Here is a 288,358-nt window from a genome sequence, read left to right as displayed (position 1 = left end):
CTCAAGATGTTTTCCGGCTTCTGGTCATTTACCAGTCTTCGCCGTAACCCTGGCAAGGGACCAGTTTTTTTTCACGGTGGTATTTTATTTCCCTACTACCCTCTGACTATGCTGGCGGCAGAGCCAGCGAGCTTCCCCAATTCCAATGGGACGCGCCCGATGGAGGTAACCGGTAAATCCCCACACGGGATTATATTATTATTATTATTATTATGATTATGATTATTATTATTATTATTATTATTATTATTATTATTATTATTATTATTATTATTATTATTACATATGTATATATATATAAATACATTATATACCGTTATGACTTTCAGCGTTCAGTCTGAAAGCATCTGTGAATTTACTAAACGTCGCCACAATCATCTATTTGCAACTAGTGTTGTGGCCCCATTTAGTTCTATACCTCTTACATTTAAATCGTTAGAAACTGAGTCCAGCCATCGTCGTCTTGGTCTCCCTCTACTTCTCTAACCTCCATAACAGATTCTAAAATTCTCTTAGGTAACCTAACCTCCTCCATTCGCCTCACATAACCCCACCACCGAAGTCGGTTTATGCGTACAGCTTCATCTATCGAGTTCATTTCTAAATTAGTCGTCATCTCATCATTCCGAGTACCCTCCTGCCATTGTTCTCACCTGTTTGTACCAGCAATCATTTTCGCTATTTTCATGTCTGTTATTTCTAACTTCTGAATAAGATATCCTGAGTCCACCCAGTTTTCGCTCCCGTAAAGCGAAGTTATTCTCAAAACAGACCGATGTAAAGATAGTTTCGTCCGGGAGCTGAATTCCTTCATACAAAAAGCTGTAGGTCGCAACTGCGAGCTCACTGCATTACCTTTAGTGCACCTTGATTCAATTTCATGTTCTATATTACCATCCTTGGAGAACACACATCCTACGTACTTGAAATTATCTACCTCCTCCAGCTTTGTATCACCAACCTGACATGCAATTATGTTGAATTTCTTACCTACTGACATCAGTATTCGAAAGGCTAATTTTCATACCATACTCATTGCACCTATTTTCAAGTTCTACGATATTAGACTGCAGGCTTTGGGCACATTCTGCCATTAAGACCAAGTCTTCAGCATAGGCTAGACTGCTTACTACATTTCCACCAAACTGAATCCCTCCCTGCCACTTTATACCTTTTAGCATGTAGTAATAATAATTTCGTGTGCCTATTTCTAGCCGGGTGTAGCTCTTGTAAGGCAGACCCTCCGATGAGGGTGGGCGGCATCAGGCATTTGTAGGTAACTGCGTGTTATTGTGGTGGAGGATAGTGTTATATGTGGTGTGTGAGTTGCAGGAATATTGGGGATAGCAACACCTCACACCCCGAGCCAATGGAATTAAAAAATTAATGTTAAAATCACCAACCCGGCCGGGAATCCAACCTGGGACCCTCTGAACCGAAGGTCAGTACTCTGATCATTCAGCCAACGAGTCAGACTTTCAACAGGGGATCCATGTAAACTGCGAACAACAAAGGTGAGAGATTACAGCCTTTTCTAAACCCTGTAAGTACCCTTCACCATGAACTCATTCTAACATCAATTCTCACTGCAGCCCAATTGTGAACATAAATACCTTTGAATGACTTTAATAATCCCATAGTCCCCCAGTATGGTGAACATCTTTTCCCTCGGTACACTGTCATATGCTTTCCTTAGATCTACGAAACATAAATACAACTGTCTATTCCTCTGGTGCATTTTTCAATGGAGTGTATCCCCTCAGAATGGAAGCGTGCCAATGTACGTCCTGTGCCCAAAAATAAAATCCCAACAGTCTGTAGTGATTTTAGGCCTATCAACATCCTCTGTGCATTTAGTAAGGCACTAGAAATAACTGTCCATGGACAGATATGTGAATATCTGTCTAAATATCACCTTCTAAATCCCTACCAATCTGGCTTTAAGAAGTACATAGTACTACTACGGCTCTGCTGAGAGTTACGGATGATATATGCGTGGCCATCGGTAAGAGACAGCTTAATATCTTACGTCTCTTCGATTTCTCTAAGGCATTTGACTCTGTTAATCATGAGTTGTTTCTTGCAAAGTTGAAGTCAATTGGTTTCACGCAGAGTGCTCTGTCGTGATTTGAATCATATATATCAAGTAGACCACAAAGAGTCACATTTGTTGACGGACAATCCTCTATCTGGGAATCAGTAAACTGTGGCGTACCACAAGGATCAGTCCCCGGTCCTTTGTATTTTTCTATTTATATTAATTACATTTCTGTAGTCTTTAAAAGTAGTACCTTTCACATGTATGCTGATGACTTACAAGCTTACTTCCACTTCAGTCCCACTAACACACCTTCTTGTACAATGCATTTTAACCATGATATCGCTCGATTCATCGAATGGAGCGCATCATAACCTCCAATTACATGTGGCTAAGACCCAGCTTATTTGCATAGGTTACACAGAACTCCTGAAAACTGTTGACCTCAAATCCCTCCCAGCAATAACAATTCTAGATACAGATATCCATTATAGTGACATCGTTAACAATCTAGGACTCATTTTCGATAGAACCCTATCCTGGTCTGATCATATGTCAAATGTCATCAGAAAAGTTGTGTCATCCATGCATATTTTGAAGCGTAAAGTGTCATGTACACCACCTTTCATGAGAAAACTACTTGTTCAAAGTCTTATACTCCCCATAATTGACTATGGATCAGTCGTATACAACGACTTATCTGAAACTCTGAACATACAACTACAGAGGGTACAAAACGCATGTGTTCGTTACGTGACAAATGCCAGGCGTGATGGACACATAACACCCTATTACATGCAGCTGAAATGGTTGAAACACCATGAACGACGGAAATTCTCAGTAGCCGTTGCTACGCACAAAATTCTCAAACTGAAGACCCCACACTACGTTTATAATACATTTAAATCCAGGGAGCCAGAACATAACAGAGATAATAGGTTTACAAAACTACCCTTCAAATTCCCCTTCATCGTACCACTAAATTTAACAAATCTTTTATTTGCACTGCATCCCGTATCTTTAATGTCTTTGATCTTCACCGTTTCTCAGATGACAGGAACTTTACCCAAATAAAGCAGTCCTTAACATCTATCTTCCTGGAGGAGTACGCAAGGGGCTGAGATCAAGTATTATTGTGTCTAACAATCAGAAATATGTTCATTTCCAAGAAAATTTTTCTGTTTTTTTATATTCTTTAGATTCCTGTAGTCTAAAATATGAAATACTAGCTGATGTACCCGTGCTTCGCTACGGGATTCTCAGAAAGACTGACTTTGTGGTTTTCCTAACTGAAATCAACATAGGTCATTACAAAAACGTAAGTATGAATGTAGCGATTGAAAGCAATGCTATCATATAAAATACTCGATCAAATGGAAAGCCGCACGTTTTATAACTTTTAACGAACAGTGCTGCGGTTAGATTGCGGTGCCAATCTAATAGTCCAAAGTTCCAGCGCTGGGATGACCAGGCCCCAGATTGCCATGAACGCTCATCTGCCATTATTCCGCTAAGTATGCACACTGTTCATTCAAATCAGTGCCTCAGAGTAGGGATTGAATAGCCCGAATTCTATGATGATCCAGTGTGTTACATACCAGTAGTATCAGAAAATTTATAAACCAGGGGAATGGCATGCTAAAGAAGAAAGTTATCTAACTCCCCAGCTACTTCCCATCAATATTCAGGCAAGCTGTTACACTCTGTACGACTCGGCGAGTTGACCGTGTGGTTAGCGGTGCGCAGCTGTGAGCTTGCATCCGAGAGATAGTGGATTCGAACCCCATTGTCGGCAGCGCTGAAGATGGTATTCCGTGGTTTCCCACTTTCACACCAGTCAAATGCTGGGCCTGTACCTTAATTAAGGCCTAAGGCACTCCTAGCCCTTTCCTATCCCATCGTCGCCATAAAACCTATCTATGTCGGTGTGACGTAAATCAAATAAAAAAATACTCTGTACGCAGCAGTAATCCTATCTACCGGAGATGAGGGGCAACAGAAGACACAAAGCACATCACGACAAACAATGGTCAATGTAATGTTATTGTAGATCAATGTTATGAGTTTTCTATATTGTAGGCCTACATATTTAGTTTTCTTTCGACTCTGTGATTTGTAAAATATTTTATACTGTAAACTGTAGTTTCTTATTCTCCGATTTTACATACAGATTTTCATTAAATACTGTTTACCCATTTTCTCGTTACTCGGCGCTGATATGGACTTGGTAACAAAAATCCAAATTCATGAATATCTTTGTGATCATAGCCAGTACGGTAACAATGTATAAGACATGAATAATAGGAAATTTAATACTATATAACCTTAGTTATGTAGCATTCATCGATTACACCTCTAATAAGAAATATTTGAGAATTACATTTTAGGCCTTCCCCAAAACTACCATTTCACTCAGCGTGAATAAAATAATTTACAGCTTACACTATAGCGACTTATTTCCTGACTTTGCATACCGATTTTCATCAAGATAGGACTACTAATAACAATATTTGAGAATTAAATTTTAGGCTTTCCCCTAAACTACCATTTTTCTCAGCGTGAATACAATTATTGACAGCCTAGATTGTAGCAATTTATTCCCCAACTGTGCATACCTATTTTCTTTAAAATACGACCACTAATAACATAAATAGTTGAGAATTCAATTTTAGGCCTTCCCCTAAACTACCATTTCACTCAGCGCAACTAAAATTATTTATAGCCTAGATTGTAGAGGCTCATCCCCTGACTTCACATACCGATTTTCATTAAATTCTCTTCAACCGTTTTCTCGTGATTCGTGTACAGACAGACAGACAGACAGACAGACAGACAGACAGACAGACAGACAGACAGACAGACAGACAGACAGACAGACAGACAGACAGACAGACAGACAGACAGACAGACAGACAGACAGACAGACAGACAGACAGACAGACAGAAATTACGGAAAAGTAAAAAGTGCATTTTCTTGTTACTATGGACATGACCGATACAGAAATACCATTATTTTCAAATTCTGAGCAATGTACAGACAAAACTCTTATTTTATATATATAGATGTTGAATCATATACTTTATTACTTCTAATATAATTTATGTTTTTAATTTTATTACAATTGGTATCTGTATTTTAATTTTTAAGTTTAATGCTTAATTTAATATTTTAATATTATAAAATGTAGTTAGTATAATCGTAAGCCTGTATTGTGACAGAAGAAGACGCTACATAAAGGGACTTTTCAGCCTCAATGGCATGTAAATCATCATCATCATCAATAAATTCAATTCAGTCAATTCAATCATTTCAACCACTGATCGCACCCTCCCTTCCAAGATGCCAGTGAATACTTTGCCCGGTATACAAATCAATGAGATACCTCGATAGTTGTTGCAATCCTTCCTATACCATTGCTTATAGATAGGTGCAATGTCTGCGTTTCTACAATCTGAATGTACCTTACCAACACTCCGTGCTAATCTTGTTATTCTATGAAGCCGTCTCATCCCTGCTTTCCCATAATACTTCCCCATTTCAGGTCTAATTTCCCCCTATTCCTGCTGCTTTTTGACCATAGATCTTATTTACTACCCTTTCCATTTCCTCAAGCGTAATTTCACCAAAATAATTTTCCTCCTCCCCATGAGATCGGTTGTTCGTGATACTACCAGGAAGATTTCCACTTACGTTGAGGAGATTTTCAAAATATTCCGTCCACCTCTCCAGTGTTTCACTGGGATCTATTATGAGTTCACCTGAATTACTCAAAACACTGTTAATTTCCTTTTTCCCTCCCTTCCTAAGATTCTTTATTATTGTCTAGAAAGGTTTCCCTGCTGCTTGACATAGCCTTTCCAGGTTATTACCAAAATCTTCCCACGAATACTTTTTGGATTCAACAACTATTTGTTTCGTTCTGTTTTTTTTTTTCATCTACGTACAATTCTCTGCCTTCATCAGGCCTTGTTTGGTACCATTACTAATAAGCCCTCTTATTGCAATTACAAGCTGCTCTCGCTCAATCGTTCCACCAAGATATTTGCTTTTTTCCCATCTTTACACACAGTTGTTCCTAGGCATTCCCTTGCTGTTTCCACCACAGCATCCCTGTATGCTACCCATTCTCTTTCTATATCCTTAACCTGCTTACTGTCTACTCTTCGGAACTTCTCACTAATCATATCCATGTACTTCTGTCTAATTTACTCGTCCTGGATACTGTATACTCTTATTCGTTTGCAGACATAAATTACATTCTTTATCCTAGGCCTACAGATACTTAGTTCAATACAGATCAGATAGTGGTCTGTATATTCGTAAAATCCTCAGAAAGTCCGTACTTTCCTTACAGATTTCCTGCATTCGAAGTCGGTTAAGATAGAGTCTATAATTGTCATTATTATTACTGGAGCTATAGGACATCCCAGAGATATTTTCTCTCAGTGATCAAAGATGAATTTGATGCCAGAAGCTGTAATGGTTATTAGTGAATATGATAAAATATATTTCGTAACGTCAATCCTTCACTACACCCTATATTTAATTTGATGTTTGAAGTCTTTTTCCGCTGAAGTCCTATCTGTACTATATCCGTTCACGTCATGCTCATTATAATATTACACATGGACGAACCTTTGTATGCAGTCCTTCAGAGAGATTAGGTAAAATACCTTATATACCTCACTAAGTTTAACATTCACTTAAATGTTCAAGTTGATCCTTTACTCCTATATCCGAACCTCCCTAGAATGAGCAACGAAAATTGCAACATTTCTTTTATTTTCGTTTTTGCAAACTGTGCTGTAAACGGAAGCGATTGAGCTGGTTAGCTCTTTTAGCATTACAGAGTTCATGTTATGATGACTTTTGAGAACGACAGTAATGACATTGGATCACTTTCAGCAGCCAGCTACTAGGGAGGAAATATAGGTAGATTTCACCTTGGCTGACTCACTTTATACGCGGCTAATGTAGAAGTGCTGAGTTACTCCTACGATCACAGAAACAATCCCGCGAAACAGTCGCGAAAGATGTATGCTTCTATCAAACAGCAATATGAATGAAAATTTGAAAACAGAACCACAACAAATATGCTGTATGAGTAAACCTTCAAACTAATGAAGCTTTTTCTTTATTTTCATCACAGTTTCACAAATGAAATGGCATATAGCAGACCTTTTGATTTGACGCATGTAGGTGACCTGTGCGTCGTGATGAGGATGAGATGCTGAAAACGACACATACACCCAGCCCCGGTGCTAGCGGAATTAATCAATGATGGTTAAAATTCCCGACCCTGTCGGGAATCGAACCTGGGGCCCCTGTGACCAAAAGCCAGCACGCACACTATTTAGCCATGGAGCCGGCCATGGTTTTACAGTATTAATATTTATGACAGGAAGATAAAAATAACATTAGATTTGAGCAAAATCAACGTAAAACGTAACAGTCATGATTACACGCTACTAAACCAAGCTACCGGGCAAATTTGCCATGCGGTTAGGGGCCCGCAGCTGCGAGCTTTCATCCGGGATATACTGGGTTCAATCCCCACTGTCGGCAGCCAAGAAGATGGTTTTCCGTGTTTTCCCATTTTCACACCAGGCAAATGGTGGGGGCTTAATTAAAGCCACGGCCGCTTCCTTCCCACTCCTAGACCTTTCCTATTAGTGTCGTGCATTGTTCGAACTTGAGACGGGTAACCAAGACAGAACATCATGTGCCTAGCTGCGTATGCAACCAGTATCACGCATGAGTGGAGCGTCTAAGCTGAAATTCCCGAGTTTGCTCCAGTTCGTTCGACAGGTCATGTTCGGAGCGAAGATTGCTGAATAGGGAGGATGGCCTTGGTTGCTTTACTGACGTTGCAAGCAATGCGGTTTTTTCAGATATAGGGAATCCCTTGTTTACATACAGCAAAGCCCGGGAATTCGGAGCTATAAAAGGGCGAAGGAATGGTTGAGTTACCCTTTTGTTTTGAGCTGAAGTTCACCATGGCACGTGAATCGACGGACAGCGTTATGACTAAAATTCAAAGCAATTAATATAAAATAATCAAGAGAGATGGGCTCAGTTCTGATGTTTGGAAGAAGTTCCTGCTTGTGGTCACTGAAGATAGTCAGCACATGTGGTATGTTTCCTATTAAATGTGCAATGCACTGTTAACATATAAACCCGGTACAAGTCATTTAAAAAGAAACACGTTTGCAAATGTAATGCTGGATTTTCTTGTCAAGTATTGCCCGCCATTACAAAGTAAACCATAACTAGTGTGTATGATTTCATGTGTGCCAAAGATCTCCGACCGTATAGCACTGTTTCCAGAGAAGGCTTTAAAGAATTAGGACAAGAACTGATTAATATCGGTGCTAATTTTGCAAATGTAGATAATGTTGATGTGTTACCGCATCCTTCAACCACCAGTAGAAAAGTCCAAGCAAAGGAAGATGTAATACGAAGCGAAATAATGCCGCGGATTATTTCTGCTATGCACGACAAAATTTGCTCGGCTACTGTTGATATGTGGACTGACCAATACAACCAAACCCATTATCTGACGCTGACTACGCAATATATAGACAGAGAGTGGAAGCTGATCAGTAATGTAGTTTTTACTACAAAATTTCCAAATGCAAAGAAAACAAGTGCAAGTATAATTGATGGAGTTCACAAAAGAATGTCCGAGTTAAACATTCCTCAGTGTGATTATCAAGACATGATTTTTGTAACAGATCAGGGTTCAAACACAAAGACAGCTTTCGAAGAACATAGACGTGTGCCTTGTTCTGCTCACTGCATAAATACAGCATTTGCGCACGTATTCGATGAAACGAGATTTCTTGTGAAAGATGCTCCAGTATCTGCAAACACAATAAACGCCCCAAAGGCAGTAGTGAGGTGCTTGAAAAAAGTGGTCTTGCTGCCCAGCTTCAAACAACGGTACAGCAAGAAGTAATGACGACGTGGAATAGTCTGTATACGATGTTACAGTCTGTTTTTAAGCAGCGGGAATACACATGGCAGCACATGAAATTCATTAACCATTTCTCCGACAGGAGCCATATTTACTACATTATTGTCCAGTATTGCTTACCTATATATACGAGGCCGTCCAAGTTCAGTATATTGTAGAATCACAGTCTAAAAGTACGAGTTTAACTATTGACAGTTACATGCTCAGTCATAAGTCCACCATTGAGGCAAAAGCGCAGGTTTCGATAGATAAAGGTGCGCGAGACAAACAGCAGAGTACGGCTAAACAAGGACGAGGGGAAGCGAGCACTAATACCTGTGCCTGAGACAGCGCGTGAAGGAGCGAGTATGAAGGGGCAAGTTCGAACGAACATAGTTCGCCAAATATGAACCGAGCATAGAGCGTGTTATTCGCGACACTATTTCCTATCCCATCGTCGCCATCAGACCAATCTGTGTCGGTGCGACGTAAAACAAATTCTAAAAAAAACTAAACCAGACTTATACAAAAAATATATAGGCCTGACAGAAAAGAAAGAACGGCAGTTGCTTAACTGAGATTTCACAGGATGTTATTCTATAAAACGACGAAATAATAATAATAATAATAATAATAATAATAATAATAATAATAATAATAATAATAATAATAATGTACTCTTATCTACTATGTTGCAGACATGTTTTATTTGGCCCCTTTCAGGCGGCCTGTTACTCAATTTTGATGTTCTGTTTATTTACTTTAACAGATGGCAGAGAAAACATAGCTCTGTTGGGCGATTTATGGCTTCAGTTCCTTCAATTAATTCTGGAAAGTGAACGAAATATGTCACAAGAAATCTTTTACATGCCGGCATCGTACGTCATGGAGTATTCAGTGGGTTCTTTTGCGTCCGTAGTCGGGTTACGTCTGCTGGGCCTGAACGCTGGTCCAGAGACCGGCACTCCACCACTTATTCTGAGAGGGGACTGTTGCTCAAGTGTTTATCAAAGTTGATGGATTAACAATTTCAGAATCCGGTTTCTTATTTATCACGAACAATACTTTCCTGCTGATAACGTCACTAGGTTGCGTTTCCCCGAAAACTAAAGTCCATGACCTCACTGCAATTTGTGAAATTAGTTTCTATGATCCGAAGTTTGACTTGGCTGATCTACTGTACTTACTCTCGTAACTCATGTACAGGGTGTCCCAAAAAACAGCGACTACGGCCTTTTTCTAGATGGAATCCATATCCAAAAACGCACGGCTTGGAAGCTGTAGCACATCGAAGTGTGAGATGGGTGTGCATTCCGCACGTCGTCAATAAACCCAACATGAGTAGCACATCGAGCTCATTACAAACGGGTTCGAACTGTGTACCTCCTACGTCATTACAGAGCCTACATCGGAGGTGGTGAACCTCAGGCACATGACCCAATACGTGCGGTTGTATCTTAAAAATTTCTATCGCTCCGCGGAATCGAACAGTAAGGTCCTCCGCTGACGTTACAAGAGTGTCATCCACCATACTCTTCATACTACGTACGTGGAACTGCCCGGCTTCTCTTAGTCGTCCCCCGATGACCGCGAACGTGGTATGATGCGGGGTACGTCTGTTTGGAAAACGTTCCGCATACAATCTTGCAACAGCTGTACCATCGGAATCAGCTTTGCCGTATGCAAGCACAATGTCGGTCATTTCCCCAGCTGTGTACTAGTAGATGTCGCATTGCTGTTAACAGCGTTACTGCACTGGCAGGCTAAGGTACACAATTAACGCAGTGGAATGCGCACCAAGGACTGTGTGGAAGAATGTTGCGCATGCGCAGGAATGTTATTAGGCTGAAATCGTCCCTCCGCAGTACATAAATGGCTAAATGCTAGTGGCTTTACGTCGCACCGACACAGATAGGTCTTATGGCGACGATGGGATGGGAAAATCCTAGGAGTTGGAAGGAAGTGACCATGGCCTTAATTAACGTACAGCCCCAGCATTTTCCTGGAGTGAAAATGCGAAACCACGGAAAACCATTTTAGGGCTGCCGGCAGTGGGATTTGAACCCACTACCTCCCGGATGCAAGCTTAGAGCCGCGCGCCCCTAACCGCACGGCCAACTCGCCCGGTAATGGCTAAATGATTGCATACCTTCCGTATTAAGACACCAAATCGGAACAAATTGTCACAACAGTTCTCAGACTTCGACGCTCTCCAGCGTCCAAACTGTGCATTTCTGGACAGAGGCTCCTTCTTGAAAACCGATTAGTCCGCAATCCCGCACAACATACTAAACCTTGTCGGTGTTATTTGGGGACGCTCTGTATAGGGACGGTAGCCTCAGAAGTTGAACAATATGGTGATCAGTATTTCAAAAGCCCACCTGAAAGCCATGATTTTAAGGCGTCAAATCTATATGGGTCCGCCTCTGTGGTGTAGTGGTTAGCGTGATTAGCTGCCACCCCCGGAGGTCCGGGTTCGATTCCCGGCTCTGCCACGAAATTTGAAAAGTGGTATGAGGGCTGGAACGGGGTCCACTCAGCCTCGGGAGGTCAACTGAGTAGAGGTGGGTTCGATTCCCACCTCAGCCATCCTGGAAGTGGTTTTCCGTGGTTTCCCACTTCTCCTCCAGGCGAATGCCGGGATGGTACCTAACTTAAGGCCACGGCCGCTTCCTTCCCTCTTCCTTGCCTATCCCTTCCAATCTTCCCATCCCTCCACAAGGCCCCTGTTCAGCATAGCAGGTGAGGCCGCCTGGGCGAGGTACTGGTCATACTCCCCAGTTGTATCCCCCGACCAAGAGTCTGAAGCTCCAGGACACTGCCCTTGAGGCGGTAGAGGTGGGATCCCTCGCTAAGTCCGAGGGAAAAACCGAACCTGGAGGGTAAACAGATGATGATGATGAAATCTATATGGTCTGACACCATGATTAGCCGGTTCGAGTCCCATTGGTCGAAAATATTTTTACCATCAGAATTTTGGCCGGCAGGGTAGGAGAGGTGGTAGTATACAATTTCTAATCACTACACTCCGTGCCAAAACCTTTCCGCAGTGTTCACATGGAGTGAGGGTATATATGATTATTCGTCTGTCGGATGGAGACGTAAAGCTTTGTGCAGACCCCTTCGGCAGGAGTAGGCTATATAGAATGTAATCCTCTACGACAGCCGCCACTATGATGCAGGTTAGCAGGTATTTTCATTCATATGGACACGAACGGGCTGCTATATTTCTAGATAACAGAACTCAAAGAATTAGAGTATGTGAAGCATTATCTGATTCTGTGACCATTAAGAGGAGAATTCCTGAAGATAGTATTATTGACCCTTTACGTTTTCTTCACTGCCTGCTCGATATGTACCCGATGGCTGCTTATACTGCCTGCTCATTCCTTCACACGTATAACACGTCTTGCGAAAAATCCGGCGCTAGACGGCAGCACCAATCAGCCCTAGTTATCGCAGGAATACAGGTAGATAAGCACATAAGCGAAGATGAAACTCTGAAATTAAAGTAGAAAAGAGTTTTACTTATAAAATAGTGCTCTAGGGAATTATAGCTTCAGGACTTCTCAAGAAGGAGGTATTGACGAACAAGAAAACCTGGAAACTTCATCTGTAATTAACATCCCTACATTACTAAGCGAAGGTTCCATAATTTGGGCCACCACAGTTTGTGACGCAAGATCCTGGTGATTATTCTTACTAACACACTTCAAATGACTCGGAGTTCTTGCAGCACGGTAGAGCAACCTTAACAAATTCATATAGCCCCAAAATCAGGCCAAGATATTGCGGCTGGGGATACCGCAGTCCTCCTCTATCCGAGTGACTGATCCAATTCATCAATGGGATGCATTAAATGAGATGTAAACATTATTCAAGCGCGTACTGCATTCAGTTTCTTCTCGGATTACACGCGCCCCAAATAACCACACACACTAGTGCCTAAAATGCTGTTACCACAATGGCACAAACTGATTCAGGGGGCTTACCAACATCTTACTGTAAATCAAATAGCGCTGAACGTATTTAGTCAAGTCTGGAAGGAGATATTGAGGCAGAAAATTGTAAATTTTGCTTGTGGATAACACTAGCACCATCAGTGGACATTGAAATACAGGATTTCAGAATTCCCTTTACGGAATTCTGAGCAGCCCGTGAGTCAGTCATGTCACTGGACCCTCTTCCATTCTTATAGTCCAAAGCTTGGCTTCAAATTGATCTCCTGAAAGGCCTTTGTCAGCACATAAAAACTTCATTCTGCAGAAGATGAACGATGAAACATTAAGTATATAATATTCTTCCACAGCTTTTTTCACACCCATGGGGTCGCGGGTGCGAACTGTGTCACTCATATGTCGATTTTATCCCGTTTTACGGCCGGATGTCCTTCGTGACGCCAACTATATGAGGAGGGATGCCATTACTATTGCGTGTTTCTGTGTCGGTTGCTGGTGTGGCCGAGAACCGAACTCGGAGCCCTCTGAACCAAAAGCCTTAACGTCGACCATTCATCCAAGGTGTCGGACAGTGATAATATACTTGATGTGTTCCTTTCGCAAGTCATTTTACTTTTGAGTGGGGAGGGGAGATGTTTGGACGCTTGCAGATATGTTTGTCTGTCACAAGACGAATAAAAATCCTGCTGAACCAAGAGTAAAAATCATATCCTTGTAATGCGTTCTCCGTGAAGTAGGCATGCGGAATCACAAATTGCTTCTTTAATCCATAAATTACAAAGCACAGCAATTTGTTAGCGAGTTGAGTGCTTATTCCGATTTCTTCTTTATAGACTCCGTCTGCTTCGGCAAGCCCAAAGGGTCTGTCCTCTTCTTGATTATATAACATCCGCTCTTTAACTGCCATTTCGTCACAAATAAGGAAGCAAACTTTCTCCAGATCATTCAAATTAGTAGCTTCTACTTGCAATTGCGCCCTGCAAATTCCAATACCCGTCTCAAGCAAATGTTGAGAATGTATCGGAACTTTCGTAGAAATACCTTTCTTCGTGGGTCGCTAATATAGTGGCACATATTAACATAATTCCTGTCCTCTTCTGCACCGGGCTGCACAGTCGGAGAGATCCGTGGACTATTCATGTGACTTATAAAATGAAGTTAAATGGGACAGGAATATTACTACACTAGTGTGAGCTAAAGAAGGATCTCCTATCAAATAACGATTTATTATAAATATAAGGTTTGATGATAAACCCCTGAACAAAATAATAGTTATACAATTTATACAGCCATGAAGTGTCAAAAATCTGTCTTCATTCTGTGTCCGCCGGAGAAGTGTCATTAGTGCTGGAGACGGTTATAAGTTTGGACAGGCTCGACTCTAATTCATAATGGGTAAGCACTTAAACAGAAAATATACATGAAATCAGTGAGGGAATTACTTCGCACAACGTACACTAACAGTTCCCACGTATTGGAACGTATTTACACTGCGCTACAGGACTGGAATTCCCCCAGAAGACTTATAAAATACACACGCAGAAGTTAAAGAACACGCACAGCTGAAATACAAGCACGAGACACCATCTCACATCCGTACGACATATCTAAACGTAACATCAACTCAGACAAAATGAAACAACACAAGGACAACACACACAAAATGCACACAGCTTCAATAAAACCTATAAAATATGTACAAAATAAAACGTGTAAATCTTGCAGCATAAGGAAATAGCGGACACAGTCTTATCTCGACCAGCCCTTGGACTGGGATAAGCGGCCGACCTCGCTGTGGGATGACAGGAAAGCCACTCTCTCTCGCCAAACCAAAACAAACGCTACGTCATTCACAGCTCCCCTCTTCTCCCAAATTCTTACACATGGCCTCACGTCATCAACGCAGCCATTATAACAGCTGTGCAGGCTGCCTTAAAATACAGACCCATTTACGAGCTCGTCTACTTGGCCCGGCGCAAATCGTATACCTGCCTTTCATTGCGTACAAGCGAAAACTATTGGTTTCTCTGCCTGGCCATCTATACGCCCTTAAATATCACGAAGTATACATTATCACAATTATCTCCTGCGTACTCACGCATACAATGGGCTTGCCAGCCGACCCATCTACAGGCCAATCAAATATCACAACGTATACATTATCTCATTTATCTCTTGCGTATACCATATCTGGTCTCTATACCATATCTCTGGACTCTGTGTTAAGCGGTTCGTGCCATGCTCATGTCTAAGATAAACTCAAGGGAACTACAGTGATGACCCTCCGGACTACAACGTTGAGGACATCTTATATTATATAACTGCACCTGTAATTCATGTACCCGAATAACATGCAAAATTTATATCTAGGTAGCCCACTTAATCCACGAGGTCTAACTAACGATGTTACAGGACCGTACTGGTCCCCACCTTTTAATGATCCTTTACTGCAAGACATAACACCTAAGGTAATCCATAAATCTACACAAAATCACACTACATCTAACCTAAATCTCTAATGAACTAATAATCCCTGATATAAAGCTATACACTTCCTACGCATGCAAGTCATGAGTGAGAAAATGTAAATCATACTTGCCTGAAGGGCTTAAACTAATTATTTATAAAAATATGGGAAGCTATTTACCCATGCAGTAAAATAGAGACTGTCCAAATTGTTCTGTTTACATGAACTTCGGCGATCTTTCATCTCGGACCATGTGCGCCTAGTCCTCCATTGTACTGCAGTCGTCACAGGCACACAGTTCTTCGTTCAACGCTTGTGGTAGCACCATGGTCTTGCTTCTACCTGCCCGCGATGACCGGTTGATCTTCTGCTGCTGATTTCTGTTTGACCGTGTTGATCCTCTGCTGCTGGCTTATGCTTGATCCGTTGACCTTCTGCAACCGTCGGCACCTGCTGTCTTCTTTTACACCCTTTCGTACTACTTGGATATGCGATCGGACATCAGCACTTCCTGACGGTTACTCACAAGCGGATCTAATATTGACTGTAAGGGGACACAGAATTAACGTTCAGGTTTGTCTATATTTATCTACCCTTACTGTAGCATAGCATTGTTGGTCCTATCATTCCCATCACGGAAAATTCTCTGACAAAGTCTAGTGCTCAACCGCACACGCTCTCCTGTTCTAGTAAGCTATAAAATAAAGCTTAACGCTAGTCCTTTCCCCCTACAGCTATGCTTATGGACGCTGTTACTATTCGTAAACACAGTCCCAGCTTCATTTAGTTCATAGCCTCAATCATCGGCATCTGTCCACACTGAATATCCCAATTACTGAGATTTCTAACTTGTATGATTCAGTATGAGTTAGAACAATTCTTTAGAGCAAAAGTCAGCAATCTAGCTTCTCCGGAATTAAGCCTACATTGCGGGTGATTCTAGCCAGATAAAGAATGTATTTATCTCAAAACATGAGTTCCTAATTGCTGTTCGCTTTGCTATTCTTCCTAGAAGTAGCTGACCGGTGTTCTAACCGTCCAAACAATAGAATAGTTCCCAACTATCGAACACTGTACAATAAGTTAACTTCATTTCACAAATTAAGCTTCACCGTCACACATCACGCACTTCCGACGATCGGAATGGAATGGGCTCTCTGCTCTCAGAGCTCACAATTTATTAGGTCGACAAGCCACAACACGCAATGTAGTTCCCGGAGAAACACACTTAAAGTCCACTTGACTCCCTTGTGAAGAGTGGATTTGGTTCTCACGGTTTTACCGCAAACAGATTATATTTGCAGGGGATGATAATTAGCGTAACAAAGCATTTCATCATACTCAAGATATTATTCCTGATTTTTCCATTGTGTTATATCTATTCTCTTTATTCAGGCTGTGGGCGAAGATACATCTCAAGCTTCTTGTTTCGTCAACCCTGCATTCTCCCACTTTTCTTGCCGATTGACTGATAAGTAAATCCCCAGGCATCATGTGAGTAGCTTCACCTCTGTCCTTCTCACACACAGTGCCACGCCCAAACTGACGCTCTTATTCTTCCACGCGCGCTTTGACTACCGTTGGCGCCTTTTTGCTGTTGCCTCATATAATCATTACCGATGCGTTACATATTGCCTTTCTTGGACCATGCACCGTATGGTTCACAATCTTCCGTTATTAGCGTTGAAATATCTGCTCAAAACTCCATCATTCATGGATTTCCATCTAATGTACAACATGAAGGTGACTATATTAATTATGATCGCCGCCCATACTCGTGACTTTCCGGATAAGAAATCCGCCAACAAATACAAAGCCAATTAATACACTATTTACACTGAAGAGAAATACAGTACTAGCCTATTTTCTGCTATTTCATTCCGAATTGCTGGGACAGTTGGTGCTGCCACCTGCCGTGAGTATTTGTAAACGCACTGTTTAGTGATGAGCAGGCAGTACACGCAGCCATTGGGTGCACAACGAGCAGGCGGTGGTTTTCTTATATAATTACACCGCGTGATTCAGTCGGCTCTTCCAATGTAGCCGGGCTGAGTGGCTCAGGAGGTCGAGGCGCTGGGCTTCTGAACCCAACTTGGCAGGTTCGATCCTGCCTCTGACCGGTGGTATTTGAAGGTGCTCAAATACGTCAGTCTCATGTCGGTAGATTTATTGGCACGTAAAACAACACCTGCGGGACAAAATTCCCGCACCTCGGCGTCTCTAAAAACCGTAAAAATAGTTAGTGCTAAGTTAAGCAAATAATATTATTATTATTACCTTCCAATGTAATGTTATGCAACCCACAATATTCAATTAGTCCTAAAAATACCTGCCCTGCCGGTATGCTCAGCCAACACAACCGGATATCTTGGTATTTACCGCCTCACCATGATAGGACGCCGTAATGTTATACTCGTATTAAACACTGGAAGGCATGAGTGTGCCTTCTAGATCATATGAACCTGACACGCGGGCGAAACACTAAATTGATATTGTGACCGCAGTAAACCTAATACTTGCTATAAGCTGCCTTGTCTGCCGGACGGAACCGTAGTGTAGTTGGTAAAGACGTGGTGGAGCGTGCTTGCATGTCAGGTGTGAGGTTTGAGTCCGGGGTGAAGGCTATACATTTTTCAAATATTTGTTTAATAAGTTCCGCACGCAATGCAAGTTCAATACCCGCTTTCACGCAAATTGTATGTCAATTAATGTGTTTGTGGCCCTAAAAAGGGCCGATTAGTTAGCATGCCGGACATACACAGACTGGAAATAATAGAAACACAACTGCCCTGACAATGTTTTATCGCAGCAAATGCTCGATGTGATGACCGTTTTGGTCACGAGGAACGATACATTAAGACAGTTACATGGTAAAAGGACGTTGCTACATGACTTTAAGGCATCGTGTTTTACTTTCTTTCTTAATCTGCTTACCCTCAGGGTTGGCTTTTCCCTCGGACTCAGTGAGGTATCCCACCTTTACCGCATCAAGGGCAGTGTCCTGGAGCTTCAGACTCTGGGTCGGGGGATACAACTGAGGAGGATGACCAGTACCTCGCCCAGGCGGCCTCACCTGCTATGCTGAACAGGGGCTTTGCGGCGGGATGGGAGATTGGAAGGGATAGAAAAGAAAGGGGGAAGGAAGCGATCGTGGCCTTAAGTTAGGTGCCATCCCGGCATTTGCCTGGAGAAGAAGTGGGAAAACACGGAAAATCACTTCCAGGATGGCTGAGGTGGGAATGGAACCCACCTCTTCTCAGTTGACCTCCCGATGCTGAGTGGACCCGTTCCAGCCCTCGTACCACATTTCAAATTTCGTGGCAGAGCCGGGAATCGAACCCGGACCTCCGAGAGTGGCAGCTAATCACACTAGCCACTACACCACAGAGGCGGACATCATGTTTTGCGAACGGATGATATAACAATTCGCTATGGTTCAGAATCGTGTGCAAAATTTACTCACTGACATTAGTAACGCACAGTACGCCTGCGTGGGGATAGCTGGGTTGCAGCAAACGATATTGGAAGAGGCTGCTGAATCCCACTGCATAAATAAGTAAAGAACCGGAATCAGAGGTAAGGCTTTTTGTGGATGCCGTTTTACCGCGAAAGTAATAAATAAGTTACAAGATTGTGAGCAACTGCAAAAAGACCTTAACAATGTTGTTAAATGGACAGCTTGTCAGATTGTGAGTTTCACTAATAGGAAAAGTCCTCTCAGGTTTAATTGCTGTGTCGATGGGGTGAAGGTTTCTTATGGGGAACACTGTAAGTACCTGGGTGTTAATATAAGAAAAAGATCTTCAATGGCATAATCACCAAGACGGTGATGTAATTAGAGGGCACAGATCACTGCACATGAGTATGGGGGTATTTAGGGGTTTTAGTAGTAATATAAGGGAGAGGGCGTATAAGTCTGTGGTAAGACCTGAACTAGAGTATGGTTCCAGTGTATGGGACCCCCTACCCAGATTACTTGATTCCAGTAATGAAAAATCCTAAGAAAACAGCTCGATTTTTCTGGGTGATTTCCGACAAAACAGTAGCGTTACGAAAATGTTACAAAGTTTGGGATGGGGAGATTTGGGGGGAAGGAGACCAGCTGCTCGACTAAGTGGTATGTTCCGAACTGTCAATGGATAGATGGCGTGGAATGACATTAGTAGACGAATAAGCTTGAGCGATATTTTTAAAGGTAGGAAAAATCACAATATGAAGTTAAATTTGGAATTCAAGAGGGCAAATTGGAGCAAATATTCCTTAATAGGAAGAGGAGTTAGTGATTATAATAATTTACCAAAGGAGATGTTCAATAATTTTCCAAATCCTTCGCAATTATTCAAGAAACTTAGGTGTAAAACAGATAGGAAATCTGACCCCTGGGCGACTGCCGTAAATGCAGGTCTGTGGTGATTGATTGAAAAGTTCTAGTGATCCGTCTGTATGATTCAAGAATATTTACTTATTTTCAACGTTATTTTTTTCTTGAAATGAATGAATGAATGAATGAATGAATGAATCCTTTTATTAATAAAGTGTACATACACATATAGAGGCTGCCTGGCCGAGGCGGTAAAGGCGTGCTCGTTTCGCCCGGAAGGACGTGGGTTCGAATCCTCGTCAGGAAGTCGTAAAATTTTAGAAATGAGATTTCCACTTCCGGAGGTGCATTTGACCCTGAGGTTCACTCAGCCTACACCAAAAATGAGTACCAGGTTAATTCCTGGGGACAAAGGCGGCCGGGCGTAGTGCTAACTACTCAACCCCATCACGAGCCGAGGTTACGTGCCTTTACCTTCCACTCCTCCTAGGGTCTTCATGGCCTGTGCGGAGATGACTTTGCTTTCTACATACACATCTGTGTATTATGCCCAGAATTTTTTATGATAATATGCTCGTTCGTTACGGTTGAGTCAGTACTCTGGACTCAGATTTATTTAACCGATGACTTTCGCCAGGAAGTGTACGATTATGATGATGATGATTATGGCGATTGCTGTTTATAAAAGACCAAACATTGAGATAACTAGCTCCTGGAGGAAGTATGTTGTCTGATTGCAAAGTAAATAATGCAGAACTTCTCGTCGATTTTGCTTACCGTTAGGTCTATTGCTTACTAGAGTGTTTCAAACACAGGGTTTGTGACTCGACATATTTAGTTTTTAAAAGACGTTATACCGAAAAAAATTACCTCTACCCCGAACACCATCAGCACCACCACCATCATCATCAACATCAACAACAACAAAAGCAAAATTACTATAAATACTGTCTGTTTCAGTATGATACCCATTCAGCCATGAAGTGCATTAAGTTGATTAGATGAAAGAGAAGACCTCCTGGCCTTAATGTTACCAGGATGAAAATCAATCAATCAATCAACCAATCAATCAATCAATCAATCAATCAATCAATCAATCAATCAATCAATCAATCAATCTATCTATCTATCTATCTATCTATCTATCTATCTATCTATCTATCTATCTATCTATCTATCTATCAAGTACGGCGAAAAGTTTGAAATGTATTTGTGTAGCTATAGAGCTGACTGAACAATTGTATTGCAGCATATCGGCCATGAAAACCAATGATCAAATTGCAATGGTTACTGTTGAAAGTATTAACAAAAAGAAGCCGGTATTAATTCAGAATAGAACGGCGTGATTAGCGCAAAAGATTAGCTGCAAGCCTTGTATTCAGGCGACTGAGGCTTGATTTGCGCTAGATCCCAAACTAACATTTTCACTCGGAAGGTCATGTGGCGTCATTGAGAGTACACAAATTTGTTGGCCTGTGTGGTTCAGAGAAGAGAGCGCTGACTTACTGAGCTCAAGTATACAAGATCGAGCTGCAATTTTTGAAGGTGAATAAATACACCATCCTCGATTCGACAAATTTATCGCAAGGAGCCCAAGTCCTGAGAAGTAAAATTCCGGCATACCCATGTCTCCGTAAACTGCGAAAATAGCAATCGAGATTTAAAACCAATTTTATGAAACTCAAATAAGCTGAGATGATTTTACCGGGCGAGTTGGCCGTGCGGTTAGATTCGCGCAGCCGTGAGCTTCGATCCGGGAGATAGTGGGTTCGAGCCCCAGTGTCGGAAGTCCTGAAGATGGTTTTCCGAGGTTTCCCCTTTCACACGGCCCATAAGAGACAATCAGGTATATATTTGTCATATTAAATAAATATATCGAGATGGATTTCAGTCAGCCATTGGAAAAGTAGCAGATTGCAGAACAGTTGAGACCGGAAGTCAATTGAGACATAAAGTCGCTGAATGTAGCGCGATGCTTGCTTGGGATCGTGGGAAATGTTCAGCGTTACCAGAAGTTTGCACATCTCGGCACGTGTAGAGTTCGTTGGCCAAGAGGAGTGTTAAGCCAATTAGGAAGTGTGGGTGTGGCCAATATGAATTCTGGACCGCGCAGGATTAAAATACCAGGTTGACCGATATGGATATTTGCGTGAAGAGTACGCCGATATATAGGAGTCAGTTTTGTTATTTGATGGATTTCCACAGAACTGAAATTGAGAAATAATAAGGAATACGTTATAGCAATTGTCTGAGTCGTTACTAAGTCATCAGGAGTGTGTTTAATGTTAATTTTAATTAATATAAAACTCATTGGGTCGCTGATTGGTTGATTCTTTGAATATACGGGAATCCCCTAGCTACAACGGCGTTGGCTAAGTTTATTAAGCGTCCCAATCATCGGAAGTGTCATTCTTATTGTGTGAGATGCCGTGAAGTGAACATCGTTATATACTGCTCTTATATCTGTGCGCGAATATTGCCACGTGGGCAGACATCTAACAGTGTAAGGTCTTTTCGACCAAAAACAGTGCATTTACCTGTGAAGAGTGCTAAGTAAACTGGTGCAGTGATAAATTACCAATTGCATTATGTCGCAAAATTTTATTCTAAAGTAATAGACGGTGATGTCAGCCGCAGACTGGTGATTGAAGAAGAGACGCTCACCAGCATTGTACTTTCGGGTCGGTCGTGTATCGCGCAGGACTTTCGGATAGAACTGTGAGCCGCTTTAAATATCTGTATTTAAACACTAACATTTTGCATAACGAATCTCACGTGTGTCGTTCTGTTAGATTAATGTTGGCTTAATTCATAGATGACAAGGTTTTATTCGGCATGTGCACATAGAGCGGTGAACTGGTATTTACTTGAAGTCATGTGTGTTGCAGTGTACAGGAACTTTCAACAAGAATATGGCACCGCCCTTAGAAGAAAGAAGATTGTTTCCATGCGTGAAATACGTGTTGAAGATCGAGTAAAACAATACCGAAGCGGGGATGTGAACCGCTGCCGTTGTCCAGGGAGATGCCAAAGATCAGACGCATGTTTTTAAGTTAAATGGCGTATTATATGAATTATGATTAATACTAGTGAGGCTTAGTGTAGGGATTTTCTTTAATGTAATTTTTGCCGGACGGCAGGTGTTTATTTTACATTTGTGGTGTTGTATACATGGATAGGAATGGATCGCATGATTTCTCTACTTTTCTTTTACATTACCATTAGTTATATGGGATATTGAGGGAGATGTTGGGATTTATTTTGTTTTAATAGTGATTTATTCATGTTACGTAGCTTAGGGTTATTCCGATAATTTGTATTGTTAGAGATAGGAGGATAAGATTGTCAGGATCATCCACTTTCTGAGTTAAACACTTGGGGCGTTGAGAGTAAATTCTATTTTTAATTTAGAAAGATTAGTAACACATAGGTTTCATGACGCATGTTATTTCAGGAGCTGTGACACGTGTGGAGCTGTATATGCAACGTTGAATAAGAAAAGGATTTTTCCAATGCGAGTTGGAAACTGTTTCGTACAATGATTTGAGAGGGAATCGAACCCTGATTATTGATGAGAAAGGCTGATGAGATTGTAAGATATACAAGAGAATTTAATGCATGCTGATGTATGAAGTTGATTATGCAGGCCGATTGCATGCCTGATGATGTGATAAGAATTGTGTGCAGCAAGAATAGGCCTGTGATTGTATTCTGAGAGATTCTTGAGAATCAGAATTGACGGGATATTAATGTCAGGCCAGTGAATATGATGTGTGTGTTGAATTATAATAGCCTGCTAGCAAGAAGTACGATTGTGTATGTGAATTTCCGAGCTATTGTGGATGTACAAGCTCGCCTTACAAGTTTACTTATCAGCCGTGTTTATATAGACAGTGCGAAATGAGATGTCGTTTCCGTAATACAATCTTGTCGGAACAGTGACCAAGTCCTCGGAGCAGTATTGAGTTTTAACATTTCTTTTCAGCCCACTGCAAAGTAGGAAATATGTGACAGATGAAGGCACTTTCCGGTTCGCAAATTCAGCAGAGGAACGCAATGTTGCCCATTGATTTCCACGTGTTTATTAAAGTATACCATATGTTTTCCCTTACAGGATGGTGTTTTGTGTAATTTCATGTTGTTGTGATATGTTGCCTTGTTGTTTAATGGGGAACAGCCCGAGTGCTGAGTGAATGTTTGTGGTCAATCTAGTTCTTACTAGATGCTTTGGTGAACCGCGTTTCATTTCGAGTCGTTGTAGGATATAAGTTTTCCCCTTCCTAATCCAATGTAAATATTTGAGATATTTTAATTGTGTTGTGATTATTGTAAATATAGCGTAGAGAAATGCCACTAGTATTTTTCGCAGTTCATATCATGTCCCATTGCGTCAAAATTTTAGTTTAATGGTAACTTTTGGGGCAACTTCCCTGAATTTCAATCCTTTTTATTGTGATACTTAAAATCGTTCTACTCCATACGCATACGAATACGAATACGAACAACAACATTGGGCAATGATATGAAGTCGTTTTGAAGTTCACAAATACTTAATGTTTGAACTTTCATTTTTGCATTTAATTGTTTGCGTAATCAACGTTTTTGTTGTCCATTTTCTTTTCAATTTTATCTCTGTGATAATTTCACACTCATTTTATTATTTGAATTTCATTTGTAATAGTATGATTCGGGGTTATTTTATGGAATAAACTCATCTTACCCCATATTAATGTTTCTCATTCGAGATAAAATCTCCATTATTCCTGTCATATACTTATAGTTAAGTGATAAACTTCGACATTTGGACTTACCCTCGACAATCAAACCACATCTCATGGAGGCATCGTCCTAAATGGTAATGACCCATGGGTGCTGTACAGTACCTTAATTAATGCCATGGCCGCTTCCTTCCCACTCTTTGGCCTTTCCTATCCCATCGTCGCCATAAGGCATATCTTTGTCGGTGCGACGTAAAGCAAATAGTAGAGATGAATTCAGTAACCACGGACAGAATTAGGTTAACCTGTAGAATGCGTCTACACGATCAGGGATTGATAACTTCGAATGCTTTGAATTTCGCTATATCTATTTACCAAAGAGTACAAAATATCATAATCGGATTGTGTTTTGTATTTATACGCTGATGAACATTACCATGTCCTGTGTTTGTTCATTTGCTATTTCCGTTTCATGTGTGTGCATTTGTTACTTACACCATAATTGAGTAGTTGAATTGCATTTAAATATATTTCACGAGCTAAATAATGCCTTCAGAACGTTTGAATCAATTTTCGTTTATGGTGGTAACATAATATGATAAATTAAGATACACAAATGAAAGTGAATTTTTCTGTGCGTAAAATCACCTTATTTATCGGTATATAAACCTTTATTGAGAATAAAATGGTATAAAAGAGTCGTTTTCAATTAAATAGTGCGTATGAAGGATAGTGATTTTGTTTACAGAGAACTTAGTTGATTGTCGGTGCTCTCATTAAGTAGAAAGTGTTTTACCTGTCGGAACTTGTCATTGATGAAAATAATGATGGTTTGTTTACGTCCCGTACATGAATAAAACATTTGTTAGGATCCATTTAATGGTTTTGAATGTCACATGCTATACTCATTCTTACATTACAGATCGATAAATTGTCATTGGTTTGAAAGCGACGAACACAAACAGAGAGAGAGAGAGAGAGAGAGAGAGACCAGTAAATTGGAGGCTATCACTTAAAGCGAACGTTTCACATCAAAATGCCAACTGTTTGATTGACGAGAACACGTGTCAGTACAAGGACACATGGGATTGGTGGAGTGGAGCCTGTAGATGCGGTGATAGAAGCATTCTGTAAGGGGGTGGTTACTGTTTTAATAGGAAGATCAACAACGGCAACTGCCCTCTCTTAAAATTAATCTAGTGAGAAATTGGAGAAAGGGTGACGATGGACGTGAAAATAAAATGTTCCCTAGGCCTAACGAACCCAATACCTTCGAGGTCCAAAAAAGAGGATTTGAGCAAGTGAGGTTATGTAGCAAAGATCGTAGTGGGTATATGACACAAGTAATTAGAAACGATGTAAAGCTCAGCTAGACGTCCCGTGATTACCAATAGTAGCAGAGAAAATTTTTAGTTTAGCATGACTCCTAATATAACGATCATAATGACTGGACCTCTAGTATTTCGTGGAATCCGAACCACTGAGACATGGATCTTTTTTACTAAATTCCAACATTTATTTTCTGGGGATCCTACCCCGGCCACGTTCGAGAGCAACCAGTGAGTATGCCACTCGTCGAACACGTCTCTCCCATGCTGACTGTTCCTTGCCATAGGCAGATGGTAACTTGGATGTATTCTACCACCCTCACTCACAGAGGGAAGTGCCGTTTGGGTTGGTTTGGTCACGCCGCATAAACCGGACCGATGAGTAGTCTTTGACCAAGGTGCCCTGAACCTTCATCTGGAGAGAAGCAGTCCTTGTCGAAGAGCCAAGAAATGTCGGTTAAACCGTCTGAGGGAAGATATTATGATATTCATGAACGTGATCCCTAAGGACACTTTCGAATCGGCATTCAGAAAACCACACTGTGAAGTGGTGAACCCTAAGAAAATGACGGTGACGGAGAGGGAAGTGAATTTCAGCCCTTAGTATGAACTTCATTGTGTATTAGAGTAACCATCACGTCAATCACAAGAGTAAAACCTATAATTAAACAACCCAAACTCTAGAAAAAATATTAGACGTAATAATAATAATTGTTACGGGGATACAGTGGTTTACAGAGGTGAAAGAAGGTGCGAGCATAAATGGGTGGATAGAGAAAAAAAAAATTATTTTAAAACTCTAAAATTTGGAATTTTATTTCTTTCCTGGAGTTTTTGTTTCTTTTCAGATTTTATCTTTACAGAATAAAAAGTAACTATTTGATATATATAAGGGGAGCTCTACAGTTCCAGAAATAATATATATCTGACGTTTACGAGTGAAAGAGAAGAATTTGGGTAGCTTGAAAGTTACAGTTACAAAGAGCACTACAACTCCGGTCAATTACAAGTTCCAAAATTTACAACATTAGAAGGAGCATCTTTGCTCATCACAATTACTCTCTAGAAGACTGTTCTCCAGAATTTACAAGATCCAGGCCTGTCTTATTCGCTCAACAGTCCGAGATACATTTAAATCGGAAATGAATAATATTAGGGAACTTTAACAGGGGTAATAAGTACCCATTGTACATGGTCTTAGTGAGAAGAAAATGTTAAAGTAATTGGCCGAAAAACAAAATGTCAGGAGGCGAACTCTTGCTCTACTTTGAAATTCAGTAGGACATCATTAAAACCCTATGTGGCTTATGGCCCAAAGTTACAGAGGCTAACCCTACACTAACGAGGTGACTATATGGAAAGAAAGTTTTTAATTACAAAATTAATAGATAGATCTTAAAGATTACAAAACCATAGTCACCTCAATACGAAATTGAAGGAGAATAAATGAGGGTACACGCTCGTTATTCCCTTATATTAAGGTCTTTAGACTTGTTGAAACGTTACATGTAAAGATTACATTAAAATAGGATGTTGAAACCTTCCCCTCGAGTTAGCTTTCTGACACTATTACGTGATTAAAAGATATCTGCAATTACCTTGAGCTGGTGGACCTTCTGCAGATGGACGAGGCAAGCTTTCCCCTGCCTCCTCTACGAACACACTCTACTGTTAGACTGGAGTGACCAAAAGACAACATAACCCAAAAGGTCCCAGCTTTTATAGTGGAGAGGAAGGATCCAGAAATATCTTGGCCGAAGCACAGGACACACCTACAATTTTGATTGGTTGATTAACTAAATTTCAAAATTTCCTTATTGGCAAACATATTAAGTCGGCGGGAAGAGATAGAAGTGTTGATAACCTTAGAACACCAAAAATAATCTACAAACAATTCAGTTTTACCAACTAATGACTAAAAAATTTCTCTTGAAAATTAATTGTCCATCCTCTCACCAATGCCTTACAGTGCACTATGTCTTCTGGTATGGGCTAGAATAAATTTGTTACTTTCATTAATCTGTATCAGTCTCGTCCTTGGCTTTGACAATATGAAAGTGACTGAGGTATGAGCGATGCTAGTAATATCAGTCCTTGTGAACCGAGTCGCTGTTATGAATGATGTGAAAATATCGCTCATAGGTCAGTTGGTGCATGCATTTCAGTGGGCTTGGTATACTGGTATGTAATAACAACTTCTATCTCAGTGAGAAAAGCAACGGTAAACTACCTCACTCCTCACTTCCCTAGTATGCCTCTTCAGTAACAACCAGTCTTCGGGCTGAATACCCAACATACAATATCCTTTCACCAGAGGGAGCACCTAGGTTGACAGTAGAGACATCTGTCGATGAGAGTTCAAACTTCTTCCGAAATAAGTTTCACTTGTCATATTATAGATGGCTTTCTAAAAGGTGCTTAGTTTGAATGTACGGAGTTGGTGTACGTCCGGTACAGTAATAATAATAAGAAGAATAATGTTATTTTGATCCATCACGCCAGGTTCACAAATTGAAAGTGAGTAGTTGGAGTAATCACTTTAGATCATTACATGATTGCAACACGATTGTTTATATCGAGAGGTGCCTCTTTATGGACTGCGACATAACCATACGGACTGGTGGGAACAAAGTGAAAGTGAAATACTTGGCTTTCGCAGAGGACCTAGCTCTCATCACTAAGAACGAGGAGAAAACTAGGTACGCTATTGAGACATTACACAGAATAGCATGGATAATAAGACAATAGGTTGGATGATAATAGACGCGCCAAAAGGTTATTCAATGTAATAAATTCACGATAAAATTGCTGGAGGAAACAAGAGGAGACATGAAAGTATTGAATATAAGGGAAAAAATGAAAAACCACCAAATCTTCAGGACTTCAGTAAATAAACACACATTCGTGGTCAAAACTAGCAGCAGGACTGGTACAAAGTAGTCAGAAGAACGGAAGAGGCAACAAAGTGAGTTCATAAGGAGATTTTGGAACCATAGGAAGGTGTAAGTAGCTCATAGAACTGTTGGGTAGTTAATTTAATTTAATAGGATTAGTTCCATGCGTCATAAAATTCTCTGTATTTCATTGTTGTTGCCGTGGAGCTCTCATTAGCAACAACTAAACTTTCCTTCCCTTGCAGATTTAGTAGTAATATTTCTTCATCGAGGGTTAACTGGCTAAATTATTATTTTCTCTGCTAACAGTGGCAACTAGCCTCTTTATATTCATGTTTGCTAGTGTATGCCTGACCCATTTGTTCTAATTTATTTTATAATAATATGGTTAACTCAGCACAAATGAATGCCTCCCGCTGTATAATGCACGGATGGTGATAAGCCTATAAGCGATAGGTTGCTCGCGCGGGCTGGGGAAATGAATGCAGGAATACAATCCATGTTAATGTTTAGAGGAAAACATGTAGAAAGTTTGTTCATTCATCATCATTCACTCATGGGAACCACAAGAATGTAATTGATTTATGGCAAGAAGTGTATAAAACCACAGCATAATTACCATTGAGTGAATCACAAAGGAAGATAAAAAGAGGATACACAGTTTCAGAACGAGCGGAAATATTAAAAGTAAGATTATAGGAATAAATGATATATGCATGGTCATATGAGTAGAATGACCAAAACTGGATAGCATTTTCAGCCTCAGTCCTCAGAGATCTTGTTCGATTCCAAGCCCCAGTAAACAGAAAAGCGAAAACAACTCCATGGCGTAACAGCCCCGAAGGGCCATGGCTTATAAGCGACCGCAACTCAGCCCAAAAGCCTGTAGGTTACGTACGAAATGTCGTACGTTCGGCACAACGAACACACTCGGTCGTTATTGTTGGCGTTCTAGATCGGGGCCGCTATCTCTCCGATAGATGGCTCCTCACTGTAACTACATCGGTTAAGTAGACCTCTAACCAGCCCTCAGATCCATGTAAAATCCTTGACCTGGCCGGAGAACGTATCCGAGGCATCCGGATAATAATAATAATAATAATAATAATAATAATAATAATAATAATAATAATAATAATAATAATAATAATAATACACTGACTGACAGTGACAATGCAACACCAAGGAGGAGTGGTTCGAAAGGGATGAAAGTTGGGAAAAAAACAGAGACGGCACGGAAGAATAATTGATGTTTATTTCAAACCGATATGCAGGTTACACAATGCGCACGGCATCGACTCAGTAGGATGTAGGACCACCGCGAGCGGCGATGCACGCAGAAACACGTCGAGGTACAGAGTCAATAAGAGTGCGGATGGTGTCCTGAGGGATGGTTCTCCATTCTCTGTCAACCATTTGCCACAGTTGGTCGTCCGTACGAGGCTGGGGCAGAGTTTGCAAACGGCGTCCAATGAGATCCCACACGTGTTCGATTGGTGAGAGATCCGAAGAGTACGCTGGCCACGGAAGCATCTGTGCACCTCGTAGAGCCTGTTGGGAGATGCGAGCAGTGTGTGGGCGGGCATTATCCTGCTGAAACAGAGCATTGGGCAGCCCCTGAAGGTACGGGAGTGCCACCGGCCGCAGCACATGCTGCACGTAGCGGTGGGCATTTAACGTGCCTTGAATACGCACTAGAGGTGACGTGGAATCATACGCAATAGCGCCCCAAACCATGATGCCGCGTTGTCTAGCGGTAGGGCGCTCCACAAGTACTTCCGGATTTGACCTTTCTCCACGCCGACGCCACACTCCTCTGCGGTGACTATCACTGACAGAACAGAAGCGTGACTCATCGGAGAACACGACGTTCCGCCATTCCCTCATCCAAGTCGCTCTAGCCCGGCACCATGCCAGGCGTGCACGTCTATGCTGTGGAGCCAATGGTAGTCTTCTGAGCGGACGCCGGGAGTGCAGGCCTCCTACAACCAATCGACGGGAAATTTTTCTGGTCGATATTGGAACAGCACATGCTGAAGAATGGCGGTTGACGTGGCGTGCGGGGCTGCCACCGCTTGGCGGCGGATGCGCCGATCCTCGCGTGCTGACGTCACTCGGGCTGCGCCTGGACCCCTCGCACGTGCCACATGTCCCTGCACCAAACATCTTCGCCACAGGCGCTGCACCGTGGACACATCCCTATGGGTATCGGCTGCGATTTGACGAAGCGACCAACCTGCCCTTCTCAGCCCGATCACCATACCCCTCGTAAAGTCGTCTGTCTGCTGGAAATGCCTCCGTTGACGGCGGCCTGGCATTCTTAGCTATACACGTGTCCTGTGGCACACGACAACACGTTCTACAATGACTGTCGGCTGAGAAATCACGGTACGAAGTGGGCCATTCGCCAACGCCGTGTCCCATTTATCGTTCGCTACGTGCGCAGCACAGCGGCGCATTTCACATCATGAGCATACCTCAGTGACGTCAGTCTACCCTGCAAGTGGCATAAAGTTCTGACCACTCCTTCTTGGTGTTGCATTTGCTCTGTCAGTCAGTGTAATAATAATCTTTATATATAAAAATTTAGCCTGCGTATATTTGTGATCGCAAAACTCTAGTCGGTCCATTGAATTGAAATTTTGACACGACGTTGAATTCGAACACGTGCGAATTTAGGAAGCGGTTTAAACGGAATCGGACTGGTAGGTTTTTTATGCCAAACTGTCGGCAGCCCTGAATATGGTTTTCCGTGGTTTCCCATTTTCACACGAGGCAAATGCTGGGGATGTACCTTAATTAAGGCCACGGCCGATTCCTTTCCACTCCTAGGCCTTCCCTATCCCATCGTCGCCATGAGACCTGTCTGAGTCGGTGCGACATAAAGCAAGTTGTAAAATTTTTTTAATGAGTAAGTATATGGAATAAATTTAATTACAAAGCCACAGCAAGATTGGATCGAACGAGATGGACAGATTGTCGCTAGGCGACAACAACTTACGCTATATTATAGCCCAGTAAATCTTGCTGTATATAGTGAGCCCATGACCTTCGTGTCCCAAGAATTTTGAGTCTTAAATTTCCAACATGAGGCCCCATGTCAATCGTAATGAGAAGCTCGAATATATATTTATATCGCAGAGGTGAAACGAGGCAAGAAGGTGGCTACCTTCTTTCTCACGCTATGAGAAGTGACGTTATCCGTACGTGTCGAAGGTGGATGGATACAGAAAAAGTTTTGGTTAAATACGTATGTTTAAATAAAGGAATTAGCAATGAACATAGTATAATGAGTGTCCTGTAATTATCTGTAAGACAATTGTTCTTTAGTAAGACAGATTTGAGAATGCTAAGCCATTTCCGTGGATTTTTCATGAAGGATGCGCGTGTCTATTTTACCCACGCTGAGTCGTCAGAATATAGTGCCTATCAAATGAGGTCAGTTAACAATTTGGTATTAGATGATTTCAAATGATCATGAACCATGTCACTAGCAGGTTAGCAAGTACATGGTAACAGAAAAAAAAAACTATTTTAAATACATTTCCACAAAGCTCGAAAAGTATGCTAATTTTCTTGGCGGCAAGAAAAAATGCCTGTGAGGGGCGACAGAATCTATAAATATAAGGAGAAGCCACCTTGAAATCACCCTGCACTCTGCATTGTATCATTGAAGCTCGCGAGAGATGGTTATACTGTTAAGTCAACCGATCGTCGAGAAATAGACTAAGTCCAGCAAAGAAGGATTTTGGCCGCGGTGGCCGCGGTCTTGACTCCAAGTGGAGATAGTTGCTCATCACAGAATTAATCTGATGTAAAGACGGTCAAGATACCGAAGTAGTACTGTGAAATTATAATATATTGTGTGGTAAAGAAAAGTATTTCGTGTGCGGGCAACAAATCAAATCATTCGAGTTCGATTTGCGAAGACACCGAGTGAAGGGTATTTCTTCTTTTTATGCTTTATTTTTTAGGAAAGAAACATGAATAGAACCAAATGTGAAGCCAGAAGTGTAAAAATGGATAAATAAAATACCAGAGGGTTGCTGGTGAGCCAAAAATGGAGACTGACGTGCAGTTAAGGTAGGTGTAATGCCATCTCGCCGCCTATTATATCTTGTTTTATGAAATAAAAATTATATGTATTTGTACTGGGTATTTATGACGCAGTTTGGTCACCCATTTGTTTCGTGAATGTCAGAAATATGACGAAAGGTCATTAGTTTTCCTTTTCTGCTTGGATAAATTTTATAAATTATTACGAGTGCCGTGTAATGTGTTGTAAATAATCAATAATGAGGTTTACGAAGTGATTTCACGTCCAAAGTAGATCGTCATTTCCATGAAGTTAATGCCTGTATTTTGTGGTGTCAGTTAAGATGTGTTTTCAGCTGACGTAAATTTTTGTTTGAATCATGATGAAGGTAGTGCAAGATATCCGTGGTTACCAATTTTCAATGAAGTGTAAGCGCTGTCGTGTTGTGTAATGCAGATCGGTGAATATCTGTCACGAAGGGTAATGCTATGCGATGTTCGTTTAAACTGTGTCTGATTGACTATAAATAACAATAAAGTTTTTCAGTCATTTTTGTGAAAAGCCAGTTTTTGGAAAATACGAGGTCATGTTATGAGAAGTTGTTCATTATTAAAGTATTGCCCATAATTATGCGTCGTGGATTCTAAGGATGATTATTCCATTCTTTTGTCAGTTTGAGACACGAGGTTAGATTTGTCTATGAATTGAGGTAGGATTTGTGAATCAGGTGATTGGAAGCCTGTAATGACGCCGGGCTTTTGCGTGAGCCCGAGGAAGATATTTGCGTAATGTTTGAGATGGAAAAAGTGTGAGAGAACCCTCGTAAATGTTAACTGGCGAAGTGTATAATTACTGAATGACATCTTAAAAGTAAATCTATGTGCATATCTGTTTGGGTCAGGAATATCGTATTTTTAATTCCATTTGCGAAATCGAAGATTTCATTCTTGTGAGATCAGTTAAGAGTGAACATAGGAAAGGTGTTTTATTTCAAAGCTATTGACAAGGAGGGTCGCTTGTGTCAAATACCGCCAGCTGATCGGGGGTTTGCTGCTCGAAGATAGCGGTATTTGTGCTGCCTGTTACGTGTTGAAAACGAGATTGTATTCTTTAGAATGGGGATCGTAAATATGCGAGAACTAGTTGAAATTTTCATCCGGGAGTAGGTTGTTAGATAAAATTATTTTGTTTAACCGAGATCTGAATGTATATTTGAAACCACGAAGTTAGCCAATTTCAGTGTGTCCAAAATAGAGTATTGGTAGTAGCGATTGATTTATTCTTGAGGGGTGCACAAAAAATGTATTGATGGGATATGACATAGTAATTGGCTTATATTTTACGGCGAGTTAATTATGCAGATTTTTGTTTTGTAGTTAATAATTAGGGTTATCCAAGTATTAATAATTGTTAGTATTAGATTAAACTTAAAGTGTGATGTCGTGAAATAAGATATAATACTGGAAATAAATGATATAAATTTTCTTCCAGCTGCACGATAAGAAACAACGATAAATCTTAGAAAGGAATTAAACATTAATTACGTCAGAATTTGAGTAGAGACTTTGTGAAATAAACTATTCGTCTGCGGAGATAGAATTTGTTGTTAATTAATATTCGTAAAATCATTTAAATTTATTAAATTATTAAACTCAGCGGAAACCGTACTTGTGAAATAACTTAAACCAAGTGAATAACTTGAAGGTGCATCTGGATATCGCAGTTTATATTTCTGGGAAAGTTCAAATATTAACGTAACGCTTAAGGGGACATGCCCGAATTAAATGGATTTTACTGCCAGAAACTATTGTGACCGTTGTTGTTGTTTTTGTATTATTTGATTGTGATTGATTGAGTATTAAATGGGCTGGGATTTGTAAAATGGAAACTTTGGTCATCAACCGATGTAACTTAATTGTGTTTAGCCTTCAGCTTAGAAACTTGGATGGTCATTGGGTCATCAACCTCAGTGACTTAGATTAAGGCCGTATGCCACTATAGCATCATTTTCCTTGCTGTCATCTTCCAAAATGTCTTTAAAGTAAATTTGGAAGTTTAGATGTCGGTCCATGACATAGTCGCAGGTCACATCGATTCAATTAAGGGCTCATGCCGTACAACCACTGTATGGCACACACCGATTGGACTGCCTTAATTATATCTAGAGTCCAGAGTTCGTGGTAAGAGGACTGGGCCATCACGAATCATTATGATGGTACATGCAGTCTCACATGGAAGCCGAATTTAAGGATTTCCAGACTTTCTTTTCTTCAATATTAACTCGTGAACATGGTTTCTTGTAAGGATGCCCATTGGGCAGTTAAGTCAAAGACTCAAACCAATATTCTGCTCCTCTGTGTTGTAATTATTGTGGTGTTGATGGGACAAGATGAGTCCATATTATATATTTATTTCTAAAAATTTCTTCGTTATTTATTTAATAAAAACAAATAATTTTTGAGACCTTTCATTCGAGTAGCTAGATTCAATAATATGAAACCCCGCCTTACCTCAGCAAGTGACGAAGAGCCCGTAACGACCCAAGAAACAGATCTCATACTAATTGCTGATAGGTAAGGAAGGTAGGGAGCCTTTATGGATCACTAAGGGATCAATAGGAGGATTGAAACACGCCGCTTTGTTTTATGGAGGACCTTTCTTGCTACAAGGTTCATGTAATTAGGTAACTCATTGCGTGTTATCTAGAAATAAGAATCCAACATGCCGTGATCGAGATGTACTTTGATGTAACTAAGCAACTCATTGCTTGTTATTGTAAATGTGAATAAATGGGAATCAAAATGAATACATATGTATTGCGTTCGCAAAGCTCTAAAAGTAGTCGATCGTGGTCTGCGTTTTCGGCAGACTTAGTACGAATTTTATGAATTGAACCGAAAAGAAGAGCAGCATAAACGTCTCAACAACGCCAAAAACAATTTAAATCAACGGCTAAGACGTATACTGTTGCAATGAACTAGCTTCATATCCTTAAGGAATAATTAAAGATTCTTAGTCACAGTAGAGCAGCTTTTAGCCGTAAGTCACAGTACCACATTCATTAATCATCTGTTATGTCTTATCCATGTTAGAACATAGGCCTACGTTCTCAACACGCAATCACAGAACGTGAATGGATATCAAATCACACTGACCAAGAACGTTTAGATGACAATAAACGTGTTAAGCGTCAGAACTTCTCAAAGGCTGGCAGAAGAATCGACAGATCAGCGGGAAGAAAGACTTCAAATCCTACGAGTTGAATCGAGAAGAAGTGCAGCACATAAGTCTCAACAACGCCAAGAACAATTAAATCAACAGCGAACACGTATGCAGTTGCAATATCGGAATGATCGAGCTTCATATAGCCGAATTGCTTTTTTCATACGAACCGGATATTCATTACAATACCTCATATAAATTCATTCGAACTCAAAAGATGGACAAAGCGTGTCCGCATTATACAGCAATGAAATTTAAAGGAGAAACCCTGGGAATGTGCTACGTGAGCGGAAAAGTGGAGCTACCTGAACTTCAGCAGCCAGTGGAACCACTGAAAAGTTTGTTGAAAGGAATATTACTGATGATTCAAACATTTCCTCAAAAATATAAATTACAATTCCAGTTTTCAGATGACATCACTCGGCGCTAATGTTATAGCAGAGCATTTTATGCCGACATTTAAAATTCAGGGACAAATTTACCACCGATCATTAGTCTTTGATTCCTTTTCCAGCAATAATCATAAATTTCTCCAAATCTATTTCATCGAAGATGAAAATGACGAACTGAGTGTGATTGATCTCATTGATCGCATTTATTTAGTTACCCATTCATTTCATATCAGACTGAGCCAAAGCGAAGCGTAGCCGAGTTTAGCTAATAATAATAATAATAATAATAATAATAATAATAATAATAATAATAATAATAATAATAATAATAATAATGCCGATAAGCCCCGTGATCTGCTGTAGGAGTAGTGTATCTGAGTCTTATCTAGAGGACCCGCATCGACCGTTCGCTACGCCAAGGATTTGAATTCGGGCAGAGGCCTAGAATGGAGCTCACTCAGCCTCATGAGACGAACTTAGGAGCTATCTGATATGACAGGCAATGGACGTGCTCACAATAGCTAAGCAATATGCCTGAGGATTTCGTAGCGCTGACTGTGCGAAACTTCAATATTTGTAGGCAGTAAACGTTGTGGCTGAACAAAGCCCCCAATGGGTTCTATGTGCAGCAGGTTTTTGGTTTTGTTTTTGTTTTGAGGAGGCTGGCTGCCAATATACATTTTGTTCACTTCGATTTAGGTTCGTCTGAATACCGTGAGAGGAAGAAAGCTTTTTAATTTATTACCAAACAATATTACACAGACAGTAAAACTATTGCCCTATCTAAACCTGGACCTACGGACATAAATATTGTTCCCAGATAGGTGAAAAATGAATCAGGGATCCTGAGTTGGAGTTTACTTGTGCCAGGATGAGCAGTACGTGTCTGAACTTCCATACAGGCAGCGTAAGGAGATTAATGTAAATATTCTCGCTTTAGGCGGCTTACATGAGGTGAATTACCAATTTGTAAAATCTGCATGACACCGTATGTATGAAGCAACTCCAAGAAAGGGGGGGAGGGTGGGTGATGCGTAATGGGTGATAAATATCGTCGTTGATTTCTCATCATGACGGCAATGGTTCGATTCCCGGCCAGTGCATGTGGGGATTTAAAAATGAAAAGTCATGCCTCTGTCGTTCGTACATATTTTGGATAAAGCTATAAGTCTCGTAGCAAAACAGCACACATCAACATTCACGTAAGAGTGCCAACTTCCTTGTAACTCAAATAACGGCATTGAGCAAGACAAGATCATATACGAACTCCATTACAAACTTTCCTAATCTAATACTCATTACAGGAAAGGGTAAATTTAGAGGCAAATAAATACCCCTGTAACATAAGATAATTCATAATTAATGTTCATAAGTTCACGGACATAAGACTCACTGAGTATGAAACGGACGCTCTGACACCTTCACTTCTGTTATAAAAACTAATAACGTTCCGGTCTGATTCACCGACGTCACATGGTACACTACCAGTTTTGGGACCTGGGCTATCTTTAACCAGCTGCATGGCATGTCACATACTCGATTTGAAATGGGGGAACTCACACTCCTTACACCGCGGACCTGCAGCGCTACGGAAGTTATTCATTTGGATTAAAAAGTCGGCTAAAAGCATGACGACGTCGGCATGCCATCAAAGATCTCTGGCGGCACATTTGGTATTTTTCCGACTCAATTAATTGAAACTCAGCAATAGGCCACCCAATAGATTCGAAACGTCAAAATGTCACGCAGGGAGCCTGAGTAGCGTCAAGTGAAACTGATGCCGTAAAATTATTGCTATTGAGGTAGTCGGACTTTTGAAAGGTCTAGAGATGTCGTACGCTATGGGCTGATCCAAGAAACCTTTTCTTACCTTTAATAAATATTTGCATGTTGTCTATTGATTAATTACTCTTACAGCCTATAACACTATATGTTATGTATTACTAATGATGTAAGACATTAATATGGTGGTCCCAACAGATGGCAGTAACATCGCTCTTGTGCTCTACGTCGTCCCTTTTATGTTTATCTTTGACCTCTTGTATGGCTGACCTATTCTATTCCATGATATTTTTGTAACCTGATTGTCGACGCTTGTTATTCCGATTGAGGATCATTTACTGACGGTAAGCATGATGTTTCCACTTTATTATGATTAAAGCTCTAAATACTTCTGCATTGGAACGGTATGCAATCAATTGTTATAGGTGGAAAGTTGAACTCCATCCAATGTATAGGGACATCAATGGTCACGATATATCAATAGTCAGGAAATTTCCATACTCGCCTTATGGTATGGCCACCAAAACAACCACAACTAGCACCACGACAACAACCATCATAACTGAATTCAGCCAATCAGCCACAGTTTCATACCACTCGGCTGTAATGACTAGCCATGCAGCACCTAATTACCAAGCCAGATTCATTCCAACGACACTCGTCTACAATGGGCTAACTCGAGACTTAAATTCCAATTCACGAGGTTGGCCCCATTATCTACTCCAGAAGAGGAACAAAATCAACAGCGCCAGGTAGCTCACTCTGAACCAGCACCTTGGACGTCCCCATGCAGAACGACCCTCCAGCTGTTACCACCAACAACACCACTCCTTTCCAGTTCGAATTTTCTGCTATATCCGACACTCAACGCCCTATCAACCAATTCTACTCCACCCCTTCCCTGACTTCCAGTCCCCGCACGCCAGAATCTCCACTCAACTCAGATTCAGCATGCGCCGGTAGGGCATTGCAGGTATCCGAAGCTGCTAGAGTAATCATGATCTAGGTCAAGTGGAACGCTGTTGCCAATCTGCTCACAACTGTAATAGCATCTCACCACTTAGGAACGAGCACCCCCCCCTTAACCCCTTCTATCGCCATCTAATAAATTTCCACTTCCACCTCCACTCTATAGACTTGTCAAATGTGTAATACGAGGTGTCGACCCCTCTAGTACTGAAAACACCGTCATGGCAGAGCTCAACGCAGAAGGCATCTCCGCTAAAAAGTTATCCGGATCAAGAACTCAACAGGCCCAACCTACATGATGCGGCTTATTATACCATCACCCGAAGACGTCGACTGCGTATTTGCCGGTGGAGTATCCATCAATCGATATCACCAAAAAAGTGACGCCGTCCCGTGCACCGCCACCAGATTCCATCCGGTGTGAGCAATGACTCTTCTATAACAATAACCCCACCACTCACTGCACAGCTAAAATTCCCATATGCGGCCACTGCAGTCAACAACATTCTACACCCTGATATTCCAAACACCCACCCCCGGTGTAACACCTCTGGGGATAAACATCCTGTATTATTAGTGGCGTTCCGGACGCAGATCTACACCTCCTCCTTACCAATCTGAGGTCATAGCCCCTATTAGAACCATCGACAAGCCCACATCACCCTGGTCACCTACAATAAAAGGTCTCATCCATTTCTTCACCATTTCTTTGCTCAGTATTCATCCCTATAACAGATCTTAAGTCCTTAATCACTTACAAGCTGCGGCAAATCCAACCTTCAATCTTCACTTTGAAACCACTTATTCTGGATTAAATTCTCATTTCAGCTTCACAACTCTGGAAATCCTTGTCTAAATCCACCCACAGGTCTCCCAGCTTAACAAATAAGCTCCATCTTTCTCAAAGTGTACACTAAAACCAATGCTGTCATTTATGTTCGGTTCATCGTAGGTTGTAAGTGCACTAAGACAACAAATGAATCACATACTACCATATTTATAAATTCAACTGTCTGCTTTTGTATTGGTACTTCTAGGCGTAGGACTCAACGGGAAACTAACAAATTGTTCAAATTGTAGAGTTTATTTATGAATTTTTGTACCTGTAGATGTCGCCAAAAATCTATAAAAGAAACCATGACCAAATTATAAGTAACAAAATGGGAGAAAATGGCTGTTCAAGTCATTAGTATTCCGTAAGCTACACGTGTCGCCTGGGTGGTGCTAAAGAACAGTCACTGCAGGCACAAACGAAGTGCACTCTGCTGCATTGGTTATCCGCACTTGTTTCCTGACTTTCCGAATGAAACGATACGCGTACAAATTCAAATGAACTTCTTAGAGCCGCACAGAGATTCGATTCACTGGAGGAACTATCCGAAAATGTCATCTCAACATTGAAGGCGTCAGCAGATAAGAGTGCGAAATATTACACGACATCCATAGAGAGCATGAAGTAGATGTTGTGGAATTACAGAAAACGCATGTGGGCAACTTAGACCAGCTTCAGACACGTGGTTCATTCCCTGGATATCACGTGACAGATGCCACTTATCATGACCAGTGTGGCACAGCTACCTATGCCCGAAAGTCAATACCTAACGCTCAACTCATTGCAACACGCTCTTACAATGACTTATCACCAATAACAATCGAAACTGGCAACTTCAGCATTACAAATATTTACAAGTCACCAAATGCCTCATGGCCAATCGCCTCACATCCAGCTATTATCATCGCAGATTTCAACAGTCATCACGCTAACTGGGGATACAGGTGGGATAATTCACGTGGTACTGAAGTGATCAACTGGGCCGAAGCACACATCTGCATCTGTAACAATGAATCCTTAGCAATAACAATCAAAGCGGGCAACTTCAGCATTACAAATATTTACAAGTCACCAAATGCCTCATGGCCTCGTGGTTTCGTGCCAATAGCCTCACATCCAGCTATCATCATATGAGATTTCAATAGTCATCATCCCAACTGGGAATACAGGCAGGATGATTCACGATGTATTGAAGTGATCAGCTGGGCAGAAGCACACAATCTGCACCTCGTGTATGATCTTAAAGATAAACGCTCATTCCGTTCAGTCAAATGGAAATGTGAAACAAATCCAGACCTGAGCATTGTCACGACTGACGATGTACGATTACCTCTACCGACCACCAGATACATTGTTGATAACTTTCCACACAGTCATCATCGGCCCATCATCCTAGAAGTAGGAAGACAGATACCAATCATTGAAAATTCACCACACCCCCGATGGAAAGTTTCCAAAGTCAACTGGGATCAATTTTATCAAGACCTAGACAGCAATATCCGATGGACCACTCCCAGCCCTGGTAACTACCAGAAGTTCGTCAGGATGGTAAACTCAATGGCCAAAAAGCAAATACCGAGAGGCATTCGAAAACAATACATGCCTTGGTGGAGCGACACCAGCGACATTCTGTATCAAGAATTTCTACAGAGTGGTCAGACAGAGGTTGCAGATGATTTCGTTAGCAGTCTGTATAAGAACACAAGGGAAAGATGGACGAAAACGGTTGAGGAAATGGACTTTAAGCATTCAAGTAAAAGAAGCCTGGAGCCTTCTAAAGAAACTAGGGGCCATTCACACAAAACACAAGCACATCAAGAAGTAAAACCAGACAGAAGAGCTGACCGAATAATTGAGATGCCCAGGGCTAAATAAGATAAAGCACTCTCCAAGGCGTTCACAAGAGACCTGCTAAAACTAACAAAACCATGCTCTTCTATACCGGAACTAGGATCACCATTCAACGTAGATGAAGTCAAAATAGCCAAGATTCCCTCTTCAGAAAAGAAGGGTGTACATTCTTGTTCGCGATATCTGTACCAATAGTACGTTGTCCCTTGTGCCAACATGTTCCTTTCACGAAGTCTAGACCCGAGTAACTCGGCAGATTCCTTTGTACGGCCAAGATCTCGAACGAAGGCATTTAATGCACTTTGCTCGAACAGTCTCGGTTCTTTTTGAACACATTCAGGGGAGAAAGCACAGTCGGAGTTAGTGCCCGCCACTTCTGAGTCAGATTCAGTAGAGGGACAATTCTGTAAATGTTCTGGACGCTGTGGTACTGGTGTATCGGGGCCATGAAGAACGGGTGAAACTGCAGATTTAATATTGCTTGGATACGCAATGTTACCTTTGTTGCTGCTGTTAAATCCCTTCACATTCACAGAACAGAAGTAGAAGTGAGTACTGTGGTCTGGGGATTCTTGCCACACCATTGGAATAAGGAATGGCAACGCAGTTCGCTTACCGTTCACTCATTGCCTTAACTGCTCTATAAGCCTTATGTGGTGCCCACGGCTTGTCTTGGTCTCGAAGTTTCAAGCCAAAGTGGGCATAGTTGACCTTTGTCACGAACTCGGTTATATTGCGCCGCATACGTAGCAGAATGTATCTGGATTGTTCTTGCAGCCACGTCGTGGCATGTTGATAGATGTAAGTTCAATAAAAATATTAACGCGGTGCGTCACTCACATAATATAGAACGCTTATGAAGACAAAAATCTCCTTTCACTAGCAAGCGAAACACAACTCAGACTGTCGCTGACGAAGCACACCGAGAGAATGACGCCACTCAGCCAAAACCGCGCGTTGCAGGCTATGTTGTACATAGTTGCCGGCTCCACACTCTGAGCATGATAATACAGGACTACGGGATAGCTGGAGGACGTCGAATTAATAACATAATAAAATAAATTAATAAAAGAATATTGAAATCTAAATTAAATCAACACTCTTCCTAACAACGTAAGAAGTGCATTAGTGCATGTGATGAAATAAACGTAATATAGGACTTTTAAGAAAATGTGATGTGATGGGGAAAAATTAACATCGGATCCTGATTCAGGATGCAGAAGTCACCCTAGAAAGCAATACAGGATGGTGGCAATGAAACCATCCCAGGACAGTGTATCACCACAGTGGAAGTGGTTTTATATGTATGCTTTAAAATATCGAGAAGTGGTAGAGAAAAAGTGGCATCAAAATACAAGGAATCCCTGCAAAGTAGTACAGGTCTGGGAACATTCGTTTTTCCGTTTTAAATTCACAGAACCGAGGGATCCCTGATTTTAAGACGAATGACATCGCTCCAATGAATGAGTGAATTTATACTCGTTTTTGTTAAATGCCTAGTTTAGTTTTAAGAACCTTTTAAATGCTCATTTTGTGTTTTCGTAGTACATTTTAGGCATCCAATTTTTTATCTTCTAGTGCCTATCAGTCCTAACTGTAAGTTATTTACCACATATTCTTCACACACACCAGAGAGGTGATCAAATTATTATATTGAAGGTATCTTTATTGCATTCATTTCAATTTCCTGCTTAATCTAAAGTACTTTCCAAGAATCTTTGGTTTGAATTAATGTTTGTATTGTTTGACTTTGAAAGTATGTTTATGCTGTTGTGGCATTTTGCTTGAGTTGAAAATATCAGCCTATAAAATGTCGAGCTGTGCATTGTCATTCGCCTTGAATGTGATTCACAGACCGCTGTTTATACTTCCTGTTGCTGATTTTGGACTTTCATAATTAGTGTACTTGTATGTTTAAATGTGAACCCTGTGTCTGGGAAATGGGTCAGTTACTGCAGATCAAAAATATATTCTCAAACTGGAATAAACTGAAAGCATTAAGAAAAGTATTATCAGGTGATGTATCATGGACACTCTACATTAGTAAGAAATCTGTGAGTAATATTAAGGATACATGTGGGATAGGAAATGTTTAATAGCTATAAAGCGTATACTCATTTCAGGTTTTAAAAGTTATAATGATTCACTGTACCTTGATTGCTTGGTAAATGTAAGAAAATAATTACATTCAATAGGATAGTTTGAACATCTCCCTAAGTGCATGTGGCTTCGATGTCACACCCCTTAAATACAGTGCTATCAGAAATTTCTACCACAAACACCGTCCATTACTGGGTAGATTCATGAGAACTGGAATTTATTAATATTTGTTTAAAGTCTCTTTGAATGCTAAGAAGGGAGTGTGTCGAAGTGCACCTCGCAGGAACTTTTCAAAGTGCGAAAGCCAGTGACACACAGCTATCGCATTTAAAAAATCCTAAATTCCGCTGACATTAGACTAGCCTAGAACGAGATAGCGATTAACCGACTGGCAGCACTGAGGTTAGCAAATGAAAATTTCGCAACATAATTGAATGTGTCCATGGAAGTGAATGCTTTCGTTCACGACTTCACGCCAGACTTTCAGTCTTTCTAGACCTCTCTATGAGATCCGGTCTTAAAACATACGGCAAGTAACGCAATTCTGTTCTCTCGACAGGAAGGTAAGTACATACAAAAACTCCTTAGTGGCATATCATTAGTATTGTTATAGTGTTTAGGTTATAACCATGATGCAAAAGGCGATAATTATATTCTCTCCACCTACATGAGCAATTCAATGCTGCTCTGTGGAGCCTGTAATGAACCATCTTATCTTATGACTCCAGTGTGATGCTCTTACTTTTCTAGGAACAGCGTTCACGAATCCTTTAAACCAGTAGTATAAAATATGACATTTTATCAAGTATCAGACTCTGTAAAGATATGACAAGGAAATAGTGAACCCCCATCCCCGCACATGCCGCAAGAGACCCGAAGGGCCTTGGTCTACCAAGCGACCGCTGCTCAGCCTGAAGGCCTTCAGATTACAAAGTGTCGTGTGGTCAGTACGACGAATCCTCTCGGCCGTTATTCTTGGCTTCCTAGACCGAAGCCGCCACCTCACCGTCAGATAGCTCATCAATTGTAATCACGTTGTCTGAGTGGACCCCGGACCAGTCCTCAGAATCAGGTAAAAATCCCTGACCTGACCCGGAATCGAATCCGGGGCCTCCGGGTAAGAGGCAGCCACGTAGATAGTAACGTATTAAGCAATTAATTGGCTGCTCGGTTCGTGTCACGTCCCTGTGATCTTGCATAGGGGGATGGTGGGTTCGAGCGCCAAAAATTGTTTTCTGTGGTTTCCATCTTCACACCTGGCAAATCCCGGGCTCTTCCTTAATTAAGATCACGTTTATTTTCTTCCCAGTCCTCTCCTCAAACTGCCCCCATCGCCACAATACAACCTGCATGAGCCTTTGCTGTAGGATATTTTCTTTTTCAATTAAAGTTTCCCCAGCCTAGTTCCCGTAAAATGTAGAGAATTTATTCTGATGAAATTATGAAAGAAATTTTTTTCGTGAACACTGTTAAATATCAAACCATTTTGTACCTAACTAATATAAAACTCTCTGAAATTTGAATTAACGATTCCAATTATGAAAACAAATGGGTTTAAAAGAGTTGTAGAAGACATTTCCTTTGCGATCTCCTTGAGCATACTTTTTATCTTTTTTCCCTCCTTTCCCACTATCCTCATTCATATTCAATTTAATATTAATCCCCCTTAGGACTGACTTATCAATTCATAATTAATGATAAAAGAAATTGCGGAGTGATTAATGGACGGATTTACACTTGAATTAACATTGCAGTTATAAGTCATTCAATGTACCATAATAATCACTGTATTAGTATAATAATAAATCACAACGCATCATTAAATATGGCTTGATTGAGACCATTCAATTCAATACGCTAACAGATGTCTAGACTATAACTGATAAAGAGGACCCTTCAGGGCAATTATGCAGTTCATCAGTTATTTGCAATTGTGTGTGCTTAGGCCTACATAGTCTGAGTGCAATGCTACTCGCGTATGGTAAAACTCAGTTAAGAATATTATGGTCGACTGCACATGAGGTATAGACCTCACTTGAGTTTAGTAATGTATAATTTCATTTGAATGAGTATTTATGTGAAAAATAGGACTTCAGTGATTACTAATAGAAATGCAGTCCGCCTCCGTAGCGAAACGGTTAATATTGTTAGTTGCCGTCCTCGGGGGCCCGAGTACGATTCCCGGTACTGCCTGAAAATTAAGGTTGGCAGGAGGGCTGGTATGTGGTTGAAATGGTACATGCATCTGACCTCCATTGGGGGTGTGCCTGAAAAGAGCTGCACCACCTCGGGATGAGGACACGAGGTTACTTTCCTTTTAATAGGAATTCAGGTCTTGAGCATATTCAATTATTAGTCTGAATGCTGTACATTACAGCAATTGTACACACATTATATTTTAAATATGTATATCTCTTAGGCTAAGAAATTATTTCAGCATTCAAAATGTATTCTTAAAAAACTACATCTTTATATTAAATTAAATCTTGATTTAGGAAAGCAGTTGGTAGATTACGTAATATTGTTAATGTGTACACTGACTGAGCAAATGTCATTGGATAGCGGAGCACTGATGCGCAGGTGTGTTGTCTGCGCACCACACGCCCCCTGTGCCAGCGGTAGTTGTATAGGAGACCTTGTGAGAAGTGGCTGTGCATGTGATAGGTATAACAGGGAACGTCGTCGTGAGTTGACACCGTTCAAACAGGGGTATGGTGGTCGGTGCCCGACAGCCACCATCGATGACCGTGACCGGCGACATCTGAGATGGATTGTCAATAGTGACAGACCGTGCAACAAATCGCTGCTTAGTTCAACACAGGCCGTGCTATACACGTCTCCCAGTGGACAATCCGTAGGAAAATGGGTTCTGTGGGGTATGGGAGCCGGCACCGCACACGGGTGCCACTGTTAACCCAACGTCTTCGGGCATAACGACGCGCATTTGTCGCCAATCACCAGGGATGGACACTGGAACAATGGCGTAACGTGATATGGTCGGACGAATCACGATTTCAAATGCACCATGCCAATGGGAGGCACCGTGTACGGCGCAGACCACATGAAGCGATGGATTCCGCCTGCCTCGAAGGTGTGGTCCAGGGCGCTGGTGTCTCTGTTATGGTCTGGGGTGCATTTTTCTGGTATGGAATGGGCCCTCTAGTTGTTTTGGAAGAGACTTTGAATGGTACGCGGTATGATGAGCTGCTCGGAGACCATCTCCACCCATTTTCGGCCTTCCAGCGCCCAGACGGTTCTGCGGTGTTTTAAGATGATAACGCGCCGCCACATCGCTCTCACGTCGTCCGGGATTGGTTCCAGGAATATGCAGCGGAGGTCCAATGACTGCCATGGCCACCCAGGAGCGCCGATATGAACCCTATCGAGCATATCTGGGATATCCTGGAACGCAGGCTCCGTGCCATGGATCCTGCACCCACGAACAGACCAGCATTGGCGGCCGCTCCGCAAACGATTTGGTGTCAGCTGCGTCCAGAGGACTACCAGGGACTTGTCGACTCATTTCCGCGGCGTCTCATTGCAGTTCGCAGGCCAGAGGAGGCCCCACACGCTATTAGATGACTCTCCCATGACATTTGCTAAGTCAGCGTTTACTTCAAGCTTGTTAATCCCTAGAGGGCGCGTCCCCGGGTGGCAGATTGTTTGCCCACGGATATGTGGGCTGGTTCAGGCACTCCAAAAATGGACCCGCTGACGAACAGGCAGCCCAATTCCTGGGGTCTTAATAATAGTGGGACTCCCTCTCTCCAGGAGTCATAAAGATGGAGAGTCCTAGCTCAGCGTAATGAATGCAGATCTCAACGACAGCTGCGATTGAGAAGGCAGTCTTTCGTTACAGTGAAAATTGCGGAAAAGGCAGACCTGTATTCGGTTTCAACATGAGTAAAAGTTTCCTCATCATCAGCGAAGGCGGAGATGAACTTCAGTAAGGCAGAGCTGATTGAAAAGGCAGCCCACTGTCCAGAGCTAAGTCCACATTTCCTAATGGATGACCACAGCTCCCACAGTACCACGTAGTGTCGTGTGAGAATAGACTTCACTAACGGCACTAGAGTGGAAGTGGGAAGTGGAACTATAGTAGCCTCTACGGTTCCCATACTGCGGCAGAGAAAGGAAACGGAAGTCTAACTGCACTATTTTTATAACATTTTCTATATTGGTATGGTTAGAGTTACTAAAGTAACGGCCCTCAGTCTGGGCATCCCTTCAGTGGGAGAGGATGCTAGAAATCCTCCCGAAGACAAGTATTGATGTTTCAAATTTACAACAAAATAACAATTGTTGCCAAATATAATGTGAGAATTTCGTATATAGCTGGAAATCTTGCAAATGTTGAAGCAGAAATTCAGCGTCTGCAGATCAAGAATCACGCCCGCATTTAAGTTAGATAGCCTGGATCAGGGAGAAATAAGCCTAACACAGCGGAGGTGGGGAGTTGGTGATAATCCTGAACATAAATATGGAGTAGTTCTGCTCCTCTCTTCTGATCTGGTAAAGTCAGCCATCGTTTTCATTCCCCCTAGGATATCGAGTTATTCTTCTTAATTTATGAATGTTACTGGACAGAACTGAAATCGTTGTCGGTATTTTATCTTACAAATAGAAACCCCTCATTTCTTCAGATTTATTTCATAGGTAATGCAAGGCAACGTACATAGGTCCCAGCCGGTTTCACCAGCTTTTAAGTCTTAAGAAAAATGATGATAGCATGTCAAACATATCCAATTCTCACTTTATTTATAAAGCCGTACTTCCTCTTAAAACAACAATCACCGCTGCCGCCGACGCCGACACCTCCCCCTGCCCCACCACCAATACCCCACAAGCCTACCCACCCGACGACAACCACCACCACCTCCACCACCATAACAACAGCGACAACAACAACAACAACTCGGTGGCAGTACCGTCGCTATTGTTCATCACCAAAAGGAGCTGGAATTTAACCTCAACCAGCATTGGGACTGCAGACAGGAAATTCTGGTCAGTATCGAACGTGGGATATGCATCTTCATACAGATGAGCAAATCGCGCTGCAACTGCAGTCTACGATCGAACTTCTCTGTTTGATCCATGTCTACGTCTTTCCGACGTTACTGTATCGAATGCAAGGCTCTCCGCAAGAAACCAGTGGCATTCGAAATATTATGAAATATGAGGCGGGTGATTTTCATTTCTTGGCGAGGGGCGAATCCCTAATTCCGAGGTGTTAGATCGATTGGAAGAGAATACTGAAGTCATGTTAACCATCAACAATGGAAGCTGGATTTTCTCAGTAATATAATGCGGAACGATAACTACAGAATCAGAGAACAGAATGATACAGGAAACCCGGCAGACGACGAAATGTGTGGTTAAAAAATCTCGTGGACTTTCACGTGTTGAGCAAAATGTCAATTTTCTGTGCTTCCGTTTCTAAATTAAGGATATCCATGTTAATCACCAACTATTTTTAGAAGGTGGCATATTAAGAAATACGGTTCCCCATCGAACGTGGGACAAGCATCTTCATACAGACGAGAAAATCGCTCAGTAACTGCAGTCTACAACTGCTACTTCCTATCAAATAATTAATCATACCAAAACCACGTATTTCATAAAAGAATGATAACATGCAGTGTGTGTTTATGTCTGTTCTAAAATGGTAGTCAGTATTTTATATATTACTTGACTGAAAAAATAGTAAACATAGTCAGTGGGACGTAAAAGCACATAAATTCCGTGTTATGATTGATTCCCAAATTCTAAGCCAAAACACGTTTCACGAACTTTGTGCTCACCTAATGCAGTCTGATGCTTGTCTGAATCTCTTAAACCAGAAACTCCCCGCTCCTACTGTGACCCTATTGCTAAAATAGACAATACAGTGGAACCTCGATATCTCGTATCACATCGAGAGCTACATTTTACTTCGAGCTATCGAAATTTCCAGATATAGCGAATATATTTTTTGGGTATGAGTAGCAAGTACTTGAGTCACATTTATCTACGGACTTATGCTGAATACATTATTTTTACAGTGTTTAAAAATATACATGATGATGATGCTTGTTGTTTAAAGGGGCCTAACATCGAGGTCATCGGCCCTAAAAATATACAAACAAACTCTTATTTTACGCCATCACTTTAATGATAACAGTTGTTATAATAATGTATTAGAAGGCAGAATACAATACATACAATAGAGAAACAAGAAACATAGTACAGTTAACGCTTTTGGAAAAAATCCGTTAGTCTCTTCTGTTTTTTTTTACTGTTAATATTCTTTTCTTCCACATACTTTTCGACATTTATTGCTGTGAAAACACTTGGTCATTTTCATTCGACTAACGCTGTGTGTACAATCGAAGAACAGCCACTGAACTTAACGCCTGTTCTACTGACGGTACGGAAAAAGGCAGTTCCAACTCTTCTTCTTCTTCTTCTTCTACTTCTTGCTCGGAAGCAGCGTTGACGGTATCGATAGGAGGTTCGGCCACTGTAAAAATCAGATTCCACATTTATGTAAGCCTCAAAATCAGCTTCTCAGTTAACAAGCTGCTGATACTCCACGCATTCTTCAGGAAGGGGAGTGACTTCCCCCACTTCGTGTTCTCAATCTCCTAACTCACCTTTCAAAAATCCTGCTTTGTGGAAGCAGTTTAGTTGCCTCCTGCTTCACATCATCCCACAATTTACTCAGCATTATTTCGACTGTAGTAGATTAATGGCTGTTAATGACTCCTCGGATTAAATTCCTCTCAGAATTCTCTGAACAGCGCTCTACCTCTCGAAATGCTTGAACTTGGTCAATGGGCTGTAGTTCGGATGTTATGTTCGGTGGCAAGGCAAACCATGGGCAACTTCTGAACGAACATATTGGGAAGAGCAAGAGGAAAGGAATGTTGAAACTTCTCGTCAATAACACACAGCCAAGATTCTTATTTGCAGCTTGTCTTCCACGATTTCCGGGATTGCCTTCGTACATGACCGGTAATGAATTCACACCACAGAAACAGCGAGGCTTCACCGATTTTTGGATCACTAAAGGTTTTATGTTTTCGGTTCCTTTCATATTAGCTGCCATCATCACAGTAACCTTTCCCTTACTTATTAACTCTTCCTCACAAACCACAAATGTTGTATTGCACAGTTAATGTACAAAATTCGAGTTACAGAGTACTTTTTTGCTTCAACTTAAGAAACGTTTGCTTCGAGAAATCGAGAAATTCGTGTAACCGAATTTCGACTGCCGGTAATAGAGATATAAATACACGTGAAGAATAGGACATACCGAGCTCGATAGCTGCAGTCGCTTAAGTGTGGCCGGTATTCAGTATTCGGGAGATAGTGGGTTCGAACCCCTCCGTCGACAGCCCTGAAGATAGTTTTCCATGGTTTCCCATTTTCATACCAGGCAAATGATGGCTGGGGCTGTACCTTAATTAAGGCCATGGCCACTTCCTTCCCATTGCCAGCCCCACCCCTTCGTCACCATAAGACATATCTGTGTCGGTTCGACGTAAAACAACGTGTGAAAAAAGAATACGACAAACGACCGTGAAATTGAAGTTACTCAAAATTCGGGTGTTGAGGATTCCAGATATAAATAAGGTGATCTGGGTTTAAGGAGGTCATCCATTCAAGCAGTTTATCTCGTAATATATATGCTACCGAACAAGCTGGCCCTGCGGGTTAAGGGCGCGCCTTTGTGAGCCTGCATTCGGGATACATTGGGTTCGAATCCTACTGTCGGTAGCCCTGAAGATGGTTTTTCGTGGTTTCCCATTTTCACACCAGGCAAATACTGGGGCTGTACCTTAATGAAGGCCACGGCCGCTTCCTTCCGACTCCTAGCCCTTTCGTATCCCGTCGTCGCCGTAAGAAAAATCTGTGTCTGTGCGACGTAAAGCCAATTGTAAAATATATATGTGCTAAACAGTTCTGTTTGGAATATGTTCCAGAATTGTTAAGCATTATTATAATGGTGTGAAGTTTATTAAACTGTAAATTGAATCTGTCATTCAGTAGTTCATGAAAGATGATATGTCCGTAATATGTCTTTTGCTTCCCTTTTAAATTCCTTTATCTTTACCTTTTTCCCGCTAGGTGGGGAACAATTGTGTGTGATCATTTATAATAATAATAATAAAAATAATAATAATGATAATAATTAAGGCTCGGATATTTAGGAAAAGTCATATTTTTTTCTTTGTCTCTATTTTCTTGCCTGATTGGATTTTGGTGCAAATCAGCTGATTATAGTCACAATTAAGTGATTTTTAATTGTCATATACCGAGCTCGATAGCTGCAGGCGCTTAAGTGCGGCCGGTATCCAGTAATCGGGAGATTGCGGGTTCGAACCCCACTGTCGGCAGCTCTGAAGATGGTTTTCCGTAGCTTCCCATTTTCACACCAGGCAAATACTGGGGCTGTACTTTAATTAAGGCCACGGCCTCTTCCTTCCCATTTCTAGGCCTTTCCTATCCCATCGTCGCCATAAGACATATCTGTGTCGGTGCGACGTAAAGCAAATAGCAAAAAAAAAAAAAATTGTCATATAAATGCATTTTTTTGGCTATTTTCTGTCATAAGGTCATATTTTGAGATATTTTCGTAGAGACGTCATATTTCGGTCATAATTCGGCAGTTTGACGACAGCTGTAGCTGCGCAAAATCATCTTCAACTGATCGAATGGTAACTAGTATTCAAAAAACTGCTTCTCGTTTTCACATCTGCAGTTAATACAAGCGGAATACCCTGCCTCTTCTATCAACATTGCGCAGGAATTGTTTTTCAACAGTTTGTCAGAAATTTTGGCATATACAAAGTTGAACTTTGGAATTATATCGAGTGCAATTACTCGTTTAGAAGCTGCTAGCTTAGAAATTCATGCAAGTACAGTATTGAAATTGTGAGAAGTGTTGAACTTTCAGTACAACGATCACATGGACTTTTAAAATGTTGTGTGATCTGATAACTTAACGAACTTAGTACTTTATAGGTACCTAGCTATGTATTCACAAACGTTTGATAAGTGAATGGAGGACAATAGACTGTGAATAACTGCTAAACATGTATATTCAGAAAATCAATTTGAAAGTAAGAATAAATATTTTAGTTAAGAAATATGTATCGAAGGAATTGCCGTTTCGACTTATAACTTATTTTAAAATTGCCATATTTTTATTAATCATTTTTGGGTCATATTTTGTAATTTTTACGTCATACTTCGTCACTTTTGAGGTCATAATTTGCTTGATTATTTGGGTTATTTTTAAGTCTTAAACATCCAAGCCCTAATAATAATAATAATAATAATAATAATAATAATAATAATAATAATAATAATAATAATAATAATAATAATAATTGTACCGGGCGGTACACCTCTACGACGCAAGTTCAAATCTTGCGTCAATTGAAACTCCTCTACAGGAGAAACCCTGAACTGTAACAACTGAATCAACTCTCCTATTTATCAGAAGATGTCTGTCTCTAGGTGTTTTTGATTTGCTTTTGTTGATCAGGAAGTGTGGACATTCTCTAACAGATGTCTCTACTAAAAACTATCATTATGCACTCTGGTGCGAAGGAATGAACTTTCTTGGAGAAATTTTGTATTCATAAGTTTTGTCTTTACTAAATTTTGTTCTTTTATTTGAGGGTTGGCAATATTAAGCTTCCTTTCCGCCTGTTTTGAATTTAACCAATCCTAAATTTCTGTAATTAATTTCCCACCAATAAGGTGTTTCTTCATCCCTTTGTGTATAACGTTTTGCTGTTAGCCAATAAAACTTTGTAGGCGGGTCTTAATCATTCATGAAAGGTCTCAAATTTTCCGCGAGGGTATAAAAACTGCTAATTTTCTTGTCTCCGGGCCACTTCAACAACATCTTGCTTAGTGTATAGAAGCATAGCAGGGGGCGGGTAGCGCCTCTTTCTTAGGGCAGCAGCTCTTCAACAAGGTAATGGCCGATTAACATCTTTCTTTCCTCTTTGCTAGCTCAGCAGTTTAACTCGCGGGGAAGGTTCGAAACCTTTAATATGTAACCAACCTTTTTAAAATGGAAATCCAATTTTAGTCTATGTAAAAACTACTAATCTCTTTAACTGTAAAGCGGGGATAGAGAGTGCCTTACCCTCTCGAGCTCCCCTTCATTTTTGAAGTTGAGGTGACTACGTTTTCATAACCGTTTCTTCTCTTCCTTAATGTATTAAAGGTTTTTTTGCTTTGCTAGAGGGCTTTACGTCGCACCGACACAGATAGGTCTTATGGCGACGATGGGATAGGAAAGGCCTAGGAGTTGGAAGGAAGCGGCCGTGGCCTTAATTAAGGTACAGCCCCAGCATTTGCCTGGTATGAAAATGGGAAACCACGGAAAACCATTTTCAGGGCTGCCGATAGTGGGATTCGAACCTACTATCTCCCGGATGCAAGCTCACAGCCGCGCGCCTCTACGCGCACGGCCAACTCGCCCGGTATATTAAAGTTTTCTCATACGAGTCACCTCCCTAGCTGTGTAATCGGACGAGCACCACTTAGGTTTTAAAACATGTATTTAGGAGTGCAAATTCACGCCTCCATCCCTTTTGCGTTTTGGGCCATTTAAATTAACCTAGTATTTGCCCACTAAGGCCCAGTAGATTGGGTACGAGATACCCCTGTTTCTTTATAAGTTATGCCTTGATGGCAGTTTGTGTAATAGTCTGTTATTGCCTTATAGGCTCGTAAGATCGAAAGCGGGTCAGCTCTTTATGGTGTTGTGATAAAAGTGCCTTAGAGAGGCTTGAGATGTGAAGTTGGGAGCAAGTGCTCCATGTAATGAGGGGTTTTCTGCCCTTTGGTAATTTGTGGTTGTGAGCTGAGAGCTCAGACTTTGGGGCTCGTAGCCCAGAATTTGTAAAGTTGCATTGCACCTGATTGTTCTTTGTTATTTCACTTAGTGAAAATTGTTAAATGTTGTTATCTGTTGAAAATATAACCTTTATTTAAATTTTAAAATTCATCTAATTCATCTTTCGGACTTGTAGTTAGACCCATTACAGCCCGCACCTTCTTTCACCTCTGCCTTCCACGGATAACTCCGTAACAATAATAATAATAATAATAATAATAATAATAATAATAATAATAATAATAATAATAATAATAATAATAATACTGTCTCAGACATGACGTTAAACTGCGTCTATAAACCGAGAGACCACCGGTATAAGTGGACCTCCTCTATCAAGTACCAACGGCCTCTTCGGAGGGCGGATGAGTGGGTAGAGGTTCAGGGCACTCTCTTGCCCTTGGGGTGGGAGATGGCCAACTGCATTGGTCAATAATAAATCCAGTAGCGTCTGTTCACTTACGCGGTGCGGCAACTGGTCAGCGTCTGTACTCTGAGTCGGAACAGCTGCCTAGGAAAACCTTCAGGAACTCACCCACCTGATTGTACTCCGATCTCTCGGGATCAACCCAGTCGCTTGAGAACAAGTACGCCATGAATCATGCAAGTAAGAACAACATTACCCCAGATGGTAACCAATCCGCCCGCCAAGTAAAAACGAAGGTGGCAACCGGCCACTCGGATTCTCATCGGGCAAACCAAGAGGGAATACCTGGAAGACCAACTGAAGTCGGCCGAACAAACCTTTCGCAACTACAACACCAGAGATTTTTACAGCGTCTTCCGCAACAAGTTAAATGGATACACGCCCAAAAACCTCTGCTTCAGAAAACAAAACGGAATATTGGCACTCACAGATGAAGAAAAAGCCAAAGAACTCGCGAGATACTCAGAGTCACTACTGAACGGTCCACAACAACAGAAAGGTTTCCACATATACCCCAGCCGAACCCTAACCCCGACTCATCTCCACATTCAAAGGAGGAAATACACCCGCACATACAGTGACTGAAATACAACGAGGCATCCGGAGACGACGGCATCTTAGCAGAACTTCTTTAACACCTAGGAAAGAATTCATTCCAAGAACTCACAAAAATCATACCAAAATTTGGACAGCGGAAAAACTACCAGAAAGTTAGACAAACGCCCTCCTCGTTCCACTTCGTAAAAAAAGTTGACCGAATAGATGTGAACAATTACAGGGGAATTTCCCTGGTGCAAGTCACATACAAAATCTCCTCCGCAGGGCCCCCTCTAAAGAACGCATGAGCAACTAGAACCACTCACAGGCGAATACCAAGCGGGCTTCTGTCCCCACAGATCCTGTTCAGAACAGATACTCAGTCTAAAACCATCTGAAAACTACGACACACCAGAAAACAACCCAAAATATGCTCCTTCGTGGGACTTGAAGAAAGCATACGACTCCAATGGCCGGCAATCCCGCTTCCAAATATTGAGTGAATACGGACTGGACTACGAGACTCAAAAATTCATCAGACAAACTCTCACCAACACAACCTCCAAAGTAAAATTCATGGGTAATATATCTGAACATTTGAAGATAAAAGGTGATGTCGGACAACGAGATGGACTTTCCCCACTACTCTTTAACATAGCCCTGGACAAAATCACGAGAGAATGGGAACAACCTCTAAAAACTCATGGAAATTGGTAACCATTAAATATAACATGAAAATCTCGCTTTGCAGATGATCTCGCGATCCACGCAACAAACGAACAAAGGCAATCAGCCAAATGGGAACCCTCAACAAATGCTCAGAAAAATTCGGCCTACAAATCTCCTACTCAAAAACCAAGGTCATGTGCAACCACTGAAACCACCAGAATTTGAACACGAAATTCAGCACAATCGAAAAAGTAACTGAGTTCCGATATTTCGGAAAAAAATTAGTACAAACAGGAAAAGAACACAAAGCCCTCGATATCGGCATCCAGAAAATGAAGAGAGAAATCGGCCGAACGAAAAACATTTACAACAAAGAAATTCCTCTCAGTCTCCACAAAAATTCGACATTACAACGCCATGATCAAACCGGAAACACTATACGCCAGTGAAACACTGGATCTCCACAAAAAAAAACAAACAAAAAAACAATAATAATAATAATAGCCAATCATAAATTTAGGGAGAAACCAAAGAAGACAACTGGTAGGAAGTGGTCGACAGAACGCAAGATGCATTACAGTGCATTCATGAAGAGATTTTGGGAGGATAAGAAGGCACAAACCATCAAACCAACTAACAAGTTCAAACGCGCTCTATGAATGGGCATAACGAAGAAATAATAATAATAATAATAATAATAATAATAATAATAATAATAATAATAATAATAATAATAATAATAATAATAATAATAATACCACCCAGCACGCTTACAAGCAGTTTCCTATACACAGCAGACGCCGTCCACCATCGCGTACAACGACAGCACCGGGCTAGTAATAGCCACACGAAATTATTGTTCTTCTTCTTCCTCTTCTAATACAACAACGTCGCGAAATTTGCTTTCCAATTAAGACGGTTCGTAAAGTCGGGAATCAGAGGCAGTGCAACTGAGTCAATGATCATACTGATTTCATTCTTCTTATTACAACTACAGAATTAAATTTAATGGTAGTTTAAATAAAGGAACATGTGTTTCAATATTTGTATTGCGGAGATTTTTGTAAGCACGATAGGTTTTATAATTGTTTCTTTCTTTTTTCATGCACTTCGTGGATTTTGAAACTTTCTTTAGAAACGTTTGTGAAATATGCCGGAAACTAAACCATTCTTTGCAGACGGAAGTATGTATATACTCTTTTGCTGGAACAGAATTCTGCTTTTGTGACATATCAAAGAAACATATAAGGACACTCGACTTAGAAGTTCTTGAGATACACAGGAAGTTGAAACGTAGAAAGAGCTGCATTTCTAACGATTCTTTTTCTTAAGATTCGTATTTCAACTCTGGCAGGTCATGGAAACTCCAATAAAAAACATACCCTTCTCAACTGACGAAGTTATAACAAACATTTCTGCTGTGTCTGCGTAGACGGAATATTACATGGCATTTATTTAGTCTGAGGGTACCTTATTTGTGACCGGGTAAAAGCTACATCATCAAAATGTAATGAAATTATTCTTATGAGAGATCAATCTTAATTCAATCACTGATAGTTGTTTAGAAATTTGAACATCGACGAAGATATAGCAATACTTTTGTGTGGAGTGTAGGTTTGGGATATATATTCGAACAACTAAAAGCAGATTCCATGCAAATGTTGTGTTAATCTGGATATAGTTTACGAGAAATATCTAACTCATTAAGGATGAGGAATTTCGCTGTATCCGGTATAGAATCACATAATTTTGACTCACTGAATCACTTACGATGTTTTAGGTCTTACAGTTCTTATGTCAGGCTTGTCTAGAATATATTATTAGTTGTAAGAATATGAGAGTGAGGGGCGTAATAGCTCAGTGACATCATCATGGCTTCGCACCAAGTTGGCTGCGGTTCGACTCCCGACTAATAAAAGTACAAATTTTGAAATAATTGTCACGTCCCTGTGGTTCGAATTCGACGTTAAACTGGAGGCCCCGTGGCTACAATCACGATATCAACAGCCACGTAACACTACGAGATTGCTTGCTTTGAGACGGTGGTAACCGATAATCTATAATCTACGTTGATTTCCGTTGTAGGCCTATTGCTTAATTTATATGCTGCTAGTGCAGGAAGTATTTGCAGCAGTAGTTTGTATAGCATCAGTAGTTTTGAATGACACTTTAATTTAACTGTATACCGATAATCAACATTTATAATGAGCTTAATTTTCCCAGGGTGATTATTTCTGTTGGAGGAATGGAATTTATCTCACTAACAAAATATAAATAATAATTAAATATTTATTTATTTATTTATTTATTTATTTATTTATTTATTTATTTATTTATTTATTTATTTATTTATTTATTTATTAGATGTGTAATTGATGCAGTGGTTTAGTAGCTCCATTTCCACTCGGAGGGCTCTTCCCATCTTGGTAGATTCCGGGTTGCAATTTTCAAATGCATGTGGCGTCAGGAAGAGTGTCCGTTTTTATACCCCTGTCCAAAACGAAAATGAGCCATGTTGGCTCCAGCAGACTCATAAATAACTGACGAAGATAATCCATTATTATTTATTTATTTATTTATTTACTTATTTATTTATTTATTTATTTATTTATTTATTTATTTATTTATTTATTTATTTATTTATTTATTTATTTATTTATTTATTTATTTATTAATAACTCGAGACAATGTCATTTCGTGAGTCGCGATAATGCGAAATGATTCCAATTTACGCTTAACATGCATAACTACCTCCTTAATATCATACATACTGTATGTTGAATGCAAAAGAATTTAATTACGCAGTAAGTCGAAATTAATTTATATCGCGAAAAATTGAAAATACGCGTTGATTTTTAATTTGTGTTTAAAGGCAATCAATGAATTTTGTTCGTCCTTTTTTTTCGGTTACTTTTTTGTTAGTTAGAAAACATGTTCATCAAGTTGAGCTATCGTCTATTATCGCTAGATGCCAGTAGCGTCGAGAAATAGGTTATTTTCCTTCAGTAATCTATCATCACGCGTACCATCGATGCTGATATATCTTCGTGCTCCACTTGGTGAATGCCTTTCGCAGTCCTGTTATTTACGCATCGTGAGAGTTTATAAAGAGAATATTCCGCGAAGTGATTTTCGTATTCAGAGACATTGGCCTATAGTTACGGCGCAAATTGTATATCTTTACTTTCGGCATAAAGTTTCAACTTCGTTTCGTGAAATGGTTTGGAGGGACGATTAATGTGATTATCAGCCTTTGCCGCCAGTCAAAATCCCTAAGAGGTCTATTTTTGAAGACTACTTCTTATTTAAAATATAGGACATAGAGGAGCAAGTATCTTGTGAACTTTTAACCCCGTATGTCAAACGGTTTCACATAAATAAATCCTTTTGTCATCAGGTATCACCTCCCCTCCCCACCACCTCCAGTCAAACACCAGGGTTGTACTGTTTTAAAATCACTTATTTTTTGATATCTAAGACATTACTTAATTACTTATAGGAGTCACCATCATGTGAAATTTCAACCTAGTATGTCAAGGGGTTTCAGAGATATTAATATTTACCCTATTTCGATATGTTATTTCACATTTAGTATGTAAAGATCTCTTTTTCATCTTTATTAATTTATTAAAATGTACAAGCCATCTTAGCCTACCCGATTCTATTCTATTCTATTCTATTCTATTCTATTCTATTCTATTCTATCAACTTATATTTCTTTAACACATGATTTCCTTTTCCCTGTGTCTTCTAAAACACAATTCCCATAATTCTGATAAATGTTGACACACCGTTTGCACCCAGAATTCAACCATTCTCTTCTTTGGTCATTTTAGGAGCTCCATAAGTCACCATAGATTAACACATTTTTATTGTATTTATTCAGCCACCTTTTGGTACAGTATGCCTTCGTTACTCAAGAGTTACAGACGATGTGGCAGAAAACACCCGTTATCTACTTCAGTTGATTCTCGTATTTTACTTTGAATTCTCCTTTATTTCACTTTCTCATTACTGGAAGCTCTTTACATATTTATCTCTAAATTATGTTGCTCTTCTCTCTCTCTCTTCCTGCCATCTTATCTGCAGTGCTTTTCTTCACTCTATTTCTAATTTTCCTATCTTCCAATTTATTATTTACTCTATGAGGCCATTCTTGGGCTCTGTTAATATCCCTTCCTCAATCCACAATTTCATGAACAAACAGTATTTCGTCCATTCTTGTAAATAGTTCCTTGTAGTGGCCTTCATTATATCATCGATCAGAATTATAAATACCTAAGCTGAACATATTTTTAATGGGTTCAAAGTTATTCGATATTGGTAGACCATCGCATTAAGTGCTGGTATAGAGTACAAAATTAATTTCTTTACGTGAACACGGGAGATTCAAATACTTTTCAGTGTGGTAGATTTTGTCAAATTAGAAATGCATGTTACTGTACTTATTAAATTATTTTATTCTATTCTTACGTTCCATTGCCAACGGCCGTAGCCGTGTTGAAACACCGGATCCGGTGATATCTACGAAGTTAAGCATCATTGGGCGTGGTCAGAAGTTGGATGGGTTGCCACGCGCTGTTGGTGGGGGTAAGGGAATGGAGGAGCGGAATAGAACTGGCCACCCTACCGCACGTAAACTCCGGCTCAGGAACTCCTCTGCGGAGGTTCGGACCTGCATTCGGGCAGAATAACCCTTACCTTACATTACTTTCAATATAGGTATATCTTTTTCCAGAGAGTGCGTCTTTCTAAATATTGATTTTTCATGCATATTTTCTCCATTTAGTAAGATATTTTCGAGTGTTTTGAGGCATTTTTTAATATTATACAGTAATTATTTATTTTCAACATGTTTAGCGAGAATACTGATGAGTCTTAATGTGTTTTTTTTTTTTTTTTGTAAGGACGACTTGTTTTGCTTGCTACTGTCAGTACGAAAGCTAAAAGTTGTATTCCCCCTCCCCAAACAGGAGTCCTTCTCTGCCTACTACTGATAGACGATAGACTTTCACAAGTAACTTTACTTCCAGGAATTTCAGTAATTTTATATAATGATATACTTGGGTCGGCAGCAGATGTATGGTTAGCTCTTGTCAGCTCATTGTCTTTGTGGCAGTGTAGCAGGTGTTCTATATTGAATTTATGCCAAAATAAAATACAAGCCGTGGCAAAACGTAAAGTATGATGTTTATCTGCGCTCAGCACAAATGGGCATACGTTGTTCTACACGATGTGAAAAATGAGATCAGAGATTGAAACACGGTTTTCTATAAATCAGCGCTTGAATTGAGAGAAAAATGTAACAGAACATTCTTTACTCTCTATAAGGAATTTTATCTCGTCGTTAAGATCTTATGACGACGATGGGACAAGGAAGGGCTAGGAGTGCGAAGGAAGCGGCCGTTGCCTTGATTAAGGTACAGCCCCAGCATTTGCCTGGTATGAAAATGGGAAACCACGGAAAACCATTTCCAGGGCTGCCGACAGTGGGGTTCGAACCTACTATCTCCCGAATACTGGATACTGGCCGCACTTAAGTGACTGCAGCTATCGAGCTCGGTCGTTAAGAATTCAATACAACTTGTAATGCTTTTTAATTTTTTGTACTATATGACCCTAATGTTGCTTATTGCTGCGAACAAGCTGTTAGGATTCAGTGACTGTTCAGTTAATTACCAGTCAATTTACAGTTCACATTGTTCTAAGTGTTAGCAGGCCTACGTGTTGCCTTCTGCTTCTCATTTTGAAATATGTCACACTTCATGAGCAAGATCACCAGAAGTTTAAGATTTTCTGATCTGAGATAACACTATAGCATAGAACACACACACACACACACACACACACACACACACAAACACTCACTCGCGCACATACGTACAATGAGAGAGAGAGAGAGAGAGAGAGAAAGAGAGAGAGAGAGCAAAACTAAGGAGTAGTTACTATCTTATTTTTACAAATATTTGCTTTGTTTATTAACGTTTCGCTTGTAACATGCCCGGAAAATAGTTGCCTTCTCAAATCAATCAATCAGTCACTACTGATCTGCATTTAGGGTAGTCGTCCAGGTGCCAGATTACCTATCTGTTGATTTCCTAGCCTTTTCTTAAATGATTACAAAGAAATTGGAAATGTATTGAACATCTCCCTTGGTAAGTTATTCCTATCCCTAACTCCCCTTAATATAAGCGAATATTTGCCCCAATGTGTCCTCTTGAATTCCAACTTTATCTTCATATTGTGATATTTCCTACATTTAAAGACACCACTCAAACTTACTCGTCTACTGATGTCCTCCACGCCATCTCTCCACTGACAGCTCGGAACATACCACTTAGTCGAGAGGCTCGTCTCCTTTCTCGCAAGTCTTCCCAGACCAAACTTTGCAACATTTTTGTAACGCTACTCATTTGTCGGAAATCGCCCAGAACAAATCGAGCTGCTTTTCTTTGGATTTATTCCAGTTCTTGAATCAGGTAATTCTAGTGAGGGTCCCATACACTGGAACCATACTCTAGTTGGGGTCTTACCACAGACTTATATGCCCTCTCCTTTAAAACTTTACTACAACCTCTAAATACCCTCATAACCATGTTGAGAGATCTGTACCATTTATTTACAATCATATTTATGTGATTACCTCTTTGAAGATCGTTCCTTTTATTAATAGCTAGGTATTTACAATGATCCTCAAAGGGAACTTTTACCCCATCAATGCAGTAATTAAAACTGAGAGGACTTTTCCTATTTGTGCAACCCACAATCTGACTTTTAACTCCGCTTATCATCATGCCATTGCCTACTTTCCATCCCACAACATTATTGAGATCATTTTGCAGTTGCTCACAATCTTGTAACTTATTTATTACTCTGTACAGAATAACATCATCTGCAAACAGCCTTATCTCTGATCCAATTCTTTATAGGTATCACTGATATATATAAGAAGACACAAAGGTAACCATCAAAGGTTATACCATTATAGGAAAACAGCAAAATCAATCATAACTACGTGACTCAAACCGCGCAGCCATTGGCTCGGTAAATTACTTTGGAGAATACAATCAGGCTAATGTTCCGTGATCAGTTCGATTGTTTTATATTTGTGAGTAGGTATTCAATGATGTTTAATTTCAGGATCTTAGAACTTCTCAATAATCGGCCCTGTCTATAAGGTTGAGTGAAAAGGGATCACCTCTCAAAAAGCTGTATGCGCCACGGGACGTTTTGATTAATTATTCTTCATTACCCTCCATAAAATGAAGTAAGGGAGCTTATACTGATTGCCTAGTGCTATTTTTTGATGTATTCAAAATGTTTGCATTTGACCCTCGGCACACGCTAGAGCATGTAGCTTCCACTGAAGTCTCAGCCTTGTTTGTGGTCGTGACCGTACGTAAGCTGCTAAGTAAGAATGGTGCTGAGTAACGATATTTGCAATAAGAGTAGTGCGTCCAAATGTTATGAAAGGCGCTACCCATAGAATCAGTCGTGCAACAAGAACAGTTACTGGTCCAGTGCGGAAAGCAATGGCAAACTACCACACTCATTTTGAACAATGCGTTGATCGGTTTTTATGGATTCTCTACAACCGCATAACTTTTGGTTATGTGTATGAGTAATGCATTTTTCGGTAAAACATATTCCATTTAATAGAATAAAACCTCATTCTCCCTTCATCTAACAAGGGCTCAGTTAGATTGGAAGTAAAATGATATAGAAATTTAAGCTGGGCGTCGTAAAACTCGTTTCGTATGTCGCTGGGTGTATAGCATCTGACCTGAAGGATAACAGGACGGGATTCAAAGAAAGTTGCGAGTGACCGACCAGGTATGCTGTAAGCATTAATAATGAACCTCGTCATTATTCATAGTCACTTTATTATTTTTACATGTACCCACACAAGTCGTAAAATTTCTGCTTTTTGAGCATCAAACCAGTCTCTAAAATACTTACAGACAGTTTAGCCTATATTGGTCGTAAGAAATATCTGATTTCACTTCATTTTTTTTTTTGCTAGTTGCTTTACGTCGCACCGACACAGATGGGTCTTATGGCGACGATGGGACAGGAAAGGGCTAGGAGTGGGAAGGAAGCGGCCGTGGCCTTAATTAAGGTACAGCCCCAACATTTGCCTGGTGTGAAAATGGGAAACCACGGAAAACCATTTTCAGGGCTGCCGACAGTGGGGTTCGAACCTACTATCTCCCGAATACTGGATACTGGCCGCACTTAAGCGACTGCAGCTATCGAGCTCGGTCGATTTCAGTTCTAGTACAAAAACAATTTGTTTTACTTTGTACATATTAATACAAGCTACGAGTAGTATAACTGGAGAGTTCTGCCGCCACCACCGCCACCACCGCCACCGGCTTTTCGCAGAGGCCTCCGCCACCTACTCCACACGCCCTCGGGAGAGGCCTCCTCCTCACGCTGGCTAAGAGCGCGACCCTAACCTCACATCCGCCATCTTGGAGGGACTTAACCTAACTTTTTATGCGTTAGAGAGCTGACCTAACATCATGGAAGGGCCTAACCTCAGTTTTACAGCTGGATGCCCTTCCTGACGCAATGCGTGTGAACCTAACCTCACATTCGCTATCTTGGAGGGGATTAACCTAACTTTTTATGCGTAAGAGAGCTAAGCTAACCTCATGGTTTAACCTCAGTTTTACAGACGGATGCCCTTCCTGACGCCTAAGAGAGCGAGCCTAACCTCACATCCGCTATCTTGTAGGGGCTTAACCTAACTTTTAACGCACAATACAGCAAACCTAACCGCACGGAAGGGCCTAACCTCAGTTTTATGGCCGGATGCCCTTCCCGACGCCAATTGCAAAAGATGGCGGCTATACATGACTCCTTATGAGACGCCGTAAGGGTGCTTGCGCAAGAAATTTTGACGCCCAAGACAGCAAGCCTAACCTCATGGAAGGACCTAACCTCAGTTTTACGGCCGGATGCCCTTACCGACGCCAATTGCACAAGATGGCGGCTATACATGGCTCCTTATGGGACACCTGAAGGGTGCTTACGCAAGATGGTGGTCGCAAGATGGCTGCTATACATAGGCTCTTATGAGACTCCCTAGGGATGCTTGCTCAAAATGGTGGACACAAGATGGCGGCTATACACAGCTCCTTATGAGCGCCTCAAGGGCGCTTGCGCAAGATGGCTGCTGCTCTTTTGAGACGGCTTAAGGGTGCTTGCACAAGATGGCTGCTGTTCTTATGAGACTCCCTAGGGATGCTTGCGCAAGATGGCGGACACAAAATGGCGGCAATACACGGATCCTTATGAGATACCTTGTGGGTGCTTGCGCAAGATGGTTGCTGCTCTTATCAAGAAAGCTAGCTTAGAGTATAACGTGCCGTGCTAGAAACAACGATTTGATTCATTAAATTTGGTACTTAAATGCAAAATGTTAAATATCTCGAAAACGGTGCGTCGTAGAGCAAAACGGACAAAATTTTTCTACCTAATACCCACATTCGCAGTATCAGGAATATGATAGCATAAGGAAAAAATAGTCAAATGATGAGATCAACGGTTCGCTTCCTAATTTTGCCTTTTGGCATTTGGTCTCTTTTAGCTTGTTATGTCGTGTCTTGAAGCAAGTTTCCGTAACTTGATCAGGTTTTGGTATGGTAGAGAGTATAACGTACCGTGCTAGAAAAACGGTTCGATTCATTAAATTTGGGGCTTAAATGCAAAATGTTTAATATCTCGTAAACGGTGCGTCGTAGAGCAAAACAGACAAGATTTTTCCGACTACTACCCAGGTTCGCAGTATCAGGAACATGATAGAATAAGAAAAAATAATATAGTGATGAAATCAACGGTTCGGTTCCTACTTAGGCCCTTTGGCATTGACAGCTATCTAATTCTACAAGATGGCGGCTGTACATAGCTTCTTATGAGACTGCTTAAGGGTGCTTACACAAGATGGCTGCTGCTTTTATGAGACGCCCTATGGATGCTTGCAAAGATGGCGGCTACTAGATGGTGGCTATATATAACTTCTTATGAGACTGCTTAAGGGTGCTTTCACAAGATGACTGCTATCATGGGCTCTTATGAGACGCCCTAGGGATTGTTGCGCAAGATGGCAGCCACAAGATGGCGGATGTACACAGCTCTTTATGAGACGGCCTAGGGGTGGTCGCACAAGATGGCTGTTATACACAGGTTCTTATGAAGAAAGCTATCTTAGAGGCTACTGCGCAAGAAGGCGGCTGATGTTATGCATGCGGTGGGGGGCAATTTGAAATTCCACGTGCTCTTGTTTGTAAACAAAGCTACGTTTTTTTGACAGCGGCCATCTTTAATCAACGGAGGCTCGTGCTGCCATCTTTAGCTACTACCTTTGAAATGTGGTGGCGTCAATGTCCACGTGACAGCTGTCATCCGCCATTTTTAATTAACAGAGCACCGTGCTGTCATCTTTAGCTACTACCTTTGAAATGTGGTGGCGGCGATTTGAAAAATCTACGGTTTTGATAGCTGTCAGCCGCCATCTTTAACAACGCATCGTGCAGCTATCTTCACCTTTGTTCTAAGAAGATCATATTACCGCACATTGCTTGTAGTGCTAACGGGCTAATAGGCTAAAGGGCTAATAGGCTAAAGGCCTAATGGGCTAGGGTGCCTCTCCTCTCTTTATCCGGGCTTGAGACCTCAAGGCTGCCACCTTATGCATGTCGTAGCGCGGAATTTAAAATCCAACTACAGAACATCGCTAACCTCACTGCTGCCCATATTGACGGGGTTAAACCTCACTGTTGCTACCTTGGTTAGGCGCTTTTGTGTTAGTTTACTGTTAATCGCTAATCTGTTCGCATCATCGAAGTAGCGAGTAACAAGTGTCTAGCAGATTTAAAGAAGAATCTGTTGAATTGAATTGAATTGAATTTATTGATAATGATGATATACATGCCACTGAGGCTGAAAAGCCCCTTTATGTAGCGTCTACTTATAACACAATACAAGTTTATGAATATACTAAAGAATATACTATACTAAAGATAAAAGTCCGTCATAGAAGAACCTATTCCTAGGTATATTTGCAAAGAGTGTGGAAATGCGTTTACCAAAACCTATCAAAAGAGACGTCATGTGATATCATGTAGGACAATTTTTCAATGTACTGTAAACATTGGAGAAGAGAGTTCAAGAGCGCATACAACGCTCAACGTCACGAAGTCGCGTGTAATGTAGCTTCCTCGAAAAGAAAGTACAAAGAGCTCAACCGTAGTCAAGCGAACACTGATTTATTTTTAAAAAGTACACCTCTGCGAGAGATTTTTAATTCTCCCCTGTTGTCTAGGTCTGCTACAACTTCTGTTACTAAGCACACACTTCAAGATAAAGAGAGGCAAGATCACGATTATGATAGTAAGGATAACAATGTTGATCAAAACAGTAGTAAAGGAACAGTAGAAGAAGAATATCTCAATGTTTCATTGCCATTAGAACTTGATGATTTTACTTCATTTTCTAAGCCACTACACGTTCTGTCGCCGTGCAAACATCTCAAGAAGAAGTGCAAGATGGAGAAGAAGAAAATGTCAACGCTTCAATGCTATCGAAACAAGTTTGTAACTGGAAACGCTACTGCTGAAGCACGTATTACATCAAAACAAGTCCCTACACATCAACTGTCTGCATATAGGCTCAAAGTTCACAACAAGCCTCTGTTACCCTATGTAGACAGAAGAAACTGTAAAGACCCCTACGTACTCGTGAAACGTTTGCAACTGCTAAGAGCCTATCATGATACTGGTTACACAGAGTACAAAGCATATATTTTTGAAATAGAGCAAGAATTACGTCGTGTAGGTATCATTAAGTAATAGCTCTCTCTCGACAGTACGACAGCTTAAACACCTTCCTACAATCCCAGCGCTTACCCACAGCTAAGTCATCCTTCTGAAGTATATAGTCGATCGAGTAGCTATATTCGTATAGATTAATTTCCATCATTCTCCCTTCCTTAGGGTGTTAACTACGCCTCCAGATGTAGAGCCAGTCTCAAGCCCGGATAAAGAGAGGAGAGGTACCCTAGCCCATTAGGCCTTTAGCCCATTAGCCCTTTAGCCTATTAGTCTATTAGCCCTTTAGCCCTACAAGGAATGTGCGGTAATCTGGTCTTCTTAGAACAAAGATATCCCTAAAATGTTCTAAACACATGTTGTGTCGAGTACAGTGTTCGATTCTAGTCTTGTTATTACATATTTATTGATCTGAACACATCAAAAAATGTTCTGAACGCATGTTGAAGTTAACGACTTCGAGTACAGTGTTCGATTCTAGTTTGTTGTGTTTCATTCACATCTTTTGTAATATGCAAATCTAAACATGCACAACTATGATGACGACTTCGCTGCAGCACATGCACACTCTTGCTTTCATGATGCATACTTATTACATTCCTTTGCCTCCCTACTCTTGAGAAAACGATCAAGTCTAAACATGCACAATGACGTCATCACTGCAGCACGTGCTCACTCTAGCCTTCGCGATGCATGTTTAAACTTGTTCCTTAACAGAGGAGAAGGTCATAACAGCAGCCACCATCTTGTGTAGTAACCTCTAAGTGCTATCTTGTGTAATTAGCGCTGGGAAGGGCATCTTGTCGTAAACTAAGGATAGTCTCCTTCCAGATGGTAGATGAAAGGTGAGGTTCGGGAATGAACTAAAGTTTTACTGTTTAAAGATGATAGCTAACGGAATTTTTTTAAATTACCCACCACCACATTTCAAAGGTATGAGGTTTAGTGCTGTAAAGATAGCAGCACGATGGTCTGTTGATTAATGATGGCGGATGACAGCTGTCAAGAAAGCACGTGGATATTTTTAAATCACCCTCCACCACGTGTATAAGGATGAGGATTAGTGCCATAAAGATAGCTGCACGATGCGTTGTTGTTTAAAGTTGGCGGCTGACAGCTATCAAAACCACGTAGATTTTTTTCAAATTGCTGCCACCACATTTCAAAGGTAGTAGCTAAAGATGGCAGCACGGCGCTCTGTTAATTAAAGATGGCGGATGAGAGATGTCACGTGGACCTTGACGCCACCACATTTCAAAGGTAGTAGCTAAAGATGGCAGCACGATCCTCTGTTGATTAAAGATGGCCGCTGTCAAAAAACGTAGCTCTGTTTACAAACAAGAGCACGTGGAATTTCAAATCGCCCTCCACCGCATGCATAACAGCAGCCGCCATCTTGTACATTAGCCTCTAAGCTAGCTTTCTTCATAAGAGCTAGTGTATAACAGCCATTTTGTGTGAGCACCCCTAGGCCGTCTCATAAGGAGCTGTGTATAGCCGCCATCTTGTGGCTGCCATCTTGCGCAACCATCCCTAGGGCGTCTCTTAAGAGCCTATGTATAGCAGTCATCTTGTGCAAGCACCCTTAAGCAGTCTCATAAGAAGCTATATATAGCCACCATCATGTAGCCGCCATCTTGCGCAAGCATCCATATTGCGTCTCATAAAAGCAGCAGCCATCTTGTGTAAGCACCCTTAAGCAGTATCATAAGAATCTATGTATAGCCGCCATCTTGTAGAATTAGCTGTCAATGCCAAAGGGCCTAAGTAGGGACCGAACCGTTGATCTCATCATTAGACTACTTTTTTCTTATTCTATCATGTTCCTGATACTGCGAACCTGGGTAGTGGGCGGAAAATTTTGTCCGTTTTCCTCTACGACGCACCGTTTTCTAGATATTTAACATTTTGCATTTAAGCCCCAAATTTAATTAATCGAACCGTTGTTTCTAGCACAATACGTTATACTCTCTATCATACCAAAACCTGATCACGTTACGAAAACTTGCTTCAAGACACGACATAACAAGCTAAAACAGACCAAATGCCAAAAGGCATAAGTAGGATCCGAACCGTTGATTTCATCATCAGACTATTTTTTTCTTATGCTATCATGTTCCTGATACTGCGAACGTCGGTAATTGGCAGACACATTTTGTCCGTATTGCTCTACGACGCACCGTTTTCGAGGTATTTAACTTTTTGCATTTAAGCACCAAATCTAATGAATCGAACCGTTGTTTCTAGCACGGCACGTTATACTCTAAGCTAGCTTTCTTGATAAGAGCAGCAGACATCTTGCGCAAGCACCCTTAAGGTGTCTCATAAGGAGCCGTGTATAGCCGCCATCTTGTGTCCGCAATCTTGCGCAAGCATCCCTAGGGCGTCTCATAGGAGCAGCAGCTATCTTGTGCAAGCATCCTTAAGGCGTCTCTAAGGAGCCATGTACAGCCACCATCTTGTGTAATTGGCGTCGGAAAGGGTATCCGGCCGTAAAACTGAGGTTAGTTCCTTCCATGAAATTAGGGTTGCTGTCTTGTGCGTTAAAAGTTAGGTTAAGCTCCTCCAAGATAGGGGATGTGAGGTTTCCGGCTGCAAAACTGAGGTTAAGCCCTTCCATGAGGTTAGGCTAGCTCTCTTACTCATAAAAAGTTAGTTAAGCCCCTCCAAGATGGCGGATGTGAGGTTGGGTTCGCCCTCTTAGCCAGCGTGAGGAAGGTGGCCTCTCCCGAGAGCGTGTGGAGGAGGTGGCGGAGGCATCTGCGAAAAGCCGGTGGCTGTGGTGGCGGCAGAACTCTCCAGTTATACTACTGCTACGATTTAGAGTTTACTCGACACGCTGCCACTGACCTCAATGGGGCAGTCGTTTAATCATTGTTGTCCTATGCTCAGGATTACGGGTTCGATCTCTCCTTAGGTAAAAATACAGTTTAGAGTTTATAAATGTCATACCTCTACGACGTTGCCCTTTCTTTACTCATTCATGCATTCAGAGTGCTGTCACCCAGGTGCCAGATTTCCTATCGGTTGTTTACCTAGTCCTCCCTTAAGTGATTTTAAATAGTTTTTTTTTTTAAAATCTATCGACCATCTCCCTTGGTAAATTATTTCAATCCCTAATATCTCTTCCTTCCTACCGGGCGAGTTGGCCGTGCGCGTAGAGGCGCGCGGCTGTGAGCTTGCATCCGGGAGATAGTAGGTTCGAATCCCACTAACGGCAGCCCTGAAGATGGTTTTCCGTGGTTTCCCATTTTCACACCAGGCAAATGCTGGGGCTGTACCTTAATTAAGGCCACGGCCGCTTCCTTCCAACTCCTAGGTCTTTCCTATCCCATCGTCGCCATAAGACCTATCTGTGTCGGTGCGACGTAAAGCCCCTAGCAAAAAAAAAAATATCTCTTCCTATAAATAAATAAATATTTGAATGTCTACTTTATCTTCATATTATAATCTTACCTAATTTTTTACTCCACTCAAGGTTTTTTTATCTACTACTGTCATTCCACGCCATCTCTCCATTTAAAGCTCGGAACATACCCCTTAGTCGAACAACTCGAACAACTCCACTGTCACCCCTACCCGAAGTATGCGACATTTTCGTAAAAATACACCTTTGTCGCAAAACACCAAAAACAAATCGTGCTGCATTCCTTCGAATCTTTTCCAATTCTAGAATCAAGCAATTCCACACACTGAAACCATATTTTAATGGGAGTGTTACGAATGATTTCTACGCGCTCTACAACCTTATTTAGCCCCTAAAAATCCTGTAAAATTTATATACAACCTCGCTAATATGATTACCTTTCAGCGTACTAAAACTAGGCTCCATGTCTAAATGCTTAGCATGCTGAACTTCGGTCCATGGGATACAGGGTTCGATTCCCGGCCGGGCCGGGGATTTTAACATTGGTTAATTTCTTTAGATCGAGGGCTGGATGAATGTGCTCACTTTATCATTGAGGCCTCGCCTTATTATTATTATTATTATTATTATTATTATTATTATTATTATTATTATTATTATTATTATTATTATTATTATTATTATGTGCCACTTCTGTGCCGTATTAGATGCAATCATAGTTAGGGCTTTATCCACACACACACACACACACACACACACACACACACACACACACACACACACACACACACACACACACACACACACTCGCGCAGGTCAACTCGAAAAATGTCTTTGGAATCCACACTCCATTATTATTATTATTATTATTATTATTATTATTATTATTATTATTATTATTATTATTATTATTATTATTATGGCTTTCTTAAGAATTCCCGCGGGACAAATGTTCTACAGCCGGAGATCTTTTAGAATCCGTAGCAATTTGTAGTACGTTAAACTAATAACGTCTTTATGTTCAAAATAGTGAATGCAGTAACTTAGAGTTTATGTCGGAAATACTTGAATGCTGATTCCAGTAGGTCTTCGGCCATTATTACAACTGGGCGTCGTAAAACTTGTTTCTTATGTCGCTGGGTGTATACCACCTGACCTGAAGGATAGTAAGACCGGATTCAGAGAAAGTAGCGAGTGACCGACCAGATATGTTGTTAGCATTATGGATGAACCGCGAGGATTGCTTTCATCTGGTGTGTGAAGTTGTTGGGAATGACGTCTGTCCCACTTGAGATTCTCACAGTGTGATGCACAGCTGGCAACTGGGAAGTTACCAACTTAGAGTACAGGGTGTTTATTCACTCGTTGTACCGAGTCATCTCATTGCCTACTTTTTTTCTTCCGGTCCTGGCGGTGCTATGTTTGGGAGACCTGGGAACAAACAATGTAGTAGAATATGTTTTGGTGGTGACAGTTGAATTTCAAGGCGCATACATGTTTATATAAATTCCAGAATAAGAGTAATGATATTCAGGGTTGTCTAAATGTTCCAATGAATAATAAGAAACAGGACGTCTTCAGAAAATATTATGAACCTATAATTAAGGTATAGTAAATATGGAATAGACTTGAACTATATATAAGTTAGGAGACCTGATTTTTATCAATTTTATGTAATAACGAGCAAAAGTACCCGTGCTTCTCTACGGTATTGTATAATGTATTCGGATTTCTCTGTAAATTACTGTAATGGGAGTGAGTAAGTTTACATTACATTGCATGTCTCTTAGCGCTATCCAGCAAACAGAACAGGGAGGACACCATACGTTGTTTCTGTTGTGAGGTAGTCATTGAGGAAGTTTTACTGATAATAGCAGGCCACATTTCCTCCTGACAATCACAACCGGGTTCCTGATTTTCTACTAAAACGGCAAGCTCACTTGGCAAATGCCATTCACAGTAGAGATGGAGAGTTTTCGTTATAAAGATAGGCCAATTTTCCTAATGCCAGACAAAATCGAGTTGGAGAGATTTTACTATTATTGAGAAATGCACAGCTAAGTAAACTATCAACAATCGAGGCACGAACAAAGAACGGCGACTGTGCTATCCGTTTTGTAATACGACTTACCGTTCAGCCACATACCACCCCGAAACGAAGGTCTGCACCGTCATTAAAATGTATCTATATTTCTATATTTTCCGGGGCCAAAAGTTATACATTTGAGGAGCAAAGAATTTTTCTTCAAAGAAAGAGTGTCCAGATTTTGGGTTTACACTCGCATACATACGGAGTAATTAAGGAAGAAAGTAATACACTTAATGAAGTTGAAATTAATAGAAAATAGGATTATAACTGAGGACAAATATGTAAATACCAATTGGAAAGTAAAATGTCTCTCAATGAATTGTGATGGTACGAGATACGGATATAAGAAGGCGGTCACAGAGGAGAAATTTAGGCGCAGGAATTCTTAGGTAAACAGCTAAGAAAACGACTTATCGTGTTATTACTTAAGCCTACAGAGGCAAGCCACAGGCAAGAATTTTTTTTTTTTTTTTGCTAGGGGCACAGGACAAGGAAGGTTTAGAAAAGAACAATAATATGTATGTAAGTATGATGAATATAAAACATATAAGGATGGTTTGATCCTCAAGAGCTCAACCATTAACTGTCATAGGAGGTCCAGGCGTCACGGAAGGGTCATAGTAGAGAAATAAAGAGTTCGGTAGTTACCAGTGCTTTCCTCATGAAGGAAATGCATCCGGAAAAGTATCTGATTTTTAAACCCTGAAGTTTAGGAACCGTAGTAGGGTCGTTGAACGCTGCAAAATTCATCGAGGTTTTGATATATAAATAATTTCTAGACAACACGTGCGACGATTGTGTTCACTATCTAGTCTACCTAGCAATCACAGACTGACATCAGCATGAGGTAACCAGGCAATAGGCTGAAATCGGCATGGCGTCAAAGGGTGATTCAATACTACTGCCATTCTGAGGTACTAAACTTGCCGTGCAGCGCGGCTAACAATTAGTGTTGCTCTGGACTCCGGCCTGTGTAGTGCTTCTCGATTCATGTTCGTAAGTTCTGCCTTTGTATGGCGAAAAACTCAAATAACTAACAGTTGAGGACATTGTGGTAGGAAGAAGAAGAAGTTCTGAAAGTTGTCTTTTTCGGAAAATATCGCGACATATGTACAATGAATGGTTTCAAAATAATCGAAGGGGCTTTTATTCATAAAAATAGAGGAGCCTGTGCAGTGTAGTTACGTAAAGAACAAAGAAATATGAAGAGAAATCTACTTATGCTCCAAAGCTTTCGCATTGAAACTAGACCTTAATCGACGTGTTTATACTGAGATGTGCTGTACAAAGAGTAAAAGTTAGTAAGACAAGTATACCTACAAAGTCCGTGTTTCCAGAAAAATTCTATACAGAACATTAAGAATAAATAGCAATACAATGTATACTTTTCTTGGAAACCGAGTACAGTTATGTAACCATCCACTTTCGTTCTACTGCTAATGTATAATATGGTCTAAATAAGGGGGATGTTGTTGACCACTTATTCGAAGACCAACATGTAGGTCGAAGGACAAGAGATCCCTGCATTTCCATTAAAAGATATCACTCAGATTATATTGAGACCACTAAAACTCAATATCTTTGGTCTTAAAACGGAACGTGCATTAGTCGGTGTTACAATGTTTACAGGTAATCTAAATAACTGTCTTTCCATGGAGTTAAGTAACGTTTAATGCGGTGTAATAAGAAGATATGGTCGTCATTAAGAGTAAAACTGTCTTGCTGCATCCCTGCGAATACACAGCAGGGTTGAGTTTCACCTCATGCCAGAGTTTGCTTTGCTTCACTGAATTACATGTTACGAGATCACTCAGGTGCTAAGTCTGTGGTTTTGAACACAAGCTCATTTATCCTGTGTCGTGGTAAACTTACTTCATCTGGTGACTCCCGAGGACTTACTCATCATGCCTAATGAGTTCTCCTGGAAGATCAATTCGAGGCGTAGCGAGAAATTAATGCACCTCTAGAAGTACTCCATAAAGTGAGCATGACCCACTGCTGAAGATGACCTCATTAAGACTTGGCTGCAACCCATAGGAACGTCAGGGTAACTCAATGGTTACCTAATGATTCACTCCGTCCGTTAATGTTAAGTTATGATGATGAACTCTCTGGTCGTTGCATCTGCTGTAAACTCTGATTCGGAGTGCTAGGCCATCAAGGAATAAGGCTGTATTGTAGGACGTTTAGATGTCCAGCTCCTTGGCTGACTGCTCTGTGTAGTAGCTTACAATGCAAGGGCTACACGTTCGATATCTTGCCGGGCATGAGATTTTAACCACGTTTGTTCAATTCAACGCATTTTACAATAATTTTCAGAAATATTCTCGAAATAAGCAAACTTCTATTCTCAGATAAGTCCTTCCTTGCGGGCTCCTTGTTGCTGTCTTCGTTAATTGCTTTAACTTCTCGGTAGCTACTGCCTCTTCTTCCTTGTGAGTTATTTCTCCTGACTTCATGGTGTTAAATTCCATTGCTCCTGCTTTTTATCCACTACCAAACACTATTATCCTTAGTTATCCCCCTTAGAACAAGATAAGGTACATGCAAGTATACAGCATAATTTTGCAAAGTGCTGAAATATTATGCTTATTAAAATAACAGGCAAACGATGCATTATATACAACAAAACATATTGCTAAAGTGTTGAAAATTTAGTAATTAACTCACATACCATGTGAGCTTAATTTCTAACAGCGGAGAAGAAATATGTATTTTCATACTGTACCATATCCTGTCTCAATTTCGGCCTAGCTCGGGGTGAAAGTGCGTGGAATGTCCGGAGATGTGGGCAATAAAATATCTAATTATACTAAAATTATATGGACAGGAAATACGTATATATAAAACTAGTGAACGAGAACGCAGCTATTCGGGAAATATGTATTTATTCATCTAAAAACATGAATTGAAATCATACTAATCAGATAACAAAAATCAAATATACGAATAATCGACCGTAAAATTGGTCAGGGATAGTAACATGCACATTTGCATGAATTGACAGTTAACATTCAATTATAGATAAAAAACACGGGTAACAACCCGAAAATACGATTTTAGATTACACGGAATCGGAATGCGTTGCATTAATTCAATTGGTTGACTGCTTCGTTAAGTCCCTAAGTCCTTTTCCCGCAAGCTCGATCTAAAACCGTCCATAATATGCGAAAATAACACTCGATACACTAGAAATTGGTCTAATTTACGTATGTACATTCCGATTACCCGGACACAAATATATAAAAAACACTTGTTCAGGACTGCGTCTAAATAACCCATCCAAAATAACACAGACTCTAATCAAATCATGTAGGTCCGTACCCATGAACAAAGAGTAAGGACAGAACCTTGCTTCCGTAATATTAGCCGTCGAGCTAATGGTATCCCCACTACTCGACAAAGGACATCACAATACAAAAACAATAAATGCACTGGACAACAATAAAGTACACAAGGTATATATACACAAACCACACCTGCAAAATGAAACACACACAGATATGCCCAGAATTTGATAGAGGAACCTGGATGCGATCCCAATATACACAGACTCCGAAGATAGAACGTCTCATCAAGACACAGCACATCAGGCTGACTCAACCCGACGAGGACTTCAGCTGGTTAACAACAAACATTTAAATAACTGAGGCTAGTAGACGGCAATTCATAGAAATGACGGTACCTATAGTAAATATATACAAAGCTCGGCTCACAGGCTACAGCCAACCTGGGCTTTCACTACCTGGGAGCCAAATAACTGTTCGAGGCCTCACCGACTTCCTTGTTTCTGCACAATGGCACAAAATTCTCTCTGAAAAAATAACACACAGCCCACATATTCACACGAATAATCACAGGCTGGGTCATCAATACACATATAAATCAGGGCTCCCAGTAAAACACCATGGCTCCATAGCCTTTCACATATCATTTAAGCCCTTTCAGCATCACGAAAATTGTAGCCTCACACGTAAATTTTCCTTGGTTCAACAACTGTTACCTTCATGAACTTGCCTGCCACCAAAGTTGAAGACCCTGTACTGTATTCAACCGTGAATATAATCCTACCATACATGTTGCAGCTGGAAAATTCATGCTTCATGCATATAAAACATCCTGATCCTTATGCTGCCTGTAGCCAACTCTGTATAATCTCGCGACGCTGAAGGTGCGCAGCCCATTTTTGTACTATGAAGAGTCTGCCCAACATCTCTATCAAAACCAACTCATATAGGAATAAAATACTATAACCAAAAAGCAAACACCTCCCTCTAAATTATTTTATCCCTTGTTCTCATGAATTGAAATATACACACTTAGCTCGGGGCTTAATCTTGCAACGCACTGGCTTACATTTAATAATTACTTGAGAAAAAACTTATCCTAGCGTATGAATGTTACTACATACGCTCATAGGACATAAGAACTTATCTTAGCAGCCATCTCCCTACCAGCGACGAATCACATGACCACTATGTCATGCATTCTTTGCTCATGGTAATAGTAGTCAGCATGGGGTTGATGGTCATCGCCTCGAGTCCTGGGTACACCATGGTTGCCGTCTGTTTGATCTTAGAATCGTCTGGAATGGCGATTTATTTCAGGACATCTGCTTCACCACTTAGCTTGATCGTACACAGGATTTCAACCATAGTTTTAGACTGCCATTGACTATATCTCCCACACAAATTTTAATCCCGATCTGTACGTCAATAATTTTAGGAATTAGCCTGGTTAAAACCAGTCCTCCCTGGCGGCTAAACTTTACACGGCCCGCACACGTTACTGTAGTGGCCCGCGTACGCGTTATAAATGTTTATGTTACGTGATAATATTATTAGCTGTTGTGAGCTGACTCACGGCAATTGCATAATAGTCTTACTACGGTTTCTAATACGTTCGTGAATTACGCTACGCCACACTTGGCGTATTAAAGCAACGTATGAGTATCAATTGAGAACTGACTATCAATGGGTTTTTGTAACACGACTGAGCAAATAATACTGAGAGAATGAGACTGAAATAATGAGACCCAATAAGTGCTGCGAATCACTGAGAAACGAATGAAACTCATTGAGTAAAACACAATGAGCAATTAGACTAACAGAATGCGCATAACAGAATGAGGAAGCTTCCCCCCTTTGAAGCAAGCTTTTATTGCTTTAATAAGACGCCGAGCTGGAGGTAATTCCCCGCCTAACATAGCGCTTTCCTTTGTGATGGCCGACCAGATGTCAGCGGTCCCTCCTGTAAATTCGCACTTCTCTCAATTGAGCAGAAGTAAATAATATAATCGACTCCTGGCAATCGATAATACTGTTCTTAATCATGTGTGGAGTCAGATCTGTGGAATTTAGCTTAGTGGCGGATTTATTAATTTAAATGTCGATGATTCCAGACCTGCAAAAGATACGTTTGTGAACCTGTGATAAGTGTTCTGTAGATACCGTTGTTCAAATCTCATCTCATCCCCTCCAGGTTGCACCGGTTGGGCTTGGTGATATAGTCTGCATGATTGAATTCACGTCTTGCGGCTCAATTCCATCTCGAGGAATTTGTTCCTTCGGGACCAATAGCGTTTCTTTTGTCCTATGGAACGGACATTCAGGGTTCCTGCCTTCATTTTCTGCGACTCTATGACGCGTTAATAAAATTATGCAACAGTGTTCTAATAAATAAATTGAGGCATATTAAGAAATGGCTCAATACAATTCCTGTCCCTACTGCTAAGCCATCTCCACTACGGCTTTTGGTTTTGAGAGGATTGTGAACTGATGTCCAGATCCCTCCGTGGTTATACCGAGTGATACAGCTGCCCCTATTCTCAGTTTTATGCAACCCGAAGAGTAGAGCCTAACCTAAGAACACTGATCTTGGCTACTCACAGCGATGTCTGGTCTTACTACGCTTTCTATAATTCGTTTATTCGTGTCAACGAAATTAGCATTAACGATAAAATACCGAAGGATTGTAAAGAATCGAGAGAATTCTGTATCACAGAAACTTCATGTGGAGAGAATATGATGGATGAACGACTAGAAGTAGTGTTGATCTAATGCTGGCAAACGACAGCTTGTGGTATCCGAGCGTGCTTTAAGTAAGAGGAGGAAATCGATGCTCGTTAGTCGGAAGTTCGAGTCCGATATAGGAAGATTTTGTTATTCCGTTGTTAATTGTTCGTGTGAGTCGCGTTGTTGAAGACAAATCAAAATCATGATCAGTTCTCATGTTGCAGGTACTCTGTTATGTTCATTTATATGTAGCTCTGAAGAGATCTATTTGCATTAAAATAAGCTATTACCGACAGAGGTGCAATGGGCTTGTACGTGGCCATTCGATTAATGAAGAAAATGTTCAAAATGATCGCCTCCTTCGTCAGTGAATATCTGACTACCGTAGATGTGAGTCATTCTTGCTTGCTGCAGCGTATGTGTTGGAACCTGCCTGCATTTTGCAGTAAAGCTTACTACGTGCTGTTTCATGTGACCTGCCTATGAAACCAGTCGTTCTTCCAGTAGTACGAGCGCAGTTGCTTGGTTGAATGGGTGTTTCATAATGCTGACAATAAGTGCAGTGCGCTCCATTCGTTGTATCCGTTTGCCATATAAAGGTCGCATGTATTTACTTCTTTCTGATGTATGTTTTCCTTCTAAAAGTGAAAAGTGACTTTTCAGACTTAAGGAAGTTAAACTTTAGTAAGTTAATCCTTAACTACGAATGCCTTAACATAAAAATAAAAATGGAAAGCTCACAGCTAGAGTCAAACTGTGAATCCGTCGAAAAAATCATATGCTGCCTGTGATTAGTAGCATGTAGCCACTGCAGGCAACGAAGATTAGGTCTCGTATCTCTGTACTAATGGAATAATTTACGTTATCGCTTCGATAGTGATCTTGTGCGTTACAAGTTCTGAACTGGAATGTGCAGATTGCTTCAAACATCACAGCGTGCTAAAGAATCATGTCTCCCTTAAGCCCAGATAGTTGCAACTATTCCTTACGTGTAGAGTATGTACCTATTACTCTGTTAAATGAGTCCAGCATTATGTTTCAGGTGGTATTCACAACGAATTTGTCCGTAGTCGGTGCTTACGTAGCGATAATCATTATGTTTGTTCGTTGTAACTTCCATAGAAAAATATCTGAGATTTCAGAAAAGTCAAGTCTCGTAAAGGATGTCTAGAAGTGTAAGAAATAAAAATTTAAAAAACGCCTGACTCACTGCTCCCTGTAGCTTATACACGTAAATCTAACATGCTTAACTCTGCACTGCTGCTTCCTGCTTGAACGTCTAGCTCTTACAACTCTGTATTCACGAAGAGAGCGAAAGGTCTCTCTTCATAAAGCTACTGATGTATTAGAGCCTTATGGTCCAGTTTTGTGACTTTATTGAACGCTGTAACGGTAGTAATTATATGCTGTAAGCTATCACATCTGCTTTACAGCATTTGCGTGCCATAGATTATAAAATACTGTGAAAAACGCGTTTCTATCAATTTCGATGTGATGAGACTATACAAAATGGCGGTGAATTAACATGACTGTAATTGGTCCAAAACAATCACGTTTTCTACGATATTGTGACAACCCTTTCCTGTCAAAAGAAAATTGCCTCTTGAACCAGTCAGGTGCGGAATTCTCCACCGACAGCTAAAGGAGTGGCTATGGTTTGTTCAGTGCAGTAACATTTCGTAAAAATGACTGGAGTATTGGACTCCGCTCTCCATAAATTTGTACAGTGTTTTAGAGTTGTTCCTCACTTAGTGCCTCCTGTACCGTTTTTGCATTGTGCGGGGAAGTTTATATCGGACTAATCTATATATATAAAATAGCTTGTCCTGACTGACTGACTGACTGACTGACTGATTCATCATCGCCGAGCCAAAACTACTGGACATAATGAAATGAAATTTTGGGGATATATTCATATTAAGATGTAGGTGCTCGCTAAGAGAGGATTTTTGGATATTCCGTCGCTAAGGGGGTGAAAAGGGGGGTGAAATTTTAAAATGAGTGAATCTATATCTCAAAACTTTAAAAGTTTACAAATGTAAAAACTGATATTTAGAATATTCTTGAAAAATAAGGAAATACGTATTTTTTTGTTTTCAGAAAATCCCAATAGGAGGGGTGAAAAGGGTGAAAAAGTGGTTGAATGCCTTTAATCAGGATACCAGTACTTATATCTCAAAAAATGAAGGTATTACAGACATGAAAATTGGTACTTTTGATCTCTTTTAAAAATAAACAAACCCGTATTTTTTTGTTTTTGGAAAATCCAATTAATGGGGTGTGAAAAGGGGGGTGAATTTTTAAAATCAGTGTATCTATATCTCAAAACTTTGAAAGTTTACAGTTGTAAAAATTGATATTTAGAAACTTCATTAAAAATAAAGAAACACGTATTTTTTTGTTTTCGGAAAATCCCCTGTGGGAAAGGTGGAAAGGGGTGAAAAATGGGTTGAATGCATTTAATGAGGATACTTATATCTCAAAAACTGAATATATTACAGACCTGAAAATTTGTGTTTTGCATCTCCTTTAAAAATAAAGAAACACGTATTTTTTTGTTTTTGGAAAATCCAATTAATGGGGGGTGAGAGGGGGTGAATATTTAAAATGATTGTATCTATATCACAAAACTTTTAAAGTTTATAGATGTAAAAAAATAGTTTTTAGAATCTCCTTTAAAAATAAAGAAACACGTATATTTTTGTTTTCGGAAAATCCCAATAGGAAGGGTGGAAAAGGGTGAAAAACGGGTTGAATGCCTTTAATGTAGCTACTTATATTTCAGAACCTGAAGATATTACAGACCTGAAAACTGGTGTTTGGAATCTCCTTTAAAAATAAAGAAACACATATTTTTTTTTAGTTTCGGAAAATCCAATTAATGGGGGGGGGGGGGTGAAAAGAGGGCGAATTTTTAAAATGAGTGTATCTATATCTCAAAACGTTTAAAGTTTATAGATGTAAAAATTGGTATTTAGAATCTCCTTTAAAAATAAAGAAACATGTATTTTTTGTTTTCGGAAAATCCCAATAGGAAGGGTGGAAAAGGGTGAAAAAAAGGTTGAATGCCTTTAATGAGGCTAATTATATTTCAGAACCTGGAGATATTACAGACCTGAAAATTGGTATTTGGGATCTACTTTAAAACTAAAGAAGCAGGTATTTTTTCGTTTTTGGAAAATCCAAATATGGGGGGTGAAAAGGGGGGGGGGTGAATTTTTAAAATAAGTGTGTCTACATATTAAAACTTTAAAAGTTTACAGATGTAAAAATTTGTACTTAGAATCTCCCTTAAAAATGAAGGAAAACGTATTTTTTTCTTTTCTGTAAATCCCAATAGGATGGGTTTAAAAGGGTGAATAATAGGTTGAATGCCTTTAATGAGGATACATATATCTCAGAAACTGAAGATATTACAGAACTGAAAATTTGTACATGGGATCTCCTTTAAAAACAAAGACACACGTATTTTTTTGCTTTTGGTAAATCCAATTAAAGGCGGTTGAACAGGAGTGACAAATTGGGGTGAATTTTTTGAAAGACTATATCTACAGAATATCTGAGAAACGTAAATTGTTGCAGACGTAAGTGTGTATTTTGAATCTCCTGTAAATGTAAAGAAACATAGGTGATTTGTATTTGGAAACTCCACTTAAGGGGAACTAAAAGTGGTGAAATTTTAAAATGAGATTTTCTACAGTATATCTCAAAAAAGTTAACATGTTACAGAATAGAAAAATTGTATTTTTTATCTTATTAAAAATAAAGAAACATGTATTTTTAGTTTTCGGAAATACCACTTGGGTGGAGGGGGTGGGGGGTAATGTTGACTGAAGATAGTGTTGATTTATTTTAATTAGGCTACTGATATCTCAAAAATGAAGATGTTACAGACGTGAAATTTGATGTTTTGAATCTGCTTTAAAAAGTAAAGAAACGCGTAATTTCCGAAAATCCAATGAGGGGGTGGGGTGAAATTATTGAAAAATTAATAGACTTAATTGTATGAGAATACTTACATCTAATAAAAACTATATTTGTTACAGGCGTGAAAATTTGTATTTGGATCTCCTTTAAAATCAAAGAAAAACGCGTTTGGGGGGGAATAATCTTGGAGGGGGCGGGAGTGAAAAGGAGTTGAGTTCCTTTCATGAGGACACATAAATCAAAAACTGAAGAAGTTAGAGTCGTGATAATTGGTATTTAGAAGATACTTTACAATTAAAGAAACGAGTTTGTTGCAGGAAAATTCACTTAGGGGAGGGGGGAGTGTGAAAGATGTGAAAATAGTGAATTATTTTTATGGGGATACTTATATCTCAAAACTGAAGGTTATAGACGTGAACATTGGAGTTTGGAATCTCTTTTAAACATAAAGAAACACGCCTTCTTTTCTTTTTTGCGGGGGGGGGGGGAATGAAACTAACGACGGTGGGGTGTAAAAGGAGGTTAGACCAATTGATTTTACTGTATATTCATTCCATTTCTGACCCTGTCGAATGACTGGAAACAGGCTGTGGATTTTCGATGTACTTATTCTGAGCATAAACCGATCATTTTTAATCTTTCCTGGGTTCGTTTTCAAGAGCCATCTTTTCCTTCGGAGAACGTTCTTTGATTACAGTAGATTCTCCTGGCATATAAATAAAAATTAAAAACATTTGAAGTAAACGATAGGAATGAGATTGACTGTCCAATTGTTCACCTCTATAATAAGGTCAATAATGCACGGAAGTATGTCATTCGTATCGCCAGAAATTCCGCGTACTTGCCTACGCGCGATAATGGTGCTGGTCACAATGTCAAAAATGACAATGGCAGCAGATGGAATTTACCGCCAATTAGCGGTCTTGCATCTTGCTGTGGGGTCCAGAACATCTGTAATAATAATAATAATAATAATAATAATAATAATAATAATAATAATAATAATAATAATAATAATAATAATATTCTGGACCGTCGTCAAATGTGCGGACCGCGCTGGAAACGGGTCTGGACGGGTAATGACTACAAATGCAGTCCGGCCGCGGGTTCAGTACTGCCAAGGCACCCAAGAAGACACCACGCCGAATCACCTCAAGAATTTGATCCATATTAAAAATGCTTATAGGAAAAGATGGCAAACTTTTAGGGACCGAACTGACCGGGTGGAATACATGGTCCTAGCCCGGGAAGTACGAAATCGATTGCTGGAAAGAAAGATTGAAAAATGGGAGGGAACTTGCCGTAATCTCTCAGAAAACGAGTCAGATCTCGAATTTTGACGGATTATATATAAATCGATATCCATTCAATTATAAATTTCAGTATAATACCGTAGCGAAGCACGGGTATCTTGCTAGTTGCACATAAAATTGCTGTAAGATGTTGCGCAAGATAGGACAAAGAGACATTTATATTCTAGCTGGTTGCATATGCTTGGGAAAAATAGGGGCAACTGTACAACCGGTATAGCGTGTGCTTAGTTGACTGTTTCTCATGGTATGCGCTAGATCAAGTTTGTTACCTTCATTGACCTCTCTCAGCCTCATTCCTGGCTTTAACAGTACCTACGAAAGTGACTGAGATATGATCAAAATACCATTACTTACGCAGCCAATTCCTCTTACGAATATGTGCGGATCTGTTGCTTGTAGGGTCTGCTTTGTTAAGAATGTGGGTTTGGTAAACTGATATATAACAGCATCTTCTGAATCGATGAGGAAATCAACGGGAAACTACCTCACCCCACCTCTACATTCACTAGTACGCCTCTTCAGTGACCTGTTGATGATACAATCAGCCTTCGAACTGAGTACTGAACATACATACGCACACAGTAGTATCAAATTTTTCAAGTCGTCTTGGTAGATCATAATGAATCGGTAATTTCCATCTGCTTCTGACAGGATATCTGTGAAGTGTATTCTGCACCGGGAGTTTATGGAATGTGAAATGATTGTTCGTACAATTAGCCCCTTTTCTGTACCCTTTTCTTCAGCTAGCACTGTTATGCAAGTTGCTGAAAGAAGATATAAACCTATCTGTTGCCGATTAACGTTACACTACTTCTTCAGTTCAGATTCGATGACTGAAACAAAGGAAAAATAATAATATTTACGACGATATATAAAAAATGGCATTAATAGGATTTATTATCATTATTGTTATTGTTATTATTATTTGTTAGAAATGCAACGAAGTAAAGACTAAAACATACATGCTTTAAAAAATATGCATTTATAAGACTAGCAAAAGAAGTAAAAATTAATGTGTGCTTTTAACAAGATATTTCAATTTTTTGCTCTTCCTTAATATTGTTGAAAATCAGAAAAAAATAATGTTACATACTGTCCTTTCTTACCCTGTATTAATATGTGCTGTATGCAAAACATGAAGCAGCTCCCCAGTCTTGCAATAATACGGATACTCTAATCACCACTTTCGCCTAAACCTGCTCGTTGTTTGAGCTCCGTTAACCTCCTGTAAAATCTTATAATAATGTCCGTTATCGAGGAACAAGGATACAACCAACTGCTAGCTCGATCACTCACTAAGTGACGAAAGGGGATAAAAACTTTAGGTCATATCGGGTCATAGCAATAAAAGAAATTGACCGCCACACTTTGTAGTAATTTGACAATGCCGCAATGCGTTGTGGTCACTTTCTTTAACAACCACGACACGAAATTCATATCATAGCATTTTTGGACATAACACAACGCGTTGTGACCGTTTCACAGCAGCCAAGACCCCAAATTTCGTACTGTGGTTGTTTCTCAACAGGCACAACGCGTCCTGGTATTTATTTCGCTCATTAAGCATTTTCGATCTATGAACTTAAAATGCATATACAGTATTTGAACATATTCAAGAAATAAATAGTAGAAAGAAATACGAGATTTGGAGTGATAACATGAGAAAATATACTTAATGAATATAGCCACGTTCTCTTCACTTTAGTTCAGAATAAGATCTCAATATCACTCCAGGATATAAATATTTAATTCTTACTTTAGGAGGAAGTGGAAAAATGCATTTATTTTTAAATTTATTTATAGTGGTATTTTCTTGTAAATTTGACAAGCTTAATATAAATTATTTTTTATCACGTTAGAGTGCGACTCGTTGGCTGAATGGTCAGTACTGGCCTTCGGTTCATTGGGTCTCGCGTTCGATTCCCGGCCGGGTCGGGGATTGGTTATTTCCAATGGCCCGGGGGCTGGGTGTTTGTGCTGTCCCCAACATCCCTGCAACTCACACACCACACATTACACTATCCTCCACCACAATAACACGCAGTTACCTACATATGGCAGATGCCGCCCACCCTCATCGGATGGTCTGCCTACAAGGGCTGCACTCCGCTAGAAATAGCCACACGAAATTATTATTATCACGTTAGAAACAAAACTGGTAACGAATTTTGCATATTATTTTAAGTAATACAAAAATACTTATGTAACTTCATGTAAAATATGGGAGTCTGGAACTTAAAAGAAATAATTCAATATTTTAAAAATGTATTAATGCTAGCGCGTGATGAGATATCATTTTGCTGACTTAAAACAGTAGACTACTTTAGTAAGCCATAAGAATGGATGGCCATGAAGAACATAGTATTGAGCGGTCGGTCACAAGAAACTCCTGTGAGCGAAATCTGCTCATTTGTCAGCAATATGTTCTAACAGCATATTTCAAGACTAATCGTTGTAGAATGATAGGTCAATTTTTCGGTGTTAATAATAATATTAATAATAACAATAACAATAATAATAATATAGTCGGTATTGTTGTTATTATTAGCTTGGCACGGGCTTTGTAAGGCAGACCCCTTCTGCCGTACACAGGAATCTGCGTGTTAGTGAGGTGGCGGATAGTGTGCGCAGTGAGTGAGTTGCAAGAATATTGAAGACAGTAAAAACATCTACTCTTGAGACAAGGGAATTAATCGTCACGATTAAAGTCTCGCGATATCCCTGGAGATAGAAGCCGGTACTCCGAAACTTACGGGCTGTAATTCATAAATGTTACACTAGTCATAAATGGCTTAATACTACCATCGTATACATAGTTGTCTTTGGTACACCTATTAAAATTACACCAAATGTACAGTAAAATTACGAATCGGATTTTAGAGTCAGAACGTCGGTGGGATGTGGAAGACAGATAAAAAGTTGCCTCTGATACTATCTCTCTGTGCTCTTACGAGTAATCCTTTTTTAACAGTAACCCAGAAAATTTTCATGAACAATTGCTGCTCTACAAGGTATTCCAAAAACCACATAATCTCGCGTGGAAGTAGAGATTTATGATGAACGAGCAATTAATGAGCTATACGTGGGAGAGTCCTGCCGTAAGTTCTCTAAAGGTGAAATTAAGTTACGGATGCGCTTCGCAACAGTAGACCAACATATATTTTCTCTCAAAGCTAAAAAGAAATGTAATCGACTCTTTTCATGAAAACGTCCTTTGTGGAATATGCCCAAGTTACCTTTACAACAAAGAAACGACACAAGCACGTAATTATATTGTTGATGTTGTTGTAAAATTAGGAATGTCCGACATTACTCTCTAATTCATACAAGAAATTTCCCTTATTCCATGTATCAACTAAGCTTATCGATTCCTAGTTTCTACATAAATTTACAGACTACACATTTGTGAGATGTGGGTCATAAACATTAATTTTTCTCAATTTCTTCGGCTTGGTAATAGGTTAATTTTAACAGTAAATCCGCAATATTTTGTCAATTGAATAACGTATTGTTAAAGTCCTCGGGTTTTGAGGGTGACAAGTTGTTACTTGATGAGATGTTCTAAATCAGTTTGCACTCCCTAACCATGGGGTTTTAATAACATTCTAATGATACAATGCGTAACCGAGAGAGTTGGCCGTGCGGTTAGGGCCGGGCTGCTGTGAGCTTGCATTTGGGAGGTAGTGAGTTTGAATCCCACTGTCGGCAAATCGGAAGATGGTTTTTCATGGCATCCCATTTTCACACAAGGCAAATCCCGGGTCTGTATCTTTATTAAGGCCGCGGCCGCTTCCTTCCGACTCCTAGCCCTGTCCTATCCCGTCGTCGACATAAGACCTATCAGTGTCGGTGCGACGTAAAGCAACTTGTTAAGAAAACAGAAAGATACATTGCGTACCCTGCTTTACTCCATGAAAATTTTCGACACCGTTTGTAGCCCTAGCTAGGAACAGATGCACAATCATCAACATTTCACAACCAAGGAGCTACATCAACATTAACCAGTTGTAAAGAGAAATCCAAGCGCGCACAAACGTGTGGTACACGTTTGAACTGTCTGGTGGGAAAAAGCCAGAAAGGAATATTTTCCTGATATATACATTCTGTAGAAAAAAAGTCTTTAAATATTGTTGCTTCAGGAGTGGGGTAAAGTTGTGGAATGGAGAACCGTGACCTTCAGTTGCTGCCAAACCTATTTCTGTGCACTGTGCCCTTAAAGTAAGCACTATGTTCACCTTTGACCCACAGAGTTAAAAAATAAATGCTCGACGAATGGTGGTTTAATTTAATGCTAAGGCAGCCACCCTTATCCACCCTAGCCGCCCCTAACCTACCCTAGTTCAACGTCACAACAGATCAAGGTATTATTCATGAAGTACACAGAGCACGAACATTCCACGTATGCAAGAGACTGCCTCCATTTCTTGTTAAACAAACAATTCTCCTTGCTCTTATCCTGTTGCTTATTTTGTTCGTGAAGGTGGAAAGTCCTAGTTAGGTTGCTCTCGAAACTCACTATTTACCTTAGCCAGCAAGTGGCACTTGTAGTCCACTACGCCTTTCCAAAGAGGTCATCCATGTGGTGGCAATATTTCGCGATGGGAGGATGAGAGGTGCGGAGTTGTTGCTTGACAGGTTCTCGGGTCACGCCTGTAGTTGCGAAGAATTTTGCTCTATCGTAAGACTTTGTAATTCCAATCTAATTGCACAGGCACAACCCATAATGTGAAATCACTTCGTCTCAGTTCTCCTACAGATATAAAATATCAAACTGCTATTTTGTATAATCAACATTGGAAAATGAATTGTTATAACTTATGATAGCCTATGATTATTGTAATTGTCATTGAGAGTATAAATCTGGAGTTCTGGTAGTAAATACTCGTGGCACTGGATACTGCAAATATATTTTAGATCTCCACTGACTAGAAGACAAAGCAACATTTTATGAATTACTTCACATAGATGAATGTTTAAATTACAATTACATTAAAAAACTCCTGAAGGTCTTCTCGAACATGTATTATAATAGGATGTAATTTTCTGTGATATGCCACACGTTTTGAACTCCCTTTGGAGGAGTCCACAAAATAGGAGACTTGATGTGGCGACTACAGAGATCCAGCTGACTCGAGCATTGCATTGACCGGTTAGCGCCAGGCTCATTACTTTTACCCTTATCACCGAGCCCATTTTCTCCTCCATTTCCGGTGGTATTAGGCTAAATTGACCAAGGAAATCTTTTATTTTTCTGCATTCATTCACTTTCCTTACTCGACACCTTCATTTTCTTCAATAGCCGAAACCCTCCATCCTCCTCTTTTCATCAGTGTTAACAATATTATTAATATTCTTATCTTTATTCTTTTACCTTTCAGGCTTTTCACAATTGATTTTTTTTCTAAAATAGCACATGTCAGAAAAACAGAGTTTTGCGATAATATTATACAAAAATAACTATTTAAATCCAGTATAGTAAGGAGTATGAAACAAAGTCCCTAACCAATGTTTAGAGAATATTAATGTTAGCGCTATTTTATGAAAGCAAAATACTGGTTTTTGATATTTTGGCTAAGATTAAGGTTTTGGTACCGTATCATGTGTTATTTTTCCAAATAATGAGAAATTAATTTTAATTTTTCACGCAGTAATTTATTCTAGTCCACTATTACATTATATAACCTAAAATAATTTTACTCATCATTCTTTACTGTAGTAGTAGGCCGGGTTAGAATCTCAAAAGCAGTATGTTCTGCTGGAATGCATCGCATTATCTTCCTTATGTCTTTTAATTTATTTTGTTCAATTAGCACTCGTCCTTCTGGATATGCCAAGTGTGTAGGAATACATAGACTACTATATTTGAGTTAGTGGTTCCAGGTTTTAAAGTACTGTATATACCACAATGTCGAAGGAACAAACCACATTCAGTGGGTATATAGGCAGACATGTCAGAAATACAACAGACTCGGGGAAGGGTTAAAGCAATTGTTGAAGAATGTGAAAATAGGTTTATGCATTTAAAGGGGGTAAAGAGTGGTAAAGATCCACTATAATATAACAGAGAAGTAAAGAGACTAAGAAAGAGGTGGAGGTTGGAAAGAAATGGCTGTTGAAGTAAGGAGAAATTGAAGGAACTTACTAGTAAATTTAATCTAGCAAAGAAGTCACCTAAGGATAACGCGATGGCAAGCATTATTGGCGGTTATACAAATTTTAGTGAAAAATGGAAGAGTATGTATAGGTACTTTAAGGCAGAAACAGGTTCCAAGAAGGATATTCTAGGAATCATTAATGATCAAGGGGTGTGGGTATACGAGGATTTTAAAAAGGCAGATATATTCAGTCAGCAGTATGTGAAGTTTGTTGGTTGCAAGGGTAATGTCCAGATAGAGGATGTGGACTAATACTAAAGAAGTACTACAATTTACCTATGAAAAAATGTCATTTGCAGTAAGATACAAAAATTGAAAACTAGAAAAGCAGCTGGAATTGATAAGGTTTCGGGGGATATACTAAAGACTATGGGTTGGTATATAGTACCATATCTGAAGTACTTATTTCATTATTGTTTGCATGAAGGAACTATATCAAATGAATGGAGAGTTGGTATAGTAGCCCCTATGTATAAGGAAAATGTGATAGATATAAAGCTGAAAATTACATGTAAGCTTTGGGAATGCAATCTTTCTGATTATATTAGACATGTTTGCGAAATTAATAACTGGTTCGATAGAAGGCAGTTTGGGTTCAGGAAAGGTTATTCCACTGAAGCTCACCTCGTAGGATTCCAGCAAGACATAGCAGATATTCTGGATTCAGGAGGTCAAAAGGGCTGTGTCGCGATTGACCTATCTAAGGCATTTGATAGGGTAGATCATGGGAGACTACTCTCAAAAATGAGTGCAATTGAACTTGACAAAAGAATGACTGAATTGGTGGCTACGTTTCTAGGAAATAGAACTCAGAGAATTAGACCAAGCGGAGCTTTATCTGTCCCTGTAATAATTAAGAGGGGAATTCTTCAAGGCAGTATTATTGGACCTTGAAATGTTCTTATATATTTCAATGATATGTGCAAAGAAGTGGAATCAGAAATAAAGCCTTTTGCATTTGATGTTATTCTGTTCAGAGAATAAGTAAGTTACAGTATAGGGAACATGCATAATTTTCAAAAATATATTTTTTGAAAAGTACACCAATGAAATAGTACGTAAACGTATTACATTGTGGTAAGTTGCCTTGTTTTCTACCATTAAAAAATTATTTAATAGTGCCTTTCCACAAGGCGAGTGAAACGGCCTCTGACGTAAGCGGCACGCTGTGACGTCACGATCCAGTACCGCATGCAGCTCTACCAGCCGTTGTGCATCAGCCGTTGCTAAAAGCCGATTGTTTATTATTCGTGATCGCGAATAACTTCGAAATGACAGAAGAAAGGTTCAAAACAGCACAGTCAGACAATCTACCATGTGCAGGTGTCATCATTCTTTTGTGGCCGCAGAAATTCGCGAAAAAAAAAGCAAGTTTGTAAGTGGCGTCTTTTATATACGTGCAATGTACTGTAACCCATAGTATTAGGATAACAACTAACCTGGATAGATATCACATCACTTTCAACGTTTCCTTCTAGACTGATTCCCATATTAAAGAATAACATTACATTTTCGGGCTTTCATCATTAGTAAAGTAAGAAATCAGATTTCTTGCTGATGCTTGTTGTTTTAAGGGGCCTAACATCGAAGGTCATCGGCCCAAATCAGATTTCAGCACTAACATAAACATATAGGTAGCATTATAGTACTAGTCCGCCACTGTGGTGTAGTGGTTAATGTGATTAGCTGCCACTCCCGGAGGTCCGGTTTCGATTCCTGGCTCTGCCATGAAAGTTGAAAATAAATAGTACGAGGGCTGGAACGGGGTCTACTCAGCCTCGGGAGGTCAACTGAGTAGAGGGGTTTCGAATCCCACCTCAGCCATCCTCGAAGTGGTTTTTCGTATTTTTCCACTTCTCCTCCAGGCACCTAAGGCCACGGCCGTTTCCTTCCCTCTTCCTTGTCTATCCCTTCCGATCCTCCCATCCTCCAACAAGGCCCCTGTTGAGCATAGCAGGTGAGGCCGCCTGAGCGAGGTAATGGCCCTCCTCACCAGTTTCGTCACCATACCCAAAGTCTCACGTTCCAGGACACTGCACTTGAAGCGGTATAGGTGAAATCCCTCTCTGAGTCCGAGAGAAAACCAACCCTGAAGGATAAACTGATTAAGAAAGAAAGGAAGAAAGAAAGAAATAAAGAAAGAAAGATCATAGTACTATAGGGCTATAATTTATCATTCCCAAAAAATATATATTTATGGTTGGGACAGCTGGCCTACCCACTTCCGGGGCCCATGAAAGAGAAACATTAAATATCTTTGTGGAGGGAAAAAGTTAAACATGATAAAGATAAATATGACTTCATCTAGTTTTCACAAGTCTGGCTGAATGGTTCAGACGGTTGAGGTCCTGGCATTCTGACCCCAACTTGGCTGGTTCGATCCTGGTTCAGTCCGGTGGTAGTTGAAGGTGCTCAAATACGTCAGCTTTATGTCGTTAGATTTATTGGCAAGTAAAAGAACTTTTGTAGGACTAAATTCCTGCACATCGGCGTCTCCGAAAACCGTAGAAATAGTTAGCGGGGCGTAAAGCCAATAACATTAATTACATTTGGCTTTCAACAAGCTGAGCATATCATGCAGGAAAAGTGTCCTGGTGACATTTTAGTCGTTCAATACAGGAATGTCTTTGGGTGCTGTGACTTTTCCTGTTTTTTTTTTTTTTTTTGCTATTTGCTTTACGTCACACCGTCACATATAGGTCTTATGGCGACGATGGGGTAGGAAAGGCCTAGGAATGGGAACGAAGCGGCCGTGGCTTTAGGTACAGCCTCAACATTTCCCTGGTGTCAAAATGGGAAACCACGGAAAACCATCTTCAGGGCTGCTGGCAATGGGGTTCGAAACCCACTACCTCTCAGATGCGAGCTCACAGCTGCGCGCCTCTAACCGCACGACCAATTCGCCCGGTATTTTTACCCTTCGGTTTATTGACTTGGCTTGTATAACCTAAAACTTAGGCTAAGTTGGATAATATATTAAACACCAACATCACTATTTTCACCTCTGTGCAATTATATTATTTATTTCATTATCTTATAATTATTAAAATTGAGCATTGTTAACTTATAAGACCCCAACAGACAAGCATTGGTTTTGTGTAGAGTTATACATTTGTTAAATTCACATTGTTTCCTTTCATGATGTACAGGCCTATTTTTTGTTACATTATAGAGTATTTAGATATAGCCTAAATTTCTTTACATATTAAGCTCTTCAATAAATACATAAATAACTGTCGCATGCCAAGATAAATTGGTAGAATTAGAGCTGTCAAAATGGTTCATAACCCCTTTGATTTATTATCTTGACATGGATCACCCAAAACATAGGTTAGGTTTGGAGAATAATAATCAGCATTAATTAATGCACTGTTTATTACTTTCATATTCCAAGATGTAATTGAAGCATTTAAATAAAGCATCATACATTAAAATTTAAAGTTTTACCACTAGAACAGCTCACATGGAAAAGTGATTGAAAATTCAAACAAATTCATCTTACGTTAAAATCTTCAAAAAAATAAACTTTAGACTTTTCCGATATATCACCAGCATTTCTCCGGCTCACCAAAACCCATTCCTTCCTAGTTTTAGCGTCTTTGGAACATTTATAAACAATTTGTTTGGGATGGTATGCGATGTGCTATTGCACATCGGAACTCTACACCATTTATAAGTTTTCTATCTCACTGTCTGTGCAGGATTCATTTTAAGTCTAAAATATACCACTCAGATTATTATCCAAAGTATAGACCTCGAATTTAACTATACCAGACACTAACATAAAGTAGAAATACGCGAAGTGTATCCTGCTTCTCACAGCACACTATGTATTATTTCGTCTGCTAATTCAGTCAACCTGTACGATGACGTCAGACCAATGAGATCGCGTACTTGCGTCACGTGACAGTTTCGTACATTGATTTAGATTTTTATCATATTTGGAGTTATTATTTGTACATTCTGATCACATTTTTGAATTCTGCATGAAATTTTGAATCATATTAGCATATTGTTAATTAAAACCCCGGATCATGCATGTTCCCTATTGTGAGTAACTGCAAAATGACCTCGATAATGTTGTGAGATGGACAGTAGGCAATGGTATGATGATAAACGTGGTTACAAGTCAGGTTGTGAGTTTCACAAATAGGAATTACTGCGTTGATGGGGTGAAAGTTCCTTTCTGGGATCATTGTAAGTACCTAAATGTTAATATAAGGAAAGATCTTCACTGGGGTAATCACATATATATGATTGTAAATAAAGGGTACATATCTCTGCACATGGTTAAGAGAGTGTTTAGGAGTTGTAGTAAGAATGTAAAGGAGACGGCATATAAGTCTCTGATAAGACCCCATCTAGAGTACGGTTCCAGTGTATGGGACACTCACGAGGATTACTTCAAGAACTGGAAAAAGTCCAAAGAAGAGCAGCTCAATTTGTTCTGGGCGATTTCCGACAAAAGAGTAGCGTTACAAAAATGTTGCGAAGTTTGGGCTGGGAAGACTTCGGAGAAAGGAGCCGAGCTGCTCGACTAAGTGGTATGTTCCGAGCTGGCAGCGGAGAGATGGCGTGGAATGACATCAGTAGACTAATAAGTTTGAATGGTGACTTTAAAAGTAGGAAAGATCCGAATATGAAGATAAACTTGGAATTCAAGAGGACAAACTGGGGCAAATGTTCGTTTATAGGAAGAGGAGTTAGAGATTGGGAAAACTTACCAATGGATATGTTCAATAAATTTCCAATTTCTTTTCAATTATTTAAGAAAACGGTAGGAAAACAACAGATAAGAAATCTGCCACCGGGGCGACTGCGCTAATTGCAGATCAGTAGTGACTGATTGATTGATACATTGACACATTTTGTACTTTCGTCTGGAAATTACAGCTCCACACGTAATAAGTGGGTTCCTGTCTATATCGCCATTGCAAAACAAATTACATGGTCAGTTTCATAAAATATCTATTCAAGTACTCTAGATTAGCAATTCGTGCGAATTAATCCCAGTTTTACGGGCGGATGACTTTTCTGACGCTAACCCTGTGTGGAGAAATGTGTTTACTACTACGCCGGTTGCTACACGTCGCACCGACACAGATAGGTCTTATGATGACGATGGACAGCCAAGGGCTAGAAGTGGGAAGGAAGCAGCCGTGGCCTTAATGAAGGTACAGCACCAGCATTTGCTTGGTGGGAAAATGGGAAACCACGGAAAACTATCTTCAGGGCTGCCGACAGTGGGGTTCGCACCCAGTATCTCCCGAATACTGGATACTGGTGGCACTTAAGTGGCTGTAGCTATCGAGCTCGATTTACGACTACGTGTTTCCGTGGAGTTTGGTATTGTTTTTATACAAATAAATATGTGTATTAAGAGGAACACCAACACCCAATTCCCAGTTACTTCCCTAACGCTGCTAAAACCCCGTCCCTGACTTCGTATCGAACAAGGGGCCCTTTGAACCGAAGGTAAACTATGTTGATAATTCAGCCAAATATATGTAAAACAATATGAATAATAACCACCTCCAATCTTCGTACTATATTCATGCTTAAAATGAACGTAAATTGAATTGCACGCGCGAACAAACATCTACCGTATTCTCAATAATGATTTTACCGAAATGCAACGTGAACTCACATGATAAACTCAAAAAGGACAGTGTTTTTTTACACCCTATACGGTTGCGAATACCTTACTCTATCGTGAATGTAAACACTTCGTTAGCTTGTCCCACAGGCCTGGAACGTTCCTCGTGTTGTGATGGTACATTTCTCATGTGGACAACTATTATCCGAAGAGTCACCATTACGCTGCTATTACTTTATCAGCCGTATTGTACTGCCTAACAGTCCTACTTATAAGACCTTCCTCTCTATCACATTTATTTTTAACTACGACAAAAACAGCGCCATGATCACTAATACCATCTATTGGTGCTTGTTGGTAGAAATTGGGAGTAGTGATATTTATTTGAATTTTATAACAAGTAATTCATTTGGTGTTCAGTAGATTACGTTTTCTGGGTTAAGTAGGCTAACTAGGTGTACTCTGTTTCGAATTTAGGTTTAGGAAATACTTTAGGTAATAATATTAGCTTTTAAAACAATAATTTTAAATATCTGTAGGTTTGTTGGTATAATACTTACAAAGGCAGTTTATCACAAGTGGTTGTAACTCATTGTAATGTCCGCCGCATCTTTTCCGATATTTCGTACAGATATACCTTCAAACTATCACGAAGGTAATAATTTATTACATTAAATAACACGATACGCCTGTAAGAGAATACACGGTAATTTCACTGGATAATTACGGTACTTAACAGTTTTTTTGGATTGTTGACGATTGTTGCTACATGAACATGGTGTTTGTGTAAATAAATACAAAATCAGCTGATTCATTTTTCCGATAATTTGTAGTCTTAGTTCCCTGCATACTTTGTACTTTCATCGAGTAAAAGTTAATAAGCAAATTCCTATATCCCAATAATATTGCAGTCAAGCCTCCGGCGTGGTTTTCACAGAAATTATTGTAGACAACCTCTTACTTCTCAGCATTTAAGGACACTTTTATTCTCCGTCCCGCGTAATAGGGAAAATAATAGTAATCCACCAGCGGTAAAAGTTCATGTCACAACATTTCAGTTGAAAATTGTAGCGTAGATACAGTATATTTAGATAGTGCCGTATCTTGCCTGCAGTATTATTGGACCTTTATGTTTTCTTATATATATAAATTATATGAGTAAAGAAGTGGAATCAGAGGTAAGGCCATTGTGTGTAACCAATGAAGGTTAAAATCCCCGACCCGGCCGAGAATAAGTTACTAGATTGTGAGCAACTGCAACGTGACCTCGATATTGTTGTGAGATGGACAGGAGGCATTGGTATGTTGATAAACGGGGTTAAAAGTCAAGTTGTGAGTTTCACAAATAGGAAAAGTCCTCTGTTTTACTTACTGCGTCGATGGGGTGAAAGTTCCTTTTGGGATTCATTGTAAGTATCTAGGTGTTAATATACGGACAGATGTTCATTGGGGTAATCACATAAATGGGATTGTAAATAAAGGGTATAGATCTCTTCACATGGTTATGAGGGTGTTTAGGGGTTGTAATAAGGATGTAAAGGAGAGGGCACATAAGTCTCCGGTAAGACCCCAACTAGAGTATTGTTCCAGTGTATGGGACCCTCACCAGGATTACCTGATTCAAGAACTGGAAAAATTCCAAAGAAAAGCAGACCGATTTGTTCTGGGTAATTTCCGACAAAAGAGTAGCGTTACAAAAATGTTGCGAAGTTTAGGCTGGGAAGAATTGAGAGAAAGAAGAAGAACTGCTCGAATAAGTGGGATGTTCCGAGCTGGTAGCGGAGAGATGGCGTGGAATTACATTTGTAGGCGATTAAGTTTGAGCGGCGTTTATAAAAGTAGGAAAGATCACAATATGAAGATAAAGTTGGAATTCAAGAGGACAAACTGGGGCAAATATTCATTTATAGGAAGGGGAGTTAGGGATTGGGATAACTTACTAAGGGAGACGTTCAATAAATTTCCAATTTCTTTGAAATCATTTAGGAAAGGGCTAGGAAAACAACAGATATGGAGTCTGCCACCTGGTCGACTGCCCTAAATGCAGATCAGTATTGATTGATTGATTTATTGATTGATTGATTGATTGATTGATTGATTGATTGATTGATTGATTGATTGAAGTATATAATAATTTATAATTTGGTGTGGCTATTTCTAGGCAAGTTCAGCCCTTGTAAGGCAGACCATCCGATGAGGGTGGGCGGCATCTTCCATATGTAGGTAACTGCGTGTTATTGTGGTGGAGGATAGTGTTATGTGTGGTGTGTGAGTTGCAGGGATGTTGGGGACAACACAAACACCCAACCCCCGGGCCAATGGAAGTAACCAATGAAGGATAAAATCCCCGACCCGGCCGTGAATCGAACCCGGGACCCTCTGAACCGAAGGTCAGTACGTTGACCATTCAGCCAACGAGTCGGACATTGAAGTTATTTCTGTAGATGGTACTCTTTCCACGAGTTAAATTTTAATATTCCTGTTCAGTAGGTTTTATAGGTTGGTACGCAACCGTAAACAGTATTTATAAGTACACGCATACAGAAATGCATATATTAAACTGTAGAAAGACATATTTATTTTACAGCCAACTAATGTTCTAGGTGTATTCTATGTGTATTTAGAGATGCTGTTTCTCCTATCAGTACAATAACTTATTTTGATGATCAATTTAATGTAACTGAATTGATGACCGTAGCCCATCTTGTCAGACGTTATAGAATGGGAGAATGGGGTTGGCCTATGCTCCTATATACAGAAGTTATGGTGTTGCCATTAAGTCTGTTATAAATATTCTGATCGGAAAGCAAACGGTATGGGAAATCGAACCCGAGCGTCGTGTGAGTGGTCGGGAGGAGGGACGGTCTTTTTTTTTTCTGGTTCCAGAATGTCTTCAGTCTACCTGGCCTTCGCACAGATCTTGATGTCTCAACAGACTAGACTGCCTGATCACTACCAACTGTCCGCGGCACTTCGACTGGCAAACCAGCACGATCAAATCAGACATCGACATCCTCAGTCACTCCTAGTATCTCGAAGGCAACGAGATCGAAGTCGGCATCCCGACTGAACAACGCCATGGACACGCCGGAACAGGAACCTGAGTTGTCCTTAAATTAAATTCTCACGCCAATCCGCGACCTACGCACAGCACAAGATGATATCCAGGATGAAGTTAGCGACCTCCGTCGCCAAGCCAAGGATTAGAAACCTCCAGACGACCAATCGGAGGAGGATCTCCAGGAGAACCACAACATCCTTCAACCCCAGCATCTACCGTATGATTGTCGAGCACTGGTCCCACCGGCATAGAGCAAGGCGCTTCCAGTACCCCACCAGCCAGTGGTCGTCCGCCTCGACGAAGCTTTGAAGGCCCTGATACCACTTACTCTTTCCGGACGCAATCAGCATGAGGGCCAGGTCGTGTTGTTGGCTTTGTCCACTCGGCCACATCTGGACCACGCTCAACGAGGCTTCTTCTATACTCGAGCACCGCTTGTGTACATCGTGCTGACTAAAAGGATGGCAGTACGCTATTCAGCTTGACTCGGCGGTAGGGGACGAGGTCCTTACCTTCAGACGCCCACCCGGCCGCCTGCGGTCAGCCACGCCACTGCAAGACGTGGCAGGGGACGCGGCACTCGCGGAGCCCGACGGGCCCAGGCGACATCAGCCACATAGATCGGGAGGCACATCGCTCTCTGCCCTGAAGGACGTCTCTTCCGCTACCGGCCGGATATTGTTGTGTGGATAATCTATATGTTGTTTGTATTGTGCTCTTTCTTGTAGCATTTTCAGCTCTAGTGTTTATTGCGTGTAGACTATATAAATCATCGTCCCATTTCTCCTAATGTTGTGAACTGAATAGATTCTGCTTGTATTTGTATATTTGACAATAAAGCACACGAGAGGGTCCTCCGACTGCTTGGGGGTCTCGGATTGACGATTCTGGATAGTAGTTTCCCTCGGAGTCGTGGTTTCTTAGGGGCTCTGGATCCTCGGCGGGCACTGCTCACCGTTCCCTCTACTTGGCCGCCACGGCTCTCGCCAGTGCTTATTTGTACAAGCGCCTTTCAGTTTTCTATATAAACCGGAGGGTCCACGACCTGGCGAGCAGTCTGCGAGTGGTTGGCAGGAGGGAGGGAAAAGAAAGAAAAGTGATATTTGTATTATCATCAATATTCAAAATAATTTTCCCAATAACACCATCACTTCTGTATATAGACGTATACTGCCCTCTATAATGTCTAATTTGTATGACTGCGGTCATCATTTCAGTTCCAATAGCTTGATCATCAAAATAACTTAGTGTACTGATAGAAGATGCAGCATCTCTAAATACAAACATACCGTATAGACTTCATTCTGCTTCACCCTTGTCTCTTAAATTGTAGACAGACATATTCATTTTACAACCAAGTAATATACCGGATTTTTCAACTTGGTATAGGTATTGTCCCCTTCAAAATTGGTAAAAGAAGGAATATTTTAATATCTCAGTGTGTTAAAATATTATTTCATCAGCCAAGGTGTAAATTTTCCCAGTTCAGTATCACCGTGAGGCGAGCGGCTCGAAACCGGAATTTCCAAAGCGAGAGAGGAGAGCTGGAAATTTTTTCTGTGCCTGATAGCCAGCTGTATGCCACGTGACCTCCGAGGGAAGAATACAGAGCTAGCCGTTCGATAAAGTCAAGGCCGTTCTACATCTAACTGTACCTCCAATAAGATTATAACACCTGCTCGAGTGCAGGTTATTGACCAATCAGAAACGATTACGGCGACACACCCTCGTCTCAACACAATTATAATATGGTGTTTCCCGAAGGAACTGCTCATCCCTATGTTCATTCTCGTCTTAGTCTGCGTCTGATTCTGACTGCTTCTTCTGGACTTGCGTCTACTTGGAAAAATATGCCGACGCTCAATCAACAGACCTCCCCGGGTTCGATTATTTGGCAGTTCAGATTATTATAAAAATTTGGTCTACGAATTTAGAAGACTACTGGAGAAGATACGTATTAATTCATCGCGTTGTGTTCTGGACACATTTTAAGACTTGTTTGTTAGTTTCAGCTTATTCAATTCTGGAAAACAGAAGAGGAATACTCTGTGGAGCTCGAGATAATTTCAAGATGCCTGCACACCAGCCAAAGGAAATCCATTGTTATTCCATGTTCGTCCTCGCAGCTGCTATGATGTTCTAAAATGTGAGGCAACCTCGGACATGGAGGGGACGGAGTTCGATGGTGGGTGACCTGTCCCATGTCTAAGGTCATCAGTCAAAATCCAGCTTCAACATTCGCTTAAGTACCATATTTTAAAATTATATCTGTCAATCTGTGTATAAAAAATGTAGACATTACTCTTCCTTATTCATTTGCATAGATTTCTGTTAGTATTGCAGTAGTTAGATATTTCATTTCTTCTTTCCTTGGTGCAAGGTAGTTAGATATTGTGTGTGAATGTGTATTGGACTCTATTAGATAGTCAGTGCAGTGTGGATGTCTTCGAGATGTGTTCTGACTGTCCCAATTCAGCAGTACAGGAATGTATTAAAAATAATAGACCTCTCCGATGATTATGAGTCAATTTGAAATTAAATAATAATTTATTTAAAGTCATGTGGGACAGATTATTGGTAGGTTTCTTTACGTCAGATTTTCCTCGACGATATTGCGATATTTGGATGAATTTCAAACTTGTTAGAGTCATCAGATAAATTTTCAAGCTTTAGCATACGCGGATATGTGACCACGCTCGGATAATAATAATAATAATAATAATAATAATAATAATAATAATAATAATAATAATAATAATAATAATAATAATAATAACTTAACTTCACCTCGGGTTAAAAGTTAAAATAAGGTCATGAGTGTAAATATTGTTTGCTCTTGTGTGACATTAATGTGTGCTCTAATTAGGCAGATGTGAGCCTCGAATACGGCTGAATCCTGACGGATCATTTACTGCATTTACTGCATTTACTGCATTTATTGCATTTATTGTATTTGTTATAGTTGTTATACTTGTTATATTTATGGACTTGGGAATGGATCAATTACTAAGTGTTTGATTTATGGATCCATTAGTTGAGTCTAATGTGGAGAGAATATGTTGCTGAACATAATTTCTTCGATTGGAGCACGTGTTAATTGATAGTCATGATATTAGGAGGGTAATAATAGTTTCGCAACTCATGAACCATAGATGCGAATATTTATTTTAACCTGCGATAAGGGCGTTCCATATGATATTTTCGGATGATATCTGTCTCTAACGTTCTCTTGAACATCGTTGTGAACTTAGTTTCATTACTGAAGTGATAATCCTGACGTCATCACATTCCAATTCGTCGCAATGTTATTTCTTTAGCCGATACCGCCATCTGAAATCTTCCATGATTTAGATTAAAATTTAAAATAATAATAAAGGACTAGTATTCGTTATAAATATTATTTAATGTTACCGTGTATCCTAGTGTGATTGTGGTATGTGTGATTTACCATTATTTTGTGAATTGTGATATTTTTTCTTGACGACATTTTGACTTGATCTCTTGTCTACTGCGTGTGTTCTGATCGATTTTTCGTGATTTTGTGTCGATTATATTTTACGGAGATGTGAATCTTTAGTGAATTTTATTTCAAAATAAGATAGAATAGGGCCTGATGTACTAGAAAAAAATGAATAAGCAAGGGTCATGCCCGAGGATGGAACTCACGAAGTCATTTATTGTAACCCTTACATAGTTAAAAAAAATTCAATGAAGGTGATATTAATGAAAGACGCTGCGTCCAATTAATGTAATTTTTAGGACGAATCTTAATATTATAATTGTAGAAATATTCCAGTCAATGAATTTAGAACTTGAGGAAAATAATGTGAAGAGAATTTCGACAGGAGAATTTTATTTTGATATTTCTCATTAATAGGGAAAGAATTAATTCCGTCATTGACGATTATTGAGTCAAAGAAGTATTTATTTAATTTTAAAATAATCTGATTTTAGCAGAGAAGGTCTTCTCACAGGTTGAATTTATTATTATTTTATTTCAATCGTTGTAGGCTAATATTTGTCTATATAATTACAGATATTTATATCCGTTGATTTTGGGGAAGAAATTCCATATTTTCAAAATAGACCGACAGAGAAGTAGACTTAATAATACAAGATTTTGTTCAATTTTGAGTTTTTGTGAAGTGTGCTAGTTTAATAAATGTTAAAACCCTATTTTCGTGTTTAATTTTGTATTGTCGCTAGTCCTTAAGCTATTCCTGCCCTAAAAATTTTTTTGCATAGCCAGAAAGCGAACAGTCTGCGACTGAGACTCTCGTTCTCCGGCTGAGTAGCCAGGTAAGAAGGGGCCAGGTTATACATGAAAAAGAAATTCATTTGCATTAGCATCAATATTTATAACAGACTTCATGTCAACACCACGACTTCTGTACTGTATGTAGGCGCGTAGGCCAACCCATTCTCCCATTCTGCAACGTCTAACAGGAAGAGCTACGGTCATCAATTCAGTTCCAATCACCTGATCATAAAAATAAGTTAGGGTACTGATAGAAGATAGAGCATCTCTAAACACACTAACATATAGACATTCATTCATGCTTACCCTTGTCTCTTAAAATGAAGACAAACATTTATTTCCCAGCTATTTCGCTTCCCATATAATTTTACTAGCTTTTTATCTACTGTAGTTTGCAACAGGAAGATGTTGGCAGGGGTTAATGTGAGTTTCGAATTAACCTGGGATAAACCAGTGCAACCATTGCCAAAATGAGTAAAATAAGTCACTACTTTATGCAACTGAGTAAGAAAACTAAAGCTGTTGATATAGAAACTGTGACACTGTAATGCAAAAAATTCATGAGTACGAAATAAAGATCGATGATCCAACAGGTCTAAAGAAGAATCTGATAATGATAGGACCGAATGACGGCTACGTTTGCGAAAAAGTGACGTCTGGATATAAGTTAATAATGAAATGTTGGGCAATGAAGCATGTCGTGATCTATCAGGGTGTGGGAATGGAAATTTCAATGGAGCGAATAAATGGTCAAATCAGCCATTTTGGAGAATACCGGAAAGAACAATACTGACATAACGAGAACATATTTGAATCGCTTATTTTTAAAACCCTGTATGTCACGAAATGTAAACTTATGAGAGAACAGAAAAAAAAACTGACTGGTGAATAAACCTGAAACTATTTGTAATTTTTTTGTCTCTGATGAATAATACCTACAGAAAGACATCCTGAAAGTAGGATATGAAGTTTTATTCTTTATTAACTTTGCCTATAGCTCAGTTTAAAACTCTGTGACAAGGAATTGAAAACCAAATGAACAACACTGTATTATTGACTTAAAGAAAAAATAAAATTCATATTCATATGATTTACTGATGTGTATATCTGCTTTGTTCATGCATAAAAAGCTATAAACATTTACAGTGCCAATAAATTTCGCCACAATTGTACAAGAAAATATATAATAATATACATATTTTATTACATAATGATAAATGGAACATGCTTTTTAAAGGAAAATGAAATTTCCTCATTCACTCATTGTTAATGGTGCTCCAGTTATATACAGTATTCCAGAAAACTAATTAGAACTGTTGGAGAAGTTATTTTCAATGAAATTATGCATCATTGGTAAGCAAATTTTATGCTATATCAAACTACCTGCAAGGTTCGAGGCGTACTTTTTAAGTAAGGGCCGCTTTGTTGTAGACAGTAGTAGTTCGAGCTTAAGTCGCTACGAGTGTGTGCGTCGTGTGCCGTCATGCCTCTGGAGCAACGATGCTCAGTTTTAGCTCTGTTGATAACCTGTACAGTTCTGTTGTGTGCTTGCTGAAATGTTCAAGATTATCGATTCGCCCGCCCCGTGCGAGGTTCGGTCCGTGATAAGGTTATTGTCGGCAAGGAACCTGTCTGCTGCAGACATTCACCGACAGATTTGCGAAGTATACGGTGCTAATGCTATGAGTGAAGGCAAAGTGCGTAAGTGGGTACGAGACTTGAAAGATGGCTGTGACAACCTCCATGATGAGGCCCGCTCCGGTATACCATCTCTAATTACACACAATTTGGTGTCTTCATTTGAAGCGAAGATTCTGTTCCGCCACCTCAAATATAGCCTCAGTGGCAACCACTACAATGATGACGACGAAATGAAAACGGCCGTGAATTCTTGGTTATCAGAGCAGGCGGCAAGTTCCTATGAAGAGGGTATTCAAAACTTAGTTGTAAGGTTTGATAAGTGTAAACAAACTTGACGGCTATGTTGAAAAATTGAGTAAAATTTGTAGAATCTTCAAATGAATGTGGTGTGTGGAAATCGTATTTCCAAACGGCCCTTACTTAAAAACACGCCTCGTACATTAGTATTTCGTGGATACACTTCTTCGTCATTGTACCCTACATATGAAGTTTGTTTCGCCCTTGCTGTTTGTAATTCGTTACACTTACATAAATGCGTATTTCTATTTCCATTTTTCATTAGGACATAAACATAATAATGACACAAATATCATTATCGTCTGAAAAACACATGCTTCCACAACAATCGAAAACGCTTTTATAACACGCAAAACAATGTGCTTCTCGCGATTAGTAATATTCGTGTTACCAACAGCTTATGCTGACAGCACACACTGGCAGTAAAACACTGTTGCCTTGAGAAACCCCGCAAGTTTAAAAACAAAACCAAATATTGACGATCTCTTCACTGCCATTGTATACAGCAGACTTTATGGGGCTTCTACACAAAATGATGTATCTGCCATTCAACTTTCATTTTGTAACATAAAACGAAATTGTCAAACAATGTGACCTACGGGGTTTTAAAACTAACCGATTCGTTTACGATGATAAGGAGAACGCAGTTATAGAATCTGATATAAGAAGAGCCTAGCATGACGAGTGTATATGGTAGCACATGTTAAACGTCTGGTGAGTTGTGGCAACATTTTCTCCATAGAAAAGCATTGCTTCCAAGATCTTTAAATATCTCATTTTTTACCCCCGAAAAATATCGAAATATTGAGGCAATTTTAATGCCGGTGCAGACCTTCGTTTCATGGTATTTCGCGGCTAAACGGTAAGTCGTATCACAAAACAGATGGCACAATATCAGTTCAATTTGGAGTGATCTACAACTTTGGTCATATGACGTATCGTCGTATCTCTATTCCTTATATGTTAGACCTGTCTCCTTTTCCCGATTACACCTACATTTTGCTCTTTGTACACGTATAATTCGTAGTTCGAATCACTTATACGAAAAATATAGATTCGTCTAATTCTGTAAGAACATTGGGTCACCCAGTATCCATACGTGATCCAAAGTTTGTGGTTATCATATTAGTACCCGAAAGTAACTCAGTGTGAGAAAACCGTACCCAAAGTTCACCCTATTCAACGTGTGTAACTCAATTTTACCCATAAATAGATGAGACAGGAGAAAATATTTAGACCGCTAAATGAGGCTTATTATGATATAATCCGATAATTAATTTCGTGTGGCTATTTCTAGCCGGGTGCAGCCCTTGTAAGGCAGGCCCTCCAATGAGGGTGGGCGGCATCTGCCATTTGTAGGTAACTGCGTGTTATTGTGGTGGAGGATAGTGTTATGTGTGGTGTGTAAGTTGCAGGGATGTTGGGGACAGCACACACACCCAGTCCCCGAGCCATTGGAATTAACCAATAAAGGTTAAAATCCCGACCCGGCCGGGAATCGAACCCGGGACCCTCTGAACCGAAGGCCAGTACACTGACCATTCAGCCAACGAGTCGGACATATAATCCGATTATCGATATGATGTATCGTTTAGCAGCAGTTAATCTGCAAATGAAGTTTTGCAATATTATAAACATGCATATATTTCGTATGTCGATCTATATAATGTATATTCATTTGAGTCGATTTTGTAGCGATGTAGAAATGGTGTGTTTGCCATTATAATTATTATTTTACATCGATAATAACTCTGCTATTGTAATCATTACTCTCCACATCGACTTTGACTGGAAATAGGAATGCGATCCTTCTCCTACTCCTTCTTTTTACTGCATCAGTAAGGAGAGACTACCATTGTAGTTAATAACTCCATTTTCGATTTGACTTGGTAGAAGTCAAGGGAGCATGCAATTTTGTTCAGAATTCCCCTAATCGATTGTGTTTGGTGGTAGGCATGAGTGCCCGCTAATATAAACAAATTTATCCATCTAAAATGTGACTGGCATTAGGCATAGTGGCCTTGCTATTGTAACGCAAACTCACCAACTCGGTGTGACTGTCATTAAGAAAAGGGGCCTGTCATTATAACGATAACAGCACAACTCAATTTTAACTGGCAGTAGGAAAGGTGCCTGCTATTATAATAAAAACTCCTTAACTTTAATCTGTCTGGAATTAGGAAACGGTGCCTGCCATTATAAGGAAAACTCCCCAAAATCGATTGTGACCGCGCATTATGAAAAAGGGCCTCCCATTATAATGAAAATGTACCTACTCGATTGTGAATGGTATTATGCAAGTGAGCCTACCGTTATGATCACAACTCCGCAACTTGCACTTTACCTTGGAAACAACGTATGGGAACCTCCCCCTGCTGATTCTGGATACCGCTAAGGGACATGCAATTTAAAAAATCCTATTCACTGCATGTACAGTAATTTAATTGATATCCGTATACAATATAGAATACCGTGGCGAAGCACGGGTACATTTGCTAATGGAAAATAAAGTAGCTTTGACATTTTTCCAATTTTTCAATTTCAGGTAGGTCTTAGGGTGACGATAGGATAGGAAAAGGCTAGGAGTGGGAAGTGGCCGTGACCCTAATTAAGGTATATCCCCAGTATTTGCCTGATGTGAAAATTCGAAACCACGGAAATCCCAATGTCTACCGAATGCATTCTGAATGCTGCGCCACTCTAACCGTACGGTCAACTCACTTGGTAAATTAAGTAGCAATAATAATAATAATAATAATAATAATAATAATAATAATAATAATAATAATAATAATAATAATAATAATGTTATTAGTTTTATCCTACTCATTCGAGGAATGGTCAGCAAATTGGTCTTTGGCTCAGAGGACCCCGGATTCCATTCCGGCCGCGCCGATGATTTTAACTGCGTATAATTAATATCTCTGGATCAAGGACTGAATGTTTGGATAAGTCTCAATACACTTCTCTTCATCTACACACAACACAACGCAACTACATTACCAGCCATTAGAGAAACAAGCAATAGGGAATACGTCACTTTAGATAGGGAGGTTGACGGCAGAGGGGCATACAGACGTAATACTGATCAAAATGAATATGAAGTGTCGACACCCCAAAGTTGGGAAAATGGCTAGAAAGAAGAAGAATTTAATTAGTTTTTAATCTCAGTAACTACTTTTTAAATTTTTCGGAGGCATCCAATTATGTCCCTGGAGAGTTCTTGTATGTACCAGCAAATCTAGCGAAAGAAGGCAGGCGTATTTGAACACCGTCAGTTCCCACTGGACTGAGCCGGGACCCTACTTGTAAACTTGGTTTCACAAAGCCAAGCGTTTTACTGCCTGAGCCACCCGGCATAGCAAGTACAATATTGTGAAGTCGCATATCTGCTGATGGAGTTGACGAATAAATTGCGAAAGCCATGATTTTTATTGTTGGATAAATTTAATTTCTTGCCAAAATAAATAGGAAAGCAGCGGAACGCCCCAAGTGGCCTCAAAGATTCTGAGATTTTATTATTTTCTTTTAGGCTACTGGCACAACTTTCTACTTGTTTACATTACACCACACGATCACACACCACAGATACACGCAACAGATAATACATCTTTCGACATAAGGCTGGTGTCAGGGCCAAATTGACATTACGTGCCGACCCCAAATAAATTGGTAACAACTCCGGTGAGAAGAAGATAGAGATCGAATCAAGTAATATGATAAATATGGTCTTTATTTCTTCCTACCGATTTATGTTACATTGTTTAAGTTCATCACACACCCATTTTGAATATTTATCACGCTTTGATCAGCAGAAGAACCCGGGATGTTATGTTAATGTGCAATTCAAGAGACAGTAAACGTATTCGATTGTACCAACTTGATAGGTTCATTTCTATAGTACTAATGTTGTTGATTTACGTCTTCCATCTGCTTACCTCAACCCTCATGGCTAAATAGTTAATCTGCTGACTTTCGGCCAAGTGACCCAGGTTCGATTAACGGCCAGGCCGGGAATTTTAACCTTAATTGGTTAATTCCGATGATTCGAGGGCAGGGTGTGTGTCGCTTCTTCACCATTAGAATTCATCACAGATAGAGCCCCATTCTCACAGGCGCGCAGGACGCCTATCAGGAGTCAACACTAAAGACGGCATCAGCCTCTTCGGAGACCAGGAGACATTATTATCTCCATCCTTTGAGAGGCTCATACTGTATTTTTAACTCCCTGAGAGAGTTCTGGTTAACTATAATTGTACTTTATCGTCATTAGTACTTCGTAGATGCCATTGTGACATTCATTTCTCAATTTAATATCATAGTAAAGCGAGGATTCACACTCCACTCAACTAAAGCCAATTCCGTCACAGAAAGAAGCTTGCAGGAATAAATAATATTGTTAGTTTTAGTTTGTAAGTGGGTGACAGTATAAAGTCTTGGTTATCTTGGATGTTAAATACCAAGAGAAACATAATTTTCGCTTTGCAAATGAACAACTAGAGCGGAAAAAGACATTGGGAAATGGAATATTAACGTTAATAAATTGAAAAGTAGTCTACACTCTATCTTTAAACGAGCAAGGGATTACATTCGCCTCAATGAATATGAATGTTTCTCCTTTGTCTGGCGGAAGACGCGCGAAGTAAGCCGAAAGCTCGCATTATTATGTGAAACTCAAATAATGGAAGACAAAATCGACAAAACCACTGTAAAGAGGAACATTATGAAAAGTACCAGAGGCGCCTACGTCATAAGATCAATAATTAAGAACGTTGAGATGTAAATTCATTTTCTGTAAGTGAAGCTCTCCTATCAATGTTGGTTCCATATTGAAGGAACTATTTATTACTATTTATAAATACAGGATGGTTCATGGTGTGGGTTACTGTAGTCACGTCCTAGTTCGTGAACCATGGGCAACGGCTGAGTGGCCTAGTAAGTGGTCCTGAGGGTCGGGATACCAGTTGCTATGGATCTCGGACATATTCTGAGTCATGGCCCTCCTTGTGCTCAGGCGGCAAAGACTATACGACCCACCGGTAATTCATAACCCGTTAGAGGACAGATCTTCACTTGGACTTAATGAATTTACCCACCTCAGAACATTTTTAGCAAGCCTCAGACCTATGGGAGTAACGGAGTCCCACTACCATTTGACAGGCGAGGGACTCCTTGGAAACAATAGAACTAAAGTGAGGCCACAGCACTAGTTTGCAAATAGAGGATTGTGGCGACGTTTAGTAAATTCACAGAGGCTTGCAGACTGAACGCTGAATGGCATAACAGTATTTAATGATAATGTATGTATGTATGTAAACATGTATAAATACAGGCGTGACCAACGAATTAGTCTAGAACATCACTTATAAACGGGCGTTGAATATTAACTTGAATTTCATGTCGATGATTTCAGCTTTTGTATTGTGTACTGTATCATGTGTACCGGGTGCTTCAAATACACACTCCGCAGTATGTAGGGCTGTTGGACGTGTCGGGCCCACTTGTATGGAAAGCAAAGTGAGAGTAATATCCATGGTGCGCATGCAACAACTCGTAACTCTCAGAAATGTGAACGTGACATTTTAATGTGAATAATTCAAGAAGGCAAAGGCACGCCTATCTACAAAACCTCGTAGACCACACAAAATCGTAAAGCATTAATTTTCTTGTAAAAAGTATATCACAGACAAAATGAAGCCTAGACATGTGTAATGCAATACCTCGTACTGGGTTACGAGAGATCCCCGTTTGAAAGCTGACGTCCTAAGTTAAGACTCCTGCAACAAAACACCGGAACACAGTGTCGGTGATGACCGGTTTGAGAGCGCCAATAGAAGAAATAAACTTCTCCTGGGGAGGGACTTGGAAAAGGACCTCCCTGCTGATAGGCTCGGCCCATAGCAAGCACGCTACGGTGACATTGGCTGAAACCCACGGTGTGTTAGTGTTTGATGCTCATTTCTCGGCGTGGCTTTCAAGCGCGACCAAGCCACGGGCCGATTTAGAAACATCGCCCGAAAAGACATCTGATTGGCTAACTTCAGCAGCTGATAAAGTGATAACGGCAGGAGATATCGGCGTATTTTTTCAAATTACCTATTAGTATGACCAACCTCTAACGTTCATATCCTGGTTCACGTTCTTTCCGACCACCCTGCATATGAATGATTGTGCTCTTTATTTTATCTTAATTTGCATACGTGAGAGTTGTTCATATTCTACGAAATAATGTACGTGAATTGTGATCATATTTCTGCTGCGCTCATGAAGTAAGTTCAGCATTTATCTGTCTATACATGAACTGTATTTTGAATATTAGAAACTTTTTCCAAGTCTCTTTTATTATGATTAGTCTCACAGTCATATAGCCATAACATCACATTTATACTCACGATTCCTTTGGCATATTAAATAACATGGAATAGAATCTCTAATTTGTCACCGGTATTGTTTATTTCTATCCTTACCAGTAACTGTCGAAAATGGTTTCATTTAAATGGGCTACGAATGCTTCAATTGGTGATGCATAAATCGATCAGATATATCGTACAATTTGTTCTAAAGTGAACACAGGGTAACAGATAAAGCCCAGACTCTAATTACAGATGAACAGTTCGAAGTTTAAGAAGGACCATCATCCGTGCGATCGAGTAATTATTGGCGAGGGAGACGCAGATTTTACTGAAACTATGCACGTACAATCTAAATCGATTTCTACCACAGATGAGAATGAACACTAACAATCCAAGCCACTCTGTAAAGGTAATGTGGGGAATACAACACAGTAAACTTCTAAATATTGCAGAATTTGAACTGAAGAGGATTATCCCAAATATCCAAAATACTACAACAAACGGTGCCGAGGAAGCAAGTATGATATTGTGTTGGGTTTCCATTGGAAACAGAGGCAAGGTTTGGATGATAATAATAATAATAATAATAATAATAATAGTAAACAAACATGAATTTGCAAAGAAACCAACAAGAAAAAATACATGCTGGACAGAAACACGCAGAAAGGAACACAGTGAAAAAATGAAGAGATATTGGGAAGAAAAAAGAAGAAACATTGTGAAAAATAAGTTCAAACGCACTCCGCAGTTGGGCACAACGAATCAAAAAAGGAATAATATTAATACCGTTATTTTAGTTTAACCGCATTGGATATAGATATATTCTTCTTTTAACACATTCATAGTAACTGTTTAAAACAAATAAGGATAAATTAAAAATAATGCTGCCTCGGGAGACCAAGTATAGGAACGTATGTTACGATAGGTAGCGTACCCGGCCGTAAAAGTCACGTAATACGGCTGAGGATGACGTCAAGCTGACCAGGTGGAACTTCAATCTCTGCAGGTCACTTGTCTAGACAGCCTTCTTGGCAGACCAAGGGGCTAATAAACTGCTGTTTTGTTTTCAATTTTGAAGTAGGTTTATGAATACCTACATCCATGTCAGTCACATGTCCATTGTGTGTATGTATCTCATTATTCCTCATTGCTGCTAGTGTAAATTGCTTCATATGACTAATGTATATTTGAGAGTGTCTGTTCAAAATGCTATATTTCCTCTTCCAGAAAATAAGTCAGTATTTCCTCCACATACAGTAGTTGAATATCATCGATTGCCACGAGCAATGCAGACCAGAAATATGTAATTCCTTAAAAGTTGTACCAAACCTGATCATAGGTACGTTCCATGTGCCTTTTTACTTACGTTTCTTGCGCTTTCCCCACAACTTTCATAAGGTGGCATTCACTTCCAAAGGGTTCCTTGTTCACCTATATGAAAAATTTCTGTGCGTCATCTACTGATTTATGATCAATTCAGTCAATACTGATCTGCATTTATTGCAGTCGCCCAGGTGGCACATTCCCTATTTGTTGTTTTCCTAGCCTTTTCTTAAATGATTTCAAAGAAATTGGAAATTTATTGAACATCTCACTTGGTAAGTTATTCCAATCCCTAACTCCCCTTCCTATAAACGATTTTTCCCAATTGGTCCTCTTGAATTCCAACTTTATCTTCATATGTGATCTTTCCTACTTTTTAAGACATTACATGAACTTATTCGTCTACTAATGTCATTCCACGCCATCTCTCCGCTGACAGCTCGTGACATACCACTTAGTCGAGCAGCTCGTCTTTTTTTTTTCCAAGTCTTCCCAGCTTGTCTTACAGCACCAAAACGCCCAAAAGCCTCGAAAATTGCACTTGAATATCCTATTTAGTTCCAAGGTGTCCCTTGTCCAGTGCCACAAATCCAATATGCCAAACATAATAATATGCAGTAACAAACGGTTGCTTGTCCCATCGCGATGGTAAGCAATCTGCACTACTGAGTTCCAAACTGACCCTTGTGTATGTGTTAGATATCCTTTTACCATATTTTATTAAAATTGAATGAATAGCTCCTTGCTTTATTTCAAAGAATATTACATGTTTTCCCGTCGACAGCATTGTTTCCGTCGAGAAATAAATCAAAACTTTCTAATTTCTACGAACAAGTTTGCTTCCAATTAGGTGAGTAATTGCAATGTTTTATGTGTTATATACTTCAATAATTCATTATTTTGTGTACTTCATGAATGAATATTTTGGTTGTTCAGTGTAATTCAATATCAATTGTAGACATGTTGCTAGAATCTATACTCAGTGAAAATGAGGTTATATGAGAAGGAACAGTGACACCGTGTATTAAATGGAAGGTCAGAAAAGAACGAAATTCAATATTATGGAATTTTCTTTGCATGAACACTTTATTTCTGAAAGTGCCTCCCTAAATTACAAGATTGCCAACGTGAGGACAGCAAGGATCTCCAGTGATCAAATCTTACTTTTTAAGACGTTCGTAAGTTCTATAACATGTTTTTTCAAGAAAAATGGATTATAGTCAGCCAAAATATATCAGAATACCATAATTTGAAATATACCACTACAGAATCTCCTAAACGTAAACGAGCCAGAGGAGAAAGTAAATAAACCACCAAAAACTGGCATAAGTGTTATATTCCTATCAATAATATGGCGAAACAGAACAATTCCAAATCGGTCAGAAGGCATTTCTGAGCATTTCGAACAATTTGGAAAAATAGGAGTTCAAAGAAGGCGTAGGGCTCATTTTCGAACTGGTGAAAGTCACAAAGAAACTTGTGGTGGTGATCATCGCTTACAAGCACATGATTAGCGAAATCAATGAGGCAAGAGTTTCGTTGAGGCTGCTGTGCAATTGGAATATCATAACTGTCGTAATATCCAGAAAAATAAACAGTATTTATACAGTGTGTTAACGATTGGAAACCTACACATTTTACAATAATTCATAGTTCAAAGTGTTTGAAATATGGGTAAAGATGTAAATCCAATAGATGGGGCAGAGAACATGAAATTGATTTTGAGTGTCATAAAAAGCGTTGAAAACAGAATTAGAGAAAACCATTAAATTTTCCTTCCACTGTCAGAAGAATTTGGAACTTTCTAAAATACCTGATCAAACTGCATAGTATTTGTGACAATTGTGCTTTTACAATTTTATAATATGTGAGGACACATCGAAAGATGTCTTTCGATACAATTTTTATCTAAACTTAGAAAGAAGTAAAGAATTATAAACGATCATGCGAAATTGCCTCAGCGGTTAATCATCGACTAACCAATAACGACTTAGAAGGTTATCACGTACGTTTTCTTCTGAAGGTCGTGGCGGAGGGGGGGAATGGAAATACTATTATGACAGGGATGCTGATTAAGGTGTTGCATAACGTCCTCCTGACATTCATTCATTCCACCCGACCGGGTGTTTGGTCACATTGTAAAGGAACTTGAATCTGAACATTACAATAGTGCTCTGAGAATAATGGGACTGTCGAGAAGACAGGTAGGGACTTCAACATGTACAGCTGGAAAGCAGGAACGGGAGAAATTTTAAGAGACCTAACCAGTGGAATTTTCAATTAGCAGTAAGCAAGAAATGTATTATCACTCGAGGAAAGTTACCGAATGGAGATATTCTTGTTCGGAGAGAGCATACATACAACACAAATCTGGGCGTAGGGAGGAAGGTTAGAAAGCAAAATAAGAAAGTAGCAGGGATTGGAATTCCGGAGAAGCAAAGTAGAAAAAGGATGATATCGAGAGGTTACTTCAACTTCTTTATGGTAGATATTGGCATGCCGTACCTGATTTGCTTTCCAACAAAGACATCGTCTTATCAAGTTGCGCCAGAGACAATTCAGAATTATCAGAGGATGAAAATGAGGAAGGTCTGATGAAGGATGATGCTGATTCAGCTGAATAATTGTGGACATAGCTGGTTTCTAAATAGAATTGTAATCTATTCTCCACCGAGCGAGTTGGCCGTGCGGTTAGGGGCGTGCAGCTGTGAGCTTGCATTTGGGTGATAGTGAGTTTGAACCTCACTGTCGGCAGCTCTGTAGGTGGCATTCCCTGGCTTGCCATTTTCACGCCAAGAAAATGCTGGGCTGTACCTTAATTAAGGCCATGACCGCTTCCTTCACACTCCTAGCCCTTTCCTGTCCCATCATTGCCATAAGACCTATCTGTGTCGTTGCAACGTAAAGCCAAATGCCAAGAAACTATTTTCTGGTTTAATGAATAAGCTAATATTACGTCACGAATAATGGAGTTATTTTTTACTTTCAAAATGGAATTTTTATTTAATGCAGAATAAAAGTCTCCCTAGTCCATTTAACACTGTTCCAAAATGGTCCTAGTTCATCTTGCAATTATTCCAAACGACACCTTGTCCAATTATGTATTATTTTATTTTAAGGAGGTTCATTGGGTTCTATAAGATGTGATTCTTCTAAAAGTCTTCCATGATTAATAGTAATAAATGTGCAAAATATTATTATCATACAATAATCAATGTGTCTCGTAAACGTTTTTAACTTTTTCCCAACAATGTTACTTCTTGGTCAAGGAAACCTTTGGTGATGGATGACCCATTTATATTATGTCTTTATTACCAATTGATGTATTATCTGCTGTGTCATTAACTCAGTGGATTAGCAGCAGGCTTTCCACTTGAATGGGCAAGGTTCGAAAATCAGTGGAAGCTGGATTGTTATTTTCACCTGGAAAATCACGTGAGGTCAAGAAAGACTTCAACAGGCCAAACTGAGAATGAGCTAGATTGCCTCTACTTATCCCATAAATACCGGAGATATATTGAAGATAATATATTATACATCTTCAGTAAGAATTTGAATCCTTTGCTTTGTATCTCACAATCTAATCCAATTAATTTCAATATTTTTTACATTGGCAGAAGAAGCTGTTGAGATGAATTTCTTAAATAGGAACACCTACGCGAGAAATCTTCAAGAACTCGTTGGAATTAACAACGTGTGACAAAGCATGAGCATACTATATTTTCTTCCCTAAAGTTCAGATAACTCTTCACTCAACTGACTTCTACCAAATTGCAATGATTATCGATTTCTATCGATTACAACAGTTGATTGATTGATTGATTGAACTGAAGTATAGGAATGCAAGACATGTGTTATACCTAATAATATCAAATCCGAAATTCAGTTTTAAAAATCATCTCATTCGAACAAATAAAGTGCAGTTTTATCAATAAATCAAATGTGAAATGTAATTCATATTCTTCTACACTGTTACGACAATCGTGGTTAACTTCTGAGACAAGCAAGATTTACCGCAACAAAACGTTTTCCAATCGTGTTTCGTGTTTCACACAACATACAGGGTGTACTCAAAGGACTACCATACCCAGCATTCCTTTATCTTAGACTGTCTATATAAATAAAAATGCAGGGGCTCCGCTCTCTGTACATTTGTTTCATTTGAATTTCTTGGAATATTTATCCGTTTCATGTCAACTCCATATAACTGGTTTTTAGCTTTCCTCTCTGCTTTTCCGCTTGTTTGTTCGTTAGTTGCACGATTTCCTCCAAACATTATACTTGAAGTCTGTCCGACTAAAAACATGATTTCCAAAGCACTCAATCGAACTGGAGATTACAGGATTACTTAAACAGCTATTTAATTGTTTTAATAAACTGGTATTTAATTTTGGCTCTAAACATAACGGACCATATCAGAATTATTTTAGGCCTCGTGTTCTGCCATAGGTGACTGATTATCTCGCAGCTTAAGCATAGTCTGATGGTTGGCAACGGTGTGCTCTGCCTGCAACTGCTCATACTGTATGTCACCAAGTTAGACACATGATACAATATTTGTCATGATTAGGGTAAAATTGCAGTTGTTCATTGGACAGCGGGTGAGAGTTATATGAAATCCTCAATTTTACAGAATACCTCTGGAGGTGGTAATCCTATTCGGTTGGTATTCAGTGTAGTCTTCCAAGTTCGAGCGTTACTATGGGGGAAGTTTATTTTTGACACTGTTAGGAGCTTTATACTTACTACAATAATTGCTACAGAGGACGGATTTGAATTTTCCCATTTCGATATTTGTTTCAATACTCCTGGTTCTCTTCTCTGGTTCCCATATTTCCGGCCCTTTCTGCCAATGACAGGTAACAGCCATTATACCAAGAACTTAAAAATTTCCTATAGATTAAAACAAAAATAACTAAAAGAGGTAAATATATGGAAGTTTTTAAATGGTGTCATTTAAGTCCTTTAAATCTGTAAAGAAAGGAAGTTAGTTTCATCTAGAATGAATACAGATAGAGCTTCAGCTTCGAGCACCTCTTTACATTATTATTCAGTTTCAGATAACAATGGATTCTGAATGCACCCCACTCAAGGTTATCCTTTTTTCTCTCTGTCTACCATTAGTGCCCTTAAGCTTGTATTCTCTTTTACAAAAGCAGAGATTAGGTCATCACTCCACTGAACGATCATAGTCAAAGCGATATAGAACACGGATTGATTGAATTCTTTCTGAGCCGAAGTGGGTTTGGGGTGGTGGTATTTGATTTCGGTTCATTTTAGTGACTGAAGGAGCACAAATACTCCAGCCTCGTATCTTCAGATTTACTGTCACGTAGAAGAACTCCTGCGGGGAAAATTTCCGGTACCTGTGTTTCTCCTAAAATCTGTAAAAGTAGATTGTGGTACGTAAAATCAATAATATTTTCATTATTATTATTGAAATAGGTTATAAATTGGACTTCACAAGCAGTATGAACACGGGACTGCTGATATCGATGATCAAGCTCTTAATTCGTTGCAACAGTGCTAAATTAAAAAAAAGGGAAGTAAATAAAATTGCGCACCATGAAGAATAGAGCGAGTACAAGGCTGACGTATTCCATTTTTGATGCTGATTGCTTGTGCAGAAATGCCACTAGGGGACGTAGATGTACCTGCGTCATTCAAAGTTACAAGATACCGAATAAAGCCTTGGTAGCAGTGTGAGCAATGTGAGCCACAGTGCTAAATTAAGTGAACACGCAGCACACCCCAACGGCACGCCCAGAAATGTTTTAATCAGCTAGATAAGTTTGAGTGAGGCTGCATCTTCGGACTAAGGCCAGCTGGACGTTTCGGTGTATTTTTCACCACTTGAACCGTTTGAAAACACTGTGCGTTTATGTGGTACGTGAGAGTACACGCACTCGTTGAGTAGGCTTTGCCGACCCCGGCGGACTAGCAGTAGGAAAGACTACTTCTTAACGATACAGGCTGTAAGCACTCCAGCGGCCTCGCTGCGCACCATCCACGACAGCTGGGGATACGCCTAAGTTCATCGGAATCATATCCAGGCGGCCAGCGAAGGAGGATCTGCCGTCACAAGGTCCTCCACGACGTCTCATTACGAAATGAGAATCGCCGAGCACATTTGAATGTCTACTTCGAACGGACAGCATGACACATGACAGCTTGTGGTTTGATGACGAGTGGTGCTCAGCGACCACTGTCCTGTTTAGTCATAGACGACCACCGAATTCCAGTCTGGATACGTCCTAGATAACGCAGCGACCCACAGTTCGTTGTAGAGCGACACACCGCCCTAATATAAAGTATCGTGGTATGGGGGCCATTTCCTACGACTTCCGCTCCCCATTTGTGGTGATCATGGGAAGTGGTACGGCCACAAGTGTAGGAAATTCTGATACCGTAAACGCTTCCGATCCTGGAACAGCTCGATAATCCCATTTTCCATTAGGATAATGAATAATTCCCGGTATCACGCAGCACGAGTACCTCTGGTATACCTTCGTGGTATCAGCATGCTTACTTGGCCGGTCTCCAGTCCTCTCTCCTATCGAGAACATTAAAATGAGTTTGCATGGGAACTTCGATCAATGGCAACTACGTCAGATTTGGAGGATTATTTGCGCTATCTATGGCAGAATGTTCCTCGGCAGAACATCCGATGCCTGTAAAACTTCATGCTCGATCGTACTGTCACCTTCTTACGTGCTATGAATGGCCCAACACCGTTCTATGTGCATCCTGCAATCGTTTGCAATAAATGCTAAGTTCTGGTACGAACGTATGCTACAACGTTTCGTCGCGATTGCTTCTTCGTCAGGGGCACTTATTTTTCAAATTAGCGTATATTCAGATTTAAGGAAATCCCTTCTCCTTTCATCTTCAGCTTATTCCATTTATTCCTGGAGTCACTGAAGCAGCTGGTTCAATATTGTCCGGGGGTTTGAGATCAGATTTCTTTCCCGACATCACATTATTTTTTGGTTCAGAAATTGGTATCAGGTTTAAATTAATGTTGAAGATTGATGTGCTTGCATACTATTAAGATTGGATTGCTCACTTATGAGTAATATTAGAGAGCCAAGTGAAAGTCAAGTGCGTTCGTTGAAGAGTTCGTGACCTATCAAGATGCATTATGGAATATTCGTAAGCAGTTTTCCTTGCCTTTTCTTGACCCTTTGAATAAGCTATATGTATAATGCTGTGCGCTTATTTATGTGTACATGATCACTGATATATGACGAGGTATTTAGATAAGTCCCACTCTTTGACAATTTATATTTGATATGGGAGGTGGCACTAAATCAACATGTTATCGGTAATAGTCCGAGGGTCATCTGAACGTGCTCTGGCCTGGAATGCAGACAGTAAGGTGAGTGAAGTATCTGGACTCTTGCACGTCGTTTCGTAAAGAATGAACTCACATATTTACACTAATGTCAAGGAAAGTTAGAAGAACTTAAAATGTTCCCTGAATAAATGAACAATGTTAAGGAGTGTGCTTGTGTACATTCTGTCCACACATCTATCTGTATACTAGTAGCTATCAATCATCTGCTTATCCACACACGTCGGATGCTACAGTTTGTGCCAGTTAAACATGCTCCATGTCATATAACAGTCTCTGTCAGTCCAATCAAGTGAATTCATATTTAATACGGTAATGTATGTACTTAATATCTTACCAAATACGCAGTTAGCCCGTGGGTGGAATAGGAAATGAGCCTATAGCAGCAGTATCCCTCCTTCCACTCTTTAAAGTGAATATGCATGTCCACTGCACCAAATGAATCACTTACACTGATCTGCCTTTTCATGAAAAATATTGTATAGTGGATGTCATCCCAATACCCATGCATGACAGTATCACCACACAGGTATCATTTTATGATTAATTGTACTGTATTGTACAGTCAACTGTTGAACCGAGTATGAAGTGTTCGGAATTATAAATCACCTCCAAAAGTATATTTTCGGATGTATTGTAAATTTTAAGTGCCGGTGACGATTCTTAGATTGCTCTTCTTGACGCCAGTAGTGGCGACTAGGGCGGGCGAAGAGGAGGATGCACTCCCCCTCCCCCTCCCCGCCCTCCCTCTTTGTGGTGAAATATTTTTACTTTTACCCCATCTTATCTTCCTGAAACTACGAATGATTAAAAATTTGCAAACCTTGTTGTCTTTCCAGTTAAATCTTTCCTCTAAATTCTTTAATTATTAAAAGAAGTACTTAGCAAAAATACTCACAAAATGGCGTTCATCGCAACTAACGGAGTTGTTCAGCGCCACAGCAAGTAGTGGGGACCCGCGGAGCAATGTGCAGCATGTTCTAAGACCAAGGGTAGCAGGGGTATATTTTTGCCAAGTCACCCGCTTGCCGCGCGCAGTCGTCAGTCTGCCTCAGTCAATGTGTCTGCTACTCTGTTACTGTGCAGTCAAACATTAAATAACTTTTAAACTCTATAATTACGCCGTACTTCTATTATATTGTAATACATGCGTAATTATTGCTTCCTTTGTGAAAATTGTAATGTATAGTACTATTATTAATGCACATAACTTGGTAGAGTGTCAACCTTAATATCTCCATCGAAATTCGCTCAGAGAGCATACAATTCATACCATTTTGTAGCTATTTTCTTCAATTCTGAACTCCCTCTCTCCCGCTATATTTCCCAGAAACTATTTTATGGATTTCTTTTTGTGATGTATCACCCTCCCGCCGTTCCCCGTCACGCTATATCTCCCAGACCTGGGTACTTTTTGTCGTCTATACATTTTTCTCCCCCACCCTTCCCCAATTCTTATTCCCAATTACCGCTACTGCTTGACGCCAATGCAAAGAGGCATCTATTTTAATAATGACATTCTAGAATAATCCATATGATTATCAATTCGTGAGATAGTCGTCAGGGATTCTAATTCTATTAGTCAGCTCTTTATAGAAGTTTATAGAGATAATTTTTCTTACTCGCCGAATTCAGCATCTAACTTTACCCTGACCTACAAATCCTACAATGCATGTCCAGTTCTTTATTACAGTGAATTTCTCATTGATATAAAAAATACTAAGTTAGTGGCACCAATAATTTACCATGAACAGCGGACAGTTATATGAACAGAACATCAGTCAACAGAGGGATTTAACGTCGAGAAGAGTAGGACGAGGTTAGCTTTCGCCGTTGTTGCTCATCTTTACTCACAATCTATCTACAAATCGAGCATAGAAGATGCAAATGAGGCAGTGTTATTGACGGACATATTGTTAACGACCTGAGATACGCGAATGATACTGTTTTATTAGAAAAACAGTCACTACATGCAAGGAGTATGACTTGAAGATCCGTGAAGGGAAACAAAAACTATCACAATAAGGAAAAGTGAGGCTTGAATATTAGACGTAATGGTCAACCAGAATACTATAACATTTTCCGATGTTTCTTACCAGGCAAGTGTAGGATTCATTGCAAAATTGCAACCCACGAAAATAAATTAGTAGCGTGTAGAAAGCTAGGTGTACTTTAATTAGATTAAAAAGCAGCCTGTGCCAGTTGCGCTAATAAACACATGTGCAATAACTGATAAGGTCGGGGAATTCCTTGAGCTAATTAGATTACTGACAATCTAAAATGTTAGGATAATATTTATATGTTCACAATTATGCTTAGAAGGGGAGAAACAAACTCAAGCTAGGCATTTTATTAACACTGTCAACACTAGCATATTTTAACATGGACCATGGCAGTGAAAAAATGAAATGGTGTATGGCTTTTAGTGCCGGGAGTGTCCGAGGACATGTTCGGCTCGCCAGGTGCAGGTCTTTCGATTTGACACCCGTAGGTGACCTGCGCGTCGGGATGAGGATGAAATGATGATGAAGACGACACATACACCCAGCCAGAGTGCCAGTGAAATTAACCAATGATGGTTAAAATTCCCGACCCTGCCGGGAATCGAACCCGGGACTTCTGTGACCAAAGGCCAGCACGCTAACATTTTAGCCATGGAGCCGGACACCCTGGCAGTGAGCTGGGTCTTTTTCCTGAATTGTAATACATTATTACACAACTGCGAAACATAGTACATACCTGATTTTTGTATCATATGAAGGTGTCAGCCATCCAAAACGGAGATGTTAATAAGGAAGTACATATCTAATAATAATAATAATAATAATAATAATAATGTTATTTGTTTTACGTCCCACTAACTACTTTTTAAGGTCTTCGGAAACGCCCCCGAAGTACATATCTAAAGTATTTTAATGATACTAGTCTCATGAAAAACATAAAAAATATCATCATCATCATCATCATCATCTCTTTACCCTCCAGGTTCGGTTTTCCCTCGGACTTAGCGAGGGATCCCACCTCTACCGCCTCAAGGGCAGTGTCCTGGAGCTTCAGACTCTTGGTCGGGGATACAACTGGGGAGTATGACCAGTACCTCGCCCAGGCGGTCTCACCTGCTATGCTGAACAGGGGCCTTGTGGAGGGATGGGAAGATTGGAAGGGATAGGCAAGGAAGAGGGAAGGAAGCTGCCGTGGCCTTAAGTTAGGTACCATCCCTGCATTCGCCTGGAGGAGAAGTGGGAAACCACGGAAAACCACTTCCAGGATGGCTCAGGTGGGAGTCGAACCCACCTCTACTCAGTTGACCTCCCGAGGCTGAGTGTACCCCGTTCCAGCCCTCGTACCACTTTTCAAATTTTGTGGCGGAGCCGGGAATCGAACGCGGGCCTCCGGGGGTGGCAGCTAATCACGCTAACCACTACACCATAGAGGCGGACACATAAAAAATATACCAGAAAAATTTTTACATTCAAGTTTTATCAATAATTCTGCTCAAACAATAAAAATGAAGCATTTAATGTGGCTGATTTAGCCACAAAGAAATACAAGTACATTTGAAATACAAAATGTTCCTATTTAGGAATAGTCTGTTTTGGTATAGTAGCCCTGAAAACATTGGGCTACGCACAGTCCAACCTTGCAGTCCTTGCACAACCATCTACAGTACGCCTGCACTCACTCAGTCACTCTGCATCTCTTCGTCTAAACGTAAAAAATACACTCAATTTCGGAAGAGGTGAAGTATTACTATCGTTTGCACTCAAGAGTAAAATTATGCAGATAAAATCTTGCACTCGAAAGTGAAATTTAGAAAACTAAAACCTGTTTTTTTCCTGTTATTGACCGAGTCAGGGATGTAACGAATGAAGCATATAGCCTATAGGCTATTAGTACGATGGGGTCGCCACTCCCAAAGTGATTTATTAATGACTGATAGATGCTATAAAATGACTATGGAGAGTGTTGCTGGAATTATAGATGACAAGGAAAATCGGAGTACCCGGAGAAAAACCTGTCCCGCCTCCGCGTTGTCCAGCACAAATCTCACATGGAGTGACCGTTATTTGAACCACGGTATCCAGTGGTGAGAGGTCGTTGCGCTGCCGTCTGAGCCACGGAGGCTCACTCGAAATTGATGTGACAAATAAAAATCTTGCCCGAACTGTCACTTGATATGTTATCTGATTCGTAAGCAGAGTATTAATCACTGTCATCTATTGCTGAACCCGCTTCTTCCGGTAAAATATCCACGATATCACGTTATCACTATCATTGAGCCGGCGTGAGAACATGTGTGTACAGTAACACAGCTCCAGTACATCGAGTGCTTCGATGGAGGTCACAGCAAGGGGAAACTACCCTTTTTATCGTTTACGTTTGAACTTCCCGATAACTGCTGCGTTCTAGTGGGCACTAGACAAACTACTACCTTTTGCAAGTTGCTTTTCGTCGCACCGACACACATAGGTCTTATGGTGACGATAGGAGAGGAAAGGGCTAGGAATGGGAAGGAAGCGGCCGTGGTCTTAATTAGGGTGCAGCCGCGGCATTTGACTGGTGTAAAAATGCGAAACCACCGAAAACTACATCTTCACGGCTGCCGACAGTGGGGTTCGAACCCACTATATCCCGAATACTGGATACTGGATACTACCTTTAATGAAGGGACGGGAACCGTACGGGATACGTGCAGCTACCTGTAAACACGCGCGAAAATCACGCCCGTATAGCATACAGCAGTGCGCCAGTACCTAGTACAGGCATAGTGTTGAAAATCTTAAAAGTACTTGTGTTTTCATTAAAAGAGCTAATTAGTTGCAATGTGAGAGATACAGAGAAAAGTTCCTGGTGACCGAGTGGTTTTAGATTGTTGCTTCTCATCAATATGGAAAGATTTAAATAATAATAATAATAATAATAATAATAATAATAATAATAATAATACAGATTTAGCTATGGATTCTTGTAACTGTGTTCGGAGATCATTAATAGCCCTTGCAATATCTCCTTACGCATCAGTTTCGAAGTTCTCTCACTTATTTTTTCCATTGCTTTCCTTTCCAGTTTCAATGGGAATCGGCGGCGTATACTGAGTCGAAGACGTGGGCTACCACTAGACTTAAGTTACCCCTTTGCGAAGGTTGGTTTAGTGAATGACAAGCCTTTTAAGCGTTTTTAGGTGCAACGAAGAACAATTGCCGTATGTATAATACAGGATAAACAGGGGCGCAATTACCCGTATTGCATGGCCTTAAGAGTAAAAGAGGAAAGGTTGCTCATAACCGGTCATTAACAAAAGGCAAGGAGGTGAAACTCGAACACGGCCCAAAGATACAGAGTTTAATCCCATACTACGAGAGGGTGACTAAAAGAGGAACCTTTAATGCCAAGACGAGATTTACAAAATTTAGAGATGAAAATTGTTGTCACCCGACTGCAAGGTTGAATAGGAGACGGCAGAGGGTCAACACTCGTATTTCCCTTACATTACATATTTCCCTGCAGGGAATAGAAACAGAGTCCTCAGACTTCGCCGAAACTCCTACATTTAAACCAACAGTTTACAACATTACATTAAAAGGAAACGGCTAAATCCTTCCCCTCAAACTACCCGCAGGCGCTATCACATGTTTAGGAAAATTCTGCGATTACCTTGTATCGCTGGATATTCTTCAAGCAGGCCGCACCCCGGCGTCGTAGGCCTCTGTCAAGTCACACTCTCGGGCACTGGAGCAATTCAGACAGGATGGCCCTAAAGTTCCCCTGCTTATATAGTTCTGTAAGGGGAAGCTTCCCGATAAAAATGAAATGTCGTATGGCTTTTAGTGCCGGGATATCCCAGGACGGGTTCGGCTCGCCAGGTGCAGGTCTTTCTATTTGACTCCCGTAGGCGTCGTGATGAGGATGAAATGATGATGAAGACAACACATAAACCCAGCCCCCGTGCCATTGGAATTAACCAATTAAGGTTAAAATCCCAGGCCCTGCCTGGAATCGAACCCGGGACCCTTTGAACCGAAAGCCAGTACACTTACCGTTCAGCCAACGAATCGGACAGCTTCCCGATTAAATTCAACCACACTTTGCTGATAGGCTGGATTCCTGTACACAACCCCGTTTTTGATTGGCTAGAAAATATATTTACAAGCATCTGATATTTAGATTACAGTAGAGGAGGAACCAGCTGAAGTGTTGACAACTTCGGTACATTTAAAAGGTCAATCTTCAGAAAAAGATTACCAATAACAAAAATGAAATTTCCGAAGTTCTAGGTTTGTTTTTGGTGCGTGAGTGTGAGCTAGCAAATCGATGTTAGAGCCATCTAACTGTAGAAGGCGAAATTCTTTGGAAGTTTACAAGTTCAAGTCCGTTGGCATAGATGGCCGTAGAGAAAGTGCGCAGTTTAAATAGCCGGAGAACCGCTGGTATTATTATTATTATTATTATTATTATTATTATTATCTTCATACACCTCATACACGCTAAACACATCACACTACCATCCAGCACAGAAACACGTAATACTGATGACGTCCCATCACACAGCGTTGGCGTTCAGCCGTAAAACTAGACCTAAGTACGGTACGAACTTAGTAATAGGACAGGAATAATAATAGCTAATAATGTTACTTTCCCCCTGTGGGTGGGGCCGGTAGAATACACTTACGGTATCTCTAGCTTGTCGTAAAAGGAGACTATAAGGGGTCCCAGAGGCTTTCATTTTTGTGGTATTTTTGAGCCTGACATTGCTTCCAGTTATTTATGCCAGGCTACTCGCTTTCATATTTCTTATCCGACCTCCCTTGGTCAACTGTTGTTCATTTTCTGTTCCGACGGAGTTAGGTTTCCAAGGCCTGGGGAATCCTTCATTTTCAAGCCCTTAATGGTGTTTGTATTTTTATGGACAATACATTCATTCTAAGCATTGTTGGAACTTTTCAAATTTTGCTTAGGATGTTTGCCCAGTTATACTTCGCCTTGGGTCAATAGAAACTTGATAAACTGCATTCCTTCAGAACATTTATAAATGAAACTGACCAATTAAAGGATGATGTACATAAAATACAGGTATTAGTGTAAGTAGCCACCAAACATACGCTTTCCTTGAAATGCAGTATACTGGTGATTCAAATTTTTTACCATGAAAGATAATGACACTACGTAGATAATAACAGTTTTTATGTAGATACGATAATAAGATTTTGCCCTTTTTTAACAGAGAACTTTGCTCTGCGACTTCAAAAGATAATGGCGTCTGTTTACGAGTAAGACCTCTAAAATGAATGAAAGTTTGAATGACTTGAACTTAAGAATGCTTTAACGTTGTCTATAGTAAGTGGTACCCTCTTCCGCAACTAGATGGCTCCCTGTGTACAGTGCGAACCATCTCGTGAAGAATAAGAATTTGTAAAAAATCGGAAATAGATAATAATAGTGAAAGGACACCTATATAATTCCTCAATGGCTGACAACCACGTATTACTTAAGTGACAAAGAATGTCCCTGTTGAAATGCGTATTTCCACAGCTTCCCGTATAATCCCAGATTTGTGGTGTTTAGTGCGGGCAAGAGCTCGAACATCGGCTCGGCGGATGCAGAATGTATCTGGGCCTACGATTGGTCACGGCTGGTACGTGGTCCAAAAGCTCTGCACTCTGACCGGCCAACCGAGCAGAGGAGTGATGGCCACGGATCTACGTCCCTGAATTCGAGAGACGGAGAGGGTCTGGTCCCCATCTTCGGCTGTCTTGAACATTGTTTTCCGTGGTTTCCCATCCTCCTTCATTAAGGTGAATGCCTAGACATTTCCTAGTATAGGCAACGAACGCCTACCCCCTCACTTTCTCCAAGCATCTCCTGATCTGAGAGACGGCGTCACTGTCTATGAGGCTCACCTCTCCCTTCAAGGAAGGAATGAAAACATGTTAGTAGTATTCGAGCATCTTGGAAACGCGACATAGATTGGGCGTGCTCAGCTATTGCTGATTTGTCTGGCTGGTGTTCCTTGATACGAGTACCAATGGAACCGTAATGTTTGGCCAATGTATACCTTGCCGCAAGTACAGGGAATTTTGTACACCCCAGGGTGTATTTTGTATGGCTTATTACTAAGAGTGGTGTAGCCTTTATAAGACCGACCCTTTAACCATGACGGGCACCATGTGTTATAAGTACAATGTACCTTTAAAAAATAACGAAACAAGGTCTTGCACGGAGAAACTTTATTTTACAGGCAGATAAAAGAATACATGGTATTACACATTGCTATTCAACATACTCACTATTCTTATCCAAGCTCTTGTTCCTCTACATCAAGACATCGATGTTGGTTCTGTGTCCAGTTTCTGAAGCCACGTCACGACGTTCATCCTCATGCTTCATCAATGATCCGAAGAGATGGAAGTCACTGGAGGCCTGGTCAGACGGTCATCGCTCAGCCCAGCTTGACAAGGTTTGCCTGCTTCTAGGTGCGATAAGGAAACTAGAGCTGTGTTAGTATGTGTCTTTCATTTGTTGGGGGGGGGGGGGGGGTGCCGTGAGGCTCCGCCCCGCCTCACAGCCCGTGGTGACCTACCTGTTTGGACAAATGACCGACAAGCGAGTACTAACGCAGGAACATAGCCTAGTACAAGAGTACAGAATAACTTGAGGTGCAAAGGCTAGTCTTCTGCCAGCTACTTCCACCCCTCCGTAAAGGAGAAGTTATGAGAAACCTCCCTAAACCCACCAGGCAATCCCATATCTCCTTTCGGCACTGGTTACCCTGCCGCGGTCATACCAAGACATCCCCGGCGCTGGACCACTGCCGCTCAAGAGCCACTGTCACCCCCGGTCCATGGCCGCCTGCAAGGCTTTCAAAGTAGAAAATGGAGAAGATAATTAAATAAAAAATATTTGACGCGCGGTCGAGAGAGAATAAATCAATAAAATTTAGTCTTGCAAACGACCATGCGGATGGCCAGTAATGCCAAAGCTCTTCCTAAAGGAGCTACTTCGCATACCCCCTTCAAATTAGGATTTTATTGCAGCCACCACTTATAACATTAAGGACGGACCGCATAGAAAATGTGGTGCCGCATCATTGTTGTCACAGCGCTGATGGTGGTGCTGAATATTGTTTTAAGAGGACGTGTAACGAGCAATCATCCTCCGATAACACTAATCAGTGGTGGGGACATGATAATGAAACAATCCCTAGGCCTCGTGACCTAATACCGTCGGGGTCTGAAACGAACAAGAGTTGATCATCTGAGGATGGGTAGGACAGATGAAAGTGAGGAGCCTGGCACAAGCAATGTCAGGGCTCAGGTAAAGACCCCGTGGTCGTGAACCCACGCTCCCAAGTTAAGAGTCCCTGGAGCCCTTTTTAGTCGCCTCTTACGACAGGCAGGAGATACCGTGGGTGTTATTCTAATTCCCCCACCCACAAGACAAGTTAAAATATATTAAAGCTCTCACACAAACTTTACGACTGGTAGAGTAGAAATAACTGACATGGCGAGCATCACATCTCGACTAACATTCGTCTCTGGTCTTCTGGAGGTAATTCCCGTAGTATTAACTTTGTTACTGCTGAGTGACTAGATACTAAGGAATAGTACAGGGCAAGGTATATTGCGGAAATCATATTAAGGAGGTTGTCAAGGAAGGTGCAGTAAGGATGCAAAGGAGAGGGCGTATCAGTCTCTGGTAAGACCCCAGTGCATGGCATCCTCACCAGGACTACTTGATACGAAAACTGGAAATAATTCAAAGGAAAGCAGCACGATTTGTTCTGGGTGTTTTCCGACAAAAACTTAGTGTTACGAAAATGTACAAACTTTGGACTGGAAAGACTTGGGAGTATGGAGACGAGAGGCTCGACGATGTGGTACGTTTCGAGCTGTCAGTGGTGAGTTCGCGTGGAATGGTATAAGTAGACGAATAAGCTTAAGTAGTGTTTTAAAAGTAGGAAAGAAGTATGAAGATAAAGTTGGAACTCAAGGGGAAATTGGGGCAAATATTCGTTTGCAGGAAGAGGAGTTGGGGAGTGGAATAATTTTCCAAGGGAGAAGTTCAACCTATTTCTAAATTCATTGCAATTATTGAAGAAAAGACTGGAGAATATGGCACCTAGACGACTACCCTAAATGCATATCAGTGGTGATTGATTGATTGATTGATTGATTGATTGATTGATTGATTGATTGATTGATTGATTGATTGATTGATTGATTGATTGATTGATTTATTAATTATAGGCTTCCTCTTCGCCATTTCTGATTTCTTTTCTTTAATGTATCGCTTAATTGGCTAGCGCTTACCCCCAAGGGTTCAAGTACCACGCGGGTTAGGAAACTCTAACCTGACGATTTATTAATGGAAATTTTGATCATAACTTATGTCGTCATTAATAACATCATCACTGTCATATTTACGAGTATATTCAGTTCTGGTAAACCCAGAATGTTTCAGAACCTCTGATTATAAACCCCAAAATTATTATCCGCAAATTCACACACTGAAGTTTAGTGGTAATAACGTACTTCATGCTCAGTGAAGGTCTACTGAACTGGTTGAATATTTCTATGAATTAGAGGTAAAAGATACCAGTACTTGTGTAGAAAGCTGGGCCCGCTGACATCTGTAACATCATTCAGCACGGCAAAGAATACCATATCGTTCATCCATTTTAAATTTTACGATTATGTTTCAGGGTTTCATTATCACAACCAGCAATATTGGAAATTATCCGCTCTCATTTCGAAATTGACTTCATTGTCATCTATGTTGCTAGACACCGCACTGCTGTACGAAATACATGTTGCCGATCTGTGCATATGTTCCCCTATTAATGTTAAACTGAAGCCTTCTGTCGGTTAATCGTTAACTCAACTCACACATCCAGTTCCTTGAAGAAGTAAATGCTGAACGCGGATTAATCTACATGACAATGATTTACTTAATGTGAAAATACGCGACGATCGAAAATAAGGGAGAGACCTTCGAAACTGATGCGTAGGGAGATATTGCAAGGGCTATTAATGATCTCCGAACGATCGATTATTAGTTAGCATGCAGCTCACCTCCTTTGGGGGTGTGCCTGAAAAGAGCTGCGCGACCTCTGTATGAGGACACGAGTTTTGTCCTGTTCCATGGCTAAATGGTTAGCGTGTTGGCCTTTGGTCACTGGGCTCCCGGGTTCGATTCCCGGCAGGATCGGTAATTCTAACCGTAATTGGTTAATTCACCTGGCGCCGGTCGCCTACGGACGTCGAATCAAAAGACCTGCACCAGTCCTCAATGGAGGCCACACGTCATTTCATTTCATCAACAGAGTATAAATAATTGAGAGGACTTTCCTTCATCGTGAAATTGCAGTAACGGGAGACAATTTTCAAATAAAAGAAAATAAGAATTATATAACATCTCGGAAGCAAGTTTTATGAACCTGATTACTTTCTGGTTAGATGCCAGTGGGATGATGAGCCGTATCCTGCCGGCCCATAATAATAATTGGAATATTATTTGACCAAATATGTAAAATTTATTCATAAAAGTTACAGTCTAATATGTTAAAGCATCGTACCCCAAGATAGTTGATACCGGATGTTGAGCAAGACAGTAAGTCGCTGGATATTGCTTCATATTTCCGTATGACCGTGAGAAAGGATAGCGTACCCAAGCGCTGGCAAGGATCGACACGTGTATTAGATGCTGACCAAGCAAGATATTTTAGCCAATGGGAACTTAGGGATTTGGCAAACTTGGAGGCTACACCGCGCCAAATCTTAATTCCAGGATGACCAACGTGCTCTGTGGATAAAGTCAGTTTCTGTAGGTAATCGGTTTTCCACAGTTTCTGAAGTCAGATATATTTGGAGATGTATTATAAAAATTGGTGGAAGAGATTTGCTAGTGTTTGAGCTGTGTTTTGTAAATATATCATAATAAGTATTGTGTCATCATATATGACGAACTCTCTGATTGGTGGTTGGTTCAGACACCCTGGAACCTTAGCATTATTGGCGTCACCGAAGCCTCCTCAGTAACCCTAGCTCTGGAGAGCGTCATTCCGTAGCAAAGATTTGAATAGTGCGGATGCACTAATTCTGTCATTCTGTGGTAAAGATTTGAACAGTGCGGATGCATTAACTCTGTGACTGGTGATCGTGATTAACATGGTGTTATTCCAGTAATAGTAACTGGTTCTCATTGATACTTTAAATTGTGCAGTCGCAATATTTACTGTACTTGAGTAAATGAAATAGTATAATTTTGGCAGAGTTTACTTTCAATTGATAAAGACGGTGTTTAGTGACCGCTGAGTAACAAGTGTAGTGGAAACGTGCTATTGTTCACTATTTCGCGACGGGCGCGTATTCGCGTGGAACTTCCGTACCGAACCGTGTGCTGCTTTTCAAACTGTATTTTTACCCTTTAAGTGAAGTGTGTAATATATATGTGAATCAGTGTGTTTAGCTGATCTGGTAAAGAAAGGGTATTTCCGGCTCGCAGCATTAAGCAGCGAAGAGATTATCAACTATAGTCTTCTGTGTTCCAGTGAATTATTTTCCAGCAAGATGATGGATACACCTGCAGAGGAAGGAAGTGCATTCACACATGTTAATGATGTGATTAACATGGAGTAGATCCCTAAATTAGTAGGGATGTAAGCTGCTATCCTGGTATCCCGAGAGTCGTGTAAATACAGTAAGACGCATGTATTATTTATGGCATGATATGTAAGTTATGTTAAGATACTAGGGCAGTGTAGTAAGAATTTTTATTTTCATGTAAAGTAAGCCTGACGGCATGTGTTTGTTTAATTTTGTTACTATGATAGATTCGGATACGAGAATAATGCATGTTTATTTTATTTTCATTTTGCTTTATGAGTAGATGTTTGGGAAAATGAGGGATTGATAGGATCAATTGTTGTTTATTTGTGTATATTACTTAGCGTAGGATATTCCGAGTTTTCCTTAAATATATGCTAGAAGGGCTAGATCGACAGGTTCATTTTTATATTACGTCAAACACGTATTAATTTATTTTATTTCGGTTATTCAGAGAGACAGGTATAGCTATTTTGCATGATGCATGGTTTTACAGAAGCTGCCAGGAGGAGCTGCAGAACGTCGTTGTTAAAATAAGATCTTTGAAGTTAAGTTGGATTCTGTTTGCCTGATGGTCTACCAAGGACTCGAACTGTGTCTCATTATGTGGACAGGCCAGTGGGATTCATGAGGAATAATGAGATAATAATTGCATGCTGAATTATAATGTATTGGTGCAGGCTGATTGTATGCCTGACAAGGAAGAGTATTGTGCAGATGTGTGTCCCTGCCTAGTGTCTTCTGAGTGTATATTGTGATCAGAATGGACAGTGTTAATTCCAGACTATTGAGTCTGATGTTGTTAAATGGCCCAAGCATGCTAAGAAGGAATGAATATACGTGAGTTTCCGTGTAGTTGATGAAAGGCGTTATCTCATGGCAAGTTGATTCCTGGCCTGTGTATATCTGTATGTGCGAAGGAGACAGTATTTCCTTGTGGCGGCCTCAGGAGACAAAATCCAATCTTTAGCATAGTGGAGTTCAACATTTCTTTACAGCTCGTAATCTACCCGGAAGTACATGACGGATGACCGCGCTGTTGAGCGCTCAAACGCAGCAGAAGGAGGCAATGTTGTCCATTGCTTTCTTCATGATATCAAGGGTTATTATTATGCTTTTCCCTTACAGGATGATGTTTTACATTATTATTTGTGATTGTATACCTTATCTCGTTGTTTTAAAAGGGAACAGCCCGAGTGCTGAAATATTGTTGGTTTATCTAGTTCTGTCTAGATCTTTTGCAGTGAACCGGGATTCACATTAGAAGCAGTGTAGCATTTAAGATTTTACTCGATATCCGATGTATATATATGTTTAGTTTGATTAGTTGAATTGTTGTAAATATAGTGTAGGATTTGCCCCTAGTATTTTGCATAAATTACATAGCGTCCATTGCGTCTTAATTATTTTTTTTTCGTCGTAACTTTTCTGTATAATGTAACTTTTATTTAATTGTAATTTCGGCGACTCTCGGGATTAACTTAACTTTGAAACCGTATCGTTGGGATGCGATAGTGTGAAACTCCATACGGAAATACCATATGGCAGTGTTTGCGTACACTTGTTGCCATAAAACATAAACATTGGACTATAAGAAGAAATTCAGTCTTGATTTATATAATGTTCTTTGTTGAACTTGCTTTTTTTAATGTCAAATTTGTATAATCATTCAATTAACGTTTCTAATTTCGACTTATTTCAATACTTTGAGTTCATTTTTTTTACAAATTATTATTTTTCTTGATTTTATTATTTTCTTGTGATTTGATCGGGGATATTTATTAATAAATCCATCTTACCCCCTATGATTGTTTCTCATTCGTGTTATACCTCCATTTCCTGTTATTGATTGCTATTTTAGTGTAGAACTTCGACTTTTTATCCTGACCCAATCGACAACCAACCCACACTCTGCCCAACCCTGAGTTAGTCGGATGTTCATACAGGAATGGAGGCATCGTCCTAGAGGGCATTTACCTGTGGGTACGGTACAATACTAACAGCTCAGAGTAAATGTACCGAAGAATCATTTGCTACTTACTATTAGTAAATTAGTGGGGAGAGTTTTTCCTTCCAACATCTTCGAAAATATATAAGTACCAGAAGAAGCTCAATGCAAGTCGTCATTTGAGATTGTATCTCACATGATTTGATCCCCATTTCGAGAAACTAATTCCATCAAACCGAACTCAATGATTTCATTAACAATGTCCACAAGCTGATAATATGCGTGATTATTATTACAGACTTTTCAGATTACTCAAATGTGAACTATTTAATGATCGAGTCACGGTAGCGAAGCTTCTGTGTCCCAGTGTTATCAGGTAGCCGAGCCATAGATGCAACGATATCGGATGGAAATGTTTAGAATGATCGGACTAAGGAATAGTTCATCGAAAGGGGAGTAGTAGATATTTTAGAAATTGCAAAGGCGGCAGTTTGGATGATTGACTGACATGACCTTGTAATAATATTAAACTTGGCTTAGCTATGTTGATACTATTACACGGATGAAAGCATCGGGTAAACTACAGACGTAACTAAATTCAGAGAACATTCAGTTTTCTCTGTATGAATGAATGAAATGATGATGAGTTCCTCCCGGGTAACATATTTCTGAGGTAAAATAGTCTTATATTTGGATCTCTGGCAGGTGTCTGCACAAGAGGAGGCAATCATTAGGAAGATGAATACTGACGTTCTGGAAATGGGAGCGCGGAAATTATGCTTGAATCGTTTTTGAAGGTTAGATTATATGACAATGGAAATTAATAGACTAAAGTTTGGAAGAGCAGGGATATTTGGTAAGGCGACTACTAACAGAATTATCAATACAAACTCAATCAGGGGAAAGACAGAAGTAGGTTCAATCTATAATAATAAAAGGAAGAGAGAGAGAGAGAGAGAGAGAGAGAGAGAGAGGGAGAGAGTGTGTGTTGTGTGTGTGTGACTCCCAGCCAAAATCTACGGCACGCAGAGTCCTGAAATTTAGAACAAACATAGATGGAAGGAGGTCCGAATGAACCTCGAAGCCGGATTTTCTATTTTCGCTTTCGTTGATGAGTTATAAACGTAAAACCGTCGGAAAACATGTGTTGGAATATGACAATCCAACGTTCTGCAACCAAGATTAAAGACATATATTCACTCTCGTAGGCAACGTATATATGAATACAAGTCAAGGAGCCAATATAAGTCCATGGTGTAGGAAGCCATTTTCTGTTCCGGATTCGAACAGCCACATTCAGTCCGTTATATCCGGAAGTGTTTAACAGTAGAAGTGATAATTCAATGTGCTCAGGTACGAATCTTCAAGGCGGTAGATTTACTGGCACAAAAATGCTCCGGAACAAAATTACGACACCACGGCGTCACCGAAAACATTAAAAGTAGTTCTTGGGACATAAAATCAATCAATAATAGTACCTATTATTTACTTCAGATCTTCAAATTTCATACGTAGCACAGCATTACACAGCACACTGCCAACCACCGCAGAAATACGTAATTATTCCATAAACACATCCTTCTACACAGGGTTGGTGTCATGAAGGACATTCGGTCACAAAACCGGGCCTAGTACACCCCTAGGTTTCACAAACGTAACAAAGTTGGGGTTGGATCAGAGTAAGAGATGGGTATCTATAGCGTGTGTTCAGGGAGTTACGAAAATTAAAAGTTGCTGTTGTAATGAGTCACTTCAGCAAATCTATTTTGAATCAAATTAAATACACAGCGTTTGTTGACTGAACTAAAAAGTTCCAATGCGTTGACTTGTTGAGGTTAACCTATTTTCAGACGAAATTATTAAACTTGATTTAAATATTATTTTTTCAAAACTTAGTTTCTGTGAGCCAAATGTTCTTTTTTTCTTTCTTTATGTGAAAAACACATATTTTCACAGTTTTCTCATCTTCCTCACCGCTGACACTCGGGGCGGCCCGCATCCCCTTCCTATGCCATTTAATACAGGATAGTGTAGCATGGAAGATGCATCAAAGCAGTTCTTCGATTGACGACCCAAACAACAAAAAATAAATATTGTAAATATTATCATTAAAATAATAGTTTGTTAACCACTTGGCAATTTGTATTTAATATGACACTTTTCATATTTGTCTGCAATGAATATTACAAAATTATGTAATTTTTTCCCTGCTCATTACCTAATTTCTACTGCTTTACGTTAAGGCAGACACAGAACAAAAGTATCAGTATTTAAAGAAAAAGCTACTATTTTAAAATCTATGGGTATAATTTATATAAACCGATTTTTAAAAACGTACACAAATGTGAAAATTTGGGAAACTCTGATCTAGGTTAACACCCAAATAAATACTTTTTCCTCAGATCATATTTCAGCACCGATAAAAGTATTGTGGAGAAACAACACCGTGTTTATTACAAGCCAGTCTCCTTTTATTAACAATCCCCCAGACTCAGACTCTATATAAACACATACATAGACGTTACAATAACCGCTGGACAGCGTGCACCAACTACACAAGACCAGTATTGTGGGTAGCAGTGGAAGATGCGTGGGTCCAGATTCCACCCAAACAATTCCAACACCTTGTAGAGTCGACGCCTCGCCGTATTGTTGCTGTTTTGAGGGCTCGTAGAGGAGCAGCTCGTTATTAACATTACATTCTGTGACTTCTTATGATTATTGACCACTCAGTGTATAAGTTAAATATAAAGTTAATGAATGTAAACTGAGTCTCTTCCGTAAACATCTGAAAATAATCTGAGCTAAATTGCAGTATGTTATGCGTCTACTCTCACTTTCCTCAGTTAAATGTAACACGCATCACACTACAACAATAATTCAATATTGTGTTTCTTTTACAGGTCGCGTTATAGTGTAATATTTATATTATAGACAGACTAAAAAGTTTTAATTTACATTCCTCAGTTCAGTCTGGTGTAGTGCGGTATCGCCTTGAGTCCGTCAGAAGCGTATTCCATGACGGTTAGATTAAGCGAGTTGAAATTCACATACGTAGAAAGGGAATGAAAAATCCTTATGATAGTACTGTACAACGAGGAGACAAGTTGCTCTGCGCTCTCGCAAACAATAGCCAACGTGAAAGTGAAATAAGCTACAGAATAAACTTCTAATATTCTTTCAGCTGTAAGTAACACAATTCATTGTTCTCAAAGTGGCTCCCTTTTATCTTTCACAACGATGTTTTAAAGGTAGCTAGACTTCTCAGCCGTTCGACTTGCAAGTACCGTGACGAGAGCACCTTTATGCCCTTGATGGAATTTAGAAATCTTCAGTGAGTATTTTAAAGTTAAAGTGGTTACCGAGTAATACAATACCGTCCCGTTCTTTACAGTTCTTCTGTGAAACTACTTAAACAGATACATGGCACGTAAACATAGTTTCTCCTAGCGTAAACAATAGACAACTCTTCTTTGTAGACTCACTCGTCGTCAATTTCGTTGAATGGTTGGTTTAACACGTTTTACATGCATAATAATTCAATTTTATCCGTTTATTGTTATGTCTTTGGTCAGAAAATATTTATGAACATACCACGAGAGTATATAACCTCGTTTCTGCACCTAGCAATGAGTCTGATCTCCAATATCGTTCGTGTCATTGTAAGTTCGATTTGTCGTACTACGGCAATTCTGCAAGTAAAATGATTGTAGAGGAATTGTGCTAATGTGAAAGAGATGATATCCGTCCAGACATACTTTCCAGTATTTCACCAATTGTGCATCACAAAACTGAGAGAACGAGTGATCTCTCACTAACAACAAATTTCTTCCTACCCATATCTGAGGAACAAAACATACAAAAGGTAATGGGTGGATTAGTGGCGACAAAAGCTGCTTAATACTTAATACTGTAAACGTTCAGAATGTTCAGTTCGGAAGAGTGTTTGAAATAAGAGATATATAATAACGGTTTTGATTCGTGATGTTATATTAACATAAACAACAACAACAACAACAACAACTACTACTACTACTACAATGATAATAGTAATAATAATGTTATTGGCTTTTCAGCACTTCCAGGAATTGTTTGCGAAGTGTTTTTAAGGGCATTGCTCACTAAAGAGTTACTGTAACACAGTCCACGCCGCAGATTTAAACGGAGTTCAACGAAGCTTGCTACTGTGAACAATTCTGAACCGATACTAAGCTGTGAGAAGACGTCTTGGCGACCAGAAGTGTCATTACCCGGGTGAGTGTGTGTTAGTGTGTGTTACAAATGTGAGGAAAAACAGTGTCGAGTGAAAAACTTCAAAGTGAGTAAACGTTTGATTAACTGTAAATATTAGTTCAATAAACTTAGCGGATAGTAAAACACACAGCCTCCCCGTGTAGTAATTGTAGTTTTAAGGTGCCCGATTTCCGCCACAATAACTTTTTCCTGGAGTTGAAATATTTACTCAGGTTATATTTCCCAAACCACCTTTGGTGCACATCTCGACTTGTTTGGCTATATTTGCATAGTGTTGGAAGTAATCTGATCTAAACAATTATTTATACCTCAATAAATTACTCCCTGGGTTTCAAATTATGCTCTAGATCAGGGCCCCTCAGGGTGCATGCGCCTGGTGCATGCACTGTGCACGGTGCAAAAGACGACTTCGCTTGGTTGACCAGAGTGCAGACTCCCACTCCTCGATTTGGAGCAATAGAGCTGTCTCTCTCTTTCCCCACGCCTGTCTCGTTCCCTCCCCCTGTCTCCCTCTTTCTCACTTGCTCCGTACCACTCCAAATCCGAGCCGAGTTAAGCCGAGTTGAGCCGAGCTTAGCCGAGTAGCTCAGAGACGAAGCGTTGGTCCGAGCTAAGCCGAGTCGAACCGATGCACTGTGCACAGGAACACTGCGCCGCTGTCTGCACGCGTGAGATTTTTGGCGCTTGAGAGGCCCTGCTCTAGATGCAAGTTCAATGTGTGGGATTATTGCGCACGCGCAAATTGTTACAGCACAGCATTATGTTCAGTATTGGAAGAGGCGTACCTGACCACTAGCAATCTGGTAAACACTAGACAATTACCGTATTTACCTAGCCACATTTAAGGGCGAGTCAAATGGCCACTGGCAGTGTTCGTGTTAAAGAAAAGGGTTCACCAACCATGCCAAACTGGATAAGAGCCTCAAAGAAAAATCAATTGAAAAGTAAATGTCGTAGTTCCATTCTGTAGTCTCAACTGCATAACAACGTAAGTAGGAAATTTGCACAGGGGTGCTACTAAAAAAAGCAGCTGGAAAGTTAAAAGTAATATCACTGACTAGATCTTTAATTTCGAACCTAGATAAACTACAGTATGATAAATGTATATTATTCACTGATATACATTCTAGAAAGAGGGGAAATACGATCTCAAATGCAAAAAATGATTCTGCAGAACAGAGTAAAGTAGTGAGGAAAATCAGTGGCGAATGAAAAACTCATAAGTGAGTAAACTTGTGATTAACTGTAAATAGTAGTTCAGTGAACTTAGCGGATACTTGATGCCACAAACGCGGGACAATTCTATCTTTGTCATATGCTACTGAATTGCCTAAAACAGCTCTCTTTCGATATTCCAAAGAGGGCTAAGCAATCAAAAAGGTTCCATCTAAACTGAAGCCTCTTGTTACAGAAGATAATAAAAGCGAACGCCGAACGTTCTGTTTGTCTACGGCGGAAGCTAATGGAGAATTATAGGGCCATGTACGATTTCGTGTATATTATTAAGAAGCGGTTCTGTTTCACTAAGGTCCACGATGGATGATGCGCCTCCGCAATGTCAATTCGAAAACAGGAGATTCATTACTAAAATCATGTTATTACAGCACTGGCAATAACTAGGTGGGACGCACACAAAACGCAGTAGATAAATGGCATTTGGTTGTTCATTGACGTAAAGGAGGCATAAAGAAGCAATAAAAACCTACCACGTACCAGTCCCGTCGTAAGTTCTAAAATGTCAGTGGCACATAATGATATTCGGAGAATCCATATCTAAAACATTATCCCAGTCTTCAGCAACAGTTTACAACAAGTTGGAAGAAGTTGGTCATAATTAAGCAGGAAAATGCGAAGTCCAATTGTTCTGATAAAGATCCTACAACTATTTCCCCACCCCAAAAAGTGTATGGAATATTGTCCTGAAGAGGCAGCCACCCAACAGCCCAGACTTCATTGTCTTGGACCTTGGATATGCAATCCATTGTCTTCAATGTAAGAAAAGTGTATGAACTACACAAGCATTGATTGACTGCGTTGTCGAAACATTCATAGACGTAACGAAAGAAAAACTTAATCTTGATTTCTCTCACTTTGCAATAATTCATGGAGTGTTATATTTTGAAACAATTTAGTAATGCATACAAACTTCCCCATATGGGTAAAACACATACAGATGTAAAGGAACATTACCTGATGCGATACAATGCGAACAAGAGGCAATAAAGTTGGCACAATCAGCCTTAGCGAAGTTAAAACAAACCTCAATGCAAATTACACAATATAATAGAGTACTGATACCACTTTAAATGTATTATGTTATGGAGTGAACAATTTTTTTATGGATCTTTTGTACTTTTTCATGGTAATTAGTTTTTAGTTGTATTTACATAATACACTGACTGACAGAGCAAATGCAACACCAAGAAGGAGTGGTTCGAAAGGGATGAAAGTTGGGAAAAAAAAACAGAGACGGCACGGACGAATAATTGATGTTTACTTCAAACCGATATGCAGGTTACACAATGCGCACGGCATCGACTCAGTAGGATGTAGGACCACCGCGAGCGGCGATGCATGCAGAAACACGTCGAGGTACAGAGTCAATAAGAGTGCGGATGGTGTCCTGAGGGATGGTTCTCCATTCTCTGTCAACCATTTGCCACAGTTGGTCGTCCGTACGAGGCTGGGGCAGAGTTTGCAAACGGCGTCCAATGAGATCCCACACGTGTTCGATTGGTGAGAGATCCGGAGAGTACGCTGGCCACGGAAGCATCTGTACACCTCGTAGAGCCTGTTGGGAGATGCGAGCAGTGTGTGGGCGGGCATTATCCTGCTGAAACAGAGCATTGGGCAGCCCCTGAAGGTACGGGAGTGCCACCGGCCGCAGCACATGCTGCACGTAGCGGTGGGCATTTAACGTTCCTTGAATACGCACTAGAGGTGCCCCAAACCATGATGCCGCGTTGTCTAGCGGTAGGGCGCTCCACAGTTACTGCCGGATTTGACCTTTCTCCACGCCGACGCCACACTCGTCTGCGGTGACTATCACTGACAGAACAGAAGCGTGACTCATCGGAGAACACGACGTTCCGCCATTCCCTCATCCAAGTCGCTCTAGCCTGGCACCATGCCAGGCGTGCACGTCTATGCTGTGGAGTCAGTGGTAGTCTTCTGAGCGGACGCCGGGAGTGCAGGCCTCCTTCAACCAATCGACGGGAAATTGTTCTGGTCGATATTTTAACAGCCAGGGTGTCTTGCACATGCTGAAGAATGGCGGTTGACGTGGCGTGCGGGGCTGCCACCGCTTGGCTGCGGATGCGCCGATCCTCGCTTGCTGACGTCACTCGGGCTGCGCCTGGACCCCTCGCACGTGCCACATGTCCCTGCGCCAACCATATTCGCCACAGGCGCTGCACCGTGGACACATCCCTATGGGTATCGGCTGCGATTTGACGAAGCGACCAACCTGCCCTTCTCAGCCCGATCACCATACCCCTCGTAAAGTCGTCTGTCTGCTGGAAATGCCTCCGTTGACGGCGGCCTGGCATTCTTAGCTATACACGTGTCCTGTGGCACACGACAACACGTTCTACAATGACTGTCGGCTGAGAAATCACGGTACGAAGTGGGCCATTCGCCAACGCCGTGTCCCATTTATCGTTCGCTACGTGCGCAGCACAGCGGCGCATTTCACATCATGAGCATACCTCAGTGACGTCAGTCTACCCTGCAATTGGCATAAAGTTCTGACCACTCCTTCTTGGTGTTGCATTTGCTCTGTCAGTCAGTGTATTTATTTAAGAGAAAACGGCTTCTTCTGCATACATTAATTAAAATTTTAGTTTGATACACAACTACGAAAAAATATTGCTAAAATCTGCGTGTTAAAGTAATTGATACTTTCAGAGGAAATGCATATCTTGTATAAAAAATGTAAATGTTGGTAAATAAAGTATAAACTAAATCTTGTACTTGTGCAGCTAGGGTATCTCTAAATGGCACGAGGAGGTTATAGCAGCAACTTCACGACAACATAGAAATAAATAGGGATGTCAACACAAAGCCAGCTGATTTAAATAAAGCAATGTATGATTGTAGGAATGACAATGACATTTCCACCTCCCGCACATTTTAACCTGGAATCTCGATTATTGCTCCCTCGGCTACCCGAGCGATAGTTTGAAACTAAAAGGGGTGTTGTAGTACTTCAAGGACTTTAGCTGTACACCCAGGAAATAAAATGATTCCATTTTCTTCTTCTGACAACAAGTAGTTTTCTTCCGTTTCCACAGTTAAATTTAGACACGTGAATGTTACTTTTCCAACGCTATTGTGTATGCTCTGTCAAACTGTTTTCAATTAATAACGAATACACTCACCGTAACATAATGCTATGTAGTATAACGTCTCAACACCATAATATACGATTCGGTCTATCCGTGTCCTCACGCTCGATTATCGGATCGTTGTAGGAATTTTACCCTGTTTTAATCCTTGTTTGTTTGCTGGAAAGAGTTCACTCAACGTCTTGAGGTCCTCTTTGAGATGCTTCTACCTTGGTCATTATCATGAGATAAAAAGGTGAATAAAATCACCCATGTTCGGAACGTCTGTGAACTATAACGGAGGAAATTTAATACTACTAGACAGACTTAAAATCACCGTATGTTATAATATGGTTTTATTTACTAGCATTTTTACCCGTGCTTCACACAGGAATTGTTTATATGTTCCCTTCATGAATTTATGTGAAGTAACATGCCTGAATTTAGACGTTTAATACGGCATGTTAAACTGATATTTTCCTACGAAACCACGTGGAGTCGATAAATCTGAAGAAAGTCTACAAGAAATGAGCTGCGTGAAATTTTATCCGGTTTCTCAGTTACATATTGTTGTTTCTCTGACAACTAGAGTGGCGTTAGGACTGAAGACTCATGAAACCCATCGTTGATGATAATCTCCCTTATTATACTTTCTATATAAAAGAGTAAAATGGTTCTCTTTTTATACCCATTAATCCACCTTCAAGTGACATGCACCAAGTTTTTCAAGGGACTTCGACTAAAAATCCAATTTCTTCGTAAGTATCTTCGTTATTATCCGTCTTACGATAAATACCTATATGGCATAAAATAAAGGAAATAACATATTCTTTAAGATATTTTGATAGACCTAATTTAACGAATATATTTAGGAATAATCTTCCCATAAAGGATAACTCCAAGTGGTACCTAGAGGTCATATGCACCTGATAACACAATCTTGAATGAGTAGATTATAAATACGTAGTTTGTTTGAAATATGCCCATCAGTTTTCCGGCCTTAAGAACACAGATATGTAACCTCGCTGCCTTTCACCAATGCACTTGGTTTTATTTTGCCTCAGTTCTATGGTTTATGAACAGCTGTCGTTCGTGAAAACCTGAAAATCTTCAAACTTCATGTCGGCAGGCCCACCGTTACATAAATTAACTCTTTCGGCACAAAATATTCGGCTCCTCGACTTTTTCAGGAACCGTGGGACGTAAGACATCAATATTAAAAGGATCACAAGGCACCAAAGACACTATCAGCATCGCTCTCTAAATATCTTCCTAAATCTAACCGCTTTCAAGTCGTTCTCACGTTTAGAATCATTCTCAGACGCTCTAGACGCGGACTGGTGTTTTTAAGCTTTAAACGACGATTTTCTAAGGGTACATTGTTATTAGTGGCCATAGTAAAAGGCTCCAACTCTTATAAGTGTCACAATCTACCCACTGACTTTTAAGTAAGTTCCAGTAAGCGGTACTTATCAGCGAATTCATAGACTGCGAAATAAATGCAAGAAATAACTAGCGCGTAATATCACTCAAAGAAAGGAGAGTCTAGGTTTCCGGATTAGCACTCCCATACATGCGAAGAAATTATGGCAGAAATTAAGAGAGTTGACAATAATTAAATATAGGATACTATCGGATGTCAGCTGGATGGGACAAATTTGTGAATACCATGTGAACTTATTTGAAAAAGAGAATAGTCACTAACCAAATTCTGACTATAAGAGTTAAGGATTTTTGAAGGCGGGAACGGAGGAGAGATTTAGGTGCAGATTGTGTTAAGTATTCAGGAAAGGACATGACATACCGGTGTTATTACTTAAGACTAAAGGCGCAATGGAGAGGCAAGAAAATACAGTAAAATACGGAAGTAGAGGAGAAATACAGTAATAATTATATCAAATGTCAGAAAACTAATTGTAGCGTGGAACAATGGTATACACTCCGCAGTACTGTTCAAATATATTAACAAAATTTTAGAAATAGATGTTAATTAAATTTGGTAGATTTCCATTAAGGATGGTTACATATACTTTGCGGGAGTCCAAATTCACTGTTCCTATATTGCTATAAACCCCCAGTCCATTCAGGGAATTAGAAATAATGTTGCCCTGAAACCCACCCAAGAACAGGTGGATTATAAATATGAAGTTTGGTAGCAGTATAGCCAGGTGTTTTTCAGTTATAAGAACTCAGACAAACAGAGAGGCACCAAAGTTAAAAAAAATATTACACCTGAAACGGATAAATGTGAGGAAATTTCGCCTAAATAATCAATGAACACACGATCTTTACGATTTAATTTATGTAGATAAAAAATATGGTCCGTGTTCAACACCTTTCAGGCTACGTCCGCTGGAACGTGGGCTGTAAAAGCATCCTTTAATGATATCTGCGTCATTAATCGTACTATAGAGAAGGTGCACATGAGAAAATGTTTTAGATATAGATTTCCTTTAGGGCTGGTAGATTTCCATTCAGGTTAGTCTTGTAAATTTCGTGGGAGAGTAAAATCAATGTTTCGGTTTCCTGCAAACCCCCTGTGAATTCCGAAGTTTCGAAATGTATTGTCTTTAAAGCCTACCTTTAGACAGGTTGGTTTTAAATATGAAGTTAGGTTAAAATATTTTCAGTAGTCTTCCAGTTAAAACAAATCTGCTATATGCGCACTCGCCGTACGTTAATATCTTCCTTATTAATCCTTATATGGAAAAGGTGTACAACAGAAAAAGGTTTAGAAATGTATTTCCATTAACGCTGGTATATTCCCAATAAGGCTGGTCATGTATATTTTCTTAGAGTATAAAACCATAGTTTCGTTTTTCCTACAAACTCCCAGTCCATTCAAGGATTTAGATATAAATTTAGTCCTAAAACCTACCCAAGGACAGCTGGATTATAAATATGAAGATTGGTAGAAATATATCCACTAGTTTTCCAGTCATAAGAACTCAGACAAACAGACACCGAAGCTATAATATATGTAGGTGGTCATTTTTACAGCTGAAAAGGATAAATGTACAAAAGTTTCGCCAATGTGTTCAATTTACAGACACACGGTCGTTAGTATTTCATTTATATGGAAGATTTATTTATTTACTAGCAAATGTACCCGTGCTTCGCTACGGTATTCTACATTGCATTCGAATATCGAAGTAAATACTGTACATGCAGCAAATAAGATTGTTTTAAAATTGCATGTCTCTTGGCGTTATCCAAGAAACAGCATGGGGACGCCCCCTTACGTTGTTTCCAATATAAAGTGTTTGTTACGGTCTTGTGTATATCACGGCAGGCTTTCTTGCCTACTGCCATTCACAATCGAGTTGAGAAGTTTATATTATAATTGCAGGCCCCATTGCCTACTGCGCGGTCACAATCGATTTGGGGAGTTTTCGTTACAATGGCAGGCGCCCTTTCCTACTTCCAGACAGATTACAGTTAAGGAGTTTTTATTACAATGGCAGGCAACTTCCCTACTACCAGTCTAAATTGAGTTGTACAGCTATCATTATAGTGACAGCCCCCTTCTCCTACTGCCAGCCAGCTTACTGCCAGTCACACCAAGCTGGTGAGTTTCCATCAAAATAGCAGGCCGCTATGCCTAATGCCAGTCAGGTTTTATATGAGTACATTTGTTTATAATGGCGGGCACCCTTGCCTACAGCTGAACACAGTCGGGTAGGGGAGTTTTAAACAAAACTGCATGCTCCCTTGCCTTCTGCAAGTCAAATCGAGAAGTGAATTATTCATTACACCGGTAGGCCTTCCTTACTAATGCCACTTACACAGGAGTTGGAGAAGGATCCCATTCCTACTGCCAGTCAAAGTCGGTGTGGGGAGTACTGATTACAATAGCAGACACACCCTTTTTCGATTGCTATAAATCGACATCAGTGACTATATATAGATCGACATACGAAAGTATTTGCATGATTACAATATTCCAGACCTTCATTTACAGATTAACTGCTGCTAAACAGTACGTCATATCGACAAAAGGATTGTACCATTAGGCGCCGGATTTAGTGGCCTAAATGGCTAGTCCTATGACATATCATCTATTCATGGGTCATATTGAGTTAGAAACGTTGAATAGGGTAATTTTTTAAAGATTATCTCACATTGCATTACATTTCGGTTAATTATGTGACACCTACATACATAGCATTTGGTTCACATATGGCTACTGGGTGGGCCAATTTTTGTGTAGAGTTTGATGATTCTATCTTTCCTATAAGTGATTGAAAATATGAATTGTGCATGTGAAAAGTCATATTTACTTAACATCGAGAAATATATAAAAATCTAACGTAAAAGTGGTACAGATACGACAAAAATTCGTAAGACCAAGGTTGTAAATCACTCCAAATTGAATGGAGATTGTGCCATCCGTTATGTGATAGGACTTCCCAAAGGTCTGCACCATCATTAAAATTGCCTCATATTTCGATATTCTTCGGGGATAAAAAGTGAAAAATTTGATGATGATGATGCTTGTTGTTTAAAGGGGCCTAACATCGAAGGTCATCGGCCCAGTGAAAAATTTAAAGACCTTGGTATTTTTCCGACCGTTACAGGCTAAAACGTACAAATTTGGCAAATTTCAATTTTCTTGTTCGTCTGGCAGATTATGCCGCAATCTGGATTTGGGGCGAGGAGGGTAAAAATTAGGACTTTCAGGAAGCCAAACCAAAAAAGTATGCAGATTGTCATTATTACCACTTAAACGGGTAGTTGCACGAAAATTTCGCCAAAATAGTAAATGTACTCGTATCGAAATTATGAAAATGAGAAAAAAGTTTAGAAATTAATTTCCATTAAGGCAAGTAGATTTCCATTAAGTTTGGTTGTGTTTATTTTGTGGGAGTGCAAAATCACGGTTTCGGTTTCGTATAAATCCCCAGTCAGTTCAGGGATATAGAAACATTATTTGCCCTGAAATGAAATGAAATGGCGTATGTCTTTTAGTGCCGAGAGTGTTCGAGGACATGTTCGGCTCACCAGGTGCAGGTCTTTAGATTTGACCCCCTTAGGCGACCTGCGCATCATGATGAGGATGAAATGATGATGAAGACTACACATACACCCAGCCCCCGCGCTAGAGAAATTAATCAATGATAGCTAAAATCCCCGACCTTGCCGGAAATTGAACCCGGGACCCCTGCTACCAAAGGTCAGCACGCTAACCATTTAACCAGACAGGCGAACAATATTTGCCCTAAAACCTACCCAAGGACAGGTGGGTTCTAAATGTGAAGTTTGGTGGACAGACTAACGGATAAATGGACAGACACACAGACACCAAAACTAAAAATATGCAGATGGGCATTATTACACATGAAACGGGTAACTGTAGGGAAATTTCGCCAAAATAGTCAATGTGCTTTCTGATTTACGATACGACTTACCGATTAGCCACCAATTATCCCGAAACGAAGGTCTGCACCGTCGTTAAAATTGCATCCATATTTCGATATTTTCCGGGGCCAAAATTATACATTTGTATAGCTTAGAATATTTCCTCAAAGAAAAGGGTGTCCAGATTTCGGGATTAGTACTCACATACATACGGGGTAATTGAGGAAGAAAATAATAGAATTAAGAAAGCTGACAGTAATAGAAAATGGATTATAACTCAGGATAGCCGGATGACGACAAATATGTAAATACCAAGTGAATGTATTGGGAAATCAAACGCCCCTCAATAAATTATGCTGGTGTTAGTTATGGATATAAGAAAGCTGTAACAGAGGAGAAATTTAGGCGCAGGGATTCTTAGGTAAACAGATAGGAAGATGACTAATGGTGTTATTACTTAAGCTAATCGGGGACGGTTTTAACCTCCAATGATATTCCGCTAATATCCCGCAAAAAGGCCGATTGACGCCTCTCTTGCCTTCCACCCAAGGAAAAAACCACTATTTTAAAGGCAGGATGAGGCAAATGGCAATACGTTACTTCCCTGCTGGCATGCAGTCAGAGACGTTGCCATGGTAACCTGTAGGTTCGTTGTCGGTCAGTCGGTCACTCAATGCAGAGCATGATACCCGCAGAAAAGAGTAAATTTCTCCGTCATATGAAGAGTAAGGTAAATTATGAACATAACGAATGTTGTTTATAATGAAGGTGCGTTTCACATACGATCCAGGAAGTTTACAGAAAATCAATAGTATAAGAGAAAATGGAGGAAAACCGTTGCGGTTTTCCTATAAACCCCCCGTCTGTTCAATGATTTTAAAAATGATATTAATATCGAAACCTTCCTCGGGATAAGTATAATATAAATATGAAGCTTGGCAGAGATCTATCCAGCCGTTTCGCTGTGATGGTAGAACAAACAAACGGACAAACAAACAGACACAAAAAATAAAAACCACCGATTCGGTCTTGAGTTGACCTAAACTGGATAAATATCTGAACAATTGGCAAAACAAACGAATTTACAGACAGGGCACCCCCTACAACTTTATTTATATATATTTATTTATTTATTTATTTATTTATTTATTTATTTATTTATTTATTTATTTATTCATGAAACGATGTTCAAATCAGACTATTACCAACTTTAGTAAGATGGGAGTTTAATGGCAACTTTTCGGAGCAAGACGTGGTATGTCGAAGATTTTGTCTCGCATCCTGATAGAACAGTGTTTCTCAACGGACCTTCTTTCCGATATTGTCCTGACCTTGGTGAAGGACTATCCAACTATTTTATATCATCGTTTATATTTCTACACTTAAAGAATGAATTTTAAACATATATTGAGACCCTTTTAATATAAATTACTGAAATAACAGGTGTTATTCTGGATCAATGTGATCAGCAGTATCTATGGTCAGATGAATATACTCACACCTCTTGAGTACTTTGTATTCTAGTGTAAAATTTGTTACTTTGAAGAAAGTGCCTCGGTCACATCATTGTCATTGACCATATGAATGTAGCAGAGGTATTACTGGTTTAGTAGGACCATTCTTTATGCTACCAGTTTCTATGTTGAATGGAGCAGAGATGTCACTTATCGGGTAGGTTGGTGTATGCATTTTAGCGGACTTAGTAGTCTGATATATAATAGCATCATTTGGGTAAGTCATAAAAGCAACGGGGTCTTCCTCACTTCTCATTTCCATGCAGCCTATGTCCCTTCGGTAACGCCTTGGTTATTTACGACCTGATGGTGGACTATAAATTGAGATTAAGATTCCACGATCGTCACCATAAGACCTATGTGGGTCGGTGAACTTAAAAAAAATGATTCAACGAAAACCACAGAGTCACCAACTTCACTTCAATTTTTATTCCAGATCTTGTTTTATACATTAAGAAAAATGCGTGTAACATTTAGTAGTTACTTCAGGTTAGTTTCTAAGTCTTAAATATGGCCAAATAGCATCCGCCTCTTCGGCAGAATTATCAGCGTAGTGGCTTTCAGTCCATAGAGCCCCGAATTCGACATGTTTATTAAGAACAATTGGTTCATTTCTCAGGCTAGAGGGCTGATTGTTTGTGAATGTCTTAATAAATATCTTCATTCCATTCAACGCATTATAGTGCAAAACCACCACAGAATTACGCAATAGCTAATACTGCCCTTCGCATAGGTTTGGCGTTAGAAAGGGCATTAGTCATTAACATTGGGCTTAATATACATTAGTATCGAACCCAGACAATTGGTAAAAATGCCAGGAAGGAGAACAGTATGTCACTGAGAGAGTGTATTGACATCGTATGAAATACTCCTTATTTCTGGTCTAAGTTTGTAAAACCTTGCTGCCTTATATATTATCACAAGGTAAATAGATCCAATCAATATTCTTCGGCAAGGGTTCGTTTCTCAATATCGCAAATATTCTGGTGAATTCTATTAAAGCTTGAATTCTGCATACGAAACTCGATTGTGGCTGATTGTCAGCGTATGTTATTCAAATGTAATTGCAGTGATATTCACATAATAACGTTACACACTAATGATGTAATCACATGTGATCGTACCGTTTCAAATTTAATATTTCGTAACTGAACTACGTTTAAATTAATGTTATCAATTTTATCTTGTAGAATTCATGATTGATGCATATTTTAACCGTAGTCACGCTGTAGTTCCCGTTAACAGAAAAGGTCTTTGAACTGGAAATTATGCCTGCCTTGTGAATTTTGGCTTCAATCCTGCACACTTCTACGTAGTCTAGTATTTGCTTCACACTCGGTGATAGAACTGGGAATCTCTCTCTACCTTCGAAACTTCAACATTGGTATTTAGGCGCTGATTGCGTCCACTGCCTGAAGCCTTCAGTAAATGCTGAAACTGCCTAATGTCAAGGGTGGACGCGCTTACCAAATCAAAAATCGGAATATAATTAGGTTCACATACATTGGAACAGAGTGCACAATATTGAAGAATATCAGATAACTGAAAATTATAGTGATTTCACTGTCTTATTATTGTTTATCTCTTTTCTTAATGTCACTATTATTTTATGAACAAATTCGTGGCTGTTCGAGATACCCTGCTGGTAATATCTGCTTACAGTAGAATAGCAACAAAATTAAATGCATAGGAATTAGGTAACAACAAGAAAGCTATTCCCACAACAGGTCTCATTGAAGAAGGGTGGAAGGCAAATGCTTCCACTGTTATTAAACTCGACACTAATTGGGATAGATTGGTTATCACTATACATATACCGATCCCCAGCATATTTTCCACCAAGCATTAACCTGGTACTAATTTCTGGTGTGGGCTGAGTGGATCCCAGGGTCATGTGCCTCTCAATAAGCAGAAGAATTGTTTCTAAATGTTCGTCTTCATGACGGGGAATCGGACCATGTCCTTCCAGGTAAACCAAGTGCGACTTACCACCCCGCATAGATAGCCCACAACTCACCACCCCGGATAGACAGCCCCAAATGAGCTGCTCATCCCGAAGGTCGAACGGTGGTGGTCGGTGACGGAATTCTAATTGCGAGTAGCTCACGACTACCATAAATAACAAAAAAATAATTACAAGAAACACTTGCATGCAAACAATATATAACAAGAATAATCGTGATAAGAAAAGAAGAACGAAAAGGTAAGGTAAGGGTTATTCTGCCCGAAGGCAGGGCCGAACCTCCGCCGGAGTTTACGTGCGGTAGGGTGGCCACATCCTTTCCGCTCCTCAATTCCCTTACCCCCCGCCAAGAGCGCGTGGCAACCCATCCAACTCCTGACCACGCCCAATGTTGCTTAACTTCGGAGATCTCACGGGATCCAGTGTTTCAACACGGCTACGGCCGTTGGCAATGAAAAGGAATGCTTGAAATAAATAAACAAAAAAAACTGAAAATTGAAAGTTATTTATGAGCAGTAAAGGTCATCAGTACGATCTCTGCTGGCCATCCTCACTCACCACTGTAGTATGTATGACAACTCATTTGTACCGGGAACATACGTTTCTAGAATTCTCTTCCGGCTGAAATTAGACACATAAATACCCTAAAACTATTCAGACCGGGCGAGTTGGCCTTGCGCGTAGAGGCGCGCGGCTGTGAGCTTGCATCCGGGAGATAGTAGGTTCGAATCCCACTGTCAGCAGCCCTGAAAATGGTTTTCCGCGGTTTCCCATTTTCACACCAGGCAAATACTGGGGCTGTACCTTAATTAAGGCCACGACCAATTCCTTCCAACTCCTAGGCCTATCCTATCCCATCGTCGCCATAAGACCTATCTGTGTCGGTGCGACGTAAAGCCCCTAGCAAAAAACTATTCAGAAAATTGTGCTGGAAATTTTACCTACATTCAGAATAATATACTCTAAGAAGCACCCTCAAATATTAAATTAAATTAAATGAATAAAATGTAAATGTAATATTAGTAACATTACAGTTAATTTTCGAGATATACTTTTATAATAGTAAATACTATAAATTCTTCTAAAAATGTTATAATTATTTTTATGATACTTTACATTTCAGTTAAATAATATTTCACGTTAATTTTAAATTATTTTAAACTTAATTTTAATTTTAAGTAATTATAATGTTCAATACATTATGTTTATGCAGGTGCACAGTTATATGGATTGACATAATAGCAGGCTTCATGGCCTGAGGCCCGGCATGTACAGGAAGACATAAGTAATAAATAAAATAAATAAATAAATAAATAAATAAATAAATAAATAAATAAATAAATAAATAAATAAATAAATAAAACGAGCCGCACAGTTCATATGAACTGTACGTGAAATAACTCAGAAATGTTCTTAAAAAATAGCATAGTATAAGTAAAATTCAGTGGAATAACAATTCACATATCACTTTTGTATTTCCAATATCTTAATATACCGGGCGAGTTGGCCGTCCGGTAAGAGGCACCCGGCTGTGAGCTTGCATCCGGGAGATAATGAGGTCGAATCCCACTGTCGGCAGCCCGGAAGCTGGTTTTCCGTGCTTTCCCATTTTCACACCAGGCAAGTGCTGGGGCTGTACCGTAATTAAGGTCACAGCCGTTTCCTTGCAACTCCTAGGCCTTTCCTATCCCATCGTCGCTATAAGACCTATCTGGGTCGGTGCGACGTAAAGCCACTAGCAAAAAAATCTTAATGTCACTATTTACAGTAGATTGAGGAATATTTGCCATTCTTTTGACAATGAAACAATTAACTCGCTGGCAAACTTCCAATCGTTTTTGATTAGTCGTAGTCAGTTATCGATTCATTGTAGAGTAAGACAAACAACGCGGCACTGTTGTATGATTTTGTACAATAATAATAATAATAATAATAATAATAATAATAATAATAATAATAATAATAATAATAATAATAATAATAATAATAAGTATGTGTTTTACGTCATTTCAACATCTCTCCATATCAAGAAACGGTCGTGTTCTTGGTCATGTTTTAGGCCTATACTGAGCTGGATTTCGTCTTCTCATTGAGAGTGTTGACACCTTGTGATGTCGGGTGTGTGTAGGATTTGGCTCTGTTGTAGGCTCTGTTGTCCAGTAATTATGTAGAGAATTTCAAACAGAGCGAGTAGCTGCGTGGTTTGCGTCACGCAACTATCAGCTTGCGTTCGGGAGAGAATGGGTTCGAACCCCAATGTCGGCGGTCCTGAAGATAGTTTCCACACCAGTTAAATTCTAGGGCTCTACTTTAATTAAGGCCACGGCCGCCTCCTTCCAATTCAGAGCACTTTCCTATCCAATCGTCACCATAAGACCTATTTGTGTCGTTGTAATGTAAGGAAAATGGTATAAATAATAATAATAATAATAATAAGAAGAAGAATAATAATAATAATAATAATAATTGCAATAATAATGGGTGTATCAAATATAAACCGGAATTTGAAATTAGCGGCTCCGGTAGTGAACGGAAATGGGTGAGCTTTGAGAACGATATTGATGGGGATGTCCGGAGTAGGGATCTTAATGCGTCACACACCACAGAGGGACCGCTCGCTTCAGTACTCCATGAGCGAGCAAGAGGTACACACGTCCATTGCGCAGCGCATCAATCGTCGAGATTCCGGCGAAAGAAGGCATCAAAGCTTCGGAAATTTTGAGAAGGCTCCGTGCACAGTTTGGGGACGCTACCCTTTCAAAGACTCAGGTGTATGAATGGCACAAACAATTTTTGACAGGACGGGAAGAAGTGGAAATCGAGCCCCACCAAAAATGAATACGGACTAGCATCACTGCAAAGAACATTCGTGCTCTACGTGGCCTTTTAGAAAGAAGTTCGGGCATAAACATTTCTGAAATTGCTTCACAAATAGGAATAAACTTTGGAAGTTTTCAAGCCATCATCAATGATGACCTCGACTTTAGGAAATTGTCTGCCTTGTGGGTTCCTCGTCGCAGGCATATGAATCACTACCAGGTGGAAGGATATGATTTTTTCCGTCGCATTGCGACTTGTGAGGAAACTTGAGTTCATCGTTACAACCCGGAGTCAGAACAAGCAGCTTGGAGTGGTGGGAACGAGGTGAACCTGGTCCAGTCATGGCCAAACACGCCTTTCTGCTGGAAAGGTGCTTGCTACTGTTTTCTGGGACTATGCGGGCATTTTACTTGTGGATTTCTTGCATGAACGAAGGACAGCGAATCAGCCTATTACTGCCGTTTTTAGTCGAGACAAACGCTGTATATCGCAACAAACGTCGCCAGCAACCGATCCGTGATGTTCTTCTTCTGCACGATAATGCAAGGCCACACACTGCTGTTGTAACACCACAAAAACTAAAAGAAATGCACTGGACAACTCTGGAACATCCTCCTTACAGTCCAGTTGACTACCACTTGTTTGCATCACTGAAAGAAGAACTGAGAGGAAAGGTATTTCATGATCGTGCAGCAGTAGAGAAGTACGTGCGCAGCTGGCTGCACACATGTTCTCCTTTTTTTTCGAGAACGGTATAAAAATGTTGTCTTTTCGGTGGCAAGAATGTGTCTCAAATTCTGGAGACAATGTAGAAAATTATGTGCTCGTTGTGTAATTGTAGGTATATTCAGTAAATTTTTTAAAAATAATGCCTTTTTATATTTGACTCACCTAGTAATAATAATAATAATAATAATAATAATAATAATAATAATAATAATAATAATAATGTCCGCCTCTGTGGTGTAGTGGTTAGCGTGATTAGCTGCCACCCCCGGAGGTCCGGGTTCGATTCCCGGCTCTGCCACGAAAATTTTGAAAAGTGGTACGAGGGCTGGAACGGGGTCCACTCAGCCTCGGGAGGTCAACTGAGTAGAGGTGGGTTCGATTCCCACCTCAGCCATCCTGGAAGTGGTTTTCCGTGGTTTCCCACTTCTCCTCCAGGCGAATGCCGGGATGGTACCTAACTTAAGGCCACGGCCGCTTCCTTCCCTCTTCCTTGCCTATCCCTTCCAATCTTCCCATCCCTCCACAAGGCCCCTGTTCAGCATAGCAGGTGAGGCCGCCTGGGCGAGGTACTGGTCATACTTCCCAGTTGTATCCCCCGACCAAGAGTCTGAAGCTCCAGGACACTGCCCTTGAAGCGGTAGAGGTGGGATCCCTCGCTAAGTCCGAGGGAAAAACCTAACCTGGAGGGTAAACGGATGAATAATAATAATAATAATAATAATAATAATAATAATAATAATAATAATAATAATAATAATGAAAATGAAAATGAAAAATGAAATGGCGTATGGCTTATAGTGCCGGGAGTGTCCAAGGATATGTTTGGCTCGCCAGGTGCAGGTCTTGTGATTTGACGTCCTTAGGTGACCTGACGTGATGAGGATGGAACGATGGTGAAGACGACACATACACCCAGCTCCCGTGCAAGCGAAATTAACCAATTGTGGTTAAAATTCCCGACCCTGCCGGGAATCGAACTCGGGGCTCCTGTGAACAAATGCCAACACGCTAACCATTTAGCCATGGAGCCGGACATCTGCGTGGTATTTTCATTTATTGAATAGCTCATGCATATGTTGAAACTAATGCGGGGACGTGAACGAAGGAAAGCGCGCTAGTAGTAGGCTAACATCCACGATGGGGACGGGTAGACCAGCAAAGGGAGTACGCGAGCGGGATTTCTAATATTAATTTCCAACTCTGCTAACCGAGCATCATAGATGCCAACTGCCAGTATAGAAAAGCAGGAAGAAACTGTAGTGGAATGCTGGCGAGATTAACGGGTAATTACGCCTAGGAGCCACATGACAGAAACCTGGAACGACAGAGGATATTGTTTGGATGTATCTAGTGTCTCAAGTTGATTATATCTATTAAGCGATGAGTAGAATTCAAAAGTTTTCATTATATAATATACCGTGGGAACCGAAGTCCATTCACCACTAAGAGTAGCGCGGTTCTGTCATGATTCCCTTAGCTATGCGTCGTTCAAGCGAACAAGACGAGGGGACATGCAGGCTATTCTGAAGTATTTGTACAAAGAAGAGGCTGTGTCTGTGTTACGGTGCGCAAATCGTGAGACAGTAAGAGTGTAAGAGATTGTGCTAGAACAGTAGTTAGTACTATTTAGACTTTCGGAAAGGACTGTGGGAATACTGAATCACTTTAAAATCACAGAAACAAATTCACAGACATTAATACTGTTAGAACAGGGCGCGTAAAGTAATTCGTGAACAACACTATATGAGTAATTAGAGCGCAAATTTATGGACTAGATGGAACTAGAACGAGCTGAACCAGGAAAACGAGTTGAACGCGGAGAACGATTTGAACGAGCTGTACAAGTTAATCTCGGATAACGTGTTGAACGAGGTGTACGAATGATCGCCGAATCGACTGAGGAGATCGAGACCATTCAACTTCATTCTGGCCGAGTAGATGACATCGACATGGATTGCAGTGGAGGTCGTGCCAGCTAGATTCCAACCATGGACTCTCAGAGTGCGATGACGTGTTAATTATCCCCAAGATCTAAGCGACGGAGCCGAGCGACAACACCTGAATAAGATAAGTCTGCTCAGATGTAAGCATGGTAGAGAATAGCGAGGTTCATGAATTTCTAATATAAGTAAATCATTAACCTACCTAGGGAAAACCATGTGTCAATTTAATTAGGTTTAGAACCGTTGCATGTGTAATTTTAGTGTATATAGCTTTCCATGGGTTTGTAGTTGGTCATGTGAGGTATAGGCGTTAGAGAGGTTTAATTAACTGCATGTTATATAATGTTAATCTTGTCTTGTCTGGAGTTACAATAGTTTGAGAGCTAAGATCATCCAGAGGATAAGGACAAAAGGGCCTTATAGTAACTGAACTGGGATAAAATCTTTGAGAGGATTAACCAACCTAAATAGTAGGATGAGCATGGTCGAGTAATGATTAACGTGAGATTTCAGATGTCCAGAGAAGGCTGTGGACGAGGTTTCACCGACGTTGTTGAATTAGAGTTTCAGTGAAATACCGGCAGGTGATGGACACAGCACCTCGAGAGTAACGAATCAGGGTCTGTTAGATGCGAGTTACTGAGAGATGTGAATAATGAAAACGTGCAGAGTACCCGTGGGGACGTAAGACGACGAGCCGTACTTGTTGCTAGTCGTTGATCTGGGAAAAGTGTACTAGATAATGTAATGAATTATTGAGCGTTGTGAGATAGGATGCGAATGCCAAGAGATATTGAAGCTCCAGAATAGAAGGGAAAGGAGCCTATTTTTTGAATGATTGAGTTTCCCCCAGAAAGAGATAGCTACGGCTGTAAGATGACGGTCACTCTGTGAAGTCTTGCCGTATAGGAAGGGGAGCTGCTTATGTTTCACTTAAGAGACAGAGTAGTAATGTACAAGCTCGGTGACGGCCTTGCCCCTTTGTATTTTTGCTGAAGGCCAATGGACGCATTCCCAAGGGATGGCTGAATGACCCAGATGTTACGCACACCTCTAGCATTTTCTGCATTTTCTTTTACATGTATTTACAGATGCTGTATTTAATGTGTATATTTCTTTGGTATGTTTTGTTTGGATAATTGTGTTCTTAGAAGTATGTTTCAAAGAAAATAAGCCCGTAAGCTTACATAAGGGATGTAAGTTTCTGAACTAATTCATTTGTATATCGGAAGTCGTGCCAATTGTAGAGTCAGTGAATATTTTGGGGGATAAATTTACGGTCCTCGAAGAGTGTTTATATATTTGTGTCCTTAATACAAAGGGAATTTTGTAGCACGAACCTTGTTAACATTTTCCCATGCTTAATGAATGTTTAGTAACGATAGATATCATATCTGTCCAGACTAAGAAGTTCACAATTCCACAAGAGAAATAGGGTATCTCACGTGACCGAAAAACTTGTATTAGACCATCCTTGTGTGGGGAATAGGCAAATCAATTGATCAAATTTTGCAGTGATTATTTCTGTATCATGCTTATGAATCTTAAAAAGGAGAATTTCTATGTTTATCGCAAAAAAATTCTGTCCAACTCTAACATGTTGATTTATCATTCGCAAGTTGGTATGTTAGTTCCTGTCCTTCGATTGCATTAGTACAGTTATTGAGTTTTTATTTGACCCACTGAAGAAGCGAAGACGAATCTCTACCAATGGGCAGACGGATAAAGAAGGAAGGATGGGAGAATGGTACAATATATTCATATACTCTGTTGTGTTTAGTAAGCCTTTGGTAACGCATTTTCTGTATTTTCTATGCATCACTTTCCTTTACTCATATATCAGGGAAATGTAACGTTATCTTTTTTGTCCTTTGTTAACGCCATAGATACACATGGGGACTGAAACGTCACGTACTCGATCAACACTCTGCGATTCGAGGACGAAGCTTGATCTGGAAGCAATAAGAACAAAGCAATGCTTTCAAAAACCACTTTAAGGCTACGATATTGCGTAACAGGTTGTTACCTCACATACTGCAATCGATTTGAACCGTGCTCTTAGCCCTCAGATGTTTAGGAATTCCGAACGGGTCCTTCACTATTTGCAGACACTTCCTCAATATTATTATAGCTTTGATAGAACACTTTCAGGTGTGGTAGTAACATGTTATGTGTGTGAGGATTGTCGTGAAAGAAACTGTTGAGCATTCGATTGCATCATTTAGATCCAATAACTCATTAATAGTGATATACTGTATAATAAATAAAGTGACATACATAATGGAAGTGTTAGACTTCTAACTCAACACAGATACAAAGCAAGTCAGATAAAGAGTTACGGGACTATTTACTATATCGTAATTCAATTGAAGAGTCAGTAGATTGATAATCCTGAAACTCACATGGAATATTATTCCGATTCAGAATTTTAAATTATGTTGTAGTCATGGAACAGATCAGAAACATGTCTTATTTAGTGAAAAATACAACACCAGCCTTCATCCGAATCCTTGTTTTCGCTGTTGTATCCAATTAATACCCAGTGTGACGACTGAAATTCAAGAGTGCCTAAAAGCGAGAGATATGTAGCTGTATACCTACTAGCAAGTTCTCGGCATATATTCCGGCACTCGCCGACTTTTAAGACGGACACATGTTGAATTGACCTAAAACACACAAATGAATTATTATTATTATTATTATTATTATTATTATTATTATTATTATTATTATTATTATTATTATTATTATTATTATTATTATTATTATTATTATTATTATTATTTAGTAGGAAGTTTCGAACAGTGGACAGTAAGCAGGTTCAGGATATAGAAAGAGAATGGGTGGCATACAGGGATGCTGTAGTAGCAATAACAAGGAAATGCCTAGGAACAACTGTGTGTAAAGGTGGGGAAATGTGAACATTTTGGTGGAATGATAAAGTGAGAGCGGCTTGTAAACGTAAAAGGAAGGCTTATCAGAAATGGCTCCAAACAAGGGCTGATGCAGATAGGGAATTTTACATAGATGAAAGAAACAGAGCGAAACAAATAGTTGTTGAATCCAAAAGAAGTCGTGGTAAGATTTTGGTAATAACCAGGAAAGGCTAGGTCAAGCAGCAGGTCTGGACAGTAAGAACGAATCTTAAGAAGGGAGGGAAAAAGGAAATGAACAGTTTTTTGGGTCATTCAGGTGACATCATAGTAGACCCCCAGGTAATCTCTGGACAGGTGGAGGAAGCATTTTGAAAATCGTCTCAACATAAAAGGAACTCTTCTTGGTGATGTCGCGAACAACGGAGCATATGGGGAGGCAGAAATTCGTGAAATTACGCTTGAGGAAGTGGAAAGGATGGTAAATAAACTCAATTGTCATAAAGCAGCAGTAAGAGATGAAATTAGACCTGAAATGTTGAAGTGCCGTGGGAAGGCAGGGATGAAATGGCAGCAGTTACGTAGAAATGAAAAGGTTAGCACAGGATAGGGTGGCATGGATGGCTGCATCAAACCAGTCTGTGGACTGATGACTCAAACAACAACAGAATAATAAGATTAGCTTGGAGTGTTGGTAAGGTACCTTTAGATTGGAAAAAAGCAGTAATTGCACCTATTTATAAGCAAGGGAACAGTAGGGAGTGCAACAACTATCGAGGTATCTCATTGATTAGTGTACCACGCAAGGTATTCACTGGCATCTTGGAAGGGAAGGTGCTATCAGTGGTTGAGAGGAAGTTGGATGAAAACCAGTGTGTCTTAAGATCACAGAGAGGCTGTCAGGATCAGATTTGCAGTATGAGCCAGGTAATTGAAAAATGCTACGAGAGGAATAGACAGTTGTGTTTATGTTTCGTAGATCTAGAGAAAGCATATGACAGGGTACCGAGGGAAAATTTGTTCACCATACTGGGGGACTATAGGATTAAGGATAGATTATTAAAATCAATCAAAGGCATTTATGTTGGCAATTGGGCTGCAGTGAGAATTGATGATAGAATGAGTTCTTTGTTCAGGTTACTTACAGGATTTAGGCAAGGCTGTAATCTTTCACTTTTGTTGTTCATAGTTTACATGGATCATCTGCCGAAAGGTATAAAGTGACAGGGATTGATTCAGTTAGGTGGAACTGTAGTAAGCAGTCTGGCCAATGCTGACGACTTTGTCTTAATGGCAGATTGTGCCGAAAGCCTACAGTCTAATATCTTGCAACTTGAAAATAGGTGCAATAAGTGTGGCATGAAAATTAGCCTTTCGAAGACTAAATTCATGTCAGTAGGTAAGAAATCTGAGAGAATTTAAAGTCAAATTGGTGATACAAAGCTGCAACAGGTAGATAATTTCAAGTATTTAGGTTGTGTGTTTTCCCAGGATGGTAATATAGTAAGTGAGATTGAATCAAGTTGCAGTAAAGCCAATGCAGTCAGCTCGCAGTTGCGATCAACAGTATTATGTAAGAAGGAAGTCATCTCCCGGACCGGATTATCTATATATCGGTCTGTTGTCAGACCAACTTTGCTTTACTGGAGCGAAAGCTGGGAGAACTCAGGATATCCTATTCATAAGTTGGAAGTAACAGACATGAAAGTAGCGAGAATGATTGGTGGTACAAACAGGTGGGAACAATGGGCAGGACGGTACTCGGAATGAGGAGATAAAGGCTAAGTTAGGAATGAACTCGATGAATGAAGCTGTACGCATAATCCGGCTCCGGTGGTAGGGTCATGTGAGGAGGCGAATGGAGGAGGATAGGTTACCTAGGAGAATAATGTACTTAGTTATGGAGGGTGAGAGAAGTAGATGGAGTCCAAGACGACGATGGTTAGACTCAGTTTATAACGATTTAATGATAAGAGGTATAGAACTAAGTAAGGCCACAACACTAGTTGCGAATAGAGGATTGTGGTGGTGACATTTAGTAAATTCAAAGAGGCTTGCGGACAACACTGAAAGGCATAACGGTCTGTAATTATGATGTACAGTATGTATGTATGTATGTATGTATGTATGTACGTATGTATGTATGTATGTATGTATGTATGTATGTATTATTATTATTATTATTATTATTATTATTATTATTATTATGTCCGACTCGTTGGCTGAAAGGTCAGCGTACTGGCCTTCGGTTCAGAGGGTCCCGGGTTCGATGCCCGGCCGGGTCGAGGATTTTAACCTTCATTGGTTAATTCCAATGGCTCGGGGGCTGGGTGTTTGTGCTGTCCCCAACATCCCTGCAACTCACACACCACACACAACACTATCCTCCACCACAATAACACGTAGTTACCTACACATGACAGATGCCGCCCACCCTCATCAGAGGGTCTGCCGTACAAGTAGTTTTATGTTCCCTTTCTCTTTTTTTTCCAGTACTTCGCTCTCTAGTTCATTTCTTAAAATTCTTCTTCCAAGAATACTCTGTTATTTCTTTTGAATATATTCTCCATCTGCGTAGTTTACGGTCTTTAAATATGCTCTTTACCATAGTGAGCATGTATTCATCAAACATATAAACTGTTATTTCTACAATGAAAGAAGGAAGGAAGTTTTTAAAAAAATTCATTGTTAACTTTGGTAACTACTCCAATCTTCTCAGTTCTATGCTGTCTTTAGTCCCTTCAATTCTAAGTTGACTACCTTGAAGACTTATCACGTAGATTGTCTTAAAACTGGTGTAGTACAAGGACCACAAAACCAGTGCAAGTATAATGAAACTGACTCTGGTATGCTGTTCAGTTCATCTGGTGCAGCCTTAGCCATAGCTGCAGTGTCCTTATGCCACCCTCCTTTTAAGATTATTTTCCTCCTTACTCTACTGGTATGTCACCATGTAATTTATCCGTGTTTCCGTTACTGAAGAAATATTGAATGAAAGGTGGAAGTCGGACATTGCTATTACCGAAGTGGTGGCGACGGACGAACTGTAAACTTTCTAGAAGCAGCTTACTCAAAATTTTTCAAGAACGTTTCAACATGTACGGAGTAATGTGTTGATTGAGATGGGTACCAAAATCATTAGTCTGTAAGATGAATGTTTTATTTCTTACAATACCAATTCTATAACTTAAATTGGCTATATTTTATTGTTACTGTCATTATTATTGGTATTGTTATATTTTAAAACTATTTTAGCACATTAGTGCCGAAGCAAACCCTCCTAACTGCTGTTCAGGAAAGGGAATATAAACATAGTATGCTGCAAGTACAATACAGTATATTTCACCTTCAGGGCTCTTCATTAAGATTCGATCAGACAATGCTAGTATTGTGTAATGAAATTAGAGGTTAGTTTCAGGTAACTTATACCAGAGTTTCATGCTGGTAATAGGGGAGGGTTAATTAAGTTACAGAGAATTTGCTGAGAACTTTGATGCAAGACAACTATCATACTTACTTCAGAGGCATCGTGAACTTATGTCTGTGTCTGAAACTGTACTGTGCAAACAGCTGCTGATTATAGTACTTGGTACGTACGGTTATACACTGAAAGGCAAATATCGCCACCCTATCCTCTTTTTATTTTTGACAGTTTGTCACTGCTGCCAACTTGAATAGTTACATATTGAAATCACGAGATATAACCATTAACAAACAACCATTCAGCATAAGTATCAATAATGGAGGTTCCTTTACAAAAGTAAATGATCTAACAAGATATTCATAATTAAGCCAATTTTCAAGTTGAGTGAGGAATGAAGGAAATCTCACACTCGCCCAGTGTAATGTTATATATTTCTGCCGTTATTTTGATATGCGCATGACTATTACTGTAGTTTTCCGTGCTTGCATTGTGCAGTTGTGATATTTGCTGCTAACTGTCGGACTGGAGTGAAACCACACTGTACACATTACCTCACGTCTTAGGTTCCTGTGCCTTCAGTGAAGCTCTTCGCAACACCAGGCATCACAACACCAGGTCATCCATAGCACAGACGCTCCGCAGAAAGGATTTCAAGTGCATGAGGAAGTCCATGGCACTGTAGTAGATGGCAGCACGAGAAGGATAGATATGATCGCAATTAAAGGGAATATACGATATATATTAGACCCCACAGTAAGATTTGGAACACATTCCGACCAACCAGACGAAGTGAACCGAGAAAAGAAGTCTCTGTACCTGCCTACAGTTCGGTATTATAAGAATAAATACGAACTGGACGACATAGAAATGAGGGGTTTCATGACCGGTGGGAGAGGGACAGTCCCTAAGAAGACGACAGAGCTGATGATGGCCTTCAACATCAGTACCAAGGAGTTCATCGACTGGGGGCTGAAAGCGCTCAGGGGTTCTCTTTTGATACTCAGACACCAGTAGTATTCGCCAGACTGAGACATAATTTACTTATTTCTTGTTATTTTTGAATGAAATTGTATGTGTTTTCTTTGTCATAGGCAGCCTCCGAGTGGAGGAAGATTTTGAAAATAAAAATAAAAAATACACACAAGCAAATATGTTGCATGTACATATGCCTAATATGATTACACAAAGGCTAAGTCTACAAACCGTACAAAAGTCGTAAAAGGAAGAGGTTAGGTTAGGTAAGGTTGATAACGAAATTTCCTTCCATTTGAACGGAATTGATCCTTATAAAAGAGGTAACGTTGCTTTCCTTTTCGGAGGAGCTCTTGCAGGTTTTTCTTGCTTCTTATACATCCTAATTGAATTCTACCCATACGAAGCGACGAAATAACACCATGTTAATAAAATGCTGTGTTTGTCATTTAACACCAACTACGTTATTAGATGCATTATTCGAACATGCCACAATTCTGCCTTACCTGGTATTACCCAAACAGGTTTACAATCCTACAGAAAAAGAAAATACACCTTAGTTATACTTGAAAATGTAACACTAGTAATTTTTACAGGATGGCAATGGCAATAGAATTAAATATTTTAATAGATATATACTTACCAGATATTGTAATAGGTGTTGAATCATGGCTGAGAAATGATATAATGGATGCAGAAATTTTCTCACGGAATTGGAGGGTGTATTGTAGAGATAGGATAGGAATGGTAGGAGGGGGAGTATTCATTCTCGTGAAAGAAGAATTTGTAAGCTACGAAAAAGTTAAAGATGACAAGCACGAAATTCTAGAGGTAAGGCTCATTTCTAAAGATATTAGGCAACTTGAAGTCTTTGGAGTGTACACACCGGGAAAGGGTAGCGCTGACGCTGATTCCGAATTATTTGATAAGATAATCAGCATTGTTGGAAATGATATGGAAAGGAACGTGATCGTAGCAGGTGATCTCAATTTACCAAATGTGAATTGGGAAGGTAATGCGAACGACAGGAAGCACGACCAACAAATGGCAAATAAGTTAATATGGGAAGGACACCTGATTCAGAAAGTGATGGAACCAACTAGAGGGAAGAATATCCTGGATGTGGTGCTGGTAAAGCCAGATGAGCTCTACAGAGAAACCGAAGTAATAGATGGTATTAGTGATCACGAGGTGGTTTTTGTCGTAGTTAAAAATAAATGTGAAAGAAAGGAAGAGATTAAAATTAGGACTGCTAGGCAGTACTATATGGCTGATAAAACAGGCATGAGGAAGTTTTTAATAAGTAACTATGATCGGTGGAAAACGGTAAATAAAAATGTAAACAGACTCTGGGATGGGTTTAAAGCAATTGTTGAGGAATGTGAAAATAGGTTTGTACCTTTAAAGGTGGTAAGTAATGGTAATGACCCACTATATTATAACAGGGAAGTAAAGAGACTAAGAAGGAGGTGCAGGTTGGAAAGAAATAGTTAGAAATGGCCGTGGAAGTAAGGAGAAATTGAAGGAACTAACTAGGAAATTGAATCTAGCAAAGAAGTCAGCTAAGGATAACATGATGGCAAGTATAATTGGTGGCCATACTAATTTTAGTGAAAAATGGAATCACTAATGGACAAGGGGAGTGTGTATGTGAGGATCTTCAAAAGGCAGAAGTATTTAGTCAGCAGTATGTAAAGATTGTTGGTTACAAGGATAATGTCCAGATAGAGGAGGTGACTAATACTAAAGAAGTATTAAAATTCACCTATGACAGCAATGACATTTACAGTAAGATACAAAATTTGAAAACTAGAAAAGCAGCTGGAATTGATAAGGTTTCGGGGGATATACTAAAGACAATGGGTAGGGATATAGTACCATATCTGAAGTCCTTATTTGATTATTGTTTGGTCGGAGGAGCTATACCAGATGAATGGAGAGTTGCAATAGTAGCCCCTGTATATAAAGTAAAGGGTGATAGACATAAAGCTGAAAATTACAGGCCAGTCAGTTTGACATGCATTGTGTGTAAGCTTTGGGAAAGCATTCTTTCTGATTATATAAGACATGGTTGCAAAATTAATAACTGGTTTGATAGAAGGCAGTTTGGGTTTAGGATAGTTTATTCCACTGAAGCCCAACTTGTAGGATTCCAGCAAGATATAGCAAATATCCTGGATTCAGGAGGTAAATTGGACTGTATCGCGATTGATCTGTCTAAAGCATTTGATAGGGTGGATCATGGGAGACTACTGGCAAAAATGAGTGCAATTGGACTTGATAAAAGAGTGACCGAATAGGTGGCTCTGTTTTAGAAAACAGAACTCAGAGAATTAGAGTAGGTGAAGCTTTATCTGTCCCTGTAAAAATTAAGAGGGGAATTCCTCAAGGCAGTATTATTGGACCTTTATGTTTTCTTATATATACACTGACTGACAGAGCAAATGAAACACCAAGAAGGAGTGGTTCGAAAGGGATGAAAGTTGGGGAAAAAGCAGAGACGGCACGGACGAATAATTGATGTTTATTTCAAACCGATATGCAGGTTACACAATGCGCACGGCATCGACTCAGTAGGATGGAGGACCACCGCGAGCGGCGATGCACGCAGAAATACGTCGAGGTACAGAGTCAATAAGAGTGCGGATGGTGTCCTGAGGGATGGTTCTCCATTCTCTGTCAACCATTTGCCACAGTTGGTCGTCCGTACGAGGCTGGGGCAGAGTTTGCAAACGGCGTCCAATGAGATCCCACACGTGTTCGATTGGTGAGAGATCCGGAGAGTACGCTGGCCACGGAAGCATCTGTACACCTCGTAGAGCCTGTTGGGAGATGCGAGCAGTGTGTGGGCGGGCATTATCCTGCTGAAACAGAGCATTGGGCAGCCCCTGAAGGTACGGGAGTGCCACCGGCCGCAGCACATGCTGCACGTAGCGGTGGGCATTTAACGTGCCTTGAATACGCACTAGAGGTGACGTGGAATCATACGCAATAGCGCCCCAAACCATGATGCCGCGTTGTCTAGCGGTAGGGCGCTCCACAGTTACTGCCGGATTTGACCTTTCTCCACGCCGACGCCACGCTCGTCTGCGGTGACTGTCACTGATAGAACAGAAGCGTGACTCATCGGAGAACACGACGTTCCGCCATTCCCTCATCCAAGTCGCTCTAGCCCGGCACCATGCCAGGCGTGCACGTCTATGCTGAGGAGTCAATGGTAGTCTTCTGAGCGGACGCCGGGAGTGCAGGCCTCCTTCAACCAATCGACGGGAAATTGTTCTGGTCGATATTGGAACAGCACATGCTGAAGAATGGCGGTTGACGTGGCGTGCTGGGCTGCCACCGCTTGGCGGCGGATGCGCCGATCTTCGCGTGCTGACGTCACTCGGGCTGCGCCTGGACCCCTCGCACGTGCCACATGTCCCTGCGCCAACCATCTTCGCCACAGGCGCTGCACCGTGGACACATCCCTATGGGTATCGGCTGCGATTTGACGAAGCGACCAACCTGCCCTTCTCAGCCCGATCACCATACCCCTCGTAAAGTCGTCTGTCTGCTGGAAATGCCTCCGTTGACGGCGGCCTGGCATTCTTAGCTATACACGTGTCCTGTGGCACACGACAACACGTTCTACAATGACTGTCGGCTGAGAAATCACGGTACGAAGTGGGCCATTCGCCAACGCCGTGTCCCATTTATCGTTCGCTACGTGCGCAGCACAGCGGCGCATTTCACATCATGAGCATACCTCAGTGACATCAGTCTACCCTGCAATTGGCATAAAGTTCTGACCACTCCTTCTTGGTGTTGTATTTGCTCTGTCAGTCAGTGTATAAACGATATGTGTAAAGAAGTGGAATCACAGATAATCCTTTTCGCAGATGATTTTATTCTGTACAGAGTAATAAATTACAAGATTGTGAGCAACTGCAAAATGACCTCGATAATGTTATGAGATGGACGGTAGGCAATAGTATATTGATAAACGGGTATAAATGTCAGGCTGAGAGTTTCACAAATAGGAAAAGTCCCCTCAGTTTTAATTACTACGTTGATGGGGTGAAAGTTCCCTTTGGGATCATTGTAAATGCCGAGGTATTAATATAAGGAAAGATCTTCATTGGGGTAATCACATAAATGGGATTGTAAATAAAGGGTACAGATCTCTGCACATGGTTATCAGAGTATTTAGGGGTTGTAGTAAGGATGTAAAGGAGAGAGCTTATTTGTCTCTGGTGAGACCTCAACCAGAGTATGGTTCCAGTGTATTGGACCCTTACCAGGATTACTTGATTCAGGAACTGGAAAAAATCCAAAGAAAAGCAACTCGATTTGTTCTGGGTGATTTCCGACAAAAGGGTAGCGTTACAAAAATGTTGCAAAGTTTGGGCTGGGAAGAATTTGGAGAAAGGAGACGAGCTGCTCGAATAAGTGGTATGTTCCGAGCTGTCAGTGGACGAATAAATTTGGATGGTGTTTTTAAAAGTAGGAAAGATCACAATATGAAGATAAAGTTGGAATTTAAGAGGACAACTTGGGGCAAATATTCGTTTACAGGAATGGGAGTTAGGGAATGGAATAACTTATCAAGGGAGATGTTCAATAAATTTCCAATTTCTTTGCAATCATTTAAAAAAAGGCTAGGAAAACAACCGTGGGGAATCTGCCACCTGGGTGACTGCCCTAAATGCAGATCATTAGTGATTGATTGATTGATTGATTGATTGATTGATTGATTGATTGATTGATTGATTGATTGATTGATTGATTGATTGATTGATTGATTGATTGATTGATTGATTGATTGATTGATTGATTGATTGATTGATTGATTGATTGATTGATTGATTGATTGATTGATTGATTGATTGATTGATTGATTGATTGATTGATTGATTGATTGATTGATTCGTAAATCTCGCAAGTCACGAAAAAACCATGACTATATAGAGCCAACGTGCAAGATTAACGGTAACTGGTTGACCTCATATTGGCAAGTAGGGTTCCTAAACTGTGTGCTTAGCGGGACAGAATCGAACCCAACAGTTAGATAATAACCATAAATATCTGCCTTCAATATTAAGAGGGAGAAATAGTACGGTTGCACCCTTAGTGTTTACACTTAAATAGCAGAGAGTGTGCATTTCAGCTTTTTCCATGAAGGAACGATAATTTTTTAAGCATTACAATTGCATGATATTTTCACTAATTATAATATATACTTTTAAATCATATTACAATGGATCAGAGTTTACGCTTACCTACTGCCAAAGATTATTTAGACTATCCTCGGGTCTAGTATGACCCGAAATATTTCACTGTGTGAATCCAATAATAATAATAATAATAATAATAATAATAATAATAATAATAATAATAATAATAATAATAATAATAATAATAATAATAATAATAATAATAATAACTAGCAGAAGTATTGCAGAATTGTTACCCTACGACTGTTGAAATATGGGTCCTAATATTTCTTTAATGTTATAGAAGACTGACCACTCTCCCTTGAAGTAAACTGGTGAGAAAATACCTTCCGATTTTTTATTGTGATGTTGTAGTACTTCTTTAAAGATATCCTCATACGCGGCCGTGAAACCACTTTGTGAAATAATGCACTTACTCTATAATTCAGACGGATAAAAATATTATTTACATGACACATGAACAATAAAAAATATCTTTCAACAAAATTGCGGTCATCCAGTACAGTGAAACCCAAATTCCTTCGTCTATAATTTTCTGACCTGGAACTGCTGAAGGCAGTGAAGAGTTCTTTTCCTGTTACTGTTGTTGTACCTGTTACAACACAGATATTTATTCAACACTGTAACTGCCGCAAAGTGAAAAGAAAAAGAACGAAACCTATCTTGCATGCTGTCCAGACTCCCACAGTGGATATGTGTGTTAACTGAATAAGAATATGCTGCTTTTTACAAGTACTTGCTTTAAAACTTCTTTAGGATTCGGTTTCCAATAACTAATTCTGTGTTCCTCTCCTTTGATTTTCTGTTTGTAAAGCCAGCTATGTCATTTATTTTAGATAGCTTAAAAGTACTTACAGCTTTTTTAAAAATGTTAACCTATTCCCTTACGGGAGATAATTATATTTGCCTAAGATATTATTACAGGACTTGATATTATACTATGTATCCAGTACGATAGGAAATTAACAGTCGAATATGATAATTAAAATAAATCCAGGCATTTCAGGCCGCACTGAAAACATTCAATCGCTATAAGACGTTGATGAGAGGCGTAAAGCTGCTTCGTTTGAAACACTTGAAACTATCCGAAAACTCTAAATTCAATATTAGTTTCGTATGTAAAATGTGCAAATGAACGGTTCACTCCTAAAGGAGTTTAGAATTCTGAGTGTTTTTGCAATGTAATCGTTTCGTACAAAGCACAGAACTTCTCGCACTTTATTTCTATAATTTTCAAGTATAAACGTATCTGCCTCGATATATCAGTGGTGTAGCTTCGGACTTCATATTCGAAGTTCACGTGTTCGATTACGGCTGAGATATTTGATTTTCGAGGTGCTGAGAACAATCTTGGCACTTGATAGCATCACCGTTGGGCACCTCTGGTGACGCAATAAGCGTTACCCGACTCAACTGACTTAGCCAGCGAGGTCATACAGAAAACAGAAGTACAATTGGAACATCGTGGTGGTGGTGATTATTGTTTTAACAGGAAGTTCAAGTAGGCAACCATTCCCTAAATAACACTAATCAGACAGAGTAACTGGAAAGGAACTGGCACTTCGAAAAATGAAGGTACCGGCCAAAGAAAGACAAAGGCCATGAAGAACGTGAAAATGAAAGACTCCCTAGGCCACGAATACTCTAATACCGTCGGGGTAGAAAAAGAACAAGAATTGACCACAAGGTGTCGGATAGGACAGATGAAAGTGAGGAGTCTGGCACAAGTAAGTAGAAGCAATGTAAGGACTCAGCTGAGGGGCCCGCGGTGGCCAAACCACGCTATCAAGCTAAGAGCCCCTGGGGCCTCATTTAGTCGCCTCCTTCGACGGGCAGAGGATACCGTGGGTGTTATTCTACCCCCACCCCCCACCCACAGCGGGTCGAAATAGGTAGGTAGGCCACCAATATAGCATCATTCCAGAACGACTGAAACCTGGTTGCCAAGGCCATATTATTATTATTATTATTATTACTAGAAGAAGAGGAGCCCAGCTGAATGTGATTATTAGCGCCCGATCCGACTTTTGTGATAAACGGTTTCGAAAGTGTTCTTGATAAAAAGGATTCTTGAGATCGTTGAGTTTTCCAGAAACCAAGCTGGATTTGAGTGCAACTGCGTTATGCAGCTACAGTACGTTCAGGCCGCCTTAGGAACATCGAGTGATTTTCCCATCACCGTCGGCGTTCACCAAGTTTCAGCGCTGTCATAGCTCTTGTTCATTCTAGTGATGGACGGTGTAACAGCAGGCCTGCACCGTTTATTGCCAAGGACGCTTCACTACACTGATGATGTAATGTTGGCCTCTTGAGGCCTACGTAGATCTGCTACGGTAAACCCAAGAATCTAGCGACCGGCTGGCGCAATACGGCCTGTTTCTCTATAAAAACATGACGCCAGATCCACAAGCAAACGGAATCATTCAATCACCATTTGACTAAGGACAGGGACCGACAATATCGCGAAGTTGATGAAGTCAACGCAAGGAAAATCGCAGCCTGGATGAATTGGTGTACAACGACCCGCGTCTCTTGAGACCGGAGGATAAGAGATAGTCTCAATCCAAAATTCTATCGTACTGCTATCCGATCTGTTGCACTGTACGGTAGACTATGAATACAACTGAGACAGAAAGTCTGCTGGGCGATATGGAGAAGAAGGTACTGAGGTGGGTAGCTGGCGTCACTAAACTGGATGGCATACTCAGTGAAACCATTAGGGAGAGAATTATAGTAGCACCGATTCAAGACAATACAAGACGAAATGCACGAGAGTCGTCTACTGTAGTTTGGACATGTAAGGACACGGTCTAGAAAGCCAAGATAAAGGCCGAGAGGAACCGTCGTGCTGACCACATGATATCTCGTAATCTGCAGGCCTTCGGGCTGAGCAGCGGTCGCTTGGTAGGCCATGGCCCTTCGGGGCTGTGGCGTCATAGGGTTTGTTTTGACTAAGGGCAGGGACCGACAATATCGCGAAGACGGGTTACATGTTAGAAGTAGTCGGTAGAAGACCAAAAGGACGACCAAAACAGCGATGGGCAGATATACTCTTACAAAGATATGAAATGCATCAGTCTCCGCCCCGACAGGGCTCAGGACAGAACTAAATGGAGGCAACATATCCATGTAACGGACCGCGCCATAAAGAAGGACAAACCCTGAAGTAAAAGGAAAAGAATACTATTACTATTAACTATAAAGTTAATAAGAATATTCTTCATTAAGTTCAACAGTGAATCATTCTTTCAGATCCCTATAACAATGGGACTGAAGATCGTACTCTGCATATACAAGCCACTCTCATGATAATGTCCACTCACTCACTCTGACACGTATTGTTGTCTGAAGTGACATGCTGCCCGGAACATGCCATAATGCGATCCCTTAGTATCACTGACAACGCTATTAGTAACCGTTAATTAATGTTATGTTAATATCCTGTTATCGATGTTAAAAGTAAACATAATTTTAACAAATGTCATAAATTGCAATTGAGTTTTCCAATTTTAAAATACTTTAAAAATATTACAGATAAATTTTAATAGACAAGGTACAGATTATATTGCGTTTAACAAAATTCGGAGGGCTAGGTGCTGGTCTTCTGACCACAACTTGGCAGGTTTGATCCTGGCTTAGTCCGGTGGTAGTTGAAGGTGCTCAAATACGCCAGCCTGGTATCGGTAGATTTACTGGCACGTAAAAGAACATCTGCGGCGTAATTCCGGCTCCTCGGCATCTCCGAAAACCGTAAATGTAGTTAGTGGGACTTAGTTTATTAACTAATATCCTTTACTATAATGGGAAATATTGGGCACAGCTATATAATAATGTTATAAATTATATAAGCAACGTTTCGGGTCCTGGTTGTGGTGATCGTGATAATTATTGTTTTGAAGGTAAGAACTGTACAACAAGGCCTCAAGACCGCAGTACATGTAAACCCTACTTATCAGCAATAAAATAGCTAGCTATTTTGATAGAATTACCACTACTTCTTATTCTACTACTAATACTACTACTACTACTACTAATAATAATAATAATAATAATAATAATAATAATAATAATAATAATAATAATAATAATAATAATAATAATAATGTTAATAATTGTATCATCTCAACTACCGACTTGCACGGTGCCATCTGGGTGGTCTAACTATCCCTTTGCGACATTTTGTTGCTGTCCAGCTATGGTCAGAACTCTACTGCACAGTTACTGTAGATGAGTTCATTGAATTTTGTCAGGTGACATTAAGGGCGTCACCAGAGATCATTGGCATGCCAACAGCAAGGGCATGGATTGCCAAGATATATGACTGAATTCCATATAAACCGACCACCTCTCCTGAGGGCGAAGCCACGAACATTGTATTAAGAGTCGGACTCTTTCACATTGGTCCACCGAGGCAACTATTGTAAAGACAGACAGACAGACAGACAGACAGACAGACAGACAGACAGACAGACAGACAGACAGACAGACAGACAGACAGACAGACAGACAGACAGACAGACAGACAGACAGACAGACAGACAGACAGACAGACTGCACATGGCAATACTGTAAAAAATAACTACTTCCAAAAATGAAACGCATCAAGAGAAAATCATAGCAGTGCTACTTGCTTCGTAAAATAAGTTTAATGTACCAAAGGAATAAAGTTTATTGCATACATTTTCAGGATATAAATCAGGGGTGAACGTGTTAACAAAATTCACAAAGTTGGCAATACACTGTATAGTTCAAGTTACACGTCCATTGCAATACGTTTTAGTATTTTCTTTCCTGTCATTACATTTGTTACCATCTAGGCTAATGTTCTTTATGCGGGTCATTGTTAGATATGTGACGTCGTTAACTCTGTTCACAGTTTTATAGTGCGAACATTCTTTGGCTGTTCCGTTTCCGACATATCATTCATTCCACACTACTACAGAGAGTATCATCCAATAGTTAAATTCTCCCACTGTTTACGAGCGAAATAGCTTTTTATCTTCAGCTACACTTTTAAATTTACCGCCGTGTTCTATTGATTTAAACTCGTCACGTCATTCTGTCGTCGTTTCACGAAGTCACGCTTTGAGAATGCTTCTACTGTTTCTTGCATAAAATGGAATCGTGTTGTAGATTGTAATTTCCTTCGCGTTTTAGTACCTACTAAACAGTTTCATTAAAGGCGAATTATGCACTATCTAGAATACCATTTCCATAGCCTATGCAGTAATTTATTTTAGGCCATGGTTTGTGACGTATATCTTACTAACCGAAATTTGGATGTGTTAAATGATGCTTTACACAAAGAAATAAATATTCATTCTATGAACACCACGATTGCTAACTTACAAATAAATAAGGCTTGGTGTTTTACAAGCATTTATGCAATCATTAGTGGAAACTGATTTCTTAGACATTCATAGAAATACATTCAATATTTTTTAAACAGTGTTAGAATTTAAACTCGTCACTGTTGATTTGCTAAAAGGAATTTAATAGTAACAGACATAAAAGTAGCCAGAATTACTGCTGGTACAAACAGGTGTGAACAATGGCAGGAGGTTACTAGGAATGAGGAGATCATTTACTATTATGCCATATGACGATGACGACGACGATGATGATGATGATGATGACGATGTGTCATCAAGTCGACGTCGACTCCTGGCGACTGCATGGATAGACTGCCTCCAGATTTTTCGGTCTTCAACCATATACTTGAGATCGTTCAGTAACATGTTCATGTTGGATCCATCTCAATGCAGGCCACCCTCTTCTCCGAGACCCCTCCACCTGCTAGAGCATAATGAATCAGAGCGTCTGATAATGTGTCCAAAATATGAATATTGTAAGAATATGGTATAAGCCATATGATCTAACTCAGTTATTAGTGTACCGACACCGCTCCTAACCTGCTAGCCAACATTTCGACATGAGGCTGACGAATTTGAGCCCCTTCAAATACCACCGGATTGAGTCAGGATCGAACCTACTAGGTTGGGTTCAGAAGACCAGCTCCTCAAACTTTTGAGCCATCAGCCCGGGGTTTGCCCTTGCAATCCAAGACCGTTTCATAGCTCAAGGAACTGCAGAAGGCATATTTTAAATGACAATAAGCCATATGGACGATGTCGCAGATGCATTTCAGCACTAGGCTAGAAACCATCGATAATACAATTGGCAGCTGTCTCGTGCTGGCTAGTGTGAAATACACTAAGAAGCACAATGATGTGGCAAAAACCCTTCATCATGAACTTGCAGTGGCATGTGGACTCCTAGAATCAAGCATGGAGTACTATTAGCCTTCCGAAGTGCTTAGAAACGACGAGCACAAAATGAAGTCGGAAAGATCTGTTTTTACTGACCAAATAATTTTGGCAAATCACCCTAATATTATGCTGTTCTATAAGTTGATAGACATTGCCATCCCACTGAACCACAATATCCAAATTACCCAGGCGGTGAAAATATCAATAAGTACACATCACTGGATAAAGGGATGAAGAAGATATGGAGACTAAACAGCATAAGAGTGATATCCTTGGTGCTGTCAGTGATAGGTGTCTTCCAAAAAGCGATTGTAACAGGTCCGGAAGAACTAGATATGAAGCATCCAAAGGTGTACACATTCTAGTTCAAGCTTGTTTGCCCCAAACTACTCTGCAATAAGCAAAGTAGCTTAGCTTGCGCGTCAACAAAGCAAGAGTGCACACGTGCTAAGCACGATAGTCATGGCGGACCAAAATCTGAGTCTCGTTAAGCCTAACAAGCTTCGTGAGACCTGCTTGGACTGCCGGACTTTACAAGTGTATGTGGGGTTTGCTATCGATCTAGCGTAAGTGTGCCGCTGTATGTTAGTGTAGCTACATGATGAGGTCAGGAAGAACTTGCAATAGGGGTTTACAGGCGACGAAAATATACTGCGGTTGTGGAAAAATAAATCCCAAATGCTTCTCCGGCTTTCCTGTGCAACGAGAAAAGTGCTGAACATACCCGCCACGTGTGTCTCCAGCACGAGGGTTTTCAATTGCACGGGAAAGTTAACCAGTGAAACATGTTTACGTCTTAATGCTCAAAGACTTAATGGCCTCAAACTAAAACACATACACAGTAATTTGCCCAAGCATTAAACCGGAATTCAATATGTCTGAAGAGATCACAAATTAAGGGAACACGTGCCAAAATTACACGTCTAAAATATGTGCTTAGGTTTACAATTATTTGTTTTCATTTCTGTGAGGAGGGGATTCTTAAATCATTGAATCTATTTCAAGTTCACTACAAAATGAATCTTTTTAAAAGATATTTATCACTAAAGCCCGGATTTTCGTGCGGTAATAAGTTAGATTGCAAACTAATTTGGTTAGCAGGAAATGCCGGCCACCCGCTCTTCCATAATGTAGAAAGAGTAACATTAACTATAGGGGTTCTGATGGGCTATACCCCCAATTTATGCAAACCCCATAGCATAATCGTTGTGAAGGTAAACTATACTTGCTTCTCGCTTGCATTCTAAACTATCAGTGCATAAAATTCCGGGCTCTACTTATCACCCTTTGATTCGAAACGTCTTCGATAATTCCATAATATGTTATATTTATGGTCATACATACCTCGGGTTTAATTATGTTTATTTTAATATTGAAATATTTCGTTCAGAGACCTTATTATTTATTGAGGTAAATATTTTTGACGGAGTAAAAGATTATTTGTTAAAAAGTTACATAAGACGTCTGTATTAGGAAGTAAATTTAAACATAACTTTGTAATTATTAACATAATACTACATAATCTTTACTCAAATAAAAGTCCGGCTCCATGTCTAAATGGTTAGCGTTCTGGCCTTTGGTCACAAGAGTTACGGGATCGATTCCCGGCAGGGTCAGGAATTTCAACCTAGTTGGTTAATTCCACTGGGGCTGCGTGCATGTGTCGTCTTCATCATAATTTCATCCTCATCATGACGCCTTCGGGAGTCAAATGAAAAGACCTGCATCTGGCGACCCAAAATTATCCTCGGAAAATTCCGGCAGTAAAAGCCATGCGCCATTTCATTTCTTTCACTTAAATAAAAGAATGTATTGACCAGGCCTATAAAAATTCAGGCAAATAATCCCATTCCTGCCTACATTCGTCGGAGTTTCATATCAAATCAATGAACAAGCAGAAGAAAGCGAGCAAGCAACTTATAGCCTGCCCAAGTTGGTCAACAGCCTGCCTGTTTCTATTGTCTACGTGCGATATCTCCAGTAGAGCATCGTCAAGTTAAAAACGGAATGTGTCTGACTATGGAAGCACCTATCTGCAAGATTGCAGAGAGCAGTTTTGTTGGACACGTGCCATACAGTCAGATTGTTTGTGTCATAATTTATAGTTTACGAGATATTTGTTTGTATAATCCGTATTTGTACATTGAGTTACACCATATTTATGTCTTATATACATGAGGAAATAATAATAATAATAATAATAATAATAATCATAATAATAATAATAATAATAATAATAATAATAATAATAATAATAATAATAATAATAATATGTGTTTACGCTATATTGGTGTAAGGATAGTGAGCTAAGAACCTCTGTAACATTTTTCAGTCATTTGATATGGTTCACCTTCCCAATGATGCAATAATCACCACCATTACGATAATTTAGTACAAGCTTAACTAGAATTAGGCATTGACAAAGTAGGTGATCGTAGAATTGATTCTGAAACCTTCGTTCTTAAATTCTTACCGTGCAGCGTGTAAGCTCTGCAATTGTGGATATACTAAATAATCCATACAAGTACCGTCGGTATTGCGTGAATATGTAAATCCCCACAACTTCAGAGTGTCTGTTGAAAAGGTTCTATTTCCACCTTAAGAAAGTTATGGAAAAAGTGCAAGAAACGTAAAAAAAGTAAAAGGCACATGAAACGTACTCACGATCGGGTTTAGTCCAACTTTTAATGAATTACATTTCTCTGGTCTGGATTGCGCATGGCAATAGATTATATTCTACTACTGTTATGAATGTGGAGGAAACGTTGTTTTTTTCTTGGAAGTGGAACAAAGCACTTTTTGAACAGACGCTTCTAATCTCATGTTGTTTAATTTCGAGGTCTCCGCACCATTCCAGATTCAGATGTCAAGCCATTTACTAAACCGGACCTTGGTCTGCAGAACTTGTTCTTGACTGTGTGATATTTTCGTCATCTACGCAATGCTCATCTTTAAGCAGGTGGGTGCGTTGATTTGGAAAGTGTAACCGTGTTACCAGCTAAGCTGACCTTTCCTCAAAGCATGACCATCATCTGTGATCTCCGCTCTCATCAGTACCTCTTCCGCGTCGTCCCAATGCGAGATCGATTTATACCAATCTGTGTCAAACAAACGTACACAATGTACTGCACATAAAGTACACGTCGTGGACAAAATTCTTTTGATTTCGTTAACTATCTTAGTGAACCGCAACATATATATAAGAGAAGTTCAAGATGCGTATGCTTTTAGCGCCGGCCCCCGTGGTGTAGAGGTAGCGTGCCTGCCCTCGCTCCGGGTTTGATTCCCGGCCTGGTCAGGGACTTATCTCTAGACGTGAGGGCTGGTTTGAGGTCCACTCAGCCTACGTGATTAGAATTGAGGAGCTATCTGCAGAACTTGTTCTTGACTGTGTGATATTTTCGTCATCTACGCAATGCTCATCTTTAAGCAGGTGGGTGCGTTGATTTGGAAAGTATATCCGTGTTACCAGCTAAGCTGACCTTTCCTCAAAGCATGACCATCATCTGTGATCTCCGCTCTCATCAGTACCTCTTCCGCGTCGTCCCAATGCGAGATCGATTTTTACCAATCTGTGTCAAACAAACGTACACAATGTACTGCACATAAAGTACACGTCGTGGACAAAATTCTTTTGATTTCATTAACTATCTTAGTGAACCGCAACATATATATAAGAGAAGTTCAAGATGCGTATGCTTTTAGCGCCGGCCCCCGTGGTGTAGAGGTAGCGTGCCTGCCCTCGCTCCGGGTTCGATTCCAGGCCTGGTCAGGGACTTATCTCTAGACGTGAGGGCTGGTTTGAGGTCCACTCAGCCTACGTGATTAGAATTGAGGAGCTATCTGACGGTGAGATGACGGCCCTGGTCTCGAAAGCCCAGAATAATGGCAGAGAGGATGGCTAGGCCTTTCTAGGTAAATTGAAACCGAGTGGGGCTTTACATGGAACGTTAATTAAGGCCAGGTGATCAGGATTTGAAGACCATTCTACTTTCTAGGTCTGATCAGTATTAAAATGTGATTTACAAACCTTCCTCCTAATTCCCATGACACGTTCCTCGATCTCAATCTCACTGTTTCCTAAAATTTGCAGTCCTGATGTAAGGGTAGTTCAGGGTTGCTGCGACATTTCTTCCATTCTCTTATAAGAGCTGCTACCCTTCGTATATGTGGGGAGGTGGATGTTGGATAACACAGGTTGCCATTGTAGGGGTGTTGATTTGATAGTGCCAGATATTGTCCTCATCGTGTCATTTAGTTGGATATCAACTTTTTCAGTATGTGCGCTGTTAAGCCACACAGGACGGAGTATTCAGCCACTGGATAAGCTAAAGCGAGGACTGAAGATCGTAGAATCGGTGCGTTTGCCCCACAACCTGTTCCACTGAACTTATGCAAGATGTTGTTTCTTATTTTTACCTTTTCTGCGGTGTTATGAAGATATTGTTTATACGCCAGTGTCCAGTCCGTTTTGATTCCCAGATATTTTGGGCAAGGATTATGTTTTAATCGTTGGCCTTTGAATTCCACTTGAAGTGTGTAGTTGACTCTTTTATCGTCTAGATGGCAACGGCTAACTTCAGTTTTATTCTCGTTACGTTTAAGTCGTCGCGTATTGATATATTTGTTGATTGTAAGTTCCTTTGCCTGGGAAAAGATACTTGCGTTACATCCGATCAACTACCATAGAGCTTGATCACCTTGATCTTGGTATTATCGACGTCACACGATCATCGCTGTTATCACATTGCACCTTCACTTTAGCAATGAGAAAAAAAAACAGTTTCCACAGACAGAATGACTCTAGTTGCTGTGATTGTTGTAGCTTGACGCGAGTGAAGCAGGGTTTCATTTTTGACATGGTCCATTGTTATCTGATTGTCAAAGACCATTTTACGTCCGAATGTTCTTGGCAGTAATGCTATCTATTGTCGTAAGCTAAAACTAAGTGCATAGATAGATGTAAGAGGCATCATAGACCGTCATCTCGCAAAGAATTGTTTTTATAAAATGCAAGATAGACTCTTGTTCTCGGTTATGCTTCAGTTATCAAAGAACTAATTTATAAATTAGGAACAATAACATGGATTAAAAATGAACCCTTACTTACTGTAAGTTACATACTTAATGGATGTACATAGCAATATGAAATATTTGTACATACACATTGCCAGATATTTTATTCCAACAAATGGAACATTTTTAGTGGAAATATTACGGCCCGTACTGTCTGTCCATATGAATATTATCAGGTGAATTTGTGCTGCCTCTGTGGATCAGTGGTAGAGTGTCAGCCTACGGATCCCAAGATAGCGGGCTCAAACCCGACAGAGGTAGTCGGATTTTTGAAGGGCAGAGAAAAGTCCATTCGACACTCCATGTCGTACGATGTCGGCATGTAAAAGATCTCTGGTGACACATTTGGAGTTTATCCGACACAATTCATTAAATATCAGCCATAGACGTCCAAGAGTTTGGGTTGACTAGGTCTGCCATCTAGTGGGCCTAGAGTAAAACGGAACGTCGAAATTGACGAGCAGACAGCTAGATGGCGTCAAATTGAAATATCTGCACACGGTAGCTGAGGCCATACTATTTTTATTAATATTATTACTATTATTATTATTATTATTATTATTATTATTATTATTATTATTATTATTATTATTATTATTAATATTATTATTATTATTATTGTGATAGAGACTGAAAAAATATTGAGCTTATCTTGTTGAAAACTGGCTGTCGTATTTGTCACGGATGTGGTGTATTGAGTTAATTATTTGTGTCAATAAATTGGGTAAAATCATGAGATATTTCACTCGCAAACTCAGAGCTAGTGGCATTAAATCCTTCCCCGACTAGAAGGTTGTCCGTACTATTCCTATTAAATAACGGATATCAGTACAATTATCTCATCAAATCTTTCTTCACATACATCACAACATACTACATACCATCACAGAAACGCGCAGTAGTGAATGCATCCCTCCACATAGGGTTGGCGTTAGTAAAGGCATCCGGACGAATTATTGGCGAAATCCTTTCAACGTGTCGATTCCAGATTCGAGATAACTGGGAAAAGGATAAGGAAAAGAAGAAGAAGATCATGAATTACTTGATTAAGAGGCTATGATCGGTAAGGCATCACGTCGGTATGGTCTGAGACTGTGGTTAGCCGGTTCGAGACGTGTTGGTCGAGAAAATGTTCACCATTAGGATCTTGGCGGCAGGGTAGGGGCGGTGGTGGTATACAGTTTGTAATGGCTAGATTGCGTGCAAAAGAATGTTTGAATTCCAAACCTCTCTACAATGTTCATAATGAATGTGGTTATATGACGCTGTTGATGGTGACGTTAAGCCTTGAGCAGACTCCTTGATGCTATTCGACAGGAGTAGCCTATGTTCCGGCTCCAGGTTTCACTCTCTTCATTCCTACTATCATATAGGTCCTATAACGAGTAAAGTATTTCTACGCATACAATATTTTTCTCACTGATTTTTTGAGAAAACACCACTATCACTTTTGTAGAGCAAGGGCCTGTGTTACATAACACTAGACATCCCGGCTCAGCAGGCAACGATGGCTTTGGAGCGCGTTTTGGCAAAACTCGCGAAACGTAACATAGACCTTTGTTCACGGTTACGCATCAATTATTTTTGTCATGAATGTTCCCATGCTATCTACAGCACACTATACATTGCGGTCAGTCATGAGTCTCCTATCCATGTACATTTTGGAATGTTACTTGGTAAGAGTGATGGCAACCTCACCCGTATTGCTTGGCTTTAATGACCAGATCCACTGTCACTCATAAAGCTCCGCACTTGGTGTGACATGGTTGAATGAACGCTGTTCCATACCTCAGTCCAACATTAGAATTCATGCACGAGTCTGGAATCGAAACTAAGGAAGGAATAGACATGCTTCCTCTGGTTCATGACAAGTTCAAAAATCCCTGGAGCTTTTCAACCAGCCTACATGGTCATGCAAATATACTGTAAATGTATATTCAGTGAGGAGTACAGTAATGTTGTATCTTCATTTACATCAGAGATGTGATGTTCAACGGCTCCATTTAGTTAGGATATGATATGATTATCCAATGTACTCTAAGTTAGCCTGGTGCCAAGCGAGGATAAAATGAGATGTTCTAATCCAAGTTGACTTCGCGTCAACCGGGTACAAAACTTAGAAAGTGACAGGCCCTATTCATGATGGTGGAGGTAGTGATTTTTGTTTTAACCGGAAATACAACTAGGTAATCATCCTCTCTGAATAAATTCGTGGAAAAGAACTTTATAATAAAATAATACTATTTATTCAAGGAAGGAATTTGGAAACGCCGTAAAAATAAAACAAAAAATTACTGAATTATGCCTAAAAATTACTAGCGAATCAAAAGGGAACCAGCGTTCCCTGAGTAAAAGTACACTTGTAATTTACATACCCTTGGTTAATCCACTGTCGCACATAAAGCGGATAACGAGATCAGCAGTAGTCGCGTCATCAGCTAGTATGCGTTCGAGTGTTTCCTGCAGGCGGAGGCTCCGTCTTAGGCCAGAGAGACCGGCGCACTCTGTGAGGATGTGGGCCACGGTGAAGTCGGCACCACAGGAACACACTCGGGGGGGGGGTCTTCCCTCTTTAGGAGATAAGAGTGCGTCGATCGTCCATGACCTATCCTCAGCGTTCACAATACTATAGCCACTCCCCTTGAAGGCCGGAAAGAGCACCGCCACACAGTAGTTGTCATCTTAATTGCTCTCAGCTCGTTGGGTGTTTGGATAGCTAGCCACTCCGATTCCCAGAACGCCAAGTTGGTTCGACGTAGCTGAGAACAATTATTTTTACCACGTACGTTAATAGGTCTTGGAGGGAAATGTACCGCTTCTTTTGCAGCTTCATCCGCAAGTTCGTCTCCCGCAATTACTGCATGGATTGGAAGCCACGGGAAAGTGATTCTGCTGCCAGCATCCTTAACCTGGCTAGAAGGTCATGAATCTGCTGCACCAGTGGGTGTTGCGAGAAACAGGTTTCAATAGACTGCTGGGAGCTTAACGATTCGGTACACATAAGAAAGTGGTGTTTTTCGTCACGCAGTGCAAACTGCAGAGCTTCTAAGATGGCGTAAAGCTCCGCAGTATACACGCTTCATACAATAGGAAGCGGGAACTTCGTGCTCATATCATCGGTGACCAATGAGCAACCAACAATTTTTCATATTTTAGAACCAGTCCTAAATATATGTCTCCCAGCCGGATATTGGTGAAGGATGTCCTGGAAATACCCCCGATAAACGGAGGAATCCATGTTCACCTTGGGTCCATGGAGTAGATGTAGACGTATTTCCGGTCGCGGAACTAACCACTTCGCTAAAAGTTTCTTCAAGACAACCACCGATATCTGTATTTAAATCACGTCACAATCTATCAATTCGAAACCCAACCGGCCGCGTAGCATTCTGCTGGTGGTATTGGGCACTAAAGATGCATTGATAGCTTGGATCTAGTGGCATTTCACAAATTTTGGCCGCGTATGTGAAGAGTAACTGCTGCCTTCTTATCCGTAAAGATTGAACTTCCGCTTCTGCGAGTAGGCTGGGAATGGGACTAGTACGGAAAGCTCCCGTTTTCAGTCTAATTCCACTATGGTGAATACTGTTTGAAAGGCTCAGCGTAGATTTTGATGCTGGGCCATAAACCGCACTTCCATAGTCGATTCGGCAGAAGACCGTTGCCGTATAAAAACATAGCAGCACCGCACGGTCAGCCCCACGAAGTGCCGCTGAGAAACTTAAGCATGTTATGTCTCTTCATGCAGGCAACCTTCAACTGATGGATGTGGGGCTGCCACGTTAGTCTCTCATAAAAATGGAGACCCAGGAATCTTCAGGTATCTACCACTGGTTTCAAAAGCGGAGCTCTGATTCAAGATGCACAAGCCGACGTCGGCAGAAGTGTAAAACTGAGTTTTCACCGTTGAAAATCGAAAACCATGTTGTAGGGCCCATCTGTCGACTAGATTAATAGCTTGATGTAGCTGTCTCTCAGCAAACGCCATCCCTTCGGCACTGCAATGTAGGACTAAATCGTCTACATACAGCAACGGCAACTATGCTGTTGATGGCGATTGCGAACAGCGTCAAACTCAGTACCGATCCCTGAGGAACTCCATTTTACTGAACTTAATATTGAGAAAATGCATTCCCTACTCGGACTCGAAAGAGGCGGAGGGACATGAAGTTCTCAATAATCGTTGGCCAATTTCCCAGAAGTCCCCACTGGTGTTGTGTGGAGAGCATCCCATATCGCCAGGTAGTATCGTAAGCTTTCTCCAGGTGAGAAAACACGTCGACTAAGTGTTCCTTCCAGAGAAAGGAATCCCGAATCGCGTTTTCCAGTCTTACCAGATGATCAGTGGCAGACCGATGAGAGCGAAAACCACACTGGTTAGTTATACAAGAGACCTTCCCTTTACATGGCCCACACAAGATGCCGGTTAGCAACCCTATCAGATTGCTTACAAAGGTCATTTGTAAGGCATATTGGCATATCTTTACCTGGCTTGAGAATTGGTGTCACAATTCACTCACGCCATTGAGATGGAAACACGCCCTCACTCCATATTCTACTGAATAGGGTGAGGATATCCTTGAGATATCTGTCACACAAATGCTTCAGCATTTGATTGTGGATTTAGTCCGGCCTAGGAGCCGTGTCTCTGCATAGCGCGAGTGGACTTCGAAACTCACACTCCGTGAAGTGCACGGTGTGTTTTATGCTATGTCGGTAATGGCCGAGAGATGAAGAGATATATTATGACAACACTAGAATGGTCTAGGGTTGATTGTTTAAGCCACATCCCTTCTTGGTAACTGAAGCCGAGTGTAACCAGTCTAGTATATCGAAACTGTCTCAAATATTCATTACTGAGCCTATTTTTAACTCAATACGAGCAGCTGGGAATCAGTTAAATATGTTACAAGATTGTGAGCAACTACAAAATGATCTCGATATTGTTGTGAGATGGACAGTAGGCAATGGTATGATGAACAGCAGGGTTAAAATTCAGGTCGTGAGTTTCACAAATAGGAAAAGTCCTCTCAGTTTTAATTACTGCGTTGTTGGGGTGTAAGTTCCTTATGGGTATCACCGTAAATACCTATCTGTTAATACAAGGTATAAGGAAAGATCTTCATTGGGTAATCATATAAATGGGATTGTAAATAAAGGGTACAGATCTCTGCACATGGTTATGAGGGTGTTTAAGAGTTGTAGTAAGGATGTAAAGGATAGAGCGTACAAGTCTCTGGTATGAGCCCAAATAGTGTATGGTTCCAGTGTGTGGGACCCTCACCTGGATTACTTGATTCAAGAAGTGGAGAAAATCCAATGAAAAACAGCTCGATTTGTTCTGGGTGATTTCCGACAAAATAGTAGCGTTACAAAATTTTTACAAAGTTTGGGCTGGGAAGACTTGGGAGAAAGGAGACGAGCTGCTCGACTAAGTGGTATGTTCCGAGCTGTCTGTATAGAGGTGGCGTGGAGTGATATTAGTAAACGAATAAGTTTGAATGGTGTCTCTAAAGGTAGGAAAGATCACAATATGAAAATTAAGCTGGAATTCAAGAGGACAAACTGGGAAGTTAGGTATTAGAATAGCGTACCAAGGGAGATGTTCGATACATTTTCCAATTTATTTGAAATTATTTAATAAAAGGCCAGGAAAACAGCAGATAGGGAATCTGGCACCTGGGCGACTGCCGTAAACGGAGATCAGTAGTGATTGATTGAATTAATTCATTAATATGCATTTCCATTCAGAATTTTTTAAATAAACCTACTGTAATTATGTTAACTTAACCTCTAATTTCATTCCTATTGATCAAACAAACGGAGTACTCCAAGGTGACCCTCTAAGCCCTCTTCTATTTAACGTCGTTACTGCAGATAAGTACATTTCTTACATCCTCAGAAAGTTAAAGTCGTTCTATATACTGATGATATGGTCTTGTCCTCAAAATCAAAAGAGGATCTTCAAGAAAACTTGAATCAATTAGCAATATGGGCCCAAAACAACGATCTTGAAATAAATCTTAAGAAAACAATGACAATGATCTTTAGAAAGGGTGGAAGAACAGCCAAGGATGACATTCTTTATCTCAGAGATGAGTCATTGATTCAAACCTGTCATTTCAAATACCTAGGAATTACTCTTCAGACGCAAGGGAAAATATTCACACATCACGTGAAAGATAAGGTTGTATGTGCTGTCAGATCAATGAATGACATGTCTCTGCAATCAGCAATGAGACTCTTTAAAGCGAAAATTACACCTATCGCAACGTATGGGGTGGATATAATATAGGATAATTTAAGCAAAAGTAATCTGAGAGACTTAGAGAAAGTAAAAGCTATATTTTTGAAGAAATTGCTTTGCCTACCGGAATACACGCCTTCGAGGTTGACTTATGAACTAGCAGGAGAACCTTTCTTTATCAAAGAACTTCGACTGGATCACCAACTACCGTCCACAAGACAGTACAGCGAGGTACTACAAGAACTACTAGCAAAAAAGAAGGAGATTCCAATTGATTTCTACACCACAACGGCTATGACGTCAACAGAATGGAAGGGCACTGCCTATGAACTGAGACACACAGTGACCCGTTTCGCGGTGCACGGTTTTCACCACAGGATTTGTGAAACAGAGGTGTTCCATGTGCCCACACCACAGTGCATTTGTACATTATGTAAAAAGACATGTGATAGGTATCACGCTCTTGTGTGTTCTAAGAGGTTGTCGTCGATAACACAATTATTCCTTAATAAAAATATTTTCATTCCTTGAAAAAAATTATAACCGTATTGATTATTCTGAGTCGTAAACTTCTCTTGCGTTTCCGAATGGCTATCCTAAAAAAGTATCCGTATTCACTGTGGGTTGAAATGACTTCATAACTGAGGTAACGTTCAGTTATGCTATGAACTATAACAAACTCTATTGTTAACACAAGGCGGACAGCGTAGAGTTTCTGCAAAGTCACCTTCCCTTGCACCTAGAGGATGTTATGCCAGTAATAAGACTGATGCGGCACGAGCGAGCCTCATTTACGGAACTGTCTTGCTGAATGAGATGTTTTGCGTTAGCTCGTACTCTAGATCAGTATGATATAAAAGAATGAATCAGTGAGGAAATTTTAAACATTTTCATTAGTAATCAGCCACTTGTATATCATCCCGTCGTCCTGAGAATGTTTAAACTACTTATTTTGAAATATCAGACTCTCCTCCCCCTGTGGATGGGGGCGGTAGAATAACACCCACCATATCCCCTGCATTTCGTAAGAGGCAACGTAAAGGGGCCCCAGCGACTCTTAAATTTACTTAAATTTAGAGCGTGGGTTGGCGACCACGAGGCCTTTTGCTAAGTCCTGGCACTGCTTCCACTTGCCAGGCTCCTCACTTTGATGTAAGCCGTAGTGTTAAGCACTGGAAATACTTAAGTTGTGTGTAAATTTGTGTATGATGCTGAACTTAGTAAGTTAAACTAGTATTATTTCTTGTAATATTTTCTTTCCATGAATTTTCTTGTTGTACTTTTGTTGTTGTTGTTGTTGTTTTGGGGCAATTATGTTTTAATTGACACAGGAATATTTCCCAATTGTAATGTACTTTTTAATAATAATAATAATAATAATAATAATAATAATAATAATAATAATAATAATAATAATAATAATAATAATAATAATGATCTATCCTATCCGACCTCCCTTGGTCAACTCTTGTTCTTTCCCGACCACGGCAGTATTTTAGCATTCGAGGCCTACAGAGGCCCTAATTTAACGCCCTTCGTGGGCCTTGTCTTTGGCCGATATCTTCATTTTTCCCAAATTTTCTCTATGATTAGTGTTATTCAGAAGATGCTTGCCTACTTGTAATTCCTCTTAGAGCAATAATCACCACCGTCTATGACACACTTCATACGTTGTAAAAAAAAACGATATGAAGTATTGAAATCTTCACTTAGCCAGTTTCATATCTCATATATCTAAAACATTACTGTAGATTAATATCTTATCATTCGGAGAAGCACCTTCATGCCTCCTGATAAATTTGTTTTAGAATACAGTGCGGGGAGAATAAGTTAACGTAATCTAAATAAGAGGAATTTTTAAAACCTTGTTAGTGTCTACATTTAGAAGTGTCTGTTCGAAATACCAAGGAATGTAATATTCCAATTTGACATTTCCTGAAGAAGTTTGACTGAAGGAGAGGCGGAAGTTGGTTCGCATCAATCCCCACTATACTCTATTATTAAGGCAATAAATTTATTGAGTCACAACACCAGACTTTGAATAAAGAATATGATGGAATCTCAATATGCTTATGTCTAGGATTGTTTTATGGGCAGATAAAATATTTGCTTATTACCGTTGTTTCTTTTCGCAGAACTCCGTCAGTTCAAACCGCGTCGATTTGTTAGCCATATTAATTTTCGTGGTAGAAGGTAGAAACTCCTTTTAGAAATTCATCAGAAATGTAATTACTTTACTGATCTGAATCTAAAGAACTTCAGTCAGAAAGTCAGAAGAGAATAAGTCAAAGAAAGATGTGTTGAATATTATAATGACTTTGCATCTAATTTTACTGTCTTCGAATCAAACAAGTCCACATAAGCAAAAGAGGTACATTTCCGACGAGAAAGAGAGGTGTCTTGTACAGGAGTGTGAACCTTGATACCAATGGCCATTAAGCAGTACTGTAGACACAAATCTTTAATTTTGCCTACATATTTCTCAAGCTTGAAACTCTGGAGAAAGCGATCATACGCAGAGTGAAATTACTACATTTCACGATTTACTATAAAGTATTTCCAATTTGGCCGGCCCCGTGGTGTAGGGGTAGCGTGCCTGCCTCTTACCCGGAGGCCCCGGGTTCGATTTCCGGCCAGGTCAAGGATCATTACTTGGACCTGAGGGCTGGTTCGAGGTCCACTCAGCCTACTTGATTAGAATTGAGGAGCTATCTGACGGTGAGATAGCGTCCCTGGTCTAGAAAGCCAAGAATTATGGCCGAAAGGATTCGTCGTGCTGACCACACGACACCTCGTAATCTGTAGGGCTTCAGGCTGTCGCTTCGTAGGCCAAGGCTTCAAGGGCTGTTGTGCCATGGAGAGGGGGTTATTTCCAATTTACTTGGGTTCAAAGTTATCTTCAATTCTATTTTCTACTATATGATCTTAAAAAATGTTTATGATTCACTGTAAAATGCTATGTTAGAAAACACTCAACTCTGAGCAAAGAATACATCAGGTTTTCCGTTATTTGGAACTCATGCGGATATTTCCCTAGCCCGAAAGATTCCCTGTGATTCTAGCAATGTATGGTGCCATTGTTGATGTACTAGTATGCTACAAACGAAGGAGTAACTTACTGCAAAGGCTTCAAGATTCAGAATCTTCAATTGGAAAGATCGATGGATATTTGGTGGAGTGGTGGGGGTTAGTTCTCAACAATCCCCACTATGACGACCGCTCATTTGCTATATTATTAACGCAATAATATTTATGAGTTACAACACCCACCTTTGAGCAAAGAATATGATGAATTCCTTTGTAAATACGTACTTATGTCTATGACTAGGATTGTTTTATGACCATACCAATTAGGAGCCGATGACCTTCGATGTTAGGCCCCTTAAAACAACAAGTATCATCATCGTCATCATCATGACCATACCAAATATTTCCTTATTCAAATGTTGTCGGTCTCGATCAATGTTTCCCAATATGCTGATGCATGGACATTAAAATTTGCTTCAGTATTCAACGTGAATGAATGAAGTGCTCAATTATCCTCTATTCGTAACTCGCATGCGGCTAATCTTCCACTTCTCTTACACTTCAGGATCGTGTAAATTATTCCGACAAATTAATTCATTTACTGCATATTTTTATCACGAACGTAGCCTCTTAGCGACCTTACACCTTCAGTTTCATCCAACCAGCTTATTCCTAATTCAAATCTTATCATTTCTTTATGAATATCTTGCTATATCCTGTAAACATTCTCTAAACTTTCAGATATTTTACCCACAACTTACCAGTAATATTCATATAGGAAATATATTGATTATACTGAAATATTATAGAATCAAGAGTACTGTAGGTTGTTGCAGGCATTTAACAAAACAGGCTGCAGTGAGAACGGATACATTAGTTGCAGGTTACTTTCTTAACCCGATACTCTCGTACCTTGCTTGCAGTGACAACCGATATGTATGGCAGCATGGGATGTAACATTTAATCTTGGAATGTATTCAGTTCAATGTTCCAATTACATTTTTCATGCTAATCTTGACTGTCGAAGACAGGCTTACGTACTAGTGGACAATAATTTGGCTAAAGTGAAAAATGGACACTGAATCCAGTGAGACGAAAGAGCCGGTAAATACTATAAGACAGAGGAAAAACGTCTAGAAAACATCCCTTATGGATCAATATAGACAGCCTATTTGTCAGAACTTTTCCTTAGGACGTAGTGCGCCTGATCTATGGAGGGGTCCGTTATTAGGACCGCCTATCGAATGGACTACGTAACACGATTTGTATGAAGAACCTGTCGTCAACTACGTCTCTTCAATGCAGAATACAACGTTGAACAATATAATAGATACGCGAACATGCCTTCTTGCCCCAAACAACAAGAACGAACGTCGTAAGTAATATTCGACTCTTCGATAGCATTTCAAATTAAATGGCATTAATTAAAGTTGACAGTCTCAAATCATAATCTCTACCCTCCATAAAGCGAATTTCAAACCTTGTTTTCCTTCCCTTCCCTTCGATATCCGAAGAAAATTACTCATTAATTATTTACTGTACATTTACCAAATAAGAATAAAACGTATAGGAAGTACAGTACGACTGTGGGGTGCAGTGAAGTTGGTACTCACCTTCTAGCCTCACGGACGCACAATCGCTTCCACGATGAGATTTAGTAGACTGACTGCCACGTTAAATGTACAGGAAGATTCTACTGTAGATGTCTGGTATAAGAATGTTACTCATGTTTCATCAAGAGATGACAATAACCTTATCTACCGTGTGCAGAAATTTCAATTTGCTGCCATTCAGTTTGCTGCGTGTCGATTCGGCCTTTCGTTTTTCTCCTCCAGAGGACAAAGGTATTGAAATCTCTGTTGGGTGATGTATAGCTGCGATTTTATTTAATGTTTTTTGGTTAAACACGACAACTGTTACCAAAGATCTTTTACGGACCAGTATCGTACGACATCGACATGGAGTGACAAATGGTCCTACTACCGCCTTTCAAAAATCCGACTACCTCTCTCTTTGAAACCACTAAAGGCCGGCACCCTTACCACTGATCCACAGAGGGATCTATGATAATAATACCGAGCTCGATAGCTGCAGTCGCTTAAGTGCGGCCAGTATCCAGTATTCGGGAGATAGTGGGTTCGAACCCCACTGTCGGCAGCCCTAAAAATGGTTTTCCGTGGTTTCCCATTTTCATACCAGGCAAATGCTGGGGTTGTACCTTAATTAAGGCTACGGCCGCTTCCTTCCCACTCCTAGCCCTTCCCTGTCCCATCGTCGCCATAAGACCTATCTGTGTCGGTGCGACGTAAAGCAACTAGCAATAATAATAATAATAATAATAAATGACATAAAGTTATTAAGATCAACAGTAACACGGATTGTAGGTCTACCGTACACTGTTACGCCCTATCCTCATAATACCAGTCAGTGAGGAAACTTCTATCCGATAGACAGTCATATACGCTAGTACACCGGAAAGTTTCCTGACGTAACGTTCTCTGACATTTAATACTGTGAAGTGAGAGTAACAACATGCTGACATTTTCTCTTAGGGTGGCTCCATACGTGGGTGATGCTCACCGCAAGCTCTTAACAGGTCAAGCAATTTCACGGGGCACTGAGAGACGTGATCGAACGATGTACACCGGGGTAAACGAGATATTCCTTAAGGCAGCAATCATTTACTTGCCTGCATTCTACAGCTGCAAACTTATGTCACAACGAATACACACGGCGGGGGATTCATTTGAAGGAAACAGGATTCACCAATGTCTAATGCCCGAGTCCGGCCTGGACTTAGGAATTATTAACATTACGTAACAAAACCATCTCCGGACAGGCTGGATGAGTGGAAGGTAAAGGATTCAGCTAATTTTAACATCGGCACTAAGTGAGTTAGCGTGGTTAGCTCTATGTACGCCCGCCTTTACACCCAGAAGTTAACCTGATACTCATTTTTGGTGTAGGATGAGTGAACCTCAGGAACATGTGTGTTTCCAGTTCTGGAAATTTAATTTCTTAAATTTTTCGAGTTGCTGGTGGTTTTACACGGGACTTATTTTGAATTTACTGTGATATGACTAATAAAATATCCTAGTAGACTACATGTTTCCCTCTTCATGCATCTACGTAACTCAGTTGTACGTCCATCCACGGCCCTTCCAGCTTCCTGCCTGTTAGCTCACTCTCCTTTCTCCTCACGCAAAGCATTAACATTGCGTAACAAAACCATCTCCGGACAGGCTATGAAGGCACTGTCATGTATTATTATTATTATTATTATTATTATTATTATTATTATTATTATTATTATTATTATTATTATTATTATTACCAGTTGCTTTACGTCGCACCGACGCAGATAGGTCTTATGGCGACGATAGGACAGGAAATGGCTAGGAGTGGGAAGGAAGCGGCCGTAGCCGTATTTGCGATAAGTACCTCAGATAAATAATTCTGAATTTACTCTTGAGAATCAATCTCGCTGTCAGAGTTTAGTGGACAATTCCTGTTCTTTCAGTAAAACGTCGACAATCTCTAAACTTCTCATGCAAATGGCATTTATCTTAACATTTATTTATCTTAACAAGATTATTGAGATGAATAAACTATTTTCCTTGATAAGGATTACGCGATTAGTACATTCAAGCTCCGTTTCCTTATTTTTAAGAAAATCTTATTAATTAATATCCAAGAATTGGATTTTCCTCTACTGTAGTACTTCTCACTTATACTACTACGCTTGTATTAGTTATACATCAATTCACATCCCTTATGACAACAAAAAGTGAGTGGCAGGTGATTCTGCGATTGATCCTGAAAGGACAATTTAAGTTTCCATTCCAGGTTCGTCAGAACCCAATTCTCAAACAAGAACAATGCTAGCTAACCGTGACGAACGCTATATGAGACTATTTCCGCCATGAAGAATATCTTTGATGACACTTCAGATTATGATGATACGTATTTGCGATAAGTACCTGATGAAGCCTCATAGACAGGCTCGCTTAATGAACTTGCTTTGTTCTATTATGTATGTAAGAATAAAATTACAACATTAAAGGTCTATTAGTACACTTTGCTAAATGGCACCAAGCAAAGGTGAGCCGTAAATGAATCAATGAGTGTACTGGGGATAATGTATTACAATCAGATTGTCAAAATTCTAGAAACCTCAGATAAATAATTCTGAATTTGCTCTTGAGATTCAATCTCGCTGTCAGAGTTTTAATGACTTGAGCGAAACGCTTGATGAGGATTTTAACTAACAGCAGCTTGAGAAGCAAATTGATAATTTCTTGGTTTTTCTATATAAAAGCTTCCAAAAATTACCGGAAACAAAGAATCCTAAACTGGGGTACTACAGTACACATTGAAAAAGCAAGGGCAGGATTTAGGAAATACTGGGACTAAGAAAACTCAATCTAAAACCATCCATGTAGCTGTAAGTAGACTTGATTGGAAAGGCGTGAATAATACAATAATGAACTGGAACAATACAACTCTTAAAACAGCAGTCAGAATTTTGTTAATGATATATTTGCCTCCAAATAACATAATTTTGAATATCCAATGACCACACATGACACATCGGTGATTATTTTAAAGAGAGTTACCAACTTGTTATATCTGTTTAAGTTCAGGATGTATGTAGGGAAATTAGGAATGTTTCTCTTGGCACAGTTCCTGGATCTGAATCTTAATTAGGACAATCAAAGATCTATACACTGCGCCAGTTTTGAAAATGAATTATTGACATAATGCTCATAACACATCACGCACTCCTTCAACTCAGGTAAAGTAGAAATAATTTGGTGAATAAAGGTGGTTATGAAGAGGATGAAACTAACTGCAGACCAATAACAATTTATTAAATAATTATAGAATCATCGAGTCTAGTTTCAATGATAAATTTGGCTATAGATTAGCGGATGACCTTGTTGCAGTGTGTAAAATCGGATTTCAAAATGACAAAGCAATTACAAGCCCGAATTTACCTTCTTCTGTGAAAGTCATAGAAATGATCAATAGAAACACAATTAAGACATTTCGAGCTGCAAGGAGAATTAAGTACCTACGCTGCAGTATGGAAGAAAAAAAATTGACAACAGAAGCAAACTCCTTTTAATGACAATCTTGAAAGAGGTAACAGTCTCTTTTTTATTGAAGCTTAACCAGACACTATCGATTATCAATCAGTACCTCCTTCTAACGCTGACCTTCCCTTTACAAGTGGCACCTCTTCCTAAAACTCCATTTGCGGTATCTGACGGTACAGATCTCATGATCAGAAGCAGTGCTAAAATCATCATTTGGCTTCCAGTGGACACATATACTGAAATGCTCTATTCATTTCGACGGCTAAGACACAATTTTAAATTGTACTTAGGGGAGATTTCTTCAACATTTCTCTGTAATGCAGAGGTTCAAGAATTTTACTAAATATTTGGAAGACGAAATTGTGGACTTTGATGGCGAAATCCTACTCTATGGAGGAGCCCATTACTGGAACCGCCCATCGAGTGAACTACGTAACACAACTTATATGGGAAAGCTATTTTTAACTATGTCTCTTCAATACAGAATATTACTTTTTTAAATATAATGGACACGAGAACATGCCTTCTTGGCCAAAACAACAAGAAACAATGTCAAATGTAATATTCAACCCTTGGATAGTAGTTCAAATAAAATGGTACAAATTGAAGTTGATAGCCTTAAATTACAATTTCTCATTTCCATAAAGCGAATTTCAGACCTTGTTTCCCTTTCAACAACAGATATCCCAAGAAATAAGGCAAAGCTGAAATATGTAGCAGAATTGCTATCAAAGTAACATCTATACACCGGATGAACTGTTACTTAGACTGTATTTATTTAGTTACTTCGAAATAATAATATAACTTATTTTTCAAGTAATTCGCTTAGTTATAATTTTGGTACTCGTGCAGTAGTGAGGTGATTCCGTAGCATGGAATGGCTAATTCCATAGTAGTCCATGAGTTCATTACCAACAACACTGAAATAACACTACTTGAAATATCGTATCAGTACTCAACTTAAACAAACCACCCTCCCAAATACAGAGAACAGGGTAAGTACTGAAGTTCCTCGATATGACCACCGAAAGAATTCACTGCACAATTTACAACCTGCACCATCAGAGTAAAGGGTATTTAGATGACGTAATAAGCCGATCATCCGCCTCTGAGGTGTAGTGGTTAGCGTGATTAGCTGCCACCCCGGAGGCCCGGGTTCGATTCCCGGCTCTGCCACGAAATTTGAAAAGTGGTATGAGGGCTGGAACGGGGTCCACTCAGCCTCGGGAGGTCAACTGAGTAGAGGTGGGTTCGATTCCCACCTCAGCCATCCTGGAAGTGGTTTTCCGTGGTTTCCCACTTCTCCTCCAGGCGAATGCCGGGATGGTACCTAACATAAGGCCACGGCCGCTTCCTTCCCTCTTCCTTGCTTATCCCTTCTAATCTTCCCATCCCTCCACAAGGCCCCTGTTCAGCATAGCAGGTGAGGCCGCCTGGGCGAGGTACTGGTCATTCTCCCCAGCTGTATCCCCGACCAAGAGTCTGAAGCTGCAGGACACTGCCCTTGAGGCCGTAGAGGTGGGATCCCTCGCTGTGTCCGAGGGAAAAGCCGACCCTGGAGAGTAAACAGATGATGATGATGATGATGAATAAGCCGATCAGGCCTCCTCCTCAAGCCGGGCTATAGCCACAATAACGTTAGATTTCAGTTACTGAGGAGTTAGCCATATAGATGAGTCTCCCATATAGATAATTTATGATTGATTCATGAAACAACCATCGGCAACCTCACGGATCGCTACTTGGAATTCATAGAAGTGTCACAAGATTACCGCACGTAGCTATGCATTACATCTCGTAAACAAAAAAAAACAAAAAAAGATTTCGTTATGCAAGTATTAAAATTATGTCTGTAGAACCATCAGTAAAACAAGAAAGCATTTTGAAACGCTTTGTGCTGAACATTTTAGACCTTGTTATTGCCAGCGAAACTTAAATTTTGCAGTGCAATACATCTTCTGGTATGTTAGAACAAATCTGTTACTTACATTGACCTGTTTCAGTCTCACCTTGGTTTTGATAACATAAAAGTAAATGAAATGGGCGGTGCTAGTAATACTTATGTTAAAATGTCGCTCATAGGTTGGTTGGTGGGTGCATTTTTAGTAGATATAAAATAGCAACTTCTGGCTTGGTGAGGAAGGTAACGGGAAACTATCTCACCCCACATTTCCCCAGTACGCCTCTTGAGTGACATTTAGGCCGTCTATGGTAGCTAATGACGGAGTTGAGTTGTTGAGGATCAAACTAGCCTTCCGGATGAATATTCAACATACACAACAACTCGCTGATGCCCCAGTAAGTGTGATTGAACTAAAAATCGCTCCGTTGACTGCGAAGTCAAATATTTGCCACTGGTTTACAAATAGAATTATCGAAGTTCATTCAACTTAAGCACACTGAGAGATTTCTGTTTCTTTCCTACAATCTGTTTTACATTGCACCGACACAGATAGATCTTATGGCGACGATGGGATGGCAAAGGGCTGGGAGTGGGAGTGACGTGCCTTGGAGTTAATTGAGGTACAGCCCCTGCATTTTCCTGCTGCGGAAAAGAGAAACCAGGGAAAACCATCTTCAGAGCTGCCGATAGTGGGATTTGAACCCATCGTCTCCCGAATGCAAGCAGATAACTACGTGACCCAATCCTCACAGAGAGTTGCTTGGTATGTCTGCTTCTATAACAAATTGCTTGTAGATTACCGCAACAACTATATTTGTAAACAGGTCAATATAATATCAGTCCACTAGCAAGACACCCGTGCTTCGCTACGGTATTATACTGAAATGTAGAATTGAATGCTTATTGTTTTATATACGATTCCCGCCGAAATTTGCGATCTGACTCGTTTTCTGAGAGAATCCGCCAAAATTCGAGATCTGACTCGTTTTCTAATAGATTACGGCAAGTTTCCTTCCATTTTTCAATCTTTCTTTCCAGCAATCTATTTCGTACTTCCCGGGCTAGGTCCAGACATTCCACCCGGTCAGTTGGGTCCGGCCGGACTGCATTCTTAGTCATTACCCGTCCAGGACCAGTTTCCAGGGCGGCCCACACTTTTAACGACGGTCCAGAACATTATTATTATTATTATTATTATTATTATTATTATTATTATTATTATTATTATTATTATTATTATTATCATCATTATCATCATTAATGTTCTGGACCCCACAGCAAGATGCAAGACCGCTACTTGGCGGTAAATTACATCTGCTGCCATTGTGATTGTTGAAAATGTGACCAGCACCATTGTCGCGCGTAGGCAAGTGTGCGGGATTTCTGGCGATACGAATGACATACTTCCGTGCATTATTGACCTTATTATAGAGGTGAACAATTGGACGGTCAATCTCATTCCTATCGTTTAATCCAAATGTGTTTAAATTTTTATTTATACGCCAGAAGAATCTACTGTAATCTAAGAACGTTCTCCGAAGGAAAAGATGGCTCTTGAAAACGAACCCAGGAAAGATTACAAATGATCGGTTTATGATCAGAATAAGTACATCGAAAATCTACAGCCTGTTTCCAGTCATTAGACAGGGTCTGGAATGGAATGAATAAATCCCCATCTAACGGCGACAATAGGAATTGTGCCGGCTGCCGTAACCTGTCGCACTCCTCTGGGGGCAATGATTGATGAATGACAAATGAAATGGAATTATATTGGGCAGTGTTGCCAGTGTTGCTCGAATGAATGATGACAGGGAAAACCGGAGTATCCGGAGATAAAACTGCCCCGTCTTCGTTTTGTCTAGCACGAATGTCACGTGGAGTGACCGGGATTTGAACCACGGAACCCAGGTGTGAGAGGCCGGCGCGCTGCCGCCTGCGCAACGGAGGCTCCTTATAAATATGTTATGAACAGTAAAATCAGTTGGTCTCACCTCCTTTTACACCCCACCGCCGTTAAGTTTATTTACCACCCCCCTCCAAAAAACTAAAAGAAGGCGTGTTTCTTTATATTTAAAGGAGATTCCAAACTCCAATGTTCACGTCTATTACCTTCAATTTTGAGATTAAAATATATATACTTTTTTTTCACTTTCGCACTCTTCCCCCCACCCTAAGTGAATTTTCCGGCAAAAATACTTGTTTCTTTAATAGTAAAGGATCTTCTAAATACCAATTATCACGACCCTATCTCCTTCTTTTTTTGATTTATGTGTCCTCATGAAAGGAATTCAACTCCTTTTCACTCCCGCCCCCAAGGTGATTCCCCCAGCCAAAACGGGTTTTTCTTTGTTTTTAAAGGAGATCCAAAAACCAATTTTCACGTCTGTAGGTCCTAACGACTTTAGTTTTTATTAGATGTAAGTATTCTCACACAATTAAGTCAATTAATTTTTCAATTATTTCACCTCCCCACCCCACTTCATTGGATTTTCCGAGAATACGTGTTTCTTTACTTTTAAAGCAGATTCCTAATATCAAATTTCACGTCTGCAATATCTTCATTTTTGTGATAACAGTAGCCTAATTAAAAGAATTCAACACCATTTTCAGTCACTTTTACCCCCTCCCCCTCCACCCAAGTGGTATTTCCGAAAACTATGCATACACGTTTCTTTATTTTTAATAGAGATAAAAAATACCATTTTTCACTTCTGTAACATGTTAAGTTTTTTGAGATATACTGTAGAAATTCTCATTTTAAAATTTCAACCCCTTTTTAGTTCCCCTTAAGAGGAGTTTCCAAAAACAAATCACCTTTCTTTACATGTACAGGAGATTCCAAATACCCACATTTTACGTCCGTAACATTCTACGTTTCTCAGATATTCTGTAGATATAGTCTTTCAAAAAATTCATCCCAATTTGTCACTCCTGTTTAACCGCCATTAATTGGACTTTCCAAAAACAAAAAGTACGTTTTTCCTTATTTTTAAAGGAGGTCTCATATATAAATTTTAGTTCTGTAATATCTTCAGTTTCTGAGGTATATGAATCCTCATTAAAGGCATTCAACCCATTATTCACCCTTTTACACCCCTCCTATTGGGATTTACAGAAAACAAAAACATATAGGTGTTCCTTTATTTTTAAAGGAGATTCACAATATCAGTTTTCACATGTGCAAACTTTTAAGGTTTTGAGATATAGGTAAACTCATTTAAAAATCAACCCCCTTTTCATCCCCACCCCACTATTTGGATTTTCCAAAAGCAAAAAGAAATCTTTATTTTTAAGGGAGATCCCAAATACCAATTTACAGGTCTGTAATATCTTCATGTTCTGAAATAAAGTAGCCTCATTAAAGGCATTCAACATATTTTCACCCTTTTCCGCCCTTCCTATTGAGATTTTCCGAAAACTCAAAATACGTGTTTATTTTTAATGGAGATTATAAATACCAATTTTTTACATCTGTAAACTTTAAAAGATTTGAGATATAGATACACTCATTTTAAAAATTCACCCCCTTTTCACCCCCCATTAATTCGATTTTCCAAAAACAAAAAAATACGTGTTTCTTTATTTTTAAAAGATCCCAAACACCAATTTTCAAGTCTGTAATATCTTCAGTTTCTGAGATATAAGTATCCTCATTAAAGGAATCAACCCCTTTTTCACCCATTTTTACCCCTCCTATTGGGATTTTCCGAAAACAAAGCAATACGTGTTTCTTGATTTTTAATGAAGATTCTAAATAATAATTTTTACATCTGTAAACTTTCAAAGTTCTGAGATATAGATACTCTCACTTTAAAATTTCACCCCCCTTTTCACCCTCCCATTAATTGGATTTTCCAGAAACCAAAAAATACGTTGCACCCATAAGCGAATGTGCATAATTAATGCCTAAATTAAATGTTTAATAATTCGCATATTGGAATACAGCAGTAGGCTGGGAAAAGATTGCAGTCTCACAAAGCAACAGCCAGGCGCCGTTCAGACTGAAAATATATCCACAGAATACGTCTTAAGGCACGAACAGGAAGTAGCTAGCCTGAGTGGTACGTTCAATTATGTTTTATGATGCCGACGAGAAGTGGAAACTTCCTATCCAGTTCCCACGTGAATCCGCACGTCGAAATTTGCCCTGCCTAGAAGAGCGAGTGAGACACGAATAATACCCGTCATCGCTTAGCAGAAAATGGAAGAACCCAAACTACTAAGAGCGCGAACGTCTCAGCCAATCACAAAATTGCAAATGTTAATGCCTTGTCATAGCGGGGATCTACAACTAGTATTTCGCGATTTGGTGCCCGAAGTAGCTGTGAAATATTGTGTCCTGACTTCCAAGCAATATTTAAGGATTTATCAGTGCAAATGTGTGGTTAATCAGTGGTTAAATAAGAAATTTTCAAATTTACATGGAAGAGTAGTATCGCCCAGGAAATGAACAGTCATGGCGGGAAGGCGCCATACTCTTACAGAAAATAGAGCCAGTGACACGTGCCGTCGTATGAATTAACATGTGGTCGTTTCTCATAACGCAATGTAACACATAAATCGGACCAAAACTAGGAATGTTTTGAGCACATTTCCTAAAATTCTAACCTACGGACACATGATAAATCGGTCCCAAGTGCAGGATTATTACGCCACATCCCTTCCACAGAACTATTTTCGAAGTGGGGGGAGGACTGTTTACAAAAACGAAGACACCAGTGTGGTGAATCTCAGTCTCGTAGGAAATCTTCAGTCTCGTCGGAATTCTCAGTCTTGTGGTGAATCGCAGTCCTGTGAGAATTCGCAGTCTTGTAAGAATCTTCAGTGTTTTATACAGTAGTTGACATCCGAGTGAGTAATGTAGTTATTTGTGTGAGTAATATCTTATCCGAAATGAACACTTTGACAAACTTTTATTCTACGTTAGTTTATGCAGAGATAATCAGGCAATTAAATTAACAAGTGACAGTGGTAGTTATATTCTCAACACTTGCCATGAATAAACTTAAAGTGCTAGGACTGAGGTGAACATTGAATCTCGTCGTAACACGTAGCTGCATAACATTTTCCCTATTTCACGTGTAGCTTGTATATTTCGTGGAAAAGTCATATTTTGGAGGACGATTATTATAAAATTCTCCACATCATCGGGAACATTACATTTAAATTTTTCCACACTCTCATAGAACTATCATTGCAAGTGAGATATTTGGGAGCAGACTTAGTCAAGCCAGTTACAGGGAGAAAAACTTTGTTTTCACAATTGGAATGCTGCCGCACTAAGACCTTGAGTCCAGTGTTATGGTCAGAGAAGGTGAATAACCAATAATCCTTTACACAAACAAACTGAGAGGGGTGAGAGGGAGACGTCAGCAGGCAGGTAGCGGAGTCCAGACTTTCGACTTCACGTCAGGTGCTCAATGCAGTGTCATTGAATATTCTTCGTAGGAGTGTTAAAATGCGAGTGCTAATATAAATATGGACGTGTGCAACGATATTGTAAAAATGCATCAAGTTTGCGTGTGTGACCTTTTGGATAACCCCATCAGCTTGAAGATGAAGTACTAAATTCATCATGACGGAGTCCGGAGGAGGATCTGACCTGCCTCCAGCACAAATAAGGTAAATGAGCAAAATGTAAATATGTAAATATGTAAATATGTAAGACTATGAACTATCGATGATCAAAAATGTAGTTTAGAATTTTAGATAGGATTGTAAATAATTCACAGATCGGATGGTAATTATAAAGTTCGGATAATAATAATAATAATAATAATAATAATAATAATAGTAATCATAATAATAATAATAAATAAGTGTTAGCGAGTGTTACTTGCGTAGTTTCCTTTTGAAGTAAGTCATTTTGACATGAGAATCCTATTTTACTAAGAAATTTACATACGGTGTAGTGCAGATTTTTAAAGTGATGATGATAATAATAATTGTGGTAATGAGTGTTATTTTGTTGACGCTTTGATTTTGTGGATGCCGCCATGTTAGTTTAAATGTTTATTTTTGCTACTACCGCATTAGATTTATTATTTCATGTTCTGTAATCATTATTCAAACGACCGTTTCCGGTAGCTCTCATACTTTGTATTTCGAGACGATATGGTTGATACTCAAGATTTAATTTCTTTATGTAACGTGGTTACACGTTTCGATAGCCGTGTTTTTGAGAGGCAATCTCGTTATTTTAGTTAATTAATTAGTGACAGGAAGCCATTGATAAGTTAGCTCTGATATTTCATAATATGTGAAACGGTGGATTATCAAAATAACGAGCAAAGTAATAGTAATATCCCTGATGTTCTGCGTTGAGAAATGGAAAATGTGATATTTGGACCATGTCATTAATAATGTCGTATAAATGGATGCGTGAACGACACAGTTATTTCGCCCGCCGGATACGAGCGAAGCCGTATTATGAGTTACTACGTCGAGAATATTGATGAATAAATATAATTGAGAGATGAATAATTTAACCGAGAGTGTTAAATATGCGACAACATGTGTTATGGTTGTAGGCGGAAAGCCTGTATTGCTTCAAACAGTTTCCAGGGAAAATAAATGCTCGGAAAATATGCAATTAAGAGCCCGAGATAAATTGTGAACAGAGCGACTGATCAATGCGTGTTTCGACAGTCAAGTATAATCATTGATGACACGTAATACCAATAATTATTGTCCGTAAAGAGTGAATAAGGTCATGTCCAGACATTTTAATCTGAGGTTAGAAGATTGCCATCAAATTCACGTAATTTTGCTACTTGGATCAGGGTAATATTTTATACTTCTACATTGCGCATTTTTATTTTAAATTTTATTAGGCAGCGATTTGTGGGATCTAGATTTTTATTATGATATCATTTCTTTGTGTATATTTTGTCACCATATTATTTTAAAATCTGATACGTGAATTGTGTTTGATTTAATGTCTGTAAAAAAAATAAAATAGGTTTAGTCAGGTTATTTTAATTTCAGTATTTCTTAGGAGCAGTGTTTCTCCATTGACATGTTCATTTATGTAAATAAGATTTCATGTGTTAGGGTAAGATATCATCGATTAGTTCATAGTCAAAACTATAGTAGTGGTATGCTCATACCAAAAAACAGTCAGTAATCACCAAGTCTTAGAAATCCACTACATTTCTGTTAGGCAAATGAAGCGATCTTTAGTAAGTAGTTGTATCACAAGTGCCGCAGGTGACTTATATAAATAAGATGAAATCTGCCTCCATCTAGAGTTGGTACCACACAAATATGCATGCACAATGAAAACGCAGACAGCGGCAAACTAGGTAAAGTTAACGATGTAAAGGGATCGCTTCCATTTGAGATGTAAACCTGAGGCACTTGGCCTAATTAATTTAAGTAACTTTAAGCTTCCAGACTATCACAGTTAAGTAAATAAGGTTTAACAAACTAAAGGAGTGGTGGTAGCACTCAGGTGTTCAGGTCAATAAATTTTCTTGTTTTCAGCCACGAGCAGTTTAAATATGTGGCAAAGTTTATATAACGGATAAAGTACCATGTTCATGGTTGTTTTGTTTTATGTTTCTCTCTTTTCGTTATTATTACACATGGTTAGTGTATTCTATTATTATTTTAGAGTTGGGTGCTTCCCAAATGAATTTAAACATGAGTTAAATATTTGATAGACACCTCAAAGTCAATGTCAATTGGATGAATAAATTAATTAATTAATTAATTACTGAATTTATTTGGAGAGGACATTTTTCCAAGGTGTTGTAAATCGTGTATTCAAATGAGGCTGTATTTCTGACCAGTGTTGAAAATGTGGTCATGTCATCGTCATGGAGACAGTGGTTCGATGTAATCCAGAACACTAAAATTTTAGTGACCTTCAGTCAAAATTTATTAAGGCAGATAATTAACTTATTGTAACGCAGATCTTTCAATTGTTTTAAAATTTTAATTTCATTTCACATTATTTCATTGCACACCATTTCACCTTCTTTTACACTTTGCAAATTTTTGTTAAATAAACAATTTTATTTATTTCAATTTTAATTCAGTCTTTGGGTACCGTCATTTAATATTTAGTTTACCCCCTCTTTCATTTCCTCACCCCCCGATCGACGTGTGGCCCGTCAACCCGTGGGATCCAAGGACGCACCACCCTTGAGGAAGAAGAGTCTACATGAGGCGGTAGGTATTTTTAAATGTCATTATTTTCAGGAGCAGCCGGCGCATATATCAAGAAAGAAGACCACCGCCTTGGGTGCCTTTAAAAGGGCACAACGTGTTTCTTTATTTTTAAAAGAGATCAAAAGTACCAATTTTCAGTTCTGTAATATCTTCAGTTTCTGAGATATAAGTACCGGTATCCTGATTAAAGGCATTCAACCCCTATTTTACCCTTTTCACCTGTCCTATTGGGATTTTCTGAAAACAAAAAAATACGTGTTTCCTTATTTTTAAAGAAGATTCTAAATACTTTTTTTACATCTGTAAACTTTTAACGTTTCGAGGTATAGATACACTCATTTTAAAATTTCACCCTCCTTTTCACCCCCTTAGCGACGGAATATCAAAAACTCCTCTCTTAGCAAGCACCTACTTCTTAATATGAATGTATCCCCAAAATTTCATTTCTTTACGTCCAGTAGTTTTGACTCGGCGGTGATGAATCAGTCAGTCAGTCAGTCAGTCAGTCAGTCAGTCAGTCAGTCAGTCAGTCAGTCAGTCAGTCAGTCAGTCAGTCAGTCAGGACAAGTTATTTTATATATATAGATTAGACCTTACACATTGAAAGAAACCCAGTAAAATTAATGTATTTTATAGAGATAACTATGTTTTGGCTTTATGCCATGTGAAGCGAGACAAATTACAGGGAACCTTTACGTTCGACTCTGAAATACCTCCACTTTCCGATAATTACAACATGGCCAGCGACTACTACTACATTTCCAATAATGCTGAAAAGTGTGCATTCAATTTACCATTGATCCTTCGAACTGGGTATTAGAACAGGGAGCTCTATCATGGTTCACTTCTTAGGACGTTGAGAAATGTCTTCACGAAACGTAAAAGTTTGCCCATCGTTTGTCTCTTTCACTCAAAACTAACCGAAAAGTGTATTGTGTCCGTTATTTCAGGTCGTGAAATTGATAATCTAAACAATATATTCCACTATACAAAGAAACTCTTTCCTCCATAGTCACATTACTCCTGATTATCACTCACTCTGTATTTGGACCACTGGGATATCCTTCTTCCTCAAAGCAGTTTCAATTGATTACCACTCCGTTGATGTTGGCCATCCTCGGCCTCTCCTTGCTTCGGTGATGGCAATACCTTTCTGTTCAGGATGATCTTCATCTCAACGTCTGACGTGGCCGTACCAGCAGAGTGGTCTCTACTCAAGTTTCTCAGGGACGGTGGTGTTAACCAGGGATCATTTCAAGCTCGGTCGGTCAGAGCTGTGTGCATTCGCTGATCGAGCTTTTGCCTTGCCCAGTATACGGAGTCGTACATGAGGACGTATCTGACGACCATATTGTAGACTTTCCCTTTAAGATTTATGGGGATTCATCTGTCATGCAAGACTTTCTTCAGCTACCAAAATTTCATCCAGTCAACATTGATGCTGGGCTTGACATCATCATCATCATCATCGATTTTGGTGTCGGTGTTAATGACATAGTCGAGACACTGTACTCGAACCTGTCCGTCACATCAGTCGTTCACCGGTTACACAAACAATGTTGGCGGACCAAATATTAAACAAATACGTCTTTAAAATATATTTAATACTTTTAAAATCGCTTGAGTCTCATGACCGAAGCATCGTAATTCAGCCAGAGAGCTGATGAACCACACCACACTATTCTTCTAATGAGGGAAGTACCCCAGCTCGAACGGCTGAAACCGACTGGAAGTGCGCATAACATACGAAGATATGTCTGTTCGACTACCCATCAAGGACATTTATCTGTAAAATCCTGCATTCGTGTACAATCAATGTTTGGGAGTTAGGACGTACAAAGGTTGCAGAAACACAATTCGCAGCAGAAACTACCGTGCAACAGGCACTTCGGACCTTTATAATAACAAGTGATAGATGTGGTTTAGTATCAACCGGGAAAAATTTTGAATACGTGCTTGCAGCAAGAACTCTTAACACATGCAGTACCGTGTTGACAGTCTTCTTTCCCACAATAAAAGATACTGTGTTGCCCTTTATTCGACGTCGAAGTGTAAATGGGGAGTTTCAATGAAGTGATTAGTACACAGCGGAATGGAACAGTATGCACACTTAACGAGGGCAACATGTAGACATACTAAATTATTTACAATGTTCACGCATTGCAATAGTCCAAACTCAAATGCCACGGTGATCACGTTATCAAACGAAGCAACAGGGACATCCACATCATAACCTGCTCTTTGCCATGCGTATGTTAATATAGGTCTGCATCTCGGTGCAGATAGTTGGTTGTAGATGGCGGAGTGAAGATGGATGATGAAGTATCGATCATGTAACGTGGCCTGCGTTTTGTCTATTGGCAAACGTACAAAATCAACATGACGTCTGACATAGAGATTGTATTACCTAAAAATATATACATCCAGACGTTCAAAATATTTGGTTGTCTTTGATGGCAATATCCTTAATATAATATATTTATTTGGAAAACATTCTTCAATGAAGCTGTAGTCTTTGTGTCCTGACCAGGAATCGCAAAGTAATAGACCTCTTTCACCGACATGTTCAGCGAGGACCGAATTAAAGAAGCTCTTCATATGTGCTTTAGTCATTTTTCCAATTTTACTTGCTTAAACATGGATGTTCCGTGGACACTTGCTGTCAGTTTCTTTGCAACCTGCGTACCAAACGTTCCATCCTTTTCCTGCAGACAAATGTAAAGCTTGTTCACTAATTTGCCATTCATGGACACAGCCACATCAGTTGTGTAACTATGCGTAGAACTATGCACACATACTGTACCAGACCAACTGTTGATTTTTCCCCTCTGTTTGAAAGTGTTGCAGAAGACGTTAATTCATAAAAAAATGGGCTCTGATCACTATTCCACACGCATTCCTTCACTATATTCCCGTCTTGAATAATCATCTTCACGTCTGCCACAAATGTTTCTAATGTTTGTGTAATAACATACTCATCTTCAATCTGTTTGCGAGCCATGGACATAGTGAAATGTCTGGACAAAATATTATATTCGTCTTTGAAGACCCTGACAAAATGTATCGAAGCTTTAAAATTGTCCAGAGAAACTGTTCTAGCGACCTCCAGAGCCCACGCTTGAATGTGCCAGTAGTGGACCACTGATCCATTATCTCTAACTCTATCAAATTGTGCTTTTAAGACTCTTTTAAAGCCTTCAATTTTAATGTGTTTTATTTCTCTTGAACAGACCTGGGTCTTGCCTTTTGTGCGTCACATAATCTAAAAATGCCTTGCATTCTGATTTCGACCTAATGCAGCTATAACGCTTCATTAGTTTCTGATAAGAATTGTAACCGCGATTATAATAATCCCCGTAAATGTTGTCCAATGTTCGGTCATCAGTACTCCGTATCACACTTGTTCGTACACGTTTTGGGGGTGAAGGAGCGAAATCACTGTTGCATGTAGTTCCTTCCGTTGCTGGATTGTCGGAACGTTTGGAACCCTCATACTCATATGCTGTTTCTTCTACGCCGTCCGCCTCACAGTCATCGTTACTTTCCAATGTGTCAGTATGTAGTTCTGTTACAGATTCATTGTATTTCCTCATTATGATATCATATATAACATGCATGCAAATGGCCCATCCTCCACTCCAGTTAGATCTTCACTATCCAGTGTGTAGCGTCGGCGTACCGTTTCGCGCAGCAACTTCACAACATTCACAGGGCTGACTGGCTTCCACCTACTCATGTCGGACGTTTATGTGTGTACTATACCACGACACACTGCAACTGACTAACAGGCATTGCGTGTACAGCTCCAATGCAGCGCAGCCTGTGCGCTGCCGGTCAGATGACGCTGGCGACCGAACACGTACTTTTACAGATGAATGACCTTAATAGCTATTGACATAGGCATAACTGTATACTTTAAGCCCACTTTCTGTCGGTTCCCTCGTAAGTCTTCAGTGTGGTTACTCGGAGAGAGCTCTATTAGGGAACATTCACCTTGTCGGTCCATCGTTTTGGTTCTTGCCGTAGTCTGGTTCTTTGGACTTCACCCTCAATAACAAACTTGCAAAGGCTACCTTCTCGCATAATATGTCCAAAATAGCGTATGATCCTCAGAGAGACTCCGCGTGAAATATAGTTTTCAATACACAGTTCTAAATATCTCATTATCAGACTCCTAAAGAACTGCTTCTCTTAAATTATGAAAGTAAATTATAGCCTGCATGATGGTATTGTAATTATTAAAAATACAATTGTACTTGTGTAAGGAGAGGCTAGTGTTCGTGTATCACAATCGGTAGAAGACAGCGGAGCGAGAAGCAGGCACGTCAGTGGACCGAGTACAGCCATCATGTCTCTCACATCACTCACAGGGCAGAATGAATTTTAGAAAAGAAATTATGAGTGCTATAAATTAAAAAATCAATACGGCGAATTCACGATGGAGTTTGTGTTTAAATTATAGTTCAGGGGCTGGCGATGTTAGAGCAAAGAAACCACTGCATCACCAAAGAAGAACCACCTGACTAGCTGTTAAGTCGTAGATTTATCTCCCTTCTGTATATGGTGACAGAGCATCGAACTTAAACAAGCAGTAGTTTCCGACATGGCCGATTGCAACGTGTTTTGAATACGTATCATTCAAACAGATCCTCTCCAATTCGACTCCATTTCTCTTTACACTTGTGGCAATAGGTCTAGCGTGAAATAAAATAAAGAGTAACCAATCAGATTATATTACAGTATATACCAGATTCGGATAGAAATAATAGAATAATAGACTCGGTAAAGGAGGGTAAGAAAAGTAGGGGAAGATCAAGATGACGTTGGCTAGACTCAGATTTAATAATTTAATGACAAGAAGTGGGAACTAATCAAGGCCAAAGGGCTACTTGTAGTCTAAACAGAGGCGTGGAGGCGTGTAGTTATTTCTCAAGGCTTGCAGACCAAAAGTTAGAACGCATAGTAATCTATAAGGAAGATGTATTATGACAGAAAAGGCGAAGGATCGTTCTGATGAGTTAAACTGTGTGTTTCAGAAGGATGCGATGTTTTACATTAGTTTCTAAGGTAGATAATGATCAAATTCCATTGTTGTTTAGGATTTTTTTAGGAAGGTTCTTTCCTACAAGAGTATTATCAAAGACTACACGTTATAATGTAACATGAGATACAGCAGATATTTTTCTAAACCTGGTACATTCTTGAGAGTCATTATTAAGTAGTCCATACAAAATAAGATCATAAACTCTGAAATTGTAGCAGCTAGGCCTATACAGTTAGTTTCGCTTACCTTATGTAACTGACTCCTATATGTTGCCCTTTGTTATGACTAGCTGTTTATCACCACATTAACTCATGCAGATTTTTGTGGACAGTTCACGATAGTGTAATTCAACAAACAACACATAATATCTCATTTAAACAGGAAAATTGATTTTTGTGCTTGGCACATTGTTGATCATGCGTATCCTAACTTACTTGTGCAGACACTATATCATGCCCCTGTAGTGGGGAGCGGGTGAATGCATCCAGTGTATATTCCCTGATTTAGTTACAGGTGACTCCGGTGGGAGTGGTGGTGATTATTATTGTCCTAATTCCGCAACTATCCCCTTAGAACACGAATTAGGAGGGAAAAGTTAAGAAGCCCGACAGTGCAAAGAATGTAGGTACCTTTAAAAGAAAGGAAAAAGCCACGGAGGGTATTCATATGAAATACACTCTAGGAAGAGAACAAGAGTTGATCAAGGGAGGTCGGATATAACGTGAGAAGACTGGCCCAAGTAGGAGAACGCAATGCCAAACACAGGGGAGCTGTGGCCGCCAAGCCACCTATCTCCCAATTTCAGAATGCTTGGTCCCGCTTTAAGTCACAGGAGATATCGTCCCTACCCACTCGCAGGAGATAGAGGTGACTGAAAGGGAAACTCCACGGGCTCTTAAGAGCGTTTGGAGACCACGCGAAGCATAGCAGAGTGTGAAAGTGCTTCCATTCATTTGATCCGATCTCTTCACTTCCACATTTCTTATCTGACCTCTCTTTTTCACTCTTGTTCTCTTCCAAATCCGGCGGATTTAGATTTCCTAGTTCACGAAAGTCGTCCAGTTTCACTCCATGTGAGGATCTCTCCTTGCTTTTGCCGGTACCCTCATTTCTCGAAGGGCTAGATAACTTCCATTTCTTCTCCGATTAGTGTTCAGAGAAAACTGCTCTTATAGTAATAATTACTATCACGATGACTTCATCATTCGTAGGATGATGAATATTGTGCCATTCTAGTTTATTTAAAATGTTTCAACATTATAATGTAGAAATGCACTGAGAATCATTTCCGAACCACCTCGTTCCAAGTTAACCCTATGTGGCTCGAGTTTCATTAACGCAGTTGCCTTTAGCATTTTTGTCCTCACATCCTTTCATTTCGTATTCATTGTTTTTGTGCGTGTCTCTCTCACTGCATTACTTCATTCTTCTGACATGGACTATATGTGTTTTAATATCTCGCAAAATAATTTCCCTAAACAAGGGAATTATTTTCCCTTTGTTTTCTCTTTAAAGGACCAAGCACATGCAGAGACTAATATAAGCATGTCCAGAATATTGACTTATTCTACATCCATTGTAATCTAAAATTACTTCATTTTTACGAGCTATATGAGGTCATGCGTCGAGCTATCCTTTTAAATTTTATTAAGTGAATAGATAGAGATGTTTCCGATTCGTATTCAATTGTATAGTGGGCAAGAATTTGCATTGTTTGAAATTCTTGGACCCACTTTAGCAGTGATCGCATCTAAAAAGCGAAGCGCAACTAGATAATACTTCATCTTAACATGTAACAAAAGATGGTGGTTTGGTGGTAGCCGTGGCCGTGTTGAAACACCGGATCCCGTGATATCTCCGAAGTTAAGCAACATTAGGCGTGGTCAGAAGTTGGATGGGTTGCCACGCGCTGTTCGTGGGGGTAAGGGAATGGAGGAGCGGAAAGGAATTGGCCACCCTACCGCACGTAAACTCCGGCTCAGGAACACCTCTGCGGCGGTTCGGACCTGCCTTCGGGCAGAATAACCCTTACCTACCTATTGTTTTAAGAGGAGGTACAACTAGTGAACCGGAAGGGATAATCTGTCATTTTCGATTAATGTAGGTATTGACAAGAGAAAAAATAAAGTGTGGAAAGGAAAGTATATGTACGATACACAAAGTCTAGTACTTTTCCTTTGCAAGAGAGTTAACGTCACACTAACGTGTCGAAGGTTTTCGTTGACTCAAGGATGAAAAATGACTAGGAAAAAGAAGATAGCCGCCGCGGTCGTTAGTGAGTGTTACCATGAATTGCCGAGTGTGAAAGTGGAAAACCACAAAACCACTTTCAGGGCTGCAGACGTTGGGACACGAGCCAACTATCTTGGGATCCCTAGGACTTGCATTTGCGTGGGTTCAAACCCGAAGACGGATATTTCAAAGGTGGAAAGAAGTCCCTTCGACACACCATGTCTGGCGATATCGACATATAAATGATCTCTAATGGCGCATTAGGTGTTCACCCGACAAAATTACTCTGCCATCTGGAAGAGTGAAACGTAATGTCGGAATTGACATGCAAGCAGCCTAGATACTATCAAATGCGCACTGTCGATGAGTCACTACTATTATTATTATTACCGTTGTTTTCGTGGAGCAGAAAGAGGTGAAATAAGGTGCTGGGTGGAATGGGTCTATCTACTATATCAAAGATAAACTTAAAACTTTAAAAATGAAGGTTATATTTCTTTTCAAATCGCAAAATTAACAACAATATATCAGGTACAATGACAGTTTTGATATAAAAGTAGAAACCCCAGAATAGGGAATTTAACACATTTGGGCTTCAAGCCCCTAAATTCCAACTTTACAATATCGCCAATTAGCGTTTACATAGACAAGGAGAGAAATCTTCCAAAACAGAGCACCTTGCTTCAACCGATACAAATTTTCAAGCCTTCCAGAGGCACCCTTCAATGTTACAGTAAAATTACCAATGTTAGAAAAGAGCTTACATGCTCTCCAACTTTAACTAAGGAGACTGCGCTCCCAGTTTCTTACAGCCTACTCAAGGCAACATTACACAAGATCTAACACTTTCAGGCCTCTCTAGGCCCACCTAACATTTACAATTTGTACACAGGGGTATCGATTACCCAAACTACTGGGCCTCCGTGGAAAGAAGAACAGGTTAAATTACGGGCCCAAGCGCAAAATATATGGAGGCGTACACTTGCGCTCCTAGAAAATTAGGTAAAAGACCCTAATTGGGCTCGCGGCTCGGTGATACAGAGGATAATCCCAAATTACTGAGGTGACCAGACTGAACATGTTACTTGGAAATTTACAGGAGACAAACTGTTACAAAATCGTAGTCACCTCAAGTTAAATTGAAGGGGAACTCGAGAGGGTAAAGCACTCTCTATCCCCGATTTATAAATTAAAGTCTTGAAGAAATGTTTACATTTATGAGAGAAGGTTTATATTTTAGAAAACATGAGGTTACATAGTTAGAAATTAGAACCTTCCCCTCGTGTAAGTCTGCGGAGGTAGCTACAGAGAGATATGACTGTTCACTATAACCTTGGCTGTTGAACTGCCTGGCAAAGAATGAGGCGACCCGCCTCCTGTCTTAACACACACACACTCTCAGAAATACGGCGATCAAAAGACAAGGTAGCCTGAAAAAGCCGCAGTTTATATACCCGGGGGGACGCTTCGAGAGGGTTCTGGACTACATCTGGACACACCCTCTCATTTTTATTGGCCGAATTCGAAAGGTACAAGAAAGCTATTATTGGCTGAAAAATAATTACAGAAAATTCATGATTGGCCAGATTGAAAAACTGGCGGAATGAGAAATAAGTGTTGGAAATCATGAAATAACAAAATCAATGAAATTTAATTTAGTTGAGAAAACATAATAACAAAAAATCTTCTTTAAATCAGTGATTCTTCTACCTTGCACCATAGTGCATCAACTCAGTTCTTTGTAATGACATCTGTGGAGAAAATTTTAAACTTCTTGAAGTAAACAAACATAAAACAAATAAATCCAGTCAGTTTGGGCAACTTCAAAATAACACATTAGTCAATAATTCACTGTTGACATCTTCTGGTCAATGTCCCAACTTCCTGCCGTAGCTCTTTCACGTTTTGTTAAGGCGCTACTTTTAAAATTACGGGGTTGAGGTGTACCTCACGGTGCAATTATTATTATTATTATTATTATTATTATTATTATTATTATTATTATTATTATTACAGCCACGCAAACTGAAACACACGGGTAGATGCTCGGTCAAATCCTAATACCATCGAGGTCCGAAGCGAAAAATAAGAGTTTAGCAGATAACAATAGAAAATATGAATCTTGAGTAGCCGGGTGCAGAGTGGCCGCGGCTGGTCCATGGTTTGACAGGTCTGCACTCCGACCGGCCAACCGAGCACAGTGACCACGGCTGCTCTTAATCCGACAGCTCTGCGCTCCGACCTGCCAACCGAGCAGAGGTGGGATGGCCACGGCTCTCTGCATTCGGGAGACGGTCAGGGGCTGGTCCCCACAGTCGGCTGTCCTTAGAATGGTTTTCCGTGATTTTCCATTATCCTGCACTAAGATGAATGCCGGGACAATTGCTAGTACAGGCCACGGCTGCCAACCCACAAACTTCCCCACATCTCCTTCTCCGATACAAATTTTCTGGCCTGAGAGACGGCGTCACCGTCTAGGAGGCCCGCCTCACCCTCAGGGCAGGAAAGAAAACATTTAGTAGTAACTGAGCAGCCTGGCACAACTGGAAGTAAAGCCACTCTTATCTAGGTCTCACGTGGTCGCAAACCTTCATTCTCAAGTAGAGAGCCTGAAGGAAGTCTTTTATGACAGACTGGGGATTCCATGGATTTATTTTATGCTTCCACCCACAGCAGAATTTCGCTTCCGGTATTCCAATAATATTCTGCATATAAGATCCTGTACATGTCCTTGAGACGATACAGTATTTTTATGAAAACGTAATAAATAGTAATAAACCTGTGGGTGTAAAATATATTCCGGAACAGACTAAATAAATGCCTCAATCTATTTATCCGAGCAGAAATAGTTTACTCATTTATAATGATGTGTCACACGTATCTGTAGCAGGAAAATGATCGTGTTCAGTCTCCAGTTCCTTACGATCTCCGAACAATGAACACATGATCAATGCTTCGAGAATGGGTCTTCTAGGAGCTATCACTAACTTCTTCAAGTTTGTCAAATTAACCACCAAACTACTAACAGTCAATAACGAGGAAAAGAGAGGGAATTTGTAATTCGAGTCTACGTGATATTAGACCGCATTTAGGAAAATCACGTAAATAACAGTTTTATACCTTTTGCTTGAAATAATACGTGCATTTGCAAGGATTATATTGGTGGTCAATTTGAGAAAAGTCCATTGTTAGTATACCGTAGTAGCTGCGTCCTTAAAACATCAGAAATATGATACTACTATACCGTATCCTGTCTTAAATTCGGCCTAGCTCAGGGTAAAAGCGCGTGGAACGTCCAGATGTGGGCAATAAAATCTTTACTTACTAAATTATACTAAAAGGATATGGACAGGTAATACGTACATATAAAACTAGTGAATGAAAACGCAGGTATTTGGTATTAAGCTAAAGACATGGATTAAAATCATAAAATCACCATGAACATTCCGATCACTCGAACACAAATATATAAAAACACTTGTTCAGGACTGCGTCTAAAATACCCATCCAAAATAACACAGGCTATAATCATATGGGACCGTACACATGAGCAACGGATAAGGGCAGAACCTTGCTTCCCTAAAATTAGCCGTCGGACTAAGGTAACCCCACTACACAACAAAGGAAAGCATCACAAGACAAAAGCAACAAATGCACTGGACAAAAATAAACAACACAAGGTAAATATACATAAATTACACCTGCAAAATAAAATACACACAATTATGCACTGAAGTTGACAGAGGCGCCGGCATTCGATCCCAATATACACAGGCTCCGAAGACAGCATGTCTCATCAAGACACAGAACTTCAGTCTGACTCGACCCGACGGGGACATCAGCTGGTTAGCAAGACACATTTAAATAACTGGGGCTGGTAGTCGGCAATTCATGAAATAACGGCATCTATAGTAAATACTTTCACTAACAGTAAAGCTCGGCTCACAGGACAGAGCCATTTTTAAATTTTATTGTTTGTAATGGTTCAGTGTAAGAGAAGGCCGTGAGCCCTAACTTCGCCACAAATGTAAGTCAGGAATAAATAAATAAATAAATAAATAAATAAATAAATAAATAAATAAATGGTCGGGGCTTCACAGACTTCCTTGTTTCTGCACAATGGTACAAAATTCTCTCTGACAAAAATAGCACACAGCCCACATATTCACGCGCATAATCACGGGCTGGCTCATCAATACACATATAAATCAGGACTCCCAGTAAAACACCATGGCTTCGTAGCCTTTCTCATATCATTTAAACCCGTTCAGCATCTCACGGCAATTCTAGCCTCACATATAAAATATCCTTAGTTCGATAACCGTTACCTCCATGAACTTGCCTTCCACCAAAATTGAAGACCCTGTTCTGTTTTCAATGGTGAATATAACTGTACCATACATCTCCTTGCAGCTGAAAAATTCATGCTGCATGCATAGAAATCATCCTGACCTTACGCTGCCTCTAGCCTACTCCAGAAAATCTCGCGACTCTGAAGTCGCACGGCCTATTTGGTACTAAGAAGAGTCTGGCCAACATATCTATAAAAATCAACTCATAGAGGGATAAAATACTAACAGAAAGCACACAGCTATATCTAACCTATTCTACCCCTTGTTCCCATCTAATTGAAATATAAACACTTAGCTCATGGCTTAAACATGCATGCAGCTCTAAACGTGTTTAATTTTACTAAAACTGAGCAAAGCAAATGCCACACTGGCTTACATTTAACAATTAATTAACTGACTTGAGAAAAGTCTATACTAGTGTATGAATATTACTTCACATGCTTATAGAACATAAGGACTTATCTTAGCAACCAACTCTCCAACAGCGACGAATCACATGACCACTCTGTCATGCGTACCTAGCCTATGGTGACAGCACTCTGCACGGGGTTGATGGACCTGGCCTCGAGTCCTCGATACACCATGGTTGTCGTCTGCTTGATCCTGGAATCGTCTCAAATGGTGATTTACTTCAGAACATCTACCTCTCCGCATACTGCGATGGTACACAATATCTCAACCTTAGTGTTACACTACCATTGACTATAGCCTCCGCGCAAATTTTACTCATAATCGGTGTGACACTAATTAGGAAAGCTAGCTCGGTTGAAATCAGTCCTTGAAAGCGGTTATACTTTACCCGAATCACACACGTTACTACCGCGGTCTGCGTATGCGCTATAACTGTTTATTCTGCTTAATATCGTTACTAGCTCTTGTGAGCTAACTCACGGCGATTGAATAATAGTCTTACTAATAATAATCTTGACCATGATGGTCGGGATTGGATCCGTATTGACTTAGTAACAATAAATATGTTGGAAGATAGTCCGCCTAGTCAATACTATTCATTTATTTACCTTTCACCTTAACATCTAGTACATGTTTCGAGAATATAATGCATTCTCTTCCTCAGCTAGTAGATTAAAATTCATTATACAATAAGACCTGACTAAAATACGGGGGCCCCCATTAAAATTCAAATCAATGAGTATGACAATGTGACATTTAAAAATTTTGGATAGTACAAACATAGAATTAAAATCCCATTTTGTCAAGTACAAATTAAAAACACAATATAGTCTAATTAATGTCTAATTAAATACAACGTCTTGTGATGATATGAATTCACAGTGTCCTTGAAGTTGCCTTGCGTACTTCAAAAATGTTGAGTTAAGGATGAATAAAATTGCATTAGAACTTGAAGTCCTGCCGATATCCACCGTTAATGGGTGTTAAAATGATGTCTATTTAAATTAAAATATTGGACACAGCGTCGTATAATGATGTGAAATTACGGTGTCCTAGGAATTATAATACTATCTTGCGTAGTTCAATTGGATTTGTACAAGAATAAATGAAGTTGCGTTAAAACTTGGAGTCCTGCCATTATCTTCGGTTGATAGATGTATTATGCAGCCAGGTTGAAAATAGGTTAAAATGGTCTATAAAAAGGAAATGGATTGAAAATTAACAAAAGGCTCCGACATGAACAAATGAGAATACAACGGGGTAAAAATATTAAACCTTACCACTGTGATGATGTAAATATTACGTGTGGCATGCATGTGTTAGATAGATGTTGAGGCACCTGATGTTGTTTGGCAACTGGTTACAGTATTACATTGGGTTGCGTTTGGATGGAAGGAGGGGTGGAAGGAACCGCCCCTGATACTACAGTCATACTTCCCCCCTTACACGCTTGACATCATTTGGCCTCTTACTAGGGTATTGGGTTACCAATTTAAACAACTGATTGTCTTCTGCAATGTGTTCATTTAGGTTGTTCTCATTATCAATTTTTTGCAATTTGTATATTTCTAATTTCTCTAGGGCATTCATTTGTTTGCCTTTGCTTAATGAATGTAATAAAGTCATATCACGTTCAATATTTGTGAAATGATGGTTGCTTTCATACATGTGTTCACACATTGCAGAGTATCTAGAATGTTTTCGTGCATTGACATGCTCTTTATACCGTACCACCACACTTCTACCTGACTGTCCGACATATTTTTTTCCGCAATCTTGGCACGACAGTTTGTATACTCCTGATTTACTGAACCTACTGTTGGTGTTTATGCTATTCGAATTGAACAATAAATTATTATTATTATTGTCTGTCCTAAAGGATACATGGATATTGTGTTTTCTAAATAGTTTAGCCAAACTATATGATTGTTTATTAATGTAAGTGAATGTAGCGAATTTCTTTTTTCTTCCTGATTTACAAGTAGGGTGTTAGGTCTATTCACGACCTTACTCTTTATCCTATTGACATAGCTTTTGGGGTAACCGTTTCTTTTGGCAATATCTTGTATAATGTTTATCTCTTTATTAAAATCATTTCTGTTTAATGGTATTCTTACTGCTCTATTGATGAAGCTGTAAAATGCCGCTTTCTTATGTTCTCCTGGGTGGTTCGAGTCTTTCCTAATAACAACATCTGTGTGTGTAGGTTTTCTAAATACTTGGTAATTCAGGTTTTTATTGTCTCTAATTAATGTTACGTCTAAGTAGTTTAGACTTTTATTATCTTCCGACTCGATTGTAAACATTATATGTTTATCAAGGTTGTTTAATTGGTCTAACAGTTCGTTTGGCTTGAGTTCTTGTTCGTTAATGATAGCGAACGCGTCATCAACAAACCTTAACCATAAGTCTAATCCTTTTATTTTACCGATTATTTTATTAGATTCCATATGGTCCATAAATATATCTGCAAGGATACCAGACGCTGGTGATCCCATGGCCAACCCATTAACTTGTTTGTACACGTTGTTGTTGAAAGTAAAAAAGTTGTTTTCTAATATAAACTTTAATAAGTTGATGAATTCATCAATTTCTACTTTACTCAACGAACTATATGTGTTTAAGTTGTTCTTAACAATGTTGATAGTCTCCGTGATCGGAATATTCGAGTACATATCTTTCACATCAAAGCTATGGATAGTATTATATTGCGATAAAATTAAATTTTTTGTCCTATCACAAAAATCTACGGTATTGCGGAGACTTGTATCTACATTAAATCTGTAATGTTTCTTTAAAAACGTGTGTACAAATTTGGCCGTTTTATATGTAGGACTGTTTCTGAAGTTAACAATCGGTCTAATAGGTATGCCTTCTTTGTGTACCTTAGGCATAGCCCTCAATTTCGGTAATTCTGGGTTCATATTTACCAAGCGTTTTGTTTCATTCGAATTCATCAAAAAATTAGTGTTAGCTAAAATTTGTTTGAAAGTCTTTTGCATGTTGTTAGTAGGGTCCTTCTTTATCTGACGAAAGTTGTCACCCTTCAGGAAATCATTCGTTTTACTAATGTAATCATCTTTATTCATTAAAACTATAGTGTTACCCTTGTCAGCTTTCGTGACAATTATGTTATTATCTTTAATCTTCTTATTAATCTTTCGGAGATTGTTATTAGTGTGGGTATCTGCGATGGTTTTATGTTCCATTATTTTACAAATTTTATTTTTAGCCTCGAACCTCATGTTCTCTTGTTCGTCTATGGGTACTTCTGCAATTGCTACTTCAGATTCCGCTATCAGTTTCACTAGTTCTCTATTTTGGACAGTCTTACTCGTGTGTGGCCAGTTATGTTTGGGACCTTTATTTAAGATTTCGACTTCGTCATCGTTGAAATCAACGTTGGTCAGGTTTTTGAGTGGCGGATAAAATGTGTGTGTTGTCGTGTATGTGTTGTTATTTCGTATTTCATCTTTGGTGATGCATTTGTCTTCAATGAGCCTCTGGTATTTTCTATCTAAAATATCTTGTTTTTTCTTTAATATTGTAAATAATGAGAGGTCAATGTTAAATTGCGCCTCCTCCCATTCCAGAGTCGAAATTTGACTAGTGATGAGTAGGTGTAATTCATAAAGCGTGTTGTTCAGCTTCGTTTTTTTAAGGTGTAAGAACCTGATTTCATTTTTAATCCACAAGTGATTTACTTTCCGCTGTGTTCTCATTTCATGACGCAGCAATCTACCTCTCTTTTGTACGGAATTCAAATGTTTAGGTATAACGTCACTTTTAATACATTTCTTAAGAAAATTCAGGTCTTTTGAAATACTAAGAATTTTAACCTTGGTGTTCTTAAATTTGTTTATCATTTTTCTAGCTTGGCTGGCATAATCATTATTAATAATCTTGACCATGATGGTCGGGATTGGATCCGTATTGACTTAGAGTAACAATAAATATGTTGGAAGATAGTCCGCCTAGTCAATACTATTCATTTATTTACCTTTCACCTTAACATCTAGTACATGTTTCGAGAATATAATGCATTCTCTTCCTCAGCTAGTAGATTAAAATTCATTATACAATAAGACCTGACTAAAATACGGGGGCCCCCATTAAAATTCAAATCAATGAGTATGACAATGTGACATTTAAAATTTTTGGATAGTACAAACATAGAATTAAAATCCCATTTTGTCAAGTACAAATTAAAAACACAATATAGTCTAATTAATGTCTAATTAAATACAACGTCTTGTGATGAATAGTATTGACTAGGCGGACTATCTTCCAACATATTTATTGTAATAGTCTTACAACAGTTTCACATCATTTTAACACCCATTAACGGTGGATATCGGCAGGACTTCAAGTTCTAATGCAATTTTATTCATCCTTAACTCAACATTTTTGAAGTACGCAAGGCAACTTCAAGGACACTGTGAATTCATATCATCACAAGACGTTGTATTTAATTAGACATTAATTAGACTATATTGTGTTTTTAATTTGTACTTGACAAAATGGGATTTTAATTCTATGTTTGTACTATCCAAAATTTTTAAATGTCACATTGTCATACTCATTGATTTGAATTTTAATGGGGGCCCCCGTATTTTAGCCAGGTCTTATTGTATAATGAATTTTAATCTACTAGCTGAGGAAGAGAGTGCATTATATTCTCGAAACATGTACTAGATGTTAAGGTGAAAGGTAAATAAATGAATAGTATTGACTAGGCGGACTATCTTCCAACATATTTATTGTAATAGTCTTACAACAGTTTCACAAATACATGTATCTAATAAGTTCGAGAACTACGCCACGCCGCACTTGACGTTTCAGAACAGGGAATAAGAATCAAGTGCGAACTTACTATCACTGACAACTGAGAATCACGGAGCGCTGAGAATCAATGAGCTTCTGTAACGCGAATGAGAGTCAATCAGAGAACGAAAAAGCTCCCTCCCTGAAGCAACCTTTTATACCCTTAAGAGGACGCCGGGCTCCAGGTAATTCCCCGCCTACCATAGTATTCTCCTTTGTGACGGCCTACCAGATATCAATGGCCCTTCCTGCAAATACGCACTTCTCAATTGAACACAAGTAAATAATATTGTCGACTCCTGTCATTCGATAATTCTGTTCTTTATTATGTGTGGAGTCAGATCTGTGGAATTTAGCTTAGTAGTGGATTTATTTAAATTCAGGTGATTCCAGCGCTGGGGAAGAGAGGTTTGTCAACCTGTGACAATTGTTCTGTAGATCCCCCGTTCAAATCTCACCCCCTCTTGGTTGCAGCGGTTGTGCTTGGTAATATAGTAGGGATCTGAATGAATGAAATACATTCACAATCCCAGTTCCTCAGAAATTAAATTTATTTATAAACTTTCCATTACAAATATTCAATCGTAAGTTAGCCCTTAAGTTCCTTATATGAGCACCATTCTCTCATTGTTACTGGTGTTTTGTACTGGCTACCAATCCCGCTATTACCATAAGAGTTACCACATGACATTTCGGAAGTCGATCCAACTTTTTCCTATTCAGTACTGAATATTTGCCCTTAAATGAGTAGTTAAAATATTTTAAAATGAAAAATATCCTGCAGTACAGAATAATCATATTCTTCTTCTTATTATTATTATTATTCTGCTCCTTATTTTTCTTCCTTTTTGCCTTCTCTTGACTACTTGGGGTCTCACTACTTACATGTGCCCATTATTTGGGCCCCATGCCTTTCCTGACGTCAACCCTGTGCGAAGGGATGTTTTCAGCATTGCGTCTTTGAATGTTGGTATGTAGTGTGATGTGTTGGGTGTATGTGAAAATGTTTATCAGGAATGCCACAAAAACCCAGCCTTCTCGCTAGTCGAATGAACGAGACATGGGGAGAATCCCCAGAAATCGAACCTATCCATCTGCACTGAAGGCCTCTACGCTGACCATTCAACCACGGTCAGCTACAATAAAAAGTAGAGTTCAAAAATCAAGGTGTATAAAGAATTCAGTAATTTGGCCGAAATTACTGATTTAGAAGAGAACCAAACAAGAAATAGATTATCAAAACCTGAATTTTAAATGGCTCTTACTGACGAAAGTATTTCAAACAAAATCACTCATAAAGAGTGCACAGACAATAAATCGACATTAATGAAGAAAATGTCATGGAATAATCCTTACTTAACAAAGAATCGCCATTTATGACTAAGTTTGAACCAAAATATCATCCTTGTGGAATGAAGAAGAAATCACGGTTACTGAATAGTACAGAATCAATAAATCAGCGCTGATGAAGAAAATATATCAAGAATCCTACAAGTAAGAACAAAAATTTTAAATTGATTATGAAACAAAGAAATTAGCACTGATCCGAAGAATATCAAGAAATATCCATTAAAGAAGAGTATTCATTAAATAGTCATTATTGACGGAAACTATACCAAGTAGGATCAAGCAGGGTCAAGAAATAAACATTTCTAGTAGAAACATATTTAAAAAATTGCCATTAGTAAGGTAAGGTACGGGTGTATTCTCCATTAAGGCAGGTCTGAACCTCCGCAGAGGTGTGCCTGAGCTGGAGTTTACGTACGGCAGGGTGGACAGTTCCTTTCCGCTTCTCCATTCCCTTATCTCCACCAACTGCGCGTAGCAACGCATCCAAATCTTGACCACGCCCAATGTTGCTTAACTTCGGAGATCTCGCGGGATCCGGTGCTTCAATACGGCTAAGGCCATTGGCTGTCATTAGTAAACAAAGGATAATCAAGAAATCACCAGTAGTGAAGACTACAGAGTCCGTAAATCGTTAATGAGGAATAGAGAATCAGGAAATGATCCTTCCTAATGAAAAATATAAGAAATCACAGTAATTGAATAATGCAGAGTCAGTGAAACACTGTGGTTGGAGAAATAGAGGCTCACAAATTACCTTTAGATATATTTTAGTAACTGATTGTGCACAGCCTGACTTAGACCTGTGTCTGAGAATCTTGTGGTAATCAGACCCGTCCATTTCAAGTAAACATTACTCTTGAGCTGCTGCAGTTTAATTTATTAAAATATGATAACCTTCTACCTTAGCCCTACATCGAGAGTGGCATTTAATTTTAACACACTGTTCGGAGTGGTCAATGAAAACACTGTAAGTTGAAACTATCCACTTCGGCAGAAATATTAGAAAGATATTAAAACTAATAGTTGTGTGATCGAGCAGAGCAATAGTCCGGGATATAAAATACCTGCAAATGTACTTTTTGTGTATGTCAGATTGTAAACAGACAGAAATGTCAGGCTAAAATATAGCAAATAACTTTTGACAGGTCAGTGGTGAGCAATCAAATTATTTCTGTCATTTACATCTGGTATTTGAACATGCCTGTGGTGAAATTTACTAATCGGAGCTTAAAATGTTAAAACGTTCAATTATATAGAGTTAAATGCCAACATTCACGGTTGACAGGCTCAGTTTATGTGTTAAGGACATGAATGTACAAGTTATTCATATACGACATAAGAGCGTAGAGGCCATCATTTCAAAGGGTATCGGGTTTTATTCCCGTCAAGGAGAATGATTTAAACTAAATCCGGTTAATTTTACTGGCTCTGGAGCTAGATTTTTCTAGTTCTCTTCATTTTGATAGGGGTTTAACGTCGCACGAACATACAGAAGTTTTCTGGCGACGTGACGCATAATTTAGAATGTACTAGAATTGCGAAGGCAGTGGCCATGTCGTAGATAACGTTCAGGGTGTTGCGAAAATGGAAAACATCATAATCATCATCTTCGTTTCCCGTTTCCAGCTTCGCGTTGTGAATCAAGAACCTCCATCGCTGCCTGCCTCCCTACCACCCTTCTCCTTTTCTAAGTACATCTTCTGGTTTTCTTCTCTATGCACTTCCACACTGAATCTGTCCATTTCTTTCGGAGTCTTCCTAGTGGTCTCTTTCCTATTAACTTTCCTGGAAAAAACTTTCTTTGGCACACTCTCTCCACCCATTGTCATCATGTGCCTATACCACTTTAGCCTTATTGTTTCTATCCTGTCTTGAAGTTTCAAGATTCCTGTCCTTTTCCTTATCTCTTCATTTGTAATTCTGTCCTTTCTGGTCTTGCCCTCGATACCTCTTAAGAATTTCATCTCCGCTGACTGTATTCTACTCTCCTCTCGTTTTCTTGTAGTCCGTGATCCAACTGCGTAGGTTAGTATAGGCTCATAATAGGTCGAATATGATACATTTCTTCGGAATATCTTGGTAGAAGCTGTTTGCTTGCTGTATTCTTTTCCCAATTTCTTCGGTTATCTTTCCATCTTCTGTGATCACACTTCCCAGGTACTTGAAACTTTTAACCACTTCCAGAATTTTACCATTCAGTTTTATCTTTCCTCATCTTTCCTTTCTTCCTTCCTTCCTTTTCCTTGTCATCACTAGTATTTTATTTTTCTCTGTACTTACTTTTATCCCAAATTTTGATTCCATATATCTACTTCTTATCACTTCCTTTTCATCCTCAGCCCACATCACTATATAATCTGCAAACAGCATGTCTTTCGTTGCTTCTCTTCCCAATCTCTGTTTAATGTTCTTATGAATTTTATCCATGACTATGATGAATAGTATGGGGGATAGTAGACTTCCCTGTCGGAGACCAGTTTCAACTTTAAACCATTTTGTTTTTCCTATACTAGTCTTCACACTACTAACACAATTTTTGTACATAATTGCATTTGCACTTCCACTCTATTAACTTGTTTTTCCCTAATGTGTCCCATATCAACTCTTTGGGCATACTGCCATAAGCTTCTCAATATCAATAAATGTCATCACTATGTCTTTTCCAAACTCCCATCATATGTGTTAATGTAAATATCAGTTCAAACATTGATCTGTCTTTCCTAAAACCATACTGTTCTTCTTCCGCTTCTCCTTCTATCTTCCTCCTCAGACTTCCTTCCAATAGTCTCTCAATGATCTTAGCTACATGAGCAATAAGGGTGATCGCTCTGTAGTTATTACATTCTCATTTATCACCTTTTTTTAAATACCGGGATTATTAAACCCTTTCCCCACTCTTAAAAAATCTCCTTCTTCCTCCAGATTATTCAAAATAATCTATACAGCCACTGTAGCCCTACTGGTCCTGCTGCTTTTATAATTTCCGTTGTTACCTCATCCACACCTGCTGCTTTACTGCTCTTTATCTTTTGTATGGCTTCCTTTACTTCTAGCATCAATATCTTATTTCCTTGTTCTTCTTCTTTTCCCATTATTTCTTACTCCTTCTCATCTACCAGATCACTTAATTTAATATTTATGAATTCTGAGAAGTATTCTTCCCGTCTTTAGTATGTCACCTCTTTGCGTCAATATCTGCCGTGTTTCAGTTTTTACAAATTTTGTATCTTCCCTATTTCTTAAACTATTCTTCACCAACATATACAAAACCTTTTACTACCTTTATAACCTCCTGTAAAGTTTCTGTGAAACTATCCCAGCTCTTCCGTTTCTCTTCTTGTACTATTTCTTTACATACCTTTTGGCTTCTTGATATTTCTGCCAATTCTCTCTACTTTTGCCGCCTATCCACTTCCTCCAAGCCATTTGTTTCTCATTAACTGCTTCCTTTACCCTTCTGTACCACCAAGGAGTCTTATTTTCCTATTTCATCCCTGATAGTCTTCCACAGGCGTTTACTGCACCGTTTACAAAACCATTTCTGAAACATGTCCATTCCTCTTCCACACTGTTCACGTCATCTTTGGGAATTTCGTTCTTAGATCCTCTTGAAACTTTTCCCTTACTTCTTTCTCTTTTAACTTCCATCCCTTTATTTTTTCCCAAATTCGTTATTTTACCAAGTATTAATTTGGCTACCACCACTTTATGGTCTCCTTCGAAATCTGCTATTGGCTTTCTTGTCACATTTTCCAGTTGTTTACGTTTCTCCTTCTCCACCAGAATAAGATCAATCATTATATTTATCTTTCTATCTACCCAACCATATCCAGTAATTTTTGTGAGTTATTTTTTCTAAACCACGTATAGCCAACAATTAATCCATTCGTTCTACTAAAATTTATTGCAAATTCTTCTTCATCTTCGTCTCCATAACTATAGGGGCCAATTATATCTTCTTTTCCCAGTCTGTTTGTTTCAATCGGGGAATGCAGATGAATGTTTAGAAGAGATTCTAAAAGAACTGGAAAGTTGTATTGATGACAAAGAGGTTATAATGTAACCTTTCCAAGGCATCAGTACATGAACCAGTTACCATTGTTCATAAATATGACGTTAGAATGGAGCACCATCGGTGAGCTTCGAACTCAGCCCGGTTTGTCGAAGCCTCACCCTCCCCTACTAGAATAGTTCGCTAGCCGAGTCGGTATCGCATTTTCGGGTCTGTGGACTGTCCGATGGGGCGGTAAGTCCTTTAGTAATAGTCTCTATAGTAGGGGGAAAAGTTAATTATGAGAGGAATACCATTTCATTACTAATGAGAAGAAAGACAATATCTTGTATAATAAATTTTTTACTTATACTAGTGAAACACATTATTTACATGGGTATGCCATACAAACACCTTACATATATTAACTTGGGTGATCTTAACGTTTAAATGTTCGGTAGTCTTTTCTACACTTCATTATACGTTTAAATATTCAAAATTAAGAAGGCGCTCCCTCTCGAACTATTACACTACCGGTACCTCAGACTTAGAGAGGCGTTTTCTCTCTAATTATTTCACTTTACACTTACACTAATCACTTTACACACACATCTATTCAACATAGGCATATCCAGCTGTAATTCTGTTTGTTTGTCGAAAATTAATATATTCAACTTGCATCAAATTATGATATAAGTTTGCTAGTATCGTATGAACTGAAATAGGCAATTCACACTCCCAATCCCTTGAAAGTCGCGTTACAACAGTACTTTAAGTTATACGTTGCCAAATATGCAGTATGACAAACACGCCCATTTCATTAGGATTTTTATCAACACATATATCAGGACATTATTTACACAACGATGTTACCTATGGACAAGCATTTAGCGACTTCAATACCAGACATCATAAACAAAGTATTATAGCACTACCTGCAAAAAAATGGACAAGAATATATACACTTCACATACACATAATGGGCCGCAGGTGGTCTTATTTCACCTGCCGCTTGTGACAGGAGGCTTTACTGTCTCCTGCGATGAACTCAGGACCTTCTGAGACGGGGTATATCTGACCTGGAATTCCCTATACGCTGTGGATAATTAAAGAAATAAATTGGAGGGGTCCTTCATTTAATGCTCATTTGGAATCTCTGCGACGTTGGCTCTATTTAAATTAGCACACATAATCTTTGTATCGAAAGGAAAGGAAACTCTCCACTTGTGTCTGTTCTATTTCACTGACGAAACGCCTTCACTCCCCCGTTTAAAGGGGCTCATAAAACTCCCGCTGGGAGCTACCCGTGCCACACTTTCAAAGAGCGGCCCACTAGCCTTCTCGGGCAATGACTTCACGGCAAATAATCTATTCACTTCTTTCAATACTGGCCATAAATGGCATCACACAAATCACGGCCCTATATCCGGCCTAATCAACATATTCACATCGCGATATGCACCTCGCGTGTCTTAATGACAGATTCCAAGGGAACTTCACATTTCATTTCGCAATATATATTATGGCTACAGCCTGTTCAGCCATTTCATTTCCTCTCGGTACATCGACCACGATGCAGATCTAATGATGATCTCCTGCCATCAGGGTCCAAGTTAATTTGCACATTCGCGAACTAATTAGCGATGTAAGATATATACCCCAATCTCATGCTCCATTCGTTGTTCCAGCAGTTTTAATTTCTAGTAAGGAGGATTTCCTAAGAGCTTGTGAAGTACAAAAAAAAATCAGTTACTGAGATATCTTTGAGGAATCCTATCGGCTGTAGAAAGATGATAACTGGAGTCGTTTACGTAGAATATTAAGCCCTTTTACTTGACAGTACTTCACACATAATTAATCTGAGGTCCTTAAGTTTACGTCATGCATTATCAAACCCTTGTAAAAAAAATGGAAGTAAAATATGGTCGTTCCCAAACCATGAAGAAAGTATTCTATAAAAGACCCAAATAAAATGAGATTATAATTATTATCCCTCTGAAATGGCGTGCTTGCAGTCTACGTTATATCTAAGTGAAAAATTTACATATTTACAATGGGACACGACCTTCAAAGATATAAATACTTGGAAATGTACTCAGCCTTCTGGATACCACGTTCACAGCTTTACAGGGAGGCACTCCATGGATTTTAGACTGCTTGCATCACGTCATCGGTGATGTGAAGACCCATGATGACTTCCTGGCAGGTCACGAACATGACGGCTTGATCTGGTATGACGTTCTCGACGTTCTCTGCTACACCAGGCGAAGACAGCTAGGCGTCTGGTTCTCTCTAATATGCAGGCAAAATTCTGGCATTCAGATGGGCGTCGGCGTTCACTCCGGCGTTCACGTAGACATGTAAATGAGGGGAAATTATCTCAAGTGAATACGTTAGTTTATCACACACCACAATTTGAACATATGGTTGGATTTGCTCAATAGCACGAGCATTCCAACCTAATGTCGGTAATGTCCCAGAAGCCCGACATTAATCCCTTCTCATTTATCTATTCTTCTTGTAGGCAGCGATTATAGGCCCAGAAATTTCACTAGTTTCCCTAGAAACTACAGTGGTTAGGCCACTAATGTATTAGCATTCTCGTATTCATGACACTAGTTCAGGCCTGTTCTAATGCACTTAGCCGTAAGTCGAGCTCTCACTGTACTGCGGGTTATTTTAACGTGGCGCTGTCCTCAATTAGGTCTAACTGAGCTGTTCACTGACTTTCTTGGTAATTCATATTGATATCAAGCACGTACGCTCCACCTACTTCGCTAAGTACGCCACTATGTATGTTAACTGAGCCGTATTAACTTAGACGCATAGGAGGCTTGATGTACGACCTTTTCTACACACGGGTATCAGTTATTACGGTTTCATACCGTTCCTATTTATTAATTTGCGGCACACTGTACACGCTAACATCTCACTCAGAGGGTGATTATTTCCACATACTCACAGAATTTAATGAATCACTGTATTACACTACTCAAATTACAAGATTATTTCTTCACAAACGACTCACTCACAAGCCACGACGGAATACTACCGTACTGGCATTACAATAAGAACGCACTGGCTGGCGTCTCCTTCTCAGCTCATGAATATATAGGCGCGCTACGCTAGAGACCCGAATGCTGAGGGTGGGGGAAAAAATGCAATCCTTTCTCACACATTGGTCCGTTAATACGCAACGTACAGTAACAAACAGGATATCAAAATGTAGCTCTTGTATTCCCATCTCCACTGAGTGACTGTTATTAAAATAACTTCGTAGGTTCTGAAGCAATCTTAAAAGCGTCCTTTAATTTCTGGCGGTGAATGATGACGAGCACAGGGGATTCCTTGAGTTCCCTGGCACGGCTAGAGTCCAACATCTGTTAGTCATTAAGACGCGCCCTTGTTTACAGCGCAGTTATCTCTCTGTCAGTTAAGTAGAGCACTTCTCGGTCTCATAATTATGCGTAAAATTCCCTGATTCAAATGAATGTTTGCGCTTAATTATCCAGTGGGTATTTTGCGATTTATAAAAATTAACAGAAATAAAACAGCTGAACGCGATAAGTTGGTAGTGGTGGATGAGCGAGGAAAACATGGTATAATGTTAGTTTTCACGTTGGACCTACTCTCTGGGCTCAGTTAGTGACCTAGATTCTTTGTCACGTGATAACGCGTATGGTTTCATCTCGCTCGTGGCGGGAGTGAGAGAGTTTCGAGTACAAGCGCTCTTGCACCGCCTTGCTGCTAATTACCAGCAACTAGAGCTCGGTCGCGCGACTCTGGATATTGCAACTCGAGTCCTGGAGCGGGCAGAAAAATTCTGACTTGGGCAGTTTTTATCGTAGAATGACGCGGAAAACGGCATATTTCATCTCCTGGATATCATGACATACTATAGGTGACGTTGTGAACGGTCACAATAATAATGGGAAACTAGAATCTACATTCCCCGATTGGGGTACATAAACCTGTATAAAGTCCTTGATTCTACTCCAAAGTCCAAGTCTAACTTTAATTATCCTTTCACTGATCTGGTCAATTTTGTCCACATATTGCGCTAGGTCTTCTCTCAATATAACACCAAAACATTTGTTTCCACCTCTCCTCCACTCCAATAGATTCTATACCCTTTCCTTAATTCATTTTGACGCTTCCCCTTCCATTTTGTCCCACTCATTCCCATCATTGCTATGTCTGTCTTCTCCATATACTCTATCAGTTCTTCTATCTTGCCAACCTAATCCATTCATTCTACTAAAATTTGTTGCAAATTCTCCTTCTTCATCTTGGTTTCCACTACTATAGGGTTATAGGGCCATTTGTTACGAATCTTTTTCAGATATTTTAGTCTTACAGTAAATGTATGTGAATGCATAGGTAGTGAAACGCCTAATCATGAAATCAGTATGTGCACAGATACCAGAAGCGCTGAGGTCAAGGTCACGCCTTATAGAGAACACCAGCCATGTAGCGTATTTAAGGTACGGGAGCTCGGGCACCAAGCGACGAAGGAATCAGAACGAAGCGTTATGAATCAAAGTAAACAAACAAGACTTCAGCAAAGTCCGCGCAGTGATTGACTGGACCTGTGCCCCGGAGGTATGTCGTGGTAGGTACATGAGAATAGGGAAAGTAGGGGAATAAAGTACACCTCAAGACCACAAGGTTCAAACAACAAGATGTATTAATAACATGACCAAATACAAGCAAGTAAATTCATACAATAGTAAAAATCAAGTTACCAAAATAGTTTCGTTTGACTAGAATTTTCAGAGTGCCATAGTTACACAATAATTTTAAAAGGGTGATCTTTTAGACCGAGACTAGAACTGAGGTAATAACCCGATAACTGGGAAGACAACATAATATTACATTCGAGGAATACACTCGTGGAACAATAAGCAGTTTGGACTCAGAATAGAATAATATTATCGCAATTAAAGAAGGAAGCTAACAGCAATCCTGAACATTTAAAGAGAGATAAGGTACGACGAATCGCATACCAAATACCAATTGTTTTGAAATAAGCATAGGCCACTTTTACAAATCTAAGGACATGAATGAAAAAAAAGAGAAGGGACCGGGAATGGGAAAAGAATTGACGTGAATGGCAAGGCTGGAAGGTGGGAAAAATCAGGGTGCTGTCTCTGTTTTTCTCTGAAATCACACGCACACAGGATGCAGAGAAAGTTAGTAACGGAGAAATATGTTCGGAGAAATATTGATGATACCATGTCATAGATAACGTTCAGCCTGGTGTGAAAATGAAAAACAATGGAAAACAATCTTCATGGCTGCTGTCGGTAGGATTTGTACCAACGACCAAACGATCATAAGTACACAGCTATGCGACCCAAACCGTGCTGCCAACTCACTCGTTTGGGTATTTGGTTTGTCTTAACACGCGCTTGTTTATTCATATACGAACACATCACACTAACAATCACAACTGAACACACCATAGTGAAAATTTACCACCATATATGTTTGGCGTCAAAAAGAGCATCCGGCCATAAGACTAAGCAAACTCCGCATGTGAGACTCAGATCGCAACCACGAATTCACGACGGTGTGGGTGGAAAAATCGGCATTACAAGTTTATGTATATACTAGTATGTAAACCTGCCTTTGGTAGTCGAAATCAGGTATGTGGAAAGTAATTTAAAAATTGAAATGAGCCTCTCAATGTGTCTTAGGAATAAAATAAATGACACTTCCCATGTTTCATGCACGTTCATTTAGAGAATCATAACAAGTATTATGAATTTCCTTATGAACCATACTGAGTGTAGTAGCAGGCTGGAGTTGTACTTTGACGTCGATGGGAAAGCGAACAGTTGAGCAAGTTGTATATAGTATATATGGCTGAACACCCGAGTGAAGCGACTTATCCAAAATATATCTAAAGTGTGTCCCTGATACTTGTTGATTGTAACAGAAGGCTGAATTTAGATGAAATTGCCTCCAAGAACGAATGGTATATCAGGGTCCCCAATTCTATCCTTGAAAGAAAACACGTTCTTCCTGAAACCGATCCCTTAAAATTCTTTCATTAAGAATTATTTGTCTAGCTTTACCATAGTCGATTTGGTTCCGTTGCTTGTACCAGCATTATTATTTACATTTTGAAGAAGAATTACGACGTATACAAATTTTATGTCTGAACTGTGGGATGCCTGAAGGATGAACAAAGTTAAGCATTCAAAATGTAAATGTACCCCTTCATTAAGATCATCGCATTCCACGCAGCCAATGCTTGTGTACGTTATTTGATCTACTTTCAAAATGTGCCGAATATGTCAATTGATGACATTAACTTGTACTGCTACTTCCGCTAAAAGAGAAGAAGAAGAAAAACCGAATACTAATTTGGATGCAAAGAATTTTTTTAAATCTTTGGAAATTTGGTTTTCTGAACCCTTAATAAAGCCATTTTGACCTAGTTCCCCATTGCCGATTTTTTGAAGCCATTTTCATTATTTGAGATCTGCAGTATTTGAGTGAGGAAAGAAAGAGGAAAGTATTTCACTACTTATTTCCCTAGAATGCCTCTTCAGTGACGCCTAGGCTATCTAAGACAGCTGATGGCGGAGCTGTTGAGGATCAAATCAGCCTTAGGGCTGAATACCAACATACTTACTGAAACCTTTAAGGCCCATAGGTTCAATACATATATACATACATACACACATACATACATACATACATACATACATACATACATACATACATACATACATACATACGTACATACATACATACATACATACATACATACATACATACATACATACATACATACATACATACATACATACGTACGTACTTACATTAATTGAGTGTAAAGGTTATGAAACTGTAAGAGAAGATTCAAATGTTGGAGGATCCACGCTGAAGTAGGGCAGGAAAGGGGGCGCCATCTTCTGCTGCTTCCCTGAATCAACCTGGACCTCACACGGACATTACTGCTGCACTTAGCAGTCAGCGGAGGAGACATTACTCTGAAGTCGCCGGCTCAGCAAGATCAGTCGTTTCTAAGATCGATAAGTGATACAAACTAACAGTGACGTCTAAAATAAATGAATCTGCGGAAGGAATAAAGACGGTATTGAAAAGTAAATTAAATCCAACTGTAATAAAGGTTGGAATTAAGACTTTTAAGTCACTTAAATGTGGAAGAATACTAATTGAGGCAGGAAAAAAGAAGAGATAAAAGTCCTGAGCTCAGCAATAAATTCGAATTATGGCAAAACCCTGGAAGCAATAGTCTCAAAATTAAGGAAACCAAACTTTATAATATATAGTACTCTTAATGAAATAAATCAAGAAAATGCTGAAGAATTAATCAGAACCCAAAAACCGTAAGAAGCACTACAGGAGGGAGATATTAAGTCCAAATTTATATATCGTAACAAAAGGAACTGCCGGAATTTAGTTGTGGAAGTGAATTCACAAGTCCGAAAGGAACTGCTGCACCATAAACTCAAAATGAGTTGGGTAATATGTTATTCAGAAGACTGCATTGCACCCATCAGGTGCTTCAAGTGCAGACGATACCACCACGAACAGGATAATTGTGCATGAGAAGAAACCTGCCCTTTGTGTACAGGAAGACATAAGTTGAAAGAATGCGCATCTATCTCGGCAGACTTCAAATGCATTAACTGTGCGACGTACAACAGTTATACCAAAGGTGACAAAATATGTGTCAGTCATTCAACATTAGACAGAAAATGTCCAAGCCTACTAGCAGTTTTAAGGAAATATAAAAAAAATACATATTATGAATGACAACTAACAAAACCCTGAGGCACAACACTCACTCTGAAAAGTCACCTATAAGATGCCTACAAATAAATCTGCAAAATTCAAAAGCAGCCACACGAAACATTGTACAACTATTCACGGAATTACAAATTGACAAACAGAGAAACAACTAAATACGAAATATTTATCTCCGTAAATAGGAAATGTAGGACTGTTATTGCCGTGCTAAACAATTCAATCGATGCTCTGATCATCAGAAAGTTATCTGGTGAAGATGAACCCGTTGTTGAAATTAGAAGAGAGTCCTTAAACCTGATTACAGCCAGTTTTAACTTTAAATTATTTTAACCGCTGTGATTAAAATAAAGAAGTTTTCGGATTTTTCTAAAAGAAGAGGTGAAGTAGCAACAATAGATAGCAACTCGAAGTCATGTCTTTGGTTTGATGTGTTAACTAAGAGCAGAGAGAGAACACTAGAAGATTTTCTGATGGCAAACAAGCTTTATGTAATGAATGAAGACAATGGTTTACCAACATTTCAGTCTAGCAGAGGTTCCAGCAATGCGGACTTAACAATATGTAATAAACGTATTATAAAAGAAATACGGAATTGGGTCTGCGCCAAAGAAGAGAGTTGCTCCGACCAGAGTATCATTACATTTAAAATAGGTCTATCAGCATCTAAAACACATTTCAATCATCAAGGAATCAGGTATGTGGTAAGAAAGGACTTTTACCAATGTTTCAGTGGCCATTTCATAACACAGTAAGAGAATAGTACAACTGCAGAGCAGCAGATTACGGTCAGCTGGACGAGGAATTTCAGGGCTTAGTTTTCGAACAGCCTGATACAGGAAGATAGCATCAAATAATTCCAGTTCATCGTTAGAACAACTTGTAACAAATGTTTCAAAATCCGCACACCTTCAACGAGAGCAGTTAATGGCAAATTAGTTCCCTGGTGGACTACGGAGCTGACGATAGTGAGGAAGAATGTTAATGCTCAAAGAAGAAGATTCCAGAGAACATCAGGAAATGACGAATTGCGCCGACAGATGAAATTAAAATATCATGAAACAAAGCGGCAATATCAGAAAGCCATTAGACAGGAGAAAACGGAATCTTAGAAAGAGTTCTGTAGTATTATCACATCGTCTAATCAATCGAATGCTGTGTTCAAATGAGCAGTCGGAAAAATCAGTCTCACGTGCATTCTGTCCACACTTAAGAAACCAGACGGGACCTATACAACAGGTCTAGCTGACGCAATGAATTATATAATGGATCATTTTAAACCTCCAAATAATGATAAAACCGACACTGAATACCACAGAAGCACAAGAATCAAAATAATGCAACCACCTAATACAGATGATGACAGGTCATTTACAAAAGAAGAAATAAGGGCAATAACGGAGAGTATGGATTGAAAAAAGGCTCCATGAGTTGATGGGGTGACAAGCGATATATTGCTACATATTTTCACTATAGTATCATTGTACAACAAATGACTAAAAAAAAGGAATATTTCATAAAAATTGGAAAAATAAAAAAATCATCCCAATAATTAAGCCAGGTAAAGAAAACTCAGACGATGCAAGCAGATATCGACTACTCAGCTTATTAAGTATAATGGTGAATGTTAGAGAAACTGTTTATAAATAGATTAATGCATCACTTATATTCGAAAAGTATGCTACAGGACGATCAGTTCGTGTTGAGACCTCAATCTAGCACAGCGGACGCAGTTATGGCCGTCAAGGACTACATAGAGGAGTCATTGGAAAATAAGGACAGTTTCGCTATGATCAGCTTGGACGTCGAAGGCGCCTTTGATAGTGCCCATTGGCCTGGAATTCTTAACGCCTTAAAGGAATTTCGTTGTCCTACGAACTTCTACTGCTTCATCAGAAGTTATTTAAGTGAGGTATGATGTACATTAACTATTAACAGCTTAGAGATAGAAAGGATTGTAAACAAAAGGATGCCCGCAATAATCTTGCTGCGGACCTGGTCTATGGAATGTTCAGCACGACTCATTCTTAAAACTAAACTACAAGAAGGACACTAAAGTGATTGCTTTTGCAGATGATGTCTTGGTCCTGATTAGAGGCGAAAACACAGTGCAAATTGAAAACAAGGCCAATATTGAAAAAGTTGAAAACCTCCTGTAGTGATAAAGTAAATAAACTATCTTTCAACATAAATAACACTCAAATAATGCTAGTGTCCAGAAAAAAAAAACCGACACATTTTAAGCATATATCTCAACAATGACAAAATAAAACAGGCTAATTTTATGAAATATTTCGGGATTTTAATCGACAGCAGGTTCAGATTCATTAGTCATATACAACGTATAGCTGAAAATTCTACGAAAATTTTACACGTCTTGTCAAAGTCAGCCAAAATCAATTGGGGACTGCGTTCCGGTGTAATGAGTATCATTTACAAAGCAGCAATACCTCCATTACTATCATATGTAGTTCCTGTTTGAGTAGATGCCTTAAATACAAGCTATAATGTCAACAATCTAAAACGAGTACAGAGGGTGGTAAATATTAAGTTACGAAAGCTTTCAAAACGACGTCACATGAAGCATTATGCATACTAGCTGGAATGACTCCAATTAATATTAAATTTTTGGAAATTGCAAATTATTACAATATAATTAAAGGAAGAATTAAACACATGAGAGATATCACTGAAACTGACTCTACAAAGAATTAAAAAATTGGCCTCACCCAGCTGAAGACATAATAATACAAGACAAGAAGAAGTACAATATACAGTCCACACGTACACAGACTGCAGCAAAACTGAGTCAGGTGTCGGGTCTGGAATAGTTATATATATCAACTCGGAAATAACTCACCAACTTATGTTCAAATTATATAATAGAAGAAGCTCAAGCAATCAGGCAGAGCAAGTTGCGGTACTGAAGGTCCTTGAGAAGTTACAAGACATAGACAGTAAAGTAACCTTGGATCTTTTACGAAATAACCGCAAGCACAATACATTGATAGAAGAACTACAAACTATTTTACGATATCTACAGCAAGAAAACTAGACCATACATTTTATATGGATCAAGGCTCATGTTGGCAATGAAGGAAACGAACTTGCAGAACATCTAGTCAAACAAGCTGCAAACAACCTGGACTTAGAACTGGTTTACAATCGAACATCTTTCTGTACAATCGAACAAGACGTGAGGGAGGAAACCATTCGATTGTGGGAGAGCGAGTGGGAAAACACTACAAACAGAAGCATAACGCAAGCATACTTTCCTAATCTACGGAGTAGACTGAAAAACTAAACCTAAGGCACAATATGATAGCTATGACAACAAGCCACGGAAAATTTGGTGAATACTTCTCTAGGTTTAAAATAACAAGTGACCCTACATGTGTGTGCGGTGAAACAAATCATCAGACAGTTGACCATGTTCTTTGGGAGTGTAAATTAACTCTGAGAGTGATGAACTTTGCAGGAGTGTTATGAAGTCAGTGGGCCACTGGCCAGTGGAGAAATACGAACTCGTGGACAAACGCCTAAAGGATATTTATAAATTTCTAAATAAAATAAATGTTGAAATCTTACATCGAGACAGCATTTAAGTGTAATATTGACAAAAGTCATATGTAAATAATTTTATATAGGGTATTAATTAAGTACTGTTATTATGTATACATAAGTATGTAGTATTACTTTCTGTAATGGAGCATGCTGTTAATGAATGATTTAAAAATACATACATACATACATACATACATGCATACATACATACATACATACATTACTTACATGAGTAGGTAATCTCGTGGGTTTTACCACAGCGCTGCTCAAATACTTACCATTTCTTCTTTCATCCTAAGGTGGACCATTACTTCATCCTCGTTTGGGGTACATAAAGGATCCTAATTTATGGGCTAAGATACTAAATGAGGAAAACAGATTGATATTTTATATGGGAAATTTATTTAACAAGGGAAATCAACATTTCACTAACCAAATGAAACTGCAATAATAAAAATACCATGAAAAAGTTAAATAAATACGATTATATAAACTGCAAACAGAATAAAAATGAAATTATATTGCAATATGGTGTGATACAACTTAAAATGGGTAAAACATGCAAAAAATGTGAGTCAAAATATTAACGTAAAATTAGAGTAATTGTACCAGTTGGCCAACGTAGCTGCACTACATTTATACTATATTATTTTGAATGAAACACAATCAGTTAATTTAATTGCAAATATATTAATTGCTTCATTTAAACTTAATTACATTGGAATTACTTGAATCAATATTGAATTTCATTAAATAAAATTACTAATTATCTTGATTAAAATAACATTGCTCGCAACTAAATCTACACGAGAGATATCAAACTCCCAAATGTCAAATGTTAAACTACCGTAATGATGTACACATAATTGTCATGCTCAATAGCATCTGAAACTTGTTTTCAAGAACAATGTTATGACACTCTGGTCATCGACTCTGGACCTTCAACTAAATTGGTCCTTTTTTGGACTTTCATGGCTTAAAATTTCCCTCTGGAATTATTATCCACACAACAACTTTGGACATGAGTAATACTTCTCTCCCAATTCTAATTCATGGTACTTTACATGGTTGTGATATTCATACATCTATTTCTTCTATGATCGTTCACCCTGCTTTACCACAGAAAAACATGCTGTCAACACTCACTAAAACTACTGATAAGTGTTAAATTCCACGTTTTGATTAAGAAATTGATTGTGTATTAATTTTTATCATTATCACCTGTGTTTTAATTCCGGAGAACCTCGGTGCTAAACAATATGTCTCACTCAAAGCACCCATTGACCATGGCGTAAGGTTTTTATCGTGGTCACCTTGTGTATCACCAAAATTTGAATTATGACTTCCGATTTAACAAACACCACAGTTTCCTTAAATTACCTGGACCAAACACAAAATCTTAAATACAATAATAAGCTGTGTGCTACGCGATTACTGATTGATTGAAATCCCCAAGGTACCGAAAAATCGCTCTAAGTCAAAAGTAAGCAAAATCATGCTCAAAATATTCACTTAAATTTTCATGTTATTAAAATTGGGCATCAAACTATCATGTTATTGTTCCTAATATCCTAATAAGTACATTATTATTATCAACAGAGCCAAGTAAACATCATTTACTTGCGAATGGAATCTATAGACACGTTGTGGCGTTCATCCTACATCTTTAGTTCGGTCTAACATCGACATTTCCTCGGTAATTTTCTCCACTTATTTGTCCCTTTCAAAATAAACTATATACTGAGGATTTTTAGTATTTCTCTGTACTTCACGTAGAATATCGCACTCTTCTCTAGAGCCAAATATTTATAAATCCACCCTCATACACGGGGACACATTTCATCGCTAAGAGCCTATCATACGACTCAACATCTCTTATATAACATCTTGCGACATCTATCCTTTTTCTATAACTCCTTCTCCAATATTTCCACGATTTTACCTCCATAAAAATATTCCAGCATACAACATCCGCATTTTTTATCAAATCACTTATTTGCATTACCTCACAAGTATTTCCTAATATATTATTTAAACCTTGATCCCAGTTAATTTATTATTTGATTTAGTAACCATGTTGTTTTATCATTATCAAATTCTAAGCATTTTTAATTCGCAAAAATGTATGGTTATTATCCGGTTTCTGCGAAACTTGTTTCTATTATTATTATTTCCAAGATATCTAAAGACATTGAATACTTTTCATTATTATGTTCAATCATAAAACAAGGAAATAAAAACCGACGGTAAATAAAGTGGAAGTCCGTTTCATTAAATTGATATCTTAATTGATTTTAATACATTTCTCTCGTCCGTCATTTTTGTACTTTGAATAAATTAGAAGGAGAACCAAAGGCACGGAAAATCTCCTAATTGTATCAATCTTGAATATATCCCTACAAAGAAACATTATTATCATTATTACTACTATGAAACGGATGACGAATTGCTGCGGATAATCTACATATTTACAAGTACAGGCAACATGCTTAAAAGTGTGGACTTACATATTTTAGCGAGGTATATGGTCAGCAATCATTCACCTACCCCTGCACCCAGATTTATGGATTTAAGCCATGTCAACAGCAATTGAACCTAGGATAATCCAATGGACACACATTTGCAAATACATCTTCTTAGCACACTCGTAACACTCACAACAGGAAAAATATAAATGAAACGCAGATCAATTTGCGCTAATCTACACACCCTATAACTAATTTGTTTACCGTAGCACTCGTCTGTCGTAACCTACAAGTCGAACGGCCGAATAGTCTTATTGCGACAGCATTGTCCTATGCGTCTAACTGCTTTTCTCTTTGAATTCTCGTTCCTTTTAGTAAAGCAGGGAACTAATGCTTTTATGACTCTCAGCTGAGTCGGGTATTTAAATGTTTCGAGCCTAGCTGCGCCTGACAATTCATTTACCACGCAATCTTCAATACTGGAACTAACAATGTTAGTGTACTTTGCGCTCCTTAGCTCTTTCTTTATGGTCACTAATTAAATTGTCTATAAGCATCTTCCGCTATCTAAAAATACATAAAAGCGGTTGTAAAAACTGTTTCGCACTCTGAATAATTATATGAACTTGATTCTCTAATACACCGCAGTGTAAGAAAATGCTTTTGAAGGCTAAACTGTGCTACTCGGTGAAGCTCCTTTGTCACAGGTGTTTAACATAAACCGAGCGCGGACAGTCACGCATGAATCGTAAAACTGAGTGAGCGAATGAGCACGAAATTGATGTTGCTCATGTATTTAAGCCCTTGGCAGAAACTACTCTCTTTCGCGAGGAGAGGGTCTTCACAGCATCCTTGGCTGGTCGTTAGTTCGAAATCTACATCCTGGCGTATTCAAAATCGTAATTATCCAGGTAAAAATTGTCCACATTCGATCACAACAACTGATTAAAAACTGTCGTGGATCCCTAGTGATACACCTTCTGGAAGAGACACATCATAACGGCCTTATCACAAGTCACGTGGTCGTAGCCATGACACCAAAGTACTGTACGTCGCGCTTGTTGAAATAAATTAAATCATCTTATTAATAACTTTCCTGGGTGGTGTAGATTCACATAATTAGAAACGATTCTTGAGAACTCGAAATTACTATTAACTATTGCCTGAAATTGAAAATGTACTAACTCCAGTCTTGGTGTCATCGGACACTTGAATAAGGAAATTTTCTGATTGGTTCATATTCGAATTTCCTGGAACATTTCATTCTATTGTAATGGAGTCGATGTATCTGCCTCCCTCACACAATTTCCTTTGCCTGTCGCACTTACTGCGTCGTGACTTTTTGAAAATTATGCCTGTTTTTTTAGTTTAGGCCAGGGCCTCTCCAACGCCCAAAATCTCACGCGTGCAAATCGAGGCGCAAAAGCTCCGTGCACTGTGCATCGGTCCCGCTCGGTTCAGCTCGGACCAACGCTTCGTCTCTAGGCTACTCGGCTATGCTCGGCTAAGCTCGGCTCTACTCGGCTCAAGTCAGCTCGGATTTAGAGCGCTATGGAGCAAGTGTGGTAGAGGGAGACAGGCGTGAGGAAGGAGAGAGTAAGCGCTATTGCTCCAAATCAAGGAGTGGGGGTCTTCACTCTGGTCAACCAAGCGAAGTCGTCTTTTGCACCGTGCACAGTGCATGCACCAAGCGCATGCACCCTGAGAAGCCCTGGTTTAGGCTACCTGCTTCACAAATGCGAAAACCCTAATCAGAATGATCAGAAAGTAAACCGCATCTTTAAGCGTTTTTGCTGGATTACTGGGTGGTCTTGTACTTTTTTATGTGTTGAAAGACATTCAGAATATATTTAAATATATTTACTTATTAATTCAATTATAATTCACCTACGTACAACTTTCGCATTCGTTTTCAGTTTACAAACCTTAATTCGGGGTCATATAGTAGAATATTATTAATTTTAATGAATAGGGATCGGAAACATCCTAGATGTAAATCCTACCGGCTATAACGTTTAAAGCAGTTTGAAGGGCTTCAAAACCTCTGGTACCAATTTGACTATCATTTTTAATTTCCTATGTAAATTTCTGCTTGTCTTTCCTAAGTGCATATTTTTCTTTTGTGGAAATTTTTCCAACATCTCACTAAACACAAATCATAATGCAGAATGTTTTTATTTACTCTAAACGTCGTGCATTATGCAATAATATGCAGCAACTGGTCTCTAAATGTTTTCGCCCAAGGAATATGGCGCCCACGCATGTCCGATGGCTTCAATTATGGAAATACATTGGGGATGTGTTGTATCGTATTATGTGCTCGTTGGCAATATTTATATTTAACCCTTTCTGGTCTGGGATATGATGCCTCTACATAAGCTAAAACCAAGTAAATCTTTGACAACGGATGTGGCAAAGCCCAATGCCTGTGCAGGATTCGAACGCACACTTCTCCGCACCCCTGATCTTGATTGCAGGCATTCCCGGGGGTGGTTAATTCGAGTCAAGAAACTTATATCCAGTTTACGGGCTTAAGGGTGGGGAGGAATATTCAGAACGCTCTATGCTACGGCAAATTAAATTCTCCTCAAATGTGCAAACTAGCATTTAATAGCCTTGGTGACAATTAAACGGCATAGAAATAACTGTAACGTAAACTCATACAATATATATGCCATTAGGACTATATTTCGGAGTACCTGACTCTCCGAAATAAAAATACTTACATGATGAGATGATTTCGAATCATTTTGAGACAACATTAATAATCTAGTAAAGTACCGTATTTATGAAAGCGTCAGTACCCTATATTAGTTTCCCATCGACACTGGAAACAAAATTAAACATAAACAGGGATAATAATTGAAGCTATTTGAGTGGTGAAGGCCCACCTAGTATTTACACCAAAGAACAAAATAAAATTACACACTTAAGTAAAATGAGCCAATCCTTGAGTCCGGGAAAACACGACCCCAGAACCATTCCATGAGCAAGATGGGAACTTGCTCACAACAAACAAAAACACACATATCACCAAACAATAAACCACTAAATGATGAAATAATACAAAACCAACTACTGGCCGTATGTATGTTTCTGTCCAGGTTAACGAAAACACGGGCGAATTCAGGTTGATTTGCCGGGAATCGAACCACTGACCTTGAGCCGTTATGGCGGGTCGCTGATAAACAAAACCAAAAATTGATAAAAGGGGTTCTTACCACCTACACTCATTAATTAATTACCTGGCCTTTCGGCCGAAATATTCCCTGGTATTTAAAAGAAACCTTCAAAGATTTAATCCTCCCTTGTGGGACTATACATGCAGACTTGATCATAATATGTTTCCTTTATTTCCCCATTCTTTACATTTACTCCCCTAAAGAAGGCCAGTCATTAACACAGTCGAGGGTTGACACATAACAGACATGGTTTACCTCTCGTCACACTGTTCTAGTCTCTGCATCTCACAAGCCCTTCTAAAACATCAACTCTGCACGAAAACCTCACACAATACTTTAAACTGCTCATTCTATTGAGAACATAATCTCTTAAATCCCACTTCGCATAAATGTCACGCCAATACCTTTGGCAAGATAAACAAATCACAACTTGCAATAATCATGTAATTAAAAAGGGACAACCTCGCTAAACAATTCATGCCGACCAAATCTCAAGAAATGCAGACCGAGTTTCATAATCTGAGCACAACGAGGGAAAACAAATCTCTTAAACTCAAGACACAAAAAAATGGCTGTCATATATTTTAAAATAATTACTTCTCTAATATTAGGGAAAAAGAGAAAATGAATATGAAATGTGCTTCCTTACGGAAAGCTCTACCTAAATGGGGGGACTTCGATTCGAATCCCAGCGTCGTTCATAGTACACCACACAGCACATCTCCAGCCACGGGCCTTAAGGTACATACTCCTACAAATTTACATTATAAAATCGATTGAATTTTTGATCCAGACTACAGGCTTCAAGGACATGAATTAATGTGACCCTATTTACATGCAATTACTATGCCATTTTTCACAACACCGTAGTCTTTTAACTAATGCACTCACAAAATAAATCAAAACGTTATATTGTGGAACTTTATACCCAATACGTTCCCAAAATTTGACCAACACGACGGCTGTGAGCAATAAATAAATTTTAATAATTACAAAGTTTCCCTCATGATTGCTGCTAACATTAACTAAATTAACTCACTCAAAAGATTCCTGTGGTAAATTCCCTTAATAAGGTAACCATACATCCTAATCTACAGCAATAGTGACTTATTTACAAGCAACGCATTTATAACTACTTATAATGGAATCATGTACTCACTTGATTACTTCATCGTGCTTTCCGTTCGAACCTCGGAAAGGGCCATACTGAGAGAGCTTAGGACTCCATCACGACGGCGATTGTCCTGGGAATATCAGGGATCCGTTTGCTGGTCCAAGGTTCTCCACCGAATAAGTCGGTTGCATTAACACAGAATGTTAGCTACACGTTCGGGTCACTTCACACCAAGCCCACGCAATAATATCAAGTCTGTTGTCCCATACTGAGTTTATTTACGGATTTATGTATTTCGACGCCGCTTGACTGTTTAAACGGAAATACTTACTTAGATGACTTTTACAGTCAATTATCTCGCACAAGATTCTTTTGTTTTGTATGGTGGGCATTGTTTCCCCACACTCGCGACACTCTGATTGAGGATAATAATCCCTTATTTACATGTCTAAAAGGATATTTATATAATTCGGGCACTAGCATACAGGTATGCCGCAAACTGTTTCCCAACTAAAATCTATATTCGAAACCGATTTTCAACTTATTAGGTCATGTTACGTACATTTAGTACGTGTTGGAAAGATGTTAAGTACAGAACAAAAATGGCCAACCAGACACCAGTGGGATCCGAACCCACAACCTCTACAGTGTGATGGTAGTAGTACCAGACCTGTAGCTCAGATCCTTTCCAACAGAACAAAGATGGCCTAGGCCACCATAGCTCAACTGGTAGAGCAACCGACGCGAAATCGGGAGGTTGTGGGTTCGGATCCCACTGGTGTCTGGTTGGCCATTTTTGTTCTGTACTTAACATCTCTCCAACACTACTAAATGTACGTAACATGACCTAATAAGTTGAAAATCGGTTTCGATTACAATGCTGTCGTGAAAATTCAATACTCATTGACTTGGCCCTCAACGGGCAACTTAAACGCACTCTACAGTGTGATGGTAGTAGTACCAGACCTGTAGCTCAGATCCTTTCTAACAGAACAAAGATGACCTAGGCCATCACAGCTCAACTGGTAGGGCAACCGACGCGAAATCGGGAGGTTGTGGGTTCGGATCCCACTGGTGTCTGGTTGGCCATTTTTGTTCTGTACTTAACATCTCTCCAACACGTACTAAATGTACGTAACATGACCTAATAAGTTGAAAATCGGTTTCGATTACAATGCGGTCGTGAAAATTCAATACTCATTAAAATCTATATATTCAAGCTCAGTATTTCCGCATATTGTTTCATTTACCACTGCACAATGAAATAGACTTTTTCGGCTTGTGACTTGGAGATAGCACCGTGACTCTTTCAAGATTGAACTGGCGTGCAGCAGTGTCTGTCCTACTTATTAAATCTGGCACAAGATGGCTGACCCTAGGAATCTCCAAGAGAGGACATCAATCTATTCCATCGATATTATGTGTATATGAGAGAGGCAGTACGTTCAAGAGGTAGCTATGATAATCTTATAAAGTTTTATCGTATGCGGAAACGAATTTGATCGTACATTTTCCTACAATTCGCCTTAGCATCATCCCTGCATTTGATGCAGGCAAGCGAACTCCGTTACAGGTCACCAGGTCCGCATATCGCGTGGGGTCGCGTCCTTTATGTGATAGTATCACAACTGCGTAATTTAGATTAATCGGGAGTATATATCGCATTTTTCCAGTCAATTTTCCTCCTAAATTCTTAAGATGAATATAGTATCATTTGTTGTCCTAATTACAGTGTAAATCTAGGTGCAAATTGAATTTGAATTTTTCGCCACGCTGGGCTGACTAGCCTTAGGAAATTTCTGTGCGGTGTGTTGGCTCTCTGCGATGTTCACCCCCACGGCATTATCACGTGGAAATTTCCATGTCGTCAGGCCTCACGCATCCTTCTACCACATCCGCGCGCGCCAAGTACAAAACATGTTGAATTACATTTTAAGTATATGTGCCTGGATCTCTAGTTCATGACTCTGACACGGCACAATATATATTTCTAAAAAAGAACATATCTCCGGCATTCAGGATGACCACAAACGTCCGGGGGGAAACTGGCAAAAATACATATAAATAGCTTACATTACATTCTCTATTTACAATCCAATGACAAATATGTTAAAGTTTCCACAAAAATGGTAATACAAAATACTTAATGAATCTTTCAAAATATTTTTGTAGATGAAAAGTGAAATCTATATCATTTTCATTGATGTGGCGTTCCTTCAGGATTGCTACCACGTGCCTGAGTGCTGTTCTTCGAGCTCTGAAGAGAAGACCTTCACCACCCATACCTTTGCGTTCAGGTTATATCTCTCACTGAGAGGTATGCATGGTTGGTAGATATAATTCTTATCCTCGTCAATGTCCGACTCGTTGGCCGAGTGGTCAGCGTACTGCCCTTCGTTTCATTGGGCCGCGGGTTTGATTCCCGGCCGGGTCGGGGATTTTAATCTTCATTGGTTAATTTCAATGGTCCGGGGTCTGGATGTTTGTGCTGTCCCCAACATCCCAGCAAGTCACACACCACACATAACACCTCCACCACAATAATACGCAGTTACCTACACATGGCAGATGCCACCCACCCTCATCGGAGGGTCTGCCTTACAAGGGCTGTGCTGGGCTAAAAATAGTCACACGAAATTATGATTATTAGCCTCGTCAATGCGAACTGCTTGCTGGTTGTCCTGTCCATTAGCACTGTTAGTTCTAAAATTATACCTCGTCTCACTTTCCTGTTAATACAGATTATATCTATTCGACGATTACTGCCATCCTCTGAAGTATAGTTCACATCGTCATAAATTTCCCAGTGCAATTTACGTGTGATGTGGCAAATGAAGAGCGGACTCTAGGATGACGAGTGTTTCTCATCAATTAGCCTTTAGAACGCGTCTCCAGCACACGGCCCAACGGCTTCGATTCCCCACATCCTGGGTGTCTGCACAATGTTGTGTGTTTGCTCCTTTCAAATTCCTCTCTCACCGTTGAGATGTTTCTGGACATCTTGATGGAATTAGCCCATTGGGAGGACGATAAGCCTTTCTTGCTGTTCACCCACGAATATTTCTTCAGATATTGCCAATGAATATCAAGTCCTTTTCCTTTATGAGGGAGTTTGCACCGTCCTTCATAAGACCGTTCACTTATCTGATTCCGTATCCAACGCCCAGACTTTGATGTCGTATCCTCATTGACTGGAAATAGGGTGACCAACCATCCGGCATTTGTACACACATGTCCTCCTTTTTTAATGCTTGTCCTCTGTCCGGCATGCATTTATTATTTGCTATTAAATGTCCGGCTTTTTGCATCTTGTATTCTTAGTCATTCAGTTTCCTATTGTTTCCACTGTTGCAAAGATATTTTCGTTGCATTGCCTCTATCTCAGTCCATATTCTGGATACCCCTATCAGACTACGTCGTTTACTCAATAATAAATCATATCTTAGAACTGTCTGAAGGGCCTGTCACCAAAGTGGTGACACCGGCCAACGTGATCTGAACGTGCTCGGTCGGGGCCGGGGAATTCTCGGCGGGGATTCACCAGCCAAGTAATGCTGGCTGCGGTATTACATAGTTTTGTTGTTGTGCTAGTTGGATTCGGACCTTCTGAGTGAGAGGAGTTTCTGTGATTTTACTGTGAAATTTGAATAATATCAGAATGTCATCACTCAAAAGTAGCGAGGCACAAGAGAGGAAATGTAAGTTCTCGGAGAAACTGAAACAGAAGTACCAGTGTTTTAGGGAGGGACGTAACGAAAATGAGGCGAAATGTTATATTTGGTACTGTTATGTAACTGTTGGAAACAAATATGCAGGTGATCTAGAGAGATATATTGCTGGTGAAAAGCATAGAAAAACATTTTTTCTTTTTTGCTAGTTGCTTCACGTCGCACCGACACAAATAGGTCTTATGGCGACGATGGAACAGGAAAGGCCTCGGAATGGGAAGGAAGCAGCCGTGGCCTTAATTAAGGTACAGCCCCAGCATTTGCCTGGTGTGGAAATGGGAAATCACGGAAGACCATTTCCAGAGCTGCCAACAGTGCGGTTCGAACCCACTATTTCCCGGATGCGAGCTCACAGCTGTGCGCTCCCAACCGCACGGCCAACTCGCCCGGTGAAAATAACAATTAGAAGCAGTTCTCCCAGCAGTAATATGGATTCATTTTTCCCGATTAAACATTTCCCACTAGACAGGAAAGTTCGGGAAACAGAGGCAACATTGGCATATTACACTGTTTCTCACCATCAGTCGTATAGGCCTATGGACTGCACATCAAAGTTGGATAAAGTGCTGTTTGCAGATTCTGAGATTGCTAACAAAATATCATGCGCTAGAACCAAAACTGAAGCTATCATAAATAATGTAATCGCCCCTCATTCCAGTGACGTTATCACTAAAACATTGAATAATAGTATTCCTTTGTTCGGAGTGGGTACTGATGCTAGCAACCATGGGGCTTTGAAACTTTTCCTATTGCTATACAATATTTCGACTATAAAGGAAACGGTATTCAAACAAAAGTCTTAGAACTACAAACATGTCCTAATGAAACTTCAGAGACAATACACAATTATGTTTCCGAGACGTTAAAGAAGCATAATATTTCTGCTAAATGCGTTGCTTTTAGTGGAGACAATGCAAATGTAAATTTTGGAGGGGTTAATCGTAGATAAGGCAAAAACGTATTTTCGGCACATAAAAGTAAATTAAATGAACATATAATCGGGGTTGGATGCCCAGCACATGCACTGCATAATTATTTTCAACAAGGTGCTGATGTACTGCTAGTTTTTGTAGAGAGTATAATAAAGTCTTGAATTATTTCCGCATATATATAATTCGCACTGAACAACTCAAAGAATTCTGAGAGTTTTAAATTATGAACAGCTTTTGGGTCACAGCAAAACAAGGTTGTAAAAATTGTTTCCTGCAGTAGAAAGAATTCTAAAACTGTTTGCAGCTCTAAAGTCGTACTTTCTTTCTCAGCCTTCAAATTATGTTCCTGCAATAATTAGGTCCTTGTTTGAAAACGAGTTTTCTGAGCTTATCTGTGGTCTGTTCATTCCACTATGCACATTTCTCACAACAAAATTTCATACATTGAAAACAAAAATACGAACTCTATAGCAGAAGTTTGTGATATATTTTGTTCAACTCTGGCCACACTGAATGATAGGATGGGAAATAAATCCATACCTCTTAAAGTTAAAAAGTCTCTGAAATCCCTCACAGAAAATGGCTTCGAAAGAGAATGCATTGCATTTGTAGAACATATTGTTGGTTTTTATGAAACATGTATTTAATACCTGTGTAAGCCTATGATGGAAGAATTTAAGTGTTTCCAATGGATGAAGCTTCATAATATGAAATATATTCAGTTTGAAGATGTTCTTCCTTGTCTCGAGTATCTGCAATCTAAAGGTGTGGAGATAGACGATTCTAAACATTTTGACCTTTTTTTAATGTTGAGAATTACACTAGGAATTCCAAAATTGATAAACATTAGATAAGCAGTGGTGTGAGTTTTTCAAATGTAGCCCTGACTTTGAAGCGTTTCGTGAGCTGCTTAAAATTTGTCAGTTTTATTTCGCTGTTCCAAGTTGCAACGCAACCGTTGAAAGAGTGTTTTCTTTGATTAATACACAGTGGTCAGAAAAAAGGAACCGTTTGCTGACCGAGTCGGTAAAGGGTATTATAATAGTGAAGTACAACTTTGAAAACATGTCATGTGGAGAGTTTTACAATTATATACACTGACTGACAGAGCAAATGCAACACCAAGAAGGAGTGGTCAGAACTTTATGCCAATTGCAGGGTAGACTGACGTCACTGAGGTATGCTCATGATGTGAAATGCGCCGCTGTGCTGCGCACGTAGCGAACGATAAATGGGACACGGCGTTGGCGAATGGCCCACTTCGTACCGTGATTTCTCAGCCGACAGTCATTGTAGAACGTGTTGTCGTGTGCCACAGGACACGTGTATAGCTAAGAATGCCAGGCCGCCGTCAACGGAGGCATTTCCAGCAGACAGACGACTTTACGAGGGGTATGGTGATCGGGCTGAGAAGGGCAGGTTGGTCGCTTCGTCAAATCGCAGCCGATACCCATAGGGATGTGTCCACGGTGCAGCGCCTGTGGCGAAGATGTTTGGCGCAGGGACATGTGGCACGTGCGAGGGTCCAGGCGCAGCCCGAGTGACGTCAGCACGCGAGGATCGGCGCATCCGCCGCCAAGCGGTGGCAGCCCCGCACGCCACGTCAACCGCCATTCTTCAGCATGTACAAGACACCCTGGCTGTTCCAATATCGACCAGAACAATTTCCCGTCGATTGGTTGAAGGAGGCCTGCACTCCCGGCGCCCGCTCAGAAGACTACCATTGACTCCACAGCATAGACGTGCACGCCTGGTATGGTGCCGGGCTAGAGCGACTTGGATGAGGGAATGGCGGAACGTCGTGTTCTTCGATGAGTCACGCTTCTGTTCTGTCATTGATAGTCACCGCAGACGAGTGTGGCGTCGGCGTGGAGAAAGGTCAAATCCGGCAGTAACTGTGGAGCGCCCTACCGCTAGACAACGCGGCATCATGGTTTGGGGCGCTATTGCGTATGATTCCACGTCACCTCTAGTGCGTATTCAAGGCACGTTAAATGCCCACCGCTACGTGCAGCATGTGCTGCGGCCGGTGGCACTCCCGTACCTTCAGGGGCTGCCCAATGCTCTGTTTCAGCAGGATAATGCCCGCCCACACACTGCTCGCATCTCCCAACAGGCTCTACGAGGTGTACAGATGCTTCCGTGGCCAGCGTACTCTCCGGATCTCTCACCAATCGAACACGTGTGGGATCTCATTGGACGCCGTTTGCAAACTCTGCCCCAGCCTCGTACGGACGACCAACTGTGGCAAATGGTTGACAGAGAATGGAGAACCATCCCTCAGGACACCATCCGCACTCTTATTGACTCTGTACCTCGACGTGTTTCTGCGTGCATCGCCGCTCGCGGTGGTCCTACATCCTACTGAGTCGATGCCGTGCGCATTGTGTAACCTGCATATCGGTTTGAAATAAACATCAATTATTCATCCGTGCCGTCTCTGTTTTTTCCCCAACTTTCATCCCTTTCGAACCACTCCTCCTTGGTGTTGCATTGTCACTGTCAGTCAGTGTATTACAAGAAAATAATTCATCTTTGCTGTGGAAAGTGGGTGCAGTCGATAAGTATCGGCATAAAATAGCTACAACTTCAGCATATTCATCAACATAACAGTTATAAGGTATGTAATACTAAATTTTGTATGTAAATATTAAAATTCTATTAGTCCTTCATTTTTAGAATATTTTTATGAAAAGTCTTCCTTTTATTAAGAGTCTGTCCTCCGTTTGAAAATTTAGAGTTTGTCACCCTAATTGGAATGTCCAGATATCGTGTATGCTTTCCATTTCTGTCTGAAGATCTCTGCAGATGGTCAAATGGTCATCATTAATTCGGAGTAGCCTTTGATCAATGTTGAACTGGTCTATATGTACTTCCCACTCGGCCTTAATTAAAGCCAACATTTGAACACCTCTGGGTATATACATCAACTCACTGCGGCAGTCATGTCGTAACTCAATATATCCTTCATAGCTGATCGCAAACGTTTGTGAACATCCACCTGAAAATATTTCATTCTTAGTCTTGTTCCAGCAAACAGGAAGCTATTAGGGAATTACGATCCTTTCCTAGACTAGTGATAATTTTAGTCTGGTCGAACACAGTTTCACTATCGAAAGTTACATCAAAGTATTTAGTTGTAATTAGTTGTTTCCCCGGATTTTACACCTTCCAAAATAGTTGATCCTACATTAATTATTCTAACATGGCAAAGGTCTTATTTAGTGTATTTCAAATTTCGAAGAATTAATAGATAGTCCGATGCCAGGCAAACTATTTACAGCGATATTCAGGAGCAACTGTGCAGTTGTTCTGTCCTTCGCTACCAAAATAATATCGTAAGCAAAACACAAACCTGATCAGACACCAGCAGTTTTTCCCCCCGAATACTTCACTAACTTCGTAATCTGTCAGTTCTTTGATCGTATCGTCAATAGTCAGAAAAAATAACTTAGAGGAGGTGGCAGATCCCCGAGCAACATTATTGTTCTTTTGTTTATGCTACATTCTGCTTGGATATCATTCCCCGAAATAAGGTCGACCACCAAGTCTCTCAAATTGTTAGGCACGTTTTTACGATTAAGACATTTTCTGAGATGTTCATAACATACGTTACCATATGCCTTTAAAACATCAAGGAATGTAACACAGCCGTTTTTCCTTTAGATTTTGCTGCTCAATACTAGTCGAGGTATTCACAAGGGTACGAGGAAGTGTAATAAAACCTCCCTGATGTTTTGAAAATTCTACAAATACTCGCAATCGTCTATCAATGTATCAGTGGATTTTTAACAATACGTCTGATTATTGAAAATACGGAAATAGGTCTCTAGTAGAGATAACTTCATCACACCCTTCCTTGTGAATAGAGTAAATGTTGCCTAGCTGTTTTGAATATTTCTGGGCATTTATTGAATTTATTGAAACTTTAGGGACACTAACAATAAAACCATCTGGACTACCTGCAATATCAGACACTAGCTGTTATCCACGGCTTCGCTCGCGAGCATGTGGTAAGTTGGTAAAATTTAATTGCTGCTCGGTACTGCACTAAGACATTATCTGAAAAAAGTAAAAAACTCATCGAAAAATTGCATTTCATTTACCCCAGAACTTCTTTGTAAACCAGGTTTGTGGCTTTGCCTTTTGGGGCTAAGATGACCAGGCTACTGGCAGAGCTAAATCTGGAACATGCGACATGGAACTCTACATGTGACAAACAGTCCTCTTTTAAATCGAAATAAAGGGTTTCTTTATTTCTATAGGAGATTCCAAATACCGATTTTCACGTCTGTAACATCATTAGTTTCTGAAATACATGTATCCCCTATATAAAGAATTCAACTCCTTCCTCGCTTCTTTCCACCCCCCAACCCCGCACTATTTAAGTGGATTTTCTGAAAACAAAAATTTGTGTCTTTTATTTTTAAGGAAATTCCAAATACCAATTTTCATGTCTGTAACGTGTTAGGTTTTTGTGATATATTGTAGACTAGCAAATGTACCCGTGCTTCGCTACGGTATTCTACATTGTAAACGGATTTCTACGTAAATTAATGTAAAGGCAGTGAGTAAGATTATATTAAATTGCATTTACAAACGGACATGGTTGGTCCTATGACATTTTCTCGTATCTCCTATATTTATGGGTTTATGCAGATTATAAGCTTTCGATTGGTTATGAAATTATCGTTAAAATCGATGGCCTACTGATAGAAAACGTGTGAGAGTTTATGAAGCGGGACACAGTTTTACACCAAGTAAGCTTTTTGAACTGGAGGCAACAGTCACCGTGGTGTAGTGGACTAACCACAGACATGTTGACGCTTGTTGCGTTGGTACGTGGGTTCGAATTCAAAGATCAATACATATTATTATTCACATTTTAAACTTTAAGGATCAAATAAGAGGCCATTCGTGCCACATTCGACCAATAGCATGGATGTTGAATGTGTAGTGGCCTGGTAGTCAATGAATGGGGTGAAATTTGGTACAGTTTTCACATGCTACTTTATATTTTTGATACCCATGTGACACTGGAATCATAGCATTTGGCGAATATATGGCCACTGGTCATGTCAATGTGCGTGCCCAATGTCATGATTGCATCTTTTTTATAAGTAAGCCAAACGGTAAAATATACGTGTAAAAAGTACAAAATTAACTTGAAATGGCGAACTACTGCTCTATTTAACGTATAAGGGATAGAAATATGACAAAACGTCATAGGACCAAAGTTCTAGATCTCTCCAATATGAAAAGCGATTGTGCTCTCTGTTTTATGATACGACTTACCGTTTAGCCACCAATTATCCCGAAACGAAGGTCTGCACCGTAGTTAAAATTGCATCCATATTTGGATATTTTCGGGGGCTAAAAGTTATACATTTGCATAGCTTAGAATATTTCCTCAAAGAAAAGAGTGTCCAGCTTTCGGGATTAGCACTCGCATGCATACGGAGTAATTAATGAAACAAAATAGTACATCTAAGAAAGCTGACATTAATAGAAAATATATTATAACTGAGGATAGCCGGATGACGACAAACATGTAAATACCAAGTATTGGAAAATCAACTTCCCCTCAATAAATTATGCTGGTGTGAGTTATGGATATAAGAAAGCGGTAACAGAGGAGAAATTTAGGCGCAGGGATTCTTAGGTAAACAGATAAGAAGATAAGTAATGGTGTTATTACTTGTGCTATTCGAGGACGGTTATAACCTCCAACGATATTCCGCCAATATCCCGCAGGATGGCCGATTGACGCCTCTCTTGCATTCTACACAAGGAACAACCACGAATTTAAAGGCATGATAAGGAAAATGGCAATACGTTACTTCCCTGCTGGCATGCAGTCAGAGACGTTGCCATGGTAACCTGTAGGTTCGTTGTCGGTCTGTCGGTCACTCAATGCAGAGCATGATACCCGCACAAAATAGTAAATTTCTCCGTCATTTGAAGAGTAAGATAAATTATGAACATAACGAAAGTTGTTTATAATCAAGATGCGTTTCACATACGGCCCACAGAGTTTAGAGAAAATCAATAGTTTAAGAGAAAATGTAGGAAAAGCGTTCTGGTTTTCCTATAAACAACCCGTCTATTCAAAGACTTTAATATGATATGCATATCGAAACCTTCCTTGGGATGAGTATAATCGAAATATGAAGTTGGTTGAGATCTATCCAGCCGTTTTGCTGTGATGGTGGAACAAACAGACAAACAGACAAACAGACAAACAGACACGAAAAATAAAAACCACCGATTCGGTCTTGAGTTGACCTAAAGCGGATAAATATCTGAAAAATTGGCAAAACAAACGAAATTACAGACAGCGGACCCCCTACAACTTTATTTATATAGACTAGCAAATGTACCCGTGCTTCGCTACGGTATTCTACATTGCATTCGAATATTGAAGTAAATACTGTACATGCAGTAAATAAGATTGTTTTAAAATTGCATGTCTCTTAGCATTATCCGAGAAACAGCATAGGGAGGTTCCCAATACGGTGTTTCCAATGTAAAGCGCTTGTTACGGATTTGCGATGATAACGGCAGGCTCACTTGCCTACTGCCATTCACAATCGAGTTGGGAAGTTTTCATTATAATTGCAGGCCCCATCGCCTACTGCGCGGTCACAATCGATTTGGGAGTTTTCGTTACAATGGCATGCCCCCTTTCCTACTTCCAGACAGATTACAGTTTTCATTAGAATGTTTGGCAACTTCCCTACTACCAGTCGAAATTAAGTTGTGCAGTTATAATTATAATGACAGGCCCCTTTTCCTACAGCCAGCCAGCTTACTACCAGTCACACCAAGTTGGTGAGTTTCCATGAAAATAGCAGGCCACTATGCCTAATACCAGTCACATTTTAGATGAATACATTTGTTTATAAGGGCGGGTACCCTTGCCTACAGCCAAACACAATTGGGTAGGTGACTTACAAACAACAATGTATGCTCCCTTGCCTTCTGCAAGTCAAATCGAGAAGTGAATTATTCACTACAATGGTAGGCCTTCCTTACTAATGCCAGTTACACAGGTGTTGGAGAAGGACCCCATTCCTACTGCCGGTCAAATTCGGTGTGGGGAGTACTGATTACAATAGCAGACACACCCTTTCTCGATCGTTACAAGACAACATCAGTGAATATAAATATAGATCGACATACGAAAGTATACGCATGCTTAAAATTTTGCAGACCTTCATTTACAGATTGACTGCTGCAAAACGGTACGTCATATCGACAAAGGATTGTACCATAAGACGTCAGATTTAGCGGCTAAATGGCTGGTCGTATGATATCTGGTCTATTCATGGGTCAGATTGAGTTAGAAACGTTGAATAGGGTAAAATTTTTGTAAGATTATCTCACATTGCATTACTTTTCTGATAATTATGTGACAGCTACCTACATAGCATTTGGCTCATATATGGCTACTGGGTGGGCCAATTTTCGTGCAGGGTTTGATGATTCTATCTTTCTTATAAGTGATCGAAAGTATGAATTATGCATGTGAAAAGTCCAAATTTATTTAACATCGAGAAATAGACAAAAATCAAACGTAAAAGGGATACAGATACAACAAAAAGTCATAAGACCAAGGTTGTAGATCACTCCAAATTGAACGGAGATTGTGCCTTCCCTTATGTGATAGGACTTCGCGAACATCTGCACCATCATTAAAATTGCCTCCATATTGCGATATTCTTCGGGGAAAAAAGTGAAAACTGTAAAGCTCTTGGAAATGTTCTGTCCGTTACAGGCTAAAAACGTATAATTTTGCCAAATTTCTGTTTTCTTATTCGTCTGGCAGATTATGCCGCAATGTAGATTTTGGGCGAGGAGGGTTAAAATGAGGACTTTCAGGAAACTAAACCAAAAAATTATGCATATGGTTGTTATTATTACCCCTTAAACGCGTAGCTGTGCGAACATTTAGCCAAAATAGTCAAGGTACAGGCACACAGTGGTTAGGATTTTACTTATATAGATAGATAAGGAATCTGCTCCACGTACAACACCTTTTGGTCTATGTCTGCTGGACTTACCCTGCAGAACCGACCATTCATGATATCTCCCTTATTAATCTTTCTGTCAAAAAAAGACACATGAAAAAAGTTTTAGAAATGGATTTCCAACAAATTTTGTCGATTTCCAGTCAGGTTAGTCAAGTACTGTATATATTGTGGAGGGGTAAATTCACCATTTCAGTTCCCTATAAACCGCCAGTCCATTCCAGGAACAGGAAATATTATTGACCTTTAAAATCTACCTTTGGAAAGGTGGATGCTAAATATAAAGTTTGGTTCAAATATCTTCAATAGTTTTCAAGTTGTAAGAAATACGCTCAACACGCGCCCGTTCTTAAGTTAAGTCCGGTTAATGGTATCTCCCTTATAAATCCTCTTACCAAAATGATGCACATGAGAAAAAAGGTTTAAAAATTAATTTCCATTAAGGCAGGCAGATTTCTATTAAGTTTGGTAGTGTATATTTTGTGAGAATGCAAAATCACGGTTTCGGTTTCGTATTAACCCCCAGTCATTTCATGGATATAGAAACAATATTTGCCCTGAAACCTACCCAAGGACAGGTGGATTCTAAATATGAATTTTGGTAGAAATATATCCAGTAGTTTCCAAGTTATAGACAAACAGACAAACAGAAAAACAGACACCAAAGCTAAAAATATGCAGATGGTCATTATTACACCTGAAACGGAGAAACTGTACAGAAATGTCACCAAAATAGTCAATGTACAGACACACTCTAGAAGTGCAGACCTTTATTTCGAGAGTTACTGCTTTGAAACTCTGCGACATATCTGCAAACGGACCTCACCATCAGACGCCTCTTTCAGTGTTCTACATGGTTGGTCCCATTATATCTTCTCGTATCTCCTATATTTATGGGATAGATTGAGTTAGAATCATTGGGTGTGAAATTTGTGTACAGTTTTCGCATACTACCTTATATTTGTAATACTCATGTGACAGATAGAATCATAAAATTTGGCCATCACATTGCCACTGGTCATGCCAATGTGCGTGCCGAATGTCATGATTCTATCTTTCCTATAAGTAAATGTGCCAAATTAATGTTAACATGTACGTATGAAAGTACAAAATTAACTTGATATCGAGAAATACAGCTCTATTTAACGTATAAGGAATAGAAATACGATAAAAATTCATAGGACCAAAGTTGTAGATCTCTCCAAAATGAAACACGATTGTGCTTTCTGATTTGTGATAAGACTTACGGATTAGCCACCAATTATCCCGAGACGAAGGTGTGCACCGTCGTTAAAATTGCATCCATATTTCGATATTTTCCGGGGCCGAAAGTTATACATTTGCATAGATTAGAATATTTCCTCGAAGGAAGGAGTGTCAAGCTTTCGGGATTAGCACTCGCATACACACGGTGTAATTAAGGAAGAAAATAATTCAGTAAAGAAAGTTGAAATTAATAGAAAATTGATAAAAACCGAGGACAGCCGGATGACGACAAATATGTAAATACCAAGTGAATGTATTGGAAAATCAAATGCCCCTCAATAAATTATGCTGGTGTGTGTTATGGATATAAGAAAGCGGTAACAGAGGAGAAATTTAGGCGCAGACATTCTTAGGTCAACAGATAAGATGACTAATGGTGTTATTACTTAAGCTATTCGAGGACGGTTATAAACTCCAACGATATTCCGCCAATATCCCGCAGAATGGCCGATTGACACCCTCTCTTGCCTTCTACCCAAGGAACAACCATGAATTTAAAGGTATGATGAGGATAATGGCAATACGTTATTTCCCTGCTGGCAAGCAGTCTGAGACGTTGCCATGGTAACCTGTAGGTTCGTTGTCGGTCTGTCGGTCACACACGCAGACCATGATACCCGCAGAAATTAGTAAATTTCTCCGTCATTTGAATAGTAAATTATGAACATAACGAAAGTTGTTTATAATGAAGAGACGTTTCACATACGGTCCACGGAGTTTACAGGAAATCAATAGTATAATAGAAAATTTTAAAATGAAATGCATATAGAAACCTTTCTCGGGGTGAGTATACTCCAAATATGAAGTTTGGTTGAAATCTATCCGGCCGTTTTGCCGTGATGGTGGAACCGACAAACAAACAAACAGGCAAACAGACAAACAAACAAGAAAAGTAAAAACCACCGATTTGGTCTTGAGTTGACCTAAAACGGATAAATATCTGAAAAATTGGCAAAACACACGAAATTACAGACAGCGGACCCCCTACAACTTTATTTATAAGATAATCTCGCTGCTGTAAGAATACTGGAGCTGACGTTGCTGTGGTTACGGCAGTTCACTTCTTTATCCGATTCCTAGAGCAGAGGTAGTGTGGTGCCATTATCTCCAAAACGGTTGGTTTTAGGGCCCAAAGCATGGTTTTCGGGCCCGTAGGGCTTACCGAGTTTTGTTCGTTTTGTCAAGGGGTTTAAATTGAGCTTTCTCACTTCCTTGTACGACAAATTCGATATTTCGCCTATATTAGCCTATTTTTTATATATATCTACGCCCGTGCCTCCCTCCTTGAAATGTTTTGAAAATAAAATATAGCCCATGTCCCTCAGAGATAATGAATATTTACATTAATAAAATATTTAGAATATGTCCAGTAGTTCCTGAGATTAGCCATTACATACAACAATACCTCTTTCTTCTTCTTCTTTCTCAGATTTTGGCCATGTAAGGACCGCGGAAAGTAATCCTGTGCATTAACCTTAATCCTTCTTTCCTTGACTTCCAATAGTTCTTCATCCTTTCGCTTTGCTGTTTCCTCTTCTCTTGTATCCAGATTTATTATTACTTATCCTCTATTCCTTCTCCTGGAAACCCTTCAAATTTTGTATCAATCTTTTGAAAGTTGTTGTGCCTTGTATTATATCGTCTGTTATTCCAATCTCTGTCATATCTTTTGTTTACTCCTTGGATCCACTGGTTGCCATTATTGTTCTTGTAAACATGGTTAACCACTCGTTTTGTCAATCTACTGTTATCCATCCTCATTATGTGACCAAAAAATGTAGTTCTCCTCTTTCTGTCTGTGTCTAACTGCCTTTCATTTTCTTTATCCTTGTATAGATCTTTATTCATCCTATGTCTAGGCTCCCCTTCCTTCTTTTTCAGTGGTCCCCAAATTTTCCTCGATATTTTCCTTTCTTTTTTCTCTACATCTTCTATTTCACTGGTTTTCGTAGAGAACATGCATTCTGCGCCATACAGACCCTCTGGTTTGATTACTGTGTTGTAGTGATTGATTTTAGTTTTCCTTGAGAGATTCTTCTTGCTCTTGATCTGTTTGCTTCTTTATCAAGTCCATTAACCTGAATTATTTCACCAAGGTATTTATATCTATTAACCTGGTTGATTTTCCCGTAATATGTTTTTAGCGCTGTGGTTGAATCCCTAATAATTGACACGAATTCAGTCTTTTCAAAAGATATCTGAAGTCCAAATTTTCCTGCCATTTCTTTCAGAAGGTTGATCTGCTTTACGGCAGTCTCTATACTTCCAGAGAGGATTGGTATATTATTAGCGAAGGCCAAACAGTTTACACCAATCCCTTTGTGCTTTGAACCGAATATTATCTCATGATGGAGTCCCCTTTCTTTAAGCCTTTCTTCCCATACTCTTATTACCTTTTTTCAGGACGATATTGAAAAGAATCGTGGAAAGCACATCTCCTAGCCTGGCACCGATTTTAATTTCAAATTCATCTCAGATCACTCGGGCCTTTGTTTCAGTCAGAGTTTGGCTAATTATATTGATTACTTCCCTTGTACAATAAAGCGGGTCAGAGGTCATGTTACACTTCTTAACAGGTAAATACCTCTTCTCTCCTTCCTAAATGATTCCTTTAAATTTTGCCCAAAGTTAATCCACATTACTCCTGCCACTTATCCAACAACTGAATTGTGACTTAAGGTAAGTCCGATTTCATCAACATTAGTTTATCTGTACAATTTATTGCCTTTTGTGACCCTCTTGTGAAGCCTTTTTGGTACCAGTCCTACATCTATTATTACAGCCTTGTGGTCTACCTATTCCTTTAATTACCTCAGTTTTATCAACAATTTTCCGTGGTTTAACCAAGAATACATCTAAGTTAATGAGATTGGTTTGTGCTTGTACAACTTGTGTAAACCCTCCCTCCCTCCAATTTTTTTCAGTTTCTCTTAATGGGCTTCACTTCCAGCTCCATTCCATTCAACTTCAGGCAAGTTTAGATCTCCCTCAGTTATTACCATATCATTATTATTGTTTTTATGAGTATAATCTAGTTTTTCGTCAAATATTTCCACGTCTCTTTCCTCTCTTCCAGACCTATATGTTCCTATAATTCCCAACTCCTTCATATAATCACAGAATAATTGTATCTCTAATATTTCACCGCTTTCATCAGTAAACCATTCATGTGCGCAACAAATTTCCTTCACCGTAATAAACACCCTCGCTCACATTTTATCTTCTCGGTCTCTACGATAGACTGTATACCCTTGTGGATATACTTCTCTATTACCCACCACTCCTCTCAACCACGATTCCACTCCTATCACCACATCAATCCCATAAGATTCCACAAATGTACCGTATTTTAATTGCGTATTTACTACGCTTTGACAGTTTATCAAGAGCAATCTCAGACCCCCCTCGCTCCCTAAAACTTAAGTGTTGCAATTGGGTAAGTTGAAATTCCTTACTTTTCGGTATTACAACCCAAGCAAGTTGCCTTTCTACAATACAAATCTTATGATTATTAAAATCGAGAACAATTTTTGCAATCTTTCGTTTAACTGAATTGTTTAGATGAAGGCCATGTTTTGTGTAAAAGTGTCCCTCAAAACGGCTGCATTCAGTTACCTGAGTATTACGAAAATGTTTAATTTTAACCATATCTGTATTAACTTTTCTCACTTCAGTATTCACACACGGCCTCTACTCAAATTATGCCCGTGGGGCACGTTCACTACAAAGATGTTAGTGTGAGTCAGCTTACCTAGTGTACAATTAAGTTCAGAACTGACATTCTTGACGCCGTTGTGAGCTACGTCGTTTGTCCTGCAGATGATCACTATTGCATCACGACTTCCGAGATTTCTTGCTGCCTGGTACGTGTTTTCTTGTACCATCTTGATTGGGACCCCAGGATAGATGACGGCCGATGCTGCAATATCTTCATTGTTCATTTCCTTTGCAATTCCTCTCACCAGGCTATCACCACATATAAGAATGTTCGACACTTTAGCCGGTATACTGTGCGGGATTTTAGGTTTAACTTTGCCACATCTCGTAACGGAGTTAGTGCTATCAGTTTGGCTGTTTCCCCTACGGATAATTCCTTGCATATCGCTTACTTTCCCCAGAGCTGAAAATCTATAAATGAAAAAGTTTTCTTCTTAGAATCCGAAACAACTTGACACCACGCACTTGAATTCACGGAGTCACCTGTGTTCTGAGTGTTTACTTTCGATTGCAGTAAACATACCTTCTCCTTTAAGGCCTCATTCTCCACTTTTAATGATTATAAATCCTGTTGAAATAAAGATAGAATTACAAGAACATTATCATTACCTCCATCCTCCAAGGAATGAGACGCCATCGATTCGTTGACCGTTGTAGGCCTAGGTTTGTTGCCACTATTCAAATTGCACTAGCCACAGCTCACACAGGTCCACGTATCTTCATTTACAGCATAACCGGCACTACATATACACTCAAAATGGTATCAAATGAAGCACTTTTCACACTGGACACAATTTTTAATCGCTTCTTATTTACTCCACACTTATTCCCGATTATTTCACAGGAGTACTGGGAGCCACCTTCGCCTGCATCCTTCGCTGACGTCATCTCAAACGTAAACTGCATCTGAAGAATTGGCTACGGTAATGTTCAAAAACTGAAGAATTGGAAATTTTACATTGTTTAGCAGTTTGATGTTTTATAACATTACGAACAACTTTACATCATTATAATGATACTGTGCTAAGCCTTATTGGTATTTTCTCCTTCTTTCCTACCTATTCCTATTTATCAGCCTCACAGCGTTGTTTGACCTCGAATAAACTGTAGTACGACCAGCCCGCTGTTTCCTTCTCGCGCTGTAACAACGAACAGCAGGATGTTTTGGACCTGGAAGTGAATTGACAGGTTTTGTCAAGAATTCTGTTAAATCAGCACACGCTAATTCAAAACATACCATAACACTATTACTTATGATGGCCGTAAATTCTCTCTGAAATTCCTTCAGAACTGCTCATTAATTTTGGATGACAAGGTGCAGTGTTACTACAAATTTTCAGTATTAGAAACTTCATCTTGTAGCTTGCCTACACTATGCAAGCTTTTAATTAAGCTTTTATATGTTGACACTATATTCCTAAAATAAGCATCTGGATTAGCATTATTTACATGAATTGCTACAGACCTAACTGTTTTACAGAAATATCACAAGTATTGAAACGACTACCCCCATCTCTGGATCCTACCTCAGAGGATTGGTCCAATGCAGATGCAGCTTCGTCTCACATCACGGAATGTGAACTTGTAGTCGCTTCCATAACGAACGATACAGTCAATGAAAATTACAACAAGAAATGAATTTCATACTCAGTCCGTATTGTCAACCTTAACAAGTTAGGAGTTCATAGTGGTGATTCCTTTTCTTTTTCTGTTTAAATAGGGACATGTTTCGTCTCTCTTATATGAGACATATTCAGCCTTAATACAGTTACAGTAGAAAGCACATACTATTCCTGATAACAATCTAAAACAATGACTTACCCATAAATCTACGTGTCGATATGACTCAGTCAAATTTAGCATAAAAATAACTGAAGTCAGTGTCCGACTCGTTGGCTGAATGGTCAGCGTACTGGCCTTCGGTTCAGAGGGTCCCGGGTTTGATTCCCGGCCGGGTCGGGGATTTTAACCTTCATTGGTTAATTCCAATGGCCCGGGGACTGGGTGTTTGTGCTGTTCCCAACATCCCTGCAAATCACACACCACACATAACACTATCCTCCACCACAATAACACGCAGTTACCTACACATGGCAGATGCCGCCAACCCTCATCGGAGGGTCTGCTTTACAAGGGCTGCACTCGGCTAGAAATAGCCACACGAAATTTAAAAACTGAAGGCAGTTCATATTGTTAAAAACCCTTTTAATGAAGATATTATGTCATAAAAGTAGACTGCTGGAAATTTTAAATTGCATTGGGTTTACAATTCCTAAATTCCAAAGTTCAATATTAGAGTAACAATGTTCTGAATACCATAATATTGTAGTATTATGTGACTAATTGAATTCGTCACAGGCTTATTGACGTTATGAAGAACGTATATTTGTTGTGGAACGCGGCTTATTTCCTCTCGGTGGAATTTCCTCAAAGTATTGGTTGAGTTGCCGGACAAACAATCTGATCCATGTATTGAGGATTGTGAGAATTAATTTCCTTGCCCCGTTCGTATCTGTGTTGGTGCAACGTAGAGAAAAATGCATTATTATTATTATTATTATTATTATTATTATTATTATTATTATTATTATTATTATTATTAGTAATAGTAGTAGTAGTAGTAGTAGTAGTAGTAGTAGTAGTAGTAGTAGTAGTAGTAGTAGTAGTAGTAGTAGTAGTAGTAGTAGTAGTAGTAGTAGTAGTAGTAGTAGTAGTAGTAGTAGTAGTAGTAGTAGTTGGCTAGGATTCTGTCATTATCTAATCTGCATCCCAAGTCTCACTTACTGCGTGCTGTAAGTAAACCTTCACTCGTCGTTATACCTTACTGAAGTCATTGTTAGAGTAAGACAATGTAACACTTAAATAACTTTACATAACGTGAAGTAATGGTATGGACATGTGTATATCAATGTTAATAATAGTAACAAGAAATTTATGTATAGATATTACTTCATTACTTTTCTGAAAGGTAATATGTTCGCAATTTTGTATATCATGTGCTGTAGTTCTGTAGTATATAGTACAGTGGAGGAGTAGTTACATTCCGTTACTCACTTATGTACTGGTTAAGTGTACAACAAAGACAAGTAACATTAGTTATCAATTTAACTGAATGAGGGATTTCAGATTTTAGATTGTAGAAAATTTTGGTTGAATAATCAATGCCATCTAACATGTTCACATCAATTTTTCAGAATCCCATCACTGGTCTGGAGGAAAACGAGTGTTGTTTCCGCCACACTGATTCGGCTTCTAGTTACATCACTTCCTGGAAGGAGGAGGGAGCTCCCTTTACACACGTAATACGAGGAAGTAAGATTAATTGCTGGACCCATATGGCGTGAAATATTTAAGTAGATCAAATTTAATAATCTCTTTGTAAAATAATCTATGCTTTCATTTTCCACCCTTGCGTACACGCATACCGCATATTTCTTATTTTACTCACAGGGATACCAAAAATTTGAATGTAAACATTTGCAAGGAAGAAAACTATATACCTTCGTTTTATTGAAGAGCACTAATCCACTAATTATTCATTTAGCGTATGATATAGGTTACAGGAAATGCAACTAAACGTTTTGGAATATACCCACATGCAAACATGTACAAGAATATATATACGTAGAGAAATTTAAAAAAATCCAAAACCTGAATTAAGAAATATAAATGGCATAAGAACATTAAAATAATTTGGAATATTTGCATACACTTTTAAAGTTGCAGGGTTTCCAAAACTATGTCTGAGTTTAATCCAGTCATGGGCAGTATGTGTCATAGCAAGAACATTTCCAGGTTTCCAAGATAGATTCGCAAGCCGTAGTCCTTCCACACTGGGAAGAAGGAGATTCACCCTATTTATCCTGGCTGTCTGAGCATATCACCATGCCCTGGTCGTATCCAGTTCAGAGCCCTCCATACACTTCATCGCAGTTCTATACTGACTGATTTCCGGAGTTGTCAGACGGTAGGGTGTCGTACTCGTGGTAAATCTCCCACGTCTCGGGCGTTTCCTATTGGGGACAGCAACAGCAATTGTCCCAAATTTCACCATATTTTCAACCATGATAGAAACGCGCCAGCTTTCCCATCCCTGATAAGTAGTAATTGCTTTATTTCGTTCTAAGGAAATATCTTTCTTCTTCTTCGTCCCCTTCTTTTTGTTTGTTTGTTTGTTTTTGTTTGTTTGTTTGTTTGTTTGTTTGTTTGTTTGTTTGTTTGTTTGTTTGTTTGTTTGTTTGTTTGTTTGTTTTAGCACACCCGCCTCAAATGCTCTTGTCGAGAGGGTATTTACACACATTAATAGAAAATGGTTGATATTCTCTAACAAATTCATGTCTGAAAATAATTATCAGATATGCATATTTTCTTCTACTCGGGGTCGGCGTTTTGTATGGATTTTTCCCAGTTTTACGGCCATATGTCATTAGTGACCCCAACCCTACGTGGAGGGATGTATTGTGGGGTGTTGTACGTAAATTAATATATTACGGCGAACACACATATCCAGCATCCGAGCTAGAAGAATTAAACACACTAAATTAAAATCCCGACCCGGTTGGAAATTGAATCCGGGGCCCTCTGAACCGAAGGTTACTACGCTGACCATTCAGCCAGGGATATTGGTAAGAGTGGCAAAATGACAGTTATCCACTGTTCAGAGCAATGTTAACTGTATTGAAACTGTATGGGTTAAGGTATTTTAATTAATTACACCATAATGCCAATTCGATAAAACATTTATTATTCTGAAACGAAGTCTACAGCTTGCAGAATGCGAATCCCGTTAATTTTCTTGACCGCAAACCTGTCCCGTACTTCGATTTCAGGTATTTGGCAACCCTGCAGGTTTCTTGGTTGAATCAATGAAGGTCCGATGTTCCACATCTGTGATCACTTGATATTGCTGTTATCGCAGTTATTCTATTCCCAGGAGGGATGGTTGTCGAAATTTTAAGCAATTCCTATTCAGAGTAGGTACAAGAGAGTGGATAGGAAGTACCCGATTGCATATTAACTTTCTATCATCCCTGAGAAGGATGCTTTTGTCTGCACAGATTAGGTGGTGCATTGTGACTCAGATATGGAATCCAACGCAGCGGAGTGGTAATAATGCATTCTTTTATTATCCTTATAGTGGAATTCATCTACATACCACATAGTACATCTACATACTATTCCAGGTTATTCCATTTATTGTGTAAGATGTATGAGACAGGAGAAGTCCCATCCGATTTTCGGCAGAATGTTGTCATACCTATTCCCAAGAAAGCCGGTGCTGACAGGTGCGAAAACTACCGCATCATTAGTTTAGTATCTCATGCCTACAAAATTTTAACACGTATTATTTACAGAAGAATGTAAAAACAAGTTGAAGCTGAGTTGGGAGAAGATCAATTTGGCTTCAGAAGAAATGTGGGAACTCGTGAAGCAATCCTGACTTTACATCTGATCTTACAGGATCGAATCAAGAAGGACAATCCCACGTACATTGAATTCGTAGATCTAGAAAAGGCATTCGATAATGTTGATTGGACCAAGCTATTTACGATTCTGAAGGTGATTGGGATCAGATACCGAGAACGAAGAATTATCTACAATTATAAAAATCAGTCTGCAGTGATAAGAATCGAGGGCTTTGAAAAAGAAGCATCAATCCAGAAAGGAGTGAGGCAAGGTTGCAGTTTGTCCCCCCTCCTTTTCAATGTTTACATAGAACAGGCAGTAAAGGAAATCAACGAGAAATTTGGAAAGGGAATCACAATACAAGGAGAGAAAATCAAAACCTTGAGATTTGCCGACGATATTGTTATTTTATTGGAGACTGCAGAAGATCTCGAGAAGCTGCTGAATGGTAAGGACGAAGTCATGGGTAAGGAGTACAAGATGAAAATAAATAAGCCCAAAACAAAAGTAATGGAGTGCAGTCGAACGAAGGCAGGTGATGCAGGAAATATTAGATTAGGAAGTAGATGAATATTGTTACTTGGGTAGTAAAATAACTAAGATGGCAGAAGTAAGAAGGTTATAAAATGCAGACTAGCACAAGCAAGGAAGAGCTTTCTTAAGGAAAGAAATTTGCTCACTTCAAACATTGATAGAAGAATTAGAAAAAAAAATTGAAGACTTTCGTGTGAAGCGTGACATTGTATGGAAGTGAAACATGTACGATAACTAGCTCAGAAAGAAAGGGAATATAAGCTTTTGAAATGTGGTGTTACAGAAGAATGCTGAAGGTGAGATGGATAGATCGAATCACGAATGAAGAGGTGCTGAATCGAATTGGGGAGAGGAGATCGATTTGGCTAGATTTGACAAGAAGAAGAGATAGAATGATAGGACACATCTTAAGACACTCAGGACTTATGCAGTTGGTTTTTGAAGGAAGTGTAGGTGTTAAGAACGGTAGGGGTAGACATTTTTGACAAGAAGACTAGAGCAGATGTAGGATGCAGTAGTTACGTAGAAATGAAAATGTTAGCACAGGATAGGGTGACATGGGAAGCTGCATCAAACCAGTCTATGGACTGATGACTCAAATGACAACACTATTCCAGTTTATCTGCTGAACAGTTCATCATTACGTGTTCAGTCTTGCAACTAGTTTGTCCTTACCATGAGTCTTCTCGAAATGTATCTATCCTGGGCGGTTCCTTTAGCTTCTTCATAACATTTTACACCAGTGCAATTAAAGAACTTCTTCATAAATGTGCTTCATGGCCTCCAACGAGAGCGTTTACCAGCTGTTTTACCCTCAAGTATGTCAATGATTAAACCGCCATGTCTCAGCCTGTACCTCAGCCATGTTGAGCTTCTTTTGCTTATTTGATTAGCTGGCGCTTCTCGTTAACTCTCTCCAGTACAACCAGAGTGACCATCTTCTCCACCTAGTTTAGTTCCCCAAACGTCACTGGCACTTCTCGTATTTTTATGTCACCTTCATCCACGTCCAGGTTTCTCCACTGTACATTGCCACTGGCTACTCGTAAGTCCTTATAAATTTTTACTTAAACTGAAGGACAAGTTGTGTCCAAATATCACAGACTGTTTAACACAAAATTCCATGGGTATGCGACTTGTACTACTCCTCCATGCATGGTAACATGAAGTATATGTGGGTGTTTACTTATCATCAGTATGTTTGCCATTTTTGAGGTTGATTTTCATACCAAAGTACGTAACTTTGTCAATCAAGCACTATAACATTTTTGTTAGAGTCTTTGGATTTTCTGCTATCAAAGTCAGTTCATCAGCAAATTTAATATTCTTCCACCAACTTTTACTTTTACATTAGAATCCTTTAAGAACCGATTCAATATAAGCTCGGCAAAAGCATTAAGGCATTAAATGGAGACAAACTCTAAAGAATAAGAATAAGAATAAGAATAAGAATAAGAATAAGAATAAGAATAAGAATAAGAATAAGAATAAGAATAAGAATAAGAATAAGAATAAGAATAAGAATAAGAATAAGAATAAGAATAAGAATAAGAATAAGAATAAGAATAAGAATAAGAATAAGAATAAGAATAAGAATAAGAATAAGAATAAGAATAAGAATAAGAATAAGAAGCATTAAGCAGTCCTGGAGCTAAATGCAATAACCGTCACGCTACGGAGGCGAGCGCGTAGATATGTGATTACCATACAAAAATCAGTCTTTGAATTTAAACACACCTGAGGCAGATATTAGTTAATTTATTACAAAAGCGCTAACACGCACAAGGATCACGGGAAGTAGTAAACATGTGGAACGTTAGTTCGAATTTTAAACATGACAGCATTTCCAGCTTTAAGGTCTGTCTCTTGGAAACAAACTTAAAAGTAAATATCAGGTACTAGCTTACGTACCCGTGCTTCGCTATGGTATCTGTATTATATACGGATTTCTACGTGAATTACTGTACACGCGGTAAGCGAGATTTTATTAACTTTCATGTCTCTTAGCGATATCGAAGAAACGCCATGGGGAGAACCCCATATGTTCTTTCCCGTTCAAATTGCGATTTGCGGAGTTGTGATGTTAATGGCAGGCTCACTTGCCTACTGCCATTTACAATCGTTTCTGGAGTTTTCGTTACAATGGCAGGCCTCCTTTCCTACTTCCAGACACATTCCAGTTGAGGAGTTTTTATTATAATGGCAGAAACCTTCCCTACTGCCTGTCAAAATTGAGTTTTTCTCTTTGCATTATAATTGCAGGCCCTTTTTCCTAATGCCAGTCACACTCGAGTATTGAGTTTCGTTTATTATAGCAGGCCACTTTACCTAATACCAGTCACATTTTAGATGGGAAAATTTGTTTTTAATGGCGGGCACCCTTGCCTACTATCAGACACAATCAGGTAGGGGAGTTTTGATCAAAATTGCATGCCCCCTTGCCTTCTGCCAGTCAAATGGATAAGGGAATTATTCATTACAATGGTAAGCCCTCCTTACTAATGCCAGTTACACAGGAGTTGGAGAACGACCCCAATCCTACTGCTTGTCAAAGTAGATGTGGGAAGTATTGATTGCAATAGCAGATGCCATCCTGCTGGCAGTCGGTATCAATTTGTGAAGTATTAATAATAATGGGATATACTGTACATACTTCATAGATCGCTACAAATCGACTTCAATGAATACAGATCGATATTCGAAAGTAGAATATATACACTTTTACAATATTGCAGACATCCATTTACAGATTTACTGCTTTTTAACGGTACGTCATATCGACAAACCATAAGACGCCTATGGTGGATCCTCTGAAATTTTCTCCTATCTCCTCTATTTATAGGTTAGATTGAGTTAGAAACATTGAATAGGGTGAAATTTGGGTACAGTTTTCAAACACTGCGTTACTTTCCGGATACTTATGTGACAGATGGAAACATAGAATTTGATTCATATATGGCCACTATGAGGACCAAAGCTCGTGCCAAATTTGACGATTATAACTGTACTATAAGTGCGTCAGACTATGAAATATACGTGTAAAAAGCTTAACATTTAAGTACATTCGAGAAATACGGCCATATCTAACGTAAAAGGGAGAGAGATACTACAAAAAATTAGAGGACCAGAGTTGTAAATAACTCCAAATTGAAGAAGACTATGCCGTCCGCTTTGTGATACGACTTACCGTTTAGCCACCAAATATCTCGAAACGAAGGTCTGCACCGTCAACGAAATCGTCTCCATATATCGATATTTCTCAGGGGTAAAATGTGAAAAATTTAAACATATTGGTATTTTTCCCTCGGTTATAGGGTAAAAGATATAATTTTGCCAAATTTCAAATTTCTAGCTCGTCTGGCAGATTGTGGGGCTATCTTCATTTGGGGGGCAGGGGGTAAAAATTAGGACTTTCCTGAAAGTGTTTCAGCCAGCGAATCCTACATATATGAAGTCCCCAAGTTTATAGGAAGGGGAGTTAGGGATAGGAATAACTTACCAAGGGAGATATTCAATAAATTTCCAATTTCATTGCAATCATTTAAGAAAAGGTTAGGAAAACAACAGGCAGGGAATCTGCCACCTGGGCGACTGTCCTAAATGCAGATCAGTAGTGATTGATTGATTGATTGATTGATTGATTGATTGATTGATTGATTGATTGATTGATTGATTGATTGATTGATTGATTGATTGATTGATTGATTGATTGATTGATTGATTGATTGATTGATTGATTGATTGATTGATTGAAGTAGCAATTTTCAGAATTCACTTTTTCCTTTTCCTTCCACATCTTCAGGAGGCGCATCTGGTGAGTAGAACAAGAGCCCAGCCATTCTCGTACTTTACGGAGAAATCACACATTAAAGCACATGGTTGGTAGAAGGGCCCAATTATTCCACTTGGGACTTTATTATAAGTCTAATGTTTTCATTTTGTAAAACAAGGGCCCAATTATTCCACTCGGGACTTCGAAGAGCCCAAAAGTTTATATTTGGGCCCTTAATATACCAGCTGGAATGTTTTATACAAATAATACTGTACTGCAATAATTCACTCTTTTGAATATTATGTTTCATGTTCGAATTTACTCCCATAGATGTCAGGCTAGAAGCTACATCGATTAGACAGTTGGTGGACTGTGGCAGGAGTGAGAAGGCGGGAAATGCTTTGCTGGTAATCTTAGATAATCTCTTTCTGTGAATGTGCGGTGTTGGTTTGTCGTGCTGCTATTATTGACTCCAAATTGAAGAAGACTATGACATCCGCTTTGTGATACGACTTACCGTTTAGCCACTAAATATTTCAAAACGAAGGTCTGCACCGTCTCAAAATTGTCTCCATATATCGATATACTGAATTAATACCTAAGAGGCATAGTGATTCGTCTAGATGGAGTTATAAAAGGAAAGAAACTGAGAGCATAAGGGAAAGAATATCTTAACAAGAAGTAAGTTATGATTCCTTCCAGATGCACAGGAACCAAATGAAGGTAAATTTTATTTCATGTTTGCAATAATATTGTATTCTGCAGCTATTTAGACAGGTTTTAAAGATTGTTCTTAAGATATTGACACTATGACATATCAAGAATGACTGCTCTGTACATTTTAAATAATGAATGATTGTGTTCTTGTGTATTTGTGCTGCACAATGTTATAGTGGATCGGACCGACTCGTTGGCTGAATGGTCAGCGTACTGGCGTTCGTTTCAGAGGGTCCCGGGTTCGATTCCCGGCCGGCTTCTGATTAATTCTTCTGGCTCGGGGACTGGGTGTTTGTGTCCATCCCAACACTCTCCTCGCCATTCACACAACACACTACACTACCAACCACCACAGAGACATGCAATAGTGATTACATCGCTCCATATAGGGTTGCGTCAGGAAGGGCATCCTGCCTTAAAACAGGGCCAAATGCACATGTGCGACGCAGTTCGCACCAGCAACCCCACAGGTGTGGGAAAAGTGGTAGTAAAAGAAGAAGAAGAATGTTACATTGGATCTAATGTTTCTCAATCGCATGCGACGTCTAGTAAATTTCACTGACAACATAAAACGCAGAATACTCAACAATATCAACAGTTTGGGAGTTCAAAATGCTCAAGATGCTTTATTTCAGAACCGAAATAAGGTTAACCCTACAAAAACAGCACATGTGTCTCAAAGTGAAAAAAATAAAAATAAACGAAAAATCTACTGCACATATGAATTATTCCATTTTCTTTTAAATAGTGAGATGTGAATATTGTTTTACTTGTCCATTTTGGGACGTATTTATGACCATTCATATTATGTCCTTAGCAGAATATTATTTTCAGTCTTTGTTGTGCTAAGCTAGTGAGCAGACGTGCGTGGTAACGATCCGGAAGTGCAGGTAAAACAGTATGGGCTTAACAGTGCAGCAGTATAGGAGTGTGATAGGGCGATGGCACAGCCGGGTCCAGTGTATCAAGACGGAGTGCGAATGAGGAGTTAATAAATGTGTAGGACTGACAGAACTTTTGACGGCGGCAGCTATAGTGGCTGCTCTATTCGTCATCGGAGGCGTCGAGATGAACCCAGGCCCATTGACTTGGGAGGACATGGAGAAAATGAAGGAAGTTGTGAGCGATGCTTCTCAGGCTGACCAGACCAAAGTAATGTTCAAGGTACAGTATCAACAGATCAACGATATGAAGGACAGCATAACCAGAGAACTAACATAAATAAAGGCGAAGAGAAGAGAAGACAAGGAAGAAAGAGCAATACTAAATCAGAAGATATTATTCAGATTTATATTGGTGAAGTTATGAAGGAAGTCTGTAGGGAGGGGTTTGCTAGTCTCCATGGTGTTGGTGTAAGGCGAGTTAGGAGAATTCTTATGCAAGAAAGGTCCCGATATACTTGTGAGCAAGACACAACACAAAGTCAAACAGGAAAACCACAGACATAGTGCAGAAAATCAGGGATCACCGGGAGAGCGTTCCATATACTGTATGCCATAATGGGAAATACAAAAGCTAAATATTTTTCAGCTACTCTAGATACAGTAAAACTTTCTGGCATGTTCCTGGAAAAGCTCTTCCCGGAAGTCTACAGCGAACTTAGGGCAAAGAAGAAAAATCCCAAACTGCATCATGCGAAATACCCTATTCATATTTTTTAAAGTACTTTAGAGACAACTACAACTACCCATTTGGCCGGCCTAGAAGTGACGTCTGCGCAACATGCGAAGACATGAAAGCAAAAATCCCGCTAGAAGTTAGCGTAACGGTTAAAACATCACTGGAAGAAGATGTTAAAACCACAAATATAAAGCTCTAGCATTTTATGTTAAGCTGAAAGAAGCAGAAGCCATTGCTGTGATAGATGAGACAGTAGATATACTTAGCTTTGATTTTAAACAAAATATTCCATGTACACATCTAGTGAAAAGTGATGTGTTTTGTAGTCGCCAGTTACGGCTTCATGCAATGCCTGTGATTTCTGGAAGAACCGAAAAGAGTGTAATATATGTTTTCCAGAGTCAGAGGCAAAGAGTGTGGCTAATGAAGTTCTACAGTACTAGACCTTAAGGAATTTTTGAACAGCAATGAAAAAGGAAGTTTCTCGTATTCACAGATGGTTGCCGTGGACAGAATATGACCATTACACTGATACAATTTTAGAACAGTCTAGTTATTAATGGCAGATTTGAAGAAATTTCACATCGAGATCGATAGCTGCAGTCGCGTAAGTGCGGCCAGTATCCAGTATTCGGGAGATAGTGGGTTCGAACCCCACTGACGGTAGTCTTGAAGATGGTTTTCTATGGTTTCCCATTTTCACACCAGGCAAATGCTGGGGCTGTACCTTAATTAAGGCCAAGGCCGCTTCCTTCTCACTCCTGGCCCTTTCCTGTCCCATCGTCGCCATAAGACCTATCTGTGTCAGTGCGACGTAAAAGAACTTGTAAAAAATATATATCTCACACTTAATTCCAGAACTGGGACACAGTTATCTGACGTGTGACCGGCACTTTGCTATTGTAGAGCGTATGCAGAGAAAACATAAACGTGTTGAAAGCCCTGACGAGTGGATAGATGATATAATATCAACAAAACTTACGTCAGTGGCAGTGAATTTGGAACCCTTTTTCAGACGTAGTATTGTATCAAAAAATGCTAAAGGAGTTAAGTTCGTGATCAGAAGAAATACAAACATTTTGCTTTCCATCAGTACCAGAGAGTACTTAAGGACAGTGTTTCCATGAATGATTAGAGATAATTTCTATTGAAATCTGAGGTTAATCATGTCCCTCTGCCTTCTGAGCCTCTATACACAAAGACTCTACAGTACCTATAAAGGCAGCACAGTTAAGAGATGTCATAAAGTTCTCAAAATATGTCGCACGTAAGCAGGCTTTGAACTCCTACCACAACCTGACATCTTGTGATGATGACATGTAAGACCTGCAATAATGTGGCATACCAATACAGAGAAAACAATAATGTGTTCTGTATGTTTAGCAAGTAATCTTATTGAAGATCATAAAACTCAAAAGATTGTTTTGAACATTATTAGAGGAAATACAATGTTTTTATGATTAAATTAGAACGATAATTTGTTGTATTGTTATATTTGTTGTATTCGATTTGCATTCGAAATCTAATCTGAATAGACTTTTTATTAAGGATTGCACTTACTTGAAAAGGTTAGATTCTCGAAAAAGGGCCCCATTTTGATTTTTCAAAAATGATAACTCTACTTTGAAAAACGTTAGAAATGGGAAAATAGCCTTAGATCATCGTGCAAGTGCTATGTATCTAATTATAGTTAAATAGCGTTTGACTTCGTGTTTGGTAATGATATATTTAGTTTTTTGTCCTTCCCTTAAAATTATAAAATACTGACGTGGGCCCTTTGAGTAAGCGCTTCATATATATTCTAACAGGCCAAATCCATACCGTTTTATATTTCCTCTATTATATTTTAAATCCATTAACCGTTTTTATTTGAGATAATCTAGTAAACAAGTTATTAAGCTTATGAAAGCATAAGACAGAAGTTTAAGTCTTCTATTAACTTTACTAAATAGAATACAGTAAATAAGAATATATAAAAAATGAGCCCTAAAAATAATTTAAAATGTACGGACAAAGGTAAATAAGCCCTTTATGATAAATACATTAATTTATCATAATAAATTCCAGGAAGTGTTCCTCGAACTAAATAAATGTAAAAGCCAAAGAAGTCCATTTAAAACAATAAATCGTTAAAACAACACATTATATAGATCACTCCAAACAGACTTGCGTTTATTAATATACATTGAATGCATAATTAGAGCAAATCAAACTACTGGTGTACAAATTATCCCTGAAAATTAAGGGAAGGCCAACGAACGATGCGATACTGGAAGAATTCCTAGTACTGTCGAGGCTGTAAGAGGACATTGTACTTCCTCTTAAAGCAAAGATCACAGTCACTATCACCTTGTAAGAGAACAAGTGTTGATCAAGAGCAGTTAGATAGGAAAACTTAAAACAAGGAGCCTGGTGCAAGAAGTGGAATCAATGTCTAACTCACTTAGGGACCTCGTGGTCGTCACCCTACACTACAGAAATATGTGCCTTAGGGTCTCTTTCCGTCACATTTTTGCAACAGGTTGGGGCTCACCGTATTTGTATTTTACGGACCCATACTGGACTATGTTTTATACAAAAAATCATAAATATTTGAAGATAAAACGGTGTAGAAACAGCATACTCATACATGCATACATATATACAGTACCAGTTGCAATAAGCTGGTTATTATTCACTCATATCGGCTATTATTGTTATTATTACTATTGTTACGGGGGTACTGTGGTGGACAGAGGTGAAAGAAGGTGCGGGTATGTATGGGTCTATCTACAACAATCAAAAGATAAATTAAAAGCTATAAAATTACAGTTATATTTCCTTTTTTGGCTATTTTATGCTAAATTTTAACAAAACAAGTCGCTCGGCGACGGAACAAGATCTCTGGTACAGAACTAGCTCGTTTGCCTAGATATAAGATAGGAAAAATTAGAAAAATCAACAAAATTAACAATTAAAAATACGATATTACATGTTGCAATTTTTCAAATGTTACTTGAGCACTATGGCTCCATCCACTCAATAGTCAAGGAGACAGGTCTCTCAAGTTCATTTACAGAGTATTCACGATGTACAATCTTCCAAGAGCACCTTTTGCTCCACAACGTTACCGCCTTCCAAAAGGCGCCATTCAATATTTACACTAACACCTCTACAAGAATAGAAAGGGCATCTATGCTCTATAAATTTATCTAGGAGACTGCGATCCAAACCCTATACCCTAAATCCTTCTCAAGGCAACCTCCAATTTTTACATTTACTACCAGAGCATCTTTGCTCAATAAAATTTACACTTTTCAGGCCTGTGGAGGCACAACCTACATTTTACAAATCAAACAGTATTCACAGTCTTATACACTCCACAGTCTAACCTCTTAACATAAGTGATTGAATTTTACAGGAGTATCGAATATCAGTCAATCACTCACTATTGTTCTGCATTTAGGGCAGTCGCCTAAGTGGCAGATTCCCTATCTGTTGCCTTCCTAGCATTTTCTTAAATGATTGCAAATAAATTGGAAATTTATTGAACATCTTCCATTCCAATCCCTAACTCCCCTTTCTATAAACGAATATTTGCCCCAATTTGTCCTCTTGCATTCCAACTTTATCTTCATATTGTGATCTTCCCTACCTTTAAAGACACCACTCAAAATTGCACTTGTCATTGCACGCCATCTCTCCACTGACAGCTCAGAACATACCACTTAGCCGAGCAGTTCGTCTCCTTTCTCCCAAGTCTTCCCAGCCCAAACTTTGCAATATTTATTAACGTTACTCTTTTGTCGGAAATCACCTAAAACAAATCGAGCTGCTTTTTATTGGATTCTTTTTACAGTTCATGAATCAAGTAATCCTGGTGAGGGTCCCATAAACAGCAATTATACTCTAGGTGGGGTCTTACCAGAGATTTATATGTCCTGCCCTTTACATACTTACTATAATCCCTAAATACACTCATAACCAGGTGTAGAGATCTGTACCCTTATTTACAATGATATTTATGTCATTACCCCAATAAATATCTTTCCTTATATTAACATCTAGGTACTAACAATGATCCCCAAAAGGAGCTTCCATCCCACCAACGCAGTAATTAAAACTGAGAGGATTTTCCTATTTGTGAAACTCACAACCTGACTTTTAACCCCGTTCATCGTCATACCATTGCCTACTGTCCATCTCACAACATTATCGAGGTCATTTTGCAGTTGCTCACAATCTTGTAACTCATTTATTACTCTGTACAGAATAACATCATCCGCAAAAAAGCCTTACCTCAGATTCCACTTATTTACTCATATATATATATATATATATATATATATATATATATATATATATATATATATATATAAAGGTCCAGTAATACTGCCTTAAGGAATTCCCCTCTTAATTATTACAGGGTCAGATAGCTTCGCCTACTCTAATTTTCTTAGTTCTATTTTCTAGAAATATAGACACCCATTCAGTCACTCTTTTGCCTAGTCCAATAGCACTCATTTTTGCCAGTAGTCTCCCATGATCTACCCTATCAAATGCCTTAGACAGGTCAATAGCAATACAATCCAATTGACCTCCTGAATCCAGGATATCTGCTATATCTTGCTGGAAACCTACAAGTTGAGCTTCAGTGCAATAACCTTTCCTAAACCCAAACTCCCTTCTATCAAACATGTCTTATAAAATCAGAAAGAATGCTTTCCCAAAGCTTACATGAAATGCATGTCAAACTGACTGGCCTGTAATTTTCAGCTTTATGTCTATCTACCTTTCCCTTACACACAGGGGCTACTATAGCAACTCTCCATTCGTTTCGTATAGTTTCTTCATGCAAGTAATAATCAAATAAGTACTTCAGATATGGTACTATATCCCAACCCATTGCGGGCCTTTGTGGGAGAAAAACAAAAAACACAGTTTAAAGCTACTGGCCCTAAAATCAAAATAATGTGGAGGCGGACAGTTGCACTCCTTGAAATTTACACTAAAGGATTAAAGCCATACTTGGGCTTCAGACCCGACGTTATAGAGGCTAATTTTATACTACCGAGGTGACTAGATGGAGAAAATTTAAGTTATAGACAGAAAACGGGTACGAAATCATAGTCACCTCGAAGTCAAGTTGATAGGGAACTCGAGAGGGTGTCACACTCTCTATTCCCGAATTTAAGCTAAGTGCTTTGCGGCTAGTTTGAAGTTTACATTAGAATTTGGAATTTACATTTTAGAAGATTGGAAATTTAAGGTTACGTTATTAAATATAGGAAACTTTCCCCTTGAGCTAGCTTTCATAGGCTATCACATAGTTATTGAATGGCTGCCATTACCTTAATCTGCTGGAATACTCGATGAAGGGCGAGACTCCCCCTCCTCCTCTAATAGCACACACTCAGTAAACTGAACGATCAATAAAGACAAAGTTGCTCGAAAAGGTGCCAGCTTTTATAAGAGAGGAATGTTCTAGAGAGCTCTGGGCTAAGGCCCGACACACCTCCCAATTTTATTGGATAATTAAATATGTACAAGAAAACGAATATTGGTTGAAAATTAAATACACAAATTTTTCTATTATCCAACATCACCTTTTGGCGGGAAGAGATAGAAGTGTAGCAAACTGTGATACACAAAAAGCAAAGACTAATCAACTCTGTTTAGGAAACCTTAAAATAAACTTTGGGATTTTAATAGTTCCTCTTCACACTAGAGGGCATAATATAAGTTTTTTTGGTAGAGACATCTGTAGGTAAAGGTACAAACTTTTTGCACTAGTTGTTGCAATCTTCATATACCAGATGACATTCCTCAAGGCGCTTCATTTGAATGAACGGGGTGGGTGTACCTCGTTGTACAATTATTATCTTGTATTTTAACTGTATTAGACAATGTCAAGTTACAAACAAGTATTAAATTCCGATATATCATTCAGAAGCCAGTTCTGGACTTACATAACATTGATTATATCAACTTGTAATAATTAACTTCTTCTTCTTCTTTTTTATCTGTTCACCCTCCAGGGTCGGTTTTTCTCTCAGACTCAGCGAAGGATCCCACCTCTATCGCCTCAATGGCAGTGTCCTGGAGCTTCAGACTCTGGGTTGGGATACAACTGAGGAGGATGACCAGTAAGTCGCCCAGACGGCCCCTCACCTGCTATGCTGATCAGCGGCCTTGCGGGGGGATGGGAAGACTGGAAGGGATAGACATGAAGAAGGAAGGAAGCGGCCGTGGCCTGAAGTTAGGTACCATCTCGGAAGTGGGAAGCCACGGAAAACCACATCCAGTTGACCTCCCGGGGCTGAGTAGACCCCGTTCCAGCCCTCGTACCACTTTTCAAATTTCGTGGCAGAGCCGGGAATCGAACCCGGGCCTCCGGGGGTGGCAGCTAGTCACACTAACCACTACACGACAGAGGCGGATTAACTATTAACACTGGATATAATGATGAGTGAGTACAGTTCACATATTGCTGATATTTTACGTTATCCTACTCAAGCAAATTCTCTTTCAATATCCTGTGAAAATTCCTATGTGCGGTCTATTTAAGTTTATCCAGTGATGAAGAGCCTGGTCATCTCTCGTGTCCAGTAGGATAAAGCCTGGACCCGCCAGCTGGCAAGTGAGAGGTGGTCTGACGTGTACACAATCGAGACTCGCTTTCTGTACCGGATATCTATCATTAAGCCTGTCTACCTGGGCTCGGCTCCACTCAGCTATCCAACCACCTCCGCCAGAAGTGGCGACGTGAAATATTTCGAAACGCATGCCATTGTACACAAAAGGATGGCCTGTAATATTTTCTGAGCTCACCCACAATGCTAACTTTATGAATAGCGTCGGATTTTATTACAGCGCTCTTCCTAAGGGGAATTATTATTCCGCTTCACACTCGGAATCTACATATTAAAGCTTCCATGCAATGCCAGACCAACAAACCTTTAAAATACTCTTCATATCTAATTGCAGTTTGAATATTATATTCAAGATGGTTTTAAGGGCTGGTAAGCAGGAAGTCATTTATAAATTCGTACTGAAATTGAGAGGAAACTGCTCCGTTGAATAATAGGTCTCACTAGGGCTACGAAAGAAATATATAGATGTAAGAAGCCCCAAGAAAGATCTGCCGTCCATAAGCAACATTTCAAAAGATTGAATCAGTTATTTGTGAAAGCACACATCATGTCCACTAATAATGATTTAGGAAAAAATGGAAAAAGCTGCCTACAGCTTCCAATGTTTGGAATGTGTGTCTGTTTTTATACCAATTATTTATCAGATATCTTCTAATAATTTTGATCAAGTTGCTTGGAGATGTGTGATTTCGTAAATAAATAAACTCTTGCTAGCCATAGCATAAGAAAAGAGGTTATTTAATGCTTACAAACATTTGAGCACACTACATTTAACATTTTAATTATGAAATTAAGTTTCACCTTTAAGTTTCAATTCATACAAAAAATTAAAGTCTAAATCAGAATATCTCCAACATTGTTCGTATTAACAATACCACTTATTACAATTAATCATGGCCATCCTCCCTGTTAACTATAACTCCAAGATAATATCTTTCCATGCCTCTTACTCAAGTTTCTTAGATGTGTCCAGCCTATTAACAGTAGGCCAGGAGATAATTTTCAAAGTCTCAGTAAAACCCTAATAATGCGGGCGGAAATGGATGCCTACTGTCAGAAAAATTGGAATGCATATAATTTTAACATATATGCATTAAAACTATCTTATTCTAAAAATGGACGTGTGTGGTTTCTCAAATAACCAATTCGATTACTTTCCTATGTTGACTTCTAGTCCGAAGGCTGGTAAGATTTTCAATTGTTCCAACATCGGCTATCACAGATATCACGGTTGTCACTGAGAAGGCGTGAATGAAGATGCTGCGCGTAAAATAAAATGCTCCAACTAAAATATTTAACTTAATTGCTTTAAAACTTCGCTAATAAAAGTTCAAACAATGTAAGATGGTGGTGATTATTGTTTTAAGAGGAAGTACAACTAGGCAACCATCCTCTATATAACACTAATCAGAGGAAAAAGTGGAAGGGATCCGACCCTTCGAAAAATGAATATATCGGTCAAAGAAAGGCAAGGGCCACGAAGGGCGTGAAAATGAAAGACTCCCTAGCCCTCGCAAACCTAATAGCGTCGGGGTCGGAAAAGAACAAGAGTTGACCAAGGGTGGTCGGATAGGATAGATGAAAGTGAGGAGCCTGGCTCAAGTAAGTGGAAGCAATGCCAGGACTCAGCTAAGGGCCCCGTGGTCACCAACCCACGCTCCAAAGTTCAGAGCCCCTGGGGCCACTTTTAGTCGCCTTTTACGACAGGCAGGGGATACCGTGGGTGTTATTCTACCACCCCCACCCACAGGGGGCAAAACAATGTAAGATATATTGATATACATTCATATTGATTTCATGCAGCATCGTTCTGAAATTCGTCTAACTTACAACTTTAAATTTTTTAATGCGTCGAACTAAGAAGATCTTTTGCCCCTACTTTGCACCATGTGTTGTGAAATGGCTTGTATTTGGAAATGGCGGAAGTGTAAAGTGTAAGGACGTCACAAACACTCAGTCCCCAGGCCAGGGTTATTAATCATTTACTATTAAAAACTCCTGACCCGGCCGGGAATCGAACCCGGGGCCGCCGGGTGAACAGGCGGACGCGTTGTCCCCTGCACCACGTGGCCTGACATACGAATCAACGTTTTGTTCGTTATTTGTCCCTCGTTTCGAAGTTACAAAATGGATTTTGGACGCTGCTTTCCTCAAAATATCCACAACAGATTTATAGAGTAGCAGCTAATGAAAGATGACGAGGAAAGTAATGAAGGAAATTAAAAGTATACATATATCTTAAACTATCTCACTAACAACACTAAAGAGACTGATGAAAATTGTACGTTCCGTGTGTCGCTGCATACTACACCATTTTAAAGTGTGGGAGTATCGGCACATAATGTCTGCCTTGGCTACTTAACCATTTCCTTCAGTCTCTTCCTTAAGGTCAGGTGAGATAAGATGTGAATAACATGGGTAAAGGCAAAAGGCCTTATAAACACAGGAGTGGGTATATCACTCATAGTATAGATAATGACACCGTGCTTATACTAAAACGGGCGATTAATAAAGACTTCTTCTTTTACTGCGCAAATGGGTCCCTTAGGACCGCGTGGAATCAACATTTGTTGAGTTTTCCTTCTTGCCCAATAGTTCTTCATTTTCTTCGATGGTTGTAATTTCTATTCCTCCGACAAAGTACGTCGTGTTGATTTCTTCTCCTCAAATCCTCTTGTGTGATTAATTTTTCCGATTACATTTCCATCCTGGAGATTTGGTGATCTTAATTCAGCGAGGTCTTTCTCTTCTTCTTATTCTTCTTCTTTATCTCTTTGCCCTCCAGGGTCGGTTTTTCCCTCGGACTCAGCGAAAGATCCCACATCTTGTTCAGTAAGAGATCAACTCCGTCTGCTCTCTGGGGAACTATAAAATCACTAGGTATTGCTAAGAAAAATTCGCAACATACTTCCTCATTCATATCTGCAGAATTGCAAAATGATTATTTCTTAGAGTTCTCACCAGTGAACAATTCTCACGGAATATCCGAAATGATTCATAGTTACATGAACACAAATGAACCTCAACATGATCTCTTTCACTTTTCGTACATTTACCCAGAGGATGTAGTCAAGGTATTTAAGAGCATGAATACCAAGGCTGTTGGACCAGATGGTATATCACATCCCCTCCTAATTAACTGTTTGGATATAATCACTCCGGTTATAGCTCACCTGTATAATTTCTGTTTACAATCAGGAGTATTTCCAACTGTATGGAAAATGGCCAATATAAGATCTGTTCCTAAAGTTCCTTCTCCTCAAAAGTTTGATGATTTCAGGCCAGTCAGTATTTTGTCAATATTAGGTAAAGGATTAGAAAGGATTGTTTACCAACAACTCACTTCGTATTTAAATACTCATTCAATTCTTAACACATTTCAGTCTGGTTTTCGAACAGGCCATAGCACTACGACGGCACTTCTCAAAGTCACCGATGATATCAAGTTTGCAATGGAGAGAAAGGAACTAACGCTTCTGGTATTATTCGATTTAAGCAAGGAATTTGATAGAGTTCATCATGACCTCCTTCTGACTAAATTACGTACAATGGACATATCTCTATCAGCTCTCTCTTGGTTTGAATCGTTCTTGAAAGGGAGATCTCAGCGTGTAGTATTTGACAAACAAAATTTTTCTAAGTGGTCTAGTGTGCATTCTGGCGTCCCTCAGGGTTCCGTGTTGGGTCCCGTTTTGTTTTCGCTGTATATAAACGATCTGCCAGAAGTTTTACGCCACACGAGACATCATATGTATGCCGATGATTTACAGATCTATTACCATTTTCCTGTGAATCGTGTTGTCGAAAGTATTAGTAAAATAAATCTAGATATAGAAAGACTACATCAGTATACACTAAGTCATAATTTACTATTAAATGAAAACAAACATTTAGCTATTTTTCTAGGACATCGAAGAAACTTATCAAATCTTTTCAACAGGGACATTCCTCCAGTAATTGTAAACGGTTAAGTATCAGGAATGTGTTAAGAATTTAGGTATGCTAATGGATAACACTCTTTCCTGGACCTTTCATGCCAAGCACTTGATGTTGATCCAAACTATGGTATTTCCTATTTTAGATTACGGCGCTGTAATTTACAGCGATATCTCTGAGAAATATAATAGCAAACTCCAACGTATTCAGAATGCCTGTGTTCGATTCGTCTTCAATATTTGTAAAGACTGTCACGTAACATCTTACTACAAAGCCGCAGAGTGGTTGAAACTCAGGGATAGACGATCATACTCAGCTGCTTGTTTACTTCTGAGAATTTTAAAATCTAATGCTCCCTCATATTTGACCAAGTCCTTCGTTCAGATGAGTCAAGTGCACGACCGGGACAATAGGTTTACAGCTAACACCCTTCACGTTTCACAGCATCGTACGATAAAGTGCAGTAAGTCGTTCATTGTCACTGCCTCTCAATTATACAACGATCTTAAACTATATGAAATTCAGCAAAGTAGTGTTGGAACTCAGAAAAATTCTCTTAAATACCGCTACCTTTCCACTTATTAAGCCATTTAAATGAATTTTCACCAAATTAATTACATAGCACGAAATATCATAATCCCCTAGATACATTTTAGATGCTCAGTTTTACTCTTAATTCATCCTCGGCTTTAAAATTCTTTCTCTTTCGTCTTCTGTTCCTTGTTAGTATAGTGTATGTTTATGAAATGTTAAAAGTATTATTGTAACCTCCTAGATGTTTAGTTTTTAATGTTATTCTTATATCCTCAGTAGGAAAATGTATCTTACGCTTTTTATGTATTCTTTTATTAGATTTTGTATGTTAGGTGATACATTTAAGTTAAAGTGGCAGTTAGTTACAGCCAAGGGACCTCTGGTCCTAGTTGTAATTAACTTTAAATAAATATATTTCTATTTCTATTCCTATCTACCGCCTCAAAGGCAGTGTCCTGGAGACTGAGACTTTGGATCGGGGTATACAACTGGGAAGGAGGACC

Source organism: Anabrus simplex, chromosome 1 (genome assembly GCF_040414725.1).
Source record: "Anabrus simplex isolate iqAnaSimp1 chromosome 1, ASM4041472v1, whole genome shotgun sequence".
Taxonomy (NCBI): domain Eukaryota; kingdom Metazoa; phylum Arthropoda; class Insecta; order Orthoptera; family Tettigoniidae; genus Anabrus; species Anabrus simplex.
This window is presented reverse-complemented; position numbering follows the sequence as displayed.